This window comes from Crotalus tigris, unplaced genomic scaffold, assembly GCF_016545835.1.
Source record: "Crotalus tigris isolate CLP2741 ecotype Arizona unplaced genomic scaffold, ASM1654583v1 scf7180000019070.2622420, whole genome shotgun sequence".
Classification (NCBI taxonomy): domain Eukaryota; kingdom Metazoa; phylum Chordata; class Lepidosauria; order Squamata; family Viperidae; genus Crotalus; species Crotalus tigris.
Window position 1 is genome coordinate 2354241 of NW_024097360.1, and position 268180 is coordinate 2622420.

Sequence of the window (268180 nt, forward strand, 5' to 3'; positions counted from 1 at the left end):
TAAATCCATAAGATGGCTGCAGCGGCTAATTCTTCTATGAAAGGAAAACTTGAAAAATATTTAGTTCAGCTTTAATGTTTAAGTCTCCTTCTTTTCTACCTAAGCTGTTAGTTGGCTTCAACTGTTTTTTCAACAGTTGTGAGGCAAATAACTGGTTCTGCCTCGGTTTTGCATCTGTAAAATGGAATCAATCACTTTCCGTGGCAGTGAATAGAAATATATGAAGTTCAAAAGCAGCCTGTACTATGGAAGACATTAAAGTTTTTCTCCTCAGATATTAGTTGCTCACAATTATGGCTAATAAGCTTATGGTCTCATACTTGGAATCGAGAGTCTTTGATGTATGTTCCATAAATTGCTCTCTTTGAACTGAGAATTCTCTCATTTCATAAAGGAGGCCTGACATAAGCAAGTTTCAGAGAATTTTGCAGGCAGCAAAACCTAAAAACAAGTTTCCGTTCCTGTGTCGTGGCCCTTTTCCCCCTTTGACAAAAATCTGAGGGTTTTCGTTGCGCCTCTGACATACTTTTGCAAACTTAGGGTATAGAGTTTCTAAAGACCTGAAGCACCGACACCTTTTTTCAAATCACTTAATTGCTTTCATCCAAAGAACATTTTAATTCAAGGCAAGTGTTCAGTAAAAACGTTATGGAAAGAGACACAATGCCCCTTAGGGTTTGTGGTTGTTACCTTCCCCCCTCCCCCTCCCCCACCTTGTCTCAGATAGGTATGGTAGAAACAAAGCCTTGTTTAAAAAAAAAAAAAGATACAGGAGACTTCTAAGCGTGATGAAGAAAGCGGTTTCACAGGACTGCTAGTTGTTGTGCAGGAGATAAAGTGCCAGCAGCTCAAGTTGACAACTAATCTCTGATCTACACTCAATCTTTCAGGAAGGTGCTTTTATCCTGTCTTTCCTCAGATTTCTTCTCCCTCCCTCTTTTGCCTCAGCTCAAAATGAATTGCACACTGTGGTGACGATGTATTTGATCATGATTTATAGAGCTCTGCCTGATTCATTAAGAATTCAGGCCCTTGGGACACGGATGTTGTGGACAGGAAAGAACATAAGTCCTTAAAAGCCTGTAGATACTCAAAGGCTTCCTGTGACCAACTTGAATAAAAGCAGAATCTGACTGAATATTGGAGAACACGTGGACGGAACATTTATGGAACATAAACATAACATCAGGATCAGATCCTTGCTCAAAATGAGAAGAGGGGCAGCTATTTATGCAGCGTCACAATCTAAATAGGTGATTTTGTTGCTGTCATTACTAATGACAATACTGGCCTTCCCAATAGGCAAAGTAAAGGAGTTAAGTCAGGTAGCAGAAACTTGAGGTTGGAATGGCAAGCTGGGCTAACCACATCTGCTCTTAGTATATTAATATATTAAAATGACATCAGCTATATTAAGATATATTTGTACGTTCTAAAGTTCTGCTGCCTCTCCAGTTAGTTTTTGTGTAAGGAATTTTTAAGATAAATAAATTTAGAAAAAGCCAGATTAGTCATCATCTCGTCCTTTGTCTTCTTTAACCTGGGGAAAAATAGGGATGTGTTTGCCTCCTGCCCAGTCCCTAAAACTCAGTCATCCAATGAAATGGATGGACAGGAAACCCAGGATAGAGAAAAGTATGTGTTCATCCAATATAGAGCGAAGTAGTGGTCTCTGTATTGATCTATTACTGGTGGGTTCACATTTGTCCAATCATATTTTTTTTTGCCAGTTCATTCTACTTCATAGAAGAGTTGTGAGGCTAAAATTGTGGACTGACAGGAACATGTGTTTCTCCTGTATTCCTGGAGAAAAGACAGGGATATACTGTGAAGGTAACAACAACAAAACTAATTCTCTGTCACTAGAAGCTGGGGTGGCCACTATCCTGGGTGCCTTAATAGTTGTGCTGTGCCCTACTTTACAGTCTACAAACTCATCTTTGAAGGCTTCTCCTATTTGAAGGGGATATTGGATATATCCAGCTTAAAGATAGAGCATTATGAAAACAGGCATAAAAAAGAAACACAAAGAAAAGTTCTGATTTTTTTTAAAAAAATGGACTCATTTGTGTTGGAGCCAAGATAAAGGAAAACTGAGCTTCCCTCCTTCTCTTTTGTGCACTCACTCTATCCCACTCTTGTCCATTTTCATGTGCTGTAGGAGAAAAATAAAGGAGGGACAACAGACCCATTTTGAACCTATTTCAGATGCCCATTTCTCTGGGAAATACGATAACCATCTGGGTTTGAAGAACATGATAAATTCCTTGGTTTCATACTGTTGTTAGGGTAGTCCTCCTGCCATAACTGAGATCTTTGTTCCACACTTCTAATTACACTCATGATTTTCAACCTAGATCTTCTGTAAATTTGATGATTAAGCTGATTAATCAAATGATAATCAAATTGTAGGCTTCAGACAAGGTCACCCAGTTGACTTCATACCTAAGGTAGGAATAGAACTTCTGGCCTCCTAATTTCTACCACAGTGCCTTAACTACTACTGTACACCAAACTGGCTCTCACTCTGAAATTACAGGAGTGAAAATAATGGCTGTATGGACGTGCCCCAAACATTAAAATGGAAAAAAAAATATGTCACACCAATACTTCCTGGGGGTTTTGAAACATGTAGGTGCTATTAGCTTATCAGTACTCATATTTTAAAGCTACATGATTTTTTTGCTTTAAGACAATTCCTACCATTCACATTTATATATGTATATATGAGTTCTTGGGTGGGGAGGCAACTTCTTTCAGAACAACTTAATGACAATTCAACTTATTATCTTCCTGCTTTTAAAAAAAAATCAGTGATGGATTTAGCATTGGAAATAATATGGCAGAAGTCATTTCCTTGGGGAACTGTCAAAATAAAAACACAGAGTTCAAATATTTAAGTGCTTTGATTCAGAGACTTCCCTTATATCACATATTGACAGCTTAGTAAGATATATTAGGCTGTATCTGCTGACTTGAAACAGAATTTGTCAAATGTGGTATTTTAAGAAGGGTTAGGACATTTCAAGGAAAAATAAAAAGCACATATATTGTGTGAGGAAATAGAATAATATTGTGATTGGTAACAAGAATGAAGAAAGCTATGAAACATATTACTGCAGCCACTCTTCTTCTTAATAAAAAATGATGTTAACAGCTTGGATGTATGCATGGTTAATTTCCCTTACCCCTGTCAACATTTGAAACCAGGCATGATTTTATTTTATTTTATTAGTTTTGGCAAGGGTTTTATTTAAATGTTTTAATTTTTCATGTACCTTCTTAGTTTTCTTTTGTATAATCAACCAGGCTAAACTATGGTTTGCTTCTGTCAGTTTGGATGATGCAGGTATACAGACCCTGAGATGCCTAAAAATGTTCAATCATCAAAAGACCTGTAATGAGGGGCCAAGAGCTAAAGCCACCTCAAGATTCATAAACTAAAGTAGGCTGGTTCTTAACAGACATGCCAAACATGATAGATAATTACAATTCAATCTAGGAGAATTATATGGAGCATCTTCTCTGAACTGGGATGCTCCATTTTCTCTATCTAGCTATGGTCCAAGAAAAAATGTCTTATGGAAAATAAATTGTATGCCAATGTTGTGCCATTTATCTCAGCTCCCAATGTCCTGATTTTTTTTAAAAAAAGTTATCTGCTATCTTCAGCATCCTTAGAACAGAAAAATTGGTGATAACTGCGACAAACAAATTAATCACTATGATAAAACAGGGGACATAAAATAATTCGCTGCCTCCAATGAGCTTCAGCAAAGCTAAAAGCAGGACAATACATGAGAGGCTATGTAAAGACCTGGGTTCAGTGTTGCTTTGTATGAATGTCATAAAATCTTCCAGAAATCTATTTCATCCAGTGCCATTCAGCAAGAAGATGGAGCCCATTCAACTCTTGGCACTTATGCTTATGCTTTCCTCCTGAAAGGCTAACAAACTATATTGTGGATTAAACACTGCTGTGTTCTAATACAATTTGCTCCATTTGGTTCTCCTTCCATCATCCCCAGCCTGTGAGTTAAAGTCCGACCCATCTCAAGAGTGATGCAAGGAAAAGGCACTTCTAAGAAACCGAGGAGAGAGCACTCTGCTAATCATAATGTCAAGATGAATTGTTGAGCCTTGAGGCCATGAATTTCATTTTGGCTTGGAAAGATCAGGTTTGAAGTATGATACATCTAACGTTGCAGGCAGCCAAATTAAAGCTTTTAGTTATCTTGGCCCCTACTTCCTCTTGGTATCAGGACTTCACATCCTAGATACTATAAAGTTGCACGGAGGGGAGGGGGAGGATATCTTTCCACCCAGATGTTTCAGGATTCAGGGCCACAATTGTTGAAGGAGAGGTAGCTGCTATACTGCCCACTTCTTTTTCTTGTTGCTCTTACAGAATATGTATTTTGTTAGAATTTTTCAATAGGCATTAACTAGCCCATGCCAAGTAGTTTGATATCAGTATGACACATCTATGGATTTCTATCAAGTCTTCCAGCTGGTGTTAGAAATCTTTCTGACCCAAGATTGGATCCAGTCATGTTTCAACCCATATGACATCAATAAGACAGCATATTGTTCAGTGATTTAATTTACTGTTGTATCTTCACACTGGAAGAAGACATGCGATGGAATTTTCTGCCTGAGGTTTCAAAATAATTTGGTTTATATTGAGAGTGGTATATTGTGACTTTGTGGGTAGGCATAAATGAGAGAGTATTTGCTCTTTAGCCTCAGGCAAAGCATATGACCTTGTGCCAACTTGGGTATGGCCACTTGAAGCATTTAAAAAAAAACCTGATAGTGTGTTTGTGTAGGAAATATAAATATCAGCTGGCTTTTACTCTCATAAAGGGACCAAATCGGAGGGGAAAAGAAATATAAGTTCCAGGTAACTTTTTCAGAAGCTACTTTGCAGACAGACCTTCCAGATACTTTGACGCTTTCAAAACTGCTATGTTTCTTTTAGCTTTCAGGAATGTTGCTCAAGGGAACATAAGCTATGAATCAATATAAAAGGCAATTTTCCTTTACCGATCCCATCATGATCCATCTTGACATCTGCCTGGAATTTGATTACACCAAAACTCAGCTAGAGATTACCATGATCAAGTAGGAAGCTAAACATCAGGCCCTTGTGAAGTGACTTAGTTTGTCCCTGTTTGAGACAAAGAGATAAAACTATTGGCCCAATAAGATACTTTCTGTGGCCTCACCATCTCTAACAAGTTTCTTCTTACAACCACAATAGAGCCCAAAATTTATGTTGCTAAGCAGGACAGTTGTTCAGTGAGTTTTGCCCCATTTTACAAGCTTTCTTACCACAGTTATTTAGTGAGTCACTGTAGTTGTTAAATTAATAACACAGGTTGTTAAGTGAATCCAGCTTCTCCATTGACTTTGCTTGTCAGAAGTTCGCAAAAGGTGATCGCATGATCCCTGGACACTGTAACCATCCTAAGTATGAACCAGTTGCCTGAATTTTGTCTGAATTTTGATCATGTGACCATGAAGATGCTGCAACGGTCTTAAATATGAAAAATGGTCATAAGTTACCTTTTTCAGTGCCATTGTAATCTTGAATGGTCATTAAATGAATGGTTGTATGTCAAGAGCTACCTATAGTTATCTTTTGTCTCTTAAAGGTTTCAATGGAATTACTGATATGAATGTAATTTTCTTCATCTGAATTTTGGTCCGTGGCCTATGGTTATTTGGAATGCTGATCTATTAACCAAATCAAGTGTTGTTATTGTTGATTCCTTGCTCTCAGGAGTGTGGAGGTCATGTCACTGTGTAACAGGGGTCCCAACCCCCTTGGCCGCAGCCCACTACCAGGCTGTAGCCCGTTCAGAACCGGGCCATGGAAGCAGCAGGCAAGCGCGTGTGGCAAACATACCTGCCATTTACATAAATAAAGCTGCGTGCTCACACTCACCTGTTGCTCATGCAGAACCATCCCCTCTCCCTCCCTCCCTCCTGGCCTATAAAACCATAAAGGTTGGGGACTGTTGCTATATAAGACAACTTCACTTGAACTTTCATCAAAGCAATGGCCACCTTCAAAATCTAGGCCAGGGGTAGGCAACCTTGGCTCTTTTATGACTTGTGGACTTCAACTCCCAGAATTCCTGAATCAGCCATGCTGGCTCAGGAATTCTGGGAGTTGAAGTCCACGACTCATAAAAGAGCCAAGGTTGCCTACCCCTGATCTAGGCAGTTCCAGTACTCACTTGTTTATTTATGTCATTTCCCTAACACTTGAAATTGAATGAACTCTAGATGGCTTACGGAATTTGCAATTTGCAATACAGTACTAAATCAATAATAAAAGCAAATGTGAGCATTTCTTATTTAGTTCTCCAAACTGAATACTAAAATAATACCTAACAATCTATTTGGCATTTGGTATGGCACTTCTAATTATAATTAAATAGGATCCTTCAGAAGTTGTGAGGGCTCCATCACTGGAGGCTTTTAAGAAAAGACTGGATAGCCACTTGTCTGGAACGGTATAGTTCTTCTGCTTGAGCAAGGGGTTGGACTAGAAGACCTCCAAGGTCCCTTCCAACTCTGATATTCTGTTATTCAGTATGATTCCGTTTACAGGAGTCTTATGTCCTTCATCCTTTATTTCAGTGGTGGGAAAAAGTGAAAGTCAGTTTTCCTAAATGAATACATTTTAATGAATTAACTATGCTTTCTGGGGAAGAAATCTACAACAAATTGGCAGAATTATTGTCTTCCATATATTATCAGGCTACAATTCCCATCTTCCCATGCTGATCATGGGTGATGGAAGTTAAATAGACATTGGCTGCTGTATGTCTTATGTTTGTGTGTGTGTATGTTTGCATAGGTTTTTATCATTTTTGATATTGTTAGTGATCCAGAGTCACATATTTGAGATGGACAGCCATCTAAAACTACTATTAAATAAAGTTTAACAATACTTGAGGGGTACAGATTCCCCATATTTGAATAGCAATATTCATTCAACAACAGAACTATTGCAGTGGTGGGATTCAGGTACCTAAACAACCAGTTCTCTGTGCGGACGCCACTTCCAGAAGTCCATTCTGAGCCTTGGAGGTCTGCACTATTGTACAAATTAAGAAAACAGGGTAAGCACATCATGTGAATACTGTCAGCATGTAACTTTTTTTCTCATTTTACAGAGAGAGAGAGAAAGAGAGAGATCAAAACCCAAAGAAGATTTTTTAAAAACTCACTTTCAACAGTTTATTTTAAAGGCTACTGCCAGTTTACCTATCATATTATGACATATCTGCCCCAGATCCTGAAGCTATTCCCATTTCATTTTCCCACAGAGTAGACTCTAAACTATTTTAAGAAAATTATTTCTGGGAATTCTGTTTGTTGTTCACTCCTAACAAACAAGTTTGAGAGCCTTCCACTGGACAATCCTTTGTTCAATTTCCTATAAGAGGAAAGCACTTGACATATCTACTTGTATAATGTAATATTTATTATTAGTTTTGTGTGTGTGTGTGTGTGTGTGTGTGTGTAAAATTCCCTTCTCACCTCTGTAGGTGGTATGCGTCTTCCTCAATGTCGAGTCCTCTGTCAGAGCCTAGAAGTTCGAGGATTCTGTCTAGGATTTTAGCTGTTCCTATCACTGCATTCTTCTGGGTAGAGAGCTCTGATATATGCAGGCAACAGAATCAGCTTTAAAATAAAATTTCTTTTCTTGAATTTTCCCAGTTTTAGCTCAATAGGTCTGCTCCAGCTACCATTAAAGGAATAAGTCTCTCTAGCATGCTATAGCAGTATTTGCCTTCACAATGGTAGCAGCTGAAACTTTTGTCTTATTACTATTTTTTCATTTTACCATTTTTTACTAAGTTCATTGATGTGTCTTTTATTCATTTTTACTATCATTTGAGGCTAAAGAGTCATGTCCTCTTGAAATGGTTGGTGGCGCTTACCTGTGAAATCCAAACTCCCAATGTGGATATGCCCTTAAACGATATGGAATCAGTTGAAATCTTGAAGACTAACGAGCTAATTACAGCACCAACATTCATAGATCACAGGCCAATGGATCACAGTAGTAATACACAGTAGCGTGCTATATTTACTTGAGAAAGGGACACAACTGAGGCCCAGCTGTTGTCTGTCCATTCAGGAGTACCAAATATTCTCCAACCTGAAATTAGATTAGATAACCTTTATTGTCATTTTTTTTTACTGTGGGCACAATGGCACAAATTAAAAATGAAATTTAGTTGCTTGCTCTCAAAGTGTACACATACATAACACACATTTAAACATATTATATGTATAGACCTACACCACATATGTATAGACCTACACTATGGTTGCTGAGTGTTTCTCCTACTGCTATCTGCTCCTACCTGGTCTCTAATCCCTCCCCAGACCCCCACTCCAGCCAAAAAAAAATTTATTTTAATCACATCATGGGAGCCATTTAGTTAAATTAGTGTCAGAAGTATTCTAATTATATAGTAACAGTAGCTGTTGCATAAGGGACTTGAATATATGGCAATAACTTGATTCTTCCATACCTTTAAATGAAAAGTTACATTTTTCCATGCTCCGGGGATTTCTTCTCACCAAGAAATGAACACAGTTGCATCTAATATTGCAAAGAGGAATTAAATATAGTGGGATTAAACCTTCAAAAACCCTAATAAGTGTGTTTACAAGTCTTTGGATTCATTTTCAACCACGGAGTATATGACCTTCTAGTAAATTATACCACACTTGAAGACTTTAACTGCCTTTCTAACTTTTTGTAAACATGTAAACCTGAGCCATCTGTGCTTTTTAAATGCTTCCTGTAAGGTTGATCACTGCATCCATCTGCTGTTTCAACTGGCTTCACAAGAAGCCATTGTGTACTAATTTTTCCCAAAGGCATTTGATCCATTTTATTAAATACTTTTTTTCCTCATTAAGGAAACAATAAATGTGTGTTTTTTTAAAAAAAAAACACATACACAAGCCAGAAGACATTGTGTTGTGTGGGGGATTAAAAATATGTGTATATCAAATTCTTCCTTATTTTGTTGGCAATAAGGGATTTGCTTAAGACGTTGAGAAAGGGGTTGCTGGTGGTTATCTGAACAGGGCAAAAATATCTCAGAACATGACTGTATACTAAAGGGATCTGTTCTAGAATCAGTGCCATAGTTGGTTCAGTAAATGTAAGTCTTCAAGAAAGATCAAATCTGCTGAGAAGTTAGCAAGCAGCCTCCTATTACCTTTCCCAGTTTGTATACATTCAATTGCATTAACATATTTCATATGTTGTTTTTTACAGATATTAGTCAATACATACTGTGTTTTTTTCTAGTTGGTTCCTCTTTGATTTGGGTTCAATCAGAAGGATATGCTGTTCTCTGGGGTGCTCCTTTTCAAAGCCTGCCTGCCTGGTCACAGTAAACCTAAATAAGGTTACCCCTGGAATACCAGATGTTATGATCATTGTTATGGTCTTGAAATTTGTATGTTCAACCCTGAAGTAACCCTAATATGTGAGGATCTAGGATTCTATAGTCATGCATTGGCTATTTAGTTCTTATTCACCTTCAGTCAGATTTCCCACCCACCCAGACACACTCACTGCAATTATTTCCCAAATCTGGCTGCCATGGAGAAAACAAACATCCCAGCCTAGCATATGAAATCAATCTTACACTGCTGTCCATAAAATCTACAGTAGCAGCCTTCTCTCTGGGTCATCTTGTCCTCATTAAAGAGCAGTTCTGAAATCTGAAAATCAACCATTGGCCAGTATATTTAACACGGCAGACTCATCTACAGATGTGTATAACTTTACTGCGGCCAGTGATCAGTCACTTATGACAAAGCAACATAAACAATTTGTTTTAATTACAAACAAGTACAAAAGTAATTACAATTAACAAATGAAGACAAATATACGTGTCTCAAGATAATGTTGCTGGATCCAATCTGGGTCGGTCACTGGGTCCAGAGGTTTAGTCTTCCGAGCTTTTGGACTCATGCTGAAGCCCATCTTCAGGGAACTTCCTCTAGCAGAGTGTGTGCTGTTCTGTGTGTGGTATTTCCAGTGCCTGTTCTAAGTGACATTTTAGATGTTGATTGGGGTGTGTTGATGACTGGCTTTTAAGTCATTAGCTGTCATTTGCTTATGCTGCCCAGCCCTCGCCTTCTAAGTACTTGATAGGCTGGTGGTAAATCAGCACTTTGGTTCACTGATGAGGGGCCTGTTTCCCAGGCTTCAATCACTTCCCTGGCTGTTTTTGTGCCAGCTCATTCAACAATCTTAATAGCTGCAAAATTGAATGTATGTCCTTGTTCATTGCAGTGTGAGGCTACCAATGAGTTTGGGTCTCTTCACCACTTGCTTGTGTTCTTGCAAGAAAGCTTGGAAGACAAAATGTCTGGTCCCAGTGACCGACCCAGATTGGATCCTGCAATTACAATTAAGTACAAAATCCTAAAATTAGGTAATATTTTCCTGTGAAAAGCACTGGCAGCCATACAAAATGCTGCAACTCTTATAAGGATGTTACATGCTGGTTCAATAACATAAAAATAAATAAAATCAGTCTCACAAAAGGGGGAACTTCCAATGGAGTTATAAGACTAAGGCATAACTTTCTAGAGCAACAACACTGAAGGAACATGTTAGCCAAAGACTTGGGTTCCTCCAAATTATAAGGCCAAGTTTATTTGGAAGGAAGGTATAATAATACCTTTTTGGAGGTTCCTTTATAAATTTGGGGCAGAAGAACTGAAACAGAATCACAAAGAAGTCCTAGACCAAAATACCGCTCAAAGCCAAGATTGCCAAACAAAAGCTATTATATTTTGGCCATGTCATGTGAACTGACTTACTCAAAAAGTCAATCATATAGGGAGTGATCAGCAGAAAAAGAAGAAAGGGCCACCCTAGTACCTATAGGCTGGACATTATAAAATGTGACACCAGGATAACCACAGTGGATCTGAAGGAGGCAGTGCGAGACTGAGAGGCATGGAGAGTGTGAATCCATACAATGGCCAAGAGTCAGACATGACGGAATGGCTGACATGAAACGACAAACTGAAATGGACCTCTGTGATAGTTGCAGGGCTAGAAAAGCCTAGAAGAGCGAATCTAGCATCTGCTATCATGAATTTCTTCTCAATAGATGTTGAGAAAGTGTAAGAAATTGCAGCAGGCAAAGGAATCTCAAATCTACACCCATTGTGTCATCACCTCCCTAAGAAATGAAAGATGATAAAAGCCTTTATACAGCAAGGCAGTGGAGCTGTTCATCTAGAACAGGGTGTCAAATCACCACGTCACGTGACATGCCGCAACGTATCACGACTTTTTCCCCTTGCTGGAGCTGGGGTGGGTGCAGCTTCCATGTGATGCATCCAGCCCGCGGACTGGTAGTTTGACAACCCTGATCTAGAATATTTGGCAACCTGAACATCTACAACTACATTTTAGTCCACTACCTTTATTTCAATAAAAGTGGTGCTCACCCTTTTTTTTCTTACTTTCTCTTTTATTAAGCAAATTGCTTTTCTGTGTATATTGGTGTGATGTGTTCCCGTAAGACATCCTCACAATTAGAGTTCATTTCTGGTTTGGTGTCTAAATTAAACTGGATTGAAATGGCAATCTTCCCTAGTGTTAAGTTCTTCGAAGGAATGCATCAACAATGTTTAGCAACTATCTCATTTAGTGTCAGTCTGCAGTGACTGAAAAAATAACTTTACAACCAGTCTTCCCAGTTACACCCTCTGCAGATCTGTAAATCAAAGGAAAGCTGAAGTAAGATTGTAAGAATAGTTTCACTTAGTGACATCTTTACTTAACAATCAAGTTGCTGGTCCCAAATGTGGTCGCCACATTTGGGACCAGCAACTACCTGGGGTACATCCATCAATGTGATATGTTAGATGTTGTTTGCTAAGCAGTGTGAATCTGTCAGATAAAAACATGAAAGTATGATTGTGTCTTTCCAATAAGCTCCTTTCTCTACTCATAGAAAAGGAGAGCTATACAAAATTGTAGTACAGGGGTGTCAAACTGCTGGCCTCTGGGCCGGATGCATCATCCAGAAGTCACACCCACCTCACTGCCGGCAATGGCAAAACCGTCCCAATATGTTGCGCGGTGTCACGTGACATCATGAATTTGACATGTCTGCTGTAGTATGATTGGCCCAGCTGGTGAATCTGAGAACCAAATGGGAATTTGGTGGGGATCATCACCAGTGTGGTTCTCTTGACTACTCTAAATGCAGTGTCAACCCTAAACTTACTTACAGTTCAATTGATGCTCTTAAGTAAAAGGAGAATGTAGAGAAATATTTTTTTTATCAGAGCTATAGAGGATAGGGATATACTGCTACAGGGCAAGGGTGGACAAGTGCCAATGCTTGCACTTTTGTCATTATGCACTTGCGTAATTTTGTATCATGACATACATGCTATCATTTTGACATCATCATGGCTTTTACTGGATACCTATGAGATTAGCCTTTTGCCAAAGTGGTCCTTCTTTCCCAGACACTCTCCCCAAGATTTGTTATCAGCTCCAGGAAGAATGTATTTACAATATCAGTGGCCAGTTTGGCTAATAATAGCTTGAGGATATAGCACATTGTGATTCCCAGAGTTTAAAACATTTCTTCCTGTGCCTGCTAGCAATGGCTTTCTTTTAACTGACGCAACTTTAAGTGACATCTAGTTTGACTCTAGCAACATGTAAACTAAACAATAGCATTCCCCCCACCACCCCCAGCCTTCCAACTTTCTGTTGCACTTCATTTCCAAAATCACTTAAATACCCAACAATTGCTAGATTGGCTAACGACCTGAGTAACTTGAATGTTAGAAAGAAAAGAGAATTCCCCAAATGAAAATAGGGCATTTTGCAGTTTTATGTGGTATGTTCCAAGATGCTCTGAATAATGTAAATAGCTATTATGAGCCCTGTATCTAAGCAGATAATCCTGTCCTTGAAGAAGGCTGCTGTCAAGACACTGTTTCCTGTAATACCAAAGAATTTGTGGTATCTTAATTGCTGATAATATGTTTGCAATAACCCTCCTGTATCAGCTCTGACCTAGCATCTGCTGTGACAACCTTGGTACAAAGCCTACCTACCTTGGGTCACACTAACAAAAGCTCTTTCAGCTGCAGGCCTCCCAAGACTTATTTCCCTTGGAATGTACCTCAGCCTCTTCTGGCGGTACAGTATTATATATTGTATTGCTTGTGCAATTTTTTTTAAAAGATGTCTGAGGCAGTGGCATTATCTAGCTGGTTTAGTCCTGGTCTGCCCAACCAGTTGTTAGATTTTGTTTAGAAAAGCAAGCTAGTACTGTCTCTCTCATCCACCCAATCTTATTGCTCTGCTATGCAACAAAAGGGAGATCTGAGTGAGCTTCCAAGTCCCTCAGATGTGCCTAAACTACAGCCATCCTGCCCACCCATTATATCTCTTTTGCTGCAGCTGCTAATGAACCTTCTGGAAATGTAGTATAGACAGCTGAACTTCTTGGGGAGATCTATAGCCACATCTATGAGCCACAAACAATTTTAGGAGTGAAAGTTATTATATATCTCATGGCCCTTTTCTAGCAGCCTGCCTCCTCTCAATTTCACGGTATAACTAACCCTGGAAGATGCTCTATGTTATCTCCTTGGTATGTTTGTCTATTTCTGTTTGCAGCTTCTTCCTGGGAGGTGTTAAGCTGTGTCCTGGACTGGACTTTGTCTTTGCTCCAGGCAATTAGAGTGGTGTGCATCATGGTTCTCTTAGACATCTTGTGTCTGCATCCATTTGGATGGGCTCTGTTGGTGATCTTGCTGCTTTGTGACTGATTGGCAGTCATGAGATATTAGTATTTTTAAATTTTAGATAACACTAAGAAGGGTGTGCCTTATCAATATTATTATAACATCTATCGTAATATTATAAAGATTGTACATATTTTGCAGCAAATATGCTATATCAGGTTCACTTCAGATCTAATTCTGGCAGAAAAGTGAGGCACAAAGAAAAAAGCGGCACTCTCCTAAACTATTCTGGTAGGCCAAATTGTCACCTTTGCAAAGGTAATAAACTCAGTCAGTAGCATCACACACTCCCCAGCTTTATCCATATGTCGAAGGAAAGCTGCAATTACACTTGAGCCAAAAATCCCACTGGATCTCTTTCCAATCTCTACAAAGTTCCTGAGGAAATCAATTTGAAAATAGGATTGGTGGTGGGGGGTGGGGGTGAGATGATTCAATCAAGTCCCCTTCAACCTTTCTCAGCTTGGAGTCACGTTGATAAGGCTGTGAAAAATGGGTAGAGGTGGTTGGGCTGGAGGAAGAAGGAAGGGCAGGAAACTGAGAAATGGAAGTTCACCAAGAAGATAATCTCCTGAGAAGGGGAGGTCCTCACATCAGGGACAATGAGTCTGATTAGAAGGCCTGATTGGCCACAGGTTCCCCTTCATCGATTTCAGTGCTAGGAACTTAGCCAGAAAGAGTAGGGATGGATATCAGCATGGAAATTGAATGGGGAAGGAAAAGGAAGCTATTAGGTACTGTAACCATCTGAAGTCTTAATGGGAGGTTCTGCTCCCAGAACTGTACATCTGCATCTGAATTCTTCCATGATTTCTCAACCTTTAGTCAGATTCCTGTCTTTTTATAGGAAAGCGTATGAATTGGTTGGTTTGTTGTTATGAATTATAGTGTAGTTGTTGCCTAAAATGTAATGCTTGTAGAATATACAAATGGATCTATTATGCTAACCCTGGGCCATTTTCCCAGTAGATGTAATGCATAACTTCATACCAACTTTTAGAGTGCTGTAGATGACATCAGGATTTTCAAGAAGAAATTGCCAAAAGTAGTAATTATTTCCTTGATTTGCATAGTTCTAAAACTATTTAGTGGGAGGCGAGTTGGTCTAAATATGGACATATATGAAGTGCTGCTTCTTTTTGTCACTATGTCTTTGAGGTTACAACCAGATCTGGGGACCTCGAATTAATTAGTGGGTCACTTTTTGCCCTGGTCAAAGGGTGTGTGTCAGTTGTAATGTGGGAAAGTAGAAAGACAAATGAGAATAAGATATTTACTGTAAGTTGTGAAGTATCTAGTGAGGGCTTTCAGCTTGACAGCTCTGGGAGAAAATGAATTTAGGATGTTGATCTTTCAAATGCTTAAAAACAAACTGCACTTTTACAACGGCTCCAGTTGTGGATATACTTACACAAAATGTTTTTCAGACAAGAAAGTTCAAGCAAAAGTACTGACATAATGTGGTTATAAAGCTGCACTTTCAACTAGCAGATACTGTTTAGATCAGAGGAACAGAGAATGTTGTTACATGCCAAAACGTCTTTGGTGGGTATTTTGATTAAATGCTCACTTTCCCTCTGCTAATGACAAATCTGCTTAATCCATTGCTGCTGGCTCTGTTTCACATACTTACCTTGGTGGCATGTAGGATTCCTGTGAATGAGTCAGCGAGCAACAGGCTAATTGGGTTTGACAGAAAGTGGACCCTAAATAAGAATACTTCCCACATTATATTGCCCATTTGATGCCTTCTTTTCTCTCTTGCCCATATACGGTTATATCTATAAAATATGGCTTGTAAAGAAATCAATTACACTTATAACATTCATTTATTTGGATGCATTCTCTTTACTGTTCATTTTAGCCATCCATTTTAGCCATTCTGTACCAAGAGAGGACAGAGCTAAGACCACCAATGTCCCTTTGTCAATCGTTTGGGACCTCTGGCAAGAAATATCTATGTTGAATTTACAGCTAGTCAGAGAAAAACAATATGAGAAAGAAAATGGTGTGTGTGGCCTCATCTACTCTTTATTTTTACTTTTGTATAACATACACTCCCTAACAGATTAGTCAAAACAGACAGAAATGAGTTTGTTCACTATGCTATACACAGTCTGCTAGACTGGCAGACTAGCTTACAGTAGGACAATTTAAGTCATGATGTTTAAACTATTTATTAAACTATCCTTACAATGCAGAACAAGGTGAATAAAACCAGCAGATATTTACCACGACAGTCTTTTTCATTGTAACTAGGATATAAATGAGTAATTTAAATTAATTTATTATGGGGGTTTATTAGTTTCTGTTCGGTACAGAAACTGAGTCCTAATTTAACGAAAATAGAATTTAAAAGAATATTTTTTCTGTATCTGTCTCTACTATCAGTTCAAAAGAGGAACTGTCTGGCAGAAAAATATATATTTTAGGCTTAAGGTTATATTTTTAAATAATATATTTTAAAGCATTTTTATTTACAGCTGGATTTCATTCTTTCCCTTTATCCAGAGTCTGTGGAATAGTGGATTGCTCCAATCTTTTTATATTTAATATTTTTCTTTGCATTTTTTCTTGTTTCAGTGTTTGTTTTGTTTTACTTTTTTTAAAGGTCTTATGTTTCTAATCCAATGTTGCCATGTGTTTTTTTTTCTTTTTGTAGTTTTTCATTTTCTTTACTCTTAGCTCTAAATTGTTAGTCTTAATTGTGTTTATTGTTGTTAGTCTTAATTTCTCTTTCTCTTCCTTGACCTAGTGAAATATTGGAAGGATATGATCAGGCTTGTTTTTTTAAAAAAAAAAATTGGTTGATTTTAGTTGTGGAGGGTAAAAGACCTTTAGATGACCTTCCAACAAGGCAAACACTTACATAAATAGGCACTTTGAAACATAAAGCATTTTTGTTGTTGTTTACAAGAAATCCTCCTATTAGCCACAGAAAGTTTGCCTTTTTTCTAAAACATGGTTCAGTCAAGTACATATTAGTCAGTGGTGGGATTCAGCCAGTTCGCACCAGTATGGCAGAACCAGTAGCTAATTTTTTGTTGCCCAGGCCCAGAATGGACTTCCGGAAACGGCATCCACACAGAGAAACCAGTTGTTCACATATTTGAATCCCATCACTGCCCAAAACCACAAATCATTAGACAAAATCAGAAAGTTATATTCTCTGAAATTCTAACAGAAGTTTTGGTTTGATGATACCTAGTAAGTGTGCCTTTTGTGATACAAATCCTTCTGTGGCACTATCCTACAAAAGATGTATCTAATCCTCAAACTGGCTATGATTAAAAGAGCTCTGAAAACTGGGTGTCTCTCCAGCCTCAATTAGGGTGGTGGCAAAACCATCTCTGTGTGTTTTTAATGGTTGTTTTTCTTCAACATTTTGGGGTTTTTTTAATTGTATTTTATGATTGCTGTTACTGTACATTGTAGAGTTGTTGCAGAATTGAGCCATCTTATACGTTTTTTTTCAAAAAAAAAAATCTCTATACCCAAATATAAAACTTCTATTAAAAACTATGTTTAGAAATATAGTTGAAGATTCTCTTTTAACCAGAAGAGAACTAATAGGCTCTGTCCAGGATCAAAGAGATTACAAAAAGGTAGAATGCTTGGGTACATTCCAGCTTGAAGAAATAACTGAACCTTTTTGTTTTTAATTGGCCTTTTACTACTGTAAACATTTTCAAAGGACTGTTGTAGCAGAGAAGCAGTGACTGGAAAATCTGTATAAGCACTGTTGTCATAATGGATTCCCAGAGGGATTACTTTAATCTAGGGAATCCATTAAAGACATGGCCACGACTAAAAAAAAACCCTCTGCTTTTTTTTTTCTTCTTCTTTTTTTCCTCTAGACGCATTCATCAAACTCTATATTAACCTGTCATATTATCTGCAAAGCTTGTTGAAGGACTGAAAGAAAACATTTGATACTGCCCTTGTGAACTGTTACATGTTATCGGGATCAAGGTATTAATGATCCAGTAATGAAGACAGAGTTGATAATAATTCCCTTCTGTAGGAAATGTAGTCCAAGTACTTCACAAACAGCAGGGAAGACATGATGCAAACTACATAAGGAAAGGCAGGGCCAAACATATCAAGAAATGAAGCAGAAGGAAGGGGGTGTTTGCCTTGCAAGGTAGACCAGGTAAAAATAACAACCAAGAGTACTAGCTCTACTTTTATAGTAAGGTTACATTAACAGAATCTTGCAATTCTGAAAGAACCCCTTCCTGTCTTTCACTTTTACTCTCCCTGAAATTAAGGAAAGTTCCTTCTGAGATGCTTTCGCCATCCTTCCTTCTTCAGACTTAGTTTTTGTTTATCAGATCATTTTCTAAGCTGTGGCTCTTCCTTCCCATTAGAGTTGAGGAAGTGAATATACCTGTTTTCTCAGAACCATTATTTCCTACAGCAGGGGTGTCAAACTCAATTTCATTGAGGGCTGCATCAGCATTGCGGTTGCCCTCAAGGGGGCGGGTAGGTGTGGCCAGGGTGGGTATGGCCTACTGGATGGGCATGGATGACGTAGGTGTGGCCTACTGGGTGGGCATGGCCAGCCCTACATCGTTCGCATCAAGGGTGCCTGTGGGGGCCTGGGCAGGAGTGGGACAGACCTGAGGGTCTCTGGCAGAAGAGGGTGCGACCAGGGCAAGCACCAAGGCATGGTCCATTTCTTCATTCCTCACAAAGGGTGACACCTCCGCAGCATGCACCCAGGGGACGGGGCTGACGCAGCAGGGGCTGGTTCCTTACTGTTTCTAGACGGCCTTGTGGAGCTAAGACTGAATGTGTTTCAGCATAGATGTCCACCACAAAATTGTACATTGGCTCCTGGCTGGCCTGGGCCAGGGCCAAAGCAGCAGGGGCCGTTCCCTCACTGTTTCCAGGATGGCTTCACGGGCCACATGAAACCACTTTGCGGGCCGCATCCGGCCCCCGGGCTTTGTGTTTGACATGTCTGTCCTACAAGGTCAGCAAGCCTTTCTTTATTCAATGCCTTTTTTTCAATTTCAAAATCCCTGAAATTAGAATTTCCAGAAGGCCAAATTAGAGCAATGAGAGGCACTCTTATTTCATAGCCATGCCCAGTTCCTCTCTTCTTACAACTTCAATTTCTAACATTTTCCAGGTGTAGCGGCTACGAATTGCTGAATATTTGTACACTCTGAAACAAAGTGGTGGCAACCGCAGTCTTTGAATTCTATATACTCTTAACAGATGACCTTTATTTCTTTCATCTTTGAGGGCTGAACAGAAGACCACTCGGAAGCTGTTAGATCTAAATAGTTGTGTATGAGTTCAGAGATTCCATTCCAGTGCAATTTTACTGCTAAACAGTACTGTAAGCTCAACTTAGTCCCTTATGTAGGTATAGCATAAGATGACTTTCTGAGGCCACACAAAGGTGGGTAAGACTCTTTTTAAAAACTGACCATTAGTAGTTATTTTTCTTAACTAAGAAAGGATTAAAAAAATGACAAGAAGGAAATGGGAGAGGCCATTGCTCAATGTAAGAGTACATGTTTTCTATGTAGGTTCATGTCATGGTCTCTGCTTCTTTGTTAATTTTACTAATTTGTGGTGTGTTTAATCTGGCCATGATAGGATGTTCTCCCCTTAAAAGGCTTCTGGGAATGGGCTTGGCCTGTAACTCTAGGGTACTATTGCAAGTAGTGGGAGAGCAACAAATCAGTGAAGACAGCATTATGAGTATTTTGTTTTATTATTTTATTTATATTCCACCTTTATCATTTTTATAAATAACTCAAGGTTACAAACATGCTTTTTCGAGGGGCAACTGAACTTTCTTTGTTTTTCCTTGAAGATATTTTCTGCATTTTCTGAATTGCATGAGAAAAGCACATCTTCCTTCCCCTATCCTTACCACTTTCTACAAAGGGACAATCGAGAGTATCTTGTCAGACTGCATCACAGTCTGGTTTAGAAGCTTCACTGCTTCAGACAGGAAGGCAGTGCAGAGTGGTGAGAATGGCCAAAAAGATCATTGGCAGTTCCCTCCCTCCCATCCAGGACATAGCACAGAAGCATTGCTTGAGCAGGGACATGAGACATCCTCTTCACAACCTGTTTTCCTTGTTACCTTCTAGGAGGAGGCTCCATGGTATCTGAAGCAGAACATCCAGATTCAGCCATAGTTTCATTCCATATAGTATTAACCTTGCGAACTCTCAAGCTTCCTCCTTCCGTTATATATTCAAGATGGACAGAGTTTAATACTTATTTGTTATGTAATTTGTAGGGGTGTGAGTCTATACATATGTTGTATATAGTATGTTTAGGTGTGTGTCATGTATGTGTTCACTTTGAGAGCGAGCAACTAAATTTCATTTTTGATGTGTGCCGTTGTGCCCACAGTAAAAAATGACAATAAAGGTTATCTTATCTTATCTTATCTTATCTTATCTTAAACCTTGATCTGGCCATGTTTAAAAGAATTCTGAAAATCTGGGTCTTTCTCCAGCCTTGGATTAGGCTGGTGACTAGCCCTCTGCTTTTTTTTAAGGTTGTTTTTCCTTCAGCATTTGGATTTCTTAATTGTATTTTAAAATTGCTTTTACTGTGCACCACACAGTTGTTGTAAAGTTGGGTGGCCTACTAAATTGTTTTTAATTGAAAACATGGCCTTTCAATACTGTAAACATTTTCAAATCATAACTACTGCCCCAGAAGATCTATATTTGCAAACTGATGGAGGCTATGTTCATAAGGTTGAATATGAATGATACAACCTGACCAAAGGCAAACTTTTCCAGTCTTATTGATTTCAGGGGAAAATAGATGATAGATGATAGACGATAGATGACGGGAAAGAAAGAAAGGAAGGAAGGAAGGAAGGAAGGAAGGAAGGAAAGAGTATTTTATTTTTGTCATTAAGACTAGGATTTCTTAAAGATGTCTCCAAAACAAATGCTTGGTTCAGTCGGAGACTAACAGATCCCATGGCATTCTTGTGACCATTAGAACTGATGGGGAAAATAATATATGCTAGTAGGAATTCCCCAGGGAAACTACAGGGAGAAATGACTTTACTTCCACAATTCAAAACATTTAAATACCTTTTTTAGACAGAGAAACAACTAAGCAGAAACAAAGGACAGAATTACATTCAAATCTACAAAAGCAGGAGTATCTGAATAAAAGTGAAAGCAAGAGTCCAATAAATCTATTCAGTAACTAACTTCTCAGGAGAAAAATAAGTTAAAATACATTTGGGCAGCTTTCTTGAAAGAAAGCTAGCAATATTACTTGAGGTAGAATCCTTTCTAATTATCAGAAGGAATGTCCTATCCCTAATATTTACTAATCCAGCTGCTTCATCCAGCATTATGGGCACAGTCATTTAAGATGAAGGCAGTCCCTTCAGAATTCTAGTACCATTTGTATTAACTATTATGTAATATGTATCTATTGGAGATCTTAAAAGCCACAGCGATTTCCATGGAAAAGATAATGCGAATGACATTTAAAAAAATTTCAACACTAGAGCCCCGTGGGACACCACAAATTGAACCACTTGGCATTTGTTGGTGTTCGGTAAATCTAATTGTCCCTCAGACTCTTGGGAAATTGCATAGCTCAGTAGCAGTGGAGCTGCAGAGAATTCCAGGTTCCATTTCAGCATTTCAAGTTGAAGGATTCCAAGGAGTGTCCTTACCACACACCAAACACCTAAAATCTTTAAGGGCAAATTTGGACTAAATTGGCTGGGGTTTGAATTCAAGAAAGATGGTTCATGCGGTCAATGGCATATTTTCTTTAGACCCTCACCTTTATCTAGATTCCTATCTATTACAAAGCAAAATGTCTTTTTCTCCTTCTTCCGCTTGGACTTTTGGCAACAGAGAGTATGCAGAAAAGCCCAAAGCCAAAATAATTTCTGCTGTCTGTAGTAAGAATAGTAACTCAAGGAAAACCTTGTACTAAACATAAATCAAGTCAAAGCAGCACCCAGCTTTCTAGTCAATAACTAGCAACAGGTTGTTCTAATAGTTCCAATAATTATATTTTACTTTGGATTTGGATTTTTTTGATGAACCCAATGCATTTATTTAAGGTGCCAAAACTCTTTTGTCACACTGGATTATTTTAATTCCTTTCAGATTTTGCTAATCTTTGGAAAATCCATGTATCAGTCTAATCAGAGAACTGGGGGATTCTTTCTGAATAAAAGAAGAAAAAACTGCTCTATTAAGTCAATATGTCATGCTGGCTTATGAGACTTTGGAGATTTTAGACTTGTAGAAAGAGAGGCTTTTGCTTCATGTTATAGTTAAGCTTCTCTAACCACCAGGCTTAAAAAAAATAATAAGAGAATCTACACAGATTGATATTTGAGATGCCCAAATACTTAGAATATAAATCCATTCACAAAAAGACTATGCAATACGTTAGTAAATTTGCTACACATCCCAGGACTCTTTAAGGTGAAAAAGGAAAGATGGAAACCACAACAAATTTGTAATTAATACATAAAAGAGACATGACCATATTTGTGTTGTACCATATAACTTTGGAAGCATATTCTACTATAATCCTCCAATGCTGTTTAAAGATCAGAAAGAATATTTTTGTAGTAATGATTTACAATACAGGTAGTTCTCAATTTACAACCAAAGTCTGAAGTTATGGCAGATCTCAAAAATGGGGTTATGACCTGGTTTCAAAGTTCTGATGCCTCCCCCCCCCCAGCACAACCAAATGACCATATTTTGGCACTTAGCAACTGGCCTGCATTTATGACCATTTGCAGCCCCCATATCATGTAACCATGATTTACAATGTTTTTGCTGGAAACCAGCAAACTATGGCAAAATCCAATATCCAGCAGGAAACTGTCCTATTGCGAATTATGAGTTCACTTAATGATTGCCGCAAAACGTCATAAAATCAGGTCTGATTTTGTGGTGACATGCTTTATGACTGTCATGACCTGTCACTGAAATTGTGTGCTCAGTTACAGTTGTAAGTCAAGGACTACCAGTATTTGGTATTAAGCATATCTTAGCAGCAGTGATCTGGGCTTTTTGTTTGCTTAAGAAAAATGGTTATAATACTTTTTAACACTTATAATACTTTTGTTTGTGTCCAGGTTCATACAGGAAGCTAACCCATGGTCTGTTTACTGAATAAACAATAATTGGCTACTTTTGATAATTGCAAAAAAGTCATACTGTTTCTGAGCTTAGTAAGAACCACATTCCAAAAATCAATGGGTGGTGCAGGACCTACACTAAAATGTAATTAAATTCAATAACTAATACAGTTGCTCTACAATTATGTACTTAATAATTTTACTGTTTGTTGCAGGGGCCGAGGCTGTGCACCTGAGGCATAAATCCTGGTCTGTAAATTACAGTCATTGGGTTGATATGACAAAAAAGGAAAGACTTTTAATACTGGAATTAGCAAACTATTGCAGATTTGCAGGTTAGTAACTATTGCAGGTTAGCAGGGGACAATAGAGACTTTTCTGATATCAGATTTCCTTTTCCAAAAAAAGGAAAAGACTGTGTGTGTGTGTGTGTGTGTGTGTGTGTGTGTGTGTGTGTATGTGTGTCCGTTCGTGCGTGCGTGTGTGTGTGTGTGTGTGTGTGTGTTTTGAAGCATCCTGTTTAGTCCTTAGATACCCTTTAAGGAACCATGTGGCAACAAATGTAAAGTTCTATAGCTATATTGTTATAATAGCCATTTCACTGTTACACATTAATAAATAATATGTAATTTCTAATTATTAGGCCTAAATAGCGTTCTACAAATGTCATGTGATACTGGGAAAAGATATGGTGCTTTAGAAACTGCAGATGGCTTCAACTTCAATGTTCAGATGCAGACTCTAAGCACGTTTCAAATTTAATTAGAAGCGCTGCACAAAGTTGAAGAAATCCAGGTCTTAATTAATTTTAATTAATGTATTTATTGTATTAATTTTATTAAATTTATTTTTGTATTTCAAGTAAATTAATGACACTAGGAATCTCTTTAGTCATATTCGGATCTTATTTATTACAAAACCAGATTTCGATAAAACAGAATATTTCAAGCTCAGGGTTTAAATGAGGGGTCCTTGCTGGTCTCTGAGCTTGATTTTTCATTAAACCAAATTAGGTAACATCATCAGTGCTAGTATGGAGTTTGGTTTACTCTCAATTTATATTCTAGTGCAGAGGTGCCAAACTGGTGGCCCGCGGGCCGGATGCGTCATGCATAGGCCATGCCCACCCCATCTCCACAAAGACAAAAAACGTCATGATACGTCCCAATACATCACGTGACACGATCAAATTTGGTTGAGCTGTTTACTGTTGAGTTTATTTGGCAGTTCCTTGATTGTATTATTGTTTACTTCTTGATTCTTGATCTGATGTTAATATTTGGTGTTAATTATTGGGGGGAGGTGTTTTGATCTTTTGGGCTTGTTGATTGTCTCTTTTGCACAATATATAGGTGTTCTTTATATCTGTGTGTCTATTGATGGCTAATTTGTCAGTGCTAAGTTTCCAGAAATTCTCTAGGTGTTTAGACTTGGCTTGGTCTAAGATGGTCACAGTTTCCCAGTTGAAACTATAGTTAAGTCTGTACATGTGTTCTGAAATTAAAGGGTTCTCATCATGTCTTCTGCCTGCTAGTTGGTGCACATGGATGCATTCTGCTAGTCTTGCCTGTTTGTCCTATGTAGTGGCTGTTGCAGTCCTTACACTGTATATTGTAGATGACTCCTGTTTTTGATTCTGGAGTTGCTGCGTCTTTTAGTTTATTTTTTGGTTTAAGTAAACCAAAACAATCTAACAGTAGCAATATTCAGATTGTTAATATTGAATGACTTGATTTGTAAGGAAAAAGAAGTGTTAACACTCTTCAAATGCTTTTCACATTAAAGTTAGACTTTTTCCTGTAAAACTTTATAGCTAAACATTATAATTTATATTTGTGACTATAATCAATTCTGCAGATCTGTTTGGTCTAAAGCTGGGCAAATTAATGCATGATATTGTCTCAAAATCTGTCAAGATCACTGAAAATATATTTTAAAAATACATTTCTCAAAATCAAACTCGAGCAATTGAAATATCTGAAAAGTAAAATCCCACATTTCTCATCAACTTTCAAATGAATTCAGAATGTAATTTTGATACTAATTAATCCCAACCCTGAACACATGATACATTGAAAAGAGAAGCATTCAGTCTGAATTCTGGCATTGGAAAATTTATCTGGTCACTGGGGCAATAGTACTATATGCACATATGAATTTGTAAACTTTATTCAGTGCAGTGGAACTTATTTCTGAAAATACACACATTAAGACTGGATTTTGAAAAATTCAGGTTGGGGATCACAAATGTTGGAGGAGTGAGGTTAAAAAAAAGATAAGATGGTAGCCATGATTATATGATTAAAGCCTACATCTTTTTTACATACACTTCACATGTGATGCATGTAAACAAGGGGGAGCAGTTTTTTATTTTATTTTTATTTTTTATTTTATTTATTTTATCCTTTCCCCACAAATGACCCTGCCTAGATATTTCAACTATCTATTTATATATCAAATTTCCTAACTGACTATCTCCCTCACTGAGAGGTTGTGTGACAGTGATGGAAAGTTTACATTTCCCTTAATTAGCCATCTTTATATATTTGACCATATTTTATGCCTAAGATTTAAAAATTTTAAAAAGGCACTGATAAAGACAAATTACATAGATTTGTGATTTCAACCCATACAAACAAATGGCTATACTGATATTAGATCAATCTCTTTAACATGAATGATTAAAACCAGAGGCCTTGTGCTGGCATTAGCCAGTTTATTTTTCTCCTCTGAGGAACAACAGAAGGCTGTCAATAGTTTCACCAGGCCTTTCCTACATCTGAAAGGCCATTTTGATTTTCAGAATCAAACAGAAACTCTAAAATCTTTCTTCTTTTTTTTTAATGCCTTCATTTCTGATAAAGAAAATATGCAAGTGTGATTCCTTTACTGAAGACATGCAGGCCCAACATTCAGTTCAAGGGTTGCTGCCTGAATGCTAGAAGAGCAATCCTACTTTTGAAACACAACGGCCAGGAGGAGGGAATTTCCAAAAAGTGCAGGAAAAGGAAGGCCTGTTATAAAATCTGAGCTGAACAAGTTAATACTTGACAGGCTAGATTTATGTGAACATTAACAAGGCTGATAATTCAAGTCCTTGTTGCCCTTGGTAACGTTCCAGGAGAAATGTTTTCACAAAGATGAACTATTTTTAGACAGTTTCTCCAGTGTATAAAAAACAAACAAGCTTTCCTCATAAATTCAGCTAGGCATGCCTGCATGTTTCAGTTCTTTTCAAATGCTAACAATGCCTGGTTCAATTCGGCAAGTGACACTCCTAGCACAAGATCCATTCATTTCACTGGGCCTTTGTAGACGTGATCAGTGATACCCAAAAGAAGAAAAAACGTTAAGCAGCCAGTTCTTTTTCTCTTCCTTTTCTCTCTCTCTTTCTACAAAGGTCTGTGGAAAAAACATGAATGTGCAACTTCCTGTATGCTTTATGTCTATATCATAACTAGGTTTTTTCTCTCATGTGGCAACTCTTCCTGTTCTTCCATTATGATAGAAGGAAACATTTGGGGAATGTAATGGAACCAACATGCCCATTTATGGCTCCCTCCTTTTTTGGCCAATACAGACATGGTCTCCCCATTAATTCAAGGGGGGCATTCAGCTGGCAGAATCATTGAAATCCTTCTGTTTACAGATAGTCCTTGACTTACAACAGTTCATTTAGTGACATTGCAAAGTTATAACAGCACTGAAAAAAATGACTTATGTTCATTTTTCACACTTACAACCATAGCAGCATCCCCATGGTCATGTGATCAAAGTTCAGACACTTGGCAACTGATAGTTGCAGTGTCTTGGGGTCATGTGGTCACGTTTTGTAACCTTCTGACAAGCAAAGTCAATGGGGAAGCCAGATTCACTTAACTATTGTGTTACTAATTTAACAATTGCAGTGATTCACTTAACTACTGTGTCAAGAAAGGTTGTAAAATGAGGCAAAAGTCACTTAACAAATATCTTACTTAGCAACAGAAAGGTTGGGCTCAATTGTGGTTGTAAGTGAAGGACTACTTGTCCCTTCTGTCACTTTCTCTTTTTCAACAATGCTCTCCATTTATCTCATTCCACCTGACAACACAAAAGAGAGAGAGAAAGAAGAGATCATGAAATCCTCCAATGATGGTTTAGAACTAAGTGTCCTTCAGCTCCTCCCAGATCTATTCCACATAATGGCTATAGAACAGAGGGGTCCTTGTTTACCTATTTTTTTCTGCCCTCTTTTAAGTTAAAAGAGCCTAGCTTTCATTATGCCACCAATGTCCATATACCGACCCATCTTGATGGAATGTTAGTCATAGTTGATAGGAACAACATCTGAAGTGGACCTGACAACTGACCCAGCAGGAGCATTCTGGTTTATCCCCAAAGAATCATCTAAATTCATAGTATCCAAAGTGTCTGTAAATACACTTTCTTTAACTCTGGCAATTATGTAAAACTTTGTATACAAACAATGGTAGAAGCCTTTTTTGAGCTTCTGGAAAGTACAGTACATGCCTCTACATTAACCTCTGTAGCTTTTTGGAAAGTGAACAATTGATATATAATGTCAAGCCCTGAAGGCTTGCCATACACAAGGGGACAGGGGAGCAGATGGCAGTCCACCAAGCTCGGAAGCCACAGAGCAGCCCACCACCCCACCGCATCGCCGAACCTGGCATCACGTCCCGGACACGCCTCCACAGTCCAACATACCAGCGGCAACGAGCAACGCCGAGTTAACGAGCCCGGGACCACCCGAAAGCCATATGTTGCTAGCAAGCACGGAAGTCCCCGAGCCTCAGCTGATACCGGCAAGCCGGGTGGTGGCCTGCGCGGCGCCGCCGGAAAAGAACCTCATGCCTTCGCACACGGACCTAGAATGGACATGGGATGGGGGGGACATACCCATATGGGGGGACGCTAGACAGGGAGAGCTTGGCGGCGGGAGGCTGCTGCATGAATCAGACGCGCGGGAAGGGGGTTACGAGGGCAGGATTCCGTCGGTGAAAGGGAGAGCACAGGGAAAGGGTGGGGCACTTATACAATTTGACCGGATGCTGGTTTGGGACCAGGGGCAGGGATATAGGGTGGGGCGCACAATTATAATGCGCCGGGAGGAAGCCACTCCCAGCGCTGACTTTGCTTCACATTTGAAATAAAGAAGTCAACGAGTGCAGTGTGTACCGGCGTTCCTTACTTTGCTTTTCACCTAAGGACGACAACGGATGCATTGACAGAAAGTCAGCGCTCCCCTTTTCCGTATTCCGTCCTCCCGTGTGCCGCGAGGGGCAAGGTATGGCAGAGGGCACACAGGGGGTGCCCCTGGTCGAGGGGGAGGTGGTGGCTGCCGGCGCTGACGGAGTCGTGGAGGCCGTTCCGGTGCCGGAGCCGGCGGCCGAGCAGCCAGTGGTGCGGCCTAAATTATTGTTAGCTACAAACCCGGGACCTGGCGTGGAGGACCCCGGGGCCACTAAGCTTCAGGAGGAGTGGTGGCAAAGCCCGGTGCTGACCGGAGGACAGGCGGATCAGCTTCCAACGCCCAGGCCGAAGCCCATTCACTCGGGATGGAGGGAGAGACGAGTCACCACGGAGGACGACGAGGACTGGAGCTATTCCATGGCTCCAGGCCAGGAAACAATGGATATATTGCGGCACAGGTTCGGCGAGGCGAGTTATAGGGGCGCCTCTAATGTTTGGCAGTCGGAGGAGGATTCTGCGGGGCGCACTCCGTCATCCCGGTTTCGCCTAAGCAGCCCGCGGTTGCGGTTGCCGCATTCGGCTGGTGGGCCTGCCGTTACGGGTCTCCCTACGGGTAGCCCGCCAGGTCAGCCGCAGCCGGCCCGGCCGGTTGGTCCCGGAGGTGTGGTTGGGGGCCCTGAGCTGGCAGGGGGTGTAGGCCAGCGGGGACCTGTAACGGGATACGCTACTAACGTGCCAGGCCAACCCTTGGGGCCATGGGGTCCAGGGAATCCGTGGGGGGCCCCTCCTATACCTGTCACGTTTGACGGCAACCCGGATCAACTGGCGATGTTCTTGGGCCAGGTCATAAGCCACCTGGATCAGTTCGCACAATTATATGCCTCCCAGTGGGCCATGGTCGGCGCGGTCACCGCCGCTTTGCGTGGAGAGGCGGCAGCATGGGCGGCCGACCTATATAGCGACCATGCCCGCGAGTTGGGGAGCGCGGGGCTGTTCTTGGACGCTTTGCACGGGAGGTTCGAAGACCCCACTCGCGCACAGAGAGCCGAGGCCGAACTTCTAGCGCTGCAGCAAGGGAAGCGCCCGGCCATTGAATATGTACGAGATTTCCGGAGGATGGCCGGCCGTTTGCATTCTTCATGGCCGGAGCGACTGCTGGTGCATCATTTTAGAGCCGGCCTAGACCATGATCTACGGCAGGCCTGCGTATACCGGGGAGTGCCCAACAGACTTCGAGATTGGTTCAAGGTGGTGGTCGAGCTTGAGACGGGCCTTAAAGAGGTGCATCGCGGAGGCGGGGACATTCTGCGGCCACGGCGTTTCGGGGATAGGCCTCGTGAGGAAAGTCAGGCCCAGCCACGAGCAACACCCAAGTCATCGGGGACACCGGGAGAGGCTGTTTTCCGCTGTTTCCGCTGTAACCAACCGGGCCATCGAGCAGCCGATTGCCCGGCCCCTAGCCCCCGTAAGGCCGTAACAGTTAGTAAAGTAACGCCCATGAAGAACACCGCTGAGGGTTCGAGAGCTGCCACCCAGCAACCAACCCCGGCAGCGAGAAGAGGGTCCCCAGCAACTCCAGAGGCCATGGCAGTCGCGCGCGACCAGATGGAGGGCGGCGAGGACAGTCCCGACGATGGGTCCACTGATCCAATGGTGAGTGAACCCATTAGGCCTTTTGTTTTACCTATAGTCCTAACGAGTCCGGCAACGGGCGTACGAAGGGCATGTCAGGCTTTGATAGACACCGGGTGCACACGATGCCTGATTAGTAGGAAAGTAGCGGTGGAGAGCGGATTCCGGATATATAAATTAACACAACCCATCAGGTTCGAGCAGGTGGATGGGTCATTGTTGGGAGGGGTTCCAGCGACTCATGTTACCGAACGAGTACGCATGGACCTGGGAGAGCATTGGGAAGTATTACGCTTCATCGTAGTGCCCATTATGACAGAGGCTGTTATACTGGGTCTAGCTTGGTTAGATAAATGGACTCCTACTATATGGTGGGGAGGGGGTTACCGTCACGTACGTCTTGGGGTAGGCCCAATGCCAGTGGGTGGCGATGCTGAAGAGAAGGCCCCTGATGTCCCAGGAACAACAGCGCAGCTCCAGGAGAGGAAGGGGGAACTGCCATACCCCGAGGAGTATAGGGACTTAGCGGCCGTATTCAGCGAGGAGGATTGCAACCAACTGCCTCCTCACCGATCGACAGATTGCGCTATTGAGCTACTGCCGGGGGTGAAACTCCCAAAACCCCGGATGTACGCTATGACACCAACGGAAGTGCAGGAACTCCGTAGATACATCGATCAGAATTTAGCACGGGGGTTCATCCAACCGGCCCGTTCGCGGATAGCGGCACCCGTACTTTTTAAGGAAAAGAAAGATGGATCATTACGCTTATGTGTCGATTTCCGGGGGTTGAATGCAGTATGCGTTGAGCACTTATACCCCCTACCCCTTATGAAGGATTTATTGGCACATTTAGGGACAGGTCGCATATTTACTAAGTTGGACCTACGAGAGGCGTATTATAGAGTACGAATTAAGGCTGGCGACGAGTGGAAAACGGCATTTAATTGCCCGTTAGGTAGTTTCCAGTTTCGTGTCATGCCGTTTGGATTACAAGGGGCCCCTGCGGTGTTCATGCAGTTAATCAATCAGGTGTTGCATGAACATCTATATCGCGGGGTCCTTGTATATCTAGATGACATCTTAATTTACACCACAACGAAGGACGAACATATTAATCTTGTGAGGCAAGTACTGCAGAAGCTTCTCGATGCCCAGCTTTACGTGAAATTATCTAAATGCGAGTTTCACCAAGAAAGACTAGATTATCTGGGGTATCGTATCTCAAGGCACGGGGTGGAAATGGATCCGAGCAAGGTGCAAGCAGTACTGGACTGGCAAGCCCCCAAAACTAGGCGCCAACTACAAAGCTTCCTCGGATTTGCGAATTTTTACCGCCAGTTCATCCCATCATTTGCCACCGTAGTTCAGCCTCTCACAGAGCTTTTAAGGACGAAACATTTGCAGGGGAATCCTCGTCCAAGCCAACAGTTGGAATGGACCATGAACTGCCAAAAGGCGTTCGAGTTATTGAAAGCATTATTCGCTAAAGAGCCGGTGTTACGCCACCCCGACCCAAGCGTCCCATTTGTGGTCCAAGTGGACGCTAGCGATGTGGCGGTGGGGGCAGTGCTGCTACAGGAGAACAATAGCGGGGCGTTGCAGCCATGCGCGTATACTTCACGAAAATTCACAACGGCTGAACGTAGTTGGGCCGTCTGGGAGAAGGAGGCCTTTGCGGTCCGATGGGCCTTAGCGACCTGGTGACATTTTTTAGAAGGGGCCGAGTTGCCTTTTGAGGTGTGGACGGACCACAAGAATCTGGAGGCACTACAAACCCCAAGACGATTGGCTCCCAAACATGTCCGGTGGGCCCAATACTTTAGCCGGTTTAAGTTCGTGCTGAGGTATGTACCGGGAGGGAAAAACTTTCTGGCCGACGCATTGTCGCGAATGCCACAATATCATAGTAGACGGGAGGAAGTCATACAGGCGGTAATACCCCTTTCTCAGCATGAGATAGCTAGAAGTGCAATTCATAACTCTCAAGGAAGCGAGTTGCAGGCCATCAGGACGGCCCTCTTGACGGATAAGTGGGCAAACGAGCATTCAGGGTGGTTGACCAACCGAGACGGCGTGGCGTGGAAAGGCGACAAGATGTATGTGCCCGAAAGCCTACGTACATCCGTTCTTCGGAGGTGTCATGATGCCAAGCAGGCGGGTCATTTTGGGTTTTTAAAGACCTTGCATTTACTGCGGCGGCAGTTTTGGTGGCCCAGATTGAAAGTAGATGTTGAACAATATGTACGAGGGTGTCATGTGTGCGCCAGTGCGAAACCCAGGGTAGGAAAGCCCATGGGACTGTTACAGGCAGTGTCCAATCCATCTCGGCCCTGGGAAGAGATCGCCATGGATTTCATAGTAGAGCTACCCGAAAACCGAGGTTACAATGTAATCTGGACAGTGATAGATCTGTTCTCCAAGCAGGCGCACTTTATTCCATGCAAAGGGCTGCCATCAGCAAGGCGTTTATCACGGCTCTTTATTCAACATATCTATCGGCTCCATGGTACATCCAAGAGAATTATATCAGACAGAGGGGTGCAGTTTACTGCACGATTTTGGAGGGAGTTTGTTCATTTACTAGGGTCAACTCAGGCGTTAAGCTCAGCGTACCATCCAAGTACCAACGGGGCGGCTGAGAGAGCGAATGCTATGGTGGAAAGATACCTTCGGAGTTATGTGTCATTTCAGCAAACGGACTGGGTGGATCTCCTACCGTTTGCTGAGGTGGCATATAACAACACCGTACACAGCAGTACCGGGTACACCCCGTTCAAAGTCGTATTTGGTGTAGATTTTAACCCTATTCCCGAATGGTCACCAGAGGTGGGTAGGGGACAAACCCCTCAAACATGGTACTCCCGAGTCACGGAGCTCTGGGAGCAGGTGAAGGTAGCGCGGCGGAAGGCCGAGGCAGCTGTGAAGATCCAAGCGGACAAGAAAAGGGCAGAGCATAAACCATTCAAGGTGGGAGACTGGATGTATTTGGCTACCAAATACTTGCGGTTACAAGTACCGTGCAAAAAACTGGGTCCGAAGTATGTGGGCCCATTCCAGGTAACCAAGGTGATCAACCCAGTTACAGTCGAATTACGGTTGCCCGCCTCCTTAGGAAGGGTCCACCCAGTGTTCCACAGTAGCCTCCTCAAACCGGCACATAGAAGTCCCTACACCGATGGGGTACCGGGGCCAATCTCGGGGTCCCATTACGAGGTACAGGAGGTCCTGGACTCCCGAAGGCGGTACGGTAAAATCCAATACCTTCTACGGTGGAAGGGATACCCGCTCTCCGATGCTACCTGGGTAGAGGAGGGGGATATAAATGCACCCAAACTAATCAGGGCTTTCCACCGTAAGTGTCCAGGGAAGCCAGGACGAAATGGGTGCCATGTCGTGTATGCAAACTCCATCCTTTCTTTTCCAGGAAGGAACCTGGTAGAAGGGGCCGCATGTCAAGCCCTGAAGGCTTGCCATACACAAGGGGACAGGGGAGCAGATGGCAGTCCACCAAGCTCGGAAGCCACAGAGCAGCCCACCACCCCACCGCATCGCCGAACCTGGCATCACGTCCCGGACACGCCTCCACAGTCCAACATACCAGCGGCAACGAGCAACGCCGAGTTAACGAGCCCGGGACCACCCGAAAGCCATATGTTGCTAGCAAGCACGGAAGTCCCCGAGCCTCAGCTGAGACCGGCAAGCCGGGTGGTGGCCGGCGCGGCGCCGCCGGAAAAGAACCTCATGCCTTCGCACACGGACCTAGAATGGACATGGGATGGGGGGGACATACCCATATGGGGGGACGCTAGACAGGGAGAGCTTGGCGGCGGGAGGCTGCTGCATGGATCAGACGCGCGGGAAGGGGGTTACGAGGGCAGGATTCCGTCGGTGAAAGGGAGAGCACAGGGAAAGGGTGGGGCACTTATACAATTTGACCGGATGCTGGTTTGGGACCGGGGGCAGGGATATAGGGTGGGGCGCACAATTATAATGCGCCGGGAGGAAGCCACTCCCAGCGCTGACTTTGCTTCACATTTGAAATAAAGAAGTCAACGAGTGCAGTGTGTACCGGCGTTCCTTACTTTGCTTTTCACCTAAGGACGACAACGGATGCATTGACATATAAAGCTGAGTTATGCTGCTGCATTATATAGCACAATCTCACATAGACACAGTTCACAATCATATAAAATATAGCTTGTGCAATCAATCATAACACATACGTATAAAGCCATAAAGTATATTTTATAAAGCACATTATTGGTTTCCACAATACATTAAACCATAAGCAATGGCTTAAAAACTACAGTGGCTAATTCTTATGATACGCTAAACCAAAGCCAAACAAACTACATTCTGCTTTACCTTGATGTGTGAATCCAGGAATAACATGATTTGAATTCTTAAATCAGGTAAAATCTTACTTGATTTCACTCCCATGAATAGGGTGGCAACAATTGCCTAAAAGGGCAAAGATTAGTTACTTGTATAAACTATAGCTGAGAAAAATCACCTGATTGTGTGGTAGATGTTTGTTCAGAGAGGCTAATTATGAAGTAGCTATTGAGGCTTTGAAGAATTTATCAGTAATTACTGCAATAGGAGAAATAAGTTAGGGACCACAAATATATCATCACTGTAATCGTACTTAACATTTACATAGCACTTTCAAACTTCAAAGTGTATCATAGCCATTAAGTAATTAATCTGCAAAGCCTTATATCTTGCACATCTTTTGCTGACATAATGTATAAACACTGTATACACCATCCTAAGGGAGGAATTTTTCTCTAAAACTACATTTAGGTGGGGCATTTTTTAAAAAAATTCTCTGTAACTTGTTGAAATCAAGACATGAAATGATGAGATGATATCTTTTCTTTAACAACCAGCATTGTTAATGTTGTTGAAAGTTTTTGACTTTCATGAATCTTCATAAGGCCAAAGTGAACTTGCACACAAAAAGGAAGGACACTCTTACATGTCTGTTTTAAGTTGGTGGTTTCTGCATACAAAATGCCAGCTGGGCTGCTAATTAAATTCCCCGTTGTCTACATATGAGTAGTTCATGCAACAGCATCTGTAACAAACCAAAATGATACCAGAATAGTGGCAAATGTGCAATTATATCATCATGTGAATTACACCATTATGTTCATACATTATAACATCTGATGCAATTATACAGTGTTTCTAAAGTATACTAATAGGTTCTATTAACATTAGCCAGTGGCTCTCATGTTATGGTACTGGGCCCCTGACTTGCCTAGCTTGGAGATATCTTTTGATAGCTTCCTCTTCTTCTTATTAGAAATTTTTTATCCAGTCACAAAAGTAGCTGTCTTCTGTGGTAAATGATTATATTGGTCTAATTAGGGCCAAGTGGTATCATGAACTTATTCTACCTCTGAATTTCTGTTTTCACCTGAAAGGAAGCCTATCAGCTGATTTCTCTTGCAAAAAATAAAAAAAAATGATAACAAAAACTCTGTATGCAGCCCACCTGCTGTATCGTGTCTATTAAGGCTGCCAGTTTCTAAAATCACTTACATTTTTTAATCCCACTCACCCAAGAAAAGTGAGTACATATGACAGAAAAGTCTCACTATATATGTGGTTGTATGCATACCTGCACACAAATGCATATTCCTTGCACACTTGGCAAAGGACCATTTTCCTCAGAGGTACACAGCCAGGAAAAAAAGAAATCTTACCAGTTAAATAAAATTCCTTCTAAAATAAGACACTTCAAATTTAAGTGATTCCCATCCTATGTAGAACTAGGGCTTTTTTTGTCGTAGAACACACCAGAACAGAGTTCCGGCACCTTTTTTTTGATGGATTTTCCAGAGTTTTGTTCTTTTCCTATTGTTGCCCTTCCTATCCTCATTTGCTTTTGAAAATGCCCTGCTGGCGGTATGGAGCAAGCAGGGTCCCCTCCAGCACTATCTGCCTCCTCTAAGAGGAGCCATGAGGCGCCGAAGCACCACAGCCAGAGCGTGGCTTGATTGGCTGGGTCGGACCATGTGGTGTGGAAGCCAATGGTGGCGGTGGGAGACACATAAACATGGAGGCCATCTTTCATGAGACGGTGAGCGAGCCTTTTGCCTTTCCTTACAGAAGGTAGGGTGTGAAGTTAAAAAGAAGCGAAGCAAGAGGAAAGAAAGGCGGCTAGCATGGAAGCTTGACTGACAGTGAAACTTTGCTGTTTCGGTTCCTTGGGTAGTTCAAAGGCTGGGATGTCTACGAAAATCTCTTTTTAGTCTTTTATATTTTATATTCAAACTGCAGAGGGGAAGAATAAGAATAAAGCCAATGTCTTGTGATTTGGAGGTTTTATTATTAATAATGATATTAATTATGTATTGGTCAGATGTAAAGGTAGACCTACAGTATGCGGTTTAATCAGATCTATTTATTAAATTGGGTTTAACATAAAGGTAAATTAAAAGTAATCTGTTCACTGACAAAGTTTCAACTTTAATTTGTTTGAAGTCAATATCCATATTAAACTCCAAAAATAAATTTTGCCACCTTGTTTGACAACTTCTTAAAAATAATTCAATCTTTTACAAGCAACCAAATTTTGTTTTATTGGGCCAATTTCATTCTACATAGAAAGCTGACATTTCCACTCATTAAACTAAATGAGTATGCCAATGGTAAATGTCCCCAAAAATTAATTAAATGCCTTCTTGTAATTTAAAGCCACATAATGCATGGTAACATTAATAGTATTAACTTACCTTCAACAAAATCCTAGCTTTTTAGATACACTAAAAACTGAAGGGTTTTTTTTTTCAACTACAAAGGTAAACCTTGTAGGGTAGGCAAGGTATGACATGTGTGAGTTCCGGCACCTTTCTTTTTAGAAAAAAAGCACTGTGTAGAACCCAAGTGATTTTCTCATACAGGAAACTTTCTCACACACTTGCACATACACAAAAGCATCGCGCACTTATGCAGAGAGAAATTTAACGTTTGGGCTAAATAAGCATTAATGGAAGTATGCTGTCCTGTGGTAAGCCCTAATGAATCCAGGGTTTCTTAATCCCAAATCAGTATACCTATTTTGCTGCATTGCTGGAGATAGATCTTTTTAGTATGACTTACTAAATTGGAAGCTGGGATGGAAACATGGGGAAAGATTCTTGAGTTTTGATCAGTTGTGTTTTGTTTCCTATCCTTCTGTTGGGGAAAAGAAATAGGGCTGGTAAGGGCCTTCTTTCTAGGGTTTGTGTTGTGCTGCAGGCCCAAAGAAATCTACTCTTGCTTTACAACTTTACTCTTGCAGGTTCAGTAGCTCCTACTCCCAGAAAAGAATGCTGACTAATTATAGTCCTCTTCAATCACCATGCAAAGTTTGTTCACTTGTCAGTTCCCCTCTTTCCCAATTACTCAGGATGAGTTTTTGCAGTAATGCCACTCTCTGTCCATGGTGACTTTCCACTGGTTGAGAAGTCTAAATTTTCCAGAGGCTTCATCCATGTGAAGATGGAGAAGGTCTCCATTTCAGACACTCCTCCTCCTCTCAAGAAAGATAGGTCAAGGAAGGCAAGTTTGATGTGCTCATCTTCATTCCAGCTTGAAGCAACAAGATAGCTTCTCTGTGTGTTTCAACCTCCCAATCCTTCCTTCTCTTTCATTAGGCTCTTTTGCCATTAACATATTTTAACTGAATTTAACACATTCTGGCACTTATGCAATTCACAAGGAATTCCTTCCTTCCTTCCCTCCCTCCCTCCCTCCTTCCATTTTCCCTCTGGAGCAGGGGTATCACACTGCCGGCCCAGGGGCCAATTGCGTCATGTGGAGGCCGCGCCCACCCCAGCTCCAGCAATGCAAAAAAAGCCGTGATACGTCATGACATGTCACGTAACATGGCGAGTTTGACACCCGTGCTCTAGAGGAAACTTTGTTCCAGACTTTCTCCAATCTGCAGACCTCCAAGCTGAGACCTGCATATCCAATCCAAACATATTACATATAGAAATTATAACAACTCATCGTGGACACTGAGTTTTGCTTCTTTTTCTCAGAATTGCTCTTGGTTGAAAGAAAAGCAATTACAGATCGCCTTCATATTGCTTCTGTTTGGGCCGGAAGCTGAAAACAGTGACGCTGGGGTAGTGCCCTAAAATTGATTTCTGTGTTTTTATTTTCCAGAACCAAAGATATAACAAATCCACTAATAGTATTGGAATTCTACCGACCCTTGTTTTATTTTATGTTCATTGCTGCCTGTACTGCTTTTATGGCCGCACATTCGGCTGTGTATTTTGCTGTAAACATCAAAGATTGCAGACCAAGGAATAAATCCGACAAGGACATGAAAGATCCTACTGTAATTTTTTGCCTCCTCTGTGTTCTCATCCTGCAAAAGCTGATGACATGCCAATATGAGCCAGCTCATCAGATGGGCACAGATCCCCTCTCCTTTTTTTTTTTTAAGTCTTCCATGAAGGTGGCAGATAAAAAATAGGGCATTCCAGTAGCTGACAAGCTAACCTGTAAGTGCCTGTCCTGGGCAATCTACTTGTCAGCTTTGCTGGCTAAGAGAGCAGAGACAAGCTTAGCTGTCAACTCTGTGTCTTCTCTTCCCTCTGTCTTTCATCATTCTTCAGTCCATGAATAGAGGTCTTATTTAGGGTTGACTTAATTTAACCAGTGCATGGAGCAAAGCTCTTATTCATTCTGTTGCAACAATAGAATCCATGTACAGTATTATAGATACAGATATTTGGGGTTCTGACAATCAGCTGAGATAAATGGTATAAGGCATATTGTCTGTGCTTCAGTATTAATATCAAAAGATAAGGGGGAGTAATCAGAAAAATCTAAACCCAAAACACTGTATTTATCTATCTTTTGTCTCCTTATCACCGCCACCTCTTTCTCCTCGTCTTCTTCTTCCTCCTTCTCATCATCATCATCATCATCATCATCACTATCAAGTGAATTCAAGAAAACTGGTTGTCTCTGCAGTACCAAGGTCTGAAAAAGCTAATAAATAAATAAATATAAAGTTACTTTCAGGTTTCCACTGTAACAGGGTAACAGGTACAATGCTAGGCCTAGTGATCTTGGAATGAAGAGGCTCAAAATAGATTGTTTATTCCCCACAAGATTTTGTTTGGCACGTCAAGTAACACAACATAGAACTTCTATATTGTTTCATTTAATTTTAATCTAATCAGTATATATTTTGTACATGCTTTATACACTGCTTTACAGATGCATAAATAGCCATCCACTGTTTTATTTCAGACACCACTTTATTGCAGATGTAAATTACACCTCTCCACATTATTCAGATACCAAGTTGCAGGGATCAGAAATGTGTCATGGATTATTTATATCTCTGGCATAACAGTTAGCAATTGTCAAAAATAATTGCTTGTAAATTAATTAAAGAAAATTACATGTTTCTGAAAAAAAACTTACCAAGATGTAGAATCTGTCAGTTTTATATATCATGTTTTTAACCCATTAACTAAGAAAACTCAGCTTTGAAGCCTATTTTATAAAATTCAGTGTGATTTGATGGAGTTAGAAAGGAAGTTATTCTCATGAACATTATTTTTTTTTAAAAAATGCCCTATCTAAACATCTCAAAGATTACCCAAATCTACTTACTTTTCCATTTATTATAGACTTACATTCAGAATATCCATTTAGACATATTCATTTCATGTATGTGTGGTGTCTTCTCACCAAGGAGAGAAATTTTACAAAGTAAAAATACATTTTCATCCTACCACCAATGCCTGACAACTTGCTTTTGTTGCAAATAGGCTTCATAAGAACAGCCTCATCGGAGTACCATCTGTTAGTCCGATTCTCAAAACTTTTGCAGAACACCAGTTTTGCCATCTATCATTTCCAGAGTCAGTCCTAATATCATTCTTCATTAAGCCGATTAGTGGGAAATTCTCCCACTAGTTGGTGATATTCAGTGGAAGGGAAGGAAAAATACTCCAGCAAGGTTCTACATTTAGGCAAGAAAAACCAAATGCACAAGTACAGCATAGGTGGCACCATGCTCAATAGTAGTAACTGTGAGAGGGACCTCGGAGTCCTAGTAGACAATCACCTAAATATGAGCCAGCAGTGTGCTGCAGCTGCCAAAAAGGCCAACACAGTGCTAGGCTGCATTAACAGAGGGATAGAATCAAGATCACGTGAAGTATTAATACCACTCTTCAATGCCTTGGTAAGGCCACACTTGGAATACTGCATCCAGTTTTGGTCACCACGATGTAAAAAAGATGTTGAGACTCTAGAAAGAGTACAGAGAAGAGCAACAAAGATGATTAGGGGACTGGAGGCTAAAACATATAAGGAACGGTTGCGAGAATTGGGTATGTCTAGTTTAACGAAGAGAAGGACAAGGGGGGACATGATAGCAGTATTCCAATATCTTAGGGGCTGCCATAAAGAAGAGGGAATTAAGCTATTTTCCAAAGCACCTGAAGGCAGGACAAGAAGCAACCGGTGGAAACTAATCAAGGAGAGAAGCAACCTAGAATTAAGGAGAAACTTCCTGACAGGGAGAACAATTAATCAGTGGAACAGCTTGCCTCCAGAAGCAGTAAATGCTCCAACACTGGAAGTATTTAAGAAGAGACTGGACAGCCATTTGTCCGAAATGGTGTAGGGTTTCCTGCCCGAGCAGGGGGTTGGACTAGATGACCTCCAAGGTCCCTTCCAACTTTACTACTATTATTATTATTATTATTGTGTTAGTTCCTTTCATTAATATGCCCTCCATACAGCAAATAAAGGTAATACCATTCTCTGCAATCCTGAAAAAGAGAACATGGGGGACGTGAGGCAGCAAATTTTTTGCCAGTATAAAAATATCTTAGATATCATTAATATGAATCATGGGGAAAGTTCCTGTCTTTCTAACAGCTCTTTTGGGGTCTCTCTTCTCTTCCCCCTCCCCCCTTTTCTTTCATTTTCTGTGTCTACCTGTTGTCATCTTATCTTCATTTTGACTTCTCTAGTGGTTCCTCTGCAGGCTGATGCTCCACTGAGGCATAATAAAAGAATAACAGAGTTGGAAGGGACTTTGGAGGTCTTCTAGTCCAACCCCCTACTCAGACAGGAAACTGTATATCATTTCAGGCAAATGATGTCAATCTCTTCTTTAAAACTCCAGTGGTGGGGCACCGACAACTTCTGAAGGCAAGTTATTCTACTGATTAACTGTTTTAACTGTAGGAAATGTCTCCTTAGTTCTAGGTTGCTTCTCTCCTTGATTAATTTCCATCAGTTACTTCTTGTCCTGCCTTCAGGTGCTTTGGAGAATAGCTTGACTCTCTCTTCTTTGTGGCAACCCCTGCTGCCACCTTACAAGATGATTCCTTCTTGTGGAAAGATACTTTAATTCCCTCAATGGACAAATGGTTGGAAAAATTGATGGAACTAGAAAAGAAGGCTAAATTAACTGCTTTAATCAAAAAAAAAGAACACATCCAATTTTGTTTCTATTTGGAAACCGCTTCCGGATTTTGTGCTTCAGATTAGCTTCAGATGGAAAAAAATTGAAATCTTGACTTTTGGTTTAGCTGATTAGATAAGTTTGTTGTTAGAGAACTGGCTAGTACATATTAAGTATGTAAAAGTAAAAAGTATAGACTGTAATGTTATTATTTTATTCTGTTGAGTTAAAAGGAGTTGGAAGTCAATGCTTTTCTTTCTTTTTCCCCTTTTACCTGACATATCTTTCCCTCTATTTTGCCACTATTTTCATTTTCATTTCTATTTTATACTTCAGTAAGTTTAACAAAACTATATACAACATATGTTGTATATAGTATGTTGAGGTGTGTGTCATGTATGTGTTTCACTTTGAGAGTGGGCAACTAAATTTCATTTTTGATGTGTGCCATTGTGCCCACAGTAAAAAAATGACAATAAAGGTTATCTTAAAAATTAACAATTAAAAAGAGGATTCCCTCTTGCCTCTGGGAGATGGATGAAACAGCTGCCAGTCAAGGGGAACTGAACTCCTTCAGTGGGGTGGAGAAATGTAGCTCATATCCTGATAATTTGAGTGCCATGGTTAGAATGCAGATAACTCTGCTCACTGCCGGGAGTTCAATCCCCACTGGCTCAAGGTTGATTCAGCCTTCCATCCTTCTGAGGTCAGCAAAATGAGGACTCAGAGTGTTGGGGGCAATAGAGAGTGCAGTAAAGTGCTATGAAACTGCATATAAGTCTAAGTGCTATTGCTATTTCTGCATACTGGTGAAATAATTTCCTTTCACATGGAAGGAAGAGCTGAATTCCTTTAGTGGAATGGAGAAAGCCTGTCATTTTTTAATTTAATTTAATTTAAATCAATTTCAGTGATCTATGATACAATTTGTTCTGCTTCCATTAACATCATTTTCACAGAGACTATCTATGATAACATTCTTAAAATTAACTTTTGAGTCTCTTATTGAAAAATATACTTCAATACCAATGTATTTTGCTTCATTCTCTGTTAGCAAGATGAATGTAAGTGTTCTTCTCATTTAGTTCCTTCTGATTCTCTCTAGTGTCCAACCTTCAAAATCCTACCCTTTCTTTTTTCAGAATTCAAAACAATAGCCATTTCCCATGGGCATGATTCTTATAATTAATCTCAAAATCTTATTTCAAATCCACCAGACCCTTAGTACATTTCAATAAATAAATAAACTACAGTCTATTATTTGCCATTCATTCCTCCCTCCAAAAATGAGATTTTTTTTTCCTAAATCCATACTTAAGATTTAGGATTGAAGTTAACTCACCTACTAAATGCCATAAAACTGGTCTTTCCAAAAGTTCTTAATATTTGAAAAGCAGTAACAAAGTAATTCCAAAAGTGATTGAGAAATGAGGCTTGGCCAAATTTAATATCCATATAGGATACATTGCAACTGTGAGCTTAGTTGGAATCTCTTGACTCCCAGCCATTCAACTCACCAGCCAGCCACAAAAACCTCAGTATCTGCAATCTACTCATGATGTGCAGTTGTCTGGAGTACATGTGGCTGATATTACAATCTCTCCTTTCTCTGAAGAGATTTTGTTGACCAGTATCTATCCTTTGGCTCAGTGGTGGGATTCAAATATGTGAACAACCGGTTCTCTGTGTGGATGCCGCTTCCGGAAGTCCATTCTGGGCCTGGGCAACAAAAAATTAGCTACCGTTTCTGCTGAATTGGTGCAAACTGGCTGAATTCCACCACTGCTTTGGCTGCTGATTTCTGCCATAATGTCCACTCCTTCAGGGACATCTAACTCACCACATCTTTATCAGAAGTCTTATTCTCTACTCCTTTCTTGACTGCCATTTCAGCAAAATATTCCTGCTTATTAAAAAGATAAGATCTCTTTCAAATCAAATTTGACTGTGACTTCATGAACACAGCCAACTTAAATATTTTCCATTCTATGTGTACCTCTATTGTTGATTTCTTCAGTGAACAGTAGTATCCACATGCTTTTGCTTCTTCTGCCTCAGCAAAAAGGGAAGCAGAAACTATGTCTCCCTCAGTGAAACTTTTGTCTCCCTCAGTGAAATGTCTTCTGTGACTACATGTTGATGCTGCTGGCCATTGTGACCTCAAAGACTTCCAACATCTTTTCATCTCCTAGTTACCACAGCTCTGGAATGTAGCCAGGATGCATAATCAAGTCTCAAGATTGAATCCCCCTGCTGGGGAGGTTTCTAAGATTGTATGAATTAAGACCTACCGGTAGGTAAGGTAAACTCAACACAACATTCAATCTAAAATGTGGGCTTAGATATGAACAAATTTTGTCACAAGAGATGGATCTGAGGTAAGAATAAGCCAATGAAATTAGCTTAAAGAAGATAGTGAATATTCTGCAGAGCATTTCATGTGGTAGAATTTACCTACCACTTCCTATGCACAGGTAATTGCCTGGTTAATCAGATGAAAAGAGAGAGAAAGGAGAGAAATTGTCATTGCATATTCTTTTTTTCTGAAAAGGTCATCATAAATAAAGCTGATAAGACTATATTCAAGCAGTAACTTTCCTGTATTTCTGGTTGTGCACTTAAGGCTAAATAAGGTCACATGTGGAGACTCCAGTGCTTTAGATGGTGATCAACAACTCTGACCAACAGTTTTTAGGGCTGTTTTAAACTCTTTTTCTCTATTATGTACTTTCAGTGGACTTTCCCCATAGCACAAATACATCTAACAATGTCCTGCTAACTCCACATAGGTGTCAGGAAGGGCATCTGGCCAGTAAACACTTGAGCTGTATTCAGTCACTCTGACTAACCGCCGATAAAAGGGATTACAGAGTTGTTAAAAGAAAAAAATCTTTAGAATTTTTTGCTTTTTGAATAAATGGAAGTTATTAATTTCAATATTAGGGGATGAATAATGATTCAAAGGTAGAAGAGACTTATAAGGAATAAGAAGACTGGTTCATTTAGATCAACACTGCTTAATGCAGTTCTCCGATGAGGATATTTGCAAAACTGCTACCTTCAATCAATTATACATTTACTTAATTTTTCCCACCTTTCTTCTCTGGAGAAGATTCCAAGAACTAACATTTCTGGTCCTAATGTGGTTTCGGTTTCTTTCATCTTCCTCCAAATTTGTGGAGGATATTACTTCTATGGGAGGCTTAAAGGGAGAGCAATTAAAATAAAAAATAATCCTAAATCATCAAATATTAAAATGCACAGTGAAAGGATTATATTTTTAAGGATCACCTGAATACTAAGACAGTAGGAGCCAAATGCAATTTCTCCCATAGCCAAGGACTAGGACAAAAAGGCTGTTTCTCAGGTATCCCAAAAATAGATCCCTTACAACAAGGAATTCTCCTGAAAATCTTAAAAACTGAACAAGTTCATAATGGAAGGGGCAATCCTGTCTAAATATCAAAAAAAATCCCATTATGAACCTTGTGCTTTGAAATATCTGTACAATATCATACAACACTTAAACTGTGTCACGTAAGCAACTGGTAAACAGTTTTTTCAAGATTGGAATTATATGATTCCTATCCATTGCACAGGTTAGCAGCCTACTTATTCCACCTGCAAGTTCAAGATTCTTTCCAAAGGCAGCCCTATTCATTCAGTCAGTCAGTCATTCTGATGTGATGGGCCATTGCCTTGAAGCCGTGAGGGTCTGGATGGGGGTTAACAGACTCAGGTTCAATCCTGACAAGACCGAGTGGCTTTGGATGTTGCCTCCCAAGGATCATGTCGACTGTCCAGTGTTGACTCTAGCGGGGAAAAATGTACCCCCTTCGGAGCAGGTTCGCAACTTGGGTGTCCTCCTTGATCCACAGCTGAATTTGGAACATCATTTGACGGCTGTGGTTGGGAGGACCTTTGCACAAGTTCATCTGTTGCATCAGTTGCGACCCTACCTGGACCGGGAGGCTCTCCTTACAGTCACTCATGCCCTTGTCACCTCACGTTTGGACTACTGCAACGCACTCTACATGGGGCTACCCTTGAAAAGTATTCGGAGACTACAGTTGGTCCAGAATGCAGCCGCACGAGTGATAGTGGGTGCTCCTCGATACACCCATGTTACACCTATCCTCCGTGAGCTGCACTGGTTGCCTATTGGTCTCTGGGTCCAATTCAAGGTGTTGGTTATTACCTTTAAAGCCCTATATGGCTCAGGGCCAGGCTATTTGCAAGACCGCCTACTACCTCATAGTTCCCTTCGTCCGGTTAGATCCCACAGGCTGGGCCTCCTTCAGGTCCCGTCGGCCAACCAGTGCCATTTGGCGGGGCCGCAGAGGAGGGCTTTCTCTGTGATGGCGCCCACGTCTTGGAACCAGCTCCCCCCAGAGATTAGGACTGCTCCCACCCTGTTGGTTTTCCGTAAGCTGCTTAAGACCTGGCTTTTCCGGCAGGCCTGGGGTTTATAAAATCTGACCCCTGGATGACTGTTATTGTACTGTTTGTTTTGTCATGTTTTATGTTGTTTTTATTTTTAGCCGCCCAGAGTCCTGCAGGAGTGGGGCGGTTTATAAATTTTAAAAATAAAATAAAATAAATTCAGTCATTCATTCAGTCATTCATTTATTCCCTATAGCTACCCATCTCAACCAAGTGTCTCTGGGAAGTGTACAGTTTTAAAATTATAAAACAGTTAAAACATGTATATAACAGAACACTTTAACAGTAAATATGTAATCCAATCAAGGCATGGAGAACTATCACCAAATCCAGGAAGGTCAGGAAGAATGTAGGTGGAAATCTTTAGAACAGGCATGTCAAACTCACGATGTCATGTGATGTCATGCAATGTATCGCGCCTTTTTGGGCGCGGTTTTGGTGTGACGCATCCGGCCCATGGGCCGGCAATTTGACATGACTGCTTTAGAACTTCTGTTTTTTCTAGATTTCAATTCAGTTGGCTCTGCCTCATTCAGTCCATTCTAGAACTTGCATATTTCTGTTTGAAATGTCGTAGGTTAAATCTGCCTCAATTTGTCTAGTTGATATTACACTCAGAAAGATTCACTTAACCGATTAGCTTAAAAATATATCTTTTATAAGAGGCACTTGGGCTGTGATATTATTCAGCAACACAAAGTGCCCAGTAGATTTTGCATTTGTTGGGTTCTAAATTCAAGTGCGCTAAGTGATTTTATTTAAAATTATCTATGTGCTAATTCCAGAATTGGTATTTCAGATAGCTTGGAGAGGAATCAGCATCATCTCTGTTTTTACTCTTGGCAAGACACGTAAAATAGGGAACTTTATGCTTTGCCTCTTTATGTACTGCTCATCAAGTAGCAAGCTAATCATCATCATCATCTGTTTCCCCCCCACCCACCCCCACTCCCCCAAAAGATCCTCAAAGCAAATATTTCAAAGGCAGGAAGAAGAGAATACCTGAAGCTGTGTAATTATCCATCTGGAGCTATATAGCGTGCAGTATTTAAACAAATGATAGAGAAGAATTATTAAGAAGGAGAAAGCTGGTTTGATAAACCACAGTCAGGACACTAATCCAGAGTGTGCGTTTGGGATTTTGAACCTTCCAAAATAACAGGTTAGATTCAACAGCTTCCCTTAGTGCCGGGCTGGCAAAGTTCCTGTGCTCGTATTTAATATCCGTTTGAAGTTCTTGTCTTTGTGTCAAATGTACAAACTACTGTTAAGAAGTTGAGACATATAGTTGTGATTAAAATAATTCATCCATTAATCTATAATTAAAAGGCCAAGTTAATTGCAATCACAAACTCTATGCAGCAAAGTGAGTCTTATCTTTGAAATCAATCATGCACCATCAGCATCGTTTGTCATGGGTGATGGGCTATTACAGTGCAGTCCTTACATGACAGGAAATTAATTGCCATTTGTTGATAATTAAAGTTCTTTTTAAGAAAAAAAAGCTGAGGAAAAAAGACTGAGAGGCATTGCACTTGGCTAATTTCTTTCCCCTTTTATTTCCGTCAAAATACAAGGCTTCTGCTTTGTTGGGCTTACAGAACTTCTAAATTTCCGAATGGAAATATCTCAGCTATATAAAAATAATTGTGAGGCACTTCTAGAATAGTTCACTGATGCAGAGGTCATTACAAATTCTGACAGTTTTTCTGCTTGCATGGTAACAATGTTCTGAACTGCTGGTTTCTTTTGTTTTTTTTATAATCGAGCAAAAAATGTCAACTATAAATCCCCCTAACATTTATGTATATCGCTTCCTTCGATTTACATACATTTAAATATAATTTTCTTGAAGAAACCTCTTTTTTAAAATGTTAAGCAGCGTAATTATCAGTCATTGTAAGATAAAATTCCCCACTCTGTTTTTTTAACTTTTCCTCATTGAGCTTTGAGGAACATTTTGGATGCATTTTTGCAATCATATTAAATTTATTTGCAATTTTTAATCAGGGATAAATAGAGATGCAAGCGGAAACAGTCCATCATAAAATGTCTGACCTGCAGCTAATTCCTTTACAACATTTATAAAGAAGAAAATCCATCATGGATATATTTTACATCCCTGTAAAATTATGAGTATTAATGTCTATTAATGCTCTTAACCACTGTATGAGTTAGTTAGTACCAAGAAGCTGAAACTTGTTGAAGGTCATTCAATGAGTTTTTGTGCAATCATAATCATCATCTGTATGTATAGACCCTTTAACTTGGATCACTCTATTCAGCACACCTGGAAAGCAAAGGCCAAACTAATGTTTGCCTTGCACACATCCTGAGCTTCTAAACTTAGCGAGAAGGCTCTTAAACCTCACATTCTGTAAATTAATCTATTCAATAGCACTCTTAAACCTAATTTGGGAGAGTAGAAAAGAAATTCAGGATTAAAAAATAGGATCAGATTAATTGTATCAGATATGATAAGATCTATTAGATAATAATGGACTGACCCTGTGTGAGCATTTAAATTGCATAGAGTAATATTTGCCAGGCCTTTATTATGCTGCCTCTCAAGCAGAAAGGAGTGCACTGTCTGGCCCAAATTGCTGAGCCAAATCCATGATCTTAGATATAAAGAAATAGGCCCTACTGTACTTCTTTCCTCCTCTTTTCCTTGTGGATGCTGCCTGTTACCAGAGTCCCTCTAAGCAGCTCACATAGGATGGGTGCCACCCAGGAGCCCCAATAAGCGGCCTCAGAGAGTCCATGCCAACATGACAAGAAATCTTCCTGACCAAAAGCTCTTACTACCATGAATCCAATGATCTTGTATACCTTTTCCCCCTTAATCAGATTTGTATGTGTTTGCGCGTGTGTGATTAAAAATAAAAGATGAAAGGGGCGATGGAAAACACAAGATTCAAATGAAGAATGAAGGCATCGGGCTCTCCTATGAATGCAAGAACAATAGAAGTTTCACCAAGGAGTACTATGAATATATAGAGTGGATCCAAAATAAGTGTATTATCTGGATACGGTATGTGACATATCCATATATGCGTAAATACCGTATGTCTATAAGTATATGTGTATATGTGTTGATAGATAGATAGATAGATAGATAGATAGATAGATAGATAGATAGACAGACAGACAGACAGACAGACAGACAGACATCATGAGCATATAGAGTGGTTTCAGAATAAAATTACTACAGGTAGTCCTTTCTTAACAACCACAATTAGGAGTAGCATCTGCATCACTTAATGACAGTTGTTAAGTGAGATATCACAGGACCATGACAAATTTACAGCCTCACCTCGGCCGCGGTTGTTAAGCAACACACCACATGATTGTAACTCGCAATTTTACTGCCGGCTTCTCCATTGACTCTGCTTGTGGTCACATGACCGTGGGGATGCTCCAACCGTCATAAGTGTGAAGACCAGTTGCAAAGTTACTTTTTCAGTACCATTTTAATTTCAAACTGTTGCCAAATAGAGCAGACATTAAGGGAGTACTATCAGCAAGCAGGATATATACTCTGTGTGTGTGGATGTATTCATTGATTCAAGATGGATAGTTTAGGAGAAATATTTTTGGCAAAGAGTTAAAAATAGAATTAAAACCATACTTGTTTGGCTGAACCCAAAGAGACACCCGAGGCCCTTGAATCAGAATGAAAAAATGAAAATAGGACCAGCAATTCATGCATGGATATATCTACCTATTTATACACACATACATATAGATGTATGCAGAAAGCATATATGTGCCTCTGTCTATATGTATGCCTTCTATGTTTCTGTGCCTGCTCCATGTACTAAGCACCTATCCGGATGTTCTAGGGCTTCAATAAAAGCAAGCAGATTGCTGCCACCCAACTTTCTGCTGTTCCAGACAAAAACTTATAGGATTTCCTCCCCAGTTCTGCTGGAAGGAGGCAACTAAGTGCTATTTTAAACAGTCTTATGCAGTTAATATTTCTTATGTGCAATGGATATGTATTTATCTTGTAATTCAGGAGGCTTCCTCTCTTGTTCACCCCCCTTCTAACACATTCAGGAGGCTATATGAAGCTTTAGCCAACAAAAACATTGCCTTTCTACTTTAGAAAAGGAAAAACACTTCCCACAGATGATGACCATGGAGGAGAAGGAGGGTGCTTCCCAAAGCCAGTGAGGTGAGGTCATGCCAGCTTTAAACAATGTTTTTCTAAATGATCAAAATCCCCTTGATTCTCTTTTTATTGAAACCACTGGTATCAGGCATACAGATTAAAGGCAAATAAAGCATTTCTTCATGTCAAGCTCTACACAGCAAAGCAAAAACCTGAGATCATGGTGGTGATGAAGAAAACGGCAGGGATGAGGATCACAGATTCCCACCCATCTGACATATTTCAAGGCAATATTTTGGAAACAAGGCCCAGTGATACCAGTTAACCAGTTTCAGGTAAGCATGAGGGAAGATACAAAATGTAGTATACGTGTATATATAACAACTGGTTTAGGAACAGATTTGCCCAGATTTAAATTCTTGCTGTATATAGTTGAAACAAATTGTCCTAAACCATAATGTGATACTTTTGGCTCTGGCTATGTGTTGTACATAACTATTGTGCAACTGTGTGTTGTACTAAACTATTGTGGTTTATAGATCATGGTTTATGGTTTGGCATGCTGCATAAAATTTAGTTGTAGTGTAGCATGTATAAACAGACCATGACTTAGTCCAGCATACAAACCAGCCATTGAGTGCTAATTACTCATAAGTATCCTGGGATAATAAAACCGATGTAGGATGGACAAGGAGAGAAGGCAAAGGAGTCAGTCCTACTAGGGCATCATTGTTATCCCCAAATTTCAAAGTGCTCTGGTTTCTGTGAGATTCAATTTGCTCTTTCAAATTTCACTCCATTCTGCTGAAAGAAAAAAGTTAAAACTCTTTATATATTTTTTTCTCATGCTAGACTAAGAAGGAACAGATCTCTATTTTTTTTTTCCTGAATCTCAGTACTAGCTTCAAAATGACCCACAAAGACTTTATGTTACAGTATCATGATGCCTGTTTCATCATTTCAACACTGTCATGGAAGCCTCTGGAACAGTAATAATCACCCTTATGATACAGATAGTACTTGACTTACTATACAATTGGAATAGAACTTCTGTCACTAAGTGGGGTCATCCACACCCAATTTTACCCCTTTTTTTGCCAAGGTAGTTAAGCAAATGATGTGGTCATTAAGCAAATCTGACTTCCTCCATTTTCAGGTTAAAAATTTGAATTATCCACAAATAATTGGGCATATCCACAAATAAAGGTTGTATGGCTACTTTTAAAAAAAAACACCGTGTATTCTCATGGAGAAACCAAACCTGATTTTTTTAGGCACCTTAAATTCTCAACTTAACTAAATAGTATATTTAGTTCACCAGCAGAGTGGACTCCATCAGTAAATGATGTTAGTAAGTAGCATAAACGTACAGGCTCATAGAATATGATGGCACAATGGAGAATCTTATGGTGCAGGGAATATCTTCTAGAGCATTCTATCTCCCTATGGACTGGGGGATTCTGGGAGCTGAAGTCCACACCTCTTAAAAGTTCCCAGGTTTGAGAAACACTGCTCTAGTGCTTAAGCGTTGCAACTGTAGATAAAAAGTCAACCACCTTTGCTCCTAAAGGTCCACTTTGCTTAACCAGCTGCTTCTGATCCACTTGCTGAAGAATTCACCAAAGGATGCATGACCTTTCTATCATCTGACTTGTCAACACCAAGTCACTTGCCACTATCTCTTTTTCCCAGATTCTGGACCTAAATGGAGGCAAACAGGAACTGAACTTTTGCTTCTAAGAGCACCTGGCTTTGCTATCACTAGGGATAGAAGCTATATCAGTCCATGCCTTGTCCCAGCACTTGACTCACAAAGTGGCCCTGGTGTTTGCTCACCTCCCTGTCAGCAGGGAGGGGGAAGCTCAAATGGGAACAGAATCAGACAGGGGTGCTCTCTGCTATGAAGGAAGTGTTTTAGATAGCCTTGACATCGTTCTGTTTTTCCCACATACACATTTAATTTGCAACCACAGGACTTGGTTTGGGGAAGGTGGTGTTAACGCTCCACTAAAATAAGATGAAAATGTTGTCAAAGCCATCCCAGCCATAATGATTCACCTCTTACGCGTTGGTATGCTGCATGGCCTGAGACTTGGGAAACCTGTCCAGACAGAAAAAAAGCTAATGTTGTTGTCCAAGTGCACACTTCCAAAAAGCAAAGCATTTCCAGGAAATCCAGACAGCAAGGAAAGGTATAAACTCAAAGGCTAGGGAATAGTTGGAAGAAGAATAAGCTTCTGGTTCCACCGTGCAAGTCCACCAACTGTCCTCTGCCAAACATTTCCTGGCATCCTGGAGGCTACAATTATACTTAGGAATTTGGGGATCAGCTTGATGCATTTTTTTTTTTTTTTAAGGAAGCAGAAGAGCACACATTTACAAGAGTTCGGTAGCTGCCTCCTCCTTGATGGAAAGAAACAATAATCATGGCTTGATTTTAGTGTAATGGCGTAATGTGCAGGAATCAAACAGTCTTTTGGTAGGCTTTCAATGTGCCCCTTTGGGCTGTCACTACTGCTAGAAGCCATTGATTCATACATGCTAGTAGCAATCAGGGGATATGAAGTTTTTCTTTGGACGGTGTTCTAATACATACATCAACTGACGGTTGAAACGTTCAGCCCAGAAATCCTATTCACTTTGATATGAAAGTGGAAATCACTGCAATAACATCCAGCCGTTTCTACCTTTCCACCGCTCCGCACCTCACCACCCCAACATTAATATTACTGTGGACATGCAGGGTAGAGAGTTCTGTGTTTTGTAGTGACTGGTTCCATCGTTGCAAAACTTTCACTGGGAGTTTCAGTGATGTCCCAGAGCTGCATCGCTTGCTCAGGATTTTCCAGGACCCCTGCTAGTCAAAGGAGAGCATGCTAGGCTCAAGGAATGAATGATTTGGCTTCAGATGAGGCAACCCCCTGTGCTCCTCCCACGCTTCCACAGTAGCCCTTGTTCGCGCTGCCCTAGAAAAAGAGATGACCAGACCCAAAGGGAAGTTGGAGAGCTGCAGCCAAAGCACCTGCTGTAGAGAAAATTCAGTTTCCCTAAGAAGCATCCAAAACTGTAGAGGCATTTACTGGCTGCTCTTTTATTTGTCAGCGCAGCTGCAAGTGACAATTCTGCCTTCTGACTGGCCTGAGCCTTTGTTCCTGCAGAGCTGAAAATGCCCCCCAAATCCTTTCTTTGTACCAGGATTATATGCTTGAAAAGAACTGAACAAATTGCATTTAGACTGATCCAAATGGTCCATTTCCCTTATTGTGCTGTCTTGGGGGGGGGCGGGAGGGCGGGAATGACCGTACTTAGGAAGCAGAGCAGAGCTGGCAACTAACAGCATTAATGCATGATAGAAAGATTGAATTGGCTTTAATTATCACATGTAATTACAAGAGGCTGCTTTCCCACAACCTCCCCCACAGGCGGATCCTCAGACTTCAGGCAGGCATCTCCAGAATCCACTTGCAGGCCTCGAGATGTAGGTTCATTGCCAGTAACAGTATCTTTCCACAGTCTTCCATGGTTCTACCACGGTTGTTAAGCCCATTTTCACACAAAACAGAACCCCTAAAATATCAGTGGAATGTAACATTGGTTTCAACAATGCAACATTCCCCTTACCCTCCTTGACTGGAGGGTTGAAGAGCTAGAGAGACCTAGCCATCGATGAAAATGACTTACAACTTCATTGTATTGAGATGTAGGCATATCTCTGTGTCAGAGACAACCCTGGTTTAGAGAAGTGGTGCGATTTACCATCCATTCAGCTATTGCCCAAGTTTTATGCCCCAAAGAGTGACCTTGCCACCATTAAGGCTACCACGTAGAGTAGCGGTGGATTAACCATTAAGCAAAATTAGGAACCTGCTTAGGGCACCACAGAGTTTTCTCCCAAATTATTATGTCCTTCACTTTTTCATTGCCATATTCAACTTCAATTTTTTTGTAACCGTCCTTTTCTGTGGCGTTCAACTTTAATGTACATTGTTAAAAGAAGTTTTCCTTGGTTTCTTTCTTTGATTAAAGTTGTAAAAAAATGGTTTGGAAGTGTTATCTGTTTTCAGTTCATGGCATGAGACTTTCAATTCCATCAAGGGCACCATTGTTGGACTGTGCTTAAGACATCAGTTAGCCTTAATCTGGCTCTGGTATAGAGAGTCCTAAAATCCAGACAATCAGACAACTCCCATATGGCATCAAAGGGTTACTTTCTGTATCTCTCTGCTGCCATCTCATAGTCACTTGGAGCTTTGCAGTCAATGGATGGTGGTCCTATGCAGATACAATGCCAAGAAATAGAAATCTGCCTTGTTTCTTTCATTGAGATAGTCAGGACTGCACCATTTAAATTGCAAGTAGAGATTTCTTGCGATTTTTCACTCTGTATTTTAAAAACAAAATCCCTGTACATAGAAAACTAATATTGTATGGCAGAGAGATTAGCCTACGTTTAAATCATCTCTCTTTCCCACAGTCTCAGGGGAAATAGACCCCAGACCCAAAGTAGAATTAATGATTCTATAGATAGGAGTAAAAACATAAACTAGCATTCATACCTAAGTCTCATCACCAACCATTCTTTCCTCAAACCAGGCTAGCTTATATGGTGATCTTTAAAAAGACACATTTTAAAAAGCATGGCTTTTGCTACCACCAGCTTCCAATGAGTTTCCGCAATAGAGTGGGAAGAAGGTTCCTTCAAATAACTTTCTCTAACCGAGTGCTTTCAATATGTGCCAGACTACAGTCTCCTAAACCCCATTTGGAATACAAATTGGAGAGTATGGGAGTTGTAGTCCGGCACATCTGGTTGAAAAAGGCTGCTGTAAACGAAGTATCTGAGGAGCCATCCTCTGGGAATTGTAGTAAGCTTTCTCTTACAAAGGAGAACAAAAGGCTGTCTGAATTTGCTAGTTTTTCCTTCAGTCAAAAATCTATATTTCTTGCCAGGTGATCATATCCAATGGGTCCACAGGATGTACCCCATGTCCCAGGCATCCACTTTTTTTCCCCAAAAATCTCTTGATATAAATACTACATTGATTTTTGGAGATGCTGAACTAAGTTATAAGTAGAGAGAAAAAACAAATACACATACAAACTGAATCAACTGAATGGGGAAAAAATGCATAATTGCTGGTGAGAGAAAGGCTGAGTCTGGGCTTGGCAGATGATCAGCCACCTGCACACATGCTAAGTCCAAAAGGAAAGGGTCGATTGACATCTTCTAAAAGCTACTGAAATTCTCTTTGAAGTGTTCTGGTTCTCTCGAAACAAAAGGAATGTGCTTTCTTTTGTTGGCAGGGCATGGGCTATGCTTTTTGCCAAGGGGAAGTATCTGGAAGAGGGGCAGAGTCCATATCCCCTCCATGCTCTTTGGGACCTGCTATCATGATTACTAAAGGACCTCTGTGAAAACTTTCTGGAAGGAGAAGATACTTGAACTGAACTGAACTGATTGTATGGACAGAGCAGGCCTTGACATGATGATGTCTTCCAATTTTGAAATGCACTCCCAGAGAAGGAAGTGAGCACATATATTTAGATTTCAGCAAGAGAATTTGGAACTACTTAACCATCTCATGCCGAAGAGAGTGGAATGCCAGATGTTTCACTTACATTTGTGCTTTGAGGTTTTTTTTAAGTAAGTGTGAAATGGTTCTATTGTCTTACAAGACACAGCTGCACTGGCGTATTATCTGAAAAATTAAATACAGTTCCTACCTTTTTGTGTATTTTTTTTTCAATCTTTCAGGCTCAGGATTTTGTAATTAAAAGTTTCAAACTGCAATCCTTCAGAATGCAATAAGATAAGCAGGCATGTGGGATGCCCCAAGAGCTGGCAGTTCTGAACATGTGCCATCCAGAGTAAATTCTAAAGGCTCACCAAGTAGGTACAGTCATCTTTTCTTTACAATCTGCTTCATTATCAAGCATCCAATAACTGAGTCTTGATTCCAGCTTCCTTTACAGCTTAATAAATAATGAAATCCTTATCAGATCAGTCTGTAAAAAAGGAGTAGCATCTTTTGCTCTTCCTATCAACATGAAGGAACCTCATTCTGTGGAAAGTAAAATGTTATTTACATCTTCCATGTGCAATATGAACTATTATGTTCATGCTGAAGGCTTTCAGGTCCAATTCAGTTCTTTGGGCTGAAGTCCAGCTGGAACTCAATGAGCCTTTCCCTACTTCCACATATTGAAGGATATTAATCAAGGGATGATAATAGCGAATTCCAGATAGTGGACTGAATACCAGTGTTTTGCTCTGAAATTTAAGGTATACATCCTTATCTAGGACCAGCTAAGGTCCGCCTTAGTATCCTTGAATAGGCCTTTTGGGGGGTTTTTTTTAGATGTGAAGGGCAATTGTATTTTCCGTGGATGAGAAGGCATCACAGTGTCCCTCAGACTCACACTTTTCTCTTCATCCATCCTCTTCTGATCAAGCTTGAGGGGTCCTTGGTGCTCTCTGAGCTGGGTTTTTTTTTTTCTTTCTTGTAGGTGTTTCAATACCTAAATTATGGAGAAGCCGCACTCCTCCATTATGACTGGATAACTACTGTAAGTTATATCTGTAATTATTGGGTGTCTCAGAATTGGTTTCATTGACAACTTGCATTTTGAATGAGCTTGATTCCTGTATTCCAGATACAAAAAAATATTATTGTTCCAGAAACGGCAAATGAATGGGAAAAGCAACATAAATGAAGAAAGTGACGTTACAATACCCTCATATATGAGAAATCCCTGATTTCTTGTTAATTATTTTCCTGTTGTATCTGAAATATGGAAAGTGTTACTAGCATAGTTTCTGGTATCAACAGTCAAATGTCAACAAACTCTCCTTGTTCCCAGTATATGAGAGAGCTAGATTGTCTAGTGGTTAAAGCACCAGGCTAGAAAGCAGGAGACCATGAGTTCCTGTCCTGTCTTATTCATGAAAGCCAGCTGGATGACTTTGGGCTAATCACTTTCTCAGCCCTACTCATTTCACAGGGAAAATAGGAGGAGGAAGATGTGTTGAATATGTCCGCCACTTTTGAGTTCTTTGTAAAAATAATGAAGGCAGGTTATAAATAATCAAATAAAATATTAATATATTCATTGTCTACATTCATCTATTTCTCTCTATGATATGGAAACTGTGGGAAGAATTCAGAGAAAGAAATATTTGGGGGAATATTAAAAAGACAGAATATATTTCCCCAAAGGTATAATGGAGAACATCTTTTAAAAGGCAGAAACTTCTCCACACATACACCCCTAGCCAGACAACTCAGCAGAAACCAGCTTTTAGAAATGCAGATGTAATAATCCATTCAGGAAAGTTGGAGCCTTCCACTAGAAACTGAAGAAATTAGGAAGACAAAGACCCTTAAAATCTACATACCCCACCTAAATTCTAAGGACAGGAAACCTAATAGGATTAACCTACCACCATCAGAATACCAGAAAGGCACACTCAGACTCAGGTCAAAGTACATGACACAGCAAATACAAAGCCTCAAACAAAAACAGGAAACAACCTCAAGAGCTCAGAAGGTATAAAAACACACTTCCTGCTATATCTGGTCACTCTTTTTTCCAGACCCATCTTTCTTCTGGCTCTCCTTTTCAATAAAATACAACCTTCTTTCTAAAGCAGTCTCCATGTTGTTTATTCCCGGCTTGGACTGGACCCTGATGAAGACTTTTCTTTCAACAAAACCAATCCCTGTTAAGATTATATTGCTGCTGATTTTCTTGGTAAAAAGGGGGGGGTGTTCAACACTGTATTCATTTCTGTGGCTTTCATGCATTAGAATGGCATATCTCATCCCACATGAAGATACTATAAAGATACTGTTTTCATCTGAATGCCAATGTCTGGAGCCTGTGCATTAGATTTTCATGAACTACTATTAGCCTTTTCCAACTTGTATCCTCCAAATAGCTTGAACTTCAGTTCTTGCAATATCCTAGTCAGTATAGTTTGATATAAATATTAAAATTGCATGGGAACTTCAAATTTCCACATTCTGCAATTATAATTGTAGCTAGATAATGGGGGGGGGTGTTTGTAAATATCTCTCAGCCATTTTCCAACTCTTGTCAATGTGTCCTTATCCATTCCCAGATAATATGTGCCCGCCATAAAATGTACTGTTAAAATGGAAACTAAAGATTAAATGGAAGAACAAGCATAATGTCAACTTCCACATTTTTCTCCCTACCATGGCAAATCCCAAAGGCAAACATCCAGAAGCAGAAAATTCTCTGGAATCTAGGCACTTCCCATAAAATCTGGAGAGTAAAAAATCTTTTGTAAAGACATGGATGTATACAAATGAAGCTAGTAAGGGCAGCAGCCTCTCTTGACTCAAAAGCTTTTGAACTCTACAGCTATGAGATTAAGACCACCCACATTCAGATACCACAATGTCTTTTTTTTAAAAAAAAGTCAATTGTACCATCAGAATGGTTTGACAGGCAGACGTCAGTCTTCAACGATAGCTATATCAATTCTGCAGTTTAAATGTGGGGTTGCACTATAAGACATACATTAGAAACAACGAAGCGTTTTCAAAGAGAAAGTGGAGACCTCATGAAATAAACTGTTCTTCAAACCCAAAATTCTTGGAGTCAGGATGTTAGCATGAGAGTTTTGACAGGGATGGATACAATTAGTGGTTTTGTGGTTTTACTGAACCTCAATACTTGGTTGGTTGGTTTAACAGGAATACTTTATTTTTAATTTTCTATACTGCCCAGAGTTCCAGGGATAGATGGGTGGTCATATAAGATAGACAGACATACAGGTAGTTAGGTAAGTAAGTTTGAGTTCTACCATAGTTTTAAAAATAGATGATGATCAGCTGAGGGTCCCTGATAGCCAGAGTTGAGGGCCTGTACTCATCAATTACATAGCACCATTCAGTTTTTGGCATATTGTTCATACAAGGCCCATTCCCTCAACCCCATGATAAACCAGTCAGATTTCCTACCTGTGATTCTGGCAGTGTGCAGCCTCATTGACTAGACCATATGTCCCATTTTTGAAATTCAGAATCTCCACCTGCTTTCTCTTTGCAGGATTCCTGACACAGCTTTATGATGTCACTAGCCTCTTCCTCATTGGGCAGGCAGGGAACAGCAGGCATGGCTTGGGCACAGCAGCTATCTGATATTTGGGATGTATTATCCACTGCTGCCAGACCTTGTCAGTGAGTTCTGTAATGCAAAAGCTCTCTTTTCCACCCATTCTTTCTCTCAAGCTTTTTTTCCTGGAGAACAAGGTAAGCAAAATGAATCAACTAAATGGCTCTAAAATCATTGTGACTGATTGGGTAGAATTGGTTAACACTATGCACAATTGGATTCATTTAAGGCTAAACTTAATCCTCTGTTGTTAACTGACTGGATCAATTAATCTCTTTTTGGAATTAACTCAGTGAACTGTATTGTTGAAAGCAGGGTATTCAATAATTAAAAAGTCCTGGAAGCCCAAATTCTGTTACTTCAACATACCAAATGCAGTTCAGTCTAGACATATACATATACATACACATACACATACATACACAAACACATGGGACAGAAGGAGAGATAATGAAAGTTTATGTGAGTTATAACCTACCTAATTTGTTTAAAGTTAAATATTCAAATTATCCTGCAACATACAAATCAATTATCAGGTGAAAAGAGAATATAGAATCCATTAGGAATTATACACTAGTACACTATTTACTGTTGCCCTCTAGATATTTTGGACCAGATCCCATCAACCCCAGCTAATAATTCAATAGCAAGGATTACAGCAATTGTGCTACAAAAGACTTGGAAGCACAAAAATTATTCACCACTATTTTAGACAAGGATATTGGTTGACAACAGACACTCTGGTTCTTCACTTATACACTTGCCTAAAGCCAGAGATCAAAGAATTGTATACATTGAGTAGCTCCCTTGTATCATAGGATTCTAGATTTAGGAAGGTGGTACGTATTGTAAGATCTCTCTACAAATCTTTATGCTCTCTTCAGACAAGAGAAGGAGGAGCTACGTGTCACCTTATACATTTGATCAACAGTGAAAAATATAAAATGGATCCAATATATCAGTGATGGCGAACCTTTTAGAGACTGGGTGCCCAAACTGCAACCCAAAACCTACTTATGCATCGTCGAGTGCCACGTGGATGTGGCCCATTGGCTGGGTGTGGCCAATTGGGTGGGTGTGGCTGCAGTGGTAACAGCAGACTGGGTGGGACTAAAAAGTTCAATCAATCAATTCCAACTTTGCAAGATCTTTTTTTTTCCCGCGAGAAGTTGAAATTGACTGATTGAACCTTTTTATTTTTTTTGCACATGGCAGCGGAGGCCTAAAGCGAAAAGGTTTTATAAAACCCAGCTGAAGGCCTAGGACTGGGGCGATGGTGCACGTGCCCACACAGAGGGTTCTGAGTGCCGCCTCTGGCACCTGTGCCATAGGTTTGCCACCACTGCAATATATGAACTTAAAACAGGCAAAGGTAGTTTAGTTTCTGTTAAGCACATAATTATATATGAACTATATGTAGTTATTGCCCAGTATAAGATGACACTACAGTATATTGACATGTGTCATTCTCTAGGATGGCTTTTCAATCTGCTGGATTACAACTCCCATCATCCCCAGCCTGGAAGAGTGCTCTCTGCCATAGCAGTGTACATTATGTATAACTAAAGTATAAGTTAAGTTCTATATAATAATTCAATAATTCCATTCCTGTAAGTCTATCTATTTCAAACATTGACAGTTGGATGTTCTTTTAACTTTCCTTTCCATTCACCAGGTTCTCTCTTTATCTGATTTACATTGTTTTGTAGCTTGCTTTAACTTTTAAAAGTGAATGGAAGTTGGAATGCTTCAAAGTATTGGCCTCTAACGTAATCTTTCTAAACAGGACCTATATAAGTCTTATGGACATTCTTGGAAGATATGATATGTGGCTTTAGCTCAGTACCCATCTGCTCCCCCAAAACAGTATATTCCCCAAAATAATAAGCACCATCTAGGAATCTGGGTTAGAAGCAGTAGCAGAGAATGTCTCCAATGTTTTCTTCTGGTAAACAAATATTTTCTGACTGGCATCCCTGTTCCCCCTTTTGTGAAATTAGTCATAACATAATTTCAAATTTCCTGACAACCTAAAATATTACCTCTTCCCACATTGCTCCTCCAAAATATGTAACAAAGGATAACCTTTTGCAGAATCCCAAATAAAGACTAATCTGATAAGGACACCCATTCTTTGGAATCATTTGCCATCCAAAAGACAGTTTTGACTAGCTGTTTCTCTGACTGTGTTTACATGGTTTATTACAAAGTCTTTTCAGATACGGGTAATGGATTAATGTAACGTCATGTAATGAACTTACATTTCTTTCAATGTTACCTTGATTCTCATTTTTATTATTCAAATGTTATATTCTGTATATATTTTTTCGACTTTGTTTTGAGATTTTTGTATCTTATGATACTTAGTATAAACCTGCAATGATCCCAACACTGATTTTAAGAGAACCAGTCCTATGCAACTGAGAACCAGATGACAAGTTTTTGATGACAATAATGTTATCCATTCAGTCATCTCCAACTCTTAGCAATTCTATAGGCCAGGTCTCTCCACATCTTCTTTGAGCTCTGACTGGTGTCATCTTTGATGGTGGGCAAGTCTTTATTACACATAAATTGTGAAACTGCCTTCTTATGATAATCAGTTGGCTACTGTCTGCAGGTCGTTTCTTCCATAAAGGAACTATGGGGATGAGATTATGTATAGCCAAAATGACTGACACAGTTCTTATATTTGTAGGAAACAAGTTGGTCTCAAAAGTGGATCTTGGCAATGGTGTGTTGCTGACTAGAAGAGCTGGCCAAATGTGAGCATGCAATGCCACCTATTGTTTGAGTTGGGATTATCACCCTATATGACTGTGTGCTAATGAAGCTAATCTTGCTGCATAAGTACCCTGTGACCTTTAAAAGATACTCCGGACTTGCAACAGATAGGCAATTCCATCAGTAGTCCAGACAGAAGGAGAAGGGACAAAATTGGTACATTTCATAATTTTCTTATTCTCACTCTCTCTTCAACATGGGCTGTTGTTTATTTGTTTCTTTCTCCTTCCACTTTTTTAAAAAAGTATATTTATGTAGGGAGGATGTGCGATTGGATTTTGGCTATTGCTGGACCTGCAGCTACTCAGGAAAGAGCTATGATTTTTACTTATTTTCTCAAACTTCTGTCAAACCTGTGAGTTATTATTATTGGCTTCAAACATCTCACTGGAGGCTTTAATAGAAGCCATCATCCATCAAGTCCACCAATCATCTAAAAAGCTCACCTGTTATTTCTAGAGGTTGACTAGAACCACAGTTTTTCAGATTAAGATTGGTTCTTTGAATTAGAAACTTCCTCGGATTCAACAGCTACTACACAAAGAAATAATTAAATAGGGAGCATTGAGTGTATTTGTTGATCATTTACAAAGCCAACATTTGAACTGAAACTAGATCCAGCTTCAACACAGTTTGTAGCCATTTTATTTAAAATACATTCTTGATCTTGATTGTATAAGCACCAAATTATATTTCATCTCAATAAGGATCAATAGCAACTCTGTTATTATGCTAAGCCACACTTTATATGGAGGTTGAGGAGCTGTGGACAACAAGCTATAGCCTCGCAAATTAAAACCAAAAGCAAAAATATTGCTTCTTGTGGCTGGGCCAGAAAAGACAAAGGATATACGTTAAGAAAAAATAGGATGAAAACCAGACAGATTATATTTAGGAGGGCTCAGAGCTGAGTTGTATTTTGAATAAAATTGAATAAATTTGAGTGAATGTTGAACGAATTTGAAGATGAGATATTCATTCATTCATTCATCATTTATATAATGCCCAACTCATTTAAATGACTCTGGCATGTGATAGAAGATCATATGCATATCCAAAAAAATATAAAAACAACCTTCCAGGGGATGGGGATGTGTGGTCACCAAGAGGCAAAGATGGAGGCTGGCAGAGTGAGGCCTGAAAGCTAGCAGTACTGGACTGCTGAGGCAGTTTCTACGGCAATTTTTTTTTGCTTTTTTGCCTCCCTGGATTACCCCATGATAGGGCAGGAGTCTCATCTTTGTCTGTATATGACAATAGCGACACACCTACAAGAAAAGAGATAATGGCCAGAGTTTTCCCTTTCTTCTTTCCACTGGGCAAATGGGATAGGCCTCATGAAGGTGCATTGGCAGACTCTCTGACCTCCAGGAATTTTTGATCCTCCATGAAGAGTTTTTGCAAATGAGGGGCATTTGTGGGGAGCTGAAGTGGCAGGAGCTTGAGCAGATCAAGGGAATGATTGCTATCAGCCTTAGTTCCATGGTCATTTTTGCCTCTATGTTTGAATATTGCAAATATAGGTTGCTGCTATTGCATTTGTCCCATTGGACTTTTCAACTTTTCATTCTTTTTTCAACTGTTGCTGTTACAGTGGTTTTATCTGGGGTAGACTGGTGCCAAACTATGTTTGTGTAATATCCTGGACAATTTTCATCCAGCTTCAAAAGGCCCTTTTCAATCAGGTTATAAATCAGGACATAAAACTAAGATGGCATTGGTTGTGTGCTTGTTGATGACCTCTGGCATAGCCAGGATAGAAGTAGTGCAACTGTCCTGGTTCTCCTTTATCCATCTGCAGCTTTCAGTACTATCAATCATGTTATCCTTCTGGACTCTCTATAGAGATTAGGGGTAGGAACACGGTGTTGCAGTAGTTCTCTCCCTTCTCTTGAGTTGGCTCCAACTGATATGGAGAAAAGGGAGGAAAGGTCAAACAACAAAACCCTTAATTACAGGGATTGATGCTTTCACTGCTCCTGTTTAACATCTACATGAAGATACTGGGTGAGGTCATCTGTCACTTTGAGGTCCAGTATCATTATTATGTTGATGAAACTTAGTTGTGCATCTTGATTCCAAACTCACTACATAATGCTATCAAAGTCTTGGGCCAATGGCCTGAAGGTTGTGCAGGTCTGAATGGGGAGGAACAGATTCATTTTCAACTCTGAGAAGACCAAGTAACCATGAGTACTTCAATCGCCTGTGTGGAGCTGCTCCATTTTAAATCCTAAGTATGTTGCCTTTAGTCTTTACTTTTACCCTTGAACCTCACAGTATGAAGAATCCTCAGGAGACAATCAGATAGTTCCTTTTTCCAACCATAGATTTGGCTTCATCCTTGGATTCAGAATCTGAACTCTAACCAGATCTTTATCTGCCCATCCCAAATCACACACTACAAAATAAACTAATTGTTCTTTAAATATCAAACTTCTGCTTCAGAAAGAATGGGACCTAGCTAATTATATGAGACTTCGGTGTTACAACAAGGTAACAATCAATTATTTTCTTAGTTTGGGGGGGAGAGAAAGAGCCTGAAAATTTCAATGGGAGCTATCCAGGGTCCTGTTCCCCGTTAATCCTTTCACCAGAGGACATCTGCCCTATCTAGTTAGCAGCACTTGAGGGCATTTGCTTGCCTAGCCTCAGTTCCATTTGTCTCCCCTGGCAATTGCTGTCTCTGAATACTGTCTCTGGGTCCTGTTTTGCTGTGATTTATGTTCCTGAGAACCTCAGAAGGTCACAGAATAAGCCAGTTTTTATGGTCAAGACTGTGGTATTCATTTATCATTTACAGAACATAAGGGGTTTCAAACCTATGGGAAAGTGTTTTTAAAAAGGAAGAAGACAGTAAGACTTTCTGAAAGAGAATGGGGAACCTACCAAGGAAAAAAGCCGAGAGAGACAATGGAGTAAGTGAACATAACACTTAGATCAAACAAACCTCCTGATACTCTGCAATACTTGGTGCCAGTACCAAGCTGTTTTCACAGTTTGAGTTACCTCAGTGGGATTCAGCCAGTTTGCACCAGTTCGGCACAACCGGTAGCTAATTTTTGTTGTCCAGGCCCAGAATGGACTTCTGGAAGCAGCATCCAACACAGAAAACCGGTTGTTCACATATTTGAATCCCACCACTCGGTTACCTGCAGATGAGATGTTTTCAGCCCATGAAAAAAGATGCATTGTATAAACCTGGAAGAAATTTAAGCATGGAAGAAATTTAAGCACCAAGCTGAAGTAGCGCAAATTTCTGATGCAATTGGATACTCCTATGGCTAGAAATTTGGTAAGCATGTGCAGGCTGGATATATCATCTCTAGAAGTGCCATTTTGCAGCCTATATTTAAATGTGGCTACTGAGATTCAGCAGATGAACTGAGTATCTGCTCTTTATCTTAATCACTACGGGAACAGAAATTTTAATATTGTTCCAAAGATTTGTGAGCTTTCAAAAAAAAGTGATAGATCTTGGAATACAGGTTGCGTTTTCATCTCTCCTCATTAAAAGTCCACGTTATGACCATTAGATCATTAGAAAGGAACAATTAGATATGTCAATAGTGTTTGTAGATCAGGATCCACAATGCCAGGATCTTTTGAAGATGATTAGACCATGAGATTTAATACCAATATGCTTGGTCACGGGTACATTGCAAAACTGACCAAAATTACTTTAAATTTTGGAGGGTAGGAGCTGAGAGCTAATCATTTGATAAAACACATGAGGAATAAAGGAAGAAGCTGTATAGAAAGGTAAAGCTTAGCAATGTACAGCTAGACACAACAGGGAGACTAGAAAAATTTAATACCCACAATATACAGCATCTATACAGTATATTAATGGGATTATAGTTGGGAAAGAAACTGGACAAACCTGAAATCTCTATGTTAGATGACATGTAGAACCTGGATATTACTGAAATTTGGTGGATCAGATTCATGGCTGGAATATAACAATTACCTTATAGGAATAGATTACAGAGATGACTAAGAAAGTCAGCATGATTGTTCCTGTGGATCCTCTCTCACCTTACAAAGTCCCTTTAGCCATTTGGAATACATCCAAGTGAGAGCAACGAAAATATCTGGGAGATGACTGGAACATATCAATCAAATCTTTATTACAGTTATAGACCAGCATAAGAAGAGTGGGATAAAAACAATTAGTAAATTTAAAAATTAATATATATGTAATATACAAGGTTTAAAAAAACATTTTAAAAGCATACCCCCACACACCCACACATACACACCCTTGTGCACACACATACACACACACACACACACACAAATCTAAAAACAACTTTAAAAGGAGTAAAACATTAATTAAACACAGGGAAACATAAAAATTAGTATAGAGCTAACCAAATCTATCTCAGCACAAAACACAATACCATCAAAAGTAGTATATCCTTCAACAGATGTAGAGGGCAACTCTTTTATTTACACTTGGTTGACAAACTCTAGATATTCTGGGTGGTTTCTGCTCAACTCCATTCTGTTTACGCTGTGGATATATATATATGGCATACAACAAGGCTAGAACAATAAATATCTAAAATCCTTACCAGTAACAAAAATTAAAACATCAAAAATTATCGAAAGAGTTAAAACAAAATTAATACGTGAAGCAATGTTAATAGTAATGACGCCACCTCACCAGTTCACCTATCCCCTGCAATCCCCAGGCTTATTAGCATAACCAGGTCTTAAGGGACCTTCAGAAGCCTAGAGGTGATGAAGCTATCCTCACCTCAGAGAGAGAAAATTCCAGAGTGTAGGAGCCACAGTGGAAAAGGCCCCTCATCTAAATATTGCCAAATGTAGCTCCCTAGAGCAGGGGTCCCGAACCCCCAGTCCATGGACCAGTACAGGGCTGCAGCATGCCAGCAACCAAGCCACACAAACAAGCCCCATCCACAAGATGCAGGCAGCCCAAAAAACCATGCATCCTCCAGTCCGCAGAAAAACCTCTCTCCTCAGAACCAGTCCCTGGTGGCCAAAAGGTTGGGGACCACTGCCCTAGAGGAGAGGTTCCATAACATACCTATTCTTTTTAGTCTAATGAGATAGATTGATGAAATCGGAGAAAGGCAGTCTCTTAAATAACTAAGTGTCATGCCATGTAGGAATTTACAGGTCAACACCAGCACCTGGAATTGGACCCAAAAACATGCAGCTTATACAGCAGAGATGTAATATGTGCTCTACCAGAGACACACCTAAGTGCTCATATAGTTTCATTTTGCACCAACTGAGATTTCAAGGGCAGCTCCATGAAGACCATATCACAATAGTCCAACTAGGAAGTGACCACGGCATAAGTGACTGCAATTATAGAGCCCTGATCCAGGAGTGGGTGTAACTGGACCACGATATAGTTGTACAAAAGCCTCCTAGCTATGACTGCCATAATCTCCTCATGAGTCCAGGAGGACCCCAAGATTGTGCATAGAGACCATTTGGGGCAGCGTGACCCCATCCAGTACCAAAGATGATAAATAGAATCATGGGGGCTTAAAACTCAAAGCCATTCAGGCTTTGAAGCCTGTTGTTCCTCATCCAGGCCCTCATAGCCTCCAGACACTGGGATTGGACATCCAGAGCCTTGCTTAATTCACCAAGGGTGGAGATTGAGTATCACCAGCAAACTGATGATCCCTCACCCCATGGCAACGGATGAGCTCATCCAACAGTCTCATGTAATTGCTGAATAGGAGAGAGGATACACACCCCACATAGTAGGAACCTAGGGTGAGATCTCCCCAATCACGACAAACTGGAATTAACCTCAGAGAAAGGAGGTGAACCAACACAACACCATTGCACCCAGCTACAATTCTGTGTGTCACTCTAGAAAGGTACCATGGTTGGTGATATAAAAAACTGCCAAGAGGTCAAGGAAGGCAAGAATGGACAAATTGTCACCATCCTGCCTGCACCAGTGACCATTCATAAGTGCAACCAATGTCATTTCTATTTCATATCCAGATCTGAAATCTGACTGAAAGGGATCCGCATAATCTGCTTCATAAAGGGTCTTCTGAAGTTGTTGCACAACTACCTTCTCAATCACCTTCCTCCCAAAGGGGAGGTTGAATACCAAGCGAAATGTGTTCACTATTGTTGGGTTCAGCAATGGATTTAATGTAATGAGACATACATGTTTGTTTCTAATGCTTACTACCAGCTTCCCATGAAGAAATTCAATGAAGAAGCCAACAATTAGTCAGAAGTCGCTCTTGTTCCCACTGATATTTTTGCCTGCCCATGATCATTCTGTTTCTGTGTTTTTTGGTAAGGAAATATCTCTGAAACAATGACCCAAAGGGGCATGGGTGTCTACTTTTCCTTTAAAATTCTGACTAACCCTATGAGTTTTATGAGTCCCACATATGATGCAAGAATCCTTCTATCTTCCTCTTCTTTTAGCATCTGCTCAAGCTCCCTTCATGACTTTGATCAACTGTTCCCATGTTACTGTGACTATGCAACTTGAAGGTGCTATGCTTGCATAGCTTTTGTAACCCTTAGAGGGACTCCTTTCCCTATTTTCCTTAAGAACTACATAGTTAGAAAAGCAATTAGAATTTTTTGGCAAGTTATGAGCACACAGGATCCCAAGGGTTACAAACTTTACTGAAATAGTGTAGAATGATTGTTGCCCTCACTTCCATTCTCGTTCCTCTAGTCGTTCTCTGGATCTTGCAGCTAGAGCTGATCAAGTATCTAGTTCAAGAATATGGGGGCCCTCTATAAAGAGGTTCCATTGAAACCTATGTTTCAGGGCTTTGATAATCATGCCAGATAGTGACTAAACTGTTCTGTACTATACTAATTTACATGCTATCACTTTAAATGATTCTCTCTCCATCCAGCATCCCTGTTCTTCCAGGATCTGTTTTTCTTTTTGTTTTGTTTTTTTTAAATTTCAAAACTTTGCTTACCTTTTCTCAGAAATTTGGTATGCCAAATATATGGTAAGATGTGGACATGCCTCTCTCGTTTCTAGATAATGGTATTCTGAATTCTCTTTTATTGATGTTGGCTTGAACTCTGTTTTACAGATAACTTTTAAATAGTGTTATAATATTATGCCATAATATAGCATCCCCACTATTTCCAGTTGATTTCTGATCCCAACTAAATGTGCTAATTTCTATCTACAAAATCCTTCGCAGATCGGAAGTACAGTAACTGAAGAAACATCTGTGGAGATTCTCAGTTATCCAGGTCATAGTTGTCTCAAAGGTGCTTTTTCAAAAGTTTTTTTTTTCCTTGAGGAAGAAGGAAGAAACCATTTCGCTTCTCATCCAAGAAGCTTCATTAATTCTGGCTGGATGGTGGAGGAATGGAAGGATTTAGTTCTGACAGGATGAGTTTGTGTCAGAACTTCCATTCCCCACCACCACCATCATCCAGTCAGAACTGATAAAGCGTCTTGGATGAAAAGCAAAACATCTTCTTTTTCCTCAAGGAAGAAACTGTCCAGCTGACTTTTGAAAAAGCACCTTTTTGTGAAAAGATGAGCCTTTGGATCGGTGTTTCTCAAATTTGGCAACTTTAAGATGTGTGCACCTCAACTCCCGCAATTCCTCATCCAGCATGGGACTGTGTTATAGGAATGCGTCAATTCTGGGAGTTGAAGTCCACATGTCTTAAAGGTTGCTAAAGTTGAGAAACACTGAAGGTCTGTTTGGGGGTTCCAAGCTTAGCTATGGTAGGTGATGGTCCCATAATGGCTTTTTCAGTGGTGACCCACTTCCTCTGGAATGCCCTCTCTTAAGATCTGCCTTTATTCTTTCTGTAGCATCAGCTGCTATTTTTCCAACTATTAATGTATATTCATATTTATATTGCATAGAACTTTTCATTCTTGCTGCTCTTTTAATGTTTGTCTTATGAATAATAATAATAATAATAAAAATATCATTAATATACTTTCTATATTTTAGGTACTGCTTTAATTTAAATTTGAAATCATGATTTTAGATTATTGGAAGTTGGCCTGGGAAAACATTTGTTTTAAAGACAGAATATAAATATTTAAAATGTATCAGATATTTTGGAGCTGTATTCCCAACACATCTGGATGGCACACGGCTGCAAAAAGAAAAGGCTGAAATAGTTTAAATCACTATATTGCCAACAAATATAAGGTCAGGTTTGTAAAGATTGAGAAAGACTTATTAAAATTTTGAGCTTAGGATTTTATCATATAATCAAAGCATCCATTTATTTCCTATAGTAGATAGAACAGTAATTAGTGGAAAGCAAACTAGATTAGCAAGTTGGAACAACAAATACTGGAAATGAACTAGATCAACTCATATTTTCTTTTGCTGGAAAAAGACCAGGTATTGAGTAAGCAAAGATCAGTGTGTGCTCATTCTTGGAAGAAAGAAAAACAACAGTGAAGAAATTCCAGCAATGTTATGTAAACTACTGGGGAATAAGAGCAAGAAACTTGCAGAGTTAATAAAATAAAAGCCATATCCTATCCCCACATGCTTAATTCATGTTCATGTTTCCTTTAATTTTCCCAGCAAGATGATCACATTACCCAACCAGATCCAAAACCTTTGAAATAAGAGTTGAATTCCCAGTTTGAAATAAGCAATGAGTCTGCCTTTCAATTCCTCTGCAATCAGGAAAATGAATGGTGCAAATGCTCAGATATTTCCTCTCTGACAAAAAAAAAATGGGCAAGAGGTTGATGAGTTCAGCATTGGTAGTGAAATATGGACAGTTTGCTGCTACAGTCAAAGAGGTTTCACTAAGAAACACAGATGAGAAGGCAGGTATTAAAGATGTAACTTTCGTGTTATCCCGTGGTTACTTCTATCAAAATTAAATTCAAAATATCCTACTCATGCATAAAATGTTATGTGGCTATGTTTAATTTTTATGTAAAAATAGAATTATCTGATTTCTTTTTTTTTAATATTTTTTTTATTTTTCCAAACTCTCCCCCATACATGTACCATGATATTTATCAGATGTTAACATACTTTCTTTTTACATTCATATATAAGCTACTTTTAATAAAATGAAATAAATACATACACATGACTTTTGGTGTTGCTCGCCCATTTCCCCTTTCACTGCATCCACACTCCTTCTTCTCTACCTTCTTTCTCCCTTTCTTCTCTTCCCTACTTCCCTCTTCTTCCTCTCCTCTTCTCTTTCCTTCACCACTCTCCTCCCCTTTCTCCCCACTTCTCCTCTTCTCCTCCAACCTTCCTACTTCCTTCTCCGAATTATCTGATTTCTTTGCAATCTTTACTTCCTCACAGTCAGCCACCCAAGCTTTCTCCAATTTGGTCAGATACCAGAATCAAGCTGGCAAAGCAAAAAGGGTCAGGACAATAGGTCACAGCTTAGTGGACAGAAGAAAATGTCCCTTCTTCCTATGTCCCTTCTGCAACAAAAAAAGTGAAAACACAGCTGGGATGGAAATGTTAACAAATAGGATCACCACAATCAAACTTAATTAGACTCTCAAGGACTTATTCAAAGAAAAAGAAGGCTGAATTGCAGATTAAAAGTCCTTTCTGAAGGCTAGCTTCTGGAAATGCTGTATGATTCTACTGGATCTCATATTTGACAAAGATGACTCTGAGGCCTTTAAGCCATGCTATTGCGGGCAAAGGCAAAACCTCCACACACACTTGCATATTTACCCACTGCATTGGAAAAGGTTGGTATATGATACCAATCTGTCTTTTCTTATATGAAACAAACTAAAAAAAAATGCTTCCTTTCCTATCTGATCTACTTATTTATAAAGCTATATGCCAATCTCCATCCAGTGAAGTGAATGGCAATTAAAGAGAGGGATGATATGAAACTACAGTGGTGAAATTCCTTCCCCTAGAAGATTTAAGTGGTAACATATTTGAGGGTTTTAGTAATTTTTCCTCAGGATTTTTAGAAATATTAGCTGACCTTAACTTAAACCATCTTGTGTTGTTTTCTTACAGATTTAGTGATGGATGCGTGGGTTATTCACAGCCTTGAAAATAAATGGCATTGGACAACATATCAATTTGAGAACTTTGTGTGTTCTAGATTCATAAAAACAGAGGGCATTTTAGATAAAGCTAGGAACTCTTGTTCATAATTCATGGTGCATCCAATAGATTGGGTACACCTAGTGAGGTTCTTGTGCTCCTTTTCCCATTTTTAAAGGATACAAATTCCACCATATCATTCTACAAAACATGTTCAAAACTAATGATTCATTTAGTAACATGGAGGGACAGCCAATTGGGAATCAGAAATGGTGCATGGAAGATGAACTCACTGACTCCTTGAACATTGGCCATTATCTTCAGTTGCATATTACGTAAGTATATATATTTATATGTACAGATATAAGTATATGCATATGTATAATATACCTAATGTGTATATATGCACTCATGCACATATACCTTCAAACTAGGTTGGATACAATGCTGGGTGCAACAATGCACCCAAACTGCGACTGTTTCTACATGCTTTTAAAGGGTTCTTCAAAATTCTGTTAAAATATTTATTTCACACACCAAACCAACAAACTACATTTCTTTGCCAGTTAAAAAAAAAAAAGTCTATCCACATAAGATGTTCAATAACAAACAAGTAAAACCTCATTCTGGCATGAATGAAAATACTTTCTAAGTGGTTAGAGTTCCTAAAACAGAATCTACATGCCATAAACAGAACTATTCCCACGAAATTGTTTGCACATGTCCTTCGCCTGCTCTTTCCCCTCAGTACCATCTTTGCTGCCAACATCTTACTTAGTAGCATTTTCTTATGTTTTTATCGATGATTTAAATGTATCACGACATATCCTTAAACAATAGCAGGAAACCCCACTTATTACTTTAATTATAAGATAATGTTATAAAATTATATCCATATTTTGCAGTTGGCAATCTTTCTTTGACACAAGCCGTCCATCTGAGTCGCTCTTTTGTTGATTTCAGTACTTCCTATATGTAATAGATATAAAAACAAGTGGTTAAGAAAGCAGAGACTAGATCATGTTGAAAGAAACCAAGCTCAGAAATGCAATCATTCTGCTATGATACATGCCATGAAAATTAATAACACACTTTGGAGAATAGGTGGAAATTTTGGTTTTTGAAAGTATTCACAATGATGTAAATATAGTTGTCCATGGTGGGTTTAAATATTTGACTTTCTGATTCAGCTGCTTCGAATATTTCTCTGAAACCTAATACGTATATGCATGTACTCATGTATAAATGCATATGCACGCATGTCTTTTAAAACTTAGAAAATGATTGTTAATTCTTCAATCCCAAGTATTACTAAATATTAGTAAGACAGCTTCCCAAATCTGACTGATCAAATAAAAAGTCTGATTTTCTTCTAATAATAGAGATGAACACGTGTGTGTGTGTGTGTGTGTGTGTGTGTGTGTGTGAGAGAGAGAGAGAGAGAGAGAGAGAGAGAGAGAGAGAGAGAGAGAGCACTTTACATGGTAAGATTTATATTGCTAAAATAAGATTTTGCCCTATCCCCAGCCACTAACTGCCATCCCAAATAATGAGAGCTGTTTTTAATCCAGGAAAACATTCATCCTTTGGTTACTTTCAAGTGGAAAGGGAGTGCCAAACTAGGAAGCAACTTCTGGAAATGTTTGTACTGAGTTCAGAAATGTCTGCTAGAATATCATAGGCAACCTAAGGCATACAGACTCCAAATCGTTTGCATTCCTCCTTGATAAAATGCACTGGCTTGCTTAAAGGCAGCGTTTTTTTTTTCATCAAAATTAAACTGCAATTAGCACATTAAAATTGAAATTACACTGTGTGCATAATCCTTCCATCCAGTACATACGGAAGCAGCTTTCTGTGTACAGATCACCTTCTGAATGACACCCCTATCATCTTTGTATATAAAAGAATACAGTGAGGGGAGTGTATGTATGTTCTGATGCAGGAGTTGACAACTTTTCAGAAGCAATGGACTGCTCGCTTACTCGTAGTATAGCATTTGAAATTTTAATAAAGCAAAAGCTTTCTCCGTGTATATGGGGTTTTTTTGTCTCTAATCAACTATAGTTATCAAGACCATTTTGAGTCCTAGTGATACAGATAGATAAGCTTGATCCTGGACAGAATGGTGTTATGCAACCATCTCACCCCACCAGACAAGTGTGTCCACTGCAATCACTATATATATAGTTATGTGTATCCTGCTGTCCCAGGCAACCACAGCAGGTGACATCACCTCTCTAAATCTGATGGACCTCTGAAAAGCTAAGCAGTTGGATGGGAAACCACCAGCAAATCTTAGGGCTACGGACCAGACTGGAAAGCCCAAAACAATGCCAGAAAAAAGGCTATGTTAATTTTTTTTTCCATTTGTTGCTAAAGAAAAATACATGGATGTATCCAGGCAGTCATCAGAAGTCTAACTCTATTAGCCTTTTATAAGACCTTCAAAACCTGGCTTTTTTCCTGAGCCTGGAGCGCTGAATGTGTCAAAGGGCCAGTTTCTGGCTTTATTGCTAATTGGCCAAGTATTTTGGCTGCTGTGTATATTTACTTTGGATGCTTTTATTGTTTTTTTTATTGTTTTAAAATGCTTTGGTGTTTTAACTGAAACATTTTTTTAATTATAAGCCACCTAGAGATGTTGATTGAGATAAGCAGCTAAAGAAATTGAATTAATTAATTACTTTAAAATTTCCTGCACCCATTCACCATTTTTTTAAATATCCATCTATCTAGTGCCTTCTAATGTCCAATTTTCAAAATCATCTCATCAGTTTCATTTGCCAGTTTTACCTAAGTATAAACATTTTTCACAAGAAAGGATCCTTTCAATTAATTTCAGTCTTAAATCAAGTCCATCTGAGCCCTTAATCAGTTTAAAATTTTCTAAAGCCAACATTAATCATCCTTTAGTTGTATTTAAAAAATTGTTACAATTCTTTAAATGTGTAATTATAATTTGTAAAAAAAAATTTGAAGAAAAACTCATCTGGTGATTTCAATAACAGTTGCCAATCTAAAGGTTCTTGATTTTTTTTAAAAAATTAAATCCAAAGCGATTTAAGAGGTGACTCTTAGTCAAACTTAGAGATCATATAGGTGACATTAGCAACTATAAGCAAGATGGAATCCTGCATTTCCCAGCCTATTGCATGCCAACTACAAAAATGCAGTTCCCTCTGTGTGCTCTCAAAACAAAAAATTGTTGCCTGGAATGTATATGGGAAATCTTGTGATTTCCCCTTGTTCTAGAAAGATTTTGGTAGCCCAAAGGCTGCATTTGAGCATTGTTTTGGGGGCCAATGTGTCCTTCTATTCTAAGGGATGTGAGTTTGCTCTGGTGATTCACCAGAAGCCTGGCTATTGCAGAATGTGCCTTGTTATGTTGTGTCATCACTTATCCTGGTCTTTTGTACTTCTGTCCTGGTGTGGATGCCAGTATATATGTCACAGAATTTGCATCATGCACTGATGACACACATTTTGTCATCTGCTTCTGCTTGCCCCTCTGCAGATGTTTGTGCTTTCACAAGCTGTGAATCACACACCCATACACACAAGTTGTTCAATTCTGGGTCCTAGAACAAGACCCCTGCCAAGCAGTCCTCCTCCCTGTTCTCCTTGCTAATAAGAGCTGTGTACTTAGCCTTGGCCTCCCTTTCCCCTCCAGACTATGATTGCGGTCATAGTCAAGGATGCTCAGATTAAAATATACCAGCTGGAACTTTAAATATATGTAGTCTAGTTTACAAACTGAAAGTTCACTTTAGAAACACACACTGTTTTCCTGAGAGCCTAATTTTAAAACCAGATTTAACTTTATGCACATTGCTTCCAACGGAAGCCTAATTGAGAGAAACTTTGGTTTACAAATAGAAAAGGGAATGCACCCATTTTATATGATGCAAGTTTCTGTTTGTTTCAGGGTTGTATTTATTTGTTCATTATTTTACCATTTTATAGCCTGCCTAACTCAAAAAAAAAACCTCAGGGGAGTTCAATGAATGAAAACAACACTCAAGAGTGAGCAAAGGACACTAGAGGTAATAAAAGAATGTGTACAAGCAAAAATGACAATCTAAAAAAAAAATTAAAAGATTCTCAAGATCCATCTCAACCTCTGTAAGATAAGATTTGCCAGGGAAGTCATCTTACCTGAAGACAGATTAGGAATAAGACACAACTGCCTATCTTCTTCCTCATTCAATAAGAAACACTGGGAGGGATTAAAGTTATTCTTCCCTTCAGCAAACAGACTAATAGAAGCCTTGCCAAATTCTCCTCTTTTCCCAGAGAGAGCAAATGCTTCATTGAATGAAAGGTTATTCTTCCCTTTAGACCACCTGTTGTATAGCTGGCAACGGTTGGAGAGAAATGGGGTTGAACTTCTCAGTAATTGCTTTTCTTCTGTAACTGCCAAAAGCATTCACAATTGACATGAGTGAAAAGCTGGTGAACAGGCAACGCTCTCCTCTCTGTTGCATTTCCAGGTTTCCAAGAACACACTTATTTCTTTATATTTCTATACCACCAAAATCTCAAGACCTCTGACAGCCCTCAAAGGATACTACAGAGGAGATTAAAAAAAACAAAGCACAAGTGCTGTAAAAAAAATAAGAATAGGTCATACCATCACTTTAATATCAAGTAGCATCAACCCACTTAGTCAAGCAACCTCAAAGGGCTTCAAAGCCCTTCTTAATAATAATTCCATACTGACCGCCTTCCAAAGTGCAGCCAGGGTGATTGCTGATTTGACCAGCAGTCTATTCCATAGAGTGGGGGGCACCATCTTCACCAGAGCCCCATTAATCTCCCCTCTTTTGGAGTGGAAACTCATAATATTTCCACTCGGGACAAGCATATATGAGAGTCATTTCTGCCTAGAGAAGGTTGAGTGGTTAAGCCCTTTTTAATAAAGTTGCTAAATAGGCAGTCTGTTTCCTCTTTTTTTGGTGTTTTGGGTTGCTGCAGCGCATTTGGGTTCATCTGAATGATGTTCTTACACAGCTCTTCTTGCGGGAGTTTGGGCTGTTATCTTAATAGTGGAGCACTCAGTTGGTGCAGGTAGCTTTACACAGATTTGCTGCCATTTCCTCTGCTGATCCCTTCTCCTATAATGGCTTGGCACATATTTCCCACCATATCCTGAGCCACTAGAAGCTATGGTGTCATAGTGGTTAGAATGCAGTATTGCAGTCCAATTCTGCTCACTGCCAGGAGTTTGATCCTGACCAGCTCATGGATGATTCAGCCTTCCATCCTTCTGAGTTCAGTAAAATGAGGACCCAGATTGTTAGAAGCAATATGCTGATTCTGTAAACAGCTTAGAGAGGGCTGTAAAGCACTATGTATATAAGTCTAAGTGCCATTGCTATTTCCCTCTTTCCGTCACAACTAAAATTCACTCACCTCCCATATAATTTTTCCCATCAACCAAATGAGGAGACATCTTGCATCCATTTGCTAACAACAGAGTTTCCCAAAAAGTCATCACTCCCCTGACATCATCTTCCCCGTGCCTTTCACTTTCACCCAACACTTAGAAAATGTCCATTCTCTGTCCTTGTGAAGTCATATTATTTCATTTAAATTGAATTTAATAATTTATTTAAAAGGGAGTGAAATGTTTAATAGATGTATTTCATGAAATCATACATATACAGACACAACACATATATTTATACATACATACACACATGCATACATAATACATACTACAAACTTTGAAGTAATAAGATAGAAAAAGCATTGATTTATTTGAAATTTGGTGTGGGAGAAAACTCTTCAGATATCATGCACAATCAAAAAATCAAATGAATCATCAAAGCAATCAACCCAGAGTTCTCCCTCAAAGCAAAATAACCTGGCTTAAATTATCCTACTTTAGACACACTATGTGAAGCCCCAGCTCTCTGGAAAAGAGAAGAAAGGATGATCAGTAGCAAGGTGGATGGATTGAATTACAATGGTGATGAGTACATAGTTGGGAGGCCTAAAAGACCAGGTTAAGGACTGAGAAAGAGACAGATTTTTTAACCCATCTTTAATATTTTTATAATTAAGTCAATGTGGGGAGCATATATAATACTCCTTTGTTCTCCTATTTTTCCCATAACAACAATCATCATGGAGAAAATCTATGTCATCGCTGGGATCCAACACTGACTAATGGCATATAATTAATATGCATACTATAAACAATATATTACTTCATATTTTGTAATAGTAAGCAAGTGTCTTAAAAAGACTGATGAGAAATAAATGAGTGACAAAACTGACATTTACTGCAAAATTTATTCTAAACCTATGTTTTGCTCTAAATAAACAATAGGTTATTATCGCCCATATCAAAACAATAACAGTTTAATCCAATGAATGTCTACTGCTAAGGGTGCCAGTGCTTACAATATTTGTAAGTAAGTTATAGTACTTACAATATACTTATGTAGCAAACTTTCTTCAGGAAGAAGAATAAACCTGAAAACATTTTCTGCTTCTCTGAATTGTAAATCTTTGGCATCAGCTCTTGAAAGAGACCAATAAACAATGATGTAACCATTCATTTCCTCAACTCTGCCCTCTGAGTAATTGAATGAATCACTATCTTGTAAACATTTAGATAACTTATCTTATATATGCGAGATAAGTTAATGAAGTTATGTGGTGAGAATGTGGGACTAGACTCCACAGACTAGAAACACTACCACTTTTTTCATTGATTCATCCCTTATCCATTTAACAGCAAGGTAGATATGCAATGCATCTTTAGAATGAATTTCATTACACCAAATGCAGTGGAATCTGCTTATGCATGTTCAACTGTGAGCGAACACTGAGTCATGAAGTTGTAAGAAGTGCGTGAGTGAGCCCTCCATTTCTCCCAAATCTGCTAACAAATTGTCCTTTTGGCTTAAGCTACTGGCCACTCAAAGACAATCTTGACTGTTGGTGTAGATAGAGTGACATCTACTGATCATAATAAGCCACACATTTCTCTTTTTCCAGCCATTCCCAACATAGCATCCAGGAGATATACTCAACTAGTTCCTCTAATCTCTAGCCTGGGGATTGTGGAAATTGAAATCCAAAATTTTTAGGTAGTCTATCTGGAAAGGGCCCTTTAGTTCATTTTTTTTTTATTGTGTTATTTTCTTACAACCTCTTCCAGGGTTTAAAATCCTTCCCATATGTGAGTAAATTCAAAAGAGGGTACTTTTCTAAAAAAGGAATTACTCAAAGGATTTGCATTTGTAATTAATAATTGCTGCATGAATAGTATTAATATTATTCTTAAGTCTTTGTTGTGATGACTAAAGAATTGACTTTTTATTCAAGGTTATTGAGGCTGAATATATTGATTATCTGGAAAGAAGCCTATGATTCACAGGAATAAACCTCATTTGTTGTTGTTTTCATACAGTCTATGTCATCACTCCCAAACTTCAACTCCCATAGACTCAGCCAACATGGTCAAAGGCAAATTTAGCATATGGCTCTTAAACTAGCAATCTGACTACCATTCTGATTCTTCCTCTCCAGGAACTCTTTCCTCAATTTTAGCTGACCCATATAAAATTAATTATATCATCTATTTGGCTTTTAAAGTGGTTCCTTTGCCTTTTTTCATTCTTTTCTCTACAAAGAAAAAGCAAACTTAAGGACATTGAAGGAACAAAAATTAAAGAAGATTTCATCTGTTTGGAAGAATGTGACTGTTCTCCTACTTGGGCTTTCAATGGCTGCTCCATCTCACTCAATTTTCCTTCACTTTTTTCCATAGAAAAAATAATCAGGAATTAGCCTTTGAATTCCCAAAAGTACATGGAAGCATGACTTTGTTTTGGTCTAAGTGTGTTCCCTAAATTCTGGCAATTACTCCTTGCTTCTACAACAGGGGTCCCCAACCCCCGGTCCGTGGACCAGTACCGGTCTGCGGCATGCCAGTAACCGGTCTGCACAAACAAGCAAAGCCCCATCCGCGAGATGCAGGAAGCATACAAAACTGTGCACCCTCCAGTCCACGGAAAAACTTCTCTCCACGGTTCCTGATGCCCAAAAGGTTGGGGATCTCTGTACTACAGTATCTGCCAAAAGACAGTGTGACTAAACTACAACTCCCAGCATCCCTCACCCCTGTCCAAGCTGGATACATTTGCTGAGGCTGTAATTCAGCCCTACAAGAAGATCCCCCAGGTTCCCCACCCCTCTGCTATGGGATCTGAAAAGAAGCCTGCCAGTGAAAAGGCAGGGCCTCGTTGCCACTCCCAGAGAAGCAAAATCATGAAAGATCTAACCTTTAGACAGAGAAAGCTAAGTTTTTTGCTTGAGCAAACCAAGCTGCCAGAGAGTCTGCCAGCCCTGCAAACGTTGGGCAGAAAATTCACACGGTGGCAGCTTCTGGCTGCTTCTCACAACTTCTTGTCTGCCTCTTTCTTGCACACCTAGCCATAATGGCTCCTTCGTTTTGATCCTTCGCAGGCTAGCCTTCTAACTTCAGGCTCGGCAAGCTCCTACTTGTAGTTTCTCAGGGAAGGCTTTGGAACGATGCCCCTTGCTTGCTAGCAGGCACGTCTCCCTGAAGTTGTCACCAATAAACAAGGCACAATCTGGGACTCATCCAACTGGGTGTAAATAAACAAGAGGGGAATGAATAGGCTTAATGTGTGTGTGTGTGTGTGTGTGTGTGTTTGTGCGTGCACATGTTCAGAAGCAGTGTGAAAATATACTATACTCAGGGTTTTAGTTATTTAGGTTGTGTTTTCCTGGCCTGGGACTACTGACTCTCTTTTGAAAGTTTTGTTAAAAGTTTTCAACACGCTTATTAGAACTTTACAAAACATACTGTGTAATTATTTGGAACTTCCTATGTTTAATGAATTGTATCTTGATTTTCTTTGGTTCTAATCATAAAAACTAGGGCAGAAATTCTATAATAAATAAAATGCATTTACCTTAAAGAAATGTGCAGTCTTGATTCCCTGCAGAGTATAATGCTTACTATGATCTCTCTGCAGGTAGCAACCCCTGTCTGGGCTCAAGGCTAAGTCAAGCCGGATTAATGTTGCAATGGGAGACCACTATAAAATCCCAAAGTTGTGTTTGCCCCAGTTTCTCTCTCTCTCCTTCTCTTCTACAATCTATTAAGGACCAACTGAACTTTAAATTACAATTTCTGGAACAGCACTCCCCAATTTAGGCATCCTCCAGATCTGTGGAATGCAACTCCCCAGGTTCCTTGGCCAACAATAGCCATTCCTAAGAATTCTGGGTGTTGGTTGACATATTTGGAAAGTTCCAAGCTAGGGAAGACTCTGCTAGTTTTCCAGGACAGTCTTAGCCTTAACCCTCCGGAGACATTAGTTGCACGTTGTTCAGTGGAGCTTACTTTTTAATACGTTTTGGAGCCTTGTGGATAAGTACTTCTGGATGAGTGTAACTTGAACATGATTTTACAGCTTCTGTTTTGGTGCCAGGAAACACTTTCAGAAACAAATCACCAAACAATTGCCTCAGGATTGGAATATATTTGTCTCTATTGAGCGATTACATCGGCAGAAATGCAGGGGAGCTCAGTGGAAGTGCCACAGTGGAAGTACTTTTCCAGAATGGGCAGGAGGGAAGGACAGAAATGGAAGTCCTTCACACATCTTGAAATAGTGATTGGGAGGAATAGAAAGCAAGAGGCCTGTCTGAGATTCGATATATATACCTACACCTATGATGCTATATGGAACAAAACTATGGCTGAACCTGGATTCAGGTTGTGAAGAGGACGTTAGCGTCCCAGACAATCCTGCAGACCCTTGTCAAGCAGCGCTTACGTGCCATGTCCTGGACAAAAGGAAGTGAACTACCAATAATCTTTTCTGCCATCCTCACCACTCTCTGCACCGCCTTCCTGTCCGAAGCAATGATGCTTCCAAACCAGACAGTAATGCTGTATGACAGGATGCTCTCAATCGTCCCTCTGTAGAAAGTGGTAAGGACAGGGGAAGGAAGATGTGTTTTTCTCATGTGATGCAGAAAATGCAGGTACTGTTGTGCCTACTTCACCAGTGTCTTACTGTTGAGCGACCAAGCTAGTCTACTAGTTAGCTGCACACCCAAAATTTGATGCTGCTAACCACCTCTACAGGAGAATCATTAATACACAGAGGTGTGTTGCTGTGCCTGCTTTTTCTGATATCAACAATGATCTCTTTAGTTTTTCCTATGTTTAAAATGAGACTGTTTTTGTTACACCAGTTCACCAAACCCTCTACTTCCTTGTGGTGAGCACCCTCATTGTCATCTTGAATAAGGCCCACTACTGTTGTATCATCCATATACTTCACAATATAGTTGGTGGCAAACCTGGCACAACAGTTATAGGTCAACAAGGTGAACAATTACTGCTAGTTTTCTTGCAGAACCATTCTTTTTTCCAGTCGCCTTCATCAGTCATTTACAACAGAGTAGACAACTTGTACCTAGTCATAGCACAATCATATCTTGGCAACCCGGACTTTCCCCAACAATTCTCCCTTCGTCCTGTCCCCAGAACATGACTCAAATTGCCCTAGGTCAGGGGTGTCAAACTGCTGGACCACAGGCCAGATGTGTCACGTAGAAGCCGCGCCCACCCCATTGCCGGCAAAACAGTCCCGATATGTCATGCGACATCACGTGACGTTGCAAGTTTGACATGTCTGCTCTAGGTTATCATTAGCTGTATCAATGATAAAGTACAATAGTATTTTTCCTGCTTACTATAATATCATCCAAGGAGACCCTCAAGATGGATAAAATCTGTTAGGTGTAGAGGTGAACTAGCAGAGGGTGTGATAAGAGAGATGTTTGTTTGGCATTTCACACTAATACAAGCAGGTCTCCTCTCTTATGCTCCTCAGTTAGAGCCCTCTACTACCATTCTTCAATACTCTCCCAAAAATTTGACATGCAAAATGTTTAAAAATATTATTGGGCGGTGGGGTGAAAGAGGATCATTACCAAGCAAATCTCCAGGATTGACATGATGGAGACTTCCAGTTACTACACACAGTCCTAGCTCTGTACTACTCCATTCCTGGAATCCTGGACAAGTCAACTTTTGTGTAGCACAATTATCATTTGTAACATAGTCATCACTTTTGGGCAGCAGTCAGATCACACCATAACCAAAATGATAACTGACTTTTTTTCCACACGCACAAAAGGGTGAGCAGCAATGTTTTGCATGCCTTGTAATAATCAATGAGTTGCATCCATCCTGGTCTATGACTATAATAATGATTTGATTGATTGATTGATTGATTGATTGATTGATGTGTATCTTGCATAACTTGAGGACTGCCTGTGTTTAAATGTAAGGGTCAGGTTGGAACAGGAACTACTGCTATTTCAGGGGTTTAGTGCAATGGTGCTGGACTGTTCTGGCTCCCTTTAATGGTCTTTCCTGTTTTGTGCAAGACTGAATTACAGTCAAGTGAAATAAAAGAAAAAGAAGTACATAGCTTTCTTTGTGAGGTTTTCCACCTTTGTATTCAAGGTGTAACCGAATGAGCTGCAAGAATTGAGGTGCACAAAACCGATAAAATAATGCAAGCATCACACCATACCATACCCCATTCCTGCTGAAAAAAGAAGCTTAGTGGATGTTTCCTCTGCCAAATGATAACATGTTGAACAGGGAGGATAGCAAAGATAGGGGTGTAAATCAGTGTCTTTGGAATCATGAGCGGCATGCAGACATAATAGAGACAGGACAAGGATTGGCAGTAGGAAATGGGAAATGTCTTGCTGGTGGGTAAAAAATATGGGGGTGGGGAAAGTCAGAGAATTAGAGAGAAAGGGAATAGCAAAAGACAGAAAGCAGACAGCAGGAATAATTGTCTGCCTCTGGAGTGAATGCAGTTCTTAGACACAAAAAAAAGAAAGATCTTTTTCATCTCTTATTTCCCCGCATAAAACAAATGCAAAAGTAGTTGGATCTCAGGGAAGGAGAATCTGTGGCCCAAAACCCAGAGGCCTTGAGCAATGCGGAAGTAGGGAGAAATTACGGGACCTGTAGTAAAATAAAAGTCTGTCTTTTTTACTGCAATTGCCAAGATTATTTCTCACATGCAAGCAAGGGACTGCTTGGGCATGTGGAAAATTACTTTCTTTTTCTTTCTTTTTTTTCTGCCAATTCCTAACCATCTGTGTTCATCAGGCAATGATTCCCACTTATACAAAGCACCAATTAAATCTTCAATTGATCTCGTGTGTAACATTTACTACTCATCCAAATGGATTAAATATGAAAACTGTCCTTTGGCTGTAATCAAAATTGCATGCAAGAATGCATTTATATATAAGGAATTAAGTTAGGCTTCCCATTCTTTGCATCTATCCTATTTAATAAATAATAATTGCTATAATTGTGTTAAGTAATTATTATTTACATGTACATAATTAATATGATCATAAATAATATTTTTCCGCCTATACCCAGGTCCTTGGGAAGGACTCGCTAGCAGTGGACAAAAATGCCAAATCCAGTCCAAATATCTGGCCGGCTGTGCGACGAACCATAATAATATTTTCATTTAATGTGGGCTTATATCTAAGTGGAGTTCAAGACCTACTTTTTTTCCTCTGCAGGAAAGTTGCAACCAATACTCCGGCACTAGCAGCTCAACTTTGAAATGACCTTTAGGGGGTTGGGAAATCAGAAGATAGGAGATAAATATTTATGGTAGGGCTCCAAGGGAACAGACATTGAATTCTATCCAACATTTCCAGACCAGGATAATGTGAAGTCCAACTAACGCCTCCTTGTGTTCAGCTCTTTTCACAACTAATGCAGACCATAGGCTTTATCCTACATGAACAGGAGGAGGAAGACTATACACAGTGTGTTTTTCAACACATATGCCAGGAAGTTCTTCCCTTGCTTTGCTCTGTTTAAATAGCCCAAAGAAAATTTTTAATACTTGGCCATGTTGTTATAATCCAGGTCAGGAGAAGTATAAGAAGGCTTTCTGTCAGAGCCCTTCTTCCCAGGGTTCCCCCATAAAAGAGAATTGTCACAGACTGCCATCAGTCAGGTTGCTTTTCAAAAGACAACTAGACTTTCTTTGTTGTTTTCCTTGAAGACGTTTCACTTCTCATCCAAGAAGCTTCCTCAGTTCTAACTGAACTGAGTTCTAAGTTAGAACTGAAGAAGCTTCTTGAATGAGAAGCGAAACGTCTTCAAGGGGAAAAAAACCAAGAAAGTCCAGTTGCCTTTTGAAAAGCACTTTTGGGATCAACATGACTGAGAATCTCCATAGACATCAGTCAGGCTGTGCACCCTCTGAAACCAACCTGTTTAATTAACTGGGGAATTCCACCCTATATTTCTTCCTTCATCCCAGATCCAGGAAAATAGAAAGGAAGGTGTTAGGGAATCTTCCTGCAAAGTTAAGAAAGTTAAGAAACATATAACTTAACACGTAACAGTAATGATCCTGAAACACAAAGGGTAGCTATACAACTATTCTACCTGATACATGGTAATGCTATCTGAGAAATTACGTTACTGGAACACAAGAGGTAGCTATGCAGCCATGCAAGTGTATAGAAATGAAATGGTGGGAATATTCTAGCTTATCACCCATTAACGCCTTGAATACATTTTCCTGGGCCTCCAGTTTCGATTCTGATAAGTAAACTTTCTTCTTACTCCTTTCTCTTTTATTTCCCCGTTCCCCTTTTTCTTTTTTAAGCAATTATCTCCAAATTCATACACTATAGGAGATGAGGGGAAAACAGCCTCTTGGGGAAGATAACGGTAGCTTTCCCCAGGGACTTTTCTATGATGCCCTGGACCAGCAAAGGAGATATTGTCTAGGTCAGACATATCCAACCCACAACTCATGGGCTACATGGAGCCCTGGACAGGTAGTAATGCAGCCTCCCGATAATGTCAAATATAAAAAAATAAAGTTTGTTGTTTATATACTGTGCACTACCTATCCTTACAAACATTTCCCTAACCATTTTGCCAAATTCATAGAAAATAATTCTTGATTAAACACATAAAGAACTGCAGCCAAGTCTATTTATATACTGTATCTACAAATAAATCCTGTCAAAAGGAATATTGTCATTGAAAATCACATTGGATTGAATGGGATTTATTCTTACAAGTCTCAGATACTGAGCAGATTTAAACCTGATTAGTACTTAGATGGAAGATCACTGGAGAATTCTATGGCTGTGGGTTAGACTAAAAAGTCACAAACAAAAATCCTGGAAGACATTTAATTTGGTTACCACAAGCTGAGTTTTGACTCACATGCATAGGATGGATCAATGGGATAAACCACATTTTCAAGCAAAATGCACAGAATTTTGAAAGTTTTCTATTAATTCCATTGGAACCCGATGTTAGCCAGCCATCTCTTTCATCTTTCTAAAAATTATGTTGAAGAGAAAAATAGCACAATAGCAGAATTGCCTTTGAATGGCAATACAAGAAGCCAGACCAAGTAAACCTCATTACATCCACAAGACTTGGAAATCAGTTCATGATTTGAAAATCTGGTGGCATTGAATAAAAGTTGTGCTTGCTAAGTACAAGAAGATGACACAATGTTTATCAAATCTGTATGGCTTTTATGAATATTCCATTGAGTAAGTTGATATTTTTTTTCTTTTTTCTCTGTACATTTTCCTGCTACTTGTTTAAGAACAAGTTGGTCCAGGATAAATACCTTGCCTAACCTAAAGTTGTTCCTGGATTTGGCTCTGGAAACTTGCAGTCAGTATTTTACACGTGTTCTCCATTCTTCTGCTTTGTTGACCCACATCTATCTATCCAACAGTAACTGCAAGGATAATTAAAGGAGCTTATTTTTAATGAAGTGTTTGCCCAGATTGCAGCTTTTGAATTTAAAAAGTAATTTCCATTCCTCTGTAATTTCCAGATAAGCCCTTCCTAGATTGCTGACAGTGTCATTTTCTTATCTCTTCCACAGTACAAGTTCACGATATTGAAATACATTATAACACAACTTATGAATGCCAGAGTAATATGGGCCAATTTTCCTCGAGCCAAATACATTTTATTTACCTATAATTCATTTAAACTCTAGATATCATCGCTTTTATATAGCGATAGAAATTATTACACTTAATATAATTTTAGTGTCTACATTATAATTTAATATAGGCTCCATCCTGGGCCTCACTCATAAATGTTAGCTTGTTTTATAAATGTATTTTAACTTTGACTTAAACTTTATTTTGTTCATTATCTACTAAGATATGGATATAAATATAGATCTATTCACAGAGCACTCTGCCTGTATTGATCTACCACGATAATAAACCGAAATTGAAATTGAAATGTCAGCATAAAACAATGGAAAAACTGTGCAAATATTTAGAATTCCTGGGAGCAATAAAACCATCACCAAAGTAGTTCACATCTGACATTAAAATAACACTGTTTGTAAACCAACAGGGAACATATTTAGCTTTGTGGATCAATCTGTCACTGTCCACAAACACAATTATCAAAGATAAATCTGATTTCCAAAAACCTAAAACTCAAATTTCCTATAGGCTTCAGTAACGCTTAATCCCAGAAGACAAAGTAGTGAGATGCCATCACTACAAGCATGAATTTACAAAAATGCAAAAACTCCATGCATTGAATTGTTGTGTCTTCAAGATTATACCATAGTTTATTAGCCTGCAAGGTTCTACACACCTCTTGGTTGCTGTTGCTGCAATAGGCTGATACATCCACTCTTTTTAGAAATTATTCTTCAATATACCACCGCAGTGTTAAGGACAATTCACAGGAGCAGCTCAAGATTGGGTAAATAACTGTGTTTCAGCCTAACCCAAGGGATCCCCAACCCGGGGTCCATGACCCACTACCAGGCCGTGGCCTATTCGGAATTGGGCCACACGTGGCTGTGCATGCGTGTAATTCAACCTGCACAAGCAGCAGGCTGGTGTGTGTCGCACATATGGACGCTGGCCTGCCATTCACACAAGTCTCCCTCCACCCCCAGCCAGGTTGCAAGTCACAAAGTTTGGAGACCACTGGCCTAACCAAAAGATTCTAGAGAGGCTGTAATTCATTATTAGTTTCTACTGGTTTCAAAATGCCCGATTACAATCCCACCACTTTCAGAAAGTTTGGGGCTTGTAGCCAGCTAAAAAGTTCAGAAGAAGTTTTATTCTTTTCAATTCATCCAAAATAAAACTGGTCTGGACTGCGTAAAAAACCAGATGAGCAACTGATGGCAGATTTCCCTGTAAAGGTAGTCCTTGACTTATAATGTTTAATTTAGTGACCAAAGTTACATCACTGGAAAAAGGGACATGACCGTTTTTCACACCATCACAGCAGCATCCCCATGATCACGTGATCAAAATTCAGCCACTTGGCAACTGACTCATATTTATGATAGTTGCAGCGCCCAAGGGTCATGTGACCTTTTTTTGTGACCTTCTGACAATGGGGAAACCAGTTGCGCCTAACAACTGTGTCACTAACTTACCAACGAGCAGCGATTCTCAGTTAACAAAGGTTTCGCTTAGCCACAGAAATGTTGGGACTACCTGTATTTAAAATATTCAGAGGGCGGACCTGCAATCTTCGAAGGCTGCAGCTCTCATTGCCGCAGAAGGCTAAAAAGGCGTCTGAGCTGCAGCTCCCACATGTACTACCTGCCTCGCTGCCTGGTGCCAGACTAAATAAGCCATCTGATCCTAGCCATGCTCAAATACCCCACCCCACCCCGCTCGCGGGGATCTCTCAACCGACGGAGGAGGAGGAAGAGGCAGCAACAACTAACCGGGACACCTGCTGCTGTTCGCGGCCCCACCGCTTTGGAAGGCGGGGCTGGGAGAGCGGCTGAGGTAAGCCACCTCCTCCGTCGGAACTGCTCGAACCTGCGCGAGGCTCTAGTCGGCGTCCAGGAGTGGCGGCGGGAGCGGCGCGCGCGAGTTCTGGGCATTTTCCGTCACTGACCAGGTAGGAAATCTCAGCCGTGACTAACTCGGCTTCTCCGGAATCTCCGGAAAGTTGAGGATTTTTTTCGTCCGGCGGGGAATTACGAGCTTGATTGTAACCAATGGGATATCGTTACGCATATGCTTTGTGAATATGGGGGGAAGGCGTACTAGCTTATTGGATATATTCATAGAAGACTCTTAACCCGGGTATGGTAAATCCCCGCAAAGTGCAATGTTTGTCCGGTGTCAGTGTTGTGCGTTGCTTTGTTTTTGAAGCCTCTCAACCTGGGCAAACTCAGGAGTGTTTGGTTAGGCTGTGGTTATTCTTTTAAAAAACAAATGTCCAGTTCCACCCGGTTAATGGCGACTCAGCACGGCGTACAAAGTTTAAAAAAATAACCCATTCGATAATCGAGCTAATGCAAAGAAATACATATTTCTGAATATATATTCATTTTGAGTCATGGTCCGCTAAAATTGATAGAAGGGAAGGGAAATACCAAAGCTCCTGCGCCATACACGAATCGGGCGCTCGCTTTAAGCACTTTGCTAAACCAAGAAAATACGTTGCTACTCTAGAGTTGGCTTGTTTTAATAGGCTTATTATTTTCAAACCGTTGCAAGTCATAACTAAAATGGCATCGGATCTTACTGGACATTAATGTAGTTTTACGTGAAGAAACACACCTGGTCTCCGAGTCCCGTTCAAAGGAGGGCGGCGATTAAAATGTCAGAGAGGGTATTATCCCAAGTGCAGGCGCCGGGACCGAGAAGGCGCACCGCCTGGGTCCCGTCTTATTCGGGTGGCTCTTTGTTAGCAACGGGACCTGGCGCCCCTCGGACAATGCACGGAGGGTAACAATGGGACAAAAGCGACCCCTCAGCTAGCCAAGCCCCCTTGGGTCAGTGTACTTGCAGGAAGCAGGCGTCTGAACTTGGTCCTTGAGGGCTAAAAGGGAATTGAGTTAAATTGTGGCAGCTTAACCAGTCAGGAGCCACAATTCGTTGGGATCCTTAAAATGCTCATCTGCCTCTTTCGAGCCCCAGTGGAAAAGGGCATCGTTTCTCTGTTGAAAGCGAGGATGCGGTGGTGTCACTGCAGCAAATATATTTGTAATCCAAAACCTTGGAGTAGGAAGTGGGAGGGATGTTTAAAAGCTCAGACGAAAACTTCCAAAACACTTTGAAATATAGACTGGCCTGGAGACGTTGGGCCCGAGTTACTTCCTTTTTTTTTTTTTTTTTTTTTGCCCCTCACCACACTTCAAGGAAGTTCAGGATAACCTTTTCACAACCTTTTCGGTTGTGTTGGACATAGGTAAATAACTGAGAGCAGTTTTCAGAGTGTTGAATTCTAATTGCCATTGTTTTGATCCCTGGCTGTTTTGAAAGGATGATGGAAGATGGGATCAGCAATGTATCTAGAACCGTGTTTCTTTATCTTGGTAGCTTGAAGATGTGTGGACTTCAAATCCCAGAAATTCCCCTGGCTGGGGAATTCTGGGAGTTAAAGTCCACACATCTTCAAGCTGCTAAAATGAACAATGAGGGTTAGAGCTTGTGTTTTTTCTCATAATTCTGGGAGGGGCGAACTAAATGAAATAGGAAATTATTAGAATCTTCCAAAATAAGACATTGTGGAAGAAGATTTTACTAATTTAAATCTTTGAATGTTGTGGCATCACAGAACAGTAGAAATGTTCTTGCAATAATATAAAATTGGGTTCCTACATTCTTAAAATGAGGTTGTTCTTCAAGGATATTAAAAACTACACTTTCTGGCATAGTTCTTTGTTCTTTTCTTTCTTTAAATGATGATGATGATTAAGGTTGACATTCTATTTCATTAGTTCTGTTCAATCTATCTAAATTTTGTTAATCTGGTTAATATGATAAAATTCACAAAAACATTGTGAACGTGCATTTTTAGAAAAAGTTGCTGGGAGAGTTATATAAAACCAAGAAGGAGGTGGTGTCCTGTTGGGATCTAATGCTTCAGCTGAATTTAACTAGTAAGAAATAAAATACATACAGCTAATCCTCAATTTACAACCACAATTAATCCCAAACTTTCTGTTGCTAAGCAAGGCAGTTGTTAAATGAGTTTTGCCCATTTTATGACCTTTTTGCCACCGTTGTTAAGCAAATCACTGCAGTTATTAAGTGAATCATGGGGTTATTAAGTGGACCTGGCTTCGACCATTGACAGCTTGACAGAAGCTGGCTGGGAAGATTACAAATATATGACGTTAGGACAATGCAGCTGTCATAAATAAATGCCAGTTGCCAAGCATCTGACTTTAACCCCATGCTGCAACAGTCATAAGTGTGAAAACTAGTCATAAGCCATTTTTCAGTGCCTTTGTCATTTTGAACAGTGATTAAATGAATAGTTTAATTACAGTCACTCATGCCCTTGTCACCTCACGTCTGGACTACTGCAATGCGCTCTACATGGGGCTACCCTTGAAAAGTATTCGGAGACTACAGTTGGTCCAGAATGCAGCCGCGCGAGTGATAGTGGGTGCTCCTCGGTACACCCACGTTACACCTATCCTCCGTGAGCTGCACTGGTTGCCTATTGGTCTCCGGGTCCAATTCAAGATATTGGTTATTACCTTTAAAGCTCTATATGGCTCAGGGCCAGGCTATTTGCGAGACCACCTACTACCTCATAGTTCCCTTCGTCTGGTTAGATCCCACAGGCTGGGCCTCCTTCAGGGCCCGTTGGCCAAGCAGTGCCATTTGGCGGGGCCGCGGGGGAGGGCTTTCTCTGTGATAGCGCCCACGTCTTGGAACCAGCTCCCCCCGGAGATTAGGACCGCTCCCACCCTGTTGGTTTTCCGCAAGCTGCTTAAGACCTGGCTTTTCCGGCAGGCCTGGGGTTTATAAAATCTGACCCCTGGATGACTGTTATTGTATTGTTTGTTTTTGTCATGTTATATGGTGTTTTTTATTGTTAGCCGCCCGGAGTCCTGCGGGAGTGGGGCGGTTTATAAATTTTAAAAATAAATAAATAAATAGTTTTAAGTCAAGGATTACCTGTATATTGACTGTGATATACAGAAGTACTTCTAAATGTTTGCTTGGGGATGCAACACATCACTTAGATGTTAAAAACAAATACAGCAAATTTATGAGTGATTGCTTTTGTGGCTTGCAAACTAGATGGTTTGGAACTTGGTACAGTGCTACAAGTACAAAGATATTATTCTCAGTCTTTAAAAGACACAAAACATTTATTTTGAATGTATCCCAACATGGTTAAGAGGCTGCTATTCTGCATTCAAGGAAAAAAAAAGTAAGCAGGAGCCATTATCAAGCTGAAAAATATTCCTTAACAATGATCCTCCTATGAAATTTAGCCCCTGCAGTCAAGCAGAGTAAAACAATGCTTAGGAGTTGTTAAAGGATGTCTGAAAAGACCGCAAATTGTTAGTTACTTAATAGATTGTTGTGTGTTTTATTGCCAGACAGTGGGAGAAATGCTTGTGGAATCTTCTGCCTCAGGTGTCAAAATAATATCACCAGCCTTGGGTGTTGTGTCTCCACAATGTGTCTATGCATGCTTGTGCACATGTCCACCTCAGGGAGCAAACATTCTAGAACTGGCCTGTTAGGAGATCAGATTAGATTTCCAGGAGCTGATTCATCATATCAAAAGTGAACAGAGGAGCCTGTTGTTGTTTTCCCTTCCAGCGTCTTTAGCCAGGTTAAGCAGACTCAAATTTTATTCATTCATGCATGCATACATTTATTCATTCATTTAACAAATGTATATAGCTGCCCCTCACATAATGACACAGTGACTCTGGGCAAGTACAACAAAGCTAAACAATATATAGAAAACATTATTAGTGTTGTTGTTGTTGTTTTAAAATGTTAAAACTCTAAAATAAAGCACAAAGCTAAAAGAGAAAAAATATATTGGGTGAGGAGCAGATGTTAATAACAATGAGGGCACCTCAGTATTTCACCATGCTCTTAGAGAACAGTGACACAAGAAAATATATATATATATATTTCCCTTGTTTTTAAATTTTGGAACAAATGTTGGAATTTCCAACAGGGCTATGATTTCTTTAAATGAATATGGTTCCAATTCCTGGGAGCTCAAAGTCACAGTTGATCATCACAATGGAGAAGAACAAAAAGAGATTGCCCTTCAAGTATCAGGGGAGCTTCATGTCGGAGGGTTGATGCTCAGACTTGTGGAACAAATTGGTGAGTATAGTGTTTTTAAAGGACAGAAGAATTCAGGCAACCTGAAGCAACCCCAAACGAATAAAGGAGAGAGAGAAAGAGAGAGAGGGAGAGAGAGAGAGAGAGAGAGAGAGAGAGAGAGACCTTAATAATATTAAAAACACGAATCCCGGGTATACACATAACATGGAATAGATAAAAAACGATCACCAGGATAAAATCATAAAGCTGTTTAATCTTGCAAAAGTACTGAGCTTTCGTCAGCCACGCTGCCGACATTGTCAGAGTATAAAATGCTGGATCCGGGATATAGATAGATAGATAGATAGATAGATAGATAGATAGATAGATAGATAGATAGATAGATAGATAGATAGATAGATAGAGGAGCAGCTCATTCTATACTGTATATACAAGTGAAATTGGAACCTCCCAAGTAATATACATATTTTGGGGTGTTTTGAACTCATGTCCCAGAAAGCAGATAGCAAAAAAAAAAACTGCTTTTCCATTCATTATTTACTTTTCACATTTTTGAACCACTCACCTCCCTCAGGGTGGGAGGGAGCTACTGAACAGACATCATGGGCTATTGATACTGGGCTTCTAGTGAGGAAGCCTTCTAAGAAAATCTAAAAGCTCTGCAGGTTTCTGCATAACACATCACTTATACAACTGCCCATTTACCGCAACTTGTTTCATGCTGTTATGTCTACAACCATATTAAAAACATCTACTGGGAACAACCCAGACAGCATATATTTGGAGTGTTACGGAGGTCATAACAAGGAAGGGCTGATTTATAAGACAAGCCAGTATCACATATTAAGTCAGATTTTAGTATTTATATATAGCAGGCATTGATTTAATGCCATCAGTAGGCAGAATAAAAAGTGAGAATAGAAATTATGGGTTGCATAATTTCTATTTATAGTTGTTTCTATTTATAGTAAAACACAAGAAAAAAAGGGCAAATGTTAAGCCCAGGATGATTATGTGTCATCAAGCCAGTGCTGACTGTTCACAACCACATTTTCTCCAGGATGCTCTGACCCCAATTCCCAATCTTCCAGTCTTTGAATAGTATATCCATCACCACTGTACTGGTTAAGATATAGAAGATACCCAAAGCCACCTAATCCATCAGACAAAGTCAGTAAATTATAGATAGGCTGAGGGCTAGTATTTGTTAGATTTGTATCTCACCTTTGTGTAAAACTTCCAAGGTAGGCATAAGTAGGTCCTTCTCCCACTTTTCCCAATAACCACCCATGAGGTAAGTTGGAAACATTAGATACAGAAAATCACTTCTAACCTGGTGAGGGCCTGTTGCTTTCTCTGCCTTTTTTTAAGGCTAGATAGCTTACAAATGGTTCTAACGGAATACATATTGTCAGTGGTGGGATTCAAATATGTGAACAACCAATTCTCTGTGTGGATGCCGCTTCCGGAAGTCCATTCTAGGCCTGGGCAACAAAAAATTAGCTACCGGTTCTGACAAAGTAGTGCGAACCGGCTGAATCCCACCACTGCATATCGTGTATAACCAGGTCCTCAGCTCTGTGGTATTTTTCAGAAGAAGCATTTGCGGTATCCTTTTCAAAATTCCTGCTTTGCTTTATTTTTCCTTTTTTTACGTTTTTTTTTTTTTTAGGGGTATCACAAGATTGGTCAGACTATGCGCTTTGGTGGGAACAAAAGAAATACTGGCTTCTGAAAACTCATTGGACCCTAGACAAATATGGAGTGCAAGCAGATGCCATACTCTTGTTTACCCCTCAGCACAAAATTCTTCGCCTTCGCTTACCAAGTATGAAAACTGTGAGACTGAATGTCAGCTTCTCCTCCGTAGTATTCAGGGTTGTCGGGGACATCTGCAAGAGCCTTGGTGAGTGGTCTTCATCTATTCTGCCCTGATGTGCTTCCGGCACATGTTGTAACTGATGTCCAGATGGTCTGTCTTGGGAATGTTCCACTTTATGTCCAAATTCTCATGGAACACTGTTTCCAACAGTAACTGAAGCATAACTGGATGATTTGATGAACGTGGTCCATTTAGTATGGGGATACTTGTGAGCTTTTCAATGAACTAATAAGGTTATTAGTAATAAGGATAGTCAGCTTCTTCATTACTTTCATAAATATTCCCTTATATTTCCCTAAGTATGAGAACCAGTGTGTTGTAGCGGTTAAGGCACCAGGCTAAAATCTGAGTTTTAGTCCCATATTAGGCACGAAAGTTGGCTGGATGATCTTGAGCCAGTCACTCTCTCTCAACCCTAGGAAGGAGGCAATGGCAAATCATTTCTGAAAAACCTTGCCAAGAAAACTGCAGAAACTTGTCCAGGTAGTTGGCAGGAGTCAGCACTGACTTGAAGACACACACACACACAAAAAATCTTTAAGTAAATCAGAAATTAATCCCTTCATATTCATAGTGATGGCTTTCACCATGCATCATGTTCACCCATTCCAAGCTTATCAACCACATCACTTTCAGACGCAGCCTTCACTGCTACAAAACAGCAGCCCCAATGAGATATGAAGACGTATTGCTTCTCTCTCTTTGGAAGATCTGCCTTCTAGTTTATGAGAAAATAGATTTTGTTCAACAATCGTAATATATTGAACATTTTTCATATAACACTGAGTCACTTATTTTTTCCATTACTATGTTTTTATAGCAGGTCCAAGATATAAGTTATTGCCTGCTTGATCAAGGTGCCCATCTACTTCTAATCGAACTGTGATTGAATTTTGCTTCAACCGGGCATCTTCCCACATTGAACAGCCAGATGCAGAAGAGAAGAGGGCTCTTGAATTTTTAACATTTCAGTACAAGTACCTTGTCATGCAAATTATAGTTGGTGGCTAGAGCACTTCCATACCATGGGCATATGGAACACAGCCTCTCTGCTTCTTTTAAGCCTTTTATCTATGGAATTCTCTCCTGGAATTCTAAGACAATGTAACCAGATCCTCACATCTGAAAGTTAACCAGGTTGAGGAAAGGACAGTTGCTGTGTATTACCGGTTCAAGATCCTAAAGTTTGTATATTTGAGTTACAATTCTAAAATCCATTGAAAGTAAAAGGAAAATGAAAGCAAAATGTAGGCTGTGCAAGATAGTAGTTTGATTTTTAAGGACAGTTTAGCTCAGCTCTTCAGCTCCATTGATAGCTTGAGAAATTATTCTAACCATTTTATTATGATTTTTTTAAAAAAAAAAAAGGGGGGGGAGGGTTTCAGATCAGCAGCCTTGAGAGAAATTGCCATTGCATCCTGCATTCTCTCAAATATAAAGAAAATAGGATTTTGGCTGAATAAGACCAATGCCCAATAACTTTTGTTCATACGAATGTAACAATCAATGAAAAAAGTATTTGGAGCTTATTTTACCCAAAGCAAATCACTCGTTTTATTCTGAGGTATTTCTGCATAGTTGTCCATTACTGCTTATTGTTTTCACCCACTCGAGAGGAACATCAATTACATGTTTTAAAAAGCACAGCAAGATGTGTCTACACATATCTCAGGATGAAGGGGAGGCAGGATAGGACTCGCAGTGCAAAGAGCCATTCCTACTGTACGTGAGACTCTTATCAGTTAGAAGAATCATCATTCACAAGAGGAAGTAATACAAGACCTTTGATCAGGAAGACATCCATCTAGACAAGGCCTGAGGCCTTATTTTGCATGCTTTTGCAGGCCCCCAAATCACATGGTATCATTTAATGGTAAAGCCCCAAAACAGCCACAAGATTCCCTGCCCGTGTTCAGTGGAAACCTTTAAAAACCCCAAAATGTGTTTGAAACTCCTGAACATGGATAATTGCACAGTCAGGTTGTTGATTCCTAATGCGACATTGGATAGTCGCTCTGTAGTCTTGGTCCCTGTAATGTAACAACAGTATTTATTTTGTTTCGGCTCTCAAATACAATTAGTCACCCAAAGTTAGAATGAAAGGGACAGAAAGTACCTTGTAGATCATCTAATCAAGGATCCCCAAACCCTTCACCTCATCAACCCCTTCATAAAGTTTCAGATTATTCATCAACACACACACACCCCAAGACACCTATATTAAAATAATTTAATAAATACTACTTTAATGGTACTATGAATAACAACAACAACAATGGACCTTTGAGGACCAATAGTGACCCTGAGAACTCTCATCTAGTCTAAACCTTGTCAAGCAAGGAATTCTGGACTGAGATAATCTTGTGTGTGTAATTTTGCTCCCTTCCTTCCCATCTTTTATGATTTTTAGTGTTAATATTTATTGTTTTGATATTTTAATCTTTCATCTTATTTTTACATAGTTGTATGCCTCCTAGAGTCACCCCTTGGTGAAAAGGGTGGCCTACAAATTTAATAAATAAATAAAATCCATAATTGCAGCATGCCTGACAAACCATCAGCCTCAAACATCACCAACAAAGAGGAGTCTATAATCTATCTTGTGTATTTGATATTGATTGAATTTTTAATGTCATGAGTTCTGTTAGTTGATCTTGATAAATAAAACATATCTGTAAGATAAAAATAAGTTATGGTTCTATAGATAAATCTATTTATTTACAGCTGTACGTTAAAGAGCAGAAAGTTCTAAAATAATTGTAGTGGACTTATTGCATTACCTTCATACTGATTTCCAGGTTCAGAGGTCTTCGAACTCAATAGTTTGAGCCAATGTTGAGGATTGCTGTTTTAAAATTATGAAGTTGTACACAAGCATAATTTCAGTTTATCAATGTACACCTCCACAATGATATGCTACATTTTCTGCAGATGGAATGTATCACCTCAAGCCATATTAGCAGCTGCGCAATTCGCAATATAAATTCCTAGCACATGTCTGTAAACACACTACAATTACAATGATTAAAGCCTTGGGTATTGCTTAACCAGGAATTTATCTCTGAAATATTCCTAACCACAAATAAGACTTGTACCAGCCTGCAGAAAAGGATTGTAGGTGTATGTAGATGAGTACATGTGTGGATATGACTGTAGTGACAGAATAAAATATTGCTTTCTATAAATGCTATAGAAGTCTTCTGTAGCACAAGTACTAGCCACTGATTCATTTGCTAGGTATGAGAAAATCAAATCAAAATCATTCTTTCATAGATAAAAGATCATGTTTTTCTTCACATGTGCAAATATAACTGCAAATAACACCTCAGTGAATTGTATTATTTGAACAGGAAATGGCCTGCTAAGAGTTATTCAGCTATCACCACTTTAGATGAAAATGTGAGTGAGGTAGATAAAGTTAGGGATCTGTGTAGAACAGCAAGGAATGGCTTGCTGAGTTTTAACAAGCACACTGTAGATGACATGATTGAATGAATTCTGGCTTTTTCATAACCTGAGAATATTGTTGATTTGCTGGAGATTAGCAGAATAGAATGCCTTTTTTTCTAGATGGAAAGAATAGGAATTATGGGGTAACAACACTGGAAGTTCCTAGGCTTGAAAAGACCATAAAAGAGAGACAGATGGATAACTGAGTAGATGTCTGACTGGCTGAAGTGAGAAGATACAGCAAAAAGGATCTGCAAAATAGGTTTTTAAAATGAACTTCTACCTTGACAGCATAGTTCTCCAGAGATCTCATAATTGCTTACTACCTATAAATTCAGATGATAATCATTAAACTCTTTCTTAAAACATAAATGGTACAGATAACATGAAAAAGCAGCTGCAATTGCCTTTCCATTTAAAACCTCTCTCAGCTCCCCAAAAGTCTGCTATGCCCCTTTGCCATTTGAATCTGAGCTCATATTACAGTTGAAAAGAAATAGGAAGAACTAGAGCTTCATATCATGGCCATTTTTACTCTAAAGTAGCTGCCATCAACTTGGTACCTTACAGATATATTGGCCTTCAGGTTCCTGGATCTTGAGACAGTCAATCTCTAAACTATATAATGCTACTTCTGTCGATCTTAGCATGCAAGAGGGTTCAGGTGAAAGTTGTAGAGGCAAGCGTCTGTTTTATCTACTACTTACTTGTAGATTACCTGGAACTGTTAATTAGTGGCTATTTACTAAAGTATTGTAAAAGTAAATATCCTTTGAATTGAACGCAAATTTGACTTTTATGGGCACTTTTTTGGTAATCATACTTAAGTGATTGATCCCTGCTTTATATACTCAAAAAAATAAAGGGAATGCAAATGTATAGGACCCTATACGTTTGTGTTCCCTTTATCTTTTTGAGCAGTATATATATATATATATATATATATATATATATATATAGAGAGAGAGAGAGAGAGAGAGAGAGGAGACATATATATGAAATTCTGTTGCCTGCTCTCAAAAGAAAGTGTATATTCTACCCGTACACATATATAACACACACATAACCCATGCTATTATACATACACACAGACATATATATGTGTGTGTGTGTGTGTGTGTGTGTGTGTGTGTGTGTATGTATGTGTTGTGTGTATATATATATATATATATATATATATATCTATAATATATATATTATAGATGAAAATAAAAATGAGCACCAGGGTAATAAAAACTATAAAAGTTTTTAATAAATTAAAACTATAAAAGTTTTAAAAAGCGCCAAGCTTTCGCCGTCACCTGCCGGCATCCTCAGGGCTGGCGCGCCAGAGAATGAGAAGGTCTTTTATAGGCGTGTCGAGGTCTGCGCCCGGCTCCTCGATCTTGTTATCGGGCCTAATTGGTTCAGCCAACATGCACTGACAGGATTCTCCACTTTGGGAGCAATCACCCGATGGCCCATAAAGCCAGTTGTGTCAGGACGCTATTCAAACGAGTGGAGACACATTGCAGCACCGTCAGAGCTAAAAAGGAAGAGAGAAACCACCTCTTCCAAATATGTAGACGTAATGGCTACCCGGTTAAATTTATTAATCAGTTCAGGAAACCACCTGGACTCCGGGGTAACCCAGTATCCCAAGAATCCATGCCTCAAGCCACCACACACATTGCACTCCCCTATATCCACAATGTATCAGAAGCCACAGCTAGGATCCTGGCACCATATAAAATACAGGTGGCCCATAGACCCAACCAAACACTGCGGGCGGCAATAATGCGCCCTAAGGACCCGCTCCCCAGCATCGAAAGATCGGCAGCCGTCTATAGGATTGACTGTATGGACTGCCAATGCAATTATATTGGGGAGACTGCTAAACGCATCAAGACCAGGGTCCATGAGCACGAACTGGCAGTGAGAAGGAGAGATTGCCACTCCCAAATATGGGCCCATACGGTGGATCTGGGCCACAGGTTTAATTTTAGTGGCGTCAGTGTATTGGCAAATGATAGTACCAAAGGGGGCCGCCTTCTTAGAGAGGCATGGCTCTCGGACAGCAAATCCATTAATAGGCATATTGACCTATGTCCGTCCTATTTGGCCTTAAGATCATGGAGTGCCAATAACCAGCGGCAACACCCCCGATGGCCCAATAACAACTTGGGCAGCACCCGAACCACCCAACAAACCATGAGCAATTTGGAGGAAGGAAAGCAATCGCGAGATACTTCGACCACCCCCGTGAGACTACTGCAATCCCAGAAGATTAGGGGGGTGATAAGAACCAGGATTCGGCCCCCTGGCAGCAAAGAGGAGACGAGAGAAGATACGGCAGGTGGAAGTGCGGATGAATCGCCAAACGCAACGGCCCGCCCATACATCAAAAGAAACATCACGGCTGATCCGGAAAGGAGGAGAAGAACCCCTCATGCAGCCGGAGCGACTAGCTCTAATAAGGATAAACCACGGGGGGTGGTTGACGAAGAACCCTCGCACACCGTTATAGAGGAGGAGGGAAGATCGGAGAGCGGCAGGGTACGGAAGATCGAGCCGTCACACCCCCTACCTGATGGTCCTGAGGACTCCCATGGAATACAAGCGAATGCTCTTAATAATGTAAAAAAGGGGAGAACTGAGGAAGAGCGCTGCAACCAGGAGGGACGCGGCTTGATTGCTGCGTACACACCCCCTGGACCGGACACCCGGAGTAGGACACGCGCAGGACAGCTTGGCATGACAACTAATAAGAGACGATCGCACACCGTTATAGAGGAGGAGGGAAGATCGGAGAGCGGCAGGGTACGGAAGATCGAGTCGTCACACCCCCTACCTGATGGTCCTGAGGACTCCCATGGAATACAAGCGAATGCTCTTAATAATGTAAAAAAGGGGAGAACTGAGGAAGAGCGCTGTAACCAGGAGGGACGCGGCTTGATTGCTGCGCACACACCCCCTGGACCGGGCACCCGGAGTAGGACACGCGCAGGACAGCTGGGCATGACAACTAATAAGAGACGATCCCTCCACCTTGCGGAACATCCCCCCACATTGCACCGGACCCGTAGCAACTTACGAGACCAACAGGATGACGGACACATTAAAAATGAAAGTATTGAGACCGGAAATGAATATGATCCTAAAAGTAACAACTGGACAAGATATGGTGGAGAAAGGAATGTGGAATGTGCACTACCACCTGAGCCTAAGGGGAGGTTAGAATATAAAGGCAACCGAAATAACTGCAATTGCCATCTAGCTAATCCAGAGTTGGGAGAATTGGAGACGGATGAGGATAAAAATGCAACCAAAAAGAGAAAAGAAGCACAGGTTAATTGCACGCGGCTGAACCAATTAGGCCCGATAACAAGATCGAGGAGCCGGGCGCAGACCTCGACACGCCTATAAAAGACCTTCTCATTCTCTGGCGCGCCAGCCCTGAGGATGCCGGCAGGTGACGGCGAAAGCTTGGCGCTTTTTAAAACTTTTATAGTTTTAATTTATTAAAAACTTTTATAGTTTTTATTACCCTGGTGCTCATTTTATATTTTCATTATGAATATTCCCAGGGTTCATATTTTTAACCTTTTTAATCGCATATATATATATATATATACACATATATACACATATATATATATGTATGTATATGTTTGTAGGTCTTTGGTTGTTCGGGTTTTCTCCCGCGTAAAATTGGAAGTGTCTTGGCGACGTTTCGACGAAGTCCCATTCTTCATCTTCAGGCTGGTGTTTTCAGCTTCGTGCTTTGAGCAGCAATGTGTGGTCTTAGCTGTTTCTTCCTTTTAACTGCCAGTGGGGGTATGAACTGATTGGGTGGGAGCTTGGCTGGGTTCTGATTGGGTGGAGGTGTGTTCTGAATGGTTAGGGGCTTGGCTGTGCTCTGATTGGCTGGGGGAGTGTTCTGTTTGGTTGTGCTCAGGTTAGTCTGAGTTGCAGAGGGATTTGAGATTTTGGGCTGCCTTCTTATTTTTTGGCTTCGCGTTCGTGGTCGTGCTTCTTCTTCATGGAGGGTGTCAGTTTGCTTCATGTATGGATTGGGGGGGTTTAAAGTGGCTAATGATGCAGCTGTGGTCTGGCTTCTGGTTTGTGGTCGTGCCTCGTCATCGGTGTAGCTTTGGGTTTGTTTTTTGCGTGGATGTGTGGTGGTGACCTCCTGTGTGGTTTTTGTGAGTGTGGGTCTGGTATCATTTTTTGTGTTAGGGAGTCGTTTGTCAATAAGGGCGGGTTTCCAATGGCTGGTAGGCGGGAGGTATCATCTCGCTTGTTCATGCTGTGTGGGCGTTTTTCTATCTCGATGGCTTCTCTGATTATTCTGTTATTAAAATGTTCACTTTTGGCAATGGTTCGGGTATTTTTAAAGTCAATTTCGTGTCCTGTGGCTTTAAGGTGTTGGACCAGGGAAGATGTTGGTTCCTCTTTTTTGACTGATTTCTTATGTTCTTCAATGCGTGCACTTATTCTTCTGTTGGTTTGTCCGATGTATATGGTGGGACAAGTGGTGCATGGGATTTCGTATACTCCTTGATTTTCTAATTCAATTTTATCTTTGGGGTTTCTAAGGGTGGTGGATATTTTTCTGTTTGTGCAGAATGCTGTTTTGATGTTGTGTTTATGGAGGATCTTACTGATTCTGTCTGTGGTGCCTTTTATGTATGGGAGGAGGGCTTTGCCGTTTTCTTGTTCTTTGTCTTGGATTTTAGTGGGGGTTTCTTTTTGGATTAGGTTTGTAATCTTATTTCTATGGAATCCATTGGATGTTAGTACATTGGCGAGAGTGTGTAGTTCGGGTTTTAGGTGTTGTTCGTCAGCTAAGCGTTTTGTTCTGGAGATGAGTGTCTTGGCTACAGAGTTGATCTGTGCTGGGTGGTGGTGTGAGAGAGCGTGCAGATAGCGGTTTGTGTGTGTTTTCTTCTGGTAGATGGTGTGTCCTAGGGAGCCATTGGATTTCTTGTAGACTAAGACATCCAGGAAGGGAAGTTGGTTGTTAGTTCTGTTTCCATGGTGAACTGTATTTTGGGGTGTAGGCTGTTGAGGTGTGTGAGGAAGTTGTCCAGTTTTTCTTTCCCATGTGGCCAGATTATGAAGGTGTCGTCTACGTATCTGATCCAGATTTGGGTTTTCTAGAGCTTGGGTTTCAAAGTGTTCCATGTAGAGGTTGGCAATGACAGGTGAGAGGGGTGATCCCATGGGTGCTCCTTCTGTTTGTTTGTATTTTTGTCCATTATAGATGAAGTATGTGTTGGATAGGCAGTGGTTGGTCAGATCTAAGATGTGTTTGGGGGGGTTATATTTGTTTTGAATAGCTGTCAAGGCTTCTTTGATAGGCACTTGGGTGAAGAGGGATATGACATCGAAGCTCACTAGTAGGTCGCTGGGCTGTAAGCTTTGTTTCTTTATGATCTCTATAAACTGGAATGAGTTTTTTACGTGTGAGGTGATGGATTCTGCATAGGGCTGTAGTTGTTTGGCGAGAAATTTGGCTAGGTTTTGTAGAGGTGAGCCTATGGAGCTGACTATAGGTCTGAGTGGGGTTCCTTCTTTGTGTATCTTGGGGAGACCATAGAGTTTGGGCATCTGGATGATTTCTCTCTGGGAATGATTCTTTGCTGGATCTCTTCGCTAATGGGGGAGGCTTTTATTTTGGATCTGGTGGTTTTTTCCAGGTAGGTGGTGGGATCTGTATTTAGGGGTTTGTATGTGGAGTCTTGGAGTAGGTTGGTTAATTTGGTTTGGTAGTCAGATGTGTTCATAACCACCGTGGCGTTGCCCTTGTCTGCTGGTAGGATTATTATGCTGGTGTCTTCTTTCAGGTTACGTAGTGCTGTCTGTTCCTCTTTGGGTAAGTTGCTTTTGGGTGGCTTGCTGGTGCAGAGGATGTTGGTGATTTCGAGTCTGATTCTGTTAGCGTCGTCGGGGTTGATTTTGGTCAGGCTGGTTTCAACTCCACATATAATGGTTTCAGTGGGGATGTGTTTGGGAGCGACTGCAAAGTTGAATCCTTTGGAAAGGACATTGGTTTCGGCTTTGGTGAGGATCCTATCTGAGATGTTATGCACTGTTTGTTTCATGTGTGGCTGTGAGGGAGGAGGGGTTTGTTTCTGGCGTTCTTGTAGTCTTCGGAGTTTGTTGGTGTGTGTATCTGTCTTGAGGGTGGTCTGTGTTTCGGCTCTCCAGATGGCGAGTTGTTTGGATTTGTCCCAAAGTGCGGGGTGGATCTTGTTGCTGAGTTTGAGGTGGAGTGTGAGGAGATCTTTGTTAATTCGGTCTAGGAGGAATCTTTTTGTGTGAAGTTCATTTCTGATTAGGGCCAGTTCTGTTCTTTTCAGGATCCGTTTGGTGGCTGCAGAGTTGGAGTGGAATTTCAGTTGGAAACATGTGGGGATTAGATTTTGATCTCGGCAGTTGCGTAGGAATGCGAGGTCGCATAAAATGGAAGCTCTTTGGACTTCAAGTTTTTCATAGGTCCTGGTCAGATGGTGGATTTCCTCCCCGTAGAGGTTTGATATTTGTTTTCTGAGGTTTTCGCGGGTATTTGTATGTAGACTTTGGTTGTTCGGGTTTTCTCCCGCGTAAAATTGGAAGTGTCTTGGCGACGTTTCGACGAAGTCCCATTCGTCATCTTCAGGCTGGTGTTTTCAGCTTCGTGCTTCGAGCAGCAATGTGTGGTCTTAGCTGTTTCTTCCTTTTAACTGCCAGTGGGGGTATGAACTGATTGGGTGGGAGCTTGGCTGTGTTCTGATTGGGTGGAGGTGTGTTCTGTTTGGTTGTGCTCAGGTTAGTCTGAGTTGCAGAGAAGAACATAAGAACTCAGTCAAAAAAGAGGAACCAACATCTTCCCTGGTCCAACACCTTAAAGCCACAGGACATGAAATTGACTTTAAAAATACCAGAACCATTGCCAAAAGTGAACATTTTAATAACAGAATAATCAGAGAAGCCATCGAGATAGAAAAACGCCCACACAGCATGAACAAGCGAGATGATACCTCCCGCCTACCAGCCATTTGGAAACCCGCCCTTATTGACAAACGACTCCCTAACACAAAAAATGATACCAGACCCACACTCACAAAAACCACACAGGAGGTCACCACCACACATCCACGCAAAAAACAAACCCAAAGCCACACCGATGACGAGGCACGACCACAAACCAGAAGCCAGACCACAGCTGCATCATTAGCCACTTTAAACCCCTCCAATCCATACATGAAGCAAACTGACACCCTCCATGAAGAAGAAGCACGACCACGAACGCGAAGCCAAAAAATAGGAAGGCAGCCCAAAATCTCAAACCCCTCTGCAACTCAGACTAACCTGAGCACAACCAAACAGAACACTCCCCCGCCAATCAGAGCACAGCCAAGCCCCTAACCATTCAGAACACACCTCCACCCAATCAGAACACAGCCAAGCTCCCACCCAATCAGTTCATACCCCCACTGGCAGTTAAAAGGAAGAAACAGCTAAGACGACACATTGCTGCTCAAAGCACGAAGCTGAAAACACCAGCCTGAAGATGACGAATGGGACTTCGTCGAAACGTCGCCAAGACACTTCCAATTTTACGCGGGAGAAAACCCGAACAACCAAAGAACCTACATACAAATACCCGCGAAAACCTCAGAAAACATGTATATATATGTACGTATAATAGCATATATATATGTGTGTTATATATACATATGGGTAGATACACACTTTCTTTTGAGAGCAAGCAACAGAATTTCATTTTTAATGTGGGCCAGTGTGCTCACAGTAAAAAATGACAATAAAGGTTATCTAAATCTAATCTAAGTTTGGGGTCAGTTTTAGGTCACTAACGTAAGGAGAGTGTTGTGTGGTGGAGATTAATACTGGATCATCTCCTTTCTGCTGCTTTTATCAGTTGGGCTAGGTGGAACCTTTTTCCTCTCAGAGGAAACCAAGAGCAACAATTTCTAGCTTCATTAGAATTCTTTCAAGGAAGGTCACCTCTAGACTATATGTTTGATTCTCCTCAAACCTGGTGTTTGAATTAGATCCGCCTGCTTCCATTGTTACTTATCATTAGATAAGTGGTTTAACATTAAGAATTGGTTCCTGGTTGTCTTCCTTTTCACTCCCTGCCCATTTTTCCCCCTCTTGCTGTAAAGTCTTCTTATGCTTATAGACTGTAGGACTAATGCTGTCTTCTTTTATTCATTGTCTCCTTTCTAGCTGGAAAGTGGGGTTTAAATGTTTTCACAGAATAAAGTTAAAGCGAAAGCAGGTGCACTTCCAGTAATCACTAATGTTTTATTTGCCTACTCCATAATCCTGTTTCTCTGCTTCTTGTCCTAGCCACCTTTTTGAAACAAAATACTTTAATGGAAAGGTAATATTCTTCTCTGTTCCATATATTAAAAATTAACCCCATAGCTGATTTAAAAGCAGAGAAATTCCTTTGGTGGTGAAGGAGGTTTGCCTAGTTCTACTTTGCAAAATTATTATTATAGTTGGTCACATCGCCAGCCACATGTTCAGACTGGCTTGGCATTTTTGCCCATCTAGCAAGTCCTTCTCAAGGACTCAGGAGAGGCAGATGTTATTTAATAATATTAAAGATATTATTGCAGGATGTAAATGTTTCCAAGTAAATGATTTTGTCAACGCCAGTGTTGATACTACTACTGTCATCATCATTATCATTATCATGGATCATCGCACAGTCAGCCAGATGTTCAGACTGGATTTGGCATTTTGTCTACCTATCGAGTCCTTACCCAGGACCTGGGATAGGCAGATGTGGATATTTGATGGTATTACAGATATTGTCACAGGATGGAAGCAGTTCCTAGTAAGGCCGCCTTTTGCAATTGACTAATAGCGAATTTGTCAATGCCAATGGTGTTCAAGTGGTGCTCCAGTTGTTTTGGGATTGCACCCAAGGAGCCTATTACTATTGGTACTACCCTTGCTTGCTTTTGCCACAGTCTTCTATTTCTATTTGTAGGTCTTTGTATTTTGTTATCTTCTCCAATTCTTTCTCTTCTATTCTGCTGTCTCCAGGCACTGCCACGTCCACTATCCAGACTTTTTTGTCTTTCTTATCAACAATTGTTAAGTCTGAGGTGTTATGTTGCAGGTGCTTGTCTGTTTGAATTCTGAAGTCCCAGAGCAGTTTAATTTTATCATTTTCTATGACTTTCTCTATTTTATGATCCCACCAGTTTTATTATTATTATTATTATTATTATTATTATTATTATTATTATTATTATTATTACTATGCCACTTAAAGATTCTGGGCTGCTCACAAAATTAAAAGAAATTACAATAAAACACACACACACACACACACACACACACACACAAAGTAAGCAATCTCAATATCTTTCTGCAAAGAAGACTTGAGCAAAAAGCCCAGTCTTCACAGTTCTTCTAAACAACACGGGGGGCATCCAGATCTCAGGAGGAATCTTGTTCAGAAGGCAGGTACTGCTATAGAGCAGGCACACTTCTGAGTTTTTAAGATATGATGTTATTTAATCAAAGGAACTCAAGAGAGTTGGATAATACTACAGGATAGAATTATCTAGGCAGATATTATGGGAGATATGAGGTCCCTCAATTAACCAGGCCAATGTCATGTAGGACTTTACAGGTAATCAGCACCTTGAATTTCACCCAGAAGCAAATACCCCCCAACTAACTTCAACTGCAGCTGGCCCCGGAGAAAGATCCACAACCCTTGGTGCCGACTCACAAGGATACCATGGTCCACTTTACTGAAAGCCACTGACAGATCAAGAAGCACTAGGATGGATGCACCATTGCTATTCTGACATGATTAAGGCTGTTTCGGTACTAAACCCTGGTCTGAAACCCAACTGAAATTCGCCTTCATAATCTGTTTCCCTTAGGGTTCTCACCACCTTTTCAACTACTTTCCCCCAAAACGGATGGTTGGAGACTGATGGTAGTTGTCAAAAACCATTGGCTCCAAAGATGGCATCTTGAGAAGACACATCACCATTTCTTTCAAGGCAGGAAAAACTCATTTTCTCAAAGAAACTAATAACCATGGTATGGGCCCAATCATGAGTCATCTTTTTGGCCCTTTAACAATCCAGGAGGGCAAAAGAATGTGATGTGTCAAATTGATGGATTCTCTTGGATGATAGAACCCATGGGTCTTCCAGCCTATTGATATTTTCAACTGTGTTGCAGGTATTAGGCGATCAGAAGAACTGTCTCTGCTGAAGCCAACCAATGAGACAAAAAAGAAAAAAAGAAAAGACAGAGAGAAGGACAAAAACAAAGAACCAGTCATAGAAGATGTTTTAAACCTGCACAATTCTCCAGTGAGTTTGGGATTGCCAGGTAACCATGCAATAGACAATACTGATTTTATCAATTCTGCTTATTTATTGGCTGCCTTCTCTATGCATTGAACTTCCAAAAGTAAGGGAAAAAAAGGCCATGTAATTAATAGGTTAAAGAAACCTTTGAGTTTGTTACTCTATAGCTAGTTTTTAACTTTGGCTGGACTGACTCAGAATGATAGGGATTATTGGGGATTGGAAATGCTGCCTTCAGGAAGAAGTATTCACTTCAGTTACACATTTTTAGGGATAAGTATTAAGTTTTGACAATGACACGCAAGAATGTTTTTTGTAGGCTAGGAAAGTGAAACAGTTCTTCATTGGTTACAGCTTTTTTAAAAGACTTGGTGTTCACGAGAAATACCAGTTTAAACCACACCAACTCCTACTGCATATGTAATTTTCTTTCTACATTGCTGGTAGGCACCGCTTATGTGACCGGCAAAAGTCCAGAGGATCACTAGCCAGCAGGAAGTCTTTGCTTCCCATCTAATGGCTATCCAGTATTTGGATGGAGCTCACTGATATGTATACTTCAACTGCGTGACTTATTATTAAACTTATTCTGCATTAGGGTTGTCCAACCTTGACAACTTTAAGATGTCAAACCTTCAAATAACTTTGGCTGCAGCCATCTTTTTTTGTTTTTCGGTTGCCATAGCAATGCGAGGGGGGAGATGCATTCTTCTAGTTTAGTCATAACAATAACTTTCTTGTGGGAACCAAGATCAAGCAGCCTAAGTGTTTGGCAGACTGGAGCTACCATTAGAGAGCCCACCAAAGTTGTTAATTGGGGATTGTGATTTATGACACACATAAGGGTGGGGAGTTCAACTTTTACTTTGTAATCTTTTTGGGGGGGAAACTTTCAGTCTTGGTTTCACCTTTGTTCATGCTGATATTATGTAGCCATTAAAATTGCTCTTTGAGGAAAGTAAATGCCTCAGAGTTCTTATTTCTACTGGTCTCATCTATCGGAACCATGACATTAGACTTGTGGACTTCAACTGGCTGACATGACTGGCTGGGGAATTCTGGGAGTCGAAGTCCACAAGTCTTAAAATTGATAAGGTTGGACACCCCTGTTCTGCACTGTGAAAGATTTAAGCATTATTCTTTCCGTGTACCCACTTGGGAGCATTCTCCCTTTTTTCTAGGCTATGGAAAGACTTAAAAAAACCTGAGGGCCATTCAATTCAGGTCTGGCACAGTACCATCTATAGAATAATTATGGTTATTGATACTTACATACTTAAAAAAAACTGTTATGGCAGGAATCAGGAAATTAAAGAAAGAGATACTATGAATTATAACAGTGGCATAATATTCCAAACCTAAGTGCATCTGAAGTTAGAAAACTAAAAGTACATTTAACTATTTTTTTTTTTTTGAGCAAGCACAATTATCCTTACAGATATAAGATTGCTGGAATTTTCCCAAAGATGCTTTTTCACAAGGCACCTGGATTTTCTTGTTTTTCTTTGAAGACGTTTCGCTTCTCCTCCAAAGGAAGCTTCTTCAGCTCTGAGCTGTAGAAGCTTTTTGGATGAGAATCAAAACGTCTTCAAAAGAAAAACAACAAAGTCCAGTTGCCTGGTGAAAAAGCATATTTGGGATAACTATGACCTGGATGACTGAGAATCTCCATAGACATTGTTGGAATTTAGTTTTCTATTGAAAGCTGCCTGTAAAACTATTAAATGGAGTCCCAAAGAGCTGTTTTTCAAAGACACATAGGTAGTTTATATTAGAAAATCATCTCTTTTGACATTCAGGGATGTTATAAACTGATAGTTTTATTTTCTGTTCTCACTATTTCAGCCAGTCCTGGCTTATATAGCAAGACCATGACCCCGACTTATGATCCCATTACTGGTTCACCGCTCCCTTCCACCATTGCATGGTTCAGTGACAGCCCCTTGGCACAACAGAGCTGGAGCACCCTTGCTTTTAGCCATCCTAACTGTGCACCAGAGACACTCGCCAAAATGTATCAGCCTCGGACATTGGTCGACAAAGCCAATCTGAATTCTGGGTGAGGAATCTTTCTCTTTGAATACTAGCATTAGACCATTTTGACAAGCCAAGGCAATGATGATTATGTGTGGTGTGTGTCCATACACAAAGTATTAATCAGGTTATCTGGCACTTTTCTCTGAAACTTGAGCAACTTCCCAAGTTGATAAGTATAGGGATAAGTATATTTCCCAAGTATAATTTAGAATTTTCTTAGAAACAAGAATATGAAGATTTGGGACGAATGAAAAGTAACACCTTGACATATTCTGTTAGGAATAAAAAAAGACTCAAATTCCTCTTTGCACTTTTGATTGTTCATAACTGGATTTCTCTCTTCTCAAACACAATTGTTTTTTCAAAGCACACGTATTTTCCTTTTATATACATCGGATTTGTAATTTCTAAGTTTGTTCATTTGTTAAAATTGAAAAACTATACAGCTACCTCTACTTCTGCTAAATGTTGTCCCAACCTTATTGAAGCTAACACTTTAAGGGACTACAAGATATAAAAAGGGAGTTTATTGAGGCTAACACTGTCAGGGGTAACATCTAGTAATAGGCAGGAGCATTACAGTGTGTAGAAATATATTTCAGGCTTCCTTACTATGACTGCATTTACTAAATCCTATATTTCTCATTCCCCCTTATATTTGTGATATCTTGTCCTTTTTTTCTTTTCTTTTTTTGCAACTTGACATTTTTCTTTCTGTGGAATTTGTGTTCTCTTCCTTTCAGCTGGTTAGATTCATCTCGATCACTTATGGAACAAGATATCCAGAAGGACGATCAACTTCTACTCCGTTTTAAATACTATGATTTCTTTGATTTGAATGCAAAAGTAAGGAGTTCTTTAAGATTTCCAATATGTCAATTAAAAAGCAAGTTTCCCTGGTGGCACAGTGGTTAGAATGCAGTATTGCAAGCTACTTCTGCTGACTGCCGACTGCCAGTAGTTCGGCAGTTCGATTCTCACCGGCTCAAGGTTGACTCAGCCTTCCATCCTTCTGAGGTCGGTAAAATGAGGACCCAGATTGTTGGGGGGGAAATATGCTGACTCTATAAACAGCTTAGAGAGGGCTGCAGAGCACTGTGAAGCGGTATATAAGTGTAAGTGCTACTGCCATTAAGGGTTTCATTTTATATTCACAACTGAATGTGGTCAAACCACAGCTTATAGATCTGATGCAGTAATACTATATCAGTTCTATTTTAACATAAGTAAAATGAAGTAGTGTAATGATTTTTGTTGAATATTCTCTTTAGTTTGACTTATCTATTTGATTTTGGGATCAAGCAACTCCAGGCTGACTTAGGGTGTTCACAAAATAAAAGAACAAAATAGAAATAGAGTAGAAACAAATGAATAGATGAAATATTCATTCACAAAACTCCACTGAGTACAAACACATGCCCAATACATACAACAAGCTCCACCCCACCTAAGACCTAGGAGAATAGCCAGTTTTTAAAGCCTTCCAGGATACTATCAAAGTAGGAATATTTAAGAGGGCAGGTACACTTCCTGGGTCATGAAAAATGCCACTGTATAATTAAGGGTACCCAGAGCACACCTGACTGACCAAATAGACATCATGGATGATAGGCAGTCCTCAAATAACGGGGGCCTATGCCATACAGAACTATATAGATCATAACCAGCACCTTGAAGCATACTGGAAATCAGTGCTGATTGCAAATCAGGGTATCACGTAGGCATACCAAGGCAAGCTGCTGCATTGTGGACCAGTTAAAGCTTCTGGGCAACCTCCAATAGGATGGTTTGCAACAGTCAAGCTATGAGATGAAAAGAGCATGAATAACTGTCTGGAGGACCTTCCAATCCAGGAAGGGATGCAACTGGTATACCATCCTCTAATATAATTTTATATTGTAATGATACTGTAGAATTGGTTCAGAATTTTCCTTAATACTTTTACAGATATTCAATCCTCTTATCTGTACTGTAATAGATTTACATTAAAATGACTTTTATCTTCTTTAAATGCAAAGTCTACATTTGTGTTTAAGTAGGTTGATTAATCTTGTACAGTGAGATCCAATTTTACTGCTAGAGTACTGAACAATAACTATTTCAAGAGCAGTACAGAGGTATGCAGACACATACATAGGGCGTACCAAACGTCAGACCCCATGTACTATTTATTATATAATATTAAATGTTTGAATTGTTGACATTTTTTCAACACTTACTCATTTTAACCATAACTTTTTAAAATATCACTGAGTACACTAAATTTTTCTCTGAAAAAGAAAATTATTAAAATATATTGCAATTGACCTATGAACACTCTGTAGTGCAACTCTCTACTCCCTTATAGGGTAAACAGCATTCTGCAGAGTGCAGATAAGGAGTAAAAAATAGTAACACACGCTCTAGTTTTGCACCATCACACTTTACTATGCTTCTCCATATCTTCCTGTCTTGCAAATTATCCTTGTTTTATCTTTGTACACGTACCACTTCATAAATTGCCTTTTGTTACATAATCTTATCAATGTTATCAACTTTGTTTTGTGCTTCTACTCAACCAGCTTATTCTTCTTCTATATACTTCCTTTGAGATTTGATACTTATTCATTCTCTATTTAACCAAACCATCTGAACTTATTTCTTTCATACTGTATTTGCTATTCAGTTTTGTATTAAGCCTACATTTACTCATCCCCCATTCATTCCTAATTCTATCACTTCTTGTATTACTAAATATTTCTTAAATACTTCATTCCTACTGTATTCAACTTTACAGTATGTCTTTGTTTCTCTGGACAGACCCACCACTCATTTCCATATTCCATTTAAGTAGGCAGAAGCATGCTCTTACAGTCTTTTTTGCTTCTTTTGTTAAAGATTAATTTCTCCCAACAGCTCACTGTATTCATGTCCCCAAGCAAAATGTCTCTAATATCATTACAAATATTCCATATATATTTAGCCATAAAAATACATTACACAGAAAAGAGGTCATCATATATCCTTGCTCAATCTTGAACAATCTTGAAAGCATTTATACTTACACATATTTTACTTCCACCATATGCCCCTCTTACCAAATTTAACAGCCGACCTTCAATTCCATATCTATGCAAAACATTCCCTATATCTTAGCATATGTTTTGCTTAACTGATCTGCTGAACAGCAAAAGCTCTGGTCAAAGTACCCTACTACCTAGCATAAAATTACAGTGAATCCATTTTAGTTTTTACCTTAATTCTTACTATCTTTTTGTTTGTATATTGCCACAATAATGGCATTTTTATCATCTCGTATTGCTACTTTCTTCAGACATTAAGTAAGTTGCATAGCTACTCCCTGAGCAAACCATATGTGTATTTTAACACTCAATCTGTATCTGCAGCCTTCTCATTTTTCAACATTATCACTTTCTCTTTATCAGTTTGTCTTGGACATTAATATGTATAGCATTGTTCCAGTTCCACACTGGAACATATCAGTGTCATTCCTCTTACAGCTGTCTAAAATACTCCTTATCTATTTTGCCTAATAAAGCCATTAAACCTTCCCCCAAAGTCTGAGCCTGGCACCACTAATTTTTGTAGTGCAGCTGCTGACATACAGTGCAAAACGTGCAGCTCTCTAGTTAACTAAAGTTACCCCATCTTGATCATCATGACTGAGTGCCATCAAGATGGCAACCACACATTTTTTCTCCAGGGCGATCTGTTCCCAACCACATCCTTCAGGTCTTCCAATGGTGTGTCCTTCTTTGCTGAGACAGAGTAATAATAATGATGATGATGATGATGTTGGAAGAGACCTTGGAGGTCATCTAGTCCAACCCCCTGCTCAGGCAGGAAACCTATACCATTTCGGACAAATGGCTGTTCAGTCTCTTCTTAAAAACTTCCAGTGTTGGAGCATTCACCGCTTATTGTTCCACTGGTTAATTGTTCTGTCAGGAAGTTTCTCCTTAGTTCTAGGTTGCGTCTCTCCTTGATTAGTTTCCATCCATTACTTCTTGTCCTGCCTTCAAGCACTTTGGAAAATAGCTTGACTCCCTCTTCTTTGTGGCAGCCCCTGAGATATTGGAACATTGCTATCATATCCCCCCTCGTCCTTCTCTTCATTAAACTAGACATACCCAATTCCAGCAACCATTCCTTATATGCTTTAGCCTCCAGTCCCCTAATCATCTTTGTTGCTCTTCTCTATACTCTTTCTAGAGTCTCAACATTTTTTTTACATCGTGGTGACCAAAACTGGTTGCAGTATTCCAAGTGTGGCCTTACCAAGGCATTGTAAAGTGGTATTAATACTTCACGTGATCTTGATTCTATCCCTCTGTTAATGCAGCCCAGCACTGTGTTGGCTTTTTTGGCAGCTGCAGCACACTGCTGGCTCATATTTAAGTAATTGTCCACTAGGACTCCGAGATCCCTTTCATAGTTTGTTTCAAAGGATTGTGTATCTGGAGGTAATTAGGCTGCTTAACTGTTGCACCTATGGCAAAAATCTGTTTATTTCTAATGTAACCTGATATGGCTTCTCTTGGCAGTATGATGCAGTACGGATCCACCAGCTATATGAGCAAGCTCGCTGGGCAATTCTGCTGGAAGAAATAGACTGTACAGAAGAAGAAACCTTCATTTTTGCTGCATTGCAGGCATGTACTTGATCTTGTTACAGAACCAGTTTTTTCTGTTTGAAGCAGCCACCTGCCAGAACATGAACACCCAAGGAGCAGGACTTGGATTGATTGTTCCAAGTGAGACCTTTCTCTCTCCTTTCTTCAAAAGTGATAAACTAGTTTGCTACTTCAAATTCTGTTTGCACATGTGTCAATAATTAACGGAGGATATTTTATGGGGCGGCTAATTCTTCAGATGTTGTAGAGTAACTGCAGCCACACAAATGTTGAATTGTGTTACCACCCAGATACAGAACATAGATCGATCACAATATAACCCCGTTTCCAAATGATGAGAAAATATAATTAATCCCTAAAGTGCTAAATTTTGAGTTTTGAGTTGGATAGAGGCCTTCCTCAGATTGGATGTGTTATACAGAAGGACAAAAGGTCCTTTTGCACATTTATTAACCAGGTTTGATTGTTTTCGGATCACTTCACAAATTAGTACTTCAAATATAAACCTAAACAATAATTAAATGACTGCAGTTCTCTGCAGGTCTAATTGGACAACAGCCACAAGAAATTGAATGGGATTTTATATTCTGAAAGAGTTTATGGGATTATCCCCTAAAGGTACCTACCTGGACAAACTTCATTTTCATTGAGTATGCAAGGCAAACTTCTATAGGGAAGCAATTGTTTGGATGAATTGCTATAACTCACATATTTATGGAATGACCTTGTTTACTTTTTGGAATATTACTTTCCTGCTCTTTTATCTCTGGTTTTTTTTGCTCACCATTTTTTTCTTTTCTTTTTCTTTTTTTAATTTATATTTATTAAGATATTTTTTCATAGAATTAAATACAAATTAAAAGAAGGAAATAAGGAAGTGCAAAAACAGAAAAGAGAAAAAAAACCTAAAGTTAAGAAATGTGACTTCTGACATTTTCAACAGATAATTACAAACGTATTGCTCTTCCTTCCGCTTGGATTTTATACAAGTTCCTTCAGATCCTCACTTAATCCATGTCTTTCTTAATCTTCAAATCCAAACCACATTGATTTTCATGTAGAAAGTCCTGCAAAGCACTTTTCAATAAAACTATAATAAATAACTTAAGAGTTGTTGTTCAGTAAAGAAATTGGTTGATGATTTTTGTTGGTAAAGCAGCACCCTGGTACAACCTTTGTGGAAAAAAATTATGAACTCTTAGTTTGGGAAAAGGGTTGCCAGAAAGTTGGAAAGGGCCATTTTTCCTTTAAATATCTCTCTTCCTCTTGTAGCCAGTGAGAAAGCAATAAACTTCCCTGAGATAAACTGGTGCCTGTTCTCTCTGTTGATGCTTTGCATGAATAAACTATAGAAATGAAAGGGAGAGGAAAAAGAAGAGAAGGTGAGAGAATGGGAAAGATTAAGGAAAGTAAAACTAGAATGAGAACCCTGGGAAAACGATACAAACATTTGGCTGCAAAATGCTGGCATATTCTCAAAGTTCTCTAGACCTATAAGTGGGATATGGGGTCCATAGATTCCACCTTGGAAACAGAATCCAAAAGGGGGGAGAGATGCAAAATAAAAAAAGAAGCCCAATAATATATATTGTTTCTGTTTCAGGTGGATTGCCCCTTTCTCTTCTATGCATGAGGAACATACTAGCTCAGGGGTAGGCAACCTTGGCTCTGTTACAATGCGTGGACTTCAACTCCCAGAATTCCTGAGCCAGCCATGCTGAAGGGAAAGGGAGAGGTTTCCAAGCTGAGCCATGCTGGCTCAGGAATTCTGGGAGTTGAAGTCCACGAGTCATAAAAGAGCCAAGGTTGCCTACCCCTGCGCTAGCCCAACTGTTTAGTAAGAGTGCAAAAGGCCCTCATCACTAGCAAGCCTGTTAAAACATCTCTTGCTGGGGAAGATGAAAGAGCTGCCTGCCTAAGGATGATTTTCTCTGCTTCTCTTTGCAGCTGCTGCATAGAAATGGGTTAAAACAAGGCCATGTTGTTTGGTCTGTTTTAATTTTTTGTATGAATAGTTTTAGCCTTTCCCAGAATGTAAACAGCCAGGAATTATTTGATTTTGATAAATACATCATGCAGCAGCCCAGGGTAAAATTAGAAATGACAGTCTATTACTGAGATGTTGTAAATACATAATATTGTAAAAAAAAAGAGGATCAAATAATTAATAAAGTCATATCTGCTTCCATTGCATTTTATACATGTAGTGAGTCAGAATATAATGATCAATTGGAAAGGCTAAATAAATTCCATTTTAAAGATATTACTGTTAACTTCTCAGTTTGTTTCCTGTATATGAAATCAACAAGCTTACCAAGATACCCTCTGGGTATCTTTTCCCTTGACTGCAGTACCATATCAGCAAGCTGACCTTATCATCAGGGTCCCAAGACTTCACAGTTGAAAGTGAAACTGACGAAGTGGAAGCAGCACTTTCCAATCTTGAAATAACATTAGAAGGGGGAAGATCAGAGAACATATTGGTATGCCATTCACTTTATTTGGGCACAGAGTCAAGGTAATATTCTGGGTGTAGGAAATTAGGTTGTGACTTATCAATGAGCATATTTTCCACCTTACCTGGTAGCCCAGGATGAGGCTTATATGGCCCTCTGGAAGTTGATGAATTGCAACATCAACCATCAATATCTGCTTGGACTAAAGAGAATTAGAGTTCAAAAATAACTGGATAATTGTACAATATCTCTTGAATCCAAGAGGAGAGGAACCTTATTATCACATTATCATTCTTCTCTAAGTTCTCCTTTTCAGGTATTTTTAGCACAAGGTAGTTTGTGCGTAATTTCTGATTCACCTGAGATTTTAAGAGATAAAAACTTTTTTTAAAATATTGCATAATTTCAGGGAAAGATAGCTTTGGGCTATTTCATAGCTCCCAAATTTAGATTTGTGGATTTGTTTGGGAGATAAACTTTTAAATTTATCTCCAATGTATTGCTGAATTAGGCTTAAAGTATGGGAAAATAAACAGCAAATTAGCAACCATGATATGCCACAATTATGCAACAATATTGCACCAATTATGCAACCATAATATGGGCCAATCATTGACATGCAACTGAAAGTATCTAGCTGTGCCTTGTTACTAGCATAATTCTTGGTTCTCCATAGGAGGATATCACAGACATTCCAAAGCTTGCTGATAACCTCAAACTATTTAGGTAAGGAAAAAGAGTGATGGTAACCACCCATATATTGAACGATGTGGATTACTTCAGCATATTTTGTTGCATTTTATTACATTGAATTTTGAAAGCAATCAATATCATAAATCTCAAAATTCAATATGATGTTAGATCAAGGTCATTTCAGTTGAATTGGAAACTGATGTGATATGTTCATAAGCCATCCTTAATATAAGAACCATACCCAGGATGGTTTACAAAATTAAAATATCGCCACAAGAAAACTCAATAATTAAATCCATTAAAATACAACTGCATGAAAAAAGATCAAATTTGTGTTTTCATAAAGAAACAAATGACTTACCTGAAATCTTTCAGGAAAACAATCTTTGTACATGAAGATGTAAAATGAATAACCAAGATATTTTCCAATTCAGAGATTTGTGGAAGTAGAAGAGGGGGGCAGGTGATAAAATGTGCATTACAATATTACAATACAAGCCCCACAATTTCCATACTTTTACTTGCACTGAGAAGTAAGCTCAAAGGCCAGGTTTTGCATGTTTTGTCTTTGGGGGGGTCACCGTAGTTTCTACTAGCCCCCCATGATTTGCTCCTTTCTGATAAAGCAGGTAAAATAGAGAAAACACATACTTCTGGATGAGACAACCGCATGGACTTTCATAATATATGAGAAATAAAACTTGGCCTAAAAAGTTGATAAATATTGTCATTAGAAGAGAGACTTGATGAAGCAATTTTTCGTTTGCAGATCCAAAAAGCTGATGATGAAAGCCTTCAAGCAATATTGGTTTGTCTTTAAAGACACATCCGTGTCTTACTTTAAAAACAAAGAAGCTGAACATGGAGAACCAATCGAGAAGCTTAACCTCAGAGGTAGAAGCTGATATTTCATATAGCATCTTATGAAGTGCTGTTGCATCTACAGACATCTCCTAACACAATAAGCATTTTTGTTCTCTGTTTATATGTCTGAGTACACATGTGTGCATGCATATACCTACCGTAGATAATCTGTCTTTACACAGTGTTTACTGCAACTTGTTTTTGTATAGTTAGAAGTGTTTCGGTCTCATTTCCTGACAAATGTCCATGACATTGTTGCCCACATAATATGTATCAAAGTGTGGATTCCACTGCCATGAGTGAAGATGAGGAACATCAAAGCCACATTTTTTTATTTTTATTTTTTATTTTATTGTAGTAGTAGTAGTAGTAGTAATACATTCCTTTGAGTTTACACTTCTGGCCACAGAAATTGTATTACCATAGCTTCACATAAATTGTGCCAGGCTTTCACTGCCCTAAGCTCTCACTCTGTGCCAACATTAGTGATCAGTGAGAGGCTGTGAAACCCCACTGGTGCAAATGCTCTGTTTATATTGCAAATCCCATATTGAACATCTGCTTATTGCATGCTTCAATGTCACTTATATTTGTCTGGGGAAAGGTCCTCACAGCACCAGTCCTCTATCATTTTAAATACATCAGATGACGATCAATAAACATCATGGTCTCCCTAAACAGTATCAGTAAGACTAGGTGCACATCAGAATACAATTACTTTGGTCTGCAAGATTACTGACATTTATCCTCTTAGTGCAGCGATCCCCAACCTTTCTATGTCCAAGGAAGGGCAGCACTGGAGGGATGGGGATGGTTTCACCTGCTCAAATGGAGCTTCACCTGCTTGCCTGCCGTTTGTGCGGCCTGGGTTCCCAACAGGACTGCTACTGCCCCATGGACTGGGGGTCGGGGACCCCTGTTTTAGTGGTGTAATACTGCGATTAATTAATCATTTACCCTTTTAAAATTGGCGTTCCTTTTTTTAATGTGCTGTTTGTTCTCCCTGTCTTTCTCATGTATTGTTCTTAAATGAAGATGAAACATAAGTTTACATATAAATTCTCTTCTGTTTTGTTGTTCAGGATGTGAAATTGTCCCAGATGTAAGTGTGTCAGGGAAAAAATATGGGATTAAATTACTCATCCCAGTTGCTGATGGAATGAATGAAATACATTTGAGGTGTGGTGACGTGAGTAACAAAACAGCTGAATGAATCCATTGTGTGCACAGAGGAGGGGCACTGATGTGCTTTTTGTGCATTGCGTTACCCCTCGGGAAACCTCATTAAGGTCCAGGTGCTTGGCTGGCATTTCAGTCCATGGTGAACCCACACAGTGCATAAATATTCCCAGATATTTGCGCACGGAAATAAAACAAGGCTTGTGTAAAAGAAAAAAGCAATTAACCAAGCCCCAGGTTGCTTTGCATGTATATCCCCCCGCCTGCCTCTATTTGTGAGAGGGGATTTTTGTCTAAAGGTCTGTGTCAAGAACTGCTTTTCCAAACAATTCTGTAAATTTGTCAGTATTTGTTCTTTGCCTCATATGACCTTCCAGGCTGAAGAACTCTTATGAAACTCAGTTTGCCTCCCTAAAGTCATTAACATCGGACAGTTCCATGGACAGACTTTCTCAGCCACAGTGTAGTTTTGCCTTTGCTTTATTTGGGCTATATTTTGTGTGGCCTATAGCCCTGGGATTTCCTCGGGCTCCCCTAAGATGGATGGTGGGGCGGAGGGAAATTAAAGGACAAAGGTGATCTAAGAGTTCTGGTATGTCAGTGGGGAGGGGAAAAAAGGGTTCAGTGTTTTCTATACATATATTTTATACAGATAATATAAAGATAATAATAAAGAAAATGTAATTAGTGGAAAAAGAAATAGAAAAGGTGAGGTTAGGTGAGATCCACGCTCACTCTTTTGGCCTTCTCAAGGGCCCTGAAGACCTGGCTCTGCCAGTTGACGTGGGCCCTCATGGTGGCATGTCACACTGGAGGTGGTTAATGGCCTAAGACTCCCACCTCCTCCTTGTGTGCATCTTGATCACTTCCTTGCCATCTTTGTTCATTTTTAAGTCAGTTTTTAGTGATAATATTTATTGTTTTAATATGTCATTTCGTTGTTTTTATTGGTTATAATCCATCTAGAGTCGCCTCTAGGTGAGATGGGTGACATATAAGTTTACTAAAGAAAGAAAAGAAAAGAAAAAGATGATAAAGAACAGCTTCTAATCTTCTTGGCAGCAGTCATAATATATTTTTATTTGCTATCTCTTTCTAAAGTTACATCATAATTTCCTTCTTTCCGTAAACTACCCTTTTATGATTTTCACACCCATAAATCACAAGCTCATTTTTCTATTTTTTTTTTTTAGCAAAACGTTCATAAGAGGCTTCCCATTGCTGATACTTTTTTCCCCACGATCTTGAAGAACATTCCCCGCCTTGTGTCAGAGCTTGCCTCAATTCTAGAAGGGAAATTTCCTTTTGTGCAAGAAGATTTTATTTCTGGAACAGAGAAAGAGGAGAGGAAATTCTTGCCTTCTTACTGCTGTCTGCTTGTATTTGTATCAGTATACAAAGGCTCATAAATGATGCATTTAGTGTCACTTTAGTTTAGTCCTGTAGTACTGCATGACCCACCCACCCCCTGGAGGGAATTGAAAATGCATTCAAATCAAACACTAAAAGAACATGAAAATCAAGCTTTGATGAGCTTTCGCAACTCCTTTTTGTTCTCTGCAACTTCCTTAAACATTTGATCTTCCTCTTAAATGTTGCAAACATTTCTTTTCTAGCTTAGGACTTGCCTGCTTGCTAACAGATGAAAAATACTCTGGTCATTTTTGTTCTCACACCCAAACATAAGTGCAGAAGTAAGAAACCAGTTCATCCCCTTCCTATTGGCTCTTTAAAAGCTGCTCCCTTGAATGTCTGAAGAAGAGATGTGATTTATTTAATAAACAAATAAATCATGCTGATGAAGTGTTGTTGTCTATGGGATGCTTTCTGAATAGAAGCCTGTGTTGAAGTTAACCAAAGTGTTTCAAATGATTGCAGCTAAACAATGCAAGTAGAAATTGGTGCCAGATTTTTTTTTTCCTTAATATCTCTCAATGGACTGTTCGTTGCAGGAAGAGCAGTATGCCAGATGGATGGCTGCTTGTGCACTGGCTTCCAAAGGGAAAACAATGGCAGACAGTTCTTACCAATCTGAGGTGCATAACATCCTCTCACTCTTGAAAATGAAAAGCAGAACAGCTGCACCCCAAGAAGTTTCGGATGTAGAAAGCATGGACCTGAAACCAGAATGCTTCATCTCACCACGATATGCTAAGAAATATAAATCTAAGCAGGTAAATGGGGAGCCAAAGAAAATACAGGGACAGCTGGATCTTGGGCAAATTGCAGGGAGCATCCTCAAACTGACTCAGGTCTAATTGATAAGAGAATTCTTGTTTAATAGGTCAAAAAGTGGATTTCAAGGAGTATTTTTCTTACAGCAAAATCTAGGAGTTCTACAAATAAAATCTAAGAGTCACCATAAACCTATAATATAGGTTTGGACTTAAATTTGTGAGATGGGAATTCTCCCCAAAATTGTTTTTCCTTTATCTCAGTGTATTGATTCTGTGTAGTTCTTCTGAGTTTTTGCATCTGCAATAAGGTAGTAAAAGAAGGTATACTGTTAAACTCTTCCATGTTCAGAAGTTTCATATTTAGAAGTTCTCATCTTCAGCTTCTTCAACCAAAAAGATCCTGTCTAGCAGGAGCTGAGGAAAAAAATAATCCTGTAATTTACCCCAGAAATTCCCAATTCAGAATCTAAAAAAAATATATATGTCAGTACAGCAGCATTTTACAGAATTGATCAAAAGTCACAGCTGCTTGTCCCCCAAGTTACAGAGGTGCCGTTGTGGAAAGAAAGGAGGAGATGAAGAGCCAAAATAAAGGGTGTCCATACAGATGGAGTTGCCAACATTTTCACATCCTCTATTGACATTGTGTCTCTGTACTCAGTATTTGGTTTGCTTCCTTAAAATGGCAGATTAGTAAAGTAGCAAAGGTACGTGGTCCATGCTTTTTGACTATTTGAATGCTGCTTGTTCATTTCTATTTTGGTTAAACCTGTGTTTTGTTTTCCATGTTTCCCTAGCTAGCATCTCGCATTCTAGAAGCCCACCACAACATCATTCATCTGTCTCTTATGGAAGCTAAACTGAGATTTATCCAGGCATGGCAATCACTTCCAGAATTCGGCTTATCCTATTATGTTGTAAGGTAAGTCTTATGTTCCTCTGCCCCTAAATTTTTATGGAAGAGTACTGCTTAGAACCCTTTTAACTATTTTTGTTTTGACTACAGAAATGGTCTTTTGGGGGGGATGAAATACATTTTAGAGTTCTGGTGTGGAAATCTTCTTAAAGTCATTGTTCTGTGTACAGGTAGAGTAGTCCTAAATTGTGACTTTAGTTGAGGCTGGAATTTCTAACTAAGCAAAACCATCATTAAATGAAACATCCTGTGACTGTGCTGCTTAGCAAAGGCAATTCCAGCAGTCCCAGATGCAGTTGTTAGTGAGGAGCAGACAGTCATTAAACAAGGACCTTACATGACCACAACCTGTGACCTCTGCGTGAATTCCCCATTGTTTTGTTTTGTTTTTTGCTTAGAAACCAGCTGGCAATCAAGTCTCCTGCCTCCCAAAAGATTCAAGCCATCCCTGGCTTGGTCCCTCCCAGACACGAGCCTCGATTCTTCCAAAGCTAAGGATGTTTTCAGGGGATCACTGAGCCAGAAAAGGCTGGCTTGCTTCCCCTGCCCTGCATGGACTATCTCCCCCCCACACCACACACACTTATCTCCCACCACCCTTTTGGCCACCCTACGCAACATGGTTGAGATGAAGACACCTCTGTATTCTGCTGCCACCACTCCCAGAGGACATTCCTCTGTCCTCTTGAGCACCATTGTTGTCTTCCTCCTTCTCTTCATTTTTGCCTCGCCTTTCTTCCATGGGACTCACCAACCCTGGCCATCCTCAAGCCCCATTGGGCCTCTGTTGGAACTGGGCTTGCCCCATCCCTCATCCCTCCCTCTGAGGCCAACACTGACAGAACTCTGCTCTGTAGGCCTGAAGGCCAGAGAATGTTGGAAAGCCCAGAGGGGTGGGGGAGGGAGCCAGTGCTGAGAAGAGGAAGAAGATGGATGTGTCAAGGAGAAGAACCAGGAGGAAGATCCACTGCTGGTGGTGACAGAATATAGTGGCGTCTTCATCTCAGCCATGATCACATGACCATGGGGATACTGCAACAACTGGAACTCCAAGGGCCAGTTATAAGTCCACTTTTTCAGCACCTTCATTACCCTGAATGGTTGCTAAACAAATGGTCCCAATCCAAAGACTATTTGTAACTCTTGCTTTGGCTTATATACAATATAGTCCAGGGGTCTTCAAACTTGGCCCTTTCATGACTTGTGGACTTCAACTCCCAGAATTCCTCAGCCAGCATGGTTTGAAGACCCCTGATGTAGTCTCTTCCAACATTGCTCTTGGTATCTTTAGGGGAGTAATCAGGGCTGCAATACCTGCTTTGTGGCCTTTTTAAAAATATATATTCTGCTTTTCAATAGCAGGCAATGACCATTTCTTTGGAGATTATTTTAGAACATGAAAAGATGATTAATAAATCTGATTATGTCAGCAAAAATGCTTGAATCTATTGAACACTGGAATTCTCCGTTCCTAGCATTTGGTGTTACAGATTTACAAATACTTACATGCACACCTATTTTGGAATTATTTATTGACAGCTTCCCCATAATTTTCAGGTTATTCTGCCAACATCTAACCCAGACTTATTGACAGTGTTTGATTATGTGCCATCAAATCAGCGACAGCTCTTAATAACCACATGAATAGATCTTCTTCAGGATGGTCTCTCTCAACCTGGCCCTTCAGGGTTAACCAGCATAACATAATGTCATCTGGATCAACTTTTTTAAGGCAGTGCAGAAGTCAAAAAGCCTACTCTGCAAGTTATCTGCTTAGGTATTTTCCCCTAAGTATGTTTAGTAGTTCTAGGTTTGGCCACTAGAGGGAAGCACAGTCTATGATGTGAAGTCAGCAATAAACGCTTGGATTCTCTCTTTTTTGCTTGAAGCCATTTTTAGCTCCTTATTGGTTGTTGGTTTGTAATGAAGGGAAATATAACTTTCTACAGTATCCCTTTGAAGGAAGAGAAGGAGGTTCCCTCTGCTATGCCCTATAACCTGTTGTGCACCATCTTGCCACGATGATGGAGAGGACTGCACCCTTCCCTGCTCCATCCGTTTTTCCATCTCAGCAGTAGCTTCCACTGGGATGGCACTATAATCAGTCCTTTCCACTAGTGCAGATTTGCATTTAGATGCTAACTTAATAATATTTGTGTTTCCTGAACTGATATGCAAACCAAAATGCCATTGCCATCTAAAAGAAAATGCCTAGAAATGCCCAAACACACAAACATGTACATTAGCAAAAGGGGTATAAGAAAATGCACATAATTTCTTGTTGTTAATTGCGAAGTCATATCCGACCCATCGTGACCCCATGGACAACGTTCCTCCAGGCCTTCCTGTCTTCTACCATCTTCTGGAGTCCATTTAAGCTCACGCCTACTGCTTCAGTGAGTCCATCCAGCCACCTCATTCTCTGTCGTCCCTTTCTTCTGTTGCCCTCAATCTTTCCCAGCATTAGGCTCTTCTCCAGTGAGTCCTTCCTTCTCATTAGGTGGCCAAAGTATTTGAGTTTCAACTTCAGGATCTGGCCTTCTAAAGAGCAGTCAGGGTTGATCTCCTCTAGGACTGACCGGTTTGAACGCCTTGCAGTCCAGTCTTCTCCAGCACCATAGTTCAAAGGCCTCAATTCTCTGGCATTCAGCCTTTCTTATGGTCCAACTTTCACAGCCATACATTGCAACTGGGAAAACCATGGCCTTGACTATACGCACTTTTGTTGGCAGAGTGATGTCTCTGCTTTTTAGTATGCTGTCTAGATTTGCCATAGCTTTTCTCCCCAGGAGCAAGCGTCTTTTAATTTCTTGGCTGCAGTCCCCATCTGAGGTGATCTTGGAGCTCAGGAAAATAAAATCTGTCACTACCTCCATTTCTTCCCCGTCTATTTGCCAGGAATTGAGAGGGCCAGATGCCATGATTTTGGTTTTCTTAATGTTGAGTTTCAAGCCAACTTTTGCACTTTCCTTCTTCACCCGCATCAAGAGGCTCTTTAGTTTCTCTTTACTTTCTGCCATTAGAGTGGTATCATCTGCATGTCTTAGGTTGTTGATATGATGCACATAATAGATGAACTCAAAAGTAGTGATTTGGGAGTGAGAAGGGGAATCAAGAGTTTGAATAGAACATGCCCCAAAATCAAATCACTCCCTGCTGTTTTAATTCACTGGTTTTATGAAAAGGATAATATATAGATAGTCCTTGACTTACAACCACAATTGGTACTTGAATTTCTGTTCCTAAGCAAGGCAGCTGTTAAGTGAATTCCACCTGATTTTACGAACCTTTTTGCACCGGTTGTTAATCTCTGCAGTTGTTAAGTGAATTATGTAGTTATTAAGCAAATCCAGCTTCCCCGGTTGACTTTGCTGGACAGAAACCAGCTGGGAATGTCTCAAACAGCCATCCCATGACCTGGGATGCTGCAACCGTAGAAAAATAAATACCAGCTGCCAAGCACCCAAATTTTGATCGCATGACAATGGGAATGCTGTAAGGAGGACCGGATTTAAGTCATTTTTTTTTTCAGCGCTCTTGTCATTTCAAACAATTGCTAAATGAGTGGATGTAGGTCAAGGACTACTTCTAATTCTTTTCTCCTGCTGCTCAGTCTGAGAGTAACTAATGCACATGGGGATCATTGCTTGGAGAAATAGAAGCAATTGGTTGGGTTTTTCTCTTCTTCTTCTTTCCCTTAGATTTAAAGGAAGCAAGAAGGATGATCTCTTGGGGATTTCTTATAACAGGTTGATTAGGATAGACATTACTACTGGGGACCCAATTACAACCTGGAGGTATTCAAATATGAAACAATGGAACGTGAACTGGGAGATACGGCAGGTAAAATGAACTGTTTCCTGGAGGGCAACCATTTCTGCTCTGTTGCTACTTGACTAAAATTTCTTCGCCTGAGAAATAGTTGACTGAAGAATTGCAAAAGAACCTGTTTACTGCCAGCGGAAGAAAGCAAAGAAGAGAACAAGTTGGATCTAGAAAATGAAATAGGATGGGGGGAAACACATATTCTCCTTCCCAGATCACAACCTTTTCCAACTGTTTTATTGGTTGAGAAGGGGCTCTGCTGACAGAAAATGCTTCTTATCTGATTTTCAAGAAGAATTTTCCATCACCCAGCCCATATGTGACTGCTTATGATCAGCAATATGCTCCGAATTGGCATCTCCATTAATACATGGAAATGGTCTCCGTGGGTTCCCCATATGATCTAAAAATGCTTTCTCATTATTGCTGTGAGTAAAAATGTATCTGCGCTTAGGAGAAAGTTTCAAAATAAAGCTTATGTTTGCAATTAGGATGAAACTAGGCATAATAGAGACAAGGCATACACAGGATCCCCAAGGTTTGATTTTTATCTATTGAGTTGCAATATTGCAGGAAAAGTTGCCAATATCGAAGGGGAAATCATCACAGAAACAGACATTTTAAAAGAAAAAGGCCTATGATGCCTTTTCCTTTTAAAATGTATGTTTCTGTGATGATTTGTGATGTACCTGGTTACAGCAGGTATATGAACAACCCTAGGGCGACCTGTCATGAGTCCACTCAAAATTATCCTTTCAAAGCTGACTTTTCTCCCTGCAGAGGAAAAAAAAAATATTTCCCGAAAAGTGTCGAAAGACTGAAGGAGGGAAGTTTTAAGTCAGCAGGCCCAACAGGGAATGGGTTTAAGCAGCTTCGCTTTTCTGCTACTTCTTATGCTTGGTGGAAAATGAAAAAGGAATGCTTTCCCTGGAACACAATATTTTAAAAAGTGAGCCATTAGGACAGGTCAGTATTTCTCAATCTCAGCAGCATTAAAGACAGGTGGAACAACTCCCAGAATGCTGGTTAGGGGAATTCCGAGAGTTTGGGTCCACACATGTTAAAGTTGCTGAGGTTGAGAAGCAGTGTCCTAGGAGTATACCAAATTTAACCTTAAGATGTTTGTGCCTCAGGTGAATATCGAGCGGTAAGAAAATTGCCACCACAGCATTTACATTCTTGGTATTTCAATTGCTTTGGCATCTTTGTCTTTCCCCTTCAGGTGGCCATTGAGTTCGATCAGAATGTTTCTATTGCGTTTGCTTGCCTGAGTGCCAATTGCAAGGTGGTTCACGAATACATTGGCGGCTATATTTTCCTGTCAACCCGTTCCAAAGACCAAAATGAGACGCTGGATGAAGACTTGTTCCATAAATTAACTGGTGGAAGGGAATGAAAGGAAACCAGAAGCTTTTTCTGGACTGCATAGAAGAGCCAGAGGCGATGGTCCTCTCTTAGAACCTCCTGCCTGATTCCTTTAATAAAAATAAAGAGGAAGTGGGCATAGTGCGAACCAAAGCACCAGCCTTTGGCATCAAGATGGATGGCTTTTCACTTTCTGATCAAAAAATCAATGTTCTGCTATTATCTTCTCCTCCATCACCATTTGGGGGAGGTGATGGTGGAAAAGGGCAAAATTATAAATGAAAGATTATGTCAGATGGAACCCTCATACTATTCCATGAATAGGGCAATTAATTACATAATAGAAGTCTCTAGTGTTCTAACGTATCAAACTTTGGAGCACAGTCCAGTTTGCTGCTTACTGCTCCCTTTTGCACACCACTCCTGTCAACTCTGAGTCACTGTCCTCTGCAGCCTTCCAGTCAGTGGAATTCATTGTTCTAAAGAGCTGCCTACTGCAACAACACAAATCATTTGTGGGAAGTGTATTCTTTTAGAAATAATGTTTATCCTTTGCACTCTGGAGCACCAGAGAAGGAAAACTAACCAAAACTCAAAGCATGTCCTGCTTTCAAAAGAGCTTGTGGAAATAGAATGTCTCTGAAAGCTTGTTCTTAGAGATATATGAATTCTTGTGCCAGCTGTTTCACAATATGTTGTAGACTTTCATTGGTGTTAATTGTCTTAGACAAACTTTCTGGAAAGGCTCCTCCTCTCCAAGGGTTTCTGTCGATATTCAATCACCGATATATATTTTGACACAAACATGGAACAATGTTTTCCCGTCTGTTCCTCCCGATTGGTTTTTCACTAGTGATTACAGTGGAGAGGAGGAGAAGCAAGAATTATCCATACATGCTGAGAAGGAAGGGAGGAAGATGTTTTCTGGTTCTTTAAATCTTAAATATAGAACACTGGCCTCCAGTGACTGCATTCCAGTTCCATTGCACATGTGGCTGGAGCTTATGGAATCCAGTTGCTCGAAAGGTGTAGATTCCTCATCCTTGTTATCCTTGAATGACAGCATTTTTCCCACACCTGTGATCTTTTCTTGATTAAAATAGTATCTAAATAAATATGCATTCAATTCCATTATTTTTTGCTAGTATTATTTGCCCCTATATAATTGTAATTTAAAATGTTAGAGGTACTAAGACCTAATGTCTTATAGATGTACCATCATGTATTATAACTGACATTTCATGGGAGAAGATGATAAGACAACGGAAATGAAATATGAATGTACTATATATTAGCATAGTAATTTTTAATAATCAGTTTGGTCTAGTGGTTAAGGCACCAGGCTAGAAACAAGGAGGCTGTGAGTTCTAGTGCTGCCTAAGCATGGATGACCTTGGGCCAGTCCCTCTCTCTGTGCCTTAGGAAATAGGTAATGGCAAACCACTTCTGAAATCTTGTCAAGAAAACTGCAGGGGCTTTTCCATACAGTTGCAGCCAAAAATGTGGTGATAAGCTTTTCAGGGGTTAATTTACACAGATTTATATTCCCTTATATTTGTGCCTGATTAAGTCAACATGGGAGAGGCACACATAACACAGGTGAATGGATCTCATGTGACAGAAATAAAGGGCAAGTGAATGAGTGTGTAAATGTGTAGAACGAAAAATCAATTTGCTTATTTTCAGCATCATTGCTGTAAATTGGGTTTCTTGTGACTGGCTTTGCACACTATAGCAGCCATTCTATAGATATTTTAGAGAGAGCCTTTTTCAAAATTCTAAATGTATCTGCTCCAAAGAGTTAAAGATTCCATTTTAATCAAAGGGGCTTTTGCTTTGTTCCTCCTGTAGATCATATTTTTGTCCCTTTTTATTATTATTTTTAACTATAAAATACTTCAGCCGTTTCTGTATTTTGCAGTTTTGTAGAATAATGATTAAAATGAGCTTTATTAGGTTTTGCTGTGTTTTAGCTGCAATCATTTAAAATAAACTTTAAAATGTTTTTAAACTGTTTTAATAGTTTGGGCATTTTATTTCAATTACTAGCAATAAAGTTGATGAGACTAAACTGAGGGACAGGGGATTTGATATTGAGGATTTATAAGGTAATTTGCTGTGTCAAACACGATTTGGAATCCTTTCCACTTCAGTTAATATTCCCAGTATTCTTTTGAGATTGTCACCTTCAGGATTCCACTTAGTAAGCAAATAACTTTATCCTTTTAACTCCGGAGAATTATTTGGGATGATGAGATAATTGAAATCCAAAGAGGTACTCTTTGTATACTACTACATTCCCACAAGAGAAATGAAATTGGCACAAAAGTTATGCAATTTGGATTTATACAAAAAGTCTGGGAATGCCTCTACAAACCAGAAGTCACACAGAAGTGTATAAATTTGGTTCTTTCTTAATAGCATCTTTTTTTATTCTCTTGGTTTCTTGACTTAGACCCAATATTACCAGGCTTCCATTCCAATATTAGAGGCAGGATAAAAATATAATAATTCCAGATAAAATACTGATTATGGAGACTTCTCCATCTGGAACCATATGAGTTTAAGGTCTTTTTGCAGTTATATTTTGTCTATTTATAGTATTGTGCTATTGTTATTAGAATATATATTGTTATATAGTATATACTATATACATTATAGTATATATTATTTTCTATATATAATATGTATTAGTATGCATTATTCTCTATACAGGTAGGCTGTCTAGAATACAGTTGGATTAAGATAGTGAATACATTTCCTAAATAAATGGATGATCCTAAGCCATAGGCTTCTGTTTATTTTAAACAGCTCTCCATTTTTGCCCTCATTCAAATTGAAACAAATCTCCTGTCCCTGAGCTAAAGAGACAGGAAGAAGAAGAAAGAAAGAAAAGCCATAAGAGAAGAGGAGGGCAAAGAAGGACACCATGAAATTGTGGTCCTGATGTGTAAAAATACCTGGGGGGGGGGGGAAACGGGAATTGCCTCTTTTTCTGAAGCTGAATTCTGAGATATTTTACGTGCTAGATATTCCTTTCATTCTGAGCTGAATAAAAAGGACGTCAAAACACCCCGTTCTGAACTGTTGCATATGTGAAACTTTAACTTAGATTCAAGGAAACACTGGGTGCTTTCAGCAATTTGAAACTTCAGAATTTGTGGTTCAGCTATTTGAAACTTCACTAATCCCTTGGACTTCCTGGGAATGCCTCTGGACTCCAGATTTCACCTCGTATAAGTCTTGAGGATGAGAAGGACCCTTGGTGTTTGCTTGATGAAGGGGGGGGGAAGGGGGAGGGAGAGAGGAATTCTTCTCTGAAGCAGGGTACCATCTCCTCTTGGGACGGGTTGCTGGGTTCTGTTTATCTTCCTGTGTCAATAAAGAATTCAGCTTTCAGCTACCACATTCCAGACCACATGATTTGTTACAACAGGGAAAGATGGATGTCTGACGCCTGTTATGTTCAGAAGGGGGTTTCATAAATAGAAGAGATCTGCTGGGCAATATATTTCTGGCACTTCCTTGTACCTATTGTACTGTTAAGTCTTTTGCTGTCTGAGATGAAAAGAGCACAGCTCCTAACAGCTGCCATTGGATTCATTACTTATGCTTCTTAATGGGAGTTCTTGGCTCATGGCTGCATTAGCCAGGGAACAGACCCATTCCATTTAAAACAAAGGAGGAAGAGCAATTTGATTCAACATTCTTATAATAAGAGGAAAAGTATTTTATGAAAGTTGCATTTTTTAGGATCCTTTAATTGATTGGTAGATTTACCTAAGAGGTTTGATCTTATACGTGTAGAGAGGCTTCACTTCAGTTTCATTAGGCATTGTTGTTGTTAATTGCAAAGTCGTGTCCGAACCATCGTGACCCCATGGACAACGTTCCTCCAGGCCTTCCTGTCCTCTACCATCTTCTGGAGTCCATTTAAGCTCACGCCTACTGCTTCAGTGACTCCATCCAGCCACCTCATTCTCTGTTGTCCCATTCTTCTATTGCCCTCAATCTTTCCCAGCATTAGGCCCTTCTCCAGTGAGTCCTTCTTTCTCATTAGGTGGCCAAAGGATTTGAGTTTCAACTTCAGGATCTGGCCTTCTAAAGAACAGTCGGGGTTCATTGAGCATAGAATTGCCTAATTAGGCATAGAATTGCCTAATTGTTGATTAATTATTCTCTTTTTTTCCCACAAATCCAGGCGTGAGGCACCTTTTAAACCACTTGGTTTGCTTTTGAAGGGAGTATCTTTAATTTTCTTTTAAAATCTCTTGGGGAAAACCAATCAAAAACACTAGTAATTCAGACTTTACAATATTGTATTAATGGAAAGGGCACATGGCAAGAAAATATTTGCTACTACTCAAAAAACACTATAGTGTTTAAACCAAATCATTTTTTTGTTGTTTTTGTTGAATGAATCAGTGGCAAAAGAAGCAACTTTTTTTTTTTTAATGCAAAAGCCTTTTTCTTAATTTTCCAAAAGAAGCACAATGTCATTAAGCCAGGCTTTCTGGAAAAATCAAGATACTGGATGATTCTATTCCTTATGAAAGAATGTCACACCATTCCTGAAATATAAGAGTTTTGAAACTGATAAATGTATTGAAAAATAACTCTTGCCAATTTTATACAGCCTAAATCAGTGATCCCCAACCTTTTTGGCACCAGGGACCTGTTTCACGGAAGACAATTTTTCCACAGAACCGGGGGGGGGGGCGCAGCACAGAGGAAGAGTGTGCAACCTATATCCCTCAAGTGTGCAATTTACAGTAGAATTCATGTGCCTATCAGTAGCTAATGACTGATGATCTGAGGTGGAGCTGAGATGGTGATGCTAGTGCTAGGGAGTGGCTACAAATACAAATGAAGCTTCACTCACTTGCCCTCCTATCATCCCCAGTTATGCAGCCCAGTTCCTAACCAGCCATGGATCAATACTGATCCGTGGCCCGGGAGTTGGAGACCCTTACCACTAGATGACTTGGGATAGAGGGCCCACTGTTTTTAACGAGCTTCAGCATCTGTGAAAGACTTTACACTTTCCAATAGGCCCAACAACAATTTGCTGGTTACTGATTTTTATTTATATCCTGCCTTTATTATTTTTACAAATAATTTGAGCAAACATATCCAACACACCCTTCTATTTTCCCCACAACAACAACCTTGTGAAGCTGGATTGGGCTGAGAGGCAGTGACTGGCCTAAAGTCACTCAGCTGGCTTTCATGGCTAAGGTGGCACTAGAAGGCACAATCTCTCAGTTTCTAGCCTGCTGCCTTGACCACTAGGCCAAACAGATTCAGTCACCATTATCTGTATGATAAGGAAGACCCTGCAGCCAAAAATGAAAAGGCATTCAAATACTGTATTGAAGACCGAAGCTTGATATGCTCACTACCCCTACAACCTCTTGAAAACTGTTTTTGTGTAAATATATGAAGCATCTCAAGGACACTTAACACAGTTTTTAAAAGGAGATATAAATGTCTTTTTCTTCTTCTTCTTTTACCACTTCAGGTGTTGAGAGAGATATAAAGGTCTGGTTCTAGCTCTTCTGGCAGCCATTGTCATTTGATCGTGTTGTAGCTTGTCTTTGATGTTGTTTCTCCATCTTCTTCTGGATCTGCCTCGCGTTCTTTGACCTTCTCCTCTTTTTGTATATGCCTTCTACAGTATGGAATTACAAGGCATCCTCTCCAGGTAAGCTAACCAAGGTCATTTTATTCTTCCATAGGGTATAACCCACTATGCCTTGTTTAATTGTTGTACCTCCTCTTTTTTGACGGTTCATACTCAGCCACTCACTCGCCTGTCCATTTTGGGCTTCAGGCCAATGATACTATATACTTCCTCCCCAGCTGAAGTATTAACTTCAAACAAAGATTGTGTTCATGAGACACATTAAGCCATGTTTAACTTCCCCTCCATTTATTTATTGTTGCTGTTAATTGTGAAGTCATGTCCAGCCCATCGCGACCCCATGGACAACGTTATACAGATGTGCTAAACTGGGGTTGGCTACTTTATAATTCAGAGTGTCCTCCAATATAGAAGCACTTTTTAGGACCATCAATTGCATTAAAATATAGGTATATGTAAACTATTTCATTAATTGCGTTAATTAATTCATCAATTACAGTTTAGCCTTGCTCTACCTGGTTGCCAGATCTGTTGGGATTAAAACAGTTCCCAAATGGATGCTCCCAGGGAAATATCTACTCATTTTTCTTGTTGCAAGCTACTTTTGGCACAATATGCTACAACAGCATTAAATAACAATGGTTGACTAACTGTAATAAAAGAGGTAGGTATAATCTGAAACAATTCATGCTTTTCTCTCAGCCCTGAAGAAGCCCTTAAATAGAACTGGCATATGCCTCATTCCTCTACCATCTGGATACCTGATTTTTATTACAACTCCTTCATTGACCAATTTGCATTTAAATTTTCTACATAAACAACATATAGAAATTGGTTATGTCTTACCTGTTATTATTTGAGGTGAGATATTACATTCCTCTGTATTTTGAGCAATATTCTAAAAAGTACAGGAAGGAATACAATTAATTCCATTTTTTTAACCACAGAATCTGGCTTTGCCCTTCATTTTTTTTAATGTGGACCTTTCTGATCTATCCAGTTGTTTTGTTTAATTTTTTTTTCCAAGAGAAATTGGCATCCTGCAAAGAAAAATGCCAGCTTCCAGTATTGGCCTTATTTCCAAATCAGGGGGTCAGAGTCATTTTTAGAAAATGAAAATAAAGAATCACTTCAAGCCAGTGCTTTTGAGGCAGACCCAGAAAAAAAAAAACACAAATAAAAGAAGGGGAGGTGAACAAGGAACATTTTACGGGAAATGCTAGGAAATGATGGCCAGAATCATCCCTGCCAGTTGGCCTGGTAAAGCAGATGCTGATTATGTTTCCATGGCTGCCCCTGTATGTGTATGCAAACCACACACAATAGCCATTTTATGGGTGCGTTTACAAGCTCATGTTCCTTTCTTTAGCATGATTGAAATGGTGGTGCAGCATTGCATTGCAAGCTCTGCCCCTTTAAGATGTACATGGGATGTCACACTCTATATAGGAAAGAGGTTTGTTTCACAACACTGCTTGTGACACTGTGACCTCCCTCTTTGTCTCCATTGGATGCTATGCATCCACCACATTTTCTAACATTTCAAAGTGTACCAGTACACAACTAAAATTGAGGATTCCTACCTTGGGAGTATTAGAAGGATGAGTGATGAAATGAATATATGTTTTTGTTTGATATGTCTTATCAACCAATAGAGGAAAATGTATGTAGCTCAGGATTTAACTGTGGAGTCTTTGGTGCTCTCTGAACTTGATTGTTTGCTTGCAGACATTTCATTACCAATTATATAGTAATCAGTGCTAGTGAATGTGGGGCTTGTTCCATGTTTATATACAATAGTTTGCCCTGCCATTATTGGTGAGGGTGTGGTTTTCTCCTTGATATTTCCTTGATTATGGTATGGCTTTCTCTAGACCAGACATGTCAAACATAAGGCCCGGGGACCAGATGCGGCCTGCGAAGTGGTTTCATCTGGCCCCGAAAGCCATCCTGGAAACAGTGAGGGAACAGCCCCCGCTGCCTTGGCCCTGGCCCAGGCCAGCTGGGAGCCAATGTACAATTTTGTGGTGGCCATCTTGGCACTTGCCCTGGTGGACCATGCCTTGGCACTTGCCCCAGTCCCACCCCCTTCTGCCAGAAACCTTCAGATCTGTCCCACTCCTGTCCAAGCCACCATAGGCACCCTTGTCATGAATGACGTAGAACTGGCCATGTCCACCCAGTAGGCCACACCCACTCCATCCAGGCCCACCCAGTAGGCTGCACCCACTGGCCACATCCACCTGGCCCCCCAGGGCAACCGCAATGCTGATGCGGTCCTCAGTGAAATTGAGTTTGACACCCCTGCTCTAGACTGTTTGCCTTGTGTTATCTGAGTGCTGGCTGCTGGAAAAGATGTGTTCTGGTCTTTTTGTTTCCTTTTTAGCTTTTTTAAAAATCTCTTTTAAATGTTGTGTAAATCTTGTTTATCTTTATGGTTGATTTATCTGAATGCTGACCTTCCAGTAATTCTTTAGCATTTTTGGATTTGGCTTGGTCTAAAATGGTAACAGGTTTCCAGTTGGAACTGTGGTTAAATCTGTCCATATATTGTGTGCCTTTGTATTGCTTGTCACTGTAACTTGTGGAAGGAGGAATAATTTTTTGTTATTTAACTTAATAGCTGGAATAGTGAAGTGTATAATGAGTCAGAATACAGTTATAGCTGATTGTTTGGAGAGAGCTAGCCGCATGAGGCAATGTAAGCTGTGATTGGTTGCTTGAGTATAAAGAGGGAGTTTCCTTCTTTCTTGCCTTTTACCTCTGTGTGCCCTGCCTGGTCTGTAATTTATTTCATGATGCTCCTGCTCTGCTGATTTAAATGATGCTCCTGTTTGCCTATCTAGGTTGCTGTATATATAGTTGTAAAATATATTTATTTATATGAAACTATAAGTTCGAGTCAGTGTCTCTGATTCTGTTTGCACACTGGCTGCTCAATTCCCTGACATTTTTAAAGTTGGGAATTAATATAGTTATCATAAGCTATTATGGCTGATTCTTATTAGTCTGGACATTAACACTTGCATGCCAATTTGCATTACACACAAACTTACATTCCCACCAAGGGCTGTCAATTGTGGCACCAAGGGCTGTCAATTATCAATTCCATTGTTGCCTACCACGTTTCCTGCCCCATCTCACTTTTGTTTATTAAAAATAAAAAAATGCAACAGTGGTATGCTGAAAACTAAAACACCAAATATAACATCTTTATTTTCAGTGTCTATGGACCCATGGGTTCAATGGATAATTGCACTGCTAAATCTCAGATAAATCTTGGACAATTAAACATTCATGTAGGACCAAGTGAACAGGTGTCTTGTCTACATACCGTATTTTTCTGCGTATAAGATGCTATTTTTTCCTGCAAACACCCTGTTCAAAAATCAGGTGCGTCTTATACACGAAAAAATAATGGTAACCTCTGCAGCCCAGGGCATGCCTGTGTGGGTTCTTTACATGCCACTGCCATGCCGCCTGGTGCAGGTGTCAAGCCCCTGTGGGCTTGCCACTAACGGGAGGGGAGGGGGCAAGATTGCTAGATGGCGGCGTCCGAAGGCAGCGGATGGGACCAGCAGCATGGATGGCAGCGACAACCCTTTCCCTCCCTCGTACCTGTATGCTGGCCGGGGACCCAGTGGAACGCAGCTGCAAGGCCGTCCTGCTCGATAATAGCGGCCGGCCAAATTTCCGGATTTGCCAGCTCAGCTGTTCGGTGCTCCGCTAAACAGCTGATTGACGTGGAGAAACGGCAGGGAATTTAAAACCTGCCTTCGCTTCCCTTGCCTTGCTGTCATGCCGATGCTCACGCCGGTTTGTTTACTAGGGTCGGAAAGTTGCTGCTGTGAACTGACTATGCATGCTTATGTGCCGGATGTTGGTTAAGTGAGTGGGGGTGGGGCTGGCCGGGAGGCGTCTATTTAGAGCGCTGGGAGGCAGTTGCTCCCAGTGCTGACTTTGTTTGCTGTAAACTTGGAACTCATATGCCAGAGTGTCTTATACAAGGGTGCGTTTTATAGATGGAAAAATACAGTATGCTTATAACTTGAAGTTTCTCAGAATTACTTACTTACAATTTTGGACTTTGTCATCCTTGGACAATGGCTGAGGGAAGAACTAACCGGTGCTATTAAGCTTGTAAAGCTGGTGAAATAGTTGGACAGTATTGGGCAATATTCACTTATTCTTGTAACTTTGAAAGGTTGTTCCAAAAGTACAAGCTGGTCTGTTTACAACAAGGGGACAGACTCAAATGTCTCCAGACAGCTCCATTAAGCTATCTTCCTTACACATGTGGGCAAGCTGGTATGTCTCAAAGCTTCCTTGATACTGACTGACATGGACAAAGATAAGAAGATGTTAGCATCTGTTCTCAAAGTCAGCATTCCCTTGCTGCTAAAGGCTATTCAGTGAGCTTATAAATTCTGCCCCTCAACTGCAGGTTTCCCTTTGAACATGGCTACCTGCTGTTTTTTCCCCCATTAACAGCCACCCCTCCCCTTTATCTTTCCTCCTTCAGTTTTAGATCTCTACACACAGAATACAGCACAAAAAATAGCCAAGCCCCAGAATTACTTCCCTTTATTAAAAGCAGCTAAAAAGGGGAGGGAACTGATAAGGCCCACTCTGGATGATATTGGCATGGAGAAATTAAACTTTATTCAAAGAACTGTAGCATAGCCCAAATTTTTTTGATAGGCCTATGTTTCAGTTGTAACTTAAGACTAATTGAGCCAAGTAACAGCATGCCACAAACAATTCTACTCAAAATTATTCCTTTCAAATATTCCTTTCAAATATATTGAAGCTGCATAGAAAGGAGCAATTCTGAAAGCATATATATATATATATATATATATATATATATATATATATATATATATATATATATATATATATATATATTCACGATTAAAAAGGTTAAAAATGTGAACCCTAGGGATATTCATAATAAAATATAAAAATGAACACTAGGGTAATAAAAACTAAAGAAGTTTTTAATGGGTTAAAACTATAAAAGTTTTAAAAAGTGCCAAGCTTTCGCCGTCACCTGCCGGCATCCTCAGGGCTGGTGTGCCAGAGAATGAGAAGGTCTTTTTATAGGCGTGCCGAGGTTTGCACTCGGCTCCTTGATCTTGTTATGGGGCCTGATTGGTTCAGCCGTGTGTAGTTGGCCTGCGCTTTTTTTCTCTTCTTAGTTGTATTTTTATCCTCGTCCGTCTCCAGTTCTCCCAACCTCAGATTAGCTGAATGTCAATTCCAGTTATTTCGGTTGCTTTCATGTTCCGATCTCCCCTCAGGCTTGGGTGGTGGTGGACGTTCCAAGTTCCTTTCTCCGCCCCGTTCTGTCCGGTTGCTACTTTTAGAGTCCCATATATTTCCGGTCTCAATGCTTTCAGTTTTAATATGTTTATCATCCTGGTAATCCCGTAAATTGTTACGAGTCTGGTATAGCGTGGGGGGGTATTCCGCATGGTGGAGGGGTCGTCTCTTGTTCGTTGTCATGCCCAGCTGTCTCGCACGTGTCTGACTCCGAGTGCTCAATCCTGGGGGTGTGTGCATAGTCATCGGGGCGCGTCCCTCCTGGTTACCGTGTTCTTCCTTAGTTCTCCCCTTTTTTACCTTGTTGGAAGCGCTCGCGTATGTTCTATGGATCGTCAGGTAGGGGGTATGACAGCTCGATCTCTTGCCCCCTGCCGCTCTCCGACTTTCCTTCCTCCTCTCCAACGGTATGTAGGGGTTCATCATCAACCACCTCCCATGGTTTGTCCTCATAGGAGCTGATCGTTCCAGCTACATGGGGAGGTTTTCTCCTCCTTTCCCGACCAGCTGCGATGTTTCTTTTGGTGTGTGGGCAGGCCATTGCGTTTGGTGATTCCTCCGCATTTACACCTGCCGTATCTTCCCTCATCTCCTCTTTGTAGCCGGGGGTCCGGACCTTGGTTCTTGTCCCTCCCCTGATCTTCTGGGATTGCGGCAGTCCCGCGGGGATGGTCAAGGTGCCTCGCGTTTGCTTCCTTTCTTTCGAATTGCACCTGGTTCGTTGGGCGGTGCGGGTGCTACCCAGATTGTTATCAAGCCGTCGGGGGTGTTGCCGCCGATTATTGGCACTCCATGATCTTAAGGCTAAATAGGATGGGCATAGGTCAATGTGCCTATTAATAGACTTACTGTCTGAGAGCCATGCTTCTCTAAGAAGGCGGCCCCCTTTGGTGTTATCATTTGCCAATACACTGACGTCACTAAAGTTAAACTTATGGCCTAGATCCACCATATGGGCCCATATTTGGGAGTGACAGTCTCTCCTTCTCACTGCTAATTCGTGCTCATGGACCCTGGTCTTAATGCGTTTAGCAGTCTCCCCAGTATAATTACATTGGCAGTCCGTACAGTCAATCCTATAGACGGCTGCTGATCTTTCGGTGCTGGGGAGCGGGTCCTTAGGGCGCATTATGGCCGCTCGCAGTGTTTGGTTGGGTCTATGGGCCACCTGTATTTTGTGTGGTGCCAGGATCCTAGCTGTGGCTTCCGATACGTTATGGATATAGGGGAGGGCAATACGTGTGGTGGCTTGAGGCACGGATTCTTGAGATGCAGGGTTACTCCGGAGTCCAGGTGGTCTCCTGAACTGATTAATGATTTTAACCGGGTAGCCGTTGCCTCTACATGTTCGGAAGAGGTGGTTTCTCTCTTCTTTTTTGGCTTTGACGGTGCTGCAGTGTGTCTCCACTCGTTTGAATAGCGTCCTGACACAACTGGCTTTATGGGCCATCGGGTGATTACTCCTAAAGTGGAGAATCCTCTCTGTACACGTTGGTAGAATAAAAACCCTGAAGGTAGAAGAGGATGAGCTCATGGTCTCCTTTGACGTAGTTTCTTTATTTACGTCCATCCCACAGAAACTTGTGGTTGAGGTCCTAAGAGACCGGCTTAACCAAGGAGACCATGGGCAACACCAGGACTCCCTTCAAACGGAGGACTTGGTAAAGCTCATGGAAATATGTCTTAACACCTACTTCACCTTCCAGGGGGTTATATATGAGCAAATTAAAGGAACACCTATGGGGTCGCCGATCTCTAGTGTGGTTGCAGAGATGGTACTCCAGCAGCTGGAACACATAGCGATGGCCCAATACCAACCAAAATTTTGGGCCCGCTATGTGGACGATACGTTTGCGGTCATTAAGAAAAGACACAAAACTGAATTTATGGGCATCCTGAATTCGGTATACCCGGACATCCAATTCACCATGGAGGAAGAAGATCAGGGCAGTCTAGCATTTTTGGATGTACTAGTGCAGCGCCAGGTGGATGGATGTCTAGCTACCAGGGTATACCGAAAACCAACGTGTACAGAGAGGATTCTCCACTTTAGGAGTAATCACCCGATGGCCCATAAAGCCAGTTGTGTCAGGACGCTATTCAAACGAGTGGAGACACACTGCAGCACCGTCAAAGCCAAAAAAGAAGAGAGAAACCACCTCTTCCGAACATGTAGAGGCAACGGCTACCCGGTTAAAATCATTAATCAGTTCAGGAGACCACCTGGACTCCGGAGTAACCCTGCATCTCAAGAATCCGTGCCTCAAGCCACCACACGTATTGCCCTCCCCTATATCCATAACGTATCGGAAGCCACAGCTAGGATCCTGGCACCACACAAAATACAGGTGGCCCATAGACCCAACCAAACACTGCGAGCGGCCATAATGCGCCCTAAGGACCCGCTCCCCAGCACCGAAAGATCAGCAGCCGTCTATAGGATTGACTGTATGGACTGCCAATGTAATTATACTGGGGAGACTGCTAAACGCATTAAGACCAGGGTCCATGAGCACGAATTAGCAGTGAGAAGGAGAGACTGTCACTCCCAAATATGGGCCCATATGGTGGATCTAGGCCATAAGTTTAACTTTAGTGACGTCAGTGTATTGGCAAATGATAACACCAAAGGGGGCCGCCTTCTTAGAGAGGCATGGCTCTCAGACAGTAAGTCTATTAATAGGCACATTGACCTATGCCCATCCTATTTAGCCTTAAGATCATGGAGTGCCAATAATCGGCGGCAACACCCCCGACGGCTTGATAACAATCTGGGTAGCACCCGCACCGCCCAACGAACCAGGTGCAATTCAAAAGAAAGGAAGCAAACGCGAGGCACCTTGACCATCCCCGCGGGACTGCCGCAATCCCAGAAGATCAGGGGAGGGACAGGAACCAAGGTCCGGACCCCCGGCTACAAAGAGGAGATGAGGGAAGATACGGCAGGTGGAAATGCGGAGGAATCACCCAACGCAATGGCCTGCCCACACACCAAAAGAAACATCGCAGCTGGTCGGGAAAGGAGGAGAAAACCTCCCCATGTAGCTGGAACGATCAGCTCCTATGAGGACAAACCATGGGAGGTGGTTGATGATGAACCCCTACATACCATTGGAGAGGAGGAAGGAAAGTCGGAGAGCGGCAGGGGGCGAGAGATCGAGCTGTCATACCCCCTACCTGACGATCCTGAGGACTCCCATAGAACATACGCGAGCGCTTCCAACAAGGTAAAAAAGGGGAGAACTAAGGAAGAACACGGTAACCAGGAGGGACGCGCCCCGATGACTATGCACACACCCCCAGGATTAAGCACTCGGAGTAAGACACGTGCGAGACAGCTGGGCATGACAACGAACAAGAGACGACCCCTCCACCATGCGGAATACCCCCCCATGCTATACCAGACTCGTAACAATTTACGGGATTACCAGGATGATAAACATATTAAAACCGAAAGCATTGAGACCGGAAATATATGGGACTCTAAAAGTAGCAACCGGACAGAACGGGGCGGAGAAAGGAACTTGGAACGTCCACCACCACCCAAGCCTGAGGGGAGATCGGAACATGAAAGCAACCGAAATAACTGGAATTGCCATTCAGCTAATCTGAGGTTGGGAGAACTGGAGACGGACGAGGATAAAAATACAACTAAGAAGAGAAAAAAAGCGCAGGCCAACTACACACGGCTGAACCAATCAGGCCCCATAACAAGATCAAGGAGCCGAGTGCAAACCTCGGCACGCCTATAAAAAGACCTTCTCATTCTCTGGCACGCCAGCCCTGAGGATGCCGGCAGGTGACGGCGAAAGCTTGGCACTTTTTAAAACTTTTATAGTTTTAACCCATTAAAAACTTCTTTAGTTTTTATTACCCTAGTGTTCATTTTTATATTTTATTATAATATATATATATATATATATATATATATATATATATATATATATATATATATATATATATATATATATATATATATGAGTAAGGGCCTAGTATCTTTTTAACCATCTTTCTTTTTTTTTCTCCCTTTCATTATAAAATGATGGGGGCTCATTGCACTTGCTCATTATAAAGCTTGTTGCTTGCATTTGCAAACTGCATTCCTACATTGATCCCACAATTCACTTCTTACCAGTTTGGTTTAGTAGTGAAGGTACCAGATCAGAAACCAGGAGACTGTGAGTTCCAGTGTTGCCTTAAGCATGAAAGCCAGTTGGGTGCCTTAACCACTAGAAGAGGGGTAGACAAGCTTGGCTCTTTTATGACTCGTGGAGTCAACTCCCAGAATTCCTGAGCCAACCATGCTGAGGGGAAAGGGAGAATTTCCAAGCTGAGCCATACTGGCTCAGGAATTCTGGGAGTTGAACTCCATGAGTCATAAAAGAGCCAAGGTTGCCTACCCCTGGCCTAGCTAGTCACTCCCTTTCAGCCCAATCCACCTGCACAGGGTTGTTGTTGTGGAGAAAATAGGAGGAAGGAGTATGAAATATGTTCACCGCCTTGCGTTATTTACAAAAATAATAAAGGCAGGAGAAAAGTATAGAAATAAAGAAATAAAAATTGTCTGCTTAGCCATAGTTTGTTGACTATATAACTATTAGCAGAGTTCATACAAACCCTCCGCCATAATGCAATTTGTTCCTTTATGAACAGCTGCGGGGAAGCTGAAACAAGATATTTGGTTTCTTTGGGGAGGAAAACTTACCAGCAGACCTTCCCCACCAAGTTTTCATCTTCCCTCTGCTGCCCACCTCTTTCTCTCGGGGCTGCAGAAGGCAACGATGCTACTTCTTTCTCCTCACCCAAGCCGGTCAGCTAGCCGGCCAGACAGGAAGCAACTACTAGCTGCTGAATGGAGCTGCCCACCTCCGCTCGAAGAGGGGTGTTGGGGGGGGGGGAATGAGGCTACAGAGGGAGTGGGCTGGCCCGGCTGGCATCTGGGGAGATGTAAAACAACACATTTCTCACATCCAGTAACAGACACTCGGGGTTTAGTTTGGGGGGGGGGGGCGAAGGGGCCAGGAGCAAGCGAGCACAGCCACTAGTGCGTCAGCTCTGAGTCACTGGAATGCATAAAGCAAGTGCTGGGAAATCAGGGAGAGGGGCCGACGCCGTACCTCTCCCCAAGACGCTCTGCGCTGCCAGGTAAGTACAAACAGACTGATGGCGAAGAGGAAGCCAGGATGTTTCCCCTTGTTCCAGAGTAGGGTGGTGGTCAAGATCTAATCTGGCTAAATGAAAGAGGAGATTGACTCAGGTGGAGCTGACAATAGGGCTGCAAAGGTGAGGTCTTCTCGCTTCCACCTTAAAGGGGAGTTCTGCAAGTGTGTCCCATCTTCTCTTGCTCCAGGCAAGTGGCTGAATGTTACTGGCATTGTTCTCGGCCTCGTGTCCCGCAGAAGGACTGAGGCTTGCTTTTTGAACAAGAAGCCTGGTGAGATAGTTGATATTGAACTTTCAGACGCAGGCCTCATCCACAAGATTTGTTTCAGTAGAGACAAAGTCCGATTTTCAGAACATTGCGAAGGGGGATGCAAAATCAACCTTTGGGGCTGGTGGCAAATTTGTGGCTGCCGGCTGCTGGAGGCTGTGCGGCATTGCTGTTGAACAACAACCATCCCTTTGGTGTTGGTAGAATGTGTTGTTGACTTTACAACAGTCAATACATTGATAAAACATCTAAAATGTATTTATTCCAGTGCACACAAAACAAGCTGCCTGCCTTTTTCAATTTAAGAGAATTTACTTTAGAAATGGAGACCTGGGGGGGGTGCTCTTATACTTATATATGTATGATTGGCCAGCCACATTGGATAATCCTCTTTTCAGCAGTTTACCATCTTGCTGGATTTCTGTACTGCCATTAAAACCCCAAAGAAAGCATTAGGAGAGTATTGCTTTTACTTTATGATGTGTGGATGTTTCAGAATGAAGAAAGGATGTGCAGATATACAAAGAATAAGCCAGCTGTAATCCATGCCGCCACCTTCAACTATAAAGTTTGCTCAAATTTGCAAAAGAATGTAAAAGTTTATGAGCTCCCAAGAACAGAGTAAAAAAACAAAAAGCCTTTTTCCAAAGAAGGGAAACTTTTGAGAAATTGCAAGGCAGGTTTAACCTTATTAAATAGTACAGCAAAGTCAGTTGCATTCCCTAGAACATACTTATAAATGGATAGTCATATATAGTATGTGTCTGTACATAGTCTGACTGAAGAGAGAGTAACTAATTGGATAAATAGTGGATAAGTCAGTTTGGTGATGGTCTAGAAACGAGGAGCCCATGAATTCTAGTCCTGCATGAAAGCCAGCTGGTTGAATTTGAACCAGGCAGTCTCTTCTTTCCCTTTTGTTTAGTTACATACATGTAAATGTATGTATGAAGATGTAGGGTGATTCAATGCACCCTCACGTGGTGATTATAGGAAAAATAGGAGGGAGGAGTATTGTGTATGTTCACCGCCTTGATCTATTTATAAAAGTAATAAAGGCAGGATAAAACAAATAAATCTGCCAGTTAAGAGAGCCTCTGGATTTCAAGACCAAATCCAACTGCATTTTTTTCGTCTTCCCACTATAAGGTCAGGTTCTTATGATATTTTAATGAATAGACATTGTAAAATAGAAGGTAATTCTATGGGAAATAACTTTTGGTAGCACTCAGTATTGTTTTCCTCCCTTAGCCTATCCTTTGAAAACAGCTCCATCTTTATACCCAGGGTGCTTTTAAAGGATCACAATGTCCAGCTTCCTGGCCTGTGTAGTTTTGCTTGTCAGAATCATCAGTGCTAAGCCCACAGAGAAGGCAACTCCTACCATACCAGAAGATGTCAAAGCCCCATTCCAGCAGGTTCAGCACAGTGTCTGGGAGGAAAACATAAATCTTACTAGCTTGCCTTGTGGGGAGCTGAAGAACCAGACATCAATCATCTTGCATATGCAGAATCAAAATCTCACTTCCTTCCCTGAATGTCTGCCAGAGCTTCTGGAACATCTGGATATGAGTCTCAATCTTTTGCCAGAACTAAATGGCCAAGATGTGGCTTATTTGCCCAAACTGCGAATCCTCTCCTTGAGAGAAAATCAGATCCACAGGGTGATATGGGGGACTGGAAACCTCAGTAGTCTTCAGTTTGTGGATCTGAGCTTCAATTTGCTCTCAATTGTACCTGCCTGCGTTACTTCTTTGGACAATCTGAGGTGGTTGTCTCTAGCGGGAAACCCTATCAGAGAGATCCAGCCGTTCGCTTTCTCCTGCTATCCTCAGCTGCATTTCCTGAATTTGTCGTCCACGTGGCTGGGAAAAGATGGGAAAATGGGAATTCTGGAATCTGCTTTTGCAATGAACTTGTCCCGCCACCCAGAGTCCACTGAAGAAGCCAGAAAAGCTCCGATCGGTGTCCTGGACCTCAGCGCAACCTTCCTGGAGAGGAGTAAGTGTTAAAATTTAAGCTGAGAAACAGCAAACTGGATGGGGTGGGAGAGGTGGGTGTAAAATGTGATCATAAAGTTTTCTACAATCTGACTGAAGACTTTGGCAAAACAAGGTCTTTCCCAAAGTTATAACTTCTAACCATGCTAAACTACATTTCTTAACTTACCTTGCCTGGGGATAATGGGCAATCCATAATACACCTGCATTCAGTTTTAATTGGAAACTTAGAATTTGCATTCTAAGGGCTGAAATTTGAATACATAGACAACATTAATTTTTGGGGTGAATTTCCCATTTGAGAGACGTCTTTCACTTTTTCAAGACAAAACAATACAGGTGGTCCTCAGCTTACAACCACAACTGAGCCCCAAATTTCTGTTGCTAAGTTGTTAAGTGAATTTTGCCCCATTTTATGACCTTCCTTGTTAAGTGAATCACTGCAGTTGTTAATTTAGTAACACCGTTGTTAAGTGAATCTGGCTTCCCTCATTGATTTTGCTTGTCAGAAGGTCACCCAAGGTGATCACATGACCCATATGATTGCAACTGTCATAAATATGAATCAGTTGTCAAGCATCCAAATTTTGATCACATGACCATGGGGATGCTGTAAGTGTGAAATACGGCCATAAGTCACTTTTTTCAGTGCCACTTGTAACTTCAAACGGTCACTAAATGAATTGTTGTAAATCGAGGACTATCTGTAATAATCATTAATGTGTACAAATGAGATTAATATTGTTTTAAAAGATCCCTAATAAATACTACTTACATTACATTTAAACATTTACAATAAATCTACATAACTATTCAAAAGTAATGTTCAATATTTAATATTTAAAACAATATTAAACTCTCTTAGGAGAGTTTAGGAAAGCAGCATTTAGTTTCACTTTTAAAAACCAAGAATGGGTAAATTTAGTATTTCCCATTCCGATGCCTGCATTTTAGGAGTCTTTTGCTAAGTTTTTTTTACCCCATAGGGCATTTGTCTATATATGTACTTTTACAGTGGCTTACTGTTTATTGTGTATCTCATTTACAATACAGAACAAAATAAGCAACCTGATGTCAACAGGTAGTTTGAATTACCGTTCCCACAGCCTTATCCACCATGGTCACTTGTGAGCATTAGAATCTACCAATGGATGGCTCTTGGCAGGGATGTCTGATTTGATCCAGAGATTATTCATGATTGAACAGCTTCCGTTTATTCTCTAAACTGTATTTTAATATGATGATTATGATGAAGCATCCTTGATATCAGTCAGCACACTCATTAATAATTATTCAAAAGCTCTCTGTTCATATCTACCTAAAACATACAGTAAGGAGACAGAAAGGCAAGTAATGACCTTAGAACCAATTCCTTCTTCACAGAATTATTTCTTTTTTTATTGTGGTTGCAAAACAGTCTGCTTTTAAAATATTGTCAGATGCAGATGGCTGAACATACAAAAGGAAGTAAGGAAGATTGTGTCCTCCAGGTGAGTATTCATTAGAAATTCCACTGATAATTTCAGCATCTTGAGGTCCACAGGCCCCACCCATGCTTTCAAGTCAGTATCCCCTTAAGTCTATCCTTTGTTTGATCTGACCTCCTCCTCCTCCTCCTTCCTAGTTCACGAGGACTGGATCAAAGATCTGCCTCAGCTCACCTCCTTCTATCTAACACAAATGCCTAAACTAAGAAGACTGGATCCAGCTGTTTTCCGCGATGTGCCCATGCTAAGAGAATTGAACTGCCAAGATTCCCATGCACTGAGTCTAGTGGAAACCGAGTCATTCCATCACATACCTCGTGTGGCCTTCCTAATATTTAAAAAGTAAGAGTTCCTGTGTCTACTTACTGGTGTGTGGGGGGGTCTATCTTAATTGAGCTTTCAAATGCCTCCCTTTAAATCTATTGGGCTACAAAGACAATTTTGCTTAACCAATTCACGGTATAGACTGGGGATGAAAAATGGTTGGACTGACATATCTAAAAGACGTCAGGTTGGATGAACCTCATCACAACCCTCCTTCTAAATGACTTCATTCCTTAATGTATTAAGTGAAATTTGTAATGACATTGATTCAGCTATAAGGATATAGTTGAATCATCTGGTCTTTTTCATCATATATATGCTCCTGTAAAAATGCTGCTGTATTTGATAGAAAATAAATTGTATGTTTTATCAAACATGAAGAAAAAAAATTGGTGGGAGGGGGCTCCCCTTTGATAATCATTACTAAAGAGAAATCATATTTCATTTTATAATCATCTTTCCAACAATCTCCAGCCACATGTGCTTCAATAAGCTCAAGATAAATCCCAAACAGAAATTTCATGAGACAACTTGTATTTCATATCAGAAAATCAAGGAGGCTGCAGAGTGGACAGATGTATAACAGAGAGAAAAAAGCATATAATACAATCTCCCTCCACCATTTATGATAGTAAAGCGAACAATACAGGTAGTCCTCGACTTATGACCACAATTGAGTCCAAAATTTTTGCTAAGAGAGACCGTTGTTAAAGTGAGTTTTGCTCCATTTTATGACTTTTCTTACCAGTCGTTAAGTGAATCACTGCAGTTGTTAAGTTAGTAACACGGTTGTTAAGTGAATCGGGTTCTTCATTGACTTTGCTTGTTAGAAGGTTGCAAGAGGGGATCACCTGACTCCCAGGACACTGGAACCGTCATAAGTATGAGTCAGTTGCCAAGTGTCTGAATGTTGGTCATGTGACCATGGAGATGCTGCAAGGGCGTAAGTGTGAAAAACAGTCATTAGGTCACTTTTTTCTAGGCCATTATAATTTCAAAATCAGTGGTTCTCAACCTTTTTAATGCCGCGACCCCCAACCGGTCGTAAGTCAAGGACTACTCAACCGGTCGTAAGTCGAGGACTACTCAACTGGTGCAGCACCGTTTGCAGAATGGGACTTTTGGCGGGCTCAGCAGGGCAGAGACAGCCTGGACAATTCCTATTGGCTTTTGAAAGCCAATAGAATTAGACTCTATTCAAGAGAGTCTATTCTATTGGCTTTCAAAAGCCAATAGAATAAAAGGGAGTAGCACAGCTAAGGAAAAGGGGGGGGGGGAATGGCGGACTGCGTTGTTTGGCGACCCCTGCGAAATGGTCGTTCGACCCCAAATGGGGTCCTGACCCACAGGTTGAGAACCACTGCACTAAATGAAGTGATGTAAGTTGAGGAATACCTGTAATTCGGATATTCAGTTTCCTATTTCTTTCATTTTGTTTTTTTCCTAGCTGTAACTTGAACACCTTCAGCCCATGGAATCTTACTTCATCGCACACCCTTTCTGTCAACCTCTATGGAAATCCTTTGGTTTGTCATTGTGCAATTTCTTGGTTGTTCTCAAACCCTGACACAGTAGTTCTGCAGAGGTAAGAAGAGTTATGACAATGAAGATAACTCCAGTTTCAGGGCCACATTAGCTTTTAAAAGGGTAGGAGTTGTGCAACATGGGGTCCAAAGGCATTTAATGTTGTCCTTAACTATTGTGTAGATTTGTAATTTAAAAATGAAAAATTCTTGAATCAGCAAGATCTAAAGAAGATAGAAAAGCAAACAGCAATATGTACCAAAGGCAAATGTATGAATTTGATTTTAGAAAAAGGCGTCACATCTTATGTTTTTCATCCCTTTGTTGTTGTTGTTAGTAAGGTGACCAACTTTTTTACAATGAAAAGGAGGACACAAATAAATTGAAGAAAAAAATATCGTAAATAAAAGAAACATTTTATTCATTACAACAATAATACAGACAACTTGCATGTGCAAAGTTTGCCATTCGGGTGTTTTGGCGTGCTGAGCAGCAATTCCTATTGGCTTTCGAAAGCCAATAGTGGGAGTAGCACAGCTCCTGTAAAAGTTGAAAAAAAAAAACATTAAAAAAAGGTGCCAGAACGCCGTTCTGAGCATTCTATGAGGGAAAAAAAAGCCTTGCAGATTAGTCTTCAAATATCGAAAAGGAGGACATGAAGGAGGACACTTTTTTTTTTTTTATTAAAAATTTTATAAATTTTACAAAAAAGAAAAAAGAATACAAAACAAGAGACAACATATACAAAAAAATAAAACTAAACAATACATATATAAAAAAAAAAAAACCACCCCTCCCAAAAACCCCCCCCTCCCTTCCCCCCCCCTGAGCTTCCCAGAGCAGAATATAGGCTTAAAAAGTAAAAATAAAAATTAAATTAAAAACTTTATATTTATATATATAAAAAGATTATCTATAATATATATAAAAATAAAACTTATGAAAAAACTATCTAATATTTTTGTATACCCAATCTAAATTGTATAAATTTTATCCATTTATCCCAAACAGCAAAAAACTTCTCTTGCGTTTGTTGCTTTAAGAAAGCCGAGATCTGTGCCATTTCCGCCAGATAAGCTACTTTAAGAAACCATTCCTGCAATGTAGGCAAGGATTCCTTCTTCCAATATTGTCCTACTAACAGCCTAGCGGCTGTAATCAAATTTAACATCAATACAACTCCTTTGTATCACAATCTGTAACAATACCTAACAAAAATAATTGCGGAGTAAATTTTACCCTCCTTCTAAAAATTCTCTGGATATTCCACCATACTTTGATCCAAAATGCTTTTATCTCTCTGCATGACCACCAAATATGATAATAGAAAGCCTCCTTATAACCACATCTCCAACATTTGGGTTGCACGTCAGGGTACATATAAGACATTTTTTGTGGATCAAGGTGCCATCTATAAAACATTTTATAAAAATTCTCCCTTAAATTCTGTGCTTGTGTAAATTTGACATTTCTCACCAAAATTTTTTCCCAGGTGTCCAATGAAACTGGCTCACCAAAATTCTGCGCCCATCTTATCATACAATCTTTAATTAGTTCCGTTTCTGAATCCAATTCAACTAAAACCGCATACATTCTCTTAATGTGGGTTTGTCTTGAATCCTTCACTTGCTTGATAAGATTTTCATCTTCTCTAAGAAAACCCACCTTACACTCCATCTTCCATCTGTCTAATAATTGCCTATATTGGAACCAAGAATAAATAAAGTTTTCTTGTGCTAACTCTTCCCGTGATTTTAATTGCCAGTTTTGTCCATCCCATTTAAGTAACTGTCTGTAAGACACCATATCCATTTTAACCCCTCTTTGTATTGCTTCTATCGCATGCCAAGGTATAGCCCATAATGGTACTTTGAAATCACTTTTATAATATTTTCTCCAAATCCTAAGTAAAGAGATTATTAAGATATGAGATTTAAAAGTCCAATCCATTTTTTTATTGAATATTAAATAGGCATGCCACCCATAAAGTAAGTCCCATCCCTCTAGATAAAGTATCTCAGAGTTTGTCAAATTTACCCAATCACTGATTAGTGTTAAAACCACCGCATCATAATATAATTTCAAATTTGGTACCTTAAGTCCACCCCTCTCACGGAAGTATTGCATAATTTTAAACTTAACCCTTGGCTTTTTCCCTGCCCAGATAAATTTATTAAGACCCTTCTGCCACTCATTTAAATTAATCTCATTTTTCAAAATTGGAAACATTTGAAACAGAAAAAGAAACTTGGGTAAAATATTCATTTTTATCACTGCAATTCTTCCCATGAGGGATAATTGCAACTTTTCCCAGTTCTTCAAGTCGTTCTGTACCCTGACCCACAACCTTTCATAATTATTTTTAAATAATTTTACATTAGAAACAGACAACATCACCCCCAAATATTTTACCTTATTAACAATCTCAAAAACCGTCAGGTTAGTCAAAATCTGCTTCTCCTGACTAGACATATTTTTAGGTAAAATTTTGGTCTTATTTACATTAATCTTGAAAACCGAGACCAAGCCATAATGATGAATCAACTGTAATAAGTTTACTACAGAATAATCAGGTTGCGACAAAGTAACAACCAAGTCATCCGCAAAAGCTCTTAACTTATATTCTTTTTTATTAACATATATTCCTTTAATTTCCTGAGACTCTCGAATTTTGATCACTAATATTTCCAATGTTAAAACAAACAACAATGGCGATAAAGGACACCCCTGTCTAGTACCTTTCTCTATTGTGAAAACCTCCGACAAACCTCCATTAACAATAAGTTGTGCTGTTGGTTTTTGATATATTACCTTAAGGGCTTGTAATATGTTTTCACCAAAATTCATTTCTTCCATTACTCTTAGCATAAAATGCCAATTCAATTGGTCAAATGCTTTTTCAGCATCTAAAAATATGAGCCCTGCAGTAACTTGGTTGTTCTTATCTAAGTATTCTAATAGATTAATAATTTGTCTAACATTGTTTTTCATATACCTTCCTGTTATAAACCCTGATTGATCTTTATGCACAAGATGATGCAACACCCTCATAAGCCTATTTACCAAAATTTTTACAAATATCTTATAATCCACGTTTAAAAGAGATATAGGCCTATAATTTTTTGGTAAAGTAAGATCTTGATCCTCCTTTGGAATCAATGATATAAAAGCACTACGCCACGAAGGAGGAATCTCTAAACCCTGTAAGATACCATTAAAAAGATCATTTAATGGTTGGATCATCTCCTCCATTAAAGCTTTATAATAAACAGCTGTTAAGCCATCCGTACCCGGTGCTTTCCCTAATTTCAATTGTTGAATTGCTGAGGCAATTTCCTCCTTAGTAATTAATCCATTAATTTCATATTTCTGATCCTCAGTCAATTTAGGAAAACTTGCCTCAGCTAAATATTTATTTATATCTAACAATTGTACATTAGTAGATTTATATAAGTTTTGATAATAATCCAAAAAAGATTTTTTAATTAATTCCTTCTGAGAAACTAGTTTACCCTTGTAATTTATTTTCTCTATTATTCTCTGTCTCTGTTTCTTTCTTAATTGATAAGCCAACCATCTCCCCGGCGTATTAGCATTACAAAATGTATTTTGTTTCATAAATAATAAGTTGGTTGCAGCTTGATCTGCTATCAACATATTAAATTGTGACCTTAATAACTTTACAGATTCTTTAGTACTTTCATCAGAAGGATTTAGAATCAAAGCCCTTTCTTTTAATTTAATTTCATCCTCAAGTTCTCTACGTTTCTGAATCTGATTTCGCTTATAAAAATTATTCATTTTTATCAAAACACCGCGCATAAATGCTTTACCTGCATCCCATACCATTGACATTGAAGTCCCCTTGTACATATTCAAAGCAAAATAGTCCTTTAAACACTCCTTTAGATTTTGAACATTCTTCTCTTGTCTAAACAAATTTTCATTAACTCTCCAGGATCTTCTTTCCTCTTTCTCTTGAATCAGCTCCATCCAAACTGGACTATTATCCGTCAGTGATCTAGGAAAAATCTTTACATTCTTTACTTTATTATACAAGTCCGTGGTAATCAAGAAAAAGTCAATTCTTGAAAAAGATTGGTGTCTATCAGAAAAAAAAGTAAAGTCTCTCTCCTCTTGGTTACGTTCCCGCCAGTAATCCCTTAATTCCCAGTCTTCTTTCATATCAAAAAAGGCTTTAGGTAGCCTTGCTTGTTTGAGAAAAGGAGAGGAACCTTTCTTGTCCCTTTGTGTATCTAGGACACCATTCCAATCAACCATTAATACCACTGATCTATAATCAAACAATGTTATTTTTTGATGTAACTGCTTATAAAATTGTTCCTGTTGTTGATTTGGAGCGTAAAGTCCAACTATAAGTATTTTCTTACCATAAATACCAAGTTCAATCATCACATATCTCCCCTGGGGATCTGATTCTACCAGACAGGCTGGTAGGTTTTGTTTAACATATATAACACCTCCCCCTTTCTTCCCAGGAGCAGAAGATATAAAATGAGATCCCAAACGAGCATTAACTAAATATTTCTGATCTTTAAGTAAAATATGAGTTTCCTGTAATCAAATAACATCATTAGTATGTTGCTTCAAATAATAAAAGATTTTTTTGCGTTTCTGAGGAGAATTCAATCCATTAACATTCCAGGTCAAAAACTTTGCCATCTCCCTGGGCACGCAGCCTGGAGAAGACACCATCAAACTCTGAAAGAGCTGCGTGTGTTGCATAACTCTTGGGTCTTGCTCCTACCACCGGCGGTGATGCACTTCCAGGAGAACTCTCTTTAGGCTCTTTTTTACGTTGCTCCTTCTCTTTACGCTTATAGGCTGCACGGGTCATCCTCTGCTCTTTAACCTCAGTCTGGCGTTGCTTTACAGCTTCTATCATCCCAGCGGAAACCAAATCTAATGCCTCAGATTGCTGCTCAACTTCCTTGCCACTCAGAGATTTCCGACCAGATGAAGTTGAGCCTGCACCCAGGACCGAAGTATAAAAGTCTCTAGCTTTGTCAACTGTGTTCAATCTGTAGCGTGTCCCAGCATGGCTCAAAACAATACCCATCGGAATTTCCCATCTAAATGGCATCGATCTAGCTTTAAGCTCATTGGTTAAAAAAGCAAAGTCTTTCCTGCTTCTTAAAATTTTTGATGGGATTTCCTTTAAAATGATGACATCTTGGGCAGCAATCTGAAATCTTTTATTGTAAAAAGCTTGTATAATCTCATTCCGCAGGGACTTCTTTGTAAAATAAATCACCACATCTCTAGGCAAATTCTTCTGCTTAGCAATCCAAGAGTTGAGCCTATAAATTTTTTCCACTTCTCTCTGTAATTCTCCTTTATCCATATCCAAGGCCAGCGCCAGATCAGTAAGGACCACCTCCACAAGATCTTGATTCACATCTTCCTTGAGGCCTCTGATCCTCAGGGCATACTCCATTTGTCTGTACTGAAACATCAAAATATCTTCTTGTGAGGAGTCCACCTTCCTTTCCACATCTTGAATTTTATCATCCAAAGAGTCAACTTTGTCTTCCACTTCCTCAAGCCTTGCATCGAGCTTAACCACCACAGTAGCCAAACCTGAAACAGCTGCCAGTATATCTTGTCGTAATTCATTATTGTTTTCTTGCAATTTAGTCTTTATCCCCGTTATCTCTTCTTTGAGATCAGATTTAATTTCTGATTTAATCTGTGAGACAAATTGATTCATTTCCTCTCTCATTTGAACTACAATCTCTCACATTATGCCTCTAACCTCTTGTGCTGAAAGTCCAGATAGAGGAGGGGAGGGTGGTGGCTGAGCCGGTGGTACATGTTTAGATTGTTGTTGTAGCTGTGCAGTGGAAGTTATAGGAGAAGAAATAACCTTAGATATTGAGGAAGGCTGCTGCCTCTTTGAAGCCATTTTAAAAAACACAATTGTCACTTCCCTTTCCCCTCCAGCCAGGAAGGGAGGAGGGAAAAAAAAAAGAAAAGAATTTTTAAAAAGAGACAAACTATAGTCCTTGAAAGTCCAGAGTAAATCCAAAAAAATAAAAAATAAAAGAGCAAACAATTCAAAAGAAAAAATTCTAAGCCAAAAGCAAAAGTAAAGGCAAAAACCAATCCTTAAAAAGGGAAAGTAAAACAAAAGAGAAAGGAAAAAAAACTCCGACACTTTCAAAGCGCCATCTTAAATCCTTTCACTAATATAACAAAAAAAGGAGGAATAATAGTAGAAATCAAAAAATAAAAAAATTAAACACCTAAATTATAACAAAAAATCCTTTAAACTGCTCCGTCCGTTTAAAAATTACTCACCAGAATGCTATAAACACGGAGATAGAAGCGGCGGTTTCTTTTGCTTCCTAGGAAGCAAAAACAGCTGGGAGGCGGAGATCAGCAGGAGCTCCGAGGGAACACTCCTTTCACCCCTCTAGAAACAAATCCAGAGGGGGTTCAGGGGTTCTACCTCTATCCCTGCACTCTCTGTCCCTTCCCTTTGCCCGGGAAGGGATTTCCGAGCCGCGGGCCAGCTGATGCACGCTGCGCTCCGCGGCTCTGACACTTCCCCAGCTGGACGGCTAAAAGCTAGCCGCCATCGCCGTCGCCTCAGACCGGAAGCTCAAGGAGGACACTTTTTGAGGGAGGACAGAACTTACAAAAGGAGGACCGTCCTCCCTAAAGGAGGATGGTTGGTCACCTTATTGTTAGTTGCGAAGTTTATCCAGCCTATCGCAACCCCATGGACAACGTTCCTCCAGGCCTTCCTGTCCTCTACCATCTTCTGGAGTCCATTTAAGCTCACGCCTACTGCTTCAGTGACTCCATCCAGCCACCCCATTCTCTGTCGTGCCATTCTTCTATTGCCCTCAATCTTTCCCAGCATTAGGCTCTTCTCCAGTGAGTCTGTCCTTCTCATTAGGTGGCCAAAGTACTTGAGTTTCAACTTCAGGATCTGGCCTTCTAAAGAGCAGTCAGGGTTTATCTCCTCTAGGACTGACCAGTTTGATCACCTTGCGGTCCAGGGGACTCGCAGGAGTCTTCTTCAGCACCATAGTTTAAAGGCCTCAATTCTTTTGTGTTCAGCCTTTCTTATGGTCCAACTTTCACATCCATACATTGCAATTGGGAAAACCATGGCCTTGATTATACGCACTTTTGTTGTCTCTGCTTTTTAGTATGCTGTCTAGATTTGCCATAGCTTTCCTCCCCAGGAGCAAGCGTCTTTTAATTTCTTGGCTGCAGTCCCCATCTTGGAGCCCAGGTGATTTTGGAGTGGTGATCTTGGAGCCCAGGAAGATAAAATCTGTCACTACCTCCATTTCTTCTCCATCTATTTGCCAGGAATTGAGAGTTTTGCCATTTTTGAAAAGTTATATGGGTCATGTTTAAAGACTAACATAACTCTCAGATAGGGGAGCACAGACCCATCAGTTGTAATTTGGTTCTCATCACAACCTGCACACAGGGACAAACAGACTAAGCGGTGTATTGCACGTTAAATGGGGCGTAAATGATAAGGATGATTAAGAGTGTAGAGACAGTTCTCAGTGAAGGCTTTTAAAGTCAGTCGATCAAGTCCACCCAGTTCTTTACTGCAGCAAACAATTGGCGACCAGAGAATCTCAAAAATCTGAAACCACACTAATTTAAAACCATTGCAAAGTTTTGTTTCATTTTATTACTTTTGATTAACCTGTTGAACTAAACCGACAGTAAGGCCTACATTCGAACATTAATTATTAAGTTCTCATATATCAGTTTCATACGATGGAAACTGGTACTAGGAACAGGGATAGTCTGTAGCTATAAGGTAAATTGGTTTGGATTAAAAGGGCACAACCTGACATTCCCGTCTTCAAAGCCTTGGTAGAGCCTGTGGAGTGCTTGGAAAAGTTAAAATTAAAATTAAAACTTTTAATATTGCAGGAATGAACTTCAAAAGAAGAGATTGTGTTAACTGTTTTATGACCCCCTTTTAACTCTCATTTCTGCCTACTCTGGGGAGTGTCTTCCTCCTGGCTTACCAATCAGAAGCCATATACCAGTGGTGGTGAACCTATGGCACGCATGCCAGAGGCGGCACTCAGAGCCCTTTCTGTGGGCATGCCTGCTGTGCCCCGGAGATGGCGAGGGACTGGGCCCTGCCGCCCTGGCCCCACCCACCCAGTCTGCCATGACCACCGTAGCCATGCCCACTCGGCACCCGATGATAAATAATTGGGGTTTGGGTTGCAGTTTGGGCACTGGGTCTCTAAAAGGTTCGCCATCAGTGCCATATACTGTATATCCCTAGTCCCATAACACCTGTGCCTTCCACATTTAGAAAAATGACCATTTGGGCTTTGATCAACACAAACTGACTTCCTAGAGATTCTTTTACACAGGGGACTTGACTTCTTTCATAGATTTCATAGAACTCACTCTTATTCCTCCTATTCCTCATCTCACGTCATACCATAATAGCGTAAGAGGCAACGCTGAACTTTTACACTGGAGCTAGAGTGCTAAAAACCATTCACACAAAAATACAGAAGTACAAATGAAGGATATATTATAGGACAATAAATGGTATTTTACATGTTACATCTTTCTGCTTCCTTGTAGCACACCTTGATTGATTTGGCCTCTACTATTTTGTTTTAGGGCATCAGAAACCATGTGCTATTTTTCTCCAGAAGATAAAGAAACATCTTCATCTATGCTGTTATCCAAGCTTTATGATAAGTGTCAAGCTCAGACAACCACACATTCAGCCTCATCTTTGGTTCAAGGTAAACTTTACCACACCCTTACCAGCATCGCTACAGAAATATTAGCCAACTCCAGTACTTTGCCTCAAAAGTCTCTCAGCGATTCCTTCACCCCTCAAAGCACATCTTTTACCTGGAGAGATTTAACGTGGAAGGATCCAAGTAAGGCAGACATTCTTGCTTATAAAGAGCATGCAGGTCATAGATCTACTAATCAACCATTGACTGTTGTACCTCTGACAACAGAGTTCTCAACAATCATGGGAAAACTCTCTGCTGAGCAACCTGTAGTGAGCACAACTGAAATGAATAAAAGGGAACAAGATATCATAACACTGCACCAGTCTACTTTGTACAGTTTTACCACTGAAGTGACAGGAACATCTTCCTCCGAAGTTTCCAGTGATTTGTTCATTTCATACAGAAGCACAGATTCAAATGAGAATGATCTATCCCTTCAGGATCCCACCAAATCTACCGCCTTCTCAAACCTTGCATCTACTAATAGTCTACCAGATTATACAGATGACTATGACTATGAAAACCAGCAAGTGGCATCTGTAGCCCAGACCATGGATTTGTGTGATTATGATCCATGCAGGCATCTCCAGAAGCCTTGTGTTGACCTCCAAAAGTTGTCTTCCTGCCTGTGCCCAGGCATGTCGGATGAATTCACCATCCCAGATCCTCCAAGATTTCATGAAGTATCTGAAATGAGGGACACTTCAGCCCAGATCCATTGGTGTTCCCCAAATTCTGCAGTAAGATTCTATCAGCTTGCCTACCGTCCTAAAGGCAGCAAAAAGAATTACACAAATTCTGGAGAGATTTATGCCACTGCTAGGCGATACACTCTTTATAACCTTCTGCCTGGTTCCACCTACCAAGTATGCATAATTGCTTGGAACAAGGCAGGATCAAGCCACACTGCAGCCTGGAATGAGCATAACGCTCCATGTAGCACCTTTGTAACAAAGTCCAGCTACACATCTATCTTTGCGGCTCTGTGTGCAACAAGTGGGATCTTTCTCATAGCTACCATATTACTGTCAGTATGCCTGTGCAAAAAATATAAGACACCGCACATAGAGCAATATAACACACATCTAGTATCTTATAAAAATCCTGCTTTTGATTATTCCATAAAATAAATCCAGGCAATGAGACTGGCAAATATAGGCCATCGTTGTAAACTGTTTACCCACTGTGATGATTTTTCCCCCCAATTGTTTTGCTTTAGTATTGCTTTCTCATTGTGAAATTTCCTCTCCCAATTGAAGTGATCAGAAATTATTTTTCAATATTTAAAACAATGGAAAAATATCGAACAACTACCACAAATCCTCAAAATTTAGACTATTTTTAGGAGGAAGGACTTAAATTCAGCATTTAATCCAATTAGCAGAAACTTCAGACTTGTCAGTAGGAATGAGAAACTGATTTTTCCCTGTCTTCTTGAAGCCGCTACTGTGCCTGTCCTTTGGGAGATTTCCTCAGCTCTCCAGAGTGGACATGATGGAAGACTATTAAACGATCGTGGCCCAGATCCATTGGATATGAACATTTTCTTTAAGATTGATTTTTCAGGATAGCTTAATATGAGTACCAGACAGTTACAATGTTGGAGTGAGAAAGCTCATCCAAGGACATAAAAATACCACTTACGCTACGTATTTCATGGAAACCAAGAACTTTCATCCCTTCCCATCTTTCCCTATTAGTGTCAGGCTGGATTTTATACTCATAACAACCTATTTCTGCTGTGGAAAGTGCCTCCGAGCCACATTTGCATAAATCCAACTATATTTCCTTGACTCCACAGAGGATGTTTTTGAGCAGTGACACCTAAGCATGCTGCCAAGGGAGGATGGGATATCATTATGAAAATATTTGGCATCACAGCTTGAGGACAAACTGAGGACAAAATGTTGAGAGATTTTAACAGCTGAAAGAAGTTGTTTCTTTCACTTGGAAGTGTTACTGTTTCCATGCTCTGCCTATTTACTGTAAGTAGATAGTAGATCTTACTTTTCCTGATCAGATCTGATCTGTTGTCAATAGTGTATTCTGTCTGCTGGGATCAGGATCCAAAATGCAAATTTAGGTCCATCCGAAGACCTGAGGATGCTGAATGTCACACGTTATAGGTGAAACCAGAAAAGAAACCCACGGAGAATGATTAATCAGATAGGTATACAGGTAGTCCTCAACTCACAAACATTTGTTTAGTGACCATTGGAAGGTACAACAGCACCGAAAAAAGTGACATGAATGTTTTCTACACAACCATTGCAGTATCCCTATGTTGGGTAGGCAACCTTGGCTCTTTTATGACTTGTGGACTTCAATACCCAGAATTCCTGAATCAGCCATGCTAACTCAGGAATTATGGGAGTTGAGGTCCACAAGTCATAAAAGAGCCAAGGTTGCCTACCCCTGCCCTATGTCAAGTGATCCATTTGACACTTAGCAACTGGTTCACACTTATAACAGTTGCAGTGTCCCGGAGTCATGTGATCACCTTTTGCAATCTTCTGACAAGCAAAACCAATGGGAAAGCCAGATTCACCTAACAACTGTGTTACTAACTTAAGTGCAGTGATTCACTTAAGAACTGTGGCAAGGTCATAAAATGGGGCAAAACCCACTTAACACATGTCTCATTCAGCATCAAAAATTTTGGGCTCAATTGTGGTTGTAAGTCGAGGATTACCTAGGCAACATCTATCACTAGGGCAAACAGGAGTGTGTGTGAAATATATTTTAAATCCACAACAGGTAAATAACATTCAGAAGTGGCTCACATAGGCCTCCCTGATTCAGAATAGGAGGATGGAAACTCAGATTTGCAAGATTTGGATATTACAGCCAATCTCACAAAAATGATTTTAGCCTTCCTATGGAGTTGATTTCCTGTTGGGGTTTGCTTAGTGGGGTTTAACCAGACACATATGAAAAACACAATCCTAAGTATTCCACTTGAACACTAGAAGAAATTACACAGCTGCACTCTGACTTACACAATTATTAACTTCAGAAATATTTTTGAGGGAGAGGCCTGGAATTCTTAATATTACAGAATTCTCCAATATAAAAGCCGTATTTGGGGGGAAAAACTAGTCTTCCTTTTTGATTAATTTCAATGTTTAAAAATAAATCTAATTATTTCCAGTGGGGATTACTATTAAAAGTGTATGAAGAACTGTAGAAAAAGGCATAATATCTGAACAGTCTGCTCAGGAAGCAGGCCCTGTTAAACTTCCAAATAAATATGTTTAGGTTTAAGCTGTAAGCATAATTTCTTTACCGAAATCACTTAAAAGTCAGAATGTTTATTTTCTCCAACAGATTTAATTTATGCATATGATCTCTGCCTTAATTTCCAGAATGAGCCCTAAACGTTGGGATTAATATTTTTTTTTAATTCTGATTTTTTTTAAAAAAGAAAAAATAGCATCCCAGCTTTTGCCTTCCTTGTTTTAATTTGTTTTCTTAAACTCCAAATGAAATTATTTCATCTTCTTACTGAAGAGTAAATGTTTATGCAAAGTTACTTTTAAACTAGAATGTACTATTTGTGGCATTTATTCAAAGATCAATTGTGTATCTTGCTATTTTCACTCAATTTATTTACTTTTGTCAATGATAAAATATTAAATATTTTGCTACATACATTTATTCCTTGCACATCTTAGATATGAAGGAATCTTTCTGTTAAGTCTGAACACTTTATAAGAAAATGTCAAAAGTTTAGAAATGTTAAACATTACAATCTCTTTACCACATGACATCACGCGACATATCAGAGCTTTTTTATTATTGCCGGCAATGGGGTGGGCGTGGCTCTGGTATGATGAAACCGGCCTACGGGCCGGCAGTTTGACACCCCTGCTCTATACAATAAATGTGTATTCAGACAAGCCGATTTAACTTCTTATTCTATCTGGATTATCCTAAAAAAAATGTAATTCATTTTTATAGAATAAGATTTTAAATATCAGACTATTTTCTCGTGGTTTCAAGTATCTATTTGTTTCATTTGGCATGGAAAGTGTCATGTCAATGAGAGTTGGAACAGATGATGATCAGATAGCTGACAGATAATTCTGGCATTATAATGAAGAACCAAAATAAGAAATTTAGTTCCTAGGCAGCATAGAGTAATTAATTTTCCCGCATAGCTGCAATTTCAGCTGCTAGAAGACATCAGGTTGGAATAAAGAACATTGTGAACAACTGTGAACAAGCAAATAAACAGCGCCTCTGTTGGGAATTTTAATCAGCATATTTTAAACCAGGTTACACAACTTTCTCCTGACCACGTGACATTAATGCCATGCCAAGGAATACATCCCTAAAATGACAGGGAACCAGGATGAAAACTAAGTTCTATTGACAGTCAAATCGATGTAAAATATGCATCAGAAATATAAAAGATGCTTAAAATTGGAAGTATCGTATTTGTTATTTTAGAGGGCTGGCTAAAGAGACTAGCTTTAAATGTACAGGACGAGGCTGCCTCTTAAAAGAAGTGCACCCTTTGAAAAGTAAAGCATCTTAAAAAGGGCCTCTCCTGCAGATTTTAACATGAGAGTCAGACACAAAGCCATTACGGCCTTAAATATTAATATTCTCTTATCAGCTCGATATGGACATCCTGTGATGTGGTCATTGTACATCTTTGAGCAACCTACCTAAATCTTTTGCACCCTGATTATGACAATGTGAGGGATACTATGGCAGCACCAGCTGCTGTCATGCTTGAAAAGGGTTCACTCAACACAATTAGACACAGTGAAGTAGTTTAAAGGATTTATTTTGAAAGTGCAAAGGCAACGACTGTAGACAAACATGCATAAGTATTCATTTTCAAATTTCTTGCATTTTGGCATTGGAAACATTTATGCTTATCTGGTTGAAGGAATATAATATATTCTGTGGTTTTGTAGCATATCGCCTATTTTCTCTTGATAAAATAGGGGGAAAACTTTATAGACCGCAATACAATCAGATTGCAGCAGCCTGATTTTGTATAAACTATCAAAAAATATTTTCAGCATATAAACTTTATAAAATTGAGATATATAAAATGTGTTTTAAAAATACTGTATAATGCATAGAATATTCCAACCATTCCGACTCTCACCCTTCGTTTCTACAGCAAAACCATTTCTACTGTGCTGTTTAATGCAATATTTTCACATTATTTTCAGCTTAGCAGGTATTTTTATATTCAGGTAATTGCTTACCACATGTGAAACATTATTTGTTCGCACATCATTAAGCACGTCTGATCCAATTCTGTAACATATCAAAAAATATTTGATATATTAAATATTTTTTATTTAAAAAAAAATAGCCTAAATTCTGCTATTGTGGAAACTGGAGCTAAATACAGGTAGTCCTCGACTTACAAGAGTTCACTTAATGACTATTTGAAGTTACAACAGCACTGAAGTGACTTATGACCATTTTCCCACACTTATGACCATTGCAGCATTCTCATGGTCAAATGATTTACATTTGGATGCTTGACCCCGGGTTCAGACTTACGACAGTTGCAGTGTCTCGGGGTCATGAGATTACCTTTTGCGACCTTCTGACAAGCAAAGTCAATGGGGAAAACCAGATTCACTTCACAACAGTGCTACTAATTTAACAACAGCAGTGATTCACTTAACAAATGTGGCAAGAAAAGTTGTAAAATTGGACAAAGGTCACTTCACAAATTTCTCACTTAACAACATAAATTTTGGGCTCAGTTGGGGTCATAAGTTGAGGACTACCTGTATGCATAATTGTTATCCTTTGTTTTGATTCCTGTATTTAATCAAACGGGCAAAGCATTAGAGTCACATATACAGTGGCTTAAGACTTTTGTCCTTAACTTCCTATGCTTTAACAAATATCATACTTGATGTTTGCAGCTCTTAATCATTAACATGCAGATTTGCAAACTTTTTCTCACAGAAACCTCAACATCTTGTTCATGTCAGCAAGATCAAAGAAGGGCCTTTCTTGTTTTACTTTTATTACCCATTTTCTTAGCTATCTGGTATTATGGCAAAAGGTAGCTGTCTAGATAATGATACCTGCAATACAGTGTAAATTTATTCAAAGCCATAATATTTTCCCTTCTACTGACAAATAATGCTTTAGAAAAGTTGCTATAGTCTTAAAATAGACTCTGCTCGCTCTTCAGATTGTATTAATCTTTCACCTTTCCTACAGTCTTAAAATAGTTTGATAAATTGAGACGAAAGATTGCACATAAGATAGACCAACTTCCCCTATTAAGTTTCTTACACTTATAAAAATCTTTACAAAATGATATATGCACTCATTTTGTTATACTCCTTATAAACAGCCTGTAAAACAGGCCAGGACAATCTCCAGGGACTGAGATCTTACAGTACAAGCAGAACTAAGAAACCACAATCAAATAATCTGTTTCATAGGACATCTGATTATTAAGTTTGTCACATAAGTTTTGCCCTTATTTCAACATTAACTATTCTGCTGGCCCAATTCAGAGAACATTTTTATCAGCAGCCTTGGAAAATCAACTATTTTGATTCTCTATTTTGCATCTGCATACTTATATGTTTTATGTATTGGTCACCTTTCAAAACAATCTAACAAAACTATGTTAGCATATCACTGGAACAATTAAAGCAGCTCTTTCCTAAATAAAGTATGCCCCAATATTAGACTAAGAAGGAAGTGACCCAAGTTTTATCTTAAAGGGCTATTGCAACCGTAATATTTAAACCAGAAGGGTTTATGAAGGCTTATAAAGATCATACTGTAGCTATATTCTGTAGAATTTACTGCCTGCTCTATTACATTTATCTATTGTAGTAATAGGCTGCTTCATCGATCATACCGCATTTTAAATACACTAAAACTCAAATAATTCTGCTTGTATTAATTATTTCATATAACTGTTTCATTTGAGATACACCAAAGGAAACAGGCAAGTGACCCACACCAAGTGCAAATTTCTGGACAGCAATCAACAAAAAATATCAGACAATAATCTTTATATATATGTAAGTTCAGTACAGTAAAAAATTATATTTTATTTGTAATAGATTGAAATAATACACTGAAAATTCTGCTTATTTACATGATCAAAACTTCATTTTCACACCGTGAAGGCATAGGCAAAAGTATCATTCAGAGTCTCTGCATAAACTCCCCACAAATTGAATGAGAGGAGAACAGTCATTCTGCAAAACTTCATTTATCGTTTAGCACCTGAACTGTTTTTCGACCATAATGATAGTAACTGTATGCAGATGCAGTTGTTGTGAAAGCTGTGATGCACCTTCGGGGAGAAAATGATTATTTTAGTTTCCAAGCAAAAAATGAGATAACATCAAGTCTAAAAATCACTGCAACACAATTTTTAAAAACCTACGTGAGGTGGAACTGTTTTTGCTATGACAATTAAAATCTGATATATAAAGCTGAGCTATGTAAAATGCTAGAAATTCCAAAAAAATTCCACCTAAGCCAAAATATTTTTTAAAATCGACATATCATACCACATGGCAGAAGAATGCCACGGCAATGTAAGTTCTGCCTTAAATCAATCAAACTCTTTCTATAAGAACATAATTCAGTGAGTTTTTTATGTTGCTAGGATTGTAATCCCACATATACTTACATTTTAATCTAAATCAACCTTAGAAAAGATACCTTGGAGTTGTAATTCTGTTCACCTTTTAGTTTGTGACCATCTAATTTGACTCTAGAGTTGTTCAAATTGTTGAGTAAAAATTATACATTTCCTCATTTGCTGGGTTAAGCTGACTAAAGAATCCACAGGGCTTTCTGACCTTTATTATTTGTGAAATTTTAAAAAATGTGACTTTTTTTTAAGCTTCTGGAAACTTGGCAGCACTGTATGGGTTCTGCCACCAACACACTGAACCTATACTTAGCCTGGCTATTTCACAAGGCAGGAAGAATTGCATATGTATGTATGTCTGAATTGGAGAGGAACTAGTGAAGAAGCAGGTGGAACTATCTTCCTTAAAATAAATCATCTCTGAATCCAATACACTTAGACCCAATACTAACATGAGAACAGTGAAAGCATTAGCCATCAAATGTTATGGGCTTACAGTATGAAAGCTGCTTTTTAAATAGACCATTGCTGTGCTAGCTCCTATTTTTATTGTATGTTTCTTCTTGCTTTCATGAACTATCTTGAATCTCACAAGCTTTCATTGTACTCCTTACACTGCCTGTTTTTCCACTTATTAATAGTATAACAAAAATTGTAACGTTACATACCATAAAGTCTGAAGATACACACTGTCCACATAATTGAAAACTGGGGCAGCTAAAGAAGCTGCTACTAAGATGAGCTGTACTACTGTGTTCACCTGGTAATAGATTAGATTAAAACTAAGGTCACATTGTGAACTTTCCCAGAAAAAGTACTACACATATAATACATGCCCATGATGCTCTTCCCTTTCAGTGTAAGCAATGTAATGTAAATCACAGAAATGGAGTATGGAAGAATAAACCAAATACATTAAAGATATAATACAGGAAAGAAAATACAACTATATCTAATTTACACCAGCAGAATTCATCTTTCTGTCTTTGCAAGTCACCATTGGTTGCCTTTGCTTACTTTTTGAGGATCCCATCAACTGATTCCACCCATAACTTTGTCTCCTTCTTTCTCTTTGCCTGTTCACTCTTCCTTTACATGTTTGTTTTGCCATTCGGGCATCATTCTCTTTCAGTGAACAAACCACTGCCACATTTTCTCTCATTATGGACGTCATTCATTCTTTGTTGTTCTCGTTCATATTCCATGTCCTCCACATCTGACTGGGGCAGTAGATTACAGGTAATCCTCATTTAGCAACCCGAACTGGGACTAGCAACTCTGTTGCTAGCAAAGCTGTCAGTAAGTGGAATATCATGTGACCGTACCATTTCACAATGGCAGTTTCGGCAGTCCTGGCTGCCACTGTTAAGCAAATCTCATACAGTTATTAGGTGAAGACCCATCCCCATTCAAGCCAATCCTGGTTGTGTCCCTCCCAGCCCCAATTCATCTAAGGCAAGAGACGCTTGCAGGGGATCACTGAGCCTGAAGAGGCCAATTCCCTTCTCCTGCCTGCCTTGTGGGAACAGCGCTGCCTCTGCTTCAACATTCCCCCACCTGCCCTCATCTCTGTTCTTTTAGCTGCTCTGCTCTGCACAGCGCATAGTCCTTGACTTACCACCACAACTGAGCCCAAATTTTCTGTGCTTAAGCAAGACAGCTTTTAAGTGAGTTTTGCCCCACTTTACAAGCTTTCTTGCCACAATTGTTAAATGAATCGCTGCAGATGTTAATAACACGGTTGTTACATCAGTTTGGCTTCCCTGTTTGCCTTTGCTTGTCAGAAGGTCGCCGAAAGTGATCACATGACCCCCCTGGGATGCTGCAACCGCCATAAATATGAACCAGTTGCTGAGCATATGAATTTTGATCACATGACCATGGGGATGCTGCAATGGTCATGTGAAAAATGGTTGTTAACTCACTCTTTTTAGTGCTATTGTAACTTTGAACTGTCACTAAATGCACAGTTGTAAATCAAGGACTACCCGTATGGTTGAGATGAAGAGGCTACTGTATACTTGCCACCTTTCCAGCAGAGCAGCCAAAAGGGCATAGATGTGAGGGGGGGGGAAGGAAGAAAGGTGGGATATTACAACTGTTATAAATTTGTGATAGTTGCCAAGTGCCTGACTCTTGTTTGTGTAACTGCAGGGACACTGTGATAGAGGTAAGTGCAAGGATCAACTGTACGTCTATTTTTTTCAGCACCATCATAATTTCAAACAGTCACTGGACAAATGATCATTAAATGAGGCCTACGTGTTTAAGTCATGAAAGACAATCAAATTGCAGGATACAAAAAAAAAAAAATGATGCTGTAAGGCAATATTCAGTTTGCCAAATGGACACAGCATGACATACTGTTGTTCTTACCTTGCTGATGAATGTTGGTTTTAACTGAGCAGTGACGTAGCATGGATTGAAATATCTACTTAATGTCTTCTGTGAGAAAGAAAAAAATTAATCTTGCTTTTAATAAACATGGTGAAACAAAGCCTTTACTAAATTTATGAACTGATAAAATCGACCTGATGTTTTTAGCAACACAGCATATTTATTCTATGCCTTTATGCTTATATTTAACAGTGTAATTCTTCATCTGACATATTCTGTAGGCAATCAGAGTATAAAAGGGGGTTGGGATTTTCACAGCTTTAGGAGAGATAGTGAAAATGGATTTGTGCTCAAATATTTAACTTGTTTTAGAACACTGTTGTCTCTGTGTTTAATTTTTTTAATACTATTTTATATTATATTTGTTTCTTTTATAAATAAGTCAAACTGGTGAACATACCTAATATGCCTTCCTCCTCCTACTTTCCCCACAGGAATAACCCTGTGAGGTGCATTTTTCTGAGAGAGTGAAAATCTGTGGTGGGACTAGAATTCACAGTCTTTTGGTTTTTAGGCCAGAGCCGTCACCAGTACACCCAATTTTAAAGTACAAAATGAATGCATGGAGCCAGCAGAGCTTAGTAGAGTCCCTGTTCTTTATTTCAGCAACAAAACAAACAGGAAAAATTATCTGATAGTTATGCCATTGACATTTGAATGGTGCAATCCTTGGGCGCTATAGAGGCTGCCTATGCCTTAGGCTTAGACTGTCTACATCCGCTTTACAGGGAAGATGGCTTACAAGAAATTAAATTAAGGAAACAAATGGGACTAAAGAAACATAGGATTTACAGGAGAAGATCTGTGATTATTTCAATAATATTTTGGTTTAATTCAGTAGGATAACTGGAATGACAATGCCTCTTTAAAAGGCTGTTTTCAGGAACAACATGGAAGTAAGGGAAGTGGTCAAACAGACATTCTGAGAGAAAAGTTTAGGAATAGGAACGGAAATGGCATCATTTCAGTGGGAAAGTAGGAGACTCTTCTGCAGCTGAGAATGAGATGCTGGGCAAGAAAAGGTCACAGGAAGATAGATGGTGAAAAGATGAGATCAGAGTGGACAAGCTGACAATTCTGAAGCTTGAACAAGATTTTGAAAATGAAAAGGAAACTTGGAGCCATTTAACAAGTAGAGCGTAGCAAGATATAGCAATGAAGAAATAATGGAGAATCAAAGAAAATTGCCATTCTGATGGACAAAGATTATGTATGCTCTTTAATTTTTTTTACTGAAAGGTCAGAGAGAGTATTTTTATAATTTTGTAAACACTCAAGTGAAAGGCTGGGAAAATATTATAAGGAAATTAGCACACACAGTTCAAGACTTCTAGCCCAAGGGGAATTTGGAGAGTCACAGTTCTATCTGAAAGGCAGAAGATAAGGGAATGCTGTCCTCTGGAAGCATTCAAAGAAAGATCTGTCATGGACAGAAATACAAACTACAAGAGAGAGAGACCAAATAAGGAAGGAGGAAGGGAATCCCTTTCTCTCCCTAATTCTTTGTGACAAAAAAACAAACGAACAAACAAACATTGTTTCTATCATTGTCTGTGTAGAAAAAAAAATAAGTCTGGTTCCTATTTTAGCAAGCCTGCATTTGGGAACAATTTTTACATATGCTGTTTATCCTATGACTGCTTTGATTTCCTATCAAACGCATATTAACACATGGCAGGATACTTACCGGTGGAGGAAGAGTTTTGTATCGAACATAGAAAACAGCAGCAATTAATGTAATGTCCCTTAGAATTATCATTGATGTAAGAGGAACTGAAAAACAAACAGTGAAAGTCTTCTTAAATATATCTAAAGTTCACTCCTGACTCTGGTAGTCCCTGCAGTTTTCTTGGCAACATTTTCAGAAAACAGTTTGTCATTGCCTTCTTTCTAGGGCTAAGAACAAGTGGCCAAAGATCACCCAGATGGCTTTGTGTCTAAGATGGGACTTCAACTCACAGTCTGCAGATTTCTAGCCTGGTTCTTCAACTGTTGCACCAAACTGGCTGTCAGATTGAGGCTACGTAAAAATAATTCCAATTTACAGCATGTGGATTGCTGTAAAAGACTGATTAGTAGACAGTCTAAATCACTGTTATTTAATTCTATTGTCAGGGGTCCCCAACCCCTTGTCTGTGGACCAGTATCAGAACGCAGCATGCCAAAAACCGGTCCACACAAACAAGCAAAGCCCCATCTGCGGGATGCAGGGAGTACATGAAACCACGCCCTTTCCAGTCCACGGAAAAACCTCTCTCCACGTAACCGGTCCCTGGTGCCCAAAAGGTTGGGGACCTCTGGTCTACCGACTCGTTACCACAAAAACAACACAGATAAGTTACAGTGGTTGCTGTAACTGAACAATGCATTTAGTTTCTGGCCTGGGCAAAAGCAGCATACATCTACAGCACTTGGCTGCCTCTTCTCTTTCCCTAGAAGGGGATAACCTTAACCTGGGTAAGAGGGAACAAAATACACAAGATCTATTACTGTTTGCTATCTATCATTTTTCTAACCTTAATCTGCCTTCAAAGGAGAACATATAGCTCAAAATAAATCACAATGTAATGCAGATGAAAATGCTATATAGTATAATCTCTTCTGACTGTATCAACCACCACTTTAGAATTACAACATTATTTAAACTTCAGCAATTTATTTTAGATAATAAAATGAAATCAGAAAAATTACTTCAATGAACAACATGGACATACAGGATATACCAGAATTAAAGCCCTATAATTCATTAACTATACAACGTATATTACATGAAATGTTCTAATTGGATGCCATTTTCTTTCAAATGCATATTTGACCATGAGAATGCTGCAACAGTCATAAGTGTGAAAAATGGTCCTAAGTCATTTTTTTCATTTTACACATTATTTTTGAGCATCACTAAATACAATAACATTTTGTCTCAACTTTTTTTAATAAAATTGGCCCATGGGGCCTGATTGTTGGTACTCCCTATGTATTGCATTTTTTCCATTGGATTTGTTTAGACCAGGGGTCTTCAAACTTGGCCCTTTTATGACTTGTGGACTTCAATGCCCAGAATTCCTCAGCCAGGCACGCTGGCTGAGGAATTCTGGGAGTTGAAACCCGCAAGTCATAAAAGGGCCAAGTTTGAAGACTCCTGGTTTAGACTATTATATGAAGGTTGAATACTATAGAACTATGGTATCAACATACTGAGGTATTGAACTGTGCCAATAAACTAAAAGAGATTTGCTTCTAATATTGAACAATTCATTATTTTTAGATCATTCAACAAGAAGAATCATTTAAAAGACAGTTTCTTTGCTTACCTGGAATAAGATTTGCACAAGTCAAGCTAATATATAGGATACTGATAAGGATTTTATCAGCCAGAGGGTCCAAGGCACTTCCCAAGGCAGATTTCTGATTGGCCCAGTTTCGTGCAATAAAACCGTCCAACTGAAAATGCAAGTTAGACAAACAGCATGGGAAAGAAACCAAACATTTACATTTCTGTCAGATTTATATCCCATCTTTTTTTTCTCCAAGAGCTCCTGATAATACACCTAGCACTAGCTAATTATAAAATCATATTCAAGACTACAGACCTGAATTTGAAAATATTTCTGAACTCACTTTTAAGGGAAAAAAAAGTCTCGTTTTCATAAAACATTGTAAAATATAAAGGACTTACCAGATCTGTTATTCCAGCCAGGGCAAACACCCCCAGTGCTACATTAAAATCTTCTTCAATAATCAAATAGCCCAAAATAGGGGCCAAACCAATCCTTGCCACTGAAAGTAGATTAGGGATAGTCCAAGGGTTTTCATACTAGAACAACAAAAAAAAGCATAGAAAAAAATATTACAAAACAAATATAAATAATCTGAATATAATGTACTTTGATATTATAGAAGGTAAGAGGCAAATTCTGCATGTTTGATGTATTTAATTGCTGCTTTGGAATGTATGTATCTTTTCTAAGAATTCTCTTAACTACTAACTTCCAAAAAGAAGGCTCCGTTCTGGATAACCAGCTATTCCTATCTCTCCCATTCAAGCGCTGCAGGGACCAACTTCCACTCTATAAGCAACAAAAATGGGCCATGACATCGACCAAATGAAAAGGGTTGATTTGTTTTTGAATTGTTGCAAATCTTTTGGGGATTCTTATATCAAGGTAAAAATTCTTCTTCTGAACAGCAAATGAACTGATTATCAGATTAATAAAAGGAAATAGCTACACAGATCTCAACTCCTCTGAAAAATGTTCAGAACAAAACAGGACAGGGATCTCCTTGTGATGGATATGTCTACTTCAAAAAAAAAACCTTTCTCATGTCTATTCCACTGAGATTCTTTTGTGGTTAGTAATCTAAAAGGATCTTGGCTTCCTAACCGTCTGCTTTAACACATTAGTTAGAGACCATGTTTCCTCCACGCTCATCAATTCTGAGCTTATGATACTGTAGATGAGAAGACACTTATGTCCACCAGTCCTAAATTTTTAGGTTACCAACAATCACAAGCTACCTTGTCATATAACTCAACTCAACTGTGATAAAAAAAGAATCCACATTGATACACCTCTTCATTTAACATTTTTTGTGACTAATTATTTGCAGTATTTCTTGTTTGTCAGTCACTGATTTCCTGAAATAACAGTTTTCATGTGATCATTTTCCTAACAATTATAACATCCTTTCCGTGACATTTCACGACTCTTTTTGCATTGCCGGCAATGGGGTGGGCGTGGCTTTGGTATGATGAAACCAGCCCGCAGGGCCGGCAGTTTGACACCCCTACATTTCTTTAACAAGTACCAAAGCGACATAAAATTTCCTGAAATTCTCTTGAAATAACCAGGTCCCATTTTAGACATTTAAATATTCAGGGTTTTTCAAGACACTATATAAAGGAGCTTCTTCCCTATAGGTCCCTTTTCAAACAAACTTTAAACAAACTTTGAACAAATTTGAACTTTGAACAAATTCTCCTAAGTTCCATTTTTAGCAACTCACTCAACAATTGACAGAAGGATGTAGGGATCTTCCTCAGGCATATATAAGCTAAACTCCTTAGGAGTTACTGTCTTTCAAACAAACTGTAAGCTGCAAAACTTCAGTTCCTTGTTGACATTAAACCTCTTACATTAGGGGTCTTCAAACCTGGCCCTTTTATGACTTGTGGACTTCAACTCCCAGAATTCCTCAGCCAGCTGGTCATAAAAATCTTAGGGTTATAATCCCCTCTACAGATAAATGGATGGATGAATTAATGAATGAGTGAATGAACGAATATGTGTTTTTGTGTGTATTTTATTTTAAAAATTGTAGTATTAAAGTTCCTCAAAAATAATGATTTTACATATTAAATAATGATTTTACATATTAAATAATGATTTTACATATTAAATAATGATTTTACATAAAATAAAGTTTAAAAGTCATCCCATCAACGTCTGAAATATGGTTCTCACATGCACAAAAGCCTTTGAGTCATCAGACATTGGATATTTATGATTAAAAACAAAAAGTAAGATTTTCTTATGGAATGCTAGATCTTCTTATATGCTTCATTTCCAGTAATATATTCATTAATATATCTAAGAATATTACACAATATCATATCCCATGCATATTTAGCCATTCTTAGGACGTTGCTGGCAGAACATATATTCAAATGGTATGCTAATATAATAAAGAGGGTAGAAAATAAGTTGCCATTTATAAGGATAATCCTATAAGATGCCAGCAGAGTACTGAAAAGCAAATTGTATCAAATAGTTATGAAGCTCACATTTATACAAACTTTAGCCAGCAAGTCCAACATATAACAGAAACACTGACTCTCATATCAACTCTTTCAATCTAATGGACTATTTCTTACTACAGTAGCTATCCCAAAATAACCTATTGAAAAAAATATTTCTTTTGATGTCAGTCCATGTAATAATTACAAATAACTGTTAACCTTGGACGAGTACATATTTTGTCCCCCAGAGAAGGCAATCCTGAATTTCAGAGGGTTCCATTGCTAAAATTCATCATTAGCTGGTGACTGCAGATTTTATCTGCTTAGTAAAAACATACTATACTCACCAAAGCACAATATGTCTGTCAATATATCCAGCTGTTTGAAACAAGCTCTCATTGGAACCAAATGATTTTCATAACTACAAAAAAAAGTTGTCTATGGAGATTCTCAATCATCCAAGTATTGGTTGTGATGAAAGTTAGCCCAGAGAAGAAATATTAAAAAGGGCAGAAAAATATATTTTTCCTCAAAAGGACTTTTTAAAACCAAACCTGGCCCCAAATCTATCTCTCTGCCCCAAGCAAGAGCTAGGCCCATACAAATGCAAATGTAAAACCATAAGAAAGTTGAAGCCAGAGCAATCAAGACAAAAGAGAAGATCTGCATACCCCACCCAAACTCTAGGAGTCAGCCCCATCACCTGGGAAGCAGGATATGATAATAGAATTAAAACCACAGATATCAAGGCCTAGACAAACACTCAGAAACAGCCTCAAGGTTCATGCCACAGGAACAGGAAACTTCCAAACAAAAGGCTAGGGGGGTTATAAAACTTACTGCCCATGTGCCCTCTCTCTGTTCTTCTCTCTCCTCTGCACTTTCCTGAAGAACCATCTTTCTGCAATAAACTGTAACCTTCTTCCCAAAGCAGTCACCATGTTTGCTTATTTATTCCCGGCTTGGATGAACCAGGATGAAGACCTTACTTCTAACAATTTGGCACCCCAGATGGGACTCCAAGCTAACCTCTCTAATGGACTGAGACTGGTAAGCCCCATTTGCCGGCAGCAGACCCCCTTGTGTCTGTGGATGGGTTTCCCAGGCCTTGCCCATGTGGAGCTAGGGTAGTAAAGGGAGTTTTGAGAGTTTGAGCTCAAGGGCTGCTTTGGAAAGAAGGTGAAGGTGAGTACCTCTAAATTTTAAGTTTAAAGCCCAGGGGAACAAAGAAAATGTGTGTATTTCTGTTTGTGTGAGTGAGAAGACTTTTTTTTCCCAATCACAGTTGGATTTTGCTGCTTCTGGTCTTTCCTAGCCGCAGAAAGGATCTGTTTAATTGGCAGAACCTGGAAAGCATGGGGGTTGGCCAGAGCACAGAACCTTTTGTTAGGGAAAAGGGAGAGAATGTGTGAAAATGAAATGGAATGAGTGAATGAAAGAATTGGATTTGGGCAACTAGCTGGTAAGGCCCTGTAAGCAAAGCAAAGTTAGGAAATTAAGCCTCAGGAAGGGAGCGACCACCTACCTCCGAGAGCAAGTGGAGGTGCCCACGGACATTAGAGGCGTCCGTAAACGGTGGGGTAAAGCCGGCCGGTGGAAGAGTAGCCCGTACCTTCTGAGGGAAACTGGAAGGTCTCTGCAGACCCCTTTTTGGTCTGAAAACGTGGAGGATCCCTCGGAGGAGCCCACGAACTCTGAGAGGGATCCAGAGAAGCTCCATGAGTCCCCTTTTTTTTGGACTCACAAAATCGTGATAGTAGGAAGAAGTCTCACAAGGAGACTTCTGACGGATAGTGCCCTTTAGCGGTAAGGAAATCCCATTATAGAAACATGGGAAGTTCTAATTCAAGGGCGGAAGTAGGTTTCCCGGTTGAGAGCTTGCTCGTGGCCTGGGACAGGAACCAGTTACCTGTCCAGGCCGGAATGGAAAAGAGGTAGGTAAAGAAACTATATGGGGGAAAAGAAAAAAAAAATACAGACTTTGCTTAGGGCCTTGCTGGGAAACCAATTTGGCTAAATAAAGGTACTTAAAAGGGAAAATAAGAAATAGTGATTCTCTCTCTCTCTATCTCTCTCTCTTCTCTATGCAACCACGTGGTATGTTTAAAATGTGTGCCTTCCCTAACTTGAGTTATCTGAAATTTATGGTGGGAATGACTAGGATGTGTAAAACTAAGACTTCTGTTCTCTTGTCTTTGTGTACATATGTTTGTCAAAGTCTGCGTGAGAGGTAAATGTGACTATTAACTGTTTCAAATCCAAAGGAAAAAGAATTTTAAATTCTGCTAGAAATTCTGCTTAAAAATAAGCCACAAAAAGGAAATACCTCACTCTGTTTGTCTGGCCAACAAACAGAGTGAAGAAAAAAAAATGTGTTTGTTTGTTTGTTTTTCTCTGTCTCTGTGTACGCTCAAGAACAGCCTCAAGGTTCATGCCACAGGAACAGGAAACTATTCCAAACAAGGCTAGAGGGGGTATAAAAGCCTACTGCCCCATGTGCTCAGCTCTCTACTCTTCTCTCTCCTCTGCACTTTCCTGAAGAACCATCTTTCTGCAATAAACTGTAACCTTCTTCCCAAAGCAGTCACCATGTTTGCTTATTTATTCCCGGCTTGGATGAACCAGGATGAAGACTTTACTTCTAACAGTTGTCTTAAAGTGCTTTTCCAAAAGGCAACTGGTCTTTGTTTTGTTTTTTTCCTTGAAAAGAAAAAAAACCTACAAAAGTCCAGTTGCTTTTTCAAAAAGCACTTTTGGTACAAAAAAAGTTGCAATAATAATTTGAAATGAACACATACTGTACATACTGGTCTTACGTGCTATTTCTGAAGCTAGAAAAATTGCAACATATGTGTTAATAGAAGTTATTAGCAGTCCCATATATCCCAAATCAAGCATCAAGTCATACCCAGAAAACCAGAGTCATGTGGATGTATATAGTATTGGTTTTTTCAGCGTGGTAATTAAATGCAGCAAATGCAGCAAAACCAAGAGAACAATTTCACACACCAGTGATATAATCTGCGCAACCACAAACCTGGTAAGTGTTGGAAGTACAGGTAGTCCTCAACTGACAACCACAACTGAGCCCAGAATTTATGTTGCTAAGCGAGACATCTGTTAAGTGAGTTTTGTCCCATTTTACGACTTTTCTTGCCACATTTGTTAAGTGAATCACTGCAGTTGTTAAATTAGTAACATGGCTGTTAAGTGAATCTGGCTTTCCCACTGACTTTCCTTGTCAGGTCGTAAAAGATAGTCACATGAGCCTGGAACACTGCAACCCTCAAGTGAGTCAGTTGTTAAGCATCCAAATGTAAATCCCATGACCATGAGGATGCTGCAACAGTCATAAGTGTGAAAAATGGTCCTAAGTCACTTTTTTCAGTGCCTTTGTAATTTTGAACGGTCACTCAACGAATTGTTGGAAGTCGAGAACTACCTGTAGTTTAAATGTGCACATCAAAAAGCCAGGAGACATCCTCCCTAAGGAGAAAAATCACTTTCCTTCTTTAGGGATGACACATAAAAGGCGAGTTTTACTTTTCTCGAAACCACTGTAGTACTGTTTCCAGGAGGCATCGCTTTGGACTGCAAATAGTCGCTCAGGCTTATTTTCACGCGCACGTAGCAGCCTAAAGCCAAGGCTAGCTTTCTACGTCGCAGAACATTTTAATAAGTATTTTACGGAGGCGCAGTCCACCGGGTGAGCCTGCTACCTGACGCCTTACAGCCTGGACTTATATCGACCAAGGGAAGAACAAGCCGGGGAAGGAACCGCCTGCCCCTGCCCGCCCCTACCAGTTCAGCGTATCCGCGACGCTCTGTTTTTCCAGCATCAGGTCGTTCAGAGGACTCCGCCGCGCGCCGGGTGTTGCCCCCGCAGCCGGCGCGCGAGCAGTGAGGCTGCCCAGGTCCGCCGGAGGAGCAACCGAAAGGGGGCGCCCAAGATGCAGTGCCTAGATGCTTGGGGCTGGGAGGACGCACGCGCAGTAGCAGACGTCGACCCGTGCCCGGGAAAGACGGGGAGTGGCACTCCGCGAGGCTGCTTGACGAGGCCGCGAGCCTAGCTGGAGGGCCGCTCCAGCACTCGCCACCTCTTCGGCTCCTCGCCGCGGCGGCTGCTACGGTAGCCCCCAAACACCGTCCCGGGCTCGCGCTCCGCAGAAGACCCCACCCCCAAGCGCTGCCTTTGACCAACCAAGCCGCGGTCAGCATGGCTTGATTGGGGCAGGGGGTGGGGGGGATGGAAGAGACCTTTCTACCAACGAAGAAGAGGAGGAGGAGGGGCAGAATTGAAACATGCCCCTCCCCTCCTGCTTTCCCCCCGCCGCTGGCCGTCCCCCTCTTCCATTCAACCGCGCTTCCGCACCTTCTACCTTACGGTCCAGCCGGGACGCGGTTTTTACGACGCCTCCGCTGCTCTTTACGGCAAGAGGCACCCCGCTTATTAAAGGAACAGCAGCGCTGCTGGCGAGGATCGAATGATGATTCGTGCGGGGTGTGCAGTAATAATCTCTTATCTGAGTACCTGTAATTTCTACCCATAGTGCGTTTAGTATTGAAGTAAGTGAAAGCTCAAGCTACAAGTCTCTTTTTTAAAAAAAAACCACATTATAATTATTATAATTATAACTGAAAACCAGTTTGATTAAAAACCCCAGGCTAGAAACCGAGAGACGTGAGTTATAGGTACTTTAGGCACAATGTCAGCTGGGTGACCTTGGGCCGGTCCGAAATCTTGCCAAAGAACCCTGACAGATTAGTTCAGGCCATCGCCAGGAATCAAAAACTGACTTGAAGGCGCAGAAAATAAAATAAATTGGAAGTAGAACAGCCCCTTTGCAAGCACAGCATGTGAAGAAACCGGGACAGCCGTAGCTGGTCTCCAAAAACTTAAGGATCAGGCTCGATTAACTAAATTTTTAGGGGAGACTGCTAACAAATCCTGGGGCTGTAGGCTAAAACCAACATCGAAGTGAGGGAAGTCAGAGCCCAAAGAAGGAAATATTAAAAAGGCAGAAAAATATTTTTCTCAAAAGGACTTTTTAAAAGCAGAAACCAAACCTGGCCCCAAATCTCTCTCTGCCCCCAAACAGTAGCCAGCCCTATATAAATGTAGGCGTAAAACCATCAAGAAGGCTGGATCCAGGAAACTCAAGAAGACAAAGAAACTCTTAAGAGTCATTAGCCCAGCCCCAGGGAAGCAGGAGATGACTTTTGGGACATAATAGGACTTAACCACAGATACTAAGGCCTAGAAAAGCACTCAGATTCAGTTCAAAGTTCATACCACAGGAAGAGGAAACTTCCAAACAAAAAAACTAGAGGGTATAAAAAGCTACTGCCCATGTGCTCTCCCCTTCTTCTCTCCTCTGCTCTTTCTGCTTCTTCAATAAACCATCTTTCCAAACCAGTCGCCATGTTGCTTATTTATTCCCAGCTTGGATGAACCAGGATGAAGACTTCTAACTGAAGCCAAGGCAACTGTGCTGAATATACTAGCGTAGGTGCTTCATAAAGTTGATGAACATCAAGTTGGACCCAAAGGGACATAATAAAACTGCATGAATGCAATCTAAATTAAAATTCTATTGCATGGAGAAGATGCAGGTACCATGTAAGCCAGATGACGGCTGAAAAAGTGGGTGGGTGGAAAGGGTGTCTTGTTTTAAAATGCCTACTATCAGCACAATATCGGTAGGAAAGATCCATTTTGTATCTAAAGCTTGGCACTAGGGAAAAAAACCAAACCACAAATTAATTTACTATTCTCCCTGGGGTGTGTTTAATTTAGGTAATTGTTTTTTAAGAGCTGGTAGAAAAAGAGCCAAGTATAGATCAAATAAATTGACAGAGGTCCAAAACAGCTAACTTAGTATTTTCTCAATTCCTTTTCCACAATTATATATATAAGGTAGAATCTGGACTACTGCAAAATATGTAGCAGTGTTGCGTAGTGGCAATCTTGGAGCTACAGTAGTGGGCAAAATTGTAGAAACCTTTTGGGAAAAGTGTACAGTAGAAATTGGTTATGTTTCCACCAATTTTTCTTCTAATTTCTTTATAACTATAGCCTTGTTCACTTAATAATACTATTTTACATCGCTTTCTGGGCAACCAGTCAACTCTTTGCACCATTACTTTAATTTTATTATGTTTTACAAGCTCACTAAATGAAAGAAAAAAAACAACCATCTTGATACTGATCACATAACACACTGACAAATGTCCTTTCAGCTTCAATACATGACATCAATAACTGAATCCTACTGTGATCTGATTGGCTCATTGCCAAAACAAGATGACACCTGATTGGCTCTCTGAACACTCATGCTCATTGGCTACAATCAGATGAAGGAAAGCTACCTGATATCAACCTAAGCAAGTTGTGCTTCCTTTTTCTGGTTATTTTCTGGTTACAGTACAGATAATTGAACAAACTACGTTGCATTACATTCTTGATTAAGTTATCTTTCCATTGACATATAATTTTATGGCACTACTCCAAAAAAAGTGTTATTTTAGCCATCAAACCTCAAAAATACACTTTCCCCAAGTTTCCACAATTTTGGCCACTACTGTATGTAAAGTTAGGATAGAATACCAGTTTTGTAACCCTCAAATCACATTACCAAAATTCAGTTAGCCTCATTTCTAAGAATTTTAGTTTTAAAAAGTTGATCTTTCAGAAGCCCTCCAAAATCTAAAAAAGAAATACTCTGCTCATATACATGGCATAGTTATATGCCACTCTGTATCAATGCTCTGCCCGCTAGAGCACTCATTTTCCCAAAAACTGAAGGTAGGAAAAAAAAGACAAGTCCCTCTCAGTACCTGGTTTGCCAGTCCCTTTTTCCCAGATATTTCTCCAACTATATTGTCTGATTTAGCACTGGGATTTCTTGTTGATATCCCATTCCAGAGTCCTTAGTATGGCCAAAGTTGATTCAGTGTTACTACTTGCTAGACTCGAAAAGGTTGGACTTCAGATCTATTACCTTAAAAATGTGCACTAAAAATTACCAATGAACCAGTTGCCTTTTTTTTAAGAATATGTAAACTTTATTCAGATTATCAATATTTGTATTGTTTACCTTAAAATCAGCTATCTGTTGTAAATTGTTAGTGGAGTACACATTAATATTTGTAAAAGACCAGTGAAATTTCTCACTAATGTATTGGTGGTAAGTACTAGAGCTGTGGAATAGAACTCATGGCAGCCAGTTGTATAGAACCAAGAGTAGAGCCATCGTATCTAGGTTGCAACAATCCAGACAACCACTAGGCAGCAATGTACATTATTATTTTTCTTGCCGTCCGGTTGGTGTCCTGATGTTTGAAGCCTGGTTTTGGTAGCCCTAGGCAAGAAATCACGAAGATGAAGCCAGCTAAATATATTGTTTTCCATTGTCTTGCAAAAACCTTAATAATAAAAACTTTTTGATTAGGGGAAGGTAATCTGACACTATCCAGCTATTTTGAATTTCTTTTCCCATCAGCCTCAAGTGGAAAATAGTAAAGAAATTGAAATTGAGAAGGCATTAAATATTTCGGCAAGAAGTATGTCCAAAACATAACCAAATCAACCATCAACATGAAACAAAATGTTTGAAAGACTATTTAGTCTTCAGGGTTGACTATTGAAAATTTGTGAAAAGATCTAGATGGACAATACTGTATCTAAGACCTAAGAATATTTTGCACTACAAGAGTTTTGCAATGAAGAGTGGAAAACATTCCGAAAGCAATTAAAAGATTTTTAGCCAAATCTTATCTATTTCAAATCACTTACCTCTGCCAAAGGGTGTGTTCAAATATACTGACTGGAAGGATGTCCAAATATGGAGCAGTTTCGGACACCCCTAGGGTAGCGCAAGTAACACCTCTGCTAGGCAAGCTGCAGTGGAGCCAGTTTGCTTTCAGGTCCAATTTAAGGTGTTGGTTATCCCCTTTAAAGTCCTTCCTGGCATGGAACCAGTTACTTGACAAACCATCAACCTGTTTCCCCCCACCCCCTCCCCATAAGGCAGGGAAAGCAGGCTGCAGATCCCATTGGTTAAAGAATTTCAACCAGCAAGATCTAGGAAGAGGGCCTTCTCTGCAATTGCCCCTACCCTTTGGAAACTTTTACCTCCAAAGGTGAGGCAAGCCAATTCTTCTGGACTTTCAAAAGGGTGCAAAGACCTGGCTACCAATTAGCACGAGGGGGTTCTAAGAGTGTTATGCAACCCTGGGAATGGCTTGAGAGTGCTCCCTTCACCTTGCTCACCTTTTCGCTCCGTTAACTTTTTAACTTTGATTTTTTACTTTGAACTTATAAATTTTAACCTTGTTTTTTTAACCGCTTGTAACTGTTTCTTTAGGTCATTTTTATATCATGTTGTTTGTAAACTGCCCAGAGTTGCTTAGGTGAGATAGGCAGTGTAGAATTTTGCTAAATAAAAATAAATAAATGAAATCAACTGATACTGTAATTTCAAATCATACATATATTACACCAGTGGCAGATAATGTCGTTATTTTTCATTGGGGAAAAAAGCAATAGAAATTTGTCCGTACCTTGTCCCAATAAGACAATGCATCCTTTCTCTTTCATTCTACTAAGACAATAAACAAAAATGGCTATCCAAGTAGAAAACCTTCCCTTTTTGTTCATGGATGGAATTTTATATATATTGACGTGAATCTTGAGTACCGCACAAACTCGACTTTTTGTCAAATTGAGAATTACCAAACTAGGTGTTTTAAATAATCCAACAATGTATTCTTTTAAATGGTATAATATTTAGAACATGAACTTTGCTCATTCACAGAACACTAAATAAATGCAAGTGTGGTTTGACTTAAAAATACACACCATATTCATACATTAATATGAACAAAAATAATAGGGTTAACAAAATTGGTCAAATCATTTGTTATGCCTAGGCAAAACTTTAACGAGAGTGGTTTGAAACATCACTGTATATAGCTTTTAAAAGTATTATAATTAGTAAATGAGTTGCTTCATGTCAATACATATTTAAATAAAGCCCTTTCAACTTTCCTCATCCAGAATTTGAGATATTTTCCATGTTCTTTGCATCACAACACATACCGTCAAGCTGAGTTATCAGATTCTCATAGAACCTTCTTCAGGGATGTCAAGGAGAGAGGAGGAAGAAACTCAGCTTCCTCTGCCCTTATTACATTTACATTAATCTTGTTTCAGATTGTTTTAACCAATGCCTGAATTCTACAAACTTTCTTATTAGCAGGCAAGAATTCAGCTGAATAAAAAACACGAATGAGTTGCAGTCCTTTATGTTCCTTTCTTCTTCTTAGTAAACAGTATGGCTTCTCTTTAGGTATTGAACTACTTCACATTGTTTGAAGCTGATATAATCTTGGACCTTTCTTCAAGAAATAACCCTGATCGTTTAAAGATGCAATGAAGTTTTCAAAGTCAAGTATCTAAAAAAAAAAAAGCAATAGTTGTGTGATCAAGGCTAACTACAAAATATTAAGTTCTGTTGGAAAGATTTTTTAAAAAGTCCATATTTTTTTTTAACTAGAGAGGAACTTTAAAATGGTATGGAAACTTTCCATTTAAATCATCTAGGAAGCATAGATAGATGGATAGATAGATAGATAGATAATATAGCCAATGCATCCCTTAAGTGGGTGTTTCTTAAACTTTTTTTTCTCTCAGGACCCCTTCTCATTTTTAAAAATATTTATAGAGGACCCCAAAAGAGATTGTGTTTGTATGGGTTATATTTTATTGATATTTGCGGTATAAAAGAAAAATTGAGGCACTCACTACTGTTGCTGCTTCTCATAATTGTTTGATGGGATTTAATATTGTATAATTTTCAACATAGGCACTGAAAATAGTTTTGATTTTGTGGACCTCTGGGTCTTGAGGAACCCCCATTTAAGAAACAATGCCATGAGGCAATGGTTTGTTTATCTGGTACCTTAGAGTCAATGTAACTCCTGGTAACTGCCAGGAATTTCTGCAGTTTTCTTGACAAAATTTCAGAAGTGGTTTGCCATGGCCTGCTTCCTAAGGCTGAGCTGGTGGGGGGGGGGACTGGGCAAAGGCCACTCAGTTGGCTTAGTGCCTAAGGCAGGACTAGAAATCCCATTCTCTTGGTTTCTAGCCTAGTGCTTAACCACTACATTAAACTAGCCTTCTTAATGTATCCTAGTCATATTTAATCTATTTCATTTTTTCAATTGATTATTTTAAATGTTATACTTTAAAAGGCAAAAAAGCTTAATAGATATCTTGAGTTAAAATGTAGCAAAATAGATTTTCTTATTGAAAATTGGGCAGTTAACTTGTGTTCACATAGTAAAATATTGCAGAAAGAATACAACTTTTAAGGACTTTCGGTTAAAATAGTCTAAACCAGTGATGGTGAACCTTTTAGAGTCCGAGTGCCCAGACTGCAACCCAAAACCCACTTATGTATCGTCAGGTGCTGGGTTTGGCGTGGCCCATTGGGTGGGCATGGCTACGGTGGTAATAGCATACTGGGTGGGACTAAAAAGTTCAATCAATTAATTCCAACTTTGCAAGATTTTTTTCCCCCGCGAGAAGTTGAAATTGATTGAGTGAACCTTTTTTTTTTTTTGCACACAGCGGCGGAGGCCTAAAACGAAAAGGTTTTATAAAACCAAGTTGAAGGCCTAGGACTGGGGCGACGGCGTGCGTGCCCACAGAGGGCTCTGCGTGCCACCTGTAGCATGCGTGCCATAGGTTCGCCACCACGGGCCTAAACATTACCACCATCCAACAATAAAAATTCCTAAGCAAGATTTTTTTTGTTATGTGCAAGTTATATTATCAATAATATCAAACTCAAATATCATTTTTAAAGTAAAGCTGGAGCTCCAGGGTCCCTTCAATCAATAGAACTAGAGATACTGAAAGCAACAATAACCCTCTCTTCCAACTGATAGCATCAATACCTGATAAATCAATAGCTAATTTCATCCTTCTAGAGTACATATTTATTTTAACTTACTTTCATATTTAATTCATTAGCAACCTGCCGGAGTTGATGAAGCTCAAAAATGTTGTTATAAGTTCTTTCTGCAACACGATGGAGGGCAGAAATAAATTTCTTTGCTTGTGACCTATTGCTCATTCCAGAACCATGTTGAGAACGCTCAAAATCCAATTTCCCAAATTCATCAGAATACGTTCCTAACATACTTGAGAAAAGAGTGAACCAAAATGTACGTCGTCAGCAAGAAAGTAAAATTAAAAATACAATTGCAAATGAGGCAGAGAACTGAATTTTTCCTTAATCAGAAAGGTTTACTGAGCTTAATAAAAGAAATACATTTACTTTATAAGGTTGTGCTTGGTTTATTGAATGCATGTTACTATACTTTGGATTATTTTTCAAAATATTTTGATTTATATTTGCTGAAAAATGCTTCAGTTTGCACATTGTTCAGTTTGCATGTTACAAGCTCATAGATTTTTATACTACCTGTATTTCATTATTTCAACAACATCCTCAGCATCTTCTTTGGTGGCCTTTTCTCTTAACTCTAATCTCGATCGTGCCTTAAAGAAAAGGAGTAATGCTAATATTATATACAAATCTCCCGTATTTAATTGGATTAGAAATGGCATGGTTAGAATCACATTCATATTACAAATAGTTGACTGAATAGGCCACAGTTTGCTTAGCTGAGCTGACACACAATACTCAGCCATAAAGTATGTTTTACAAAATCATAATGGTTGAGTTCACGTTCCATGTCAATTGTGAAAGAAGTTTACACTAGACATGAAAAAAAAAGTTACATTCTTCAATTTGATTACTGTGTTATTCTCATAAGGTTGCTGAACTTTGGGGGGGGGGATTGGTTTTTTAAAAATGTGTCAGCACCAACAAAAACTGGTGAATTGCAAATAAAGATTTTTATTACTAAAAATATTAAAATAAATACAATTAATATGCCATTCCCACTAAAACTTCAATTAATTAAAAAAGATTGGAAATGAGAGAAACCATAGTTTAGCAGCAAAACAGGTGTTCTGTGTATACTGTAATAGTCTCAGTTTTAATCCCCTGGTTCAAAGGACCATACATAGTTGACCTAAGCTTGCCAATTAGAATAAATAGTATTATTTATATACTGCTCTGCCTTTAATAAATTCTCATCCATGACTTGATCTTGGATGAAAGGGCAGACTATTTGGCATATATAGTAGTGGCCAAAATTGTGGAAACCTTTTGGGAAAAGTGTATTTTTGAGGTTTAATGGCTAATAACACCACTTTTTTTGGAGCAGTACCATAAAATTATATATCAATGGAAAGATAACTTAATCAAGAATGTAATGTAACATAGTTTGTTCAATTATCTGTACTGTATTCTACGAAAAGATATAGCCAAATAACCAGAAAAAGGAAGCACAACTTGCTTAGGTTGATATCAGGTAGCTTTCCTTCATCTGATTGTAGCCAATGAGCATGAGTGTTCAGAGAGCCAATCAGGTGTCATCTTGTTTTGGCAATGAGCCAATCAGATCACAGTAGGATTCAGTTATTGATGTCATCATGGGGGATTGGAATGCTAAAGTAGGAAGCCAAAAGATAACGGAATAACAGGCAAGTTTGGCCTTGGAGTACAAAATGAAGCAGGGCATAGGCTGATAGAATTTTGTCAAGAGAATGCGATGGTCATAACAAACACTCTTTTCCAACAACCCAAGAGACGGCTCTACACATGGACATCACCAGACAGTCAACACAGAAATCAGATTGACTATGTGCTCTGCAGCCAAAGATGGAGAAGCTCTATACAGTCAGTAAAAACAAGACCAGGAGCTGACTGTGGCTCAGATCATGAGCTTCTCGTTGCAAAATTTAGGCTTAAATTGAAAAAAGTAGGGAAAAGCACTAGGCCACTCAGGTATGAACTAAATCATATTCCTGATGAATATACAGTAGAGGTGACAAATAGATTTAAGGAATTAGATCTGATAGACAGAGTGCCTGAAGAACTATGGATGGAGGTTCGCAACATTGTACAAGAGGTAGCAACTAAAACCATCCCAAAGAAAAAGAAATGCAAGAAAGCAAAATGGCTGTCTGAGGAAGCTTTGCAAATAGCTGAGGAAAGAAGGGAAGTGAAAGGCAAAGGAGAAAGAGAAAGATACACCCAATTAAATGCAGAATTCCAGAGAATAGCTAGAAGAGATAAGAATACCTTCTTAAATGAACAGTGCAAAGAAATAGAAGAAAACAACAGAATAGGGAGGACCAGTCATCTCTTCAAGAAAATTGGAGATATGAAGGGAACGTTTCATGCAAAGATGGGCATGATAATGGACCATAATGGCAGGGACCTAACAGAGGCAGAAGAGATTAAGAAGAGGTGGCAAAACTACACAGAAGAACTATACAAGAACGAGCTTAACGTCCCAGATAATCAAGATGGGGTGGTCACTGACCTCGAGCCAGACATCCTAGAATGGGAAGTGAAATGGGCCTTAGGAAATCTGAGCAACAACAAAGCTAGTGGAGGTGACAGTATTCCAGCTGAGCTATTCAAAATCTTAAAAGACGATGCAGTAAAAGTGCTACACTCAATTTGCCAGCAAATTTGGAAAACTCAACAGTGGCCACAGGATTGGAAAAGGTCAGTTTACATTCCAATTCCAAAGAAAGGCAATGCCAAAGAATGTTCAAACTATCGCACCATTGCACTCATTTCACATGCTAGTACAGTTATGCTTAAAATCCTACAAGCTAGACTCCAGCAGTATGTGGATCAAGAACTACCAGAAGTACAGGCAGGATTTCAAAGAGTCAAAGGAACTAGAGATCAAATTGCCAACATACGCTGGATCATGGAGAAAGCTAAGGAGTTCCAGAAAAACATCTACTTCTGCTTCATTGACTATGCTAAAGCCTATGATTGTGTGGCTCACAATAAATTGTGGCAAGTTCTTAAAGAGATGGGAGTACCAGACCATCTTATTTATCTCTTGAGAAACCTATATGCGGATTAAGAAGCAACAGTGAGAACTGGACACGGAACCACTGTCCAAAATTGGGAAAGGAGGCCGGCAAGGCTGTATACTGTTGCCCTGTCTATTTAACTTATATGCAGAGCACATCATGAGAAAGGCAGGGCTGGATGAATCAAAAGTTGGAATTAAGATTGCCGGGAGAAATATCAACAACCTAAGATATGCAGATGATACCACTCTAATGGCAGAAAGTGAAGAGGAACTAAAGAGCCTCTTGATGCGGGTGAAGAAGGAGAGTGCAAAAGTTGGCTTGAAACTCAACATTAAGAAAACCAAAATCATGGCATCCGGCCCTCTCAATTCCTGGCAAATAGATGGGGAAGAAATGGAGGTAGTGACAGATTTTATTTTTCTGGGCTCCAAGATCACCTCAGATGGGGACTGCAGCCAAGAAATTAAAAGACGCTTGCTCCTGGGGAGGAAAGCTATGGCAAATCTAGACAGCATACTAAAAAGCAGAGACATCACCCTGCCAACAAAAGTGCGTATAGTCCAGGCCATGGTTTTCCCAGTTGCAATGTATGGCTGTGAAAGTTGGACCATAAGAAAGGCTGAGCGCAAAAGAATTGAGGCCTTTGAACTATGGTGCTGGAGAAGACTCCTGCGAGTCCCTTGGACTGCAAGGCGTTCAAACCGGTCAGTCCTAGAAGAGATCAACCCGACTGCTCTTTAGAAGGCCAGATCCTGAAGTTGAAACTCAAATACTTTGGCCACCTAATGAGAAGGAAGGACTCACTGGAGAAGGGCCTAATGCTGGGAAAGATTGAGGGCAATAGAAGAAGGGAACGACAGAGAATGAGGTGGCTGGATGGAGTCACTGAAGCAGTAGGTGTGAGCTTAAATGGACTCCAGAAGATGGTAGAGGACAGGAAGACCTGGAGAAACGTTGTCCATGGGGTCGCGATGGGTCAGACACGACTTCGCAATTAACAACAACAACAATTGAAGCTGAGAGGAGGACATTTGTCAGTGTGTTATGTGATCGCTGTCAAGTTGGTTGGGGTTTTTTGTGCTCTTTCATTTAGTAAGCTTGTAAAACGTAATAAAAATTAAAGTAATGGTGCAAAGAGTTGACTGGTTGCCCAGAAAACGATGTAAAATAATATTATTAAATGAACAAGGCTAGAGTTATAAAGAAATTAGAAGAGAAATTGGTGGAAACTTAACCAAAGGTGACATTTCTACTGTACAATTTTCCCAAAAGGTTTCCACAATTTTGGCCACTATTGTATCACTGATACTTGGAAGAAGAAAATTCTCCTCTTGGAGATATCCCTATCTGTATTTCAGATGTTACATCATTTATAATTCCAAGGTAAATAAGGTGGAGCGACAATTGTCATCTACAAGATACTACAAGAGGCAACTGGTACTGCTCCATAGATAACGCGATATGAGGTGCTCTTTTTATGTTAGGTTTGAAGAACAAGTTGAGAGTGATGTTGTTGTATTGGCTTCCCGGCTACACAGCAAATGTTTTGAATCTGTCTGACCAGTAAGATTTGCTGAGGGAAGTACCATTTTCCTGCAGACAGAATGCCACCTCCAGGGACCTCCGGGCTCAAATCTATTTAGTGATGCTTTCTCTCCTATGGAACAGCTTACTCCAAGATATCTGGACCATTCCCTCCTTATTTTTATTTTGTTTTGGGTGCCTTCAAGTCAATGTTTACAAATATGCCCATGTGTGTCTGCATGTATATCTCTATATATATCGTATATACATGTATATACATATAGATCAAATACCAGTTTATGAATTTATAGTAGGTACTATATGTTTCCATAAAAAATGGTAGAAATGTTGGTTTTCCTCAAGTCACGAAAAAAACTTAGATTTGATCCATTTTCAATCTCAGGTAGCATCAACCTGTGCAATGTAAAATAAACCAGCTATAAGTCAACATAAGAAAAAAATCCACATTATAGTCTCCGTGTTTTAAAATCCAGTACCTTGGGCTGTCAAAATACACCTACTATAAAATTCTTAGTGACTGTTATAAAATGAAACAGTACCTCCATAAGGCGGATCAATGATTCTAGCTGTCGTGTTGTGATGGGCGTAGTATCTGCTCTTTGACTTTGTTGTCTGAGCTCAAGATAGAATTTCTGGAGTATCTGAGCAGCTTCTGGAGATAGTTTGGGATGTACATATTGCCTTGCATAGCCAACATATTTCTTTAACAACTGATGTGGAATTGGGTCACAGTTTTCTCCTGGAATGAGCTAACAGTTAAAAATACTACTTAGATATTACAATATTCCATTTCAACTGGAAAAAATAAATGGTATGAGCAAATAGGAGCTATAATAGTCCTCAAAGAAAACAACATGACACGAGTTAACCTCCCACTCAGCCTTAGAAGTACAAAAAAGTCATCACAACATAGGCTGTTGTATATTTGTTACATGTATTCTCACACTGGAATGTTAAAATACTGTACAAAAAATGAAGCAATAATTGAGATCTGCCTCCCCAGTGCTTTGTCCACTGGAACTGCATCTCTTTATCTCTCACAGAGTGCTTGCTTTTACAAAGATTCCGCTATTATATAATAACTACTACTACTACTACTTACTACTACTACTACTACTACTACTACTACTATTATTGATTGCACCCAAGTCATAGGCGCCTTGGGTGCAATCCCAAAACAACTGGAGCATCACTTGAACACCATTGGCATTGACAAATTCACTATTAGTCAATTGCAAAAGGCGGCCTTACTAGGAATTGCTTCCATCTTGCGACGATACCTGTAATACCATCAAACATCCACATCTGCCTATCCCAGGTCCTGGGTAAGGACTCGATTGGTAGACAAAATGCCAAATCCAGTCTGAACATCTGGCTGACTGTGCAATGATCAATAATAATAATAATAATAAAGTTGGAAGGGACCTTGGAGGTCATCTAGTCCAACCCCCTGCTCAGGAAGGAAACCCTATACCATTTCAGACAAATGGCTGTCCAGTCTCTTCTTAAAAACTTCCAGTGTTGGAGCATTCACCACTTCTGGAGGCAGGTTGTTCCACTGGTTAATTGTTCTAACTGTCAGGAAATTTCTCCTTAGTTCTAGGTTGCTTCTCTCCTTGATTAGTTTCCATCCGTTGCTTCTTGTCCTATTTTCAGGCGCCCTGGAAAATAGCTTGACTCCCTCTTCTTTGTGGCAGCCCCTGAGATATTGGAATACTGCTATCATGTCCTCCCTTGTCCTTCTCTTCATTAAACTAGACATACCGAATTCCAGCAGCCTTTCCTTATATGCTTTGACCTCCAGTCCCCTAATCATCTTTGTTGCTCTTCTCTGTACTCTTTCTGGAGTCTCAACATCTTTTTTACATCGTGGTGACCAAAACTGGTTGCAGTATTTCAAGTGTGGCCTTACCAAGACATTGTAACGTGGTATTAATACTTCACGTAATCTTGATTCTATCCCTCTGTTAATGCAGCCCAGCACTGTGTTGGCCTTTTTGGCAGCTGCAGCACACTGCTGGCTCATATTTAAGTGATTTATACATGCATTTGATTTTTATCCCACCTTTATTACTTTATAAGTAACTCAAGGCAGAGAACATATCTACTATTTCTTCCTCTTATTTTCCTTACAATAACAACCCTGTGAGGTGGTTTGACTGGCCCCAAATCACTCAGCCAACTTTCAGGCCTAAGGCAGGACTAGATCATCTGGTTGTTTCTAGACCAGAATCTTAATCATATCAAACTGAATCTTTCAAATCTAATTCTGTAGCCTTCTCAAATCACACAGAAATTTCAGGAGGGTTCAGAGTATGGAGACTGTTCCCATACCAGAGACAGACAACCCAAGCAGCCAAAAAATCTAAGATTGTGCAAGGCTGCAATCCATATGGCATCTGGCTTTCCTATCCTTTGAAAAAGAAGTTTTCTAGCTCTATATATTTTGTGAGGGGTGAAGATAAACTCAGAAAATTAAATCCTAATCAGAACAAAAAATATCTGTTGGATATTGCTAATTTCCATTTATTCTTTTCATATATTGTGGAATTCTGATTTTCTAACCACAGAAGTTAAACATTTACAATTTTTTTTACACTTTCTAGATTACCCTGAGGCCAGCAGCTTCAAGAACAGAAAGGATGAAAGAAATAATTCAGTCTTCTGTAATGCTCTAATGTTAAGTTTGCAAACTATGCTGCAGCAAAAAAGGAGTATCGTATTCCTCTGATTGTTCATAACTATATTCAACTTATCTCAATTGTACTAAATGTACAAAGCAACTTATCTCAAAACGGTTTATCTCAAATGTACTAAATATTTCATTTTTCCACAGACATCATCAGCATTTGCTGATGATAAGATATAGTAGGTCAAAACATGAACAAATATTTTACCTTTAATCTCTCCGCTAATGGTTTGTCTGAAAAAACTTCAAGGACTGATATATTTGAATTCTGAGAATGCTCACGAGTCACAATAGCACTGCTGCATCCAGTCTGTTTTCCATTTCTCATTGCCATCACATGTTCAGAAAGCAAATGATCATGATCTTCATTTGGAATGTCCAACAGTATGAATACCAAGTCAAATCGGGATAACAAAGCACTTCCCATCCTACATAGAAAAAAATAAATCCAGTATAGTACTACAGTTCTACCTCAAAGAGCTGAATACAGCTTCAGAATTTACACAAAATTCACACAATGTTACCGTGTTTCCCAAAAAATAAGGCAGGTGGGGGGTAGAGCTGTCCCACACATACCACGCACCTGCTTACCTCAGGGCCTATGCCACTCGGTCCTTCGGCTACCCCCGCTGCTCTCCTCACCTGAAGGCGCGTTCCGCCAGCACTGCCCTTGCCTCCTGAGCATCTGCCCTGGAAAGCCCTGAAAGCCATTGCGGCCGCAGACAAGCAGACAGTGGGAGGGAACAGGCGGGCGGCTTTGGTGGGTGTCTGGCAGGCGGAGGGAGGCGGCAGGAGAGGCTTGCGCTATCTAGTCATGGCGCAAGCCACAGCAGAGTTGGCAGAGGAAGAAGTGGCTGTCATTGACATGATCTGCGGGGCGAAGTGGGGGGCAATCAGGACTGAAATAAGCCCCTCCAGTGGCAGACATGGCTGTTGCACAACAGCAGCAAAGCCTTTTCTTGTCACTCCGCCCCCAGCTTTGAAATGATGGAGGACCAGGTAAGGCGACCGAGCCTCCCCCCTCCCATCCTCCGTAGCATGGCAGTCCAGCTCTGGAGGAGAGGGAAAGGGAAGAGGCGGGGGAGGTCACCAAGCAGGGAGTGGCCTGGCTGTGGGGAACCTGAAGTAAGCGGGTGCAGGGCGTGAGGGGCAGCTCCACCACCCACCTGCCTCGCCTCAAATTGTGGCGGCGGCACTGGTGCAACGCGCACTCTCCTGCCACACTGCAGCAGTGAGCAACCAGACGGTGGGACAGAGTTGGCAAGCTCTTAACTAGGGTTTATTTTTGGGGTAGGGCTTATATTAGGCGCATGCCGAATATCAGGCTAAGACTTATTTTCTGGGTGAGTCTTATTTTCAGGGAAACACGATATTAAAAAATTCCTTTTTTGTCTTGAAAACTATAAAGCAGACATTTTGAAAATACAGTACTTACTTTAAATTCTCAGATACAGTTTTGGCCTTGTTATAGTGACCACCAACTGGATTTGCTGCAGCTATAATTGATGTCCTAGCTGGCAAGCTGCAAACAATGCCAGCCTTAGCAAGACTAATACTTTGCTGTTCCATAGCTTCCAGCAAAGCTTGGTGCTGGCTCCCCATTTTATCAAACTCATCAATTCCACATATACCTAGAAAGAAAAATAATTACAAAGCAAGCAAGGCAATTGTTCAACACTGAGAAAACTGGTGATATAAAATCCATCATGCTCAAAATGAAATTTAGTCAGGGAAAAATTTAGTACTTAAATGTGAGAATTCTCTTTTTAGTAAAATGTAAAATCTTTCATGGCAGGCATTTAAGGAATACTACCAAACTAAGTTCTTGGAATTACTAAATTATGTTTATTATTAATAAATTATCGTATATATTATTATGTTACACTTTGATCTATACTTTATTTAGAGCTTGTATGTTTTTCAAGGTAACATAAATTCCTCGATTCTCATAAAATAGTTTCTGACAGGATATTTGAATTGCAACTCATCACATGTTAGACATGTGCTTTGTTTAATAGTTTTTTGCAACTGATATGGAAAACTCAAAAAACAACCAATCAATTCAGCAGTGGACTCCTTGGTGATCTCTAAGTGGTTGTTTGCTTGAAGATGTTTTATTAGCAGACTAGGTAAATCTTCAGTGCTAGAAAGTAGTGGCGAATTCTCAAAATAAAGTAAAATATTTGATCAGCTTAGCTCACAGGAGCATACTGGCTCATGTGGTTAAGATGCTGGGTGGGAGGTTAGCAAGCCCACATTCAAGACGAGTCCTGCTGCACGGTGGGGTGACCTGCCATCACTCCATTCCAGGGGCAAGAGCCTCCACAAGCATCTTCAAACAGCTGTGATGTCACCAGCTGTTTTCAACCCAGAAGCACCTTAAATGGTATCTCCAAGGTGAACGGGAGGGGAATTTAGCTCAAACTATCTGCCTATGTAGGTATTTCTTGCTTTATATGTAATCATCACTACCAGTGTACACATTTTACTTCTCTCTCATCAGACTCCTCCCATTCTCTGTTTCCCAGTGTTTGAAAAGTATATGCCCGTCAGCTGAGACTGCATCTCAAGTTTCCAGTAAAAGGAAAGTTTATGCCATAATGAATGGGCCCATCTATAAGGTTTACATAGTTTTCTGGCCCAATATATACACTTGAGCACTATACCTTGATCTGCAAGTATAAGAGCACCAGCTTCCAGTGCAAAATCTCCAGAGGAACTGTCTCGAGACAGAGTTACAGTCAGACCAGATGTGGTAGTGGCATTGCCACAGACATATACTCCACGAGGTGCAATATTGCACACAGCCTGAAGAAACAAATTGAAAAAGTTAGCTTTGCATATTATGGATCAATTACCCATATTGATAACATACCCAATTATATTAAAAAGAATAAAATGCCCAAGGAACAATATACACACATTCTGAAATAACAGGATATCCAGTGCCACAAAATACTATTTAAAACAACTTGGTATTTAAGCATGAAAAATAAGCTGCATACATAAACAGATGAATCCATACTTGCAACATCTGACTTTTGCCCAGTCCTGGATCTCCAACCATGAGAATATGTGGGTCCCCTCGAATAGGAATCCTATTTTTATCATCCATATATTTTTGGCATCCTCCAAATAATGCCAACACTAAGCCAGCTTTTACCATCTGTGACACAAGATAGCAATCCATAAAACCTTTGCAAGGGACAATTCAATCAAAGTAATACATGATCCAGATAGTCTCTATCAATATTTGTAAGACGCTTCTAACTCTTCAAAAGTAGAAATAAAAATGAAATGGAAACAAAGATTCAGGCAAAAAAAAACCCCTTAGTTTCATTTCTTTCAAAGTCTTGTGAAGTGCAGCATCAAATAAAGTCCTCTAAAAATTGTTACAAAATCTTTTACAGCACAACAATGCAGGAACACTAACAATGTTATTTTACCATGCAAGTCTTAGTAACTGTTATGCATTTTTTAATTCACTGAGCATTTTAATAAAATAATGGTACATTTTATAGGCAGCTATCAGGCATATTGTCAGTATCTCTCTATCTAGTTTTATTAAGGTCTTAAAAACAGGCATAAATCAAATTCAGTGAGGAATAAAAAAAATCATTTTAATGCTGATATAATATATTAAATAATATTAATAATGCTAATAGAGCAGGCATGTCAAACTCGCGACGTCACGTGACGTCGCGCAACATATCGGAGCTTTTTCTCCATTGCCAGCAATGGGGTGGGCGCGGTTTTGGGATGACGCGTCCGGCCCGTGGGCCGGCAGTTTGACACCCAATAGAGGGATTAGATACCAATCTAACAATAATCTCATTCACATTTTCTTTGCAGACCATTAAAATATAGTTTATAAACTAGGCCCATAATATATTTTATTTTCTACTAAGCATTTGGAATACAAATCATTGAATGTTTCTAATGGAGTATACTTACCTCATGACCATAAATAGTAGGACAAAGAGAGCTAGGAAGAAAAAAAAATGTATTACCAGCTTAAATATAATGGAAAAAAACATATTTAAGATTATGTATCTCAGATCTATTTATTCACAAATGCTGTATAAAGGAGATGCATATGGAGCCTCGTTCACCTGAATTGTGTGGCATCATCTCCTACATCTGAAGCATTTCAACAGTGCTATATTTTGCCAGCAGCACAGAAGGCGCTATTATCTGCCATTTCCTACGATGCTGTTAAGAACTCAGAGTAAGAGCCCTTTACTGCATTTCTGTTAGTTCAACAGTGTGGTAAGACAATTTCCAAATATTTATTGTCAGAATTATATCTTGCCTTTCATATAGGTGGGCTTGGTTGTTTTCTTGCAGACATTTCATTACCCAAGCTAGGTAACATCATCAGTGCTATCAGACCAGTTTGGGTAATGAAGCCTCTGCAAGAAAACAACCCATCTCAGAGAGCATCAAGGACCTTTAAGCTCTAGAATACCCAGAAGGAAAAAAGCATAAAAGGATAAATATCATGTGCAAATATTAAAATTGCTTTGATTGCTTGTTTTGATGTGGATGTTTAGAACATTATGACTCTTACTGAACTAAATGCTAGAGGCAACTTGTAGTTAACTTTTTCATGAATATCAAGAATATCTTGTAAGGGTCCAATCTCTTGACATTTTTTTCTACAAAATCATTTTCATGTTTTGAAGATGTTAGGAATTCAGACACATTTAGTAACTGATGTTTTACAAAATGTTTTTGTTATTCAAAAGATCACGTACTCCAGACATGTGTGAATACTCAAAAGGATTAGCTGAAATGGGGGGAGGCACAAATAAAAACTCACAGGCTTGCAATAAATTACATACCTGACAATAAGTTTGAACAGATTCTCTTCAGCTTGTATTTCCTGGACTGCATAAAGATCTTTAAGTGAAAACTCCATGCATCCTTGCTGGTTTAATCCATGTTCATCATTCTTGATTTTCTGGCCTTTTGTATTACTGATAGAGTTTGCTTCAATGTATAATAGGAAGACACATTTATCATTTTTATTTCTTGACGTTCCTGTTAAAATATCAATAGTAAGATCATGATAATCTTTCTGCTTGAGGATGTAACATAGGATATTACCTGGTTTGGGTAATGAAATGTCAACCCTGTACTATACATATTTTCATGTATTAGCTGCCTTTAAACGCCCTGTTTTGCAAAGCATATTTATTTACTGGATTTGTACCCCACCATAATCCAAGTGATACTTGGAGGCTTAAATGATGGAGAAACATTTAAAAAGCCACAATAAATCTTAAAATCCAGTAAATAAAATAAGCTACGAAATCCAGGTGAACCAAGGTAAAGTAACCATAAGATAAAAATATAAAAATGGCTAAAATTCCATGTTTAATCATAATGTTCTCTGGAAATGCTGAATTTTCACCATCCTGAATGATATCATACTGCTCCAGAAAACTGCTCTGCCACTAAAAACTCAGCACCTTTTAACTTCAGCTGTCCTCACTACCCAGAAGTAGAAAACTAAGAGCAGTTTCTTTGTGAAAACACTATTTTCAAGTAGTTGTGTACCAATATAGTGATCTCTTTATTTTAGTTTAAATCTCATTGCTGTAGTCTGACATAATTAAGTTTCACTTTTGGCCCACTAATTGGGCAAAATACAAATATACACATAGCAACTGAATTAATAGCCATTTTCTAAAATGGATAAAAATACCGTGCAGATGTTAATACATAAAATTTGATATAGTTCACCTTCTTCCGTGTTCGATACCTTGACAATTCCTGCAACAGTAATCACATCACCTGGAACACAACTATCTACAAGATCATGAACCAATTCACATTCTATTGTCCGAGGAATTCTCCCAGCTTCTCGCTGATCATCTGACATGAGTTCTTGAATTCTGGAATACCAAGTTAATAAAAAAGAAAGAGAGACATGATGCCACTGGTGGAGGAGAATGAAGATTTATAAAATATTGAGCATATATAGATAGGTCCAAACAAGCATTCTGAAATTTTGCTTTGGTTTTGGAGTACCAATATATTTTTGGCAAACACTTTTCAGAGTTGAAGATAGGTTGAAATGAATTTTGAATCAAAGATCCACAAAATCTTTCTTAAAATATGCACCCAGCCACCCTCAGAAACACACACATATCTTATGGAGAAAAGAGAAGTACAAGTAGCCAGAGTTCAAACTAGATTTCTCACAATACCAATCTTACAGAAAAAGGACAATACTATCTCTGGATTAAAGAAAACTTTATACACAGAATGAGATATTTTATCTTTGAATGAAATTACTATTCAATGGAACTTTTTAACATTACAATAAAAGAGATTGTACAATTAATTCCTCACATTTACTATAAAATCAAACTGTAAATAATCTAAATTTCCAAAATATTAGGGAAAATTATATATTTACTTAATCGACTGCCAGTCCACTGTAACCGTGTAAGGAGAACTTCTATCTGCATTGAAGGATCGTCCATGACATTCAGGCAAAGAACACTGAAACACATTAATGTTCAAATTTAGTACAAAAGGCAGTTTATACCACAGCAATATTTGTTGTGTTTGTTTTGGGGAGGCTTGCACTTATACTTGATTAATTTTTCTTTTCATCATAAATAATACTCTTAAAATGAATTACAATTTTTAAAATCCCTTTTATCAAAGTATGATTCAGCTTCTTAAATGTGCAGTAAACCGCACAACATGAAAATGTACTACTTTAAATACTAGTCACAAAAAGTAGAAGGTAGAACTTTTGATTTGAGGGCCTTTTTATTACCTTTGTTGGAAGAGTGTATTTTCCATCAGGGAGAGGAAAACTCTGAGTATTTCCACAGGTGCTGCATATAAAAGCCATCTTGGTGCAGATAGGTTTAATGTTACTAACACGCACAACAGTCCCACGTAAAGCAACGTACTTCCCATAGCAATTAGCTCGAATATTCTTAATTTGAGTAATTGGATCATAGTTGTACACTCTAAAATTATTAAAATATATTCAAATAAAATAATAATATACTGATAATTCAGTGAGAGTTCATCATGTTTAAAATAATAGTACTATTCATATAATAGCAATTGGTGAAAATAATGGTTTGTATTATAAATTCGAGTGATAATAAAAAAATTAATTTGTCATAACTTACATGTGTCATGGATTTAAATGAAACTGAATTTCATTTTTTCTAAATAAAGCCAATGCATTATCTTTTTTTTAGAAGAATATACTGCATATATTAAAATAACATTTTTTTCTATTGTGAGTCAGTCTTAGCACAAACAAATTATAATTGTAAAAACTTATTTCTATGTATCCACTTTCATTTATATGGGAAATTATTTTAGCAGACCAAAATTCAGTGAAAAGCTGCATGTATGTATGCATTTGGATATTAATGCATGTTAATAGTTAATCACAATATTAAACATAAAAAGTTCCTGGGATACAGTTTTCTTTATTATTTGCTACATTCAGTTTAGGAATCTTTATAATGTTATAATTTTTATGCCTTTCAGAAAATAATAGATCCAATGGTGCAAAAAACCAAAACATTCAATAATGTCTTGAAATGTTTAGTCTTGCTACTTCAAATAAAAATAGAATTTTCAAGCTGTAATACAAAATTCCAATTATATAGCAATCTCTGCAAAGCCATAATGGAAAATGTCTTTAGTACAATGATGAGATCTTTTCAAAGCAATGTTGTCCAAGGCAGAAAATAATTACTGCTACATGGTCTAAATCAGGAGTGTCAAACTGCCGACCTGCAGGCCGGACACGTCATGCGGAAGCTGCGCCCACTCCATTGCCAGCAATGGCAAAAAAGTCCCAATAAGTTGTGCGAAGTCACGTGACATCGCGAGTTTGACATGTCTGGTCTAAATGAAAATTCTTATTACTTGCTTTCTGGAGAAGGGCTATTTTAGGCACACTTAAGCCCATTTAATCTATTAGGTCTATTTCTAAATAACATACTTCTCTTATTTCTGAGTAATTCATGGGTAACCCTGCAGATGTCTATGATTTCTATAGAATTGTTTCCCAGGAGGGATAATATAGAAAATTGCATTTGCTATAAAGTAGGAATGAAAAAATATTTGGCCTCATAAATCAAATAAACAGGAAGATGCAATTCTCTCAAGGCATTTCTCTGAACTAAGTGTGGCTTGTTGATAAATCTAAATGTGGACAGAGAAATTATTCCTACATGCAGCAATACTATTGCTGCTCATTATTTCAATTAGGTGAGTGAAGGACTGGTGTAGCTGGCTTGAGTCAGAGAAACCCCATTTTTGTCTGTTTCCCTTTTCAGCACCTTGCTCTGCCTTAAACGTTCCTGGAAAGATCATGTGGTTGCTCTTATAATAAAAAAAAAAGTACCATCCTTTTCCCCAGAAGCAGTAGATTTAAATCTAATTCCCCTTTCTTTTTTATATAAATTATCTAGAAAATTTTGTATAAGCTATTGATTAGAAACAGAAGGACAAGGGCTACAATATGTTAGTAATGAACCCACTTTCTAAGAGGGCCATCTACCTACCAGTGGCATGAATAACTTACTAGTTGTTGCCTATTGCTGCTAATTATCATGTGGTTTTTGTGTTTTTTTGAAATGTATAAAAACCATGGTAATTTACTGTATGTTTCAGAGGTTCTTGATTTGTGACTTGGGTCCCAATAACACCTCTTTGTTGCTGTACAGAATAAAGAGGTTGAAATTTCCTGCTTTGTGTGATAAATTGGCTCTTTACACCAGGTAAAAACCACCCCAGCATTGACTGGGTCAATCCACAATTTGGTTAATAGGACTGCTGCTATAAGTTCAATATCAGCTTTCTGCGATATTCCAGAAATTAATAATATTAAAATTTTCAAGGATTTCTTATGCTATCATTTTCTCAAAAATGTCAGAGACTTAGAGCTCTTGCCATTTTGTATTCATATACAAGAAAGTGTACAAAACTTTTAAAAACATTTTCAGTTTTTCTCATAATTGAATAATTTAAAAAATGGATACCTTGCATGAATATGTGGCACATTTATAATAGGCTCTTCATCAGTAGGTAGCCCTTCTTGCTCTTGCAGTTTTGCAGCATGCTTTTCAAGGTCTTTGATCAATACCTAGAGAATAAAAAAAGAAACTGCCTGAATTCCATTAAATAATTAATATAGAAATAACATTTTTGGAAGCAGATGGTGCTTTTAACTATCAAAGGGAAGATTTTTCTCGTAATTTATTTTTCTTTTCCACTGTAGCATGCATTGTCCCTGCTATACCATTCCAAAGGATCCCTAATCCCCACAACTGAGGTTGTTTAGAGGCTTCTGCAATTAAGAAACCAAACTATTTAGCATTGTAAAGCAAAATGTATGTTTGTAAAGCACCGCAGTTCCAACTCCTAATGCAGCTGTGTTTACCTTTCATCGGCTTCTGTGTGTGAGAATTCTGATGTATCAGCAAAGCTGCTCTGCATGCACACATGCGCAGACACCCAAACAGCCTTTGAAGCAACTACACGAGACCTCGAAATGATGGGATCGCTTTAATTCATATTTTGCTCATGCTAGCCTGCTTTTCAAAACCAAGGTAACCTTGCTTAACACAGATACAGAGGATTAATATACATAAGCAGGATTTCACTACCAAGCAGTTATAAAATGTTCATAATCCTTCCTTTTTTTAATTATCACGTCATTTACCCCAAGGATATAAACAAAATGGTTTAAGATCTGGGCTCAAACTTTATGTAAATTTCTAAGTCCTATTGAATTCAGCCAGGCTTAATTTTAAGATATGTGTATGTGTGGATCATGTTATTATTATTGCTTTTTATATGAAATGTAAATATATTTGTTCTCTCATACCAGATAAGATTTGCATTTTGTGAATAATAAGGCTTTGGAATGTAAAAATATCTATTATTTGTCTAGTGCACTTACCTGGTGTATGGCCAGACCCATGCAATCTAATATTTTTTGAGGCGTATCTCTTAATTCAACAGCAACATCGGGTAACGATCTCACTAATTCTTTATCACGTATCAGTTCCTTATAATCCACAAGAATACTTCCTTTTCTTTCTATTTCATCCTATAAAATAGAGGTGTGTTGAATTGGTGTTCAGTAAAGTTATAACTCTGTCGTTTACTCCATTACACATTATTTTAATCAGTCGTAAGCTGTTCAAGCGTTCTCAGATATTAAAGACTGCCAAAAATACCAATCGTGGATTTAACTACCTCATATTCCAAAATACGCATCATTTGCATTATATGATGATGCTCTCACGTGTTCTTTGTTCTCTGAACTTAACAACACCACTGACTTATACTACCCTCTTTTCACTCTGAGCACAAAATAAAAAGGATAAATTATATAAATTGACTGAAAGATAACATACACTGTGTAAATAGTTAAATATGTGAACAACAAAACGTGTATAATTTAGGACAAGAAAACTCTTCCTTATTTTCTAAAACTATCTTCTATTTGTCCATCCATCCAAATCTTAGCATTAAACATCAGATCACAGGGAACTGAACAAGATTAAACAAATTTTCTAAAGGTTCTTACAGAATCAATCTGCAAACTCTTAGGAAAAACAAAATTAAAACGTTCATAAGTATCAGGAATACCTTGGATTCTCTAAGCATATAAAAACAAGAAGCAAATATATAAATGTACACAGTTAAACGAGCTTCAGAAAACAAAAGTATCCAAAGCAACATGTAATCTAATAACTTACCTTATCATAAAACTCTATTCGAGATTTGAAAAAAGTTTCAAAAGCTTCAATCTTCTGAACAAAAGGTGAGCTGTCATCATATACTGAATTAGAGAATGTTGATTAATACAGTTAATATAGTTATGGCTGTAGATAACATTGAACATATAAGAACATATTAAACAAACTTATTGATTTTACAAGCCAATCTTTAATATACTAACAATACATTACATTTAGTGCAACTTTAAAAAGTTCTGCTGAGGATTTAAAGACACTCCATTAATATTTACAATACTAAGAATTTAATTTCTTCAAGTAAACATAATCTTGACCATCTTTTATTTTACAAGCATTACTTTGACTGCAATTATCATAATTAATGAAGCTACGTGCCAGACAGAAATCTTATAGCTTCATTTTATGAAGTTTTAGGCATGCCAAAAATAAGTAGTTGAATTTACATGATACAGGTTTTAACCATCATGTGATATAGCACTAAGTTATAATGAGAGAATTCACACACCATGCCAAGATCAATTACATTAAGGTTAACAGAGTGTGTGAAATCCAACTACAAACTGCTTAGCAATGCAGAGGAATGATACAATGTTAACACTTCATTGAACACAGGTTTACTTCATCATACATATGAAAACTATTGGGCTGCATGATAAGGAAAGTCAATATAATACTATTATATTTAGGGAAAGAAGTAAGTTGGTTTGAGGTGGGATGCAGTTTGGGGGGAAATGGGCGGGCAAGACCGAATGTGGTGTGTATCAATGTGTTTTATTTTTTATCTGAAGTATTTGTAAGATTGTTATGTATTGTAAAGTTGAAAATAAAAATTTTTACAAAAAAAAATACTATTATATTTAGGAGTTTTTATATTTAAAAAATTAAAAGTTTTAAGAACTCTTGATCATATTCTAAAACACATATTCAATTTATTCCTGATAGGGAGACTCAATTTTGATTTGTGTACCTTTCAAAATATTACATAATTTTTTTTATATAGGTTTGTTTCCTGCAAACAGCACAACTTACATGAACCATATTTCTATATGAAACAAAACTATACTACTCAATATGGAAATCCAAATGTTTACCCAAAAGTATTCTGCTCGCATTTTATTTTTTATATAGTATCAAAGATATGCATAGCAGATTTGACATACCGAAGTCAGATTTAGGCATCATATTAAATTGTGATGGTGTTTTTTAGTGTTTGTCCCACTTGGTTGCAGCATTCACCTGATTTGCACTGTGCTCACCTAATCCACTCCCAAAGCTGTCAATGCATAATGCAATAAATCTTGTTTTTTCATTTGGCTTGTTGCAGAGTCTGAGGTTGATTAGAGCTGAGAGAGAATGAGTGGTCCAAGTTCATCCAGTGGATTTCTGTGCACAAAGTCCCTCCAACTTTCAGTCCAGCACCAGCACTATACTACATTAGCTCTTTCTCACTTTATGCTGTGATATTGTTATACTAAAATAAGCCACATGCTTGTTATTTCATCACACCAACTCAACTTCTTCAGTCAAATGCAATTTGCGGCAATATATGTGGGAATACGCCTCTGACAATCCAACATAAGGGTGATACTCCAGTCCTGGCTGCCTCATTCAGGCAGAGTAGGAATTTATGTGGACAGAACAGGAACAATATCTGGCAGTGAGCCTGCTTTGTATGTGTAATTTTTTTTAAAAAAATCTGTGACCCTGTCCTCAAAATTTGCTCATGGTTTCCCAGAGCATCATGACCTACAGCTTGTAAATTTCAACTGTAATCAGCTCTCAATTGTACCATATACAAAGAAAGAAAGCCCTCACCTTCAGAGAAATAAAGTTTCCAACCTTTATATGGAGCATCCTGGTCCAGAGTAGTTTGAATAAGATGAGGTTGTGCTGAAAAGTATCGCCTCAAATAGTCAGTGATGAAATTGAGCATTTTTAATTTGTTATTAAAAACAATTTATATACATGTTGCAGCTGCAAATAGCATCTAAAATAATAAAGATAATAATTGCCTGTACAGAGGGACAACCTGATTATAAGATTCAGCTTTAAAACTTTCATCTAAATTATAGCATAGTAATTGTATTATGCTATTAAAACGGTTTTTTTTTCCAGAAACTTTTTTTTTTTAAGTCTCCAAAGCAAATAAGGTCATGCAGGGATGTGCCTGAGATATTTGGAATGACTTTGATTGAAACATTCTAGGTCTTCTCATTGAAACAATATCATTGGTGGCACCCCCTACGTTTTGGAATTATGCCCCTCCCCATATGGTTGGCCCTCCAGGAAGGCCAAGGAAAGCAGCCAAGGATAAGCAAAGTTCCCAACAGGTTGAGTTCAAATATATTTTATTTTTGACTGCCGTTTCATTGTTTTAACTCTGTGAGAAGGCTTTAATGGTATGCATTGTTTTGCTGTTTTAGATGACTTTTGTACACTGCTCAGAGTCATCCTTCTTAACTTGGGCAATCATATGAATGCTATAAATATAGCTGTGGAATTAACATACCCGATACTAATTTCTCGCCAGCATTTTTCCAGTTTTCTTTCTGTCCACTTCCTTTTCCTCTCCCTTGCCATCTTCCTCTTCTCCATCTTTGAAAACCCCCTCCTCCTCGTCCAGAACCTTTCCTGCTAGGCTCAATACTCATCTTGGCATTTTAACAGATCTGCATTCTGAATTAATTAAAAGACAATAGATATGTAGCATACATTAATGGTGGAAGTAGTTATTAAGGCAGACATCAATTTGTTTCTATGGTGGTGTTTGTACATTATTTTAAGTAGCCGTTTACTTCAGGGTCCTGACCTCTAGTCCCTCCACATGCCCCAAAGGTAAATATCTGGTTAAGTCTGTAAATCAACTAAACCCTGGTTTAACTATTTTTTATTGAATAAATCATAGTTACTTTTGGACAATGTTTTACACTTTTGTTTACAAACAACAATAAGATTCACACAATATATCAGGCCCAAACCAAATCATATTATTATGGATAAGCTTATATATGAATCTTCAATATCGAGTTTATCATTTCCAGGCATTAACTGGGCCCCAAAGCATAGCAATTCAACAACATTTAGAAAATTTCAATTCCCTATCCCTGACTCCCATTAACTACTGTAGAAAGTTAGACTGATTTAGAGGAACTTCAGGTGTGATTCTTGGAACTGAATCCGATAGGCACAACACAAAAAAAACTATCTAATTTACAATTTAGGTTACAAATCTATTTAGGACTCAATTAATACAGCCGGGGTTACTTTCAAATAAATTTTGATAGCACTGCACCAACCATACCCTTTCAATGCAAGCGCAAAATTATTTAAAAAACAAACAAACAGTATACATGTAACTCAGGGGTCTTCAAACTTGGCCCTTTTACGACTTGTGGATTTCAACTCCCAGAATTCCTCAGCCAGGCACGCTGGCTGAGGAATTTTGGGAGTTGAAGTCCACAAGTCATAAAAGGGCCAAGTTGGGAGACCCTTGATGTTAACTATTCAAGGAAAACATCGATTAAAACTGCTACTAATCAGAGGACCTCTTCTTTCCTTCCCAAGTACACTCCATGGAGTCAACAATTTTTAAAAAGGAATGTAACCCAATTATCGATGAAGCTGGTCGACCTATATCTGGCGTCCGCAACTTCAGACTAAATGTACCCCTCGTATAGTTCGGCGTTCCTCCATTTGAGTGAAACATAAAAGAAATAAATCCTCCGCCATTCCGCGGGGAAACTCGGCTAGATTTTTGTCTCTCGAACGCTTCGCTTTGGAGGTTCAAAGTCTGTTACCGCTGAATGCAGCAGAGTGAAAGACGTGAAACGTATCCGACCGAAAGCGGTGAGCGACTTGCCACAATACCTCAAAGCGTCCCAGGTCGTCCGCACCTGAATCTCCTCCCCGTCGGTTCCTCTCGTTTTGTTTCGCTCTTCCATTTAATTTTGGCGCGGTGCAGCGAAGCCTCCCTCGGCCTCGGGCGCTCGGAACCAATCAGAAATGACGCCGCTGCGCTTGCCGCGATTTCCCTAAGCGGGAAAAGGCAAGTCACGTGGGGCTCTTAACGTCCTTATCCCCGTCTTTTCCCCACCTCGGCGGCTTTAAGGGATGTGGAACTTCAACTCCCAGAATTCTGTAGAACACAATGAGAATTGTAGAGAATTCTGGGAGTTGAAGTCCATATTATCCTTTAAAGTTGCCGATGTTGGGAAGCAGTTGGGTGCAGACTTCTTGTTGATATGGTCGAAATGAGTTGCCTCCCACGTGCTTTTCCTGTCTCTGTTGCTTGAACCGAGAGGGAAGTCTCCCTCCCTCCAGTCGACTCAGGAATTCTGGGAGTTGAAGTCCACGAGTCATAAAAGAGCCGAGGTTGCCTACCCCTGGGGCTAGAGACAACAAAATGATATATGATCCTAGCATATTGTGCCAATGTACCCGATTTCTCATCGATTCCCTTCCCAAAAGCCCTACCCGCAGGACAAAAAAGATTATTTTCTCTTTCTGTTACTAGCCGGATTCTGGTTGTTTTTCAAGTTTGCATATGACCTTTATGCCTCCTAGCAAGTTAAGCCTCTCCTAGAGTTGGAAGCTGCCTTTTGAATGGAGCAAATGAATGATCAGATTCGAGGGCGTATGCTGTTAAAATATCTGTATGAACGCATCTTTCGTCCGTGGTATCACTGTGATGAAACACTTTATTTTAAAAAGAACATTTTACGAATGGAGGCAAATATTCGTGTCTCAGGATCTCGCAAAGAACATTATGCACATGAACCAATTATGTGCCATACCAGCGTTATAACACCAACTCCTACACGTCCGGCCCGAAACGGAGGAGAGTGGAGAGAGTTGTACAAAATGAGCCCGGAAGCTCCAGCTCCTAAGTTAAATTAGTAATCATCTCTTTTTTTTACCTCTATGTTGTAAACTAGAAAAGGGTGTCTACACAGAGACGTCAAATTATAGAGCGGCTCTACAACCTTACGAAAGAAATCCCTCAGCGCACAAGAGAGTTGCTTGCCGGTTGATTGCAGTTGCCCGTTGTTGTTGTTTTTAACGCTCATCGGACTCCTTTTCACGTAACCACTGTGGCTCCCCTCACGATCACCAGGGCGCTCAGCGCCTCTCTATCCCTCGACCTTTATGACGAAATGGCAGTCAAGACCAATCGCTCTTCAGAAGAAAGGAAACAAAGTCGCTTCCGCGGCTCGTGCTTTTGGGGGAAACCGGAAGAGGGCCTTTCCTGAGTTGTCGCTTGTGCGCGAGGTTTTGCTTTTTTTTTCCTTTTCTTTTTCCGCGTGGAGTTCGGTCAGTTTCCTTGACTGTGGAAGGATCGCCATGGAGGCGTCTCCGCGGTCCTCTTCTCCCCATGTCATCTGCGAGGGAGACTGGGCTGTTCTGAAGCGGGAGGACGTGTTCAAAGCGGTCGCCGTAGTGAAGCGACGGTAAGCCTCCTGTTAGGGGGTGAAGCGGAAGCACCTTCATCTTCTGCAGCTGTTTCATTTCGGCCGATTTTCCGGGGAAAGAAGTTCCAGTCCGTTGCTGGAACTGGCCTTTCCATTCTCCCTTATGCAAGAGGATTTCAAACCTGTGCATAATGTGATGATTTTCACATTAATGAAGTTGGAAAATAGTTTTAAGAAGTGTGTTATGTTAAAAAACTGTTTTTAGTTAGAAGAAATATTGCTATTCTAGTCGGAATTTCAATTTTCTAGAAAGAGGCAGCATTGTTCAATTGTGAGAAGACCGAACCTCATTTCTCTCTTAGCAGTGGAGCTTCACAAGCTGAGGGTACTGAGGGACTTGTAACTTATTGCCTTGAGAGAGAGTTAGAAGTGACTTAGGAATTCATAGCCATCATGACAGTTACGGTCTTTCCCCAAGTTACAGGTGCAAATTGTACAGAAAGCTGCATATTAGATCTGGTTTCTGATTTCATTTCAGAGCAAATACAGTGGGAAAGAACTTTAACCTGGTCCAGTCCCTAAGGAGTTGTCAGCTAGAATATAAAGGTGGCTACTCAGTTAAATTGAAGCGTGTGGAGCCAATTCAAGTTCCCCTCTTAAAAGAAATCCCATTGCAGGGTTCTTAGAGGCAGTCATTTTCAATCATTGCCCCCTTTTAACAAGTACCAACTTTTGGGGATTCAGAAGAGCAATTAATACCAGATTATATCACTTGAACTTGGAGATAAATTGAAGGTTATGCCTTTGTATGAGTTGTAATGGTTTTTTGGGCATCCCGTCTTCCTGTTCTATTTCTATAAAATGTTTCTATTTTATGGAATAATCTATTGGTTTTAATTCTATTGATGTATGATTGGATTGTGAGCCAATCCAATTAAAATGATATATAAGCCTAGTAAGATAAATGTTCTTCTGATTTTAATTTACTTGCACCTCTTAGTGCTTTAGTTATTTCAGCTTACTTGCATTTGAAACTGGAGTTGAATATACTGCAATTCATGTACGCCAGGGGTGTCAAACTGCCGGCCCGCAGGCCGGTTTCATCATACCAGAGCTGCACCCACCCCATTGCTGGCAATGCAAAAAGAGTTGTGATATGTCACAACACGTCACGTGACGTGACATGGCGAATTTGACACCCTTGATGTATGCCATTTTATTCCTTTTTCAGGTTTTGGGTTGTGAACATTGCTGGGTTCTATGCTTCTGATTTATCAATGCTTTTGTTTTTAGAAAAATTGTTTTTGAAAAACAGTGGTTCTGCTTAGATAATGCCATTGGTCATGTTTATGGAACATCATTTGAAGTGACTAGTGGTGGTAGTCTTCAGCCAAAGCGGACATTAGAAGAGATGAATCCAGGTATGAGTCCACTAGAAATTATTTAGATAGCAGAAGATGGAATGTGCGTACTTTGATATTATAATCCTGATGCTTTTCTGTAATTCTGATACTTTTCCTGAACAAAGTGCAATATGGGGAGGAGGAACAAGGGAAGTATTTTAGTTGCAACTTTTAGTCTATGTGATAAAACTGCCCAGATTTACCTTGTGGTAAGATAAGCACCCAATAAATTTCATGAATAATAAAATAATACCTGCCAGTCTTTAGGTCAGCGTTAAAGATTTTTATCAACATCTGTACAAGAAATAAGTTCTTTCATTGATGGCATGAAACTCTGATAAGAATCTTTGCTATCTTATAGATTGCCATGGCTGTGCAAGGGAACATTCTTTTATCCTTGATGAAAATGTGATGTAAAATTTTAAAAGAAAGTTTTTTATGAGATATATAACAAATAGAAAGGTAGATTCAGACTCAAAATTAGATCAGATATATTTGATAGCTAGAACAAAAATTATGAACTAAAAACATTAAATGTGTGTTTTAACATCTAAATTATTAATAAACAATGGCAATATCTAAATAATATCCGAAGTGCTACATTATTTGTTAAGATCTGGTTTATAGCATTTACTTGAGAAAGTTTCCATTGTTTGAGAATACAAAGTAACAAAGCATAATTCTTTTAGGAACACTGTGATGTTATGGTTTATGTAAGAGATAACCATTCTTACAAGGGTCCTATGTGAGAAATTATGGGCAAGCTGAAATATACTAGCATCATTTAAATGTTAAATTTAATCAATGGTTTCTTAAAGTAGCTTATCTGGCGGAAATGGCAAAGATTTCGGCTTTCTTAAAGCAACAAACGCAAGAGAAGTTCCTTGCTGTTTGGGACAAATGGATAAAATTTATACAATTTAGATTGGGTATACAAAAATATCACATAGCTTTTTTATAAGTTTTATTTTTATATATATATAGATAGATATTTTTTTTAATATATATATAAATATAAATTTTTTAATTTAATTTTTTATTTTTATCTCTTAATTTTTAATTAAGCCTATATTCTGCTCTGGGAAGCTCGGGGGGGGTAGGGAGGGTTTTTGTGAGGGGTGGGGGATGGGGGGGGTTTATATATATGTAATGTTTAGTTTCTTTTTTGTATATGTTGCTTTTTGTTTTGTATTGTTTTTGTTTTTTTGTAAAATTTATAAAACTTTTAATAAAAAAAAAATTTAATCAAGAAATTTTCTAAAAAGTCATCTCATCTGACAAAAAACAAAACAAAACAGAAGCACAAGTGAAAAGAAGTTACAGTAACACTTCCTTTTGCCTGATAAATAAGTAAAAGGATTTAAGGCATCCTAGTTTCCTGTTTTGTTTCCTAGATTATTATGGTACCAGTTAGAAATCATCTATGATTTGAAATATTTTTAAACCTTTAGTAATAGTTCTTACAAGCTTACTATTTTTTCTAAATAATATTTCACAAAACTTTGTTTTATTTAGAAACAAAAGAAGCAGGTACAGATAATCGTAATATAATCGATGATGGAAAATCTCAAAAACTGACTCATGATGATATAAAGGCTTTGAAGGATAAAGGCATTAAAGGACAGGTAATCTTGTATTCTCAATTGCATATTATTGTTTCACTTCACAAGTGAATACTTTCTTTTAGAAAGCTATATTGCTAGGAACAGTTACAACTAGAATCCTTTTCAGCTGAAGAATGTGAACAGATGTCATATAATGATTGAAATTTTAAACTTAAACTGAGGAAGCAACCCCCCAAAAAAGCACTGGATGACTTTGGACCAGTTGATAGCTTTCAGCCCAATTTGGCATCAGAGTAGCATTGCAATAAAACTAGGCAAGAACCCCATTTATGCTACCTTTTGTTCCCCAAAAAAAGCAAGATATAAAGAAAAGGGCAGTTGCTTTTCTATACTACTGGTAAATACAAGCCACTCTTCTAAAAGTCTCAGAGAATTGAAGTATTAAATCTTAGACTATTTCATGTAAAGTATGAACTTTACAACTCAACTCTATTTCTCTTGTCTGGTTCTTGACTGGATGATATGTATCATAAATGATCATAATGAATGGAATGCAGCATCCATTTCATTTATATTCAAGACATTGGTACTACTTTTCATGTATAGTTCTCTCATCCAAAAACAAAATCATACATATATAACTCAGATTAAATCATTAGAAAGTCCCTCTCTATTTCCCTCAAATCATATAATATATTCAAATTAATGTATTTTTCAATAAACTTCAATCAATCAGAGAACAATCATCAATAACATTTCATCTGTATAAATCCAAATCCTGTTTTTAAGCTTTACTATTTACAATTACCTTATTTCAATTTGGCTTTTAGATAAACATATTATTAACATTTCAGGTGTCCCTCCTTTCCCTTTTTCCTTAACATAATCCTTATCTCTAAAATACACATATTATTTCAACCATAACATTCTTACATTTTCTACAAGTATTCTATTTTTTAATCTAGTAACTCGTTTATTAATACCATTTCTTCTTTTATCAGAAACCCCTCTTATTCTCCTTCCATTACAAAATAGCTATCCTTCCTAAGAATAAGTACTCCAAAAAATGTATTTCTACTCTATTTTAAATCTGTAATCTATCAATCAATCTATATCTATGAAAAACTCTTTTAACCCACTCAATAAAGTTTAAATCTGATCCAAATAATTATTATATCCACAACAAACATATTCATACAGAAAAAACATCTTACTCACATATTTGATTAATCTTTATTCAATCAAGATCTCTAAAGCCTTATTTACCTATCAAGAAAAGTTTTAAATCTAACTCTGGCTTTCTTTCTGTGCCAGACTGGTTTCCATAATAGAGCTTCTATATTGTTGAATCTCAATATTTGAGTGAGGGTACTTATCAATATTTCAATCTGGCCAAGTTCTCTTTCCCTTCTCCCAATATCATCTGTATAGTGTAGAAGGTTTGTTTCCGTGTTATAGTCACAAGTTGATTATCCACGATGTCACTATTCTCAGTAATTCGTATCTGAGAGTCAGTTCCTGCTACTTTAACACTGCAAGTGTCTCAGAGTCGTTCTTTGATCTCCAAAATTCTCCATAAATTGTAGATTAACATCCATTTGCTCAGTGACTTGTTCCTCTGTCTCTGTAAGTTGTGTATATTGCTGCATACAGGCCTCCCTAGGGCTAGTTCCTTGGCCTGTAAATTGATCTATTAGGATTTGAGATTCAATTTGTGGTTCAGAGATGTCATCTTTAATGTTTCTTCAGGATGTCATATATACTGTTGCTTCCAAAATTGCTTCTAATATAAGTTCATAATCAAGCTGTGGATGAAATTCTTCCATTTCAGTGGTGATATAGTCTTTTATTTTTTTAGAGGAGGCTATATTTACTAACAGTCAACACATACAAACAGTCAGCACTTAATCCACCTCCACAATTACTAGTAAGCAACTTCACCACCCAGCTGTTCAAATCTTTTATCTTTTTGCTTTTATCATCATTTGAAGGTCAAACCCAACCTCAAAAAACAAAGAGGAAATGTAGTTGCAGTAATAGTTTTTGCCACAAGATGCCCTCAGTAAGCTGTGAAATCTTTTTCCGGCTTCCAATAAAGGTTTTTTTTTTCAAACAATAAAAATTTATCCCTTTAAAAAATAAATCCAAGAAATAGGAAAACAATATTCTCTAGCTTAAGAAATAGATATAATAATAAAGTTCTATGATAGGGCTTTTTCCAGGGCCCCAAAGTGACCAAAAATAAAAATAGTCAATAAAAAGTTAACTTTTTTTTTCTTTTCTTTTTTTAAAGCTCTTTTTCCCAGATAGACAAAGCCAGCTCTTTCAAAGCAGGGAAATAGTTCCAGAAGGCTTTTAACAGGAGAGTAGTTAGGGCAAAGAGAGAGGGGGGAAGGTCTCACCCGGATCATCCACGGTGGTTTCTTAATGCTTAGGTGTTCTTTTGACTTTTGGCTGGTGCACCTAAATGATCGGCCATGTTACTGGCCAATCTTTTCTCCATTGGCCCTGAGGAGCTGCCTCGGACCGCGGAAGGAGCTGCCGCCTCCCCCCCCCCCACGACCGACAAGAGTCCTCCTCATCAGTAGTCGCCCCTCCAGGGCGACTTTTCAACCTGATTAAGGGTCTATTGGCAGAGGGAAAGCAGCCAGCGAAGAGAGGAGTCTCTGCGCACGACTGCACACGCCGCGACCCAGAACCGGAAGTCCATAGTTCTCTGAATTCTTTAGGGCTAAATGTTAGCCTCACATTTAGTAAATGCATGACTACATTAAGAATAAATATACCGTATATGCCGGCGTATAAGGCGACTTCCGCAAGCGCTAAAACCGGCGCCAAAGACGGGGGTCGTCTTATATGCCGGAAATACTGGTAGTTTCCAGCGTATAAGACGACGTTCTAGGAATGCGGCTCGGCGACAAAGACGGTCGTCTTATACGCCGGGTCGCCTTGTACGCCAGCATATACGGTATATTATAAATATATAAGATGTGTATGCGCATGCACACATCTTCAAGTCAATTGTTCACTCCTGGCAACTGCCTGGGACAAGTCCCTGAGTTTTCCTGGCACATTTTTTTCTCTCCCTGAAATTGCTTGCTGTTGCCATCTCAGAGGGTGAGAGTGTGTGACAGCTCCAAAATTAACCAGCTGGCTTTATGCCTTAGGTGGGATTAGAACTCAGTCTCCTGGTTTCTATTTTGATACTTTAACCACAGCAGCAAACTACCTTTCCTACTAAATTAAAAAAAAAAACATTACTTGAATGCTCATGTTTTATGTACTGGGGATTTTTGTGTTTTGTTTTGATTTAAATGCTTTATAAATAACTATGGGAAGAGAATGATTAACCAATCTTTTTTTTTTTTTGAAGGAAATAGTTCAACAATTAATAGAGAATAGCACCACATTTAGAGACAAAACAGAATTTGCCCAAGATAAATACATCAAAAAAAAGAAAAAGAAGTAAGTTGAATTTTAGATTGTTCAGTGAATCACAAATCATAAGTAGCTTTAAAACTGTTTATTTGTACTACTTTGCTTACAGATATGAGGCAGTTATTACCATCATAAAGCCATCTACTCGTATACTGTCAACAATGTACTATGCAAGAGAACCAGGAAAGATCAAGTAAGGCTTAATGTATTTCATTTATATGGGGAATCTGTTGGATTACATTTAGCAGTAAATGAGTGGACAAATGTCCTCACATCAATAGTTACAAATTGATACAACCAGTCTATAAAACATGAGAATCTTTTCCTGACAGAATGTAGTTTGCAATCATCTCTCTGTGTATGTATTTTAAAAAAAACATAGGAGATTTTGATGGTGGCTACCAACTGGACTAGAATTTGTATTAGTCATATCCTGCATGAATTTTTTCCCCTTAAATCTCTCCTTTTGGTAGATGAAGGCAAAACCTCAGCTGCAGATTTCTGCAGATATCTTTTTCTCATCAGTGCTACATAAACTATGATGGAACCGAAGGTATAATAATGAGTTAAAGTACTTTTCAGCTTCCATCTACAATACTACCCAGGTCTTTGGCGAGAGAGAATGAGACCCTTTGTTTTATTCCATCTGGAATGGACACACTGTCTTTTATTAATTGTGTTGTAATTTCTCATTGCAAGTTGCCCAGAATCATTGGGAGCTAGGCAACATAAATGTTTAATAAAATATCATTATATCTTTACAGCCAGCATTTGTACTTGCTGAAGATATAAATTAGAACTAGGAATCTGGTATTTCTAATAAAATTTATTGTACTCAAGTATTTTAACTGAATAGCAAAGGTAATCTAGTTTTGTTTTTGTTTTTTCAAAATGCCCTAGCTATTTGCGGTATGATACTCTAGCCCAGATGTTAACTTGGGGAAATGTTCACGCTGGCAACAAGATGATAGTAATGGAAACCTGTGCAGGACTGGTGCTAGGAGCTGTAATGGAACGAATGGGAGGTGAGAATAGCAGAATATAACATGTACAACTGGGAGTGTGAACATTTAATAGTAATATTTCTGTGGTAGCATGTACATTTGATTCTAAAACTGGGATTTTTTTTACAGTTAATCAAGATAAGCAGCTTTTTAAGCAAAACATTCATTACAAAATATAAAGATGTCAGAAAAGTAGAGAAATAAGATGCTTTTGGAAAGACAATTGTGATTTGTCCTCTTGCTTTATTTATTTTTGACTGACTACTATTTTCAAGTTTTATGTAGAAGTAAACAGATAAAGGGAAATCTCTGTTACTGTGAATATAGTTATTACTTGTTAAAAGTGTTCATTGAATTTAGCTTGAAGAGTTAGTCAAAATATGGCTGCTTGGATAGGTCAACTGAAATTTTTTGTTTGCTTCTCTTGACTGATTTTGCCCCATTTCATTTTGCAAATATTTTGGAATTCAGCTGAGTTTCAGAACACCTTTGATAGATAACATAGGGAACAATGGAAGGCAGATGCTCTAATACAAAAACGCAGCACCCGACTGAATGGCCAAGTTTGTGAAAGTGGGTCAGGACAAATTCAAATAATCTTCCACTTATCCATAGTAATTTGAACTGAAATAGCCTGTAGATGCTTGTCTAAAGCTCAACATTTTTTGGATCACGTGAAGAATCCATTACTTACACAGATGAGTGTGTCAGGTGGCCAGTTTTGAAAAACATTCTTTACGATGATGTTAAACGTTGGAGATGACTTTTGTTTTCTTTCATGCAAGTCACTGCTGTACTTAAGAGAAAATTGTTTGTTTAGATTGTCACAGTGTATTAGTGTAAACCTAGTTTTATGCTGGCTGTATTTTACTTTGATCTATACTTGCAGGTTATGGATCGATTGTTCAGATATATCCAGGAGAAGGACCTGTTAGAGCAGCCACAAGTTGTTTTGGATTTCCTAAAACCTTTTTTGACACACTCTCTGAGTTCCCCCTCAGCAAAGTGGCCAGCTTTCTCTCTGGAACATTTTCTTTAACATCGTTGCCTTCAGAGTCTGAAGAGAACACACCACTGGCAGAAGACAAAAATGGTTCAGGGGATGACAAGGAACTTTCTAGACCAGAAGTAGACATAGAATGCAGTCCTAAGGTAGCTATGGAGAGCGGTCAGCCTGAAGATCAAGAAATGGTGGAATTTACATCGGAGGCACTTGATGATAAAGCCAAGGGGACAGTAAGATCCTGTCATTTTATGATAGTTGAAATTTAATTATATAATTGAACCCATTGCTATTTAAACAGGTATGCTTCTCAACGCAGAGAGTCACACTGCAGCATCAGTTATTACATGAATGCTTACTCTGTTATGCTTAGCTGCATTATATGTTAATTGTAAGATCTTTTGATAGAAATCAGATTTAATAATAATTAGAAATGTGAATAAGTGCAATGTACTCTGCATTGCTAAATATAGTCATAGCACCAGAGTAATTTTATCCATTGTGAAATATTTTTAGAGTAATTGTGATTTCTGTTCACGTTAAGTCAGCTATAAGTTAAAATATTTCGGGCTCTAAAGCTGATATATAGCAATGTAAGTAAAGTTAGAATTAGAATGTTAGATAATTGACTTTATTGCAATGTTTAACACAAGTACTTGTTTAGCAAAATATTTAATCATTTAAAGTATTTCAGGTTGAAGCACTAGAATACATTTTGTCATTTTTAACCATTCTATTTTTATCTTTCAAATAGACCTTTAAATCTGAGGAAGGCATTAGAAAGTTAAGTCTAAACCAGCCTATAAATGTGTGTATTTTTGCAAAATATTACAGAAATAAAGGTTTTTAGAACCTCTTTAGTCCTTAAAACCATTTAGCCTGAATTTATTCATATTTTCAGACACATGACAAACAAAAGAAACAAGAGGAAAAGAAGAGAAAGCTGATAGAAGCTGCTGCTTTGTTGAAAAACAAGGATGCTGATGGGTGAGAGTTCGGTTGTTGTATTGAACACGTCCAGAAATATCTTGTTTTATAATTGCTTTCAAAAAAGAATTTGCCATTCAAAAAATGTAACTGGATGTTAGTGTTCGTAATTTGGGAATAAAAGAATGCTTGTCTATTTATCTTGAAGCCTAGAGCCAAGGCTCAGCCCTTTCTGGGTTTTTGTTTTTTCATTAGATTGTTAAATTTCTGTATTAGATCGAAAGATGCTATAATGGTCAAAATATTTTCAACACTGAAAGGATGAAAACAACCTATGCCATTCCTATGATGGAGAGGATTTGTCCCTACATCAGCTGTGATGAATGGCTCAACCTGTCTGTAGGATTAAAGATAAAAGCCCTTATATATAAGGAAAATAACCAAGGTGTTAAAAGATGGTTCAGATCTTAAGTTGAGGAAATTTATGAAAGTTTTTTGTTCCTAATCTGTATCTGACAAAGCCTCTCTAATGTGGCCCTCCTTAATGTGGGCAGAACATTTCTTCAAATTTTGGCAAACCACCTGGTTTTACATCACCGTAACTTGCAGTCTTTTCCTTTTTTTAGATTTAATCTGGGATTCAGACTGTTTTTATATCTGTGTACAAATGTGGAACAAAATAAACGTTGCCAGACTTTTAGATACATTTTCATAGCCAAAAAAGTAACAGCTTTGATGTTTGGAAATGCAGCTAACCTGTGTCTATCTTTCCATTAACAGTTTAATTGTTGCCAGTCGATTTCATCCAGCAAGTTTATTGCTTCTCTTATTAGAGCTGGTAGCTCCTTCAAGGCCTTTTGTTGTCTACTGTCAATATAAAGAGGTGAACCCAATGTATTTTCTTAACTTAAATCTTTTTTTAAAAAATTTCAGTAAGCTCATATAACCAGATTTTCTTGTTTTAGCCACTACTGGAATGTTACGCAAAACTGAGAGAGAAAGGTGGTGTCATTAATCTGAAACTTTCTGAAACATGGCTACGAAACTATCAGGTGAGAATTACAAACATATATGTACGATAGAAAATGCAAGTAAATCAGGGAAATTATGCATCTCTGGTCAAATGGATATTTGAAATTATGAAATGGGGTGGGGGGGGAATAGAAAATAAATCATTGTTGAGTCTATGCAAAGTAATTTCATATTATGTATTCTCTTTGATTATCCACACAACTGCCACTAACTGTAATATTTTATCATGTATTGTTAATGTATTTTTGTTTCAATTCTGATCAATAATCTAATAAAAATATTCAATCGTTCAATTTGATATTATTGATCATAACTGATCAATGCCAAATAATGGTAAGAATTTATTTTTCTGAAATTTCTGCAAGGCAAATCTAAGTGGCATTGAGGGTCTGATTTTCACACTTTTTGTCTAATATGCGTCCTCTGGAAATCTTTTATTGCTCTCTGATCCATGAGCCTCACAGAACGTGCTATTTAGTACTGCAATTGTTACATAGCTTATTTGCCATTTCTTATTTTTTGTTCAGATCTTGCCAGATCGAAGTCATCCCAAATTGATAATGAGTGGTGGTGGTGGGTACCTACTGACAGGTATCACGGTTAAAAATGAAAGCATAAATACCAGTGACTGCTTAGACGAGCCATCTTCTAAAAAGCGTAAGCTTCAAGAGCACCATTAATGCTTCAAGAAATTATTCTTGTGTTCTATTATTAATTGTACTTAAAGGCACAGCGGAATGCACTTTGTTCTTTTCTAAATCGGTCAGATTCAGCCAAATATTTTTATTGCCAATGTCATTCCAGACTCAGGTAGTCGCCATAACATAATGGAGTTTTATTTTAGAAGGTTATGATTAAGAATCGGTCTTCCTGGAAATGTTGCAAAAATTGACTGAAAGCCCAACTTGGTTGTGTTTCAGAATTTTATTTTCAATTCAAAAACCATGTTCTCATTAATCCCATTTCCATTTCTGTTAAAATCAAGGAGGTTTTTTTTTTAAACTAAGTGAAATAATTGTACTATTATCAGTGAGAGAGGCAAGACTGATGCTAGACTATTGCACATTTTAACCATTCTGAATTTCAAAAAAAGTAAACATCACATATTACTTCAGAAATGTGAAAGTAGTGCTAGTCTGTTTTCACTTAACATTTCTTAAAAAAGAAAAGAAAAACTGGTTTCCATCTTTTTAACATGTGATAACTTTTTATGTGGAGTTTTTAATCTGTAAATCTGCATTTCAATAAATTATATTATTTTGTAGTACATGAATTGTTTTTTTCTTTTAAGCAGGAAAGGATTGTTAAAATAAGAAGCCTTCTGGATGGCAACCAAACTGTTGTGTTTCCCAATGTGCTTGTTGTCCCCCAAAGTTCACCTACCATTGTGCTGGGCTCTGCATTGTCTTGTATTTGTGAATTGACCCCCATTCACCCAAATTGAAACAACATTTAGCCAGATATGTATGTCAGTAGGGGTCACTAAATTCTTGAAACACTCTGGGGAGTCACAAGATTTAGAACATTGATCATATCTTTCAGTTTTGATTATGGATCAGTTGCTGCTTTTGCAACTTGATTTATTTCTTCAGTTCTTAGCATCTATACATTGCTTTTATAAGCTGTCTTGAATGGCTCAGGGATAGAAAGTTAAGGTATAAAGCATCTAATAAAGAAAAAAGAGACAGATCCATTTTAAAGAGATATAAAAAGAGATTCTTGAAATTGATTGGTTTGATTGAAGTACTGCAGACCAGTGTGGTAATCCTTCCGTACACCTGCTCTAAATCACTTTTTCCCCTTTGAATCCAGATCATAGAGCAATCCTTTGTTTTTAATTTAAAAAGTTAATCAACCATCAACTTTAAGAGTTGGCATTCCCCCACTAGCATTTGGGATTCATTGAATGGGATTCCCCTTCAGCTGTTTCTATTATGGTACTTCATTACCAACTTATATTCTGTATTTCATATTTATAACAATATATCATGTACGTTTTAATATTACATGGTTCTTTTTTTTTTTTGTTATCGAACACTGCCTGGAATCACATTGTTTGAGCAGCCTTATGAATCTGGTAAATAAATAAATAAATAAACAATCCCTTGTAGAGGAAGACTGGGCAGTGTTTTGTTACAATGGGGCTGAATGAGCGGTACTTACAACTGGTCCTTGGAAGTCTGGCATCACAGCGGTCCCACAGTTGCATGATTACATTCTGGGTGCTTAGCACTCAGCTCACAATTATGACATTGCAGTGAGCTGCAATCATGTGAGCCTGAATTCTGGGGTTCCCTGCCAGTATCCGACAAAAATATCAGTGGGAAAGCTGGCAGGAAGTTGGAAGTTGTGGTCACATGAATTCCTTGCTTAATGACAATATCTGGGACTGCTGGAATTACTGTTACCATGTGATGCAGTCATGTGACTCCATGCTTTATGACAAGTTACTTTGCAACAGCAATTTCAGTCTCAATTGCCATTATAAGGTGAGGATTACTCATTACTCATACCGACACAAAAATTCCTATAAACCCTATAAAAAAAATCCTTAGAAAATAAATCAAAATCTAGCCCCTACTTGGCTGCATTATGATTGCATCCACTGCAGAGCTTGGTTTGTTTAAGTAGTTAAAGTAGTGACTGGGGGTAGGCCGTAAAAATACTGTGCCATGAAACTTGGTAATAACCAACTATGTCACTAGAATGTATCACAGCAAGGCTGAAAAAGCAAAGAATGCTTTGTGTGTGATGTGTTATCTTCTTCTGGAGTTTTGCTTTTTTTTTCTATACCCACATCAAAAGTTTTGCTGGGTAAATATGTAAATTGTTTTACAAAGCAATTTAAATACTTGAAATTGGTGTTGGAGAAGACTTTTGAGTATACCATGGACAGCCAAGAAAGCAAACAAATGGGTCATCAAACAAATCAACCTAGAGTTGCTCAAGGCAAAATGACAAGGTACAATTTATCGTACTTGGACATATTTGGTGAAGATCCAGCTCTCTGGAAAAGACTAGTGCTGTGAAAGGTGGAAGGAAAGAGAAGAACAGGATGACCAGCAGCAAGGTGGATGGACTCAGTTACAGTGACAATGAATGCACCATCTGAAGACTTGTAAGACCAGATAAGAGATAGATTGTCATAGAGAAAATTAAAAGGTGATATTGACGTGATGGAACATAACAAAAGCTTTCATCTCATTGGTTGACATAGGTAAGTGCCTCAAGCCTTATGCAAATATTTTTAGTAGCCAGACTAATAGTATCCCATGTATGATGTTAGCTAACTTAAAAGCATTTCAGCAGAATGGAACAGTTTAAAACCCTGTGGCATTCTAATTTTAATAACAGTGAAATCTATAATGTAATCTAACACCTGAAACTTGGGGCCCAAACATCAAAATATATGTTTATTTGTTGCTCAGTTGTGAAAATCGTTCTGGCCCCTGAACAATTTTGTCTAATCAGTTTCACTAAACATGTAAGCATTGACTAGCTAAGCTCCTGTGAGAGTCACGTGTAGCATAGCCCATAAAACCTGAAACTGTTGTTACTTTATTGGGGAGTTGTTCCCCCATGCACTTCACTGATCTAGGGAAAAGGCAGTCTATCAATGCAACAAAGGCACAGTTCACATATACACTGCAGGTGCAAAATCAACTTTGAGACACTCATTCCTTTGGAAAATATCCAGTGAATCCAGGTTATTAGCCTACTTTCTCAGAAAGATTTTAATCTTTCTCATTTGAATTAAGGGTAGGGGAAAAAATCACTTGGAATTGATTCCCCAACCAGTTTGGCCTTAAAAAAGCAGAAAGACCACTCATTTATGCTCATGAGGCGAAGCAATATTTCCAACATACAGTAGGTGGCAATCAGGGAATCAAGAATAGAGAATGCTAGTGATAATAAATGATCTATGAAAATATATACTCATTTAACTTTTTAATTAAATGTTTAATACGTTAGATATTTGTGTGATATTTGGTTTGGTATTTTGAGGCCAGAATGCCTTTGGCTAGCAGGCCTTAGTCCTGAAATCTTAAGTTGCAATCAGTGCAGTACAGGTTTTTTTTTCTAATAAAAAATCATTGATACTACTGGTGTTTTTGGAGAATAACAAAACCTGCTCACTTTCATATAAAGCATTCATAGCATTTTCCAGGCCTATTATCAAAACTAATAAAAACAATCTGCTACTGGAATTAACTGCTATAAAATAAAAAGTTGGAAGTTCTGAGAAATTCTTCAGCATCAGAATATGATGAATAGCGGAAACTTTATTCTGTTGAATACCTCACTACCATAATTCCTTCAGATATTCTGATACTACCAGATGGTTAAGATTCCATTTTGTTTTAAAACTTGGATGTATCTAATGTTTATATCGCTTGAGTAGTGTGGTGAGGACCATATTGCCAAAAGTGGGTGAGCCCAAAATAAAGTTGATGATTGTATAAATAAAAATTAAATGCATATGAAATTAAAATTAATTACTGTAAATGCTGTGAACATTTATTTTAGTTTCTTTTAAGCCCACCTATTTTATATTTATAAATAACTGAAGACAGCAATTATGTAGCTAAACACTTATGTATCAATGACTTTAAAAATACAGTTCCATAGAAATTTTGGGGATAGTTTAAAAACCACATTCAATGCTTTTATGAGAGAGCTGCAGTCAGTGTATCTTTTTCATAAGCTGTGAGACTTCAATTTGTCTTATAACAATATAGGAATAGATGGTGCATCTATTTTGGTGTTGTCAGCCTCCCAAAGTTGATTTTAAGGTACTATTGAATATACTAATTTTATAAGGAACAAAAAATTAGTTCCAATATAGACTTATAAGTATGTTACTGTGTCTCCTCTGATGAATCTAACTGCGTAAATCATAAACAAGCTATGTAGGAGCACGTGCAGTTAACTATATAGACAATGTAAAGTTTATTATTTTCTACTGAGATAATATATTTCTGAAGAACGCACACACAAATTATCCTCATACATTTCAAAATTCAGAAGGCAAAAATTCATGCTGATCTGAACAAATCTTTTAGAACAGAAGGATGCTTTGTACTGGTATAAAGTATATATTTAAAGGTTAAACTATTTCTAATTAGGGAGAAGAACAACATTTGAGGCAGTGACTTTACTAATAAATATGGGATACTTTAAATAAAGCTACTCTTCACCATACCACATTACGTCAAATAAAATTTATCCTCTCTGATTATTGTTGAACTTTTCAGCAATCTTCTGCAGTTCCAAATCCATAGCAGCCAGGTTTTCCAGTTCTTTCTCCTGTGATAATGGGAAAAAAATCCATGTAGTTTATGACCTTAAAGGCATAGATCACTTTTTATTCTGAGAATTTGACTGTTAGAAATTCATGCAATTGTACTGCTTAGTGATCTTATTTGATGTAGATTTAATTAGATTTGATCATGGCTCATATGCAAATATTATGTTTAGATTTTTAACTCTAATGTAGCCCTGGTTACTTTTCCTGGTTCTTCCAATAGCCTTTCCTATTAAGGCTGTATAAAGTGAGCAACATGGCTATGTACGCACACATGTGTGGGGACATCCGGGAGCTCCTTTCACAACAGTCAAGAAATTGATCTGGAAAAAGGTACTCAAGATCCTATAAAATTAAACATTCTATCTTACTAGATTTTAATTATCTATGTAGCATTTGCAAAATACTTTAAAATGTGATTTTATTGCAATAAAATTAAATTTTGTAAATGCATAATCTCATAGATTATTATTTTTTTACTTTAAACCAGATTATCTCCATTATGCAAGTAGTATATACTCAGGGTCCACTTTCTGCATGAAAATCTTCGTTTCTCAGAAACCACGTCCCAAACTTTATTCAGGAAAACTGAGAAAGGAAAATTAGGGGAGAGCTTCTAAATACTCATGTGTTCTATTTTTGTGATTCATGTGATCCGTTTCCGTAAGGAGAGCACGATGAAATTAATCTTACTTTCCATCAAAGCATAGTGATGATTCCTAGACATGGAGATCAACCATGTGATGTTAACCTGTGTCATGCTTGTGTTCTGTAGTAACTCATTTTTTTTTTTAATTTGGCTTAGTATTTATAGGGACCTGCAGTTTCTCTAGGAATCAGTTTGTAAGTGTCAAATGTTTATGTTTTGCAAAAAGGATCAAAAGTCATCTTCATGCTTTTCTTCAGATTTTTAATTCTTCTCTGCATCCACATAGTGTTAAGAATATTTGGCACTGATCATTTGTCAAGTTATGTGGTGGGATAGTTTTTCCAGAACATGAGCTTATAGTATGGCAGTTATGTCACTCCATGCACACTTGCTTCTTCAGTTATTTCAGTGAGACATGATATACCACGTTGTGTAATATTGAAAGTGAGGATGTGTCATTCCTGAAGACATAGAAATCTGACTATTTCTAGGAAGTATGGTAGGAAATGAGGCCTGCAGCCCAGAATTAAAATGAACACATTAATAGAACAGAACAACAGATTTAAAATGAAAATTTGATTACTAAATTTTAAACAGGTTGCTATTATGATGATGTAGTGTTGGGTGTCATGTAGCTAAGCCTGTATGTATGTGTGTACGCAGATGTATCTTGCTGAGTAAAACCTTAGTTGACTGGCCTGGGTCAAAGTACTGTATTCCCTATTCTGCATTTTGGTTAGTCCTCGTCCATATTACAGTAAAAGTTTGGTGAATGCCTTAAAAGCAGTGCTTGAAGACTGGGGAACATAAAACACTTGCCTGACTTAGCAGTAGATAGTCCAGAAATGCAGCTATTTTAACAAGATCAATTTAAAGCAAGAAGAATGAGCCTAGTTGTTTATAATCTGAAAGACTTTGATTTTTTTTTTTTTAAAAAAAAAAAACTTCCTGGAGCTTAATCACATTTTGTTCAGGTATTTTGTAAGAAATGAAACCAGAATTAAGGTTTTACTCTAGCTTGGTCTATAACTAAAAAGATTGTTACAGATTATCCCCAGAAGAAAGTTCTTTGCAGAAAAATGGTCACCTGTTCTTGCCTTAACTATCTGGCCTGTGCTTTGCCATGCCATGACAAAAGAAGTTGATTTAAACAGGGATTAAGTAGATTGTACAATCCTGGATATATTCATTTCAAATAAGTTAAATGGAGTCTAACACGGTCTACACTAAATAAATCAGAACATTTAGTCCTTGATTGACAGCTTTTGAGATATTTTTAACACTCAAGGATTTTTCTTCCCTCCTCTTAAGATCCAGTTTAGCTGACAATTTCAATGGGGTAATTATAAAACAACTTCAGGTTACATCATTCCAGTGAAGTACAAATGTAAATGATATCTAGAGACAGAGAAAGCTAAGTGAAAGCCAGACTATTAACTGGGACACATTGAGGGTCCTGTAGATGATTTGAATACTATATGAAGCCTGAATCAACAGGACTTCATACTTTTTGATCACATATAAAGTTATCAGCAAGATACTGAGAATATAACCCTAATGTATTATCATGTTTCACCTAGTCGGATACCGTATTATTTTGCTGAAATAAAAGACTTTTTTAGGAAAGAATTGTTCTAGCTTTCTTAGAAATCATAAAATAAATACCTCTTCTGGTGTCAGAGGCCTCTGGTGAAATTTGTCCTTGCCACTTCTTATTACGTGTCCCCTTTCAATGTCTTCTTTTGAGTTGTACAGTTCTGGAAATTCTGCCGATTTCTTCCGGTAGCTCAGAAGATGGGCCAACTCATCCATTCTATCATACTGCCTTTTTATCTCAGGTTTGTATAGCCTTTCAGGATTGTTACTGTTGTCCTGTTTGGGGTTTAAGCTATCCAGGACCTGCTTCTTCTCCCACAAATCATAATCATTATATTCAGGAAAGAATTCCCTCTTATTCAAGTGGGACTTGCGTTCTTCTTCACTCTCCAACAGTGGGTTGATGATGTCAGCGTTCTTGTCCACAGATCTGCTTTTCCACCTGGGCTGTTGGTAATAATATGGATTTAAAGCTCTTTTTACATTTTCTACAAGATAGTGGCTTCTTGGGTAGCCCTCCTCTAGCAGAAGAGTTCTTTTATTATCAAAGTGTTTTCCTCTCTCACTGTAGTGTGGAGTTTCTAGCTCTCCATCATTATTAGGATAGTGCTTTTCTTCTCTGGCTTCTTGGCTGTTGAGTCGTTGCTCTCCATCTTCTCTCTCCTTGTTTTGTGGTTTTGCCATCTCTAGCTGTACATTTGGTTGGTCATGGTGCCGCTTCTCATCTAAGCTATCATGGCTTTGTTTCGTACCTCCATTTTCCTGCCTTGCTTTGCTGTAAGGGACTCTTACTTCGTGGTGATGTCTGATCTCCCTTGATGGTCCATCAAAAAGTCTTTTCCTCATATACTGATACTGTTTCCTTTCATTTTCTTCACTGTGATGCTTCATGTCTTCATCACTGTCCTCTTGGCTGGGATCCCAATATCCTTTGTTTCTGCTCTCTCTCTCCATTGCCTCGGACCTATGCATTTCAACAGCATTTCTTGGTTCCACAAAGTAATGTTCTCTCTCATAATGGTTGGGGTGATGACTCCTTTTAGCCCAAAATTCACTTTCTTCCTCACTAGGCTCTTCAGATGAGCCCCTTTTTTCACCAATATGATGGCTGTTGTATTCAGAGGACTTACCCAATCTTGGTTTTCTTCGGTAATGTCCTGATTTGTGGCCTTGCTTCTTTGTTTCACCACCATCCTTCTCTGAAGAATCTTCAAATTCTTCATGAAAACTATGATGATACTTTTCATTACTCTCCTCTTCCTCTTCTTCCTCTTCCTCCTCCTCCTCATTGTCTTCATTTTCCCTTTCTTGACTCTGAATTATTTCTTCCACATACTTTTGGCCATGGGAATGCTTGTAATCATCCTCATCCATTTTTCCAGATGTAAGAACTGACTTTTTCTCTAGAGGCTCAGATTCTACTTCTTTACTGACTTTCTTTTCTTTGCCTCCATCGCCATTGTGATGATTTCTTTTATAACTATCTTCCTCAGCTTCTTTTTCATTCTCATTCTTTTCTTCTTCTTTAGGGCTTCCCCCATATTTCTTCGTTTCCTGATGCCACTTAGCATCTCCTCCTGCCTGTCTCTTAAACTCTTCTTCACTCACATCTTGTTGTTCCTTCACAGTCCCTTCTGACTGCTTTCTTAATTCTTCTGATTCAGATAAAGTTCTTGCGCCAAGTTCCATGCCTTGCTGTATATTTTTCTCTTTTTGTTGTTGTTCACCTGCAACAAAACAAAATATGCTGTGGATTCCTTATTATAATACCATTGTATTTTCATTTTCATTATGGACTACCTGGTCTTACCCTAGTAAGACCACACCTGGAATACTGCAGCCAATTTTGGTCGCCATATCACAAAAAAGATGTTGAGAGTCTGGAAAAAAAAATCAGAGAAAAGCAACTAAGATGATCAAAGGCCTGGAGACTAAAACATACGAAGAACAGCTACAGGACTTGGGTCTGGCTAGCCTAAAGAAAAGAAGAAATAGGGGAGACATGATAGCAGTGTTCCAGTATTTGAAGGACTGCCACAAAGAAGATGGGATCACATTATTCACCAAAGCACCAGAGGGCTGGACAAGAAACAATGGTTGGAAAGTGATCAAAGAGAGAAGCAACCTGGAATTAAGGAGAAACTTCTTGACAGTGAGGACAATTAACCAGTGGAACAGCTTGCCTCCAGAAATCGTGTGTGCTCCATCACTGGAAATTTTTAAGAAGAGACTAGACATTATATATAAAAAACAGAAAGAGAAAAAGAAGAAAAGAAAGAAAATAAGAAAAATAATAAAAACAAAACAAAACTATTCTACACTTCTAAATAATAAAGTACTTAACAATTCGTTTATTGAATGTAATCATATTTGTTTGAGATTTATTTGAGTTTAAAAGTTTTTTCTTTTAAGTTCTAGTTAACCCTGTATTAAGCTCTGGGAAGAATGAGGGAGGGTTTTGGGGTGGGTTGGGAGGGATTGGGAAAGGGGTCTTTATTGTAAAATTGTAAAAATTTATAATAATAATAAAAAAAGAAGAAGAGACTAGACAGTCACTTGTCTGAGATGGTATAGGTTCTCCTGCTTGAACAGGAGGCTGGACTAGAAGACCTCCAAGGTCCCTTCCAGCTGTTCTGTTCTATTCTATTCTTCTGTCCCTGATTTTCTTCCACTTTCACTTTCTCTTCAGGACCTCCCAAAGAGAATCAACAACCATGGAATATTTTCTTTGTACCATTATTACCTTGTGCATACCTCACAATGGTCAGTGATGACTTCATCACTTGCTCACTATTCCTCCAACATTCCCTCAACTCTCACCTGGTAACAGCCATTCCATCATGCTGCAGCAAAGAAGCAAAAGGGGCTCTTCTATGGACAGTATGGTTAGAAACCAGCATTTTTTTTGAATCTGTGTTTACAGTCTGAATGGATACGAATATTTAACCTGACTAGAAAAAAAATCTCAGAAAATGCACATGGAGGACTATTTATTCTTTTAAGAGCTTGCCCCCATTACAAGGGTTCTTGCCTATAAATGTTTATCTGTCAAGAAGAAGCCTAGGTAAATTTGCCACTTTAGCTTGCCCTTGACCGTAGGACATGGGAGTCCATATTTTTGATGAATAAGGTTATTATTATGATTGTATGTGTGTTTGCCTATTCATTTCCCCTTTTAAAACTAAGTCATTTAAAATGTTTCCAAGCCTGGGATGTTGAATGTATCAAGGGCCCCATTTCCTGGCTATATTTCTAACTGGCTAAGTATCTCGGCTGCTGTGTATATTTCTTTTGGATGCTTTTATAGTTTTTTTATTGCTTTAAAAACATTTTAGTGCCTTAATTGTAATATATTTTTGAGTTGTAAGTCATCCAGAGTCATTGAGTGAGATGGCTGGATATAGAAATTGAATGAATGAATGATACTGTTTTATGTACTCCATGTCATAATATGTTAATATAATAATATTAATATATTATAAAAATAATATAAACACTTCTTAGCCCACGCTTCCTGAGCAAGCATTAAGAGGTTGAGGCAAGTGGATCTCCAGCCCAAAGAAATCCCAATTTTAGATATTCTTTTCTATTCAGATATGTGTCTCTTGTGTGGTATATTCCATTTACCAGAGTGCATGTGGACTCACAATCAGTAACTGTACTTGGAACCAATTAACTGTTGTCAGCTTTCTAAATATTAGTACTAACATTGCTATTTGCATTAACACTTGTACTCTTCAATGAGCCAGTTTTCAATTATTGGTCTTGTCCTACCAGATTTCACAGAATTGATATGTTACAGTTTCCATCATCTAGAGGCCTATATTTGGGGTGTCAAACTACCGGCCTACAGATGCGTCATGGCGAAACCGTGCCCACCCCATTGCCGGCAATGGAAAAAAAGTAACGATATGTCGCGACACGTCACGTGACGTTGTGAGTTTGACAGCCCTGCTCTATACGTAGTGCCATATCTATTAGAGTCCACTTCAGGCAGTCAGATAAATTTAATAAATACATAAATACAAAAGACAGTGGATTTGTAAGTCACTGTCGATTCCATCTCTGCTGGGAACTTGGAATATAGTTCTTCAGATATTGCTGAACTACAGTTCTCAGCAATCTCTAGTAGTAATGGTATATATATATTCAACTAGCGTAAAATCTGGTCGTGGAAAGTATGTTACTTTTAAGATATGCACTTACCTTTTTTCAGAAGCTCCTTGCACTGTGGATTAATAAGCGGAGAATTGTCTTTTGATAAACTGTTCAAAAGGACTTCTATAATACATCGGGTTATCTGGATCAAAAGCAACAAAGGAAGATGATTCATTTAAAATTGAAATATTCTATTTCAACCAAATATTCAAGCTGAATAAAATCATAAACATGGAAAACAAATTTATGATTGGAAGATTCCAAGTGAGTAAGTAATTCTGAAGCAAAGGAAACTAAATTTCTAAGTTATTTAATAGTTGCTCAAAAAATAAAAAAAAATATCCATCTAAATAATAGCATCTTTATTTTTACCATCATGATATAAGCTGGAGGAGGAAATCCAAAAATTTAGGCCACTAGATTTCCAAAGCATGTGACATCAAAGAAAATGAGTTTTTTCTTCATATGCTTTACTTATTTCAAAGGCCCTCCAGCCCCACATGGAAACTTCAGCCCTATTTTTGTGGTTTCCAATGCCCATAGAATCATGCTGTTGAATTTTGGGTCAAAGTACAGGAGCTGTGCAGCCAGCTGACCATCAACATTTTCTGCACTCCTCATTACCCCATCTTCTTCCTGCACTGATCTCCTCCACATCTACTAAGAAAGATGTGGTAGTCCTGCTTTTTTGAGAAGACAAAAAATTATATAAACACCAGTTGGATATCCTGCATTGTACTATGAAGTACTGCACAAATCCAGTTGTTTTTATATCATAAGATATGGCTGTTAATTCCGGGCCACTTATGGAAGGCTTCTATGATAAGATACCATGATTTGCACTCGCTATGAAATACTATGTAATGAGACATGGTAAGCTGGAATTCCCATGACTTCAGTTAGATTTAAGGAGCCTCAATGTAAACATTTTGTGTTCCTGTTTTTAATATTTTAAAAATCTCTTGACTCCTAGAAGATAACAGAAATATGGGAAGAGGCTGAAAATTTCCCTGGTTTGAACATCCTTGTGGAATTGTTGAATTGGGCACAAACCAGGAAAAAAAATGCATGGATTTATCCAAAACAATCATGAGAGAAGAGGAGGCCACTAGGTTCATTAAATTATCTTGCTCACAAGAGACTCCTGACCCTGTCCCTTGCTAAACTGTCCTGAAAGGTCCTTCCTCCAAATAAAGGAGTTGTCATCCATTAAAACATGGTCGTGCCTACGTGTAAGGCACTTTGTATGTCTCTAGAGCAGTAGTTCTCAACCTTTTTAATGCCGCGACCCCCAACCGGTCGTAAGTCAAGAACTACCCAACCGGTCGTAAGTCGAGGACTACTCAACTGGTGCAACACTGTTTGCAGAATGGGACTTTTGGTGGGCTCAGCAGGGCAGAGACAGCTTGGACAATTCTTATTGGCTTTTGAAAGCCAATAGAATTAGACTCTATTCAAGAGAGTCTATTCTATTGGCTTTCAAAAGCCAATAGAATAAAAGGGAGTAGCACAACTAAGGAAAAGGGAAAAAATGGCGGATTGAGTTGTTTGGCGACCCACGTGAAATGGTCGTTCGACCCAAATGGGGTCCCAACCCACAGGTTGAAAACCACTGCTCTAGAGCATGCAAGAATTTCTGATCATCTGTGAAAGTGTCAGATGCAAATATCAGGACCACATGTTAAGTTCCAGTTAAGGTAATTTATTGCTCATGCCTATTCACAAGAATCTGGTCAACTGTAATTCAAGAGGGGTTGAATTTAGACTGCTTGTGGGAATGCAACAATTCTAGGCTGATCCCTTTCTTAACTCTTCCCCCAGGCCCTGCCACTCCGCCTCCTACAAAAGTGACCTAATAAATCTCACTTTTTAAACAAATGAGAATTTTTCTACTCACCATTTCTCCAGTATGATCATCATTTTCCACTGGAGCTGAATGAATGCCTTTAAAGCAAAAAAAAATAAAAATAAAAATTAGAGGAAGAGTTTGAAATCACAGCTTTGGAAAAGACAACTAAACTCGCTATGGAACGTCCTTTGGTTACACCGAATATTTGCTGTATTTGAAAGCATTTTTTTTCAATCAGAGAATAATTTTCATGCCCTAGATTTAGGATTCCCATATCACTATTTGCACAAATGCACTTGGCTCATTCTGATTTAATACAGTTCTCTTTATTTAAAAAGATACTGGTGGGAGGTTAGACAAATGCTAGCAAGCAGCATCCTCTTTATTTCCAATAGTGCAGAAACTGCATCTAATATATCTGGGAGCGTGTCAGCCAAATGTGACCGAGAACAGCCTGATGAGTTTATATGGGTTGCCTATATGTCTACACAATGATGCATATGTGTACAGTGAAAATACAATCATGCAGCAACATTGCAGTTTATTGTGATTATTACTTGCGGAGCGAAAGCAACAACTTGTTCTGAGTTTTTGAAGAGGCTCCCTTCCCCCCCTTTGCATATCCACATGTGAGCAATGCACACACGTGCGTGCGTGTGCGCGCGCACACACACACAAACTTTGATTTATTTTGTTTGGTTCCAGTGAGTGGGTATTATTTTGTTTTATAACTGTATCTTTATTTAGATCAGACATGTCAAACACAAGGCCTGGGGGCCGGATGCAGCCTGCGAAGTGGTTTCATGTGGCCCGTGAAGCCATCCTGGAAACTGTGAGGGAACGGCCCCCACTGCCTTGGCCCTGGCCCAGGCCTACCGGGAGCCAATGTACAATTTTGTGGTGGCCATCTATGCTGAAACACATTCAGTCTTAGCTCCACAAGGCCGTCTAGAAACAGCGAGGAACCAGTCCCTGCCGTGTCGGCCCCGCCCCCTGGGTACATGCTGGGGAGGTGTCACCCTTTGTGAGGAATGAAGAAATGGACCATGCATTGGCACTTGCCCCGGTCCCACCCCCTTCTGCCAGAGACCCTCAGATCTGTCCCACTCCTGCCCAGGCCCCCACAGGCACCCTTGATGCGAACAATGTAGAGCTGGCCATACCCAGTGGGCCACATCCACTCCATCCACGCCCACCCAGTAGGCTGCACCCACCCTGGCCACACCCACCCGGCCCCCCAAAGCCAACCGCAATGCTGATGCAGCCCTCAATGAAATTGAGTTTGACACCCCTGATTTAGATGCTTCCCCTTCCCAATATTAAAATATATATATTAGTTTCCCCCTCTGATTTGCCCTTCTTACTTAAGCTGATTTATATAACATTGTGATTTTCCATTATTAATAAAGAACATTATTTTGTATTATTCTATGAGGACGGTTGTATGAAAACTTTTTTAAAAAAGTTCCTTGGGTTCAAATAATAACAACCAATGGACCAAGAAAGAAGAACAGGAAAGTAAGTATGATCAACTAAATATATCAATATAATCTTTTAACTTTCACATTTTTTGTAAATTATGAGAGTAGCAATGCAAAAGTCCCTGGCAAGTTGCCAGATGGCATTAGGAGTGTCTCTTTCCCCACCTTAGTGTGTCAAGAGAGCGCTGGTTCATGTTGCCTGCCTCTGTGTTTGAAATCACCCCACCCTCTGCCTTCCCCCCCTTCCCCCCCACGCGTGAGAGCTTGCCTCCATCTGCAATGCAGGCAGTAAAAAGCAGACACGGACAGAAGCACCAATACAAGCAAATTGGTTTGCTCACACAGTTTAATCGTGAATGAACATCCAATATGCAGCCATCCATCAGGCAGGACACTAATTGGTAGTGCAAACCCCATGGGGTGCAACCCAAGCTGTGTTCAAATTAGTAGGTGCCATCATTTCTTACCTTCGTTTCAAAATCAGTTTGTAGCTTTGATGCTACAGAGGGCTGAGATATACTTTTGGAGAAAAAAAAAATGAAAACAGCATTGACAGCCCTGTTGGATCATTCCAGGCTCTTTCAAACATCCATGTCTAATTATACAGTGTGTAGTGATAGAACATGATATTTGATATTTCATGAAAGAGGGAACAATACGGTGTGAGAGCAAATTACAACAGGCTTTGAATAAAACATTGGAGAAACCCTTTGGGCACTTGGCATGTATTCCATTTTTCCTAGCAGGTATCCTCTGGTAAACTGCTTTTATTTCGAGATATTTGTCATCTGTCACCAGAGCAGCCAATGGTATATGAGATAGCTGCAACCTCAGCTTAAAGGGTCTTGTTCATCTTCAGTCATTTATATGGAGAAGCTGGTTTGGTCCTGAGAGTTAAAGAACTCATGATCTAGAGTAAAAGATGCCCACATACAGTCACCTACCTCCCATAATTATAAAGAAACCCCATCATTTGTCCCTTTCCTCGTCAAGTGGCTAAACAACCTGCATGAATCCCCTCAGTTTTATTTTGAGATAGCTCTCTTCCCAATCTTCCTATAGCATTGAAATTTTGCAGTTGCTTAAATAAATGTTAATACTTATTAAAATCACCACAAGCATTAAAGGCATGCATGGTATTATTTTCCCCCGTTGTTATTATGGTCATCATCATTATCTAGCATCTGATGTGATTCTCCTTTTTTTTTTTTTTGTTGACATGATTCCTTCTTGCTAAAGGGGACTTCTGGTCCTTATATTCTGGGTCAAAATACTATTACAGAATTTCCTTAGTGTAATTATCTAGAAGAAAATTCAGCGGTTAGTATTGGTTATTAGAAGGGTATATAACATAACACATCAATATTCTACTTAATACCATCAAAGATGGCAAAGACTTTTTTTCTTTGCTTCTCCAAAGGGCATGATTTGACCGAATAGACTTAAAACAGATATTTTAGTTCAGGGATCTTCAAACTTGGCCCTTTTATGACTTGTGAACTAACTCCCAGAATTCCTCAGCCAGACATGGAGTTGAAGTCCACAAGTCATAAAAGGGCCAAGTTTGAAGACCCTTGTTTTAGTTCAACCTTACAAGAAATGTCTTTGTGGTGAGAACATGAAGTTTGAGAAGTTAGAAGGGCAGTAGAGTTTCTCTTGTTGAAGGCCTTCAATCAGAGGCCGACAACCCCCTCTGTGGGACTGAATTATTTCATGAGTGGGAACTCTTTTATTATTTTTTCAGGAGACCAGAGCAACAAGAAATTGAGCCATAAGATTATTTGTCACTGAGAGGAATAAGAAAGGGATTTCTAACATTATTGACACTGTTCCCCCCCCCCATTTTTAATATTTTTTAATGAACATAACAGTAAGCTTATTGAGGTATTTTCCAGCTGAATGCACAAAAAAGCACTGTCATTATTTGGCCATCTGTGGATGAATTTTGGCATTGCAGTCCAGAGAAAAGATTATTCTTAACTAGATTTCATGTTTGCCCCCATGCATAAAGGAGCTGTCATGCAAGATAATGGAAAGCTAAGTGCTGGGCCAGATCTGAAACTGAAGCCAGAACTCAGCCATATGTTTCAGAATTCCAACCCTCATCATATATGAGGACTGACCACGATGCTGAGGCTGTTGGAAAGGCCTGAGATTCATCACCTCCTAAACCAGTGATGGCGAACCTTTTAGAGACCGAGTGCCCAAACTGTAACCCAAAACCCACTTATGCATCATCGGGTGCCAGGTGGGTGTGGCCCATTGGCTGGGTGTGGCCCATTGGCTGGGTGTGGCCCATTGGCTGGGGGTTCAATCAGTCAATTCCAACTTTGCAAGATCTTTTTTTTTCTCACAAGAAGCTGAAATTGACTGATTGATTGAACTTTTTTTTTTTCGCTTTAGGTGGAGGCCTAAAGCGAAAAGGTTTTATAAAACCCAGCTGAAGGCCTAGGACTAGGGCGATGGCGCGTGTGCCCACAGAGAGGGCTCTGAGTGCCGCCTCTGGCACCCGTGCCATAGGTTCACCACCACTGTCATAAACTAACTGCCATTCAAAAGGCTTACAAAGGAGAAGCACAGTAGGAAGCAAGTGAAATTGCTGTCCGGTTTGTTTAATTCCCTGGCAGCAATTTAAGCACTGAACAAAACATGCCACCATCTGTCAGCTGGCAAAAGAACAGAGAGGACCAGGGCTTTTTTTTCTCAGAATGGAGTTCCGGCACCTTTTTTGGGATGGAACCTTGTAGGCTAGGCAAGGCGGGTTATATGATGTGTGTCAGTTCCGGCACCTTTTTTTTTTTTTTTTTTTAGAAAAAAAGCACTGGAGAGGACTATCTATTTGGACCATATCCCTGGAGCACCGCACATTGGGGACCTTCTCCCCCTCTCTCTCCTTATATATACACTGCATTAAAACTACAAAGGTAGTTCTGTTCACCCATGGTTATGTTGATGCTTTTCATGGTGGGATGCCTCTAGTACCAAATGGAGGGAGTTCTAGATTCTAGATCAAAATCCTTCTTTTATGGTGCAACTGCAAAGAAGGTTGGATACAGATCTGACATTCTTTTGATCCTGTGTGATAGGATCACACAGAACAACATGTATCTCTACAGCGAACTCCGGTGTCTGCATTGAGTCCAGCTGAGTCTGTTTTTTCATGGAATGGCATCTGTTAAGATTTCCCCTCCCTTCTGCCTCTTTTGTGCCTCACTCACCTGCTCTGTCCAGCAGGAGAATATGTGGACCAGATTTGAAATGGAAGGGATGCAGAAAAAAGGAGGGAAGGGTAATCAATCCCATTTCTAATGCACGAGGGGGAAAAATTCACAAAATTTGGGATACAGTCCTCTCATTTCTTTTAATCGGAGGAAAAACTTGAAGGATTGTATCCTACAATTATTATATGTAGAAAATAACAAACACTGAAGTCCATGTGATGAACAATCACTATCCATTAAGCTGCTCGTTCCTGATAAAAGGCAAAGCAATGTTTCAATAAATTGCTATATTGCAACCTTAAATAACAGTGGGCTGTGTGAAGAGGTCAAATGCTGCTGTCTGAAGTGGTGATGTTGTCTGGGGAAGGAAAATGCATCCCCAGCAGAAGGGTGTCCTTTAAGCCATGGCCATTCCATTTTTGCTAGTTCAAAAATTTCAATAAAACTCAGAACGCATCAAATACATTGGCTGTTCTTTCTTCAGCTGGTATTAAACGTTTAACTAACGCATAAGAGAATCGCTCAGTGTAAAGTTTCATCCTGACATCTTCTACAGCAAATTAAAATACATGAACTATAATGGCCATTGCGTAGCCAGGATCTGTGTGTTTAATACAGACGGAGAAGAGGCTCTCTGACTCAATGGCAGAGTGCACACTTGCTTTCAGAAGGTCCCTTGTTAAATTCACAGCACCTCCAGTTTAAGAAAAGGTCTCGTCTCAAAGTGGTGAGGCTACATGAGCTTTGAAAGGCAATGCATTTGTCTAAGGAGGAAGGATATCGAAGATGCAGGCCATAAACTTTGCCATAAGCCATGCAAGCTGAGGATAAAAGGAGTTGAGATCCAAAACAGACTCCCATTATAGAATAGTGTAGACATTGGATCCAGTGTAAGATAGCTTCCCAAATTTGCTGCAAAAATTATATTTTTAATACCAGATGTGCAAAATGGTGTTTTTTTCCCCCTACTGTTTGGATCCTCCAGTCTTTCATCTCGCACCAAAAATAATGAAGATTTCATCTGGAGAATATAATTCTATGAATTAAAATTTTAAAACAATTGCAAGCAACTTTGTATTTCTAAGTCCTGTCGGGGATTAAGGCAATGTTAAGAAAGTATAATTATTGTGGTTGATATGATTGTAATGTATAGTAAGCAACACACGTAACTTACTTGTTTCTTTTGTCTACGTTGTTGTCTGTTGAAAAGCTATCCTATTATACATAAATGTTGATGTCCTCCTTGGCATAAAGTGAGTGAAGTTTTAACATATGACGACTGTACATGTATAATACATAAAGATAGCATGTTCCCATTACAATGCAGTTGTTCAGGATGAGAGAAAATGGGCCATGTTGAACAAAAATAACCCTCAATGATGGTGATAAATTACTATTACTGCTGGTAGGAACAATATAGCCTCAGATTACAAAAGATACATCTCCCGGCAAAGAGTTGTATTAGTTTATTTCCTAAACCTATAAAGATATATACATGTTGTTCCTTTCTCTACCAAATATGCTATACTTGCTTATTTTTCATTAGATGAAACATCAAATTTTTGTTTCGTTATAGAACAGTGAGTTCAGGTGGATCAGCCACCATATTGTTCTTTAACTTTCTGGAAGTCGATGTATCACATTGTTAATTAAGGTTAATTGCAGCTAGCAGAAAACAGCACAAAATAAACAGTCCTAATTTGCTAATGCAGAGCCAGCCCTCTTGTAGTAGGGGGCATTCAAGAACATGCTTATATATACCAACTTCTACTCGTGCAAAAAAACTCACCATATGTTTCTGGGTAAGTCATTATTTCTAAACCTAATCTAATTCATTGGGTTATATCTCACCATGATCAAAGCTGCAAAATAGATCACCTGGGGACAAATGTTATAGCAAAACAGATTAATAAATAATCAGGCTGCCTGCTAGTTATCTGTTCTTGCTTCTGTTATATTTAACCTACAGCAGAGAATCATTGATACACTATAGCACAGACAATCCAGGTTGGATGACTCCCTAGAGTCAATACATCTTCCAGAACCCTCTCCCAAGGTATATGAATGAAACTACTTCATTAGCCCTCAACAGTGGGCATGCCAATCACTGAGCCTATGAAAGCAACTAATGCGGGTCTTCCAATTGGTACAAAAGCCATTGACCAGTATAGGTACTGTTAAAGCCTGTAAGATTTGCTTTCTGATGAAATGCTTTAAGTTAATGAAGTCAAATGAATTTTAACCAGTATGTGAGGGTTGTAGTGGTGCTACAGAACTTGAAATATTGTGACTGAATAATATACAAATCTGATAAGCAAATAAGCAAGGTTAAACTTCCTTGCCTTTGCTCCCACATTGCCAGCAATAGAGCTATGCTTTGGAGTATCTAAAAAATGGAAGAGGGCAATGAATGGGCCATCGGATGGAAGCTTTGGAATTGAAGGGACCTTCTCTCCATTCTGCTTTTCAACCCAACTTGTCAACAGCAACATGATACTAATGGCATCAGTGACAATGCCTTGCTCTGCTGACATTATCAAACATCAGAAACAATGATAATATATGATATTTCTCCACATTTCTCTCTTAAACTGGATTTAATATGAGAATAATATGTGTGCCTTAAGGATCAATGAGAAAACTTTCAACATTCTCAGATATTGTATGTTACACATATACATACTGATTTTTTTTTACTTATATACATGTAGCTAATGCTTCCTCTTCATTCCAGGAAAGTAAAAGAAGTTTTGTAAGAGTTATTGAATATAGAATATTATATTGGCTGATAAATGTTCGTGAGAAAATTTAATGAGAATTAAATCTTTTGGGGAACTCTTATGAGTAAGACAGTTTTTGGTATCTCACAAGATAATGGATTATAGAATTAGCAATTCAAATTGTCCTGCTTGGTCATGCCTTAACTTAAACATACAGTCATAATATCATTTTTACATGCAGTTCTAAAACATCCTTGAAAACTACACTAGTGAAATTCTTACATTTTTACACTGTTACATCATTTGATTTCAAACTACTCTACAATATATGTGCCAAGATATTCTGGAACAACTGACTGTTCTCTTATACAAAAATGCTAACCTGTAAGCCTTATTAAATGTAGTGGTGCTGATTCCCTGCTAAGTACATAGAGGACTGCAGCCTATAGGGGAATGGAGATTTGCATTTCATTATAGGAACAAGTAGTTCATTCAAGATTCAATCATAATAGAGTAGACTGAATAAAATGGAAGGGACTTAAGTTGCCCATTCCTAATCTGATTCTAATTCATATTATGGACTTAGTTTTACTAGATCCAGGATAAATTTCTCATATGTAGGCATGAGATTTCACCCAGTACACACAATTTGGTCAACATCTGCATAGCATTTCAGATATACACAGATGTGAAGTTCAAGAATCATATTGTCCCTTTCTTGCTAGCGCTTTAAAACCTGAAAAATAAAATCTACACACTTGTAAGGGGAAGGGAGAAGATTTTTTTTTAAAAAAAGAGGTCTAAATGCTACAGGTTTTAAAGGAAGCAGCAACAACACTTCAGTGGTGACAATTACCCTCAAGAGTACTTTTGTTAAAAATAGTTGCTTTTATTTGAAGACTAAGCAGCATTTTCTTAATCATCTGCTTGTTCAAGCTGATGGAGAAAAGTCAAACGTTATTTAAATGGTCCCTTTTTATATGCTTTTGTCAATGGATAAAACACAGAGCCACTAGTAAACATTCTTGTCAACATATTCAATATTACTTTTCTTAAGTGATTTTAGCCTTTAGATTTAAAAAAAAATTATCTCAAATTGCAAAAAGCATAATCTGAACATTTGCACAATATATTTAATCACTGAAGAATTAAACCATATATTTGTATGTTTGTTTTTCTACCAGAGAATATGTACCTGCATCCAGTAACTACACAAGAGTTTCCTTCTTGCTTCTTTTCTCATATACATGTTAAGAGACAAATATAGATACAAATATGTGTATACACATGCACACTGTATTAATTTTTCCCCGCCTTATTTTCTTTTCCTCTGCCCCAAAAAATTTAGGGCAGTTAATGTATGGATGGTTCTGACTGGGAAACCTAGTGCACTTCTGAAAGGCAGAAGCTGTCCAATTGACGGGCTGATTTCCAACATACTTCTGAGATTTTGGCTCTGCTATTTGCACAGCAATGAATCTTGCTGGGTCTTCCTCCAGCAAAGAAGAGAACATACGCTAGCTATTATTAATCATTAAGTTGACCATGTATACATCCACATTCTTGTTTCTGTATGTATATGATAAAGAGTATGCATTGGCGGTAATTAATACATTGCTAGCACAAACATTTTATATGAGATGAGAGCCACATGCAGACTGAAATATCAGCTGTTAATTGTCAGAAGACTACTCCCTTCTCCTGTGCCAATTCTCAACCGGTACAGAAGCTCGGTTGGTGAGGGCTGTGGAATTCCCACCGTGCCTTTTCCGGACGCGGCAATCCCCTACACTCCTCAATCCCATGGTCGCTGTCCAGGGTGCTGATCCTGCTTCGCTGGTCTGACTTACCTGCCAGAACTGCGAATCCGAGAAGGCTGAGCAGCGCCACGCAAGGCACCATGGCCGGCGGAGCAAGCAGTTGGCACGCAAAGGCTGAAGCTTCTTCGTATCAGTTCTCTTCTACCAGCAGGTCCAGGCTATTTAAGGGAGGGGGGGGGATACGCGCCAGAGTCAAGCGGAGGAAGGAGGGAAGAGTTTTGCGTCAGAGGTGGACCCCAAAGGAACGGGGCGGAGAATTCCTGAGATGGTCTCAAAGACCCTCCCTTAGAATCCGCTAGGAAAGGACTCCCACCTCATCTCCATCTTTCCCTTTGCCGCACAAAGCCTCCCACAAATTCCCACCCGGTAGGATGGTTCTTATTATTTCCCAGCGAAGGTAAAGCCCCCTCCCATTCTTTGGAATTAACAAACGCTGTTACCAGGAAGGCCACCTGCACCCCCCCCCCCACATGGAAATACACGTGTTTCCTTTCTATCTTCATTCAAGCCTCCCACGCTGTTTGGCCTGATATTTTCCTTTTGATCTCCACCCAAGCAGACTCATTGCGAAGCTCTTTCCGTAGCTTTATGGTAACCCTTCCTTTCCTCTGTGATTAGGATTCCTAAACCATGGCGTGCCCCCCCTCCCCGCAAAAAAAGGAGAGGCCTTCCTTTATATATAAATAGAGAGCGAGATGCCCGTAGGAATCTGCTGATAGAATCGGAAATGTGAGGCACAAGGTAAACATCACAGCCCCTGTAAGAAAATCGCACGCATGTGAAGCCTTGAATGCTTAGGCAACTCTGGCTGTTCGATACAAGCTCATTAATGAAAAGCCCTCTTCTGCTTTCGCTCACTGGTCCGCTTCCCCGCCCTCCCGCCCACACACCCTCGTCGCTGGCTCTCTCTCTCGCTCTCTCTCCTTCATTCTCCTTCTCAGCAGAGAGAGATTCAGTCCGCCTGCCCCATTCGTGGCTTTTGAGCTTTTGCCTCACTTCATGTCGGGGAGATTAGCGGGTTGAGAGAATGATCGTGTCTTGAAAGGGTCCCGCCAGCAGAAATTTACGTCCTGTTTATTCATGCATTTGTTACGATGTGGGGAAATGGAAAGAACCCAACGAGAAAAGGGGACTGCTGCCTGCTGACGTCCTGTTTTCTCCAAAGCACCCTGTGCGGTTGGATGTTCTTCCCTCCCCCTCATTCTCTCCAAGAGCGGCAGAACGGATTGATCTTTCTTCACAGCAATCATCCGTGCAGTATTCGTTTCAACACATTATTGAACGGAGAAGTGTGCACATAAATAAAATTCTTCTCTTCCTGGTCTTGTCTCTCATTTTTTTTTCCTCTGCTGCTTTCTTTGCTCTAAGCTTTTCCCTGATCTGCCTAGGGAAGTCTGCGTCAGCTCATCTATAGATTAGCTTCCTGCAGTGAGAACTGAGTTGGTTTGTTTCCCTGTGAGTTGTTGAATAAGCCATAATTAGCTAGGTTCACAGAATCCCCTGGGCCAAACTCAAATAAACCACATTAACATAACACATGCGCCTAATTAAGAGTGATGTTGCGGTTCCTTTCTGTTAACAGATCTTATTTAATATGGGGTGAAAAGAAGAAGGGCCTTGCTGGTGTCCTGCCATTAAGAAGTGGGGAAGGAGGGGGTTTATTGGGTGCTATTTCTGTAACTTCAAATGTGGGAAATAGGGAGAGGGGAATGACAATGGAAGACAACCAGATCTCCACTAAACCAGCTTGTACCAAGATCTTCAAGGCCGTTTGCCCTGAGAATAGAATGTTACCAGTTTGACACCTCAGAGTTTCTCAAAACATCTTACCGGCATTGCATTGGCTGGCCAGGGGACTGGTCATGGGGGGGGAGAGAGTGGGAAAGGAAAAGAATAGCTTTGTATTTTGCTTGGGAACACCGGATTCCTCCTGAGTTTACTGCAACCAGTTTCAGTCAAAGTTCCTCTGTTCCAATCAAATGGAGTCATGAATCTTACTTTCCTGAGGGAGTAGATTGGGGCAGGCCTGATAGCTGTGGACTCTGTTAAAGCTAAGAAATGAGTTATAGGAGCTGATTTCAGGAGGTCATAATTAAGACATTTAAAGTGATAACTATTTCAATAGTCATTTTTATTAATGATAGTTTTTACTCCATTGTGGTGAAGTGGTTGATGTGCTGGAGTGGGACAGGAGGCCCAGATTTTAGCCCACCCACAGAAACATACCAAACAACTTTGGATCAGTCTCTCTTTCCGCATCCGGCTTATTTCACTGGGTTTTTTGTTATGGAGTAAATGGGAAAAGAGAATGCCATGAGTGCCTTCTTGAACCCCTGAACAAGCAGTTGGATTTAACAAACAAAAAAATCTTCTCTTTCTGTATGGGCAGAGCAATCCTATAACCACATTAAGCTGTGGCTGAGGATAAGACATGGCTATGGTTGAAGAAGAGCCATCGCTTCTGGAACATGTTTAATATGAACATGAAAGCAAATAAGATGACCGCAGCCCTGGAAACACTGACAGAGGCAACAAGTCAGAGACTATGACAGAAATTCCTCATGCAGCTCAGATAGCAACATAACCTTTGACCTCACGGTGATGCAGACAATCCCAATCCATTACCCATACAACTTGCATAGCTCCCATGCTCAAGCACTTCAGAAATTCAGGGACTCGGCCAGAAATAACTTTGCTATTTCAGTGTCTGATTTTGCAATCACCTCAAGACTCATCAACACAATTCAGTCACAGCACACCAAAGGGGCAAAAAGAGAAGACCTCCCCCCATTAAACCAGCCATTTAATTCCTTGGTCAGGATGTTTACAGAAAGCCAATGCAGCTAGTCCTTGATCAACAAGGCAATGGGGTCCAGAATTTCTGTCACTAGGAAACATGGTCACAAAGTGTGATGACACGTAATGGCTTCTTTTAGTGATGGCAGTTCCAGCACTATTGGTTTCCCATCATTAAGCAAATCCTGCACTGTAGTTAAGCGCAACATCATGTGGTCACCATCTGCCAGCTTCCCTATTGGAGAGTGGAAGGACTGAAAACAGCAAGAGGAAATTCAATATTTTCATTTTTGCTTCTGGATTTAGCAAATAATAAATTGCTCAGTGAAACAGGTTTATAATTTTTCCTTCGTTGGTATAAATGAAGTAGTTGTGAGAATATCTCTATTATGTACCAATTATTTTTACGCACTATCCTAGTGATGGCGAACCTTTAAGAGACCGAGTGCCCAAACTGCAACCCAAAACCCACTTATGCATCATCGAGTGCCGGGTGGGTGTGGCCCATTGGTTGGGTGTGGCCAATTGGGTGGGCGTGGCTGCAGTGGTAATGGCAGACTGGGTGGGACTAAAAAGTTCAATCAATCAATTCCAATTTTGCAAGATCTTTTTTTTCCCTGCGAGAAGTTGAAATTGACTGATTGATTGGACCTTTTTTTTTTTTTTTGCACATGGCGGCAGAGGCCTAAAGCAAAAAGGTTTTATAAAACCCAGCTGAAGGTCTAGGACTGGGGTGATGGCGTGCATGCCCACAGAGAGGGCTCTGAGTGCCACCTCTGGCACCCGTGCCATAGGTTCGCCACCACTGCACTATCCTTTAGTACTTGAATTTATCTGCACAGATGAAACACAGCTAAGTAATATGTAACAATCATTAAAATATTCATTTTACTAAATGGGGTAATAATTGGAGTTAATTGAAATCCTTCAGTTAATTAGATTCCAGTGGGATTAATGATTCAGCCCAATCTTTTCACAGGCCTTTCTTCAAGTCAATATTACTTATGTCATGTTTTTGGCTTTTTCCTTTAATAAAAACCTTCTTTAACAGAATAACAGATTTGGAAGGGACCTTGGAGGTCTTCTAGTCCAACCCCATGCTCAAGTAGGAAACCGTATACCATTTCAGAAAAGTGGCTGTCCAGTCTCTTCTTAAAACCTTCCAGTGATGGAGCACCCCCAGCTTCTGCAGGCAGACATTTAATCCCTCAAATTGGCTGAGGGTGGTACAATAAGCCTTGACAGTCTACAGCCACTTTTATACCTCTCCCCCCAGGACCATATTCACTTCTGCCAACTCAGAAATGCTGACAAGGATGGACAATCACAATGCTATTCCAAACTGCTAGGTGACCTTTTACAAAAACAGCCACAGTTTTTCTGCACACAGGGTGAAGAAAACAAATGCAATTAAAAACAGCAACAACAATCAAGCAGTCTGTTGATTGATCTCAACAGTTTGGCTTACCGTGAGAGAGCTTTCAAATAGAAATCCTCTTCCAGGACCTTCCAGGGCAACTAACTCAAGAGCTAGGAGGAGGGAATCACATGAGAATACCTCCAACAGGAAAATATCCTGTTTCTGGTTCCACAAAGCTCCAGACTTCCCAGTTCATATCCATTGCAGGGGCCTTCCTCCTCCATTACATCTAAGCCAGAAGTCACTCAGTTGGTCCTAAACGCCCTAAAGAGAATCAGTGTGTGTAGAATCATGAGGATGGCTGTCGGGCAAGGAGAGATGTGACTTCCATAACAGGAATGGATATAATTGTAACATTGCTTTTTACTTTTACTTGACCAGTAAACATAGATTGATGGAGGATGACATCACAGGAATGTTGCTCCTGTGGCCTACATGGCTTGTGGTGCCCTGGATAATTGCAACAACAACCCCTCAGTGATCTCCTCTTATAATAAGACATTATATATTGACCCACAGACATACAAACAGAACCTGTCATACACTTTAAGGTGCTGAACAGGACATATAATTGAAGAGGACATATAATTTAAGGCAAATCATATATCACTCCTAAGGAATCACTGTAAGGACCTCAACTAGATCTCCCAAGAAACCAGAACTCTTGAAACAGGCATTGTTTCAAAAAGAACTTTTATTGAGAGTTAGTGATAGCAGGAAGGCAAAGCAAGGTTACATCAAAAAGCCTATTCCAGGTCTCCTCCCACCAGTGTCCAACAGTCCATTTGAAATCCAGCCAGTCCATAGGTACCAGGTTGTTTTGAGAACCTAGTGAATTAATGCCGTTCTCAAGGGATAATAATAATAATAATAATAATAATAATAATAATAATAATAATAATAATAATTTGATAGGTAGACAAAATGCCAAATCCAGTCTGAACATCTGGCTGACTGTGCGATGATCGATAATAATAATAATAATAATAATAATAATAATAATAATAATAATAATAATAATAATAGTAAAAGTTGGAAGGGACCTTGGAGGTCATCTAGTCCAACCCCCTGCTCAGGCAGGAAACCCTACACCATTTCGGACAAATGGCTGTCCAGTCTCTTCTTTAAAAACTTCCAGTGTTGGAGCCGAGGTGGCGCAGCAGTTAGAGTGCAGTACTGCAGGCCACTTTAGCTGACTGTGTTCAGCAGGTCAGCGGTTCAAATCTCACCGGCTCAAGGTTGACTCAGCCTTCCATCCTTCCGGGGTAGGTAAAATGAGGACCCAGATTGTTGGGGGCAATGTAAATATATATATACATTGCTTACTGGTGTACACCGCTTAGAGAGTGCTTGCACTTAAAGCGGTATATAAGTCTCATAAATAAATAAATAAATTACTGCTTCTGGAGGCAGGCTGTTCCACTGATTAATTGTTCTCACTGTCAGGAAGTTTCTCCTTAGTTCTAGGTTGCTTCTCTCCTTGATTAGTTTCCACCCGTTGCTTCTTGTCCTGCCTTCAGGTGCTTTGGAAAATAGCTTAATTCCCTCTTCTTTATGGCAGAGATATTGGAATACTGCTATCATGTCCCCCCTTGTCCTTCTCTTCGTTAAACTAGACATACCCAATTCTAGCAACCGTTCCTTATATGTTTTAGCCTCCAGTCCCCTAATCATCTTTGTTGCTCTTCTCTGTACTCTTTCTAGAGTCTCAACATCTTTTTTACATCGTGGTGACCAAAACTGGATGCAGTATTCCAAGTGTGGCCTTACCAAGGCATTGTAGAGTGGTATTAATACTTCACGTGATCTTGATTCTATCCCTCTGTTAATGCAGCCTAGCACTGTGTTGGCCTTTTTGGCAGCTGCAGCACACTGCTGGCTCATATTTAGGTGATTGTCTACTAGGACTCCGAGGTCCCTCTCACAGTTACTACTATTGAGCATGGTGCCACCTATGCTGTACTTGTGCATTTGGTTTTTCTTGCCTAAATGTAGAACCTTGCTTTTTTCACCATTGAATTTCATTTTGTTAGTTAGTGCCCAGTGTTCAAGTCTGTCCAGATCCTTCTGTATCTTAAGCCTGTCTTCCTGTCTTCTGAGTGTTGGCTATTCCTGCCAGCTTGGTGTCGTCTGCAAATTTGATGAGTTCCCCATCTATCCCTTCGTCCAAATCGTTGATGAAGATGTTGAAGAGCACTGGGCCCAGAACAGAGCCCTGGGGCACCCCACTACACACTTCCCTCCATATAGATGCAGTTCCATTGAGGACCACTCGCTGAGTACAGCCGGTCAGCCAGCTACGGATCCATCTGGTGGTGATTCTGTCTACCCCACATTTTTCTATCTTATCAAGTAGTAAGTTGTGATCTACTTTATCAAATGCCTTACTGAAGTCCAAGTAAATTATGTCCACAGCATTCCTCTGATCCACTAATTTTGTCACTTGGTCAAAGAATGCAATAAGATTTGTCTGGCATGATCTATTTTTGACAAACCCATGTTGGCTTTTAGTAATGACTTTGTTTGCCTCTAGGTGTTCGTTGATTCATTGTTTGATTATCTTTTCCAGGATCTTCCCAGGTATTGAGGTCAGGCTGATAGGTCTGTAATTTCCTGGATCCATTTTTTTCCTTTTTTGAGGATGGGAACTACATCAGCTCTTTTCCAGTCCTCTGGTAGTTCCCCTGTTTTCCAGGATCTTTGAAAAATATAGTTCAGTGGTTCCGATATCACATATGCCAGTTCCTTGAGAACCTTGGGGTGTAATCCATCTGATCCTGGCAATTTGAACTCATCTAGGCTGGACAGGTGCTCACTTACCATTTTCTTGCCTATCTTAACTTGTGTTTCTATTTTGTTTTTTATGGCATATTTTTGATAGGTTGGTCTGTTTTTTCCCTTTGTGTAAAGACAGATGCAAAAAACGAGTTAAATAGTTCTGCTTTCTCCCTGTTGCTTGTCACCTTCTTGCCACTTCCACCCACTAATGGACCAATCATTTCCTTCACTTTTTTTCTTGTTTTTTACATGTTGAAAGAAGCTTTTTTTTTGTTATTTTTGACTTTGGTCGCAAGCCTTAGTTCATTTTGAGCCTTGGCTTTCTTCACTTCATCTTTGCAGGCTCGGGCTATTTGCTGATATTCTGACTTAGTTATGTTCCCTCTTTCCACTTTCTATACTTGTCCTTTTTATCTTTCAATTTGTCAGAGAGTTCTTTATGCAGCCATGCTGGTTTCTTTTGAGAGCTGTTGTTTTTCCTCTTTGTTGGTATTGTGCTAGACTGGGCTTTTATTATCTCATTTTTCAAAATTTCCCAAGCTTCTTGAGTTGTTTTCCCCTTGAGGATTCTCATCCATGGAATCCTTCCCAAGCCCTCTCTAAGTTTATTGAAATTAGCTCTCTTGAAGTCCAAGACTCTAGTTTCACTGTGTTCTATTGCTTGTGCTTCCATAATGATGAATTCTAATATTGCATGATCACTTCCTCCCAGGGTTCCTATGGCTTCAACACCTTCTATCATTTCATCTCTGTTAGTGAGAATTAGATCCAAAATTGCTAATCCCCTAGTTCCCTTCTCTACTTTTTGGGAGACAAAGTTGTCTGTTAGGTTTGCCAGGAACCTGTTTGATCTTCCACTTGGTGCAGAGTTTGTCTCAGTTGATGTCAGGGTAGTTAAAGTCCTCCATTACTATTGTGATGTGCTTCCTACATTCCTTAGTTAGCTGACTAGCAAAAAGTTCATCTATTTCCTCTGTTTGGTTGGGTGGTCTGTAGTATACACCTATGGCAATGTCATTCCCCCCCTTTTATATTGACCCAAATGCATTCAAGACAGTTTTTATCATTGTTGTGCTCTATTTCTGTAGAGATGTAGTTATTTCTTATATAGAGAGCAACTCCACCTCCTCTTTTATTTGGTCTGTTTCTTTTAAATAATTTAAATCCCTCTAGCTGTGTGTTCCATGTGTGGGTTTCATCCCACCATGTTTCCGTAATGGCAACAATATCGTATCTGCCCTCATTAACCTGAATTTCTAGTTCACCCTGTTTGCTGTTCATACTCTGTGCATTGATGTATAAACATTTGAGTCCTTTGTGAGTGGCCCTGTGTTTCCTTTCTACATAACCTGTGTGGTGCCTGAGTTCCCCTATTGTCTTACCACCTATTTGGTTAGTGCACTTTGTGTGGCACTTGCTATTAGAGGCTTCATTTTGCTTGATAGCAAGGTTGGTATTCTTGTCCACACACACATCTCTTTTGGTTTCATTTCCCAACAGTCCCGGACTCTGTCATCTGGAGATAAGACGAATGTTTTCATGTCACATTCTTTTCACATGCAGAGAGAGCAAAGCAGAGTAAGGCAAACACATCCCCACCAACAAGGCCCCCTCCCAACAGAATGGCAGGCCCCCAAAATGAATACATAGGAATAAACAAAAAACAATAGCAAATCTATTTGAGGAATCCTGACAATCACCCAATATTTTTCCATAAAAGTATATACAAATATACACATATCCATCCCAAGATTTCCTTTCCCTTAAGGATAAATAATGTTACACAAGGTGCAGAGAGGGTTAGAAATATTAAATGAGGAAAAGGTGGACAATAAGAGACAAGAAAGGAAATCTAAATCTAGCTTGCGCCTATACCTTTCACTATAGCCCCCTGTATCTTCCTATCTTGCAAATCATTACAGCATTTACTGTATCAGTTACCAATTCACGCGGTGCTTTCTGTTCTTCAAACATCCCAAACTGTCTCTGAGGATCTCCGTTCTACAATTGCTTCACTCTGTCTCAATGTCTTTCTTTCTTTCTTTCTTTCTTTCTTTCTTTCTTTCTTTCTTTCTTTCTTTCTTTCTTTCTTTCTTTCTTTCTTTTTCTTTCCTTCTTTCTTTCTTTCTTTCTTTCTTTCTTTCTTTCTTTCTTTCTTTTCTTTCTTTTTCTTTCCTTCCTTCCTTCCTTCTTTCTTTCTTTCTTTCTTTCTTTCTTTCTTTCTTTCTTTCTTTCTTTCTTTCTTTCTTTCTTTCTTTCTTTCTTTTTTGTAGTTCAGTTCTATTTGGCCGAGTCATTTCAACGTTTTTCTTTCATACGGGTCATTCATTTTTGTATTCAGCCCATGTTCATCTATTACTCATTCAGTCTTGACTCTATCTTTTCTTGTTTTACCCCACACTCTTAAGTTAACCATTCTGCCTGTATTTAATTTCCTGGTTTTTTTCTTAACATATTCAGTTCTCATATCAAAAAGTAGATCGAAGTACCACGTTTCACACCGCCATTTTTGTCTTGTTTGATATTCATTATTTGCAAATGGTTGCATGTTGCTTATTATCTTTCTACAGGTAGTCCTCGACTTACAGCAGTTCGCTTACTGACCATTCAAAGTTACAAGGCACTGAGAAAAGTGACTTATGACCATTTTTTACACTTACAACTGTTGCAGCTTCCCCATGGTCATGTGATCAGAATGCAGATGCTTGGCAGCTGGCATATACTTACGAGGGTAGCAAGTGTCCCAGGGTCACATGATCCCCTTTTGCAAACTTTTTTTTTTAAACAAATTTTATTGGTTTTTTAATTCTTAAGACAAAGTACTCAGAACACACCATGGTACTGGGGTAAACAAACATCCTAGAACAAAACATATATACATATTTCAATCAAAACATCAAGTGTTCCCTCTCTTTTCCCCTCCAATAGCATAGTATATTTAAAATATCCAATTCTAGCTTAAATTTATTAAACCTAGACCTGATTTAAGACTTTATAAATTTACAATACTGTAATCAAATTAACTTTAAATAAAAACATTACCAGTTCAGGTATCCCTTCCAAATATATTCTAGTTCCTTAATTTTATCATAAGTTTTATTTATTTCTTCTTCCACTAAACTACCCTATTAAAAATAAAATATTAATCTAACCAATACCTATCTAATCCATCAATTAATCATTCTTTTTAAGCTGACAAAATAGTATCAGACCTTAAATCATTTCAATCCATTAGACAAAATTCAAATTTCATCCAGTTAATTATCATAACTAATAACATCCATGTCATCAAACAAAACAATCATCTTATTAAATTAACTCAATTAATTATTAATTCAATCCAAATCTAAAACATCTCTTCGATTTTCTTCTTTACATTACATAATAATTTTCATTATAATTTTATAATAATTTACCCAAATAAAAAAACGGAGGTCAGAATGAGATTTGGGGTTAAATTTCATGCATTAAAAAGTTGCTTTTTGTAGTTTTTAAAAATTGAGTCATTTTGGTGTCTGGGGAAGGAAATTCCTTCAGGGATTTTTGTGCTATGGAGGAGAAAAAATTTTTTGGACCCAAATGTAAAAAGGGATATCAGAATGGGATTCGGGGTTAAATTTCATGCTTAAAAATGGTGCTTTTTGTAGTTTTTAAAAAGTGAGCCATTTTGGTTTCTGGGGAAGGAAATTCCTGATGCCGGAGTCAGGGATTTTTGTGCTCCGGAGGCGAAATTTTTTTTGACCCAAATGTAAAAACGGATGTCATAATGGGATTCGGGGTTAAATTTCATGCTTAAAAATGGTGCTTTTTGTAGTTTTTAAAAATTGAGCCATTTTGGTGTCTGGGGAAGGAAATTCCTGATGCCGGGGTCAGGGATTTTTGAGCTCCAGGGCGGAAATTTTTTTTTTTGACCCAAATGTAAAAACGGACGCCAGAATGGGATTTGGTGTTAAATTTCATGTTTAAAAATGGTGGTTTTTGTAGTTTTTAAAAATTGAGCCCTTTTGGTGTCTGAGGAAGGAAATTCCTGATGCCGGGGTCAGGGATTTTTGAGCTCAGGAGGTGAAATTTTTTTTTTGACCCAAATGTAAAAATGGACGTCAGAATGGGATTCAGGTTTATATTTCATGCTTAAAAATGGTGATTTTTGTAGTTTTTAAAAATTGAGCCCTTTAGGTGTCTGGGGAAGGAAATTCCTGATGCCGGGGTCAGGGATTTTTGAGCTCCGGAGGTGAAAATTTTTTTTTCACCGAAATATAAAAACGGACGTCAGAATGGGATTCGGGGTTAAATTTCATGCTTAAAATGGTGCTTTTTGTAGTTTTTAAACATCGAGCCCTTTTGGTGTGTGGGGGAGGAAATTCATGATGCCGGGGTCAGGGATTTTTGAGCTCCAGGGCGGAAATTTTTTTTTTGACCCAAATGTAAAAACGGACGTCAGAATGGGATTCGGGGTTAAATTTCATGCTTAAAAATGGTGGTTTTTGTAGTTTTTAAAAATTGAGCCCTTTAGGTGTCTGGGGAAGGAAATTCCTGATGCCGGGGTCAGGGATTTTTGAGCTCCGGAGGTGAAAATTTTTTTTTCACCCAAATATAAAAACGGACGTCAGAATGGGATTCGGGGTTAAATTTCATGCTTAAAATGGTGCTTTTTGTAGTTTTTAAACATCGAGCCCTTTTGGTGTGTGGGGAAGGAAATTCATGAAGCCGGGGTCAGGGATTTTTGAGCTCCAGAGGTGAAAATTTTTTTTTCACCCAAATATAAAAACGGACGTCAGAATGGGATTCGGGTTTAAATTTCATGCTTAAAAATGGTGCTTTTTGTAGTTTTTAAAAATTGAGCCATTTGGTGTCTGGGGAAGGAAATTCCTGATGCCGGGGTCAGGGATATTTGAGCTCCAGGGCGGAAATTTTTTTTTGACCCAAATGTAAAAACGGACGTCAGAATGGGATTCGGGGTTAAATTTCATGCTTAAAAATGGTGTTTTTGTAGTTTTAAAAATTGAGCCCTTTTGGTTGTCTGGGGAAGGAAATTCCTGATGCCGGGGTCAGGGATTTTTGAGCTCCGGAGGTGAAAATTTTTTTCACCCAAATGTAAAACGGATGTCAGAATGGGATTCAGGTTAATTTCATGCTTAAAAATGGTGCTTTTTCTAGTTTTAAAAATTGAGCCCTTTTGGTGTCTGGGGAAGGAAATTCCTGATGCCGGGGTCAGGATTTTTGAGCTCCGGAGGTGAAAATTTTTTTTCACCCAAATATAAAAACGGACGTCAGAATGGGATTCGGGGTTAAATTTCATGCTTAAAAATGGTGCTTTTTGTAGTTTTTAAACATCGAGCCCTTTTGGTGGTGGGAAGGAAATTCATGATGCCGGGGTCAGGGATTTTTGAGCTCCAGAGGTGAAAATTTTTTTTTCACCCAAATATAAAAACGGACGTCAGAATGGGATTCGGGTTTAAATTTCATGCTTAAAAATGGTGCTTTTTGTAGTTTTTAAAAATTGAGCCCTTTTGGTGTCTGGGGAAGGAAATTCCTGATGCCGGGGTCAGGGATTTTTGAGCTCCAGGGCGGAAATTTTTTTTTTGACCCAAATGTAAAAACGGACGTCAGAAAGGGATTCGGGGTTAAATTTCATGCTTAAAAATGGTGCTTTTTGTAGTTTTTAAAAATTGAGCCATTGGGTGAAAAAAAAATTTTCACCTCCGGAGCTCAAAAATCCCTGACCCCGGCATCAGGAATTTCCTTCCCCACACACCAAAAGGGCTCGATGGTTAAAAACTACAAAAAGCACCATTTTTAAGCATGAAATTTAACCCCAAATCCCATTCTGACGTCCGTTTTTACATTTGGGTCAAAAAAAAAATTTCACCTCCTGAGCTCAAAAATCCCTGACCCCGGCATCAGGAATTTCCTTCCTCAGACACCAAAAGGGCTCAATTTTTAAAAACTACAAAAACCACCATTTTTTTTTTTTTATTAAAAGTTTTATAAATTTTACAAAAAAGAAAAAAGAATACAAAACAAGAGACAACATATACAAAAAAATAAAACTAAACAATACATATATAAAAAAAAAACCCCCCACCCCTCCCAAACCCCCCCCTCCCTTCCCCCCCCCTGAGCTTCCCAGAGCAGAATATAGGCTTAAAAAGTAAAAATAAAAATTAAATTAAGAACTTTATATTTATATATATAAAAAGATTATCTATAATATATATAAAAATAAAACTTATGAAAAAACTATATAATATTTTTGTATACCCAATCTAAATTGTATAAATTTTATCCATTTGTCCCAAACAGCAAGAAACTTCTCTTGCGTTTGTTGCTTTAAGAAAGCCGAAATCTTTGCCATTTCCGCCAGATAAGCTACTTTAAGAAACCATTCCTGCAATGTAGGCAAGGATTCCTTCTTCCAATATTGTCCTACTAACAGCCTAGCGGCTGTAATCAAATTTAACATCAATACAACCTCCTTTGTATCACAATCTGTAACAATACCTAACAAAAATAGTTGCGGAGTAAATTTTACCCTCCTTCTAAAAATTCTCTGGATATTCCACCATACTTTAATCCAAAATGCTTTTATCTCTCTGCATGACCACCAAATATGATAATAGGAAGCCTCCTTATAACCACATCTCCAACATTTGGTTGCACGTCAGGGTACATATAAGACATTTTTTGTGGATCAAGGTGCCATCTATAAAACATTTTATAAAAATTCTCCCTTAAGTTCTGTGCTTGTGTAAATTTGACATTTCTCACCCAAATTTTTTCCCAGGTGTCCAATGAGACTGGCTCACCAAAATTCTGCGCCCATCTTATCATACAATCTTTAATTAGTTCCGTTTCTGAATCCAATTCAACTAAAACCGCATAAATTCTCTTAATGTGGGTTTGTCTTGAATCCTTCACTTGCTTAATAAGATTTTCATCTTCTCTAAGAAAACCCACCTTACAATCCATCTTCCATCTGTCTAATAATTGCCTATATTGGAACCAAGAATAAATAAAGTTTTCTTGTGCTAACTCTTCCCGTGATTTTAATTGCCAGTTTTGTCCATCCCATTTAAGTAACTGTCTGTAGGACACCATATCCATTTTAACCCCTCTTTTTATTGCTTCTATCGCATGCCAAGGTATAGCCCATAATGGTACTTTGAAATCACTTTTATAATATTTTCTCCAAATCCTAAGTAAAGAGATTCTTAAGATATGAGATTTAAAAGTCCAATCCATTTTTTTATTGAATATTAAATAGGCATGCCACCCATAAAGTAAGTCCCATCCCTCTAGATAAAGTATCTCAGAGTTTGTCAAATTTACCCAATCACTGATTAGTGTTAAAACCACCGCATCATAATATAATTTCAAATTTGGTACCTTAAGTCCACCCCTCTCACGGAAGTCTTGCATAATTTTAAACTTAACCCTTGGCTTTTTCCCTGCCCAGATAAATTTATTAAGACCCTTCTGCCACTCATTTAAATTAATCTCATTTTTCAAAATTGGTAACATTTGAAACAGAAAAAGAAACTTGGGTAAAATATTCATTTTTATCACTGCAATTCTTCCCATGAGGGATAATTGCAACTTTTCCCAGTTCTTCAAGTCCTTCTGTACCCTGACCCACAACCTTTCATAATTATTTTTAAATAATTTTACATTAGAAACAGACAACATCACCCCCAAATATTTTACCTTATTAACAATCTCAAAACCCGTCAGGTTAGTCAAAATCTGCTTCTCCTGACTAGACATATTTTTAGGTAAAATTTTGGTCTTATTTACATTAATCTTGAAACCCGAGACCAAGCCATAATGATGAATCAACTGTAATAAGTTTACTACAGAATAATCAGGTTGCGACAAAGTAACAACCAAGTCATCCGCAAAAGCTCTTAACTTATATTCTTTTTTATTAACATATATTCCTTTAATTTCCTGAGACTCTCGAATTTTGATCAATAATATTTCCAATGTTAAAACAAACAACAATGGCGATAAAGGACACCCCTGTCTAGTACCTTTCTCTATTGTGAAAACCTCCGAAAGACCTCCATTAACAATAAGTTGTGCTGTTTGTTTTTGATATATTACCTTAAGGGCTTGTAATATGTTTTCACCAAAATTCATTTCTTCCATTACTCTTAGCATAAAATGCCAATTCAATTGGTCAAATGCTTTTTCAGCATCTAAAAATATGAGCCCTGCAGGAACTTGGTTGTTCTTATCTAAGTATTCTAATAGATTAATAATTTGTCTAACATTGTTTTTCATATACCTTCCTGTTATAAACCCTGATTGATCTTTATGCACAAGATGATGCACCACCCTCATAAGCCTATTTACCAAAATTTTTACAAATATCTTATAATCCACGTTTAAAAGAGATATAGGCCTATAATTTTTTGGTAAAGTAAGATCTTGATCCTCCTTTGGAATCAATGATATAAAGGCACTACGCCATGAAGGAGGAATCTCTAAACCCTGTAAGATACCATTAAAAAGATCATTTAATGGTTGGATCATCTCCTCCATTAAAGCTTTATAATAAACAGCTGTTAACCCATCCGTACCCGGTGCTTTCCCTAATTTCAATTGTTGAATTGCTGAGGCAATTTCCTCCTTAGTAATTAAGCCATTAATTTCATATTTCTGATCCTCAGTCAATTTAGGAAAACTTGCCTCAGCTAAATATTTATTTATATCTAACAATTGTACATTAGTAGATTTATATAAGTTTTGATAATAATCCAAAAAAGATTTTTTAATTAATTCCTTCTGAGAAACTAGTTTACCCTTGTAATTTATTTTCTCTATTATTCTCTGTCTCTGTTTCTTTCTTAATTGATAAGCCAACCATCTCCCCGGCTTATTAGCATTACAAAATGTATTTTGTTTCATAAATAATAAGTTGGTTGCAGCTTGATCTGCTATCAACATATTAAATTGTGACCTTAATAACTTTACAGATTCTTTAGTACTTTCATCAGAAGGATTTAGAATCAAAGCCCTTTCTTTTAATTTAATTTCATCCTCAAGTTCTCTACGTTTCTGAATCTGATTTCGCTTATAAGAATTATTCATTTTTATCAAAACACCGCGCATAAATGCTTTACCTGCATCCCATACCATTGACATTGAAGTCCCCTTGTACATATTCAAAGCAAAATAGTCCTTTAAAACTCCTTTAATTTTTGAACATTCTTCTCTTGTCTAAACAAATTTTCATTAACTCTCCAGGATCTTCTTTCCTCTTTCTCTTGAATCAGCTCCATCCAAACTGGACTATGATCCGTCAGTGATCTAGGAAAAATCTTTACATTCTTTACTTTATTATACAAGTCCGTGGTAATCAAGAAAAAGTCAATTCTTGAAAAAGATTGGTGTCTATCAGAAAAAAAAGTAAAGTCTCTCTCCTCTTGGTTACGTTCCCGCCAATAATCCCTTAATTCCCAGTCTTCTTTCATATCAAAAAAGGCTTTAGGTAGCCTTGCTTGTTTGAGAAAAGGAGAGGAACCTTTCTTGTCCCTTTGTGTATCTAAGACACCATTCCAATCACCCATTAATACCACTGATCTATAATCAAACAATGTTATTTTTTGATGTAACTGCTTATAAAATTGTTCCTGTTGTTGATTTGGAGCGTAAAGTCCAACTATAAGTATTTTCTTACCATAAATACCAAGTTCAATCATCACATATCTCCCCTGGGGATCTGATTCTACCAGACAAGCTGGTAGGTTTTGTTTAACATATATAACAACTCCCCCTTTCTTCCCAGGAGCAGAAGATATAAAATGAGATCCCAAACGAGCATTAACTAAATATTTCTGATCTTTAAGTAAAATATGAGTTTCCTGTAAGCAAATAACATCATTAGTATGTTGCTTCAAATAATAAAAGATTTTTTTGCGTTTCTGAGGAGAATTCAATCCATTAACATTCCAGGTCAAAAACTTTGCCATCTCCCTTGGCACGCAGCCTGGAGAAGACACCATCAAACTCTGAAAGAGCTGCGTGTGTTGCATAACTCTTGGGTCTTGCTCCTCCCACCGGCGGTGATGCACTTCCAGGAGAACTCTCTTTAGGCTCTTTTTTACGTTGCTCCTTCTCTTTACGCTTATAGGCTGCACGGGTCATCCTCTGCTCTTTAACCTCCGTCTGGCGTTGCTTTACAGCTTCTATCATCCCAGCGGAAACCAAATCTAATGCCTCAGATTGCTGCTCAACTTCCTTGCCACTCAAAGATTTCCGACCAGATGAAGTTGAGCCTGCACCCAGGACCGAAGTATAAAAGTCTCTAGCTTTATCAACTGTGTTCAATCTGTAGCGTGTCCCAGCATGGCTCAAAACAATACCCATCGGAATTTCCCATCTAAATGGCATCGATCTAGCTTTAAGCTCATTGGTTAAAAAAGCAAAGTCTTTCCTGCTTCTTAAAATTTTGGATGGGATTTCCTTTAAAATGATGACATCTTGGGCAGCAATCTGAAATCTTTTATTGTAAAAAGCTTGTATAATCTCATTCCGCAGGGACTTCTTTGTAAAATAAATCACCACATCTCTAGGCAAGTTCTTCTGCTTAGCAATCCAGGAGTTGAGCCTATAAATTTTTTCCACTTCTCTCTGTAATTCTCCTTTATCCATATCCAAGGCCAGCGCCAGATCAGTAAGGACCACCTCCACCAGATCTTGATTCACATCTTCCTTGAGGCCTCTGATCCTCAGGGCATACTCCATTTGTCTGTACTGAAACATCAAAATATCTTCTTGTGAGGAGTCCACCTTCCTTTCCACATCTTGAATTTTGTCATCCAAAGAGTCAACTTTGTCTTCCACTTCCTCAAGCCTTGCATCGAGCTTAACCACCACAGTAGCCAAACCTGAAACAGCTGCCAGTATATCTTGTCGTAATTCATTATTGTTTTCTTGCAATTTAGTCTTTATCCCCGTTATCTCTTCTTTGAGATCAGATTTAATTTCTGATTTAATCTGTGAGACAAATTGATTCATTTCCTCTCTCATTTGAACTACAATCTCTCCCATTATGCCTCTAACCTCTTGTGCTGAAAGTCCAGATAGAGGAGGGGAGGGTGGTGGCTGAGCCGGTGGTACGTGTTTAGATTGTTGTTGTAGCTGTGCAGTGGAAGTTATAGGAGAAGAAATAACCTTAGATATTGAGGAAGGCTGCTGCCTCTTTGAAGCCATTTTAAAAAGCACAATTGTCACTTCCCTTTCCCCTCCAGCCAAGAAGGGAGGAGGGAAAAAAAAAGAAAAAAATTTTTAAAAAGAGACAAACTATAGTCCTTGAAAATCCAGAGTTAATCCAAAAAATAAAAAATAAAAGAGCAAACAATTCAAAAGAAAAAATTCTAAACCAAAAACAAAAGTAAAGGCAAAAACCAATCCTTAAAAAGGGAAAGTAAAACAAAAGAGAAAGGAAAAAAAAACTCCGACACTTTCAAAGCGCCATCTTAAATCCTTTCACTAATATAACAAAAAAAAAAGGGAGGAATAATAGTAGAAATCAAAAAATAAAAAAATTAAACACCTAAATTATAACAAAAAATCCTTTAAACTGCTCCGTCCGTTTAAAAATTACTCACCAGAATGCTATAAACACGGAGATAGAAGCGGCGGTTTCTTTTGCTTCCTAGGAAGCAAAAACAGCTGGGAGGCGGAGATCAGCAGGAGCTCCGAGGGAACACTCCTTTCACCCCCTCTAGAAACAAATCCAGAGGGGGTTCAGGGGTTCTACCTCTATCCCTGCACTCTCTGTCCCTTCCCTGTGCCCGGGAAGGGATTTCCGAGCCGCGGGCCAGCTGATGCACGCTGCGCTCCGCGGCTCTGACACTTCCCCAGCTGGACGGCAAAAAGCTAGCCGCCATCGCCGTCGCCTCAGACCGGAAGCTCAAAAAATGCCGGGGTCCGGGATTTTTGAGCTCCGGAGGTGAAAATTTTTTTTTCACCCAAATATAAAAACGGACGTCATAATGGGATTCGGGTTTAAATTTCATGCTTAAAAATGGTGCTTTTTGTAGTTTTTAAAAATTGAGCCATTTTGGTGTCTAGGGAAGGAAATTCCTGATGCCGGGGTCAGGGATTTTTGAGCTCCGGAGGTGAAAATTTTTTTTTCACCCAAATATAAAAACGGACGTCATAATGGGATTCGGGTTTAAATTTCATGCTTAAAAATGGTGCTTTTTGTAGTTTTTAAAAATTGAGCCCTTTTGGTGTCTGGGGAAGGAAATTCCTGATGCCGGGTTCAGGGATTTTTGAGCTGCAGGGCGGAAATTTTTTTTTTGACCCAAATGTAAAAACGGACGTCAGAATGGGATTTGGGGTTAAATTTCATGCTTAAAAATGGTGATTTTTGTAGTTTTTTAAAAATTGAGCCCTTTTGGTGTACCTCGAGAAGGAAATTCATGATGCCGGTGTCAGGGATTTGAGCTCCAGGGCACGGAAATTTTTTTTTGACCCAAAGTAAAAACGGACGTCCAGAATGGGATTTCGGGTTTAAATTTTCATGCTTAAAATGGTGCTTTTTGTAGTTTTTAAACATCAAGCCTTTTTGGAGTGTGGGGAAGGAAATTCATGATGCCGGGGTCAGGGATTTTTGAGCTCCAGAGGTGAAAATTTTTTTTTCACCCAAATATAAAAACGGACGTCAGAATGGGATTCGGGTTTAAATTTCATGCTTAAAAATGGTGCTTTTTGTAGTTTTTAAAAATTGAGCCATTTTGGTGTCTGGGGAAGGAAATTCCTGATGCCGGGGTCAGGGATTTTTGAGCTCCGGAGGTGAAAATTTTTTTTTGACCCAAATGTAAAAACGGACGTCAGAATGGGATTTGGGGTTAAATTTCATGCTTAAAAATGGTGATTTTTGTAGTTTTTAAAAATTGAGCCCTTTTGGTGTCTGGGGAATGAAATTCCTGATGCCGGGGTAAGGGATTTTTGAGCTCCGGAGGTGAAAATTTTTTTTCACCCAAATGTAAAACGGACGTCAGAATGGGATTCAGGTTTATATTTCATGCTTAAAAATGGTGCTTTTTCTAGTTTTTAAAAATTGAGCCCTTTAGGTGTCTGGGGAATGTAATTCCTGATGCCGGGGTCCGGGATTTTTGAGCTCCGGAGGTGAAAATTTTTTTTTCACCCAAATGTAAAAACGGATGTCAGACTGGGATTCGAGGTTAACTTTCATGCTTAAAAATGGTGCTTTTTGTAGTTTTTAAAAATTGAGCCTTTTAGGTGTCTGGGGAAGGAAATTCCTGATGCCGGGATTAGGGATTTTTGAGCTCCGGAGGTGAAAAATTTTTTTTCACCCAAATATAAAAACTGACGTCAGGATGGGATTCGGGGTTAAGTTTCATGCTTAAAATGGTGCTTTTTGTAATTTTTAAACATCAAGCCTTTTTGGTGTGTGGGGAAGGAAATTCATGATGCCGGGGTCAGGGATTTTTGAGCTCCAGAGGTGAAAATTTTTTTTTCACCCAAATATAAAAACGGACGTCAGAATGGGATTCGGGTTTAAATTTCATGCTTAAAAATGGTGCTTTTTGTAGTTTTTAAAAATTGAGCCATTTTGGTGTCTGGGGAAGGAAATTCCTGATGCCGGGGTCAGGGATTTTTGAGCTCCAGGGCGGAAATTTTTTTTTTTGACCCAAATGTAAAAACGGACGTCAGAAGGGGATTTGGGGTTAAATTTCATGCTTAAATATGGTGGTTTTTGTAGTTTTTAAAAATTGAGCCCTTTTGGTGTCTGGGGAATGAAATTCCTGATGCCGGGGTCAGGGATTTTTGAGCTCCGGAGGTGAAAATTTTTTGTTCACCCAAATGTAAAACGGACGTCAGAATGGGATTCAGGTTTAAATTTCATGCTTAAAAATGGTCCTTTTTCTAGTTTTTAAAAATTTAGCCCTTTTGGTGTCTGGGGAATGTAATTCCTGATGCCGGGGTCAGGGATTTTTGAGCTCCGGAGGTGAAAATTTTTTTTTGACCCAAATGTAAAAACGGATGTCAGAATGGGATTCGGGGTTAAATTTCATGCTTAAAAATGGTGATTTTTGTAGTTTTTAAAAATTGAGACCTTTAGGTGTCTGGGGAAGGAAATTCCTGATGCCGGGGTCCGGGATTTTTGAGCTCCGGAGGTGAAAATTTTTTTTTCACCCAAATATAAAAACGGACATCATAATGGGATTCGGGTTTAAATTTCATGCTTAAAAATGGTGCTTTTTGTAGTTTTTAAAAATTGAGCCATTTTGGTGTCTGGGGAAGGAAATTCCTGATGCCGGGGTCAGGGATTTTTGAGCTCCAGGGCGGAAATTTTTTTTTTTGACCTAAATGTAAAAACGGACGTCAGAATGGGATTTGGGGTTAAATTTCATGCTTAAAAATGGTGGTTTTTGTAGTTTTTAAAAATTGAGCCATTTTGGTGTCTGGGGAAGAAAATTCCTGATGCCGGGGTCAGGGATTTTTGAGCTCCAGGGCGGAAATTTTTTTTTTTGACCCAAATGTAAAAACAGACATCAGAATGGGATTTGGGGTTAAATTTCATGCTTAAAAATGGTGGTTTTTGTAGTTTTTAAAAATTGAGCCCTTTTGGTGTCTGGGGAATGTAATTCCTGATGCCGGGGTCCGGGATTTTTGAGCTCCGGAGGTGAAAATTTTTTTTTCACCCAAATGTAAAAACGGATGTCAGACTGGGATTCGAGGTTAACTTTCATGCTTAAAAATGGTGCTTTTTGTAGTTTTTAAAAATTGAGCCTTTTAGGTGTCTGGGGAAGGAAATTCCTGATGCCGGGATTAGGGATTTTTGAGCTCCGGAGGTGAAAAATTTTTTTTCACCCAAATATAAAAACTGACGTCAGGATGGGATTCGGGGTTAAGTTTCATGCTTAAAATGGTGCTTTTTGTAGTTTTTAAACATCAAGCCTTTTTGGAGTGTGGGGAAGGAAATTCATGATGCCGGGGTCAGGGATTTTTGAGCTCCGGAGGTGAAAATTTTTTGTTCACCCAAATGTAAAACGGACGTCATAATGGGATTCGGGGTTAAATTTCATGCTTAAAAATGGTGCTTTTTGTAGTTTTTAAAAATTGAGCCATTTTGGTGTCTGGGGAAGGAAATTCCTGATGCCGGGGTCAGGGATTTTTGAGCTCCAGGGCGGAAATTTTTTTTTTTGACCCAAATGTAAAAACGGACGTCAGAAGGGGATTTGGGGTTAAATTTCATGCTTAAATATGGTGATATTTGTAGTTTTTAAAAATTGAGCCCTTTTGGTGTCTGGGGAATGAAATTCCTGATGCCGGGGTCAGGGATTTTTGAGCTCCGGAGGTGAAAATTTTTTTTCACCCAAATATAAAACGGACGTCAGAATGGGATTCAGGTTTATATTTCATGCTTAAAAATGGTGCTTTTTGTAGTTTTTAAAAATTGAGCGATTTTGGTGTCTCGGGAAGGAAATTCATGATGCCGGGGTCAGGGATTTTTGAGCTCCAGGGCGGAAATTTTTTTTTTTTGACCCAAATGTAAAAACGGACGTCAGAATGGGATTTGGGGTTAAATTTCATGCTTAAAAATGGTGGTTTTTGTAGTTTTTTTAAAATTGAGCCGTTTTGGTGTCCTGAGAGGAAGGAAATTCCTGATGCCGGGGTCAGGGATTTTTGAGCTCCGGAAGTCAAAATTTTTTTTGATCCAAAAGTAAAAACAGATGTCAGAATGGGATTCGGGTTTAAATTTCATGCTTAAAAATGGTGCTTTTTGTAGTTTTTAAAAATTGAGCCATTTTGGTGTCTGGGGAAGAAAATTCCTGATGCCGGGGTCAGGGATTTTTGAACTCCAGGGCGGAAATTTTTTTTTTTGACCCAAATGTAAAAACAGACATCAGAATGGGATTTGGGGTTAAATTTCATGCTTAAAAATGGTGGTTTTTGTAGTTTTTAAAAATTGAGCCCTTTTGGTGTCTGGGGAATGAAATTCCTGATGCCGGGGTCAGGGATTTTTGAGCTCCGGAGGTGAAAATTTTTTTCACCCAAATGTAAAACGTACTTCCAAGCATGGGTATTCAGGTTTATAATTCAGGCTTTAAAAAATGGTGCTTTTTCTAGTTTTTAAAAATTGAGCCCTTTAGGTGTCTGGGGAATGTAATTCCTGATGCCGGGGTCCGGGATTTTTGAGCTCCGGAGGTGAAAATTTTTTTTTCACCCAAATGTAAAAACGGATGTCAGAATGGGATTCGAGGTTAACTTTCATGCTTAAAAATGGTGCTTTTTGTAGTTTTTAAAAATTGAGCCTTTTAGGGGTCTGGGGAAGGAAATTCCTGATGCCGGGATTAGGGATTTTTGAGCTCCGGAGGTGAAAAAATTTTTTTCACCCAAATATAAAAACTGACGTCAGGATGGGATTCGGGGTTAAGTTTCATGCTTAAAATGGTGCTTTTTGTAGTTTTTAAACATCAAGCCTTTTTGGTGTGTGGGGAAGGAAATTCATGATGCCGGGGTCAGGGATTTTTGAGCTCCAGAGGTGAAAATTTTTTTTTCACCCAAATATAAAAACGGACGTCAGAATGGGATTCGGGTTTAAATTTCATTCTTAAAAATGGTGCTTTTTGTAGTTTTTAAAAATTGAGCCCTTTTGGTGTCTGGGGAAGGAAATTCCTGATGCCGGGGTCAGGGATTTTTGAGCTCCAGGGCGGAAATTTTTTTTTTTTGACCCAAATGTAAAAACGGACGTCAGAAGGGGATTTGGGGTTAAATTTCATGCTTAAATATGGTGCTTTTTGTAGTTTTTAAACATCAAGCCTTTTTGGTGTGTGGGGAAGGAAATTCATGATGCCGGGGTCAGGGATTTTTGAGCTCCAGAGGTGAAAATTTTTTTTTCACCCAAATATAAAAACGGACGTCAGAATGGGATTCGGGTTTAAATTTCATTCTTAAAAATGGTGCTTTTTGTAGTTTTTAAAAATTGAGCCCTTTTGGTGTCTGGGGAAGGAAATTCCTGATGCCGGGGTCAGGGATTTTTGAGCTCCAGGGCGGAAATTTTTTTTTTTTGACCCAAATGTAAACGACCGTCAGATGGGGATTTGGGTTAAATTTTCATGCTTAAAAATGGTGATTTTGTAGTTTTTAAAAATTGAGCACCCTTTAGGTGTCTGGGGGAGGAAATTCCTGAATGCCGGCGTCGGATTTTTGAGCTCCGAGGTGAAAATTTTTTTTTGACCCAAATGTAAAAACGGACGTCAGAATGGGATTTGGGTTTAAATTTCATGCTTAAAAATGGTGATTTTTGTAGTTTTTAAAAATTGAGCACTTTTGGTGTCTGGGGAATGTAATTCCTGATGCCGGGGTCCGGGATTTTTGAGCTCCGGAGGTGAAAATTTTTTTTTCACCCAAATGTAAAAACGGATGTCAGAATGGGATTCGAGGTTAACTTTCATGCTTAAAAATGGTGCTTTTTGTAGTTTTTAAAAATTGAGCCTTTTAGGTGTCTGGGGAAGGAAATTCCTGATGCCGGGATTAGGGATTTTTGAGCTCCGGAGGTGAAAAATTTTTTTTCACCCAAATATAAAAACTGACGTCAGGATGGGATTCGGGGTTAAGTTTCATGCTTAAAATGGTGCTTTTTGTAATTTTTAAACATCAAGCCTTTTTGGTGTGTGGGGAAGGAAATTCATGATGCCGGGGTCAGGGATTTTTGAGCTCCAGAGGTGAAAATTTTTTTTTCAACCAAATATAAAAACGGACGCAGGAATGGGATTCGGGTTTAAATTTCAGCTAAAAATGTGCTTTGTAGTTTTTAAAATATTGAGCCTTTTGTGTCTGGCGCGAAGGAAATTCCTGAGGCCGGGGTCAGGGATTTTTCGAGCTCCAGGGCGGAGGAAGGAAATTTTTTTTTTGACCAAATGTAAAAACGGACGTCGGAGAAGCCTGCGGCGATTGGGGTTTAAAGGTCATGCATAAATATCGGTGGTTTTTGTAGTTTTAAAAATTGAGCCCTTTGGGTGTCTGGGGAATGAAATTCCTGATGCCGGGGTCAGGGATTTTTGAGCTCCGGAGGTGAAAATTTTTTGTTCACCCAAATGTAAAACGGACGTCAGAATGGGATTCAGGTTTAAATTTCATGCTTAAAAATGGTCCTTTTTCTAGTTTTTAAAAATTTAGCCCTTTTGGTGTCTGGGGAATGTAATTCCTGATGCCGGGGTCAGGGATTTTTGAGCTCCGGAGGTGAAAATTTTTTTTTGACCCAAATGTAAAAACGGATGTCAGAATGGGATTCGGGGTTAAATTTCATGCTTAAAAATGGTGATTTTTGTAGTTTTTAAAAATTGAGACCTTTAGGTGTCTGGGGAAGGAAATTCCTGATGCCGGGGTCCGGGATTTTTGAGCTCCGGAGGTGAAAATTTTTTTTCACCCAAATATAAAAACGGACGTCATAATGGGATTCGGGTTTAAATTTCATGCTTAAAAATGGTGCTTTTTGTAGTTTTTAAAAATTGAGCCATTTTGGTGTCTGGGGAAGGAAATTCCTGATGCCGGGGTCAGGGATTTTTGAGCTCCAGGGCGGAAATTTTTTTTTTGACCCAAATGTAAAAACGGACGTCAGAATGGGATTTGGGGTTAAA

General features: G+C 39.1%; 7 protein-coding genes and 1 long non-coding RNA gene across 31 annotated transcripts; 4 read left to right on the top strand and 4 right to left on the bottom strand.

The window, feature by feature from the left end:
• Positions 1-28261: 28261 nt before the first annotated feature.
• On the top strand, positions 28262-33162 carry LOC120315311. The gene has a single exon (XM_039359469.1). The coding sequence runs from the start codon at positions 28262-28264 to the stop codon at positions 31502-31504; it is 3243 nt and encodes a 1080-aa protein (XP_039215403.1). The 3' UTR covers positions 31505-33162.
• Positions 33163-33250: 88 nt separating this feature from the next.
• Positions 33251-44305, bottom strand: LOC120315313. Its single transcript, XR_005558655.1, has 3 exons — positions 43243-44305; positions 38690-38803; positions 33251-34880 (listed from the first exon to the last, which is right to left on the bottom strand). It is a non-coding gene; the product is annotated as an uncharacterized LOC120315313 (long non-coding RNA).
• Positions 44306-88471: 44166 nt separating this feature from the next.
• FERMT1 (fermitin family member 1) lies at positions 88472-130758 on the top strand. Of its 5 annotated transcripts, XM_039359470.1 has the most exons (15): positions 88568-88758; positions 92809-92963; positions 94597-94830; positions 108466-108618; positions 110442-110655; positions 111377-111479; positions 115178-115285; positions 117619-117750; positions 118400-118449; positions 119186-119310; positions 120363-120469; positions 122412-122633; positions 123434-123558; positions 127254-127395; positions 128600-130758. In XM_039359470.1, exons 2-15 carry the CDS (start codon positions 92813-92815, stop codon positions 128771-128773), a joined length of 2040 nt encoding a protein of 679 aa, XP_039215404.1. In that variant the 5' UTR covers positions 88568-88758; positions 92809-92812; the 3' UTR covers positions 128774-130758. The 5 variants fall into 5 exon arrangements, with proteins under 5 accessions (XP_039215405.1, XP_039215408.1, XP_039215407.1 ...); XM_039359471.1 differs by lacking the exons at positions 127254-127395; positions 128600-130758 and adding an exon at positions 123951-125945 and having other exon boundaries at positions 88472-88758; XM_039359472.1 differs by lacking the exon at positions 92809-92963.
• A 3191-nt stretch (positions 130759-133949) lies between these two features.
• On the top strand, positions 133950-161547 carry LRRN4 (leucine rich repeat neuronal 4). 8 transcript variants are annotated; one of them, XM_039359401.1, is made up of 5 exons: positions 133950-134446; positions 146394-147143; positions 148767-148971; positions 150401-150538; positions 159127-161547. In XM_039359401.1, the coding sequence occupies exons 2-5, from the start codon at positions 146450-146452 to the stop codon at positions 160382-160384; spliced, it is 2295 nt and encodes a 764-aa protein (XP_039215335.1). In that variant the 5' UTR covers positions 133950-134446; positions 146394-146449; the 3' UTR covers positions 160385-161547. The 8 variants fall into 8 exon arrangements, with proteins under 8 accessions (XP_039215335.1, XP_039215339.1, XP_039215337.1 ...); XM_039359405.1 differs by having other exon boundaries at positions 146430-147143; XM_039359403.1 differs by lacking the exon at positions 133950-134446 and adding an exon at positions 137904-138202.
• CRLS1 (cardiolipin synthase 1) lies at positions 159401-179405 on the bottom strand. 5 transcript variants are annotated; one of them, XR_005558645.1, is made up of 8 exons: positions 178805-179405; positions 172943-173080; positions 172578-172707; positions 170954-171039; positions 169246-169314; positions 167538-167629; positions 166363-166563; positions 164033-164534 (listed from the first exon to the last, which is right to left on the bottom strand). XR_005558645.1 is itself a non-coding variant. In XM_039359409.1 (7 exons), coding segments are annotated over exons 1-7 (933 nt in total). In that variant the 5' UTR covers positions 179222-179405; the 3' UTR covers positions 164033-164533. The 5 variants fall into 5 exon arrangements, 4 of the variants coding, with proteins under 4 accessions (XP_039215344.1, XP_039215343.1, XP_039215345.1 ...); XM_039359409.1 differs by lacking the exon at positions 166363-166563; XM_039359408.1 differs by lacking the exon at positions 164033-164534 and having other exon boundaries at positions 166260-166563.
• Positions 179406-183748: 4343 nt separating this feature from the next.
• Positions 183749-209095, bottom strand: MCM8 (minichromosome maintenance 8 homologous recombination repair factor). Of its 7 annotated transcripts, none has more exons than XM_039359388.1 (20): positions 208964-209093; positions 207779-208012; positions 206491-206657; positions 205797-205871; positions 203982-204064; positions 203177-203326; positions 202254-202357; positions 200015-200213; positions 199646-199731; positions 198967-199118; positions 198063-198261; positions 197173-197203; positions 196244-196384; positions 195885-196026; positions 194654-194849; positions 193427-193646; positions 191069-191278; positions 186496-186572; positions 186022-186211; positions 183749-184459 (listed from the first exon to the last, which is right to left on the bottom strand). In XM_039359388.1, the coding sequence occupies exons 3-20, from the start codon at positions 206630-206632 to the stop codon at positions 184367-184369; spliced, it is 2490 nt and encodes an 829-aa protein (XP_039215322.1). In that variant the 5' UTR covers positions 206633-206657; positions 207779-208012; positions 208964-209093; the 3' UTR covers positions 183749-184366. The 7 variants fall into 7 exon arrangements, with proteins under 7 accessions (XP_039215322.1, XP_039215323.1, XP_039215321.1 ...); XM_039359389.1 differs by having other exon boundaries at positions 207875-208012; positions 208898-209017; XM_039359387.1 differs by having other exon boundaries at positions 207849-208012; positions 208898-209017.
• On the top strand, positions 208979-221028 carry TRMT6 (tRNA methyltransferase 6). The gene is made up of 11 exons (XM_039359397.1): positions 208979-209428; positions 210683-210810; positions 212308-212417; positions 215731-215822; positions 215905-215988; positions 216696-216820; positions 217689-218035; positions 218704-218789; positions 219510-219612; positions 219695-219781; positions 220289-221028. Exons 1-11 carry the CDS (start codon positions 209127-209129, stop codon positions 220439-220441), a joined length of 1617 nt encoding a protein of 538 aa, XP_039215331.1. The 5' UTR covers positions 208979-209126; the 3' UTR covers positions 220442-221028.
• Positions 221029-224267: 3239 nt separating this feature from the next.
• Positions 224268-242735, bottom strand: CHGB (chromogranin B). Of its 3 annotated transcripts, XM_039359396.1 has the most exons (7): positions 242591-242709; positions 239810-239898; positions 235267-235318; positions 233367-233413; positions 231518-231611; positions 227381-229038; positions 224268-225068 (listed from the first exon to the last, which is right to left on the bottom strand). In XM_039359396.1, the coding sequence occupies exons 4-7, from the start codon at positions 233367-233369 to the stop codon at positions 224985-224987; spliced, it is 1839 nt and encodes a 612-aa protein (XP_039215330.1). In that variant the 5' UTR covers positions 233370-233413; positions 235267-235318; positions 239810-239898; positions 242591-242709; the 3' UTR covers positions 224268-224984. The 3 variants fall into 3 exon arrangements, with proteins under 3 accessions (XP_039215330.1, XP_039215328.1, XP_039215327.1); XM_039359394.1 differs by lacking the exon at positions 239810-239898 and having other exon boundaries at positions 242591-242700; XM_039359393.1 differs by lacking the exons at positions 235267-235318; positions 239810-239898 and having other exon boundaries at positions 242591-242735.
• Positions 242736-268180: the final 25445 nt, after the last annotated feature.

What these genes read in the sequence shown, in the direction of transcription:
- CHGB (XM_039359393.1), bottom strand. Translation starts at nt 242,642, where the DNA reads ATGGTGCCTTGCGTGGCGCTGCTCAGCCTTCTCGGATTCGCAGTTCTG. An exon ending in ATGATCATACTGGAGAAATG is followed by an intron (nt 231,612 to 233,366) that starts GTGAGTAGAAAA and finishes CTTTTGATCCAG; the next exon opens with ATAACCCGATGTATTATAGA. An exon ending in CAAGGAGCTTCTGAAAAAAG is followed by an intron (nt 229,039 to 231,517) that starts GTAAGTGCATAT and finishes GTTTTGTTGCAG; the next exon opens with GTGAACAACAACAAAAAGAG.
- CRLS1 (XM_039359408.1), bottom strand. Translation starts at nt 179,221, where the DNA reads ATGCTGACCGCGGCTTGGTTGGTCAAAGGCAGCGCTTGGGGGTGGGGT. An exon ending in TGGCTGGAATAACAGATCTG is followed by an intron (nt 172,708 to 172,942) that starts GTAAGTCCTTTA and finishes TTGCATTTTCAG; the next exon opens with TTGGACGGTTTTATTGCACG. An exon ending in AACCAACATTCATCAGCAAG is followed by an intron (nt 167,630 to 169,245) that starts GTAAGAACAACA and finishes ATCTATTACCAG; the next exon opens with GTGAACACAGTAGTACAGCT.
- LOC120315311 (XM_039359469.1), top strand. Translation starts at nt 28,262, where the DNA reads ATGGCAGAGGGCACACAGGGGGTGCCCCTGGTCGAGGGGGAGGTGGTG.
- TRMT6 (XM_039359397.1), top strand. Translation starts at nt 209,127, where the DNA reads ATGACGAAATGGCAGTCAAGACCAATCGCTCTTCAGAAGAAAGGAAAC. An exon ending in AGAGAACCAGGAAAGATCAA is followed by an intron (nt 215,989 to 216,695) that starts GTAAGGCTTAAT and finishes AAAATGCCCTAG; the next exon opens with CTATTTGCGGTATGATACTC. An exon ending in CATGGCTACGAAACTATCAG is followed by an intron (nt 219,782 to 220,288) that starts GTGAGAATTACA and finishes TTTTTTGTTCAG; the next exon opens with ATCTTGCCAGATCGAAGTCA.
- LRRN4 (XM_039359401.1), top strand. Translation starts at nt 146,450, where the DNA reads ATGTCCAGCTTCCTGGCCTGTGTAGTTTTGCTTGTCAGAATCATCAGT. An exon ending in CGCAACCTTCCTGGAGAGGA is followed by an intron (nt 147,144 to 148,766) that starts GTAAGTGTTAAA and finishes CCTCCTTCCTAG; the next exon opens with TTCACGAGGACTGGATCAAA. An exon ending in GCCTTCCTAATATTTAAAAA is followed by an intron (nt 148,972 to 150,400) that starts GTAAGAGTTCCT and finishes TTTTTTTCCTAG; the next exon opens with CTGTAACTTGAACACCTTCA.
- MCM8 (XM_039359390.1), bottom strand. Translation starts at nt 206,632, where the DNA reads ATGAGTATTGAGCCTAGCAGGAAAGGTTCTGGACGAGGAGGAGGGGGT. An exon ending in GAATAGAGTTTTATGATAAG is followed by an intron (nt 203,327 to 203,981) that starts GTAAGTTATTAG and finishes TCTATTTTATAG; the next exon opens with GATGAAATAGAAAGAAAAGG. An exon ending in AATACACTCTTCCAACAAAG is followed by an intron (nt 199,732 to 200,014) that starts GTAATAAAAAGG and finishes AATGTGTTTCAG; the next exon opens with TGTTCTTTGCCTGAATGTCA.
- FERMT1 (XM_039359470.1), top strand. Translation starts at nt 92,813, where the DNA reads ATGATTTCTTTAAATGAATATGGTTCCAATTCCTGGGAGCTCAAAGTC. An exon ending in AAAGCCAATCTGAATTCTGG is followed by an intron (nt 110,656 to 111,376) that starts GTGAGGAATCTT and finishes TCTTCCTTTCAG; the next exon opens with CTGGTTAGATTCATCTCGAT. An exon ending in TTATCCTATTATGTTGTAAG is followed by an intron (nt 123,559 to 127,253) that starts GTAAGTCTTATG and finishes TCTTTCCCTTAG; the next exon opens with ATTTAAAGGAAGCAAGAAGG.